At 45.0% G+C, this 282023-nt stretch overlaps 3 protein-coding genes and 1 long non-coding RNA gene across 4 annotated transcripts; 1 reads left to right on the top strand and 3 right to left on the bottom strand.

The window, feature by feature from the left end:
* The first annotated feature begins 38480 nt into the window (after positions 1 to 38480).
* Positions 38481 to 198282, top strand: Dapk1 (death associated protein kinase 1). The gene is made up of 27 exons (XM_028893677.2): positions 38481 to 38652; positions 38971 to 39142; positions 127353 to 127574; positions 151580 to 151718; positions 152839 to 152968; positions 153135 to 153183; positions 153268 to 153294; positions 154105 to 154257; positions 154626 to 154671; positions 156241 to 156330; positions 157469 to 157561; positions 159844 to 159963; positions 160341 to 160439; positions 161389 to 161487; positions 162495 to 162593; positions 163452 to 163649; positions 165542 to 165739; positions 170661 to 170759; positions 175192 to 175269; positions 183397 to 183619; positions 184480 to 184668; positions 187791 to 187988; positions 188843 to 188981; positions 190639 to 190759; positions 192085 to 192273; positions 195774 to 197002; positions 197476 to 198282. Exons 2-27 carry the CDS (start codon positions 39081 to 39083, stop codon positions 197513 to 197515), a joined length of 4329 nt encoding a protein of 1442 aa, XP_028749510.1. The 5' UTR covers positions 38481 to 38652; positions 38971 to 39080; the 3' UTR covers positions 197516 to 198282.
* On the bottom strand, positions 99863 to 110511 carry LOC119087986. Its single transcript, XR_005091533.1, has 4 exons — positions 109893 to 110511; positions 109078 to 109238; positions 107332 to 107546; positions 99863 to 100063 (listed from the first exon to the last, which is right to left on the bottom strand). It is a non-coding gene; the product is annotated as an uncharacterized LOC119087986 (long non-coding RNA).
* A 25335-nt stretch (positions 198283 to 223617) lies between the features above and the next one.
* On the bottom strand, positions 223618 to 226690 carry LOC114709718 (procathepsin L-like). The gene is made up of 7 exons (XM_028893692.1): positions 226565 to 226690; positions 226165 to 226287; positions 225922 to 226068; positions 225516 to 225740; positions 224837 to 224999; positions 224129 to 224237; positions 223618 to 223717 (listed from the first exon to the last, which is right to left on the bottom strand). Exons 1-7 carry the CDS (start codon positions 226688 to 226690, stop codon positions 223618 to 223620), a joined length of 993 nt encoding a protein of 330 aa, XP_028749525.1.
* An 18683-nt stretch (positions 226691 to 245373) lies between these two features.
* LOC114709722 (procathepsin L-like) lies at positions 245374 to 249451 on the bottom strand. The gene is made up of 7 exons (XM_028893697.1): positions 249326 to 249451; positions 248924 to 249046; positions 248680 to 248826; positions 248273 to 248497; positions 247631 to 247793; positions 246450 to 246558; positions 245374 to 245473 (listed from the first exon to the last, which is right to left on the bottom strand). Exons 1-7 carry the CDS (start codon positions 249449 to 249451, stop codon positions 245374 to 245376), a joined length of 993 nt encoding a protein of 330 aa, XP_028749530.1.
* Between the last annotated feature and the right edge of the window lie 32572 nt (positions 249452 to 282023).

Raw genomic sequence — 282023 nt, 5'->3', positions numbered from 1 at the left:
TTGATGTCTAGTTTCTTGAGTTCTTTATATATTGTGGAGATCAATCCTCTGTCAGATGTGGGGTTGGTGAAGATCTTTTCCCATTCTGTTGGCTGTCTTTTTGTCTTATTGACTGTGTCTTTTGCCCTGCAAAAGCTTCTCAATTTCAAGAGGTCCCATTTATTAATTGTTGTGCTCAGGTCTGTGCTGTTGGTGTTTTATTTAGGAAATGGTCTCCGGTGCCAAAGCGTTCAAGAGTGCTTCCTATTTTCCTTTCTATTAAGTTTAGTGTAACTGGATTTATTTTTAGGTCTTTGATCCACTTGGACTTGAGTTTTGTGCATGGTGACAGATATGGATCTATTTGTAATCTTTTACATATTGAGATCCAGTTATGCCAGCACCATTTGTTGAAGATACTTTCTTTTTTCCATTGTATAGTTTTGGCTCCTTTGTCAAAAACCAGGTGTTCATATGTGCATGGATTAATGTCAGGGTCTTCAATTTGATTCCATTGGTCCGTATGTCGGTTTTTATACCAGTACCAAGCTGTTTTTATTACTATAGCTCTATAGTAGAGTTTGAGGTCAGGGATGGTGATGCCTCCAAGGGTTGCTTTATCGTATAGGATTCTTTTAGCTATCCTGGGTCTTTTGTTTTTCCATATAAAGTTGAGTATTTTTCTTTCCAAGTCTGTGAAGAATTGTGTTGGGATTTTGATGGGGATTGCATTGAATCTGTAGATTGCTTTTGGTAAGATTGCCATTTTTACTATGTTAATCCTACCTACCCATGAGCATGGGAGATCCTTCCATTTTCTGATATCTTCTTCAATTTCTTTCTTTAGAGATTTAAAGTTCTTATCAAAAAGGTCCTTCACTTGTTTAGTTAGTGTTATCCCAAGGTATTTTATATTATTTGTGGCTATTGTAAAGGGTGATGTTTCTCTGACTTCTTTCTCAGCCCTTTTATCATTTGTGTATAGGAGGGCTACTGATTTTTTTGAGTTGATCTTGTATCCTGCCACTTTACTGAAGGAGTTTATCAGCTGTAGGAGTTCCCTGGTAGAATTTTTGGGGTCACTTATGCTCAATTCAACTTTTTATCTGGAGATCAGAACAGTCACAATTTTATTTATTATTGGTGCTTTTTCCTATTTTTTTTTCTTCCTGCAAGATCATTTGAGATGCTTCCAACAAATAACATTTTTCCCTTTATTAATCTTAAAATCATCTCTGATGGGTAAAACCCTGTTAAAAACAACAAAATAGAGGCAAATACCAACCACTGTTAATAGAAGTCACCTTTAGTGATCTAAATATACTTTCCAGCAGTGATTGACAACAGGTATTCAGAGGCTTAGTCATGTGGACACTGGGAAGATCAAGTTGAAAAGTGAAGTCAATTATTTCTCTTAGTTTACAAACCATTCTGCAAAAACCAACAAGTCTTTTATAGCAAATGAATTCATCCTGGTTATTTTGTCTCACTCTTCCTGAAGAGATGAGCAAGTATTTACCAGGGAAGTTAGACAAGAAAAAATTCTAAGACCACATCTATGAACATTGGATGCAGAACCATTGGCAATATAAATATCCCAATGTTTAGGTATTGAAGAAGTCAGCCACATTGCCCCCCAGGAGTCTGCCCTTGTTTACCTCAAGTAAATGGAGATTGGTTGGAAAGATGCTTACAGCCTGAAAGGGGAAGCTGGTATTCCTGAGAGTGGCATTTGTGTCTCAGGAGGAGGGATCCACGTTAACGCTGAATATCTCCCTGTCAGCCTCTCTACCCTGAGTCCTGGCTACACACAATGCAGATCTTTCAAAAAGCCAATTTTCCAAACAACAGATCCCTTTTTCCTAATAGCAACCATTTGGGCCTAAAATTTGCTGAATAGCAATGAAGCCGTCAGTCTTGGTGTTCAGGTAAAAATACACCTTGGGTTTACCCCAAGATGTAGCCGGGATGATCAAGAGTTGTGTTTTATGCTTGGATGACCTGAGGGTATTTGACTTTATCTGAGTACTCTGCTGAAGACTGAGTGTCTGAGCCCCCCACTGGCAGCTGGTACAGAAATCCTGCTCTCTAGATAACCGTATCAGTTAATTTTCTATCTCTGTAGATAAACACCTTGGCCCCAAAGTAGCTAATGAAGAAGGATCATTCTGGCTCAGGCTTCAGAGAGCAAGCATCCGTCATGGCGGCAGGGGTTGTGGCAGCAGGAGAGGAAGCCTGGAGACTACATCTCCAAACCTCAAGCACAAAGCAGAGAGAGAACGGAATAAGGCAAGGCCGTCCCCCAGTAACATACTTCCTCCAGCAAGGGCATGCCTCCTAAACCTCCCCAACAGCACAACCAACTGAGGACCAGTGTTCAAACACTGCAACCCATGAGGTACAATTCTCATTTAAACACCACAGCAGAAGGTGAGGGAGTCATGAGGCCAGAGGAGCACAGATGGGACAGGTCCCTTAGAAGGAAATACATGAGAGCATACTATTGTCCCTTTCTTCTTTCTATCAGCTGTGGCAGAAAGGAAACCTGAGTGTTGGCTACTTCAGTCTTCGACTTACCCCACCTGGGAAGAGTTGCCACAATTGGGGATTATCTCTAGCACAGTGGTTTTCTATCTTCCTAAGGCTATAGCCCTTTAATACAGTTCCTCATGTTGTGGTGACCCCACATAAGATCATTTTCATTGCTATTTCATAACTGTAATTTTGCTGTTATGAATTGTAATCTGATATGAAGGATATTGGTTATGTGATTACTGTGAAAGGATCATTTGACTCCCAAAGGGGTCAATACCCACAGGTTGAGAACAGCTGTTTTGTCGGCTTGGCTTGAGCATGTCTGTGGGCATTTTTGTGTTTTGTTTGTGGGTAGCATCAGCCTGGGCTGGTGGTGCTGGGTTGTATAAGGAATCAGTCTGAGCAAGTCAGTAACCAGCACTCCTCCACATCCTGCATCAGCTCCTTCCTCTAGACTCCTGCCCTGACTTCCTTGATGGACGGCGAGCTGTAAGATGAAATAAATCCTTCACTTCCCAAGTCAGGGCTTTATCACAGCCACAGAGAAGCTAACTAGGGCAAAGTGCAAACCAGGAAGCAAGCACGAGCAGCACCACTCATGCAGAAAGGTTGGCCTTGGCCTTCACGTCTCCAGACCGAAAAACTCCAGTTTCCTGTCTGAGCAACTGTGTGTGCAGCTTGTTATGGCTCCTGGGCCTGTTGAGTGAATGCTCAACATGAAGAAGCACTGCCCCCCTTCACTCTGAGGTGTGTCATGTGTTTTCAAAGTGCTTCTTCTCAGCATCACCCCAGTCACCATTTTCCCCAAACATCTTTCACTTAAGTGACTTTATTTTCTTATGCAGTTTTAGGACAAGATAATTGCACCCATAAAAATTTGAAGAGTGGATGGAAATATGGACCACAAAGAATGTGTGCTGTAGATTGGATCCACAATGTCTCCCAGAAGCCAAATGGTGAGGCTTGGCTCCAGCTAGGGGGTGGGACATTTAGAGTGATGTCTAATGAAGGCCAGGAGGGCACAGCCTGGAAGGGGACTGGGACTCTGGCCCATTCCTGGGCACATGAGCACTGTAATCTGCATGACCCCTCCACAGGTCAAGAGCAACAGGGATGTCCTGGTTACTTCTGTGTAGCTGTGATAAGATACCATGGCTGACAGAACTTGAAAGAGTTTTATTTGGATCTTAGTTCCAGAGGGTCAGAGTTCCATAGAGACAATGGCCATCATGGCTAGGACCATGGCAACAGGCAGTCAAGCATGGTACTGGAGCAGTAGCTGAGAATTTACATCTGATCCATAAACATAAGGCAGAGAGAGAAAGACCTTACCAGGAATGACATGGACTTTTGAAAACTCAGAGCTCACCCTGCCTATCACACCTCCTCCAATAAGGCCACACTTCCTTAATCCTTCCCAAACATTTCCACCACTGGGAACGAAGTGTTCAAATCTATGAGCCTATGGAGCCGTTCTCATTCAAACCACCATAAGGATCAAGCTTCCAGGTACACAAAGGTCTAAACTGTCAGCAAAGAAACATTTCTTCTTTCTTTCTTTCTTTCTTTCTTTCTTTCTTTCTTTCTTTCTTTCTTTCTTTCTTTCTTTCTTTCTTTCTTTCTTTCTTTCTTCTTTCCTTCCTTCCTTATTTTATTTTGTTTTCAAGAGAGGGTTTCTCTGTGTAGATCTAGTTACCCTGGAACTTGCTTTGTAGACCAGGCTGGCCTCAGACTCACAGAGATCCACCTGCCTCTGCCTCCTGAGTGCTAGGAGTAAAGGTGTGCACCACCACCGCCCAGCCACTTTTCCTCTTTTTAACTGGATCATCTCATGTACTTTGTCACAGAACCAGAATGTTGACCAACATAATATGCATCCCAAAGAATAACCATGAACTATGTGTCTTCCTTTTTAAAAGGGTTTTATAAACCTCCACTGTTATATCCAAACTGTACACAATTCCCAGGCTATATCCACCTTCCAATTATTTATCATCTTTATTAACTCATCATTGTTCAGTAGATTTTTTTCATGATGGCTTATTTTAATTGCCAATTTGATTATACTTAGGACATTGGTGACTGACCCACACCTTGGTCTCTAAGAGTGCTTCTGTAGAGATTTAACTGAGTAAGGAAACACACCCTGTGGAATGCACTGTCCTGGGGGCTGGGGTCCTGGAATGACAGAGGGGAAGGAAAAAAAGGAGCTGAGGGGCAGCATGCCCTCCTCTGCCTGCTGAATGGATGAAACCAGCTGCTGCAGCATGCTCCCACCTCCATGCAAGGGACCATTAGTTCTGGCTGTTCCTGAACTCACTATGTTTAGGTTGGCCTCAAACACAGAGATCCACCCACCTCTGTCTCCTGACTGCTGAGATTAAAGGCATTTGCCATACATCCAGTCCGAGTAAAACTCTATCACTGAGGCTTGAGAGATGGTCCAGTGGGTAAAGTACTTGCTGTTCTACTGTGAGAACCTGAGTTCAGATCCCCAGCACGCACATAAATGCTGGGTGGGAATGGTTGGCTATCCATAACCATAGTGCTTAGAAGGTGGAGACAGACTCTCAGAGCAAGCTGGCAAGCTAGACAAGCCAACTTAGTAAGTTCTGGGAACTCAGAAAGCCAGAGCTGCTTCAAGAGAGTGATGGAGGAAAACACCCAGCATCTGCCTCTGGACCCTATAAACATGTGTACAGCATATGCATCCACTAGTACACACAGGCATGTCCAAACTCATTCAAATGTGCATGAATACATGCACACCACACACATATATAAGTATGTCCAAATGTATGCAAACATGCATGCATACATGCACACACTACATACACATATACAAAGAAAATAAATAAAATTCTGTATCTTGTTCAGCCTCAGGTATTTTGTTACAGCAGCATAAAACATACTCATACATATTAGGGTATACCAGACTTTTTCTTTTGGGCCACCAACCAGCTCCCAAATCATGGCATGGAGACTTATTGGTTCTGAATGCTCAGCCTAGCTTAGGCTTGATTGGGGAATGTCTTTCTGTACACTGTAAATATGTGTTACTCTGGTTGATAAATAAAGCCATTTGGCCAATGGCAAGGCAGCTTAGAGGCAGGTGGGAAATTTAAAGAGAGAGACAGAAAGAAGGTGGGGGCAGATGCCATCCAGCTGCCCAAGGAGCAACATGTAATGGGACGCAGGTAAAGCCATGGAACATGTGGCAATACATAGATTAATAGTTAAAGGCTAATTTAAGATATAAGTGCTAGCTAGCAAAAGGCTTGGGCCATGGCCATGCAGTTATAATTAATATAAGCCTCTGTGTGTTTACTTGGGGGACACGAGTGGGAGAGATTTGTCCTGACTGCTGGCAGGTCAGGACACAGGAAATCTTCTGACTACATAGGCTCATTTCTGGCTAGCTCTTATAAGTTAACCTGTTTATCTACCTTTTGCCTTGGAGCTTTTTACTTTTCTTTCCTTCCATATTATCTTACTTTCACTGCTTCTTGTGTCTGGTGGCTGCCTGGCTTCTTGCCCCGGGCATGTCCCTTGTTCTCTCCTCTTCTCCACTCTTCTTGTTCTTCCTCTTTCTCTCTCTCTCTCTCTCTCTCTCTCTCTCTCTCTCTCTCTCTCTCTCTCTCCTAGATTTCTCCTCATATTTATTCTTTCTGCATGCCAGCCTTGACTATCCTCTTCTGCTTAGCTATTAGCCATTCAACTCTTTTTTTAGACCAGTCAGGTGCCTTTGGGCAGGCAAGGTGAAACAAATGCAACGCATCTTTAATCAAACAGATATAATACAACCAAATGTAACATATCCTTACATTGTTAAAAAAATGCAGCATAAACAAATGTAACACACCTTCACACAGTTAAAATTATATTCTGTAGCATAAACAAATGAAACACATCTTTGCCTAAGTAAAGTAATAATCCACACCATTAAGGCATCTTTGCCACTCACTGCTCTACATGCACCTTGTGCATTGAGAACCAGTTCTTGCATAGACTCTCAGGTTCCAGCAATAAGAGGCACTGAGGTTGTCAAAACTGCACCAACCGACCCCTCTCAAGCCTTGGGCCCCTTTACAAAGTGAGTCTGTGACTGCTTCCTGTTGCCACTGAGGTACAGGGCATTCTGTATGCTGCATTCCATCAACCTCTGCTTGGGGACCAGGGATTCCTGAGGTCTCCAGTTTGAGGCAATGTGGCTAACTTAGTTTCTTATTTTCAGTGGTATTTTGGTCCCAGTTATCCCACAGAATTTGCACCTCTTTCTTAGACCCAGAAATTACTGCTGGTTGTATTGCTCATTGTGTTCCATACTATTTCCTGCACTAAAAGATCTTTATCTTGTTTTTTAAGACAGAGGAAGCATGCCTCTGTGATTTGTGTGTTTAATATTTTCATATGTGACAGGTCTAAGTTTACAATTAGAACTAGGAAGGGACTTTTACATGTCTGAAACCACAGAGCAATTTTGACTGGGATGGAGGAAGGATTCCTGAGGGAGGTCATATGAACTGAGCCTTGAGCTGGAAGTTCAGATGGAAGCACTGGAGAGGGCTATGAGCTCCAGTCTGGACAAAGAAACTCACAAGCTATGTGTTAGGAGGGTAAAGAGACAGATTTTAGTTGGTACACTCTGTTTGTGTGTGTGTGTGTGTGTGTGTGTGTGTGTGTGTGTACCTGAGCATGAGTACGAGGGAGTTTAAAGTGAAAGGGAGACTAGAGAAAAGAGCCCAAAGATGTTGACTCACCTAAGGTCATTCAGCTCCACCCTTTCTAGGCACCAAACTTTAATACAACTAAGAGGGAAAGGAGGAAGAAGAGGAGAAAGAGCCTCTGAGGTTAGGGAGGGAGAGACAGAGGACAAGGAACAGGCAAAAGGGAGGAATGTGAAGAGGGGCATGAAGAACATGGGGAAAGGGTGCGGTACTTTTCTTGTCACTGAAACCAAATGCCTGACAGAAACATCTTAAGGAAGGAAGGATTTATTTTGACTTAAGTTGAAAGGGACACAGTCCATCATGTCAGGGAAGCATCACCACGGCAGGGAAGATGTCACCGTGTCAGGGAAGTTACCATCATAGTAGAGAAGTCATCTTCATGTCAGGCAAGATGTCACCATGGCAGGGAAGGTGTCATCATGGATAAGGAAAATGTCACCATGGGTAGAGAAGACATCATGGCAGGGGAGGTGTCCCCATATCAGGAAAGTCACCATCATGGCAGGGGAGGTGTCACCATGGATAGGGAAGGCATCATCATGGCAGGGAAGGTGGGAAATTTTCCCTGGAGCAAATGTGTTCTGAACTGTGTGATGGCATTTATGACACTTGACTCTTGTGAATATGATGAATGCAAGCTCCATAAAATACAAAGTTGGCACATGTATTTTTAATATCTTTTCAACAAATAAATTGCACTCCATTGAGGAACTAGACCATGATTCTCCCAAACAGGGCCTTACTGCATATATATATATATATGATATATATGATATATATATATGATATATATGATATATATATATATATATATATATATCATCCTTTTCCTTTCTTATCAGAGATGCCCTTCTCTATCAAGGATCTTCTCACTGAGTGTTATTGAACTCTGACCTTTCATTAACTTTGCTTATTTCTACTTTCTAAAGTGATATCTAGTTAAGACTTGCTTTGGGAAACACATGCATAAGGAATTTCTTGCCCTGTTCTCCTATTGCAGAAAGCAGGGTTTCAGATGCAATGATCTTTCCTCTTCAAAGGCTGAAAGCCTATGATTTTGGTCTCTCCTTTTTTTTAAGATTTGAGGTATGTTAAGCAGGGGATCCCTAACAGAGCCAGTGAGTCATACATGTCTCAACTTGTTTCACTTATTGTTTCATCATTATTACAATGAAAAAGCAAAATTGGTGCAAATGTCAAAGGATAGGGAATAATTGAATGCTCACATGTGCAAATGTGTGTATAAATCACTACTGATTGAGGGGGCCAAGGATATTTAATAACAGGAGGACTGTCTCTTGTGGGATGTAAGATGAGACTACACACCAGGTCAAAGTTTGCTCAAAGTTGTAAACTTCATTTCTATTTCAGGGTCTCAGTGAATATTTATTGAGTAAATAGATGGATGAAAACATTAACTTAGGAAGATGAGAATTCAAAGCTATGTGTATAGTTTAAATTAAACCATTGCTTCTCAAATAAAAAGACTGTAGAGACCCTGTCGCTGTTACTACAAACAATATTACAATTTCCTCCTCGTGACTTTATCCATGTAAACATAATTAAAATGTGTTTGCTTCTGAGAGCCAAAATTTGTTTCCCAGGTGCTAATGCAGAGTCTTGAGAAATGAGTTGAGAGTAAAACAAAAAATACACAGCCACTCTTCTCCCTGATCAGTTTTCTCCATGATTCTGTGATGTTTCTCCAGATCTGTCCTTTGTTGCCATAGTGATGCACTCCCAATGTGAAATTTCAATTGTATCAAACTGGCTTTCTTTCAAGTTTCAATAACTTGCCATCACCACCCACTTCTCTTTCAAAGTGTTTAAATCCTCCAGTCACTGAGGCCCTTGACAGCACCATTTGGGGTGCTGATATGGGAGATGCAGACTTAGATAGAAAGTGGGAGTGGGAAAAGTCATAGAGAAAATAGGATTTGAGAATACATTAACATCATAGAAAGTAAGTCTCAGTGGGGCAGTGATGGTACATGCCTTTAATCTCAGCACTCAAGAGGCAGAGGCAGGCAGATGATCTCTGTGAGTTCAAGGTCAGAGTGGTCTACAGAGCAAGTTCCAGGACAGGCTCCAGAGCTACAGAGAAACCTCATGTCAGAAAAAAAAAAAAAAAAGAAAGAAAGAAAAGTAAGTAAGTAAGTCTCTACCTTCTCCAAACAGCAATCTATTCTTCCTAACAAACCATAGACTTCTACTTTATAAGTGACATAATGATGGGTATAATATGAGAATGAAGGGGTATAGTCTGTAGTAGACCTCAAAGAACATCCCTAATATAGAAAGTCTTTACAAAGCAATAAGACAAAAATGATTAACATTCGACTACCATTTGGATATGTCTATCATGGGTTCATGTATTGAAATTTAGTGCCCCTGGTGAGGTACCAAACAGGTGGATAGTCAGCTGGAAACTTAATCCAACTCCATGGTTGCACTGGCTAGTTTTATGTCAACTTGATACAAGATACAGTCCTCCGGGAGGAAAGAACCTCAACTGAGAAAATACCTCCATAAGATCAAGCTGTTGGCAAACTTGTAGAATGTTTTCTTAATTCATGAGTGACATGGGAGGACCCAGGCCTTTGTGGGTGATGCCACCCCTAGCCTCATGGTCCTGGATTCTATTAGAAGGCAGATTGAGCAAGCCATGGGTAGCAAACCAGTAAGCAGCACTCCTCCATGTCCTCTGCATCAGCTCCTGCCTCCGGGTTCCTGCTCTGTCTGAGTTCCTACCCTGTCTTCCTTCAGTAACAGACTACAGTGTAGAAGTATAAACCAAGTAAATCCTTTCCTCCCAACTTTCTTTTGATGCTGGTATTTCATCATTGCACTAGTAACCCTAACTAGGACAATGATGTTTTGAGTAGGGCCTCTGGGAAGTAATTAGCTGAATAAAACTCATTTTTAGGTTTGTCACAGTGTTATAAAACAGACTGATTCAGATTCCAGTTAAAAATGGGAAAAAATATAGATAGGCAGCTTACAAACGCACACGGGAAAATGGTCACTATGATACCAGGAAAATCTGGGTTCATAGCCTCATTAATAAAGAATTCTCGTATAGTACTCAGGCAGAAGCTGGAGGGCAATTTTATTAGCATTTAAAAGAAAAACTCTCAGAGCAGGCAAGCTGCAAGTCTCAGCAGCTGTGGAGAGGAGAATGGAGGAGAGAAAGAAAGCCATGCTGTTTGAGTTACTGGCATGGAGGTCTGCCACATGATGAGGAGGGGAGCTTCAGAGAAAGATTAAGGAACTGAAAATACCAGAAAACGCATGCGTAGGTTCTGCTCAGCATCTGAGACAGAAAAAAAGGAAAAGAATAATTTGTTCTACTTGAAGGTGGGTGGATCCAGCCAAGCCTCATGGCTGCTCAGGCTGGGATTTAGGCAATAGGAGGAAGGGATTCTGGGAAGGAACAGTATAGTATCTCATTAAAGGAATGAATATTCCACCCATCTGTTTAGCATGGCGTAAGGTGAGCCTACCTTCCTAGGGGTGTCCAGCCTTCATGAGCGTTTCCTTGGCCAATGATTAGCCAACCTGCCCACCTGGAATGCTGGGTCTCCACCCAGACCAAAGATTCTCTTCTCTTGAGCAGGAGTTTTTCCTTAACTGACTTTCACTGTAATGAATACTATACATGTGGAACTAAGAGCCACCCCATCTGCATGCAGAGATAAAACCTTTTGTGCATTAGAAATTAGAGAGGATGCTGAAGCCAACATGGCTGGAGTTGGGAAGAATGGCTACTTTATAATGTTCAGTGAGAACATAAACTGGTGCCATTTTCCTCAATTGTTTTGAGATTTGATTTTCACAACTTTTAAATTATTGTATGTCTGCATGTGTCTGTGTGGGTATGTGCATGTGAGTAGAGGTACTCATGGAGGCTAGAGAGCATCCAGTTCCTTGGAGCTGGAGTTACAGGAAGTTGTGAAATGCCCATAGTGCTAGATTTTCTGCAAGGGCAGTTTGTGCTTTAGTCACTCAGCCATTTCTCCATCATCCTGGGCAACTTTCGAGCCAGAATTTCCTCTTGCAGGGACTTACCTTAAAGGGAAAATAATAGTGAGGATATATGTGGATGCAAAGAGAACCAGTTTAGTTCTGTTCTCACACAAACAAACAGAAGCAATTTCAATGTCCTTTACCAGGGAACAAGTCTTTAAGTGACTAACCCATCTGGAAGAATGTGGAAAAGCCACTGAAAAAGATGATGGAAATCTGTGTTTTTTAACATGAATAGATTTTTCATTGACATGGAAAAGCATGAACATAACCTGCGAGGGAACAAGCATGATGGTGTGTAACACTTCTAGAGATGCAGCAGTAAAAATAAATGTGAGTGGGTTTCCACAGAAACTGTGTGGACACTCACATACGACAAGGAGATGGAGGCCGTGGACGTTGCTGAGAGATAATGCTTGTGAGTGATTTTTATTTTATAAATTCTATGTTTTATGAATATTTGGAACCAGAAAGCTGAAATCAGGAAAAGCAATAGAGACATTTCATTTTCTAAAAGCATACCAAATTTTCCTCATATAAGTTCTAGACATAGAAATGTAGCAGGCCCTTTGAAAGCAGGCAGAGCTAAAGGAAGCAGGGGTAACGGAGCAAAGTTCATCGCCTGGCAAAAACCTCCCTCCCTTTCACCCCATCCCCAACATCCCAAGAATGTGTTGCCAACCACTCCTTCACGAACTTCCCTGGATTTAACCCCTTTCTCTTACAGAAAAGGGGGTAGTCAGGTGACTGGGTGAGGAAAGGAACCTCTAGCCTGAGTCTCCCTACTTGACCCACAAACTGGCTTTTCCTTCCAGCAGATTCAGATGACTATTTTGGACAACCAATGGAAGTTTTGCCTTTTGTAAGGCAAACCTTAAAGAAAACACAAACCGGAATATGATTCAGACCATGCATGGCATTGACACCAAAATTACAGCTCTGTGTTGCTGCTTGGTGAGGGTTTGGATCTAATTACAAGGTATTCCCAAAACAACACCTCTCTGAGTGTCACGTGCATGTCTGAAAAATTTCTTCTACAGATTTCTGGCCAAAAACATTCCCTGTATGAAAAACCTGAACCCTAGTTTGTTTATGCTCTCTTGTGCAAGATTTCTAAGAATCTTTCTGTGAATCAAAAACTTCCTCGGAGCCTCACATGGTGGCATCCTTGTAATCCCCACACTTCAGAAATAAGGGCGGGAGGGGGGGGGCGGGTAACATGAGTCCCAGACCTGCCTGAGCTACAGAGACCTTGCCTCAAAAACAAGCACATTCACTCAAACAAGGCCATGTGGAGTCCCCTCCTCCCCAAGGATGCTGGGCTAGCTAAGGAAGCATCCAGCTGCTGCTGCGTATTCCTCCAGGTGACCTCGGGGAAGCCACCTGCCACACATGTGCGGGTGGGGTGACACAGCCTCTTGAGTTATTTGTTCCAGGACACAGAAAATGCCACAGTTATGACCCTGTTGCCTCCTGCAGTACCTCACACCTGACCTTGAGTCACATTCCTGAAGGTGCAGCTGTGTATACCAGCATGCTCCTCCTCTCTGATCCTTCTCTTCTCCATCAAGTCAACCTTGCCCTTTCTGGCTCCAGCCACTAGAGGAGAGCCCACGTCTCTTCAGGTGCCGGCCTCAGTGACTGATGCTGAAGGTTGGCAAAAGGCATTGCTGATTGGGCTACATTCAGCCACCTAGAGCTGAAGGAAGCTGAGGGTGTGCCAGCATCAAGGCCAGCTAGCCAATGGAGACCCAACATCCCCTCTCTCCCTCCCCTTCAACAACACAGACAGGCTCTATGGAAAACTGCTCAGATGATTCCCTTCTCATGGACCTGTCTCCAGCCCACCAGACAGGGCCAGTCAAGTCTGCATCTTGGAAAAGGCTCAAGCAGGATCATGGCTGCATGCAGTAAGTATCTCCTATACCGCAAAGCAGAAATTTGTTTGTGGAAAGTCAGACTAGCACAGTGTGAGCTTTTGACTGGTGTAGAATGTTTTACCATTTCAGGTCAAGTTTACAGTGGAGAATTGTTAGAGTCCTCACTTAGTGTGTGTGAATCCCTGGGCTCCATTCCTAGCACACCCACACCCACACCCACACCCACACACACACACACACACACACACACACACACACACACACACACAGAGAGAGAGAGAGAGAGAGAGAGAGAGAGAGAGACAGACAGACAGACAGACAGACAGAGAGAGAGAGAGAGAGAGAGAGACAGAGAGAGAGAGAGAGCTCATGGACATGGATCTGAAAACCAAAGACATCACAGAACAAGCAGTGGACTGAGTTAGACCACAGATGCCAAGGACGATATTGGCTAAGCTCAGAGATATCCACCCTCTGATGTCTATAAACAGTAGGGAATTCTTTTTTTTCCTGGCTGCCTTTGGATCTCTTGTCTCACCCCTAAAGGACAGCTATCTGACTTGAAAAACAGGCTAAGGTTGTAGTTCAGTGGTAGACTCTTGCCAAATGCACGCTAGAGGCCTGGGTTCCAAATAAATACAAACCCCAAACAGCAGCAATCACAACACCAAGCCCAGAAGAGGGTACTGTCCTTCCTGTCTAGATTTGTCAGTTCTGTAGGAGCAGACCAAATCCCTGTTTAGACACAATTTAAAGTTAGCAACACTTTCAGCTTTATTTTATTTGAATCTGAATGTTTTCTGTGACTCTTGTGAGTTCAACAAAAACATTAAACACTTTCTCAAGCAACTTTAGCTCTAAATCCTGAAGTCATTTTGATGACATGCAATTGGGCCCATGTAAGTATATTCAGAGCTCTCTGGTCACGAGGGATAATCTACAAAGACACACAAAATTTGTCGTCTTCGAATTTGACAATGCCACAGAAACACAACTGGTCTAAGAGAAGATCAATGTTTATTGCCTCACCACTATTTGATATTTAATTCAAATGCCACAGGCTTATTGCCTGAATACCCATGCTATCTCAAGGTCATTGGTTAGTTTGGTTTTCACCATGACTGGCAGCCCAAACACAGGGAGAAGCATCATTGCACTCTGAGGTGCTAGTCCCCTGATATCAGGCCCCCCTGACCCAAGGCCAGGAAGAAGAGGGCTCAAACCAGGCATGTGCTGTCCCAAAGACAGCTGCTCTGTCTGTGTCTGCTTCCTGCCTGCAGTCCTGATGAAGTTGCCAGGACATTCATCCATGAGTAAAGATCAACTGAGACCACTCAATATAAGATCAAGTCAAACAGAAAAACATTACCCTAATGTGCTAAAAAAATAGATGTAAAATATGTAAAGAGAAAAAAATGTAAAGTGTGGTGGTTTGAATAGGTATGGCCCCTGTAGAGTCATGTATTTGAATGCTTGGCCCATTCTGAGTGGCACTATTAGGAGGTGTGGCCTTTTTGGAGTAAGTGTGGCCTTGTTGGAGGAAGTGTGTCCCTGTGGGGGCAGGCTTTGAGGTCTCATATGCTCCAACCATGCCCAGTATGGTACTCAGTTTACTTTCTGTTGCCTGAGGATCAAGATGTAGAACTCTCAGCTCCTTCTTGTGTACCATGTCTAACTGCACATTGCCATGTCTGACCATGATGATAATGGACTAAACCTCTAAAACTGTAAGCCAGCCCCAATTAAATATTTTCCTTTATAAGAGTTGCCATGGCCATGGTGTCTCTTCATAGCAACAGAAACCCTAACCAAGACATAAAGGATGCTGGGAGAAATCCCTTTAACAGTTTCTCCATTACCATACAGACACTCTCATTGATGGAACCAACGTTTGACCCTAGGTTGCCCCTGATACACACGAACCTGAAAGTGCAGCAGCCAAAGGCTTTCATGAAGAATCTACACTCAGAATAAGTGTAGATAATAATGGAAACCAGACTATAGCAATTCCATTTGGGGAAGTTAATTCAGTCTGGTTCTAATTTGAAATCAATCAGGACGGGTTCCAGAATGATGGCCTTGAGCAGGGTGGGGCAAGGCAAGGGGATAGAAGTAGTAAGCCAATTGGATAGAAAAACAGTTGTCAGGGCACTGAACACAGAGCATCCTGTTTAATTGCCCAAAACACATCTCTGTTTGGGACAAAGCCTTGGTTTTATCTGGATGACTTGTGCCAACACGGTCTCATAACCTCCCATTGCTAGAGCTGTAAGTCCATGTACTGCCTTCCCTCTTCCCTCCCTCTGGAATTAAATAGTGCAGAGTTGTAGATAATTTAAGGATGTGTGTCAGTCAGCTCCTAACACTGCAACAGAAGCCTCACCTGAGGCAGTTAAGGTTGAAAAGGTTTCTTTTTCTTCCTGGCTCCCACACATTGCTGGCATTTTGATCTGTTCTTGGTCGTGCTGCGGACACTGGTGGGGAAGCAGATGAGGAAGGTACCCCCCTCAACAAAATAAGGAGAGAGGTCCTAGTGCCAACACTGCTCCAAGGACTGAAATCCTCCTTCTGGCGTCAGCTTCTAAGGTTAGAAGGTGCTCTAGGTTGGTGACCAAGAACTCAATACCAACACGAACCTTTGCAAGACATTAATTCTGAACCACAGCAAATGAAATATTGAGGTCATAAGTAACTCAATTATTTTATTTAAATATATACATATAACATATATATTATATATATACATATAGAAAGAAGATGAGTAAATAGATGAATAGATGAGTGAATGGATACATGGGTGAATGGATGGACAGATAGACAGATATCAATTGGGACCTCAAATTGGGCTACCACAACCATAAGAAAAAAAAACATGTCTGGAGACACAGCTTAGTAGTAGAGTATGTGCGTAACATAAATAAACCTTCCTCCTTAGGAATACTAATTATCTCAGGTATTTATGAGAAAGAATGGCTATTATAACTGTACAGAAGTTCATTAAAATTTAGGGTCATTGAATCTGGCTAATCTCAATGTGCTTTTTTTTAATTTGCAAGTTCTTTAAAATAAAGTTTTAATTATTTAAAAAGAGTGGGAGGAAAAAGAGACAGAGGGAGGGGAAGGGGGATGTTGGTTGTGGTTGCCCAAACCTTGAATCTCAAGCCTGGAGGGAGGCATAAATAGGCAGATGTCCACAAACTGGATGCTAACCTTGTCTGTCTGTCACCATCCTCCCCATCATGATGATAATGGAACTGAACCTCTGAGCTGTAAGCTGACACCCCAATTAAATGTTTCCTTTATAAGAGTTGCCTTGGTCATGATGTCTCTTCACAGCAATAAAAACCCTAACTAAGACACAAACAATTAAATTGTAAAAGGAAAAGGAAACAAGAAAGAAAAGATATTTCCATACCAATAATGGAGATTCCTAGCAAGCACAAGTCCCTGGGTCTGATCCCCATTGTAGCACACACACCTGAAACACTGAGCATTGTCTGCTGTGTCAGGTAACAGCTTCTGGAAAGAGTCCCGTGTTTCCAAATCTACAAAACTGATCTTATAAAATATAGTCAATTCCAAAATTTTTGTGAGAAATATTCCTTTTTTCAGCATTAGCAACTAATTTAAATATGTTACAAACCCTGTGGGAGAATTTACCTGCACTGTCCAAATGTGGACCCAGGTTCCACCATGAAACAGACACAGCCCAGAGTTAACTGGAACATACATAACGGTCTTCATGATACCTATTGCCTCTAACAACTTTCATCCTGGTGGGAAATGATGCAGGTGCTCAAAATTTTCGTATAGTTTTTTCCCTAGTTGGAAAGTATGTAGGGTTAGGAAGATGGTCGACTTGGCAAAGCACTTGCCCCACAAGCATGGGGACTGGAGTGTGGATCTCCAGCACCCACATAAAGCTGAGGGTGGCTGAGCACTGCCATCTCATCACTGAGGAGGCAGAGACAGGAGGATACCTGGGTTTTGCTGGCCAGCTAGTCCAGACTAAGTGAACTGCAAGCTCTAGGTTCAGTGATAGACCCTGTCCCTGGTGATGTTGATGATGACGATGACTGTGATGGTGGTGGTAGTGGTGTTGACGATGATGATGATGATGTGGAGAGTGATTGAGAAGGCCCCTGAGGTTGACCCCTGCTTTCATGTACACATACAAACATACATATTCACATACACACAGTAATTTTTAAATGGGAAAGCAGACATAATAAATGAGATTCCACACAAGAAAAAAAGGCAATAGTAGAAAGGGCATTTATGATTAATTTTCAGTAACTGGCTTGTGAATGGCAGAGGCTGGGGAGTGTCCTTTACAGGGCAGGCCAGTGGTCTGGAAACACCAGAAGCGAATGCTGCGGTTCTGAGACCAAATCCCTCTTTACCAACTCACTGCAGGGTTTGTTCTTGCTGCTTTCACGTGGTTAGAAGTGGCACACCCACATCATCCAGGGAATCTGTACATACGTGAGCTGATTATAGATGTTAGATTCACTACACACACCTTCACGACAACGCCTTCGTCAGTGTTTGGTTGACTAGCAGGGTACTGTAGCACAACCAAGACAACACATAGAATGAGCTATTTCAAGGGAGGAATGCTTAGGAGAGGTACAGAGAACTTCACAGGTGTCCAAAGCAAAGAGAAATCAAGGAAAGCTAAAAGGTTGAAAATCATCCCTGTGGTAAAAGTCTAAAAGTCATGAGTTTCTCACAAAACCAAGAGAAAATTATCTTTATCAGCAGAAGTCAAGTTAGCCAAGCTGTTGTTCTGAAGTATTCCTTCTAATCATCTCCACTAGCACAATAGGTCAGGATTCAGAAACTGTTTGAATTCTCATTCTGTAAGCAGAGATGCTGGCCACAATATTCCCAGTAGCAGGACTGGAGAGATGGCTCTGTGGTTAAGAGGATCTGGGTTCAATTCCCAGCACCATCATGGAATTGAATCGTGGAATTCTCTACAGCTCCAGTAACTGGGAGGTTACTCTGTTATCATCATGGCTGAGGGGGACTCTGTGCCTTCTTCCAACTTCTGCAAGCTACTAACTAGGTATGCGTGTAGTACACAGACATACATGTAGACAACACTCTTCCACACAAGAATAAAACAAATAATCTGAAAATTAAAAAAGTATGTATTTCTAAAATTACATGACTGTGGGGCTGGCCTGATGTTACTAAGAAGGATTGAACCGTGGGTTTTCTCATCCCGAGAGCAGCAGGAGTTTGGCTGCTCCCCGGTCTTGCTCAGGCCCCAGCAGATAGGCTGCCCTGGGCATGGACATGCCCCGGTGCATGTAGTAACTGATAAGCTCATGTGTCTTCATGGCTACAAGGACTGGTTGCTGTTTATCTGACTGCTGAAATATCCCAGGCTAGACTTCCTTTCTTTTCTATCTTACCTTATAAGATTCCTTCCCCTCACCCCTGCTGCTCTTAAGTATGCAAACGAAGCACCCTCAATGTCCTTGCCCCAGCCAATAATATACCACCACATGGATCTAACTGGCCATTCTTCCTGTGGTGTAACTATCCCCTTCCCCCTCCTAGTAAATGAGCTGTCTTCTGACACAGTCTCCTGGGTGTTCTTGCCTCCATTCAGAATCCTCCTTCAGCCCTGGCTTGGCCCCTGCTTCCCGGCCCCCACCCCCAAACTATACCAGGACTAAGCGCGCACACGATGCAGTCAAGACTCCCATTTAGGCAGCCTGAAAGTTCTGTGCCCTCTCCCATGAACTCATAATCTGTACATGACCTCAAATTTTCACAAAAACTCTATGAGATAGTGTCTTAGTCACCATTCTATTGCTGTGAAGAGACGCCATGACCAAGGCAACTCTTACAAAAGAAAGCATTTAATTGGGGGCTTGCTTACAGTCTGGGAGGTTACTCTGTTATCATCATGGCTGAGATCACGGCAGCAGGCAGGCAGACATGGTGCTGAAGAAGTAGCTGCGATCTTTATGTCCTGGTCCACAGGCAGCAGGCAGAGAGAGAGAGAGATTGAGCCTGGCTGTGGGCTTTTGAAACCTTAAAACCCACCTCCAGCAACACCCCCCACAACAAGAACACACTTACCCTAGATAACCGCATCTCCCAATCCTTTCTAACAGTTCATCAACTGGGGACTAAGCGGGCAAATACACGAGCTAATGGGAGGCCTTCTCATCCAAGCCACCATAGATAGGTGTCATTATGAACCCCATTTTACAAGTGAGGAGACCGAGGCTTGGAAAACCAGAGGACCGCACTGGCTGAGAACCTGATCTATCTGATTCCAATTTTGTGTTCAGGTGAGCCTTGCATGTAGCATGCCCCTCCCCCACCCCACACCTCAGCTTCTAACACCGTGAGAGAAGGCTGGTCAGGGGTCTAGTTTATGTTCAAATCCAACCAAGAGGAATGGGGCATAAAATGAAATTGTTGGCAGGACAGTGAAAGCAAGTTCTCAGTCATCCGTCAGTGAAATGAACACATTGACTATGGAGGGAAAAATCTTTGAGGACTTTGGCCACGCCGTTCATCTTGTGCTGGGGGGCAGTTCTGTAGTAGTGTGCTTAGCAAGGCCCTAGGTTCAATGCCTGACAAAAAGAAAGACGGGAAGGAGGCGGGGAGAGAGACTGGGGAGGTAAGTTAATCTCCTTACAACACAGATGACCTTCTAATCATTGAACCGGGATGTGTATTGAGACTGGGTTTGGTTATTGATTGGCAAGAATGAAAACACAGCACTTTCTTCCCACACAGAAGACAACATCAGAGTTGGCATCTCTTAAATGAAAATATTTCCTTGGCTCTCTCTTAGCTACATATTTTTAACAAAAATTAAATATACACTGTGAACTGTGCCTTCATTTCTTGGTAGGGAATAGACTAATTTCAACCTGACTTCAAAGGAGCAGTCACAGGCTACCCTTCATCTTGAAGTGCTCCTGGGATGTTTCTTCCTTTCTTTCAAAGTTAGTTTTTCCTCTTAGAACACAGAGTTATTGACAAATCTGTACTGTTCTGTTTTTGTTAAGGGCTGGATTTGAACTCATAAATTCTTCTCTCTTTGTTGTTTTCCTTCCTCTAGACCTTCATGTTGTAGTCTGTGCTGAGCCTTCCTCCAGAGGTCACAATAACTGCAGGCAAAGGGCAAAGTTAGCTCTGGTTCAACACTGGGGGCTGGAAAGTAGCTCAGTCTGTGCAAGCCTGGGAACCTAAGTTCAGATACCCAGAACCCACTTAAGATGCCAGCAAGGTCCCTGTGTCTGTGATCCCAGCACTTCGAGGTGGAGACACTCAGATCAACACTGGTCTTTGGGGCTTGCTGGTCAGTCTTGTGAGTCACCAAGCTTCAGTTAGAGACCTGTCTCAGAAAAAATGTGTGTGGCCAGCAAGATGTCTCAGTAGATAAAAATGCTTGCAACCAAGCCTGATGACCTGAGTTTGATCTGTGGGACCAGCTGCATGGTAGAAGAGAATTGATCTCTGCAAATTGTCTCTCTGACCTCCACATTTATGCTCTCACACTCCTCCCCACAAAATAGATAATAGAAAGATAGATAGATAGATAGATAGATAGATAGATAGATAGATAGATAGATAGATGTAAAAAATAAAAACATCAGCCAAGTTAAAGTATCTCAACAGTTAAGACCTTATGATACTCTTACAGAGAACCTGGGATCAAGTCTCAGGCCCTGCATGACAGCTCATAAGCACATGCAACTTCAATTCTGGGGAGTCCAGTGCCCTCTTCTGGCATCCTCAGATACTGCACACACATATGGTATACATACACATATGGGCAAACCACTCATATACATTAAAAGCAACAATGACAACTCAAAAACAAACAAAAATGTGTTGATGGAGAAGTGGTTCAGCTATCAAGAGCACTTGCCACTCTTAGAGAATCTAAGTTCAGTTCCCAGCATCTATGTGATGGCTAACAACCATCTGTAACTCCAGTTCCAGGAGATTTGACATTTTTTTCTGACTGTCACAGGCACTGTACAAGCATGTGGTGAGCATGTATATCTGTAGGCAAAACATTCACACATAAAAGTAAATAAATATTAAAAAACAAAAACTCACCAAGGTGGAGAGTGATTGAGGAAGATAACCAATGTCTGTCTCTGTCTTCCAGATGTGTAGTACATGCACTTAGATGCATTTGCACACACACGCACACACACACACACACACACACACACAAATACTCTGCAATTTCAAGGATCATTTTTACCCTAATCATAGCTCTATAATATCATAGTAATCACCCCCCTCATAGTTTTAGTGAGCATGATATTGAAAACCAAACAGTAAACATAGTCAGTCACCAGACCACAGACATTAGGCTTGCAACAGCAACAGCCTGGGAGGCAGGTAGCATCGTCAAACCCATTTTCCCAAGGAGAAAGTAAGGTTTGTGTAACTGCAGCAACTTGTCCCTGTTTGCACAGGACGGGACTGAGATCTAAGACACTGTGGTTTCCTGCACAGACAGCTTAGGTCCTGAGGATCTGTGCAACTCCCTCAAAATCATGACCAGGTTTTGTTTCCTTGTTTCAACTTCTTGAAGGTTTTTGAAAGTTCAGATCATGAGCTAATGGAGGTAGAGGGAATAAAGATGGAACTCCAAAGGGAGTCCTGGGGGGAAGTGGGTGGCCCAGAGATCAACCCCTAAATGTCATAGGGCAGGTGCGAGTCAAAAGGTAAGCCTTAAATTCACTCCTGACAGCAAGCTGTAAAACAGAAAGGTGACGCTTGGGCAGCCATTTCTAAGCCCCCTGAGAACTCTGACAGGATTTATTGGATGTGACAAACTTTATGTAAAATTATAGGCAGAGGTGAGACACTGAGCCGTGGCCTCTTTCCATCAAAGTGGCAGCAAAGGTGTAAGATGAAAAGGTGGCTCTGCCCAGATTCAAAGAGCTCACGGAACAGCTACAACCAGTTAAGCAGTTAGCCACCCAGGGGACACAAAAATAGGTGTGTGTGTGTGTGTGTGTGTGTGTGTGTGTGTGTGTGTGCAAAAGTGTGGGTGGGGCTTTAAAATATCTATGCATCTTCTGGAGCTAAACACCGGGACTAGAATGTACTTAGTGGTCACTCTCAAGCATTAAGGCAGGCCTCAGTGGTATTCATGCAGCCCCAAATCTCTGATAACTTTCACAAAAGATGCTCCCCCTTGTTTGAGGTCTTAAAGGAGCTTCTGGATCATTAAAGAAAGGACAAGATGGTCTGGGTATGTAGTTCAGTTGGCAGAGTGCTGGCCTATTTTACAGAAGGCCATAAGTTTCACGCTTAGCATTACGTAAAACCACTTATGGTGGTACATGCCTATAATCCTAGTAGAGGCAAGAAGATTATGTCAAAGTTAGTCTCCAATACACAGTGAGTGCAAGGCTAGTATGGGCTACATGAGACCTCTTCAGAAGAAAATTTTTTTTTTTTTTTTGGTTTTTCGAGACAGGGTTTCTCTGCATAGCTTTGCGCCTTTCCTGGAGCTCACTTGGTAGCCCAGGCTGGCCTCGAACTCACAGAGATTCACCTGGCTCTGCCTCCCGAGTGCTGGGATTAAAGGCGTGTGCCACCACCGCCCGGCTCAGAAGAAAATTTTTAAAGGAAAGAAAAGAAGAAGATGGCGGCTGTGTGCTGCTGGAGAACAGGAGCCCCACCCTGCTGCTCCTTCCCCTGACAAAGCTCAGCCGGAAGTCCACAGGAGGCCTTGAAACAGCAGGGTGGTCCAGACCGCCGACATGGTACAAGACACACAGCTAAGAAACTCAGTGCTGGGCAAGCCTGGAACTAGGGGAGGGCTAGGAGCAAAAAATACCCCATTTCCACCAGCTTGGAGACACACAGCAGGAGGATGCCAGGGTAGGGAGAGACACGAGCTGTAAAGCTTGCTGATGCAGGTGATTTTGTATTTTACAAGACAGAACTTGGGTCCCATTTCCCTCGCTGTGCAGCCTAGAATGCTTATTGCCCGAGAGATGTTACCTCGAGGGCTAGGGCAATGACAGGTTTGCCCTGCAAGCGTGAAGACCTGAGATTGAATCCCAGATCCTACATACACATCTGCAGTCCTGTTGTCCCTACTGCAGATAGAAAATCCCTAGAAGTTGATGGGCCAACTCTCCTGACATGCACAGAAGCAAACAACGAGGAGACTTGTCAAGAGCAAGATAGAAGTCAGGACTGACCTCCACATGCACACAGTGGCATGTGCAACCCCCCACCATATATACAACATATCTGCAAGAACATATGATATGTTCCTAATAATATGCCTGATTTCAGGATATCTTACCCTCACCCAAGCTATGAGCAACACCTTACATGTGGGTGTCACCAGTGTGAGACTCTGAGGAGTTCCTTGACCAAGTGGCCTTTCCTGGCCTAGAAGGATGCCTCAGAGTAACCCTTCCTTTCATTTTCCTTGTTCATAAAGAAGAATGACCACTAGTTTTTGAACACTTGTGGAAATTGGGAATCTGTCCATGTGACACCAGGTCATGCCACTACTTTGGTCAATAACAGGACAGTTAGTTGATGCTCAACCAAAAAAGCCACAGCCTGTGTGGCTCAGAGCCACGCAGTCAACACAGTCTGGAATGGGTTTCTCTTGGGTTTTTGCCTGCTATACTGAAGCAAGTATCTTTCTGGAGAGAGTATACATAGAGAAAGCTCAGACCCCAGAAGTCATGACTGTTAATAAAATGTGGCAGTGCACAAGATGAAGTTAGAAAATTGATGTTTATCCAGTCACCGTGTCTCCACATCATGAAACAAAACATAAACAATGCTCATAAAATTGACCTCTAAAATCCTGTGTGCTGGTGCACTCTGTAATTCTAGCACTCAAAAAGCTGAGGCAGGAGGCTCATGAGTTTGAGGCTGGCCTAGATTACAAAATGAGACTGTCACAAACACACAGATTGAGGGACATGTCTCCCTCCTGAGGACATTGGCTTGAAAGCCTCATAGGGAGACAGGACTGTGGAACATGGCATGGACAGCCTAAGGGATTGTTCGGACATTTCTAACACCAGCGACTCACATATGATTCCTTAAGCTGCACCCTATAATCTTGACAGGTCAAGCAAAACCCCCCAATGCCCATTAACAGGTGCTTTCTTCAGGTGTTTGCGTGTTCACTAATGAGCATCCTTGCTATGTGGTGTCGTGATTGTTTTCAGATACTTCATTAATGGCCTTGCTTCAAGATAAACACACTCCATTAAATAAAACAATAAAACACTTTTTTAAAATGTGTTTGTGGCCTTGGTGGTGGTAAGGGTTTGATGGGTACATTCTTGTCCTCAAACTCCTCAAGACAGTTACATTGGTGAGGACAGCTTTTTTTTTCAAGACAATCAAACTTCAATAAATGTTTTTTTTTTTTTGTGTGTGTGTGTCATTGTTCTTGATATTGTCTCTCAACATAAATTATGTGTAGTTATTTAAATAAATCTGTTATAAATATTGAGGAAATATTAGTTCTTCTGTTTCTCTAATGACCCTCTCAGTCACATCTGGGAAGATTTTTAAGGCTGCTTCAATCAGTTAAACAGAAGGCATTATGCTCTGAGGCACCAAGCAGTTTCAAAGTTTCAAGAACATTTGGAACATCACTCTGAAGAACGTCTGCATCTTTTTAAGGCTTCCTTTATGTTCACTCACTTTAAGTGGACAGTCAGTGTTCAGTATAATTTGCATCTTCTTTGAAAAGTGATTATTCCAGGTAAGAAGCCTGAAATCCACCTCTTCCAGGCCTGTGTATCCTTTCACTCCAGGTGTGTAGGTGCTGCGGTTCCTAGGTTATACTTTTGTACGGAACTCCCAGTGCTTTCTCGCTAGAACTCTGGTTGAAAGGACTGCTTTCCCCCCAGGTAGATTTTAACAGTATTTGGTCGCCTCCAGCCTGACTCCAGAATACTGAAAATTCTACCCAGCTAAACTATTTACCATTACAATGTGCTCCTTCTCAGCAGGGTATGAATGGCCAAACATTTGCTGTTGAGTCTGTTGCAATCAGAGATCAAAATAGTATATTCCACTAGCAAAACATAATGCATTTAATAAATTTGTCTCTGCTACTTGGCAGCTGTACAACCTATTGGCCATCAGGAAAGATTGCTGCAGTTCATAATTTAAAGAATCCATGAACTTTATACCTTTGCACTGGCTTCTCAAGCAGCTTGCTGTGTGGTTTCAAAGCCAGCAGATCTAATTTAGTGCTACTGAGATCCACTCTGGAAATAGAACTGTTATGTTTTCAATTTACATATGGTTAATCAAAAGCAAAAGGAAGGAGACAGGAAATGGTGAGGAGACAGAAAGAAATAAATGCAGCTTCAGCATTCCCTTGATTCCAAGGCCTCTTGTGGACATTCAAGGCCCTGGATGCTCCAGTCTCTGTCACTTGTGTGGAGCCTGTGGACCCCCGTGTTCTCTGCTTCCACATTGATTCTACTGCTTGTGCAATGAGAATGAGGTGTAACAATCTTGTTATACCAAGGGAATGAGGGCAGGGAAGAAAGCCTGTGCATGTGCACCAAAGATGCTGGATGCCTTTGGAGCTGGAGGTGCAGGTGGTTGTGAGCCGCCCATTGTGGAATGGAACTCGGGTCCGATGGAAGCTGACGTTCTTCACTGCTGAGCCATCCTTCCAACCCCGAGCTACTTATTTTAGAATTTCTCAAGCATGTCTAGACCATGTTTAGAGGTTTGAATGAGAAATGTCCCCCATAGGCTCATATATTTGAAAACTTGGTCCCCAGTTGGTGGTGCTGTTTGGGGAGATTATGGAACCTTTGTGATATGGAGCCTTGCTGGAGGAAGGACATCAGTGTGACCACTTTTGAGAGTTCAGAGCCTGGCTCTACTTACAGTTTGTTCTTTCTGTTTCCTATGTAAGGTTGAGACATGATCTCTTACCTTTCTGTTCCTATTCCCATACCTCCCCTACCATCAGGGACAGTTAGTCCTTTGGACTCTTTGCTTAAACCTGTGGTGGGTCATGGTATTTTATCACAACAACAGAAAAGTAATTGATACATTGTGGAACACTTTTTCCCACAGAACACTCCTGTAGCCTGAAAAGAAACTCAATCCACCTTCGGAGATCACAATGGGTCAAAGTCCTGAAAGACAGACATCTCACCAAAGAAGATACACAGGTTGTGAACAGACATATGGAAAGATGTTCCCACCACAGTCCATCAGGGAATACCAACTAAACAACCAGAGAACACCATATGTCAATTAGAATGGCTTGTACCGACACAGGCAGCAGCAGCGCTGGCGAGGCTGCGGAAGTCTCCGTCCTTTCTGATGGAACACAGGATGGCTCATTCACTTTCTCATGGAATTGAACGTACTCTTTCTATATGATCCAGCAACCTGCTATCTGTTATTTACCCAACTAAATCCAAAATGTATGTCAGCACATGGATACTTTTAGCAGTTGTATTCATTCATAGTTACCAGACTTAGAAGCAACCAAGATGTGGTAGGTAAATCAGCTGAGAAGCAAGTTCAGACAAAAAATGGAATATTATTCAGCAATAGAAAACAGCTATCAATCCTTGAAAAAAGATGGATTCTTTTAAAAGCACATTACTAAGCTAAGAAGATGATATATTCTTTGATTTCAATATGATATTGTGGAAGAGCAAATCCATTTGGTAATGGTAATCCATTCAGATAAACATTGCACACCAGTGGACTTTGGACCTTACACGTTTTATACTACTTTACTTGTATATGTTTCCCCTCTGCTGTTTAAAGAAATGAGTGAGGGGTTGGCATCAAGAACTGTCATACCATTTGCACAAGGCTCCAGGGTAGACTGAGAAGTAGAACCCAGGCCTCCTCAACTTGTTTATTCTACAAAACCCCTTCCAGAAGCTTCTTTACCTGCATTGTGGAACCCTCAGAAAGGGAGAGGAGCCATTGTCGCAAGGTCACAGTAAATTGAGTGGAAAATGACAACAGCAGTAAAACTCAGGAAACTAACCGAATCTGATGTGGCTTAGTTTACAATTTTAAAAATAAAATAAAAATATTTTACCATTTAAAAAGTGTGAAATTAGGCCTGGAGAGACAGCTCAGTGGGTAACAGCACTCATCTGTAGGACCCAGATTTGATTCCCAGCACCCATTTTGGGTGGTTCACAACTGTGTGTAGCTATTTTTGAAAGGTTTCCATTGTGAAGGCAATACAGACTCCATCTTAGGGAAGGGCCACCATCTTGGACCACTTGCTGTACTCAGTTCTAGGAAGGTGCCATGACAACTAGAACAGATACAGGACAGTATCTGCAGATAGTCTGTCTGCAGTTTGTGGCCCTTGAAGATATCCAGATAATCCTGCTGAGCAGCCCAGATAATCCTGCTCAGCAAGTTGTGGTTCCCCACCCAAAGTCCAAACCAATAGTTTCAAATGTGGTTTTACCCCAAAAGTCTAGACCAATAGTTTCAAAAATCACCTTGCCCCATATCCCTTCTACCCAATCCCAAGATGCCAAAGCATGTAATTCCCAGCTTGAGGTTTTTCCCTATAAAAACTCTCTACCCCTGGGCCTGCTGCCACTGCCAACCCCCCCCCCATCTGCCGTGTGGTGACCCAGGTTCAAATCTGACAATAAAAGGACCCTTATGTGCTTGCATTGGAAACTGGCTCCTTGGTGGTCTCTGGGGTTTTCTCAAAACAGATACAACATCCGTACCCCAATATTAAGGCTCTCTGCCAACACAGAGAGCCAAATCAAGCCAAATTAAAAAATAAAAGACCAGGTTTATTGGGCAAAGCATTCTCAGGTGACCTTTTTGGCCCCCAGAGATGAGATGGGAAAGGAGAACAGAATCAAAGGGTCACTTTCAAGAAGGCAGTTTAAATACCCTGTAGGTGTGGTCTTGAACAGCTCCAGGGGAAGAGCTGCTGTTTGGCGGCTTTCTGGAAGGGTGGGTCAGCAAGGTTTCTCTTCTGGTCTCTGAAGACACTCCCAACATATGGCATACATACATTGAAACACACACACACACACACACACACACACACACACACACACTTTAAAACATCTTTTAAAAGTGTAAAATTGTTCAAATGCATACAGTAGTCTCAATGAAAACATACAGTCACTAACTGCTTCCTTGGGGATATCTTGTCAACCTCTTAAACCCTGTAGCTCTCCTTCTCTATCAGGACTAGAGCACTTCAGCCCTATTCTTATTTTGAAATAATGAACTTCGGCAGGACGGGAAAACCTCGTGGAGCAAAGCATTTGTGTAAGACCCAGAACCTCCACAAATCTTCTCCCTTTTTATTGAGTCCCTTCATTCCCTGCAGCCTAATGGCCCTATTTCAATATTGGCTTTTCCTTTTACCATTCTTAAACTTGACTCCTTTATGTCTTTAGTCCTTCTGAACAGTGTTGTTCTATAGCCTTTAATTAATTGTCTTGTCACTGAAGTTCTTGTGGTGGTTTGAAAGAAAATGGTCCCCAAAGGGAGTAGCACTATTAGTAGGTGTGGGTGGAGTGGGTGTGGCCTTGTTGGAGGAATTGTGTCCCTGTAGGGATGGGCTTTGCATTCTCCTATGCTCAAGCTACTCCCAGTACCATGGTCTACTTCCTGTTGCCTGCATATCAACATGTAGCAGCTCTTCTCCAGCATCATGTCTGCCTACATGCTGCTGTACTCCTAGCTGCCATGCTCCCGCTGCGATGGACTAAACCTCTGAAACTGTACACCAGCCCTAAATTAAATGTTTTCCTTTGTAAGAGTTGCCATGGTCATGCTGTCCTGTCACAGCAATAGAAGCCCTAGCTAAGGCACCCTTACATGTTATATTTGCTGATAGCTATGCTGCACTGGTTCCTTGGGGGCGTTGCAGTTTCCCAATACGAGCTCATCTTTAATGGGGCTCATTACCCTCCTTGGCACAGGTAGGGGAAGGTCCCTTTAGAGCAGTAGAGGAGGATGGGAAAGTTTCTTTTCCTCCAGGCAGGGTCTCATGTAGCCCAAACTTACTAAAAAACCAAGGATGACCTGGAACTTGTTTTCCTGCCTCCATTTCTGGAGTGCTGTGGCTGTGGGCATGGAGCACCATACTTGATCTATACAGTGCGGCCGAGTAAACTCAGGGCCTCGTGCACGATAATCAAGCACTGCGGTGCTTTAAATGAGAATGCCCCCCATGGGCTCTGGTATTTGAACACTTGGTCGCCCGCTGCGGCTGATAGTGCTTTGTGTGGAGGTTTTGGAGGCAGTGTCACTGTGGTGTCACTGTGTGCGGCTTGTTGCTGAGCTCCCCGCCCCCCTTCCAGTTCACCGTGCTCCTTCCTTCCTGTTTGCAGACTGAAGACATGTACTCTCTTGCTGCTGCCTGCTGTGTGTTTCCCTGCCAGGATGGACACTCATCTCTCTGGAACTGCAAGACAATATACTCTTCCTCTAGTAAATTATTTTTGGTTAGGGCGTTTTACTATAGGAACAAAAGGTAGCTATACAAACACTCTACAATCTAGTTACATCCCGACTAGACAGCTTTCTTGACTTAGATTCCAGTCCAAGCATTAGGCAGACTTTTACTACTCAATTCTGTGTCAGAAGGAAGCCTGAAAATGAATTCTTATGCATTTTGTGGCAGAGTAGTCATTGGTGTGGGTGGGTGAGTTTTCATTAGTGTCTTTTACTGAAACTTTTGTGTCTTGGGACATCTTTTATGCCAACAGTCTCATGTTCTGGGACTCCCTGAGCATCACAACCCCAGGGCTGCAGCATCATGTGCTCTTTCAGGTATAGATGGATGTTCAGGAGTGTTTGTTACATGTACTAGTGTTTCTAGTTCCTCACAGCTGGAGTGTTAAGATGCCTTGTTCACCATGCTTCCAGACTCAGGATCTGTTATCCCACCGGCTCATTTTTATCAAACTGCTCAGTTTTTTAGAGTCGTGTTATAGACCACATTATTGAAATTGCATCAGACAATTATAAGTGGGGTTTTCAGATGACCTGGGGAAGGTCGTTTCATATCTTTTGAGAGGACCTTTACATTTTTTAATTTATTTTATGTGTGTGAGTGTTTACCTACACATACGTATGTGTACCATGTGTGTGCCTGGTGCCCATGGAGGCCAGAAGAGGGCATTAGATCCCCTGTAACTGGGGTTACCGTTGTCATCTAGGTGCTGAGAATCAAAGCCAAGTTGTCTGGAAGGGCAGCCAGTTCTCTTAACCACTGAGCCATCTCTCCAGCCCCATGGGATCTTTGTTATATTTAATAATAAAAATTTGTAAATAAATTGAGGGAGGAACAGTGAAAGGAATTGAGGTATTTTTGTTTAGTTTTGGTCAAAAGAGTACATCCCTGCAACAACCATTGATGTAAACAGCAGACACTTGGTACAAGTCCTGAGCTGTACTGAAGAATCTGAAAGACATTGCTTTGTAGAACTTTCCTAAGAAAGAAAGGCAAATTAGGTCACACTTTCCTGGACAGATATTCAGTAACAGGCCCATGCCAAGAACTTCCAAACTCTTCCAAGAATTTGGAAGATAGCTTCCAAGCTCTTAAGGCCAGTATAGCTACTAAATAATGCTTAATGTCTGTTTTATAAGTGCATTATTCTATTTTCATGTTTACTTAGTTATTCATGGTTTTGAGACAAATCTCATTATGTCTCCCATACTGGCCTTGAATCACTATGTAGCTAAAATGTATTCAAACTCAGAATCCTCTTGCCTCAGCCTCCCATGTATAGTGGAATGCATACCATTCTAGGTATGCGTCACCAGGCTTCTGCACATTGTCTTAACTAGAACATTCTTTTTTCTTTTTTGATTTTTTGAGACAGAATTTTTCTGTGTATTCCTGGCTGTCCTGGAACTTGCTTTGTAGACCAGGATGACCTTGAACTCAGAGCTCCACCTGCCTCTGCCTCCCTAGTGCTGGGATTAAAGGCATGTACACCACCACTACCTGGTGTCAACTTGAAGTTTTCATACGGTGTTGTCAGGAGTGGTTAGCACTGACTTCCTGAGGTATGTGCTGACAGACATGTCCTCACAATATTTCATCATTAATTTTTTTTTTTTTACAAATAAGGGAAATAGCAAAAATATTCAAGCTTCAAAATAAATTGTACCATGTATATTATATACATGAAAGTGCGTTTGGATTTAGTCCCTATAAGTAGAATGCAGCAGCTCCACAGGTATGTGAGCCAAGTTCCTGGTCTAAGAATGCTGCATTGACTACATCAACAACACCAATGGTTTTTGCTCTCTTTGCAAATCTTCAAGCTGACAAGAACGTTCGGGAAAATTCATGGCAAGTTTGTCTTTTTTAAAAGCTATGTTTCTATAAATCCTGTGAAGTGCCGTGACTGAGATTGTAAATCATGTCACTGGTTTGAGTAACGAGGCTGTCGTTCCCTGAACTCTGCCAGGGTGCCCAGAGGCTTCCATCCAGATTGAATCTCTTGCAGTGTTTAATATCAATCCATGCAAAAAGGAGAAATTTTGATGTGGACTGAAAATATTTTAACCATAATTTCTGCTGAAAGGGAAATAAATAGAAATCAATGGTGTTAGGCCTGATAGCTTTAAAGAGATCCATTAGTCACCACAGAGGAGAAAAAGTAGAATCAATGGGGGGGAAAAGTAACTCTCTTCACTAAATCAATGAGGCTGTAAGTTCGAATTTTACATGTGAGTGTGATTGGCACATCCAATTCTAGAGAGGGTATGAAGCTGAGTGCTTGCTTCTGGATTTCACTTCAATAATAAATGAAAATTAGAAACTGCATGAGAGGGAAACAAGGGCATAGAAATGCAGCAGGCTGAAGCCCACAGGGTCTTGACGTTGGGATCACAGACAGGGCAGAAGGCCAGGCAGGTAGTGTGGAAACTCTAAAACCAGTTTATGTGGTGGCAATGTTTAATCACCCAGCCAAGCTTCAAGTCATCCCAAGTCTCTCTTTCTTCAGGCACTAAAGGACAGTCACCTGGGATTTCTATCTTTTGAATGCCTCTCATGATTTGCCTCTACAAACCCTGTTCAAGAGTGATTGGAAGCTGGATCAGAGTTGTGGGGAGGGAGCTGAGAGGGGCTGGGAATAAAATAGCTCAAGGTTCAATGGGAGGTGTGTAATTGATTTGTAAATATTCAATTTGGAAGACAACAAGATAAACTGGAAGGCTTTAAATTAGGTGAGGAAGTTAGTAGCTATTAGCTAAAAAGAGAAACAATGTGCAGGCTGTGCTCTGAGGGGTCCACAGGAGACTCCAGAGACTTGATCATCATAAAGTCTCAATTCATTGCACATTGACCTCACCTGTTCTCTGTGCAAGAAACAAATAAGACATCCACATCTCATCAGATCTATTGGCAAGCAATAGCTGCTGGCCAGGCATTCTTGACTCTCAATGTTCGCTTCAGTTCGTAAGTTGTCTGGAGACTTCTGCCCTAGCAGAAGCATCTTGTCCCTAGGTGACTTCAGCCACTTCTGGTCTGCAGTCCCTTCCTGTCCTCGATAGCTCTTCAATCCCACTCCCCAAGCTCCCACTTCTACTTGGGCATCTTTAATGTCTGCTGCAGAGCACTCAACCTCCATATCTCTGAGACAGACCGAATCTTCTCTTTCCAAACCATTTGACTATCTGTATTTCCGTCTACGAGATGGCAACATCTAATCACCCAGCCACACTTCAAGTCATCCCTAGTAACCCTTACTCCACCAACCTTCCTCAGATTCTGGAGGTATTGGAAAAGCTCCATCACTTCTGCATGCTAACCTGTCTCATCACTGCATAGGTTCTGCATGCTTACAGAAGCCTGACGGTCACAATCCTAATCTTCTTGTGTCTTTTCTTGTTGTCTAGATCCTGCTCTCTTGTGACCTGCACTGACACCTTCCACCTCCATCATCCCATTCAGTTGTGCTTATTCTTCATCTTTCAAAGATCTCACTAAATGCTAGCTAGCTTCCTTGAAGCCCTGGACTCCTCCCACCCCTGAATCTTCCCTGCTGAATGAAAAAAAGAAATAAGAAGGTGGACATGACTGCTCCTCGGTATGGTGGAGGAGAAAGTTTATTGTAGATCTGAGGGAGAGCATAGCCAGGGGCAGAGACATCTGGGAGAGTCCAGAGTGGGCATGACCCTGAGCTGGGCCCCTGGGAGGAGAGGGGGGAGGAGGGAGAGGGGAGAGGGGAAGGGGAAGGGGAGGGGGAGAGGGGGGAGGGGAGACGGGGAGGGGGGAGAGGGGGGAGGGGAGAGGGAAGACCAGGAAGCTAGGAGGGTAAAGGGTAAAAAAGGACCAGGTAACCAAAATGGCTGGGTTATATAGGAAGAGCAGCTGGGGAAGGGCAGCCCAGCCTGTGGGCAGGAGAGTTCAGTGTAAGGGAAAGATGTGCCGTCAGGAAGACCCTGTAACAGGTAGGACTGAGGGATGCTGGGAGAACCTGGCAGCCAGGTCCGCTTTGATATGTTACGTAGGCACCTTGGTTAAGCTGTTTGTCTGGGTCCCTGAAATGCCTTTGCTGTTATATTAACCATCAGGGGTCTGGAGAAGTGAGATGACATGCTGAAATCAGCAAGTTTGACGGGGAAGAGGGAGACTTAGGGCAGAACTAGAGCCAGGGATAGTGGGCTGGACAAGACCTTCAGGTTTGAAGGGACAAGAGAGGGTGAAAAGCCAAAGCCATGTGGAAGAGGTGAGAACCTGCTTTGTGTGATCCTAGTTGAAGCAACCCTGCAAGCTGGTCTGGGAAATAACTTTTCTGCTCTTATTTTCCACCCTGCTCTTTGACCTCAGGCCAAGTTTTCCCATTGGCCAGATCCAATATCAACCCAAGGATAGGGAAACATTGAGTCTTGCAGTTCGGCTGTAAGGGTGGAGGAAGCTAGACAGGTTTTGCAAGGTGGTGGTGGGTTGTATAGAGCACAGTTGTATGTGGGTTTGTTCACATCAGCCTCTAGACAGTCTGAGTTACCTGGCAGAGGGAAGGGGCTCTGATGTCTGTGTGCATCCCTAGCATCAAACACAGCAGAGTCTCAAGATGTGGATCAAATCAGTGAATATGGTAACTCATGCTTGCTAGAGGATTGCCCTTGTAAAATTGCCACATGCTTTCTGGAACCCAAGGTTTAACCATAGGCAACATAAGCTCGGTAATTTTTTTTTAAAAAGATTTATTTCTTTTTGTTTTATGTGTCTAGGTGTTTGCCTGTGTGTGTGTGTTTGTGCCCCATGCATGGGTTTGGTGTTCTCAAAGGCCAGAAAGGAGCATCGGATTCCCGGGAACTGGAGTTACAGGTGGTTGTGACTTGCTATGTGGCATCTGGGAATTGAATCCAGATTCTCTGGAGGAGCAGCGGGTTCTTTTAACCACTGGGCCATCTCTCCAGTAGCCCGCCATACCCCATGGAGGCCACAGGGGATCATTGGATATTCTGGAACTGGAGTTACAGGTGACTGTGAGCTGCCTAATGTGGGTGCTGGAAGAGCAAAAAGCCCTCTTAACTGTTGAGCCACCTCTCCAGTTCCAAGGAAATCACCTTAAACAATGAAATAAGGTGCAGGCGTATTCTGCATGGTATCATTTAAAATTATCTGTTCTTGGTGCTGGAGAGATGGTTCAGTGGTTAAGATCTCTGGCTGCTCTTGCAGAGCACTGGGGTTCAGTTCCTAGCACCTTCCTTTTGGCTCACAAACACCTGTAACTCCAGTTGCAGGGAATCCAATGCCTTCTTCTGGCCTCCAGAGGCACCAGGAATACACATGGCACATAAAAATATGTGTAGGTAGAACACTCATATGATAAAATAAAAATCAACATATCATTTTAAAATGTCCATTTTGGGTGGGGGCAGCTTTTGCAACAGGGGTTCTCTATGTAGCCCTGGCTGTCCTGGAACTAGCTCTGTAGACCAGGCTGGCCTCTAACTCAGACAGATCCACCTGCCTCTGCAACCCAAGTACTGGGATTAAAGGTGTGCATCACCACTGTCCAGCAAAAATGTCCATTCTCGATAAAACCAAAGTTACATTATTAAAAACTAACTTGAAACTTTCTTTGATCTGATACCATCTTGCTAATTAAAACAAAAAAAAAGGGAGAAAAGAAAAACAAAAGTTTAAACCTTAACTTCAAATCTAACAAACCTCCAGGGCCTTCATCTGAGCATTCTGTTTTCATCAGCTAATCTCGAAAAGACTGACAACCTGCACTGGGTGCAGTGAATCCATCAGACAGCATGCCTGGGTGGGGCCTCGAGGGACGTAGTGTTTAGTCCTCTTCCAGCTCCCTGGAAACAAGAAATGAATCTTTAATGTGATAAACCTCTGAAATCAGTTAGATTTTTATAGCAAGTAGTTTTACTCAGACTAATGTAGCTCTGACATCTATACTGTGGATTTGAATCCCACCTCCATGATTGTCACAGGCCTTAATATGTATTGGAATCAGTCATCTGTGTGGACATCCTTTGTGACTTGAATCTTATAACACAAGGGTTTTTGTCTTCTATGAACAAGATGTGTCCCTTGGAGTTGTTTTTGCTTAGAACATTTCACAAAATCTGTGCCAAATATTCAGACGTGTTGTGTAATGCACACAGCTCTGATTCAGCTCTTTAGATTCTCTCAGAGGATGCAAATGTATTACTGTCCCCATGTATATTATTTCTTTACTTTGGTGTGTGTGTGTGTGTGTGTGTGTGTGTGTGTGTGTGTAGTTCAGAGAACTCTGTCCTTTTATTTATTTATTTATTTGGTTTTTTTTGAGACAGGGTTTTTCTGTGTAGCTTTGCACCTTCCCTGGAACTCACTCTGTAGCCCAGTCTGGCCTCAAACTCATAGAGATCCGCCTGCCTCTGCTTCTCCTGAGTGCTGGGATTAAAGGCGTGCGCCGCCGCCGCCGCCAACGCCGCCGCCGCCGCCGCCGCCGCCGCCGCCGCCAACGCCGCCGCCGCCGCCGCCGCCGCCGCCGCCGCCGCCGCCACCACTACCCAGCTTTCACCTCTGTCCTTTTACTGTGGACTTTGGGGATCAAACTCAACTTGTCCCCATTTTATAGATGATGAAACAGACTAAGAAAATTAACTATAAACTGGAAAAAGTCAATTTACATAATTGTGTAAAAAGATACAGTAACAGAATAATTTCTCTAACCTTGACCCTGCTGTGTTAAAAAGTTGCATTTCCTTTATCCTTTTCTAATCCCTTTAGCTTTTCCTGACTTTCTTATATGGTGATCTGGTGCTGTACAATAAATCACCCCACAATATGCCTCATAGGACTTGAGCTAGAGGCTATTAACTGCTGTGGGTGGTGGGGTGTGTGGAGCCGACTGGCTGGGGCGACTTCTTTGCTCTCTCTGCTTTTATGTGTTTAAATGGCAGTTCCAGAGGAAGCTCACTGAAAGACCATAGAATGAGGAGAGGAGGGGAGGAGATTGGAGGGGAGGAGAGAGGGAGAGGGAGAGGGAGAGAGAGAGGGAGAGGGAGAGGGAGAGGGAGAGGGAAAGGGAGAGAGGGAGAGAGGGAGAGGGAGAGAGAAAGGGAGAATGCTAACATTGGGAAGAAACCACTCAGAGTGTGGCTACCCCCAGATTTTCTCAGAAACAACCATGGTGAAGGGTGAGGCCTGTCTTCATGGGAAGGAGCATTAAACTCCACTTTCTGAGTGGAGGAAAGTCAGACTTCACAGACGTTGTTTTAAATCACCACAGTCCCCTTTCCTAAAACATTGGCTGAATTAGTGCAGATCTGGGAAAGCGACCTCATCTAAGCAGCTGGTAGAAGGCCTTACGGATATTAGATGAAAATTCATAAATCAAAATTCCACCTTGCCTTTCATGACACCAGAAAAATGTCTTGTGATCAGCCTAATGGCCCCAAGTAGATCCAACCCTTTTAGTGGTCTTGGAAAATATATTTGTTTTTGTAGGGAATCAGCCATCCACAAACACTTTCCAAGTTTCTTCCAAACACCCATGGTTTTCATTTTTTCCAACAGATGTATTCATTTTCATGTTTCCAAAATTAATCACTTTTTTTTGGTTGCTGTCATTTTTATTGTATCTCTCAAGATACTTTTGTATCGATTCTCAGATCTACCACTTAGATCAGTGTTACCTCCTCACTCTTTTATCATGCCTGCTGGGCTCTTTCCATGGGCCACTAAGAATATCTTTGATTTTGTTTTGAGACATGTACTCTAGGCTAGCCTCCAATTTGCTATGCAGCTGAGACTGGCCTTAGGCTCCTGATTTTTCTGCTTCTACCACCCAAGTGCTGGAATTACAGGTGTGTGCCACCACTCCTAGCTGGGGAAATATTTAAGATTAGGATCTGATACATGGCCGGAGGAACATTCTTTTGCTTTGTTCGTTTTAGGCTCAAGCCTCCACAGTTGAAATTTTTTGATGAATCAAGAGTTGAGCAGTGGCGTGGATATGAAATCTCAGCGGGTTCATGGATGAGTTTTGGCTAGTAAGCTAGATAGAATCCTCTTTAGGAACTCTGCTCATCTGGGAGCACATGGACTTAAGGAAAAATGGGTGAATGGATACCGGTTTCTTGGGTGGACCTGGAGTGTCTTGGCCGGTCCTCGACAATCCAGTGCAAGGCACATGCTGTGACAGAAAAATAACGATAGTGTAATTCATTTTAATAAAGTTTTATTTAAACGGATGGATCCAAAGCACCTTCATTTGGTCATGTACCTAATACATAGATACACCTACTGCTTTTTCATTCGTATTTTTTATACTGTCTTAGACTCTGGGGTGTATTGTATGCTAACATAGCTCAAGCAGGACTTGCTGCTTCAACTGAGCAACAGGACTCTCAAGCTTCGCCAGGCTTCTGATATCTCAACCTTTTCCTTCATGGATCGCGTGCCTTGCCTTCATCCTAGCTCAAAACACCTGTCATGGAGACGCCCCCTCTGATGAGGCCCCTGTTATTCTCTGTCGGTTTTGTTGTCAACACAGAAGAACAGAGCAACCTCATTTATAAGCTATTTATTTGCTATCGTTTCCATCAGGGTGTGGGCGTCTCCGGGGCAGGACTTTATTGACTTATTTTTTAAACCTGCTGTATTTTTTTTTTTTTCCCCGGCACGGAGCATACCGCCTGGCCCACGCGGGTCGTTGGGTTCACACTCTGGAGACGAAAGCCTCCGGTTTCTTCGAAGCGGGCGGCAGAGGGCAGCCGGGCGCTAAGTCACAGGTGGGGCGCGCGCTCGGTGCGGGCGAGTGGGTGTGTGCGGGGTGCGCGCGGCGGGGCGGGAGCGCGGAGTCGGGAGGAGCCGCGAGCGCAGCGGAGGAAGAGGACGAGGAGGAGGAGGTGGTGGCTGCCTCCCCGCGGGGCCGAGCTGCGCCTGAGGCAAGGAGCGGAGGCCGTTCGGAGCTGCCCTGGACGGGGACCAGCCACGGGGCGCAGGGCGCACGGACTGAGAGCTGCGGGGCCGGGTGAGTGGCCGCCACAGGCAGCGGGAGGAGCGGGAAGAGCGGGAGGGCGGCCCCGGCGCGGGGGAACAGGTGGCCGGGCCGGGCGCTTTGTGTCCCTTCCCTCCGCTGTCCCCGGTTCGTCCGGAGGCGGAGGCGGGAGCTCGGGAACCGCTGGCACGGGGCTGGGGCGCGGCGGTGTGGGGTTTGGGGGTCCCCCGGCCCGGGCTTAACAAAGGGCGCGTGGCCCCAGCCGGGGGAGGCCTCGAGATCGGGGCCGAGCCCCGGGGACCCCGATTTCCTGGAGGTTTGCCGTTTCATTCTTCTCCCCATTTCTTTTAGAGGTCTGCGGCTTGGTGCATGAGGGGCCAGCAGCAGCGCGGCGGCGGTGGGGATGGTTCGGGCCGTGGAGCCGGAGTGGCCTGGGTTCTGGTGAGGCGTGACAATCTATCATGACTGTGTTCAGGCAGGAAAACGTGGACGACTACTACGACACCGGCGAGGAACTGGGCAGGTACCAGGAAGGGGTGCGGAAGCGCTCGGGGTTGGGGGCAGTGCGCGGTAAACAGATTCTGCTTAAGCCAGGCGTGCCTCCAGCCCTTTTCAGAGATGTGCAGACGGTAGAGGAAGCCCTGCCTAACCCTCGAAGGCCAGGAACCAGGGATAAACTGCCTGATCCGGGGGCTGGAGAGGCAGTTCACAGTGCAGTTACTGCGCAGTGTGGTCAGAATCCCTGGACAAGAACAGACTTCATTGTGTGCACTAACTCATGTCAGCCTTCTCCCTTCTAAGACAATGAGGCAAACGCTAAGACTCTTAACTGCAACTGGAGGGGCCGCCTATGTGTGATTTAAGCAGAGTACAAGTTAATTAATGGGCGTTTAAAATTTTAATACTCACCCCTTGTGCTGAATTTTCAGTGCAACACCGACCAGGATTGGTAGGTAGCTGTGGAACTTGGCAGATGTTGGCCTTGGATTTTGAAACTTATTCCAACCAGGAATTGGACTTGGTGTCTTTGATTTCGTTTATGGCCGCAGTCTACTATATTCAGAGCCTTCCAGCACACTGTGGGAGCTGAGATGCTGAGCAGAGTGTGTTAGTGTCTAGGTGCACAAAGAAGATTTCTCTGGCAGCATTGGACTGCTGGGTGACTTTCCACTAATCCACCGAGTTTATTGATCTCTGCTTTATGTGAGCAAATAGCTCGGTGTTCATACTCTATTTAAAATTTGGCGTGTGGAATTTGTGTGTTGGCATTGTGACTAACGCAGGTAAAAGGATTTATAAACAAACATAGTTGAAGTTACTCACACAGTGTGTGTATTGAAATTTGTATTTTTCCATATATACCCAATGGCGTCATACCAAGCTTTTTTTCTGCATGGAAAGGAAATTAAAAAACAAACAAACAAAAAGACCCACACCCTCTATTACCAGATAGGATTTTGGAAGATACCTAACTAAAGCTTTAAAATAATTCAGATAGCCCAGGAATGAAAAAGATCTTTTAAAAAGTTATAGTACAGAGCGTTTATGTGTGTAAGTGTAGACTTGAGGCATCTATAGAGCCTGTTCTTAGGGAGAGAGAATACTATTATCTTAAATCTTAATGAGTGACTAAAAGGCAAGGTTCCAAAAGATCGCATTTCATGGATATGGTTAAGATTGAGGTTGTGAGTGTGCAGTTGAATACGTGACTTAACTGGAATTCAGCCACTTTCCTCCTGTGGTTCATAGCAAGATGAGTGTGTGGGATTTTCCCAGGGGGTTAGAAAATAAAAAGGGTGAAAAAAAATTGATTCCACTTTTGTAAGGTTGCCAGATTCTATAAATTATTTTGCAAAAAGAGATGGTAAAAATTAGGTGAGATGATTGTTTTACGAATAAGATATATTGACTTTGTTTCCCTTAAGGTCCTTTTATGGAATTATGTGTTAAGAGAAGGGGGGGGGCTTGCCTGGGGTTAGCAAATGGATTTCGGATCTTTGTTGCGTGGGTGTGATGGATGACAAGGGAGCTTTGCTCATTTGTTTCTAACGTTTTACTGTGACTTTTACTCTGTCTACATTTCTGTGTGTAACTATTCTCTTCTCCATGCAAGACTAATTGATGAGTTGTTTATTAAATTTGTGTGACCTAGGAAGTTTGAAGAAGCGCTTTGGAGAGGTTGGGAGTTGGGGAATTTTAAGAAAGAAAAGGTGCGTACTCAGCTACTGTGATAGCTGCTCTTGTTTTTACCAAAAGACGAAGCACATGGTAGGCTTTTTCTAAGGCTGTGCTTTTGTGTCTGTCTTGGAGATCATCCCTTCTGTACGGTATACAGGTAGAAATGTCTCTGGAAGACTGGGAGTGGGGCAGGGCTCGAGGGCAGAGCAATGCAAACAGACGGGCACGTGGCCCGAATGGAGGGTGATGCTAATCTCTGAGCGGTTACCAGCCTTCAGTGTCTAAAACTAGGTTATCTATGAGCCTGTGTACCCGCCACAAACGTGCCGGTGCCCATGGAGGCCAGAAGAGGGTATTGGACCCCCTGGAGCTGGAGAACAGGCTGTTATGAGCCACCTGATGTGAGTGTTGAACTCATGTCCTCTAGAAGATCAGCAAGCACTCAACCACTGAGCTGTCTCTAGCCCCATCTAGGTTTGTTTAGTAATCCTTAAATACAGCTGTTCATCTCATAAATGGACCAAGAAAATTCTCATCTAGAAAAGATGTGTTTTAGGGAAGTAGAGTACACTATTGTTGTTGTGGGTTTTTACTCTTTGGGGGGCCCGCCACCCAGCTCCCAAATAAATCATATACAGAGGTTTTTTTCTTAATTATGAATGACCAGCCTTAGCTCTGGTAAGCTAAAGGGAGTCTTGGCTCTTCGCTAGTGCTCTGATCTCTTGGGCTTTTAACTCTGTATTTGGCTCTATGTTTCTTTTTTAATAAGACTGTTTAGAATTTCATCTACATTGCCTAAGACTGTAAAACTTCCTGTTGACTGCTAAGAACTTTAAAACTACCGTGTTTTTTGCAGGAGTGACAGATGAGACAAAACAAAGGACAAAAAGCCTAGACCAAAACCCAACTTTGCAGGTCATAACTGATAAGCCCAATGCTTATTTCATAAAAGTTGTGAAAATCAAGTCATATAAGGTGTAGAAACAGTTTATAAGGCTTAAACAAGAACAGATAATCTTATCTGTAGAACTGACCACAACAGATAGGTGTCTGGGACAGGCTGATAGCTTGGTGGGCAACTTGGAAAGAGAAGGTGGCCACTGTGTGAAAAGGGTCTTAGTGGAGACCATGGCTGTGGTTGACCGTCTTTGGCCTCTTTGATTCAGATTAATGTAGCCTTAAGCTGGAGCTCTGTCCTTCCAAGCAGAGGCAGAGGGGACCATTGTCTCTAGGAGATTTTGGTGCCCTTCAGTGCTCACTTGAGGAGGCAGTCTAGCATTTCTGCCCTTCTCCTGGGAGGCTGAACAAAGTGCTCCTTCCATGGTGTGTGGTGCTCCCCAAGAGGAGTTCTGATGAGAGCACCTTTTCAGGGCTGCTATGCTAGGTTGTTTTAATAGTGTACACTGGCTGCTTCTCTCGGCTGGGGATTTGGGCAGCTGCTTGCTGGCTTGCCCACCACTGGCCCTAGTTATACTCTTGGCTGTCACTGAGCTTGACCTGTGAGTTTCTTGGGCTCCTCCTTGTCCACTGCTTTGCTGAGAGACTAGCCATGTCTTCTGTCTCGTGGTCTGTCTAACCTTACTCGGTCTGACTGAGGCCCACTTCCTTAATAACTCTTTTATGATAATTTTAAAAAGAGTTGTTTATTATTATTATTGTGTGTGTATGTGTGTGTGTGTACAGTGTGTGTACAGTGTGTGTGCAGGAGTGCTCACCTGTGCACATGTGTAGAGTACAGAAGAGAGCACCAGGTTCCTTCCTCTGTCGCTGCCCGCCTATCCCTTTAAAGCAGGCTCTTTCCCCGGACCTGGGCTCACATTTTCTTAGGTAGGCTAGCAGCCAGCAGACCTCAACTATTCTCCTTCCTCCACTTTTCTCTTCAGAGCTGGAGTGGCAGGAGTGTGTGGGATGCCTAGTGTGTATGAGTGCGGGGATTTGAACTCCTGGCTCCCTGGATTACACAGCAAGCACCCCCCAGCCCTGTGGCATCTCTGCAGCCATTCCATGGTTACAGGAGCCAGATGGATGACTGGTCTGAAGGCCCAGGTCCCCTGGGTTTCACAACACTGTTCATCTTGATCCTTGCAGCTTGCTTGGGAGTTCTTTCTAGGTGTGCTCTGGTCCAGTGTCACTGTGATCCTTTACAGGATGTGCTGTGTGCTGAAGACGCAAGGCCAGTATAAACATGAATGAATTGACTCCAAGCTACCAGGGCAGCTGAACAGAGAGGACTTAAGGTTTAGCTGGTGGTTGCAGATGTGACGCTATTAATGCAGAGTGGACTTGCCTTGGTGCACTTCTTTGGACACCTTCATTTATAGGGTCATAGGTGAATTAGAGGCAATGGCCTTGGATTTCTGACACATAGTCACTGCCTAATGTTCATTTAATAACCTATCTGTATCATGGCAGGCGTCACCCTGCGCAGTAATAATAGCCTGCTTGATTTCCCAGGGAGCAAGGACCTTGGACGTTTTCACCATGTTTTCATTTCACCATGTTTTGTGCTGAATTAGATGCATAGTATTTAGTAGATGTTCAGCAAATGTGTGGTGATTGACTGAATGGGTCCTTGGGAGAAGTATAGATGTGCACCTTGAGAAAGTAGTGACCATGATGAAGACACACTGGAGATGTCAAAGCTGCAGCTCATGAGAATAAGGCCTTCACATTTGCATTCTCTGCTACCCAACAGTGAGAAGCATGGCTGCCCAAATTTCCAAGAGATCAGTTTTAAGCAAAACAAATGGAGTGGAGTATTAAGTATTTCACATTGGCTTGGATGGTGGTTAGAGGCTTACAATTCAGATTTATTACCTTCCTCATTTGGCATAAAATCCATAGGTATTTTAATTGAAAATAAGAAATAGTAGAAAGGCAGTGAAAGGCAGGCATGAGGTTGGTGGTGGTAGTGGGGGAAGTTTGGCTATGGAAGGTTTGTGTTCTGCTCCTGGGCCTGAACTTAGGTTCAATGTGGCCAATAGCAGAGGGGTTGGAGCTGGCTTTCTGGGCCTGCATGCATGCCTTTCCATTCTGTGAATGTGTCTTATCTTGCCTCTAGGAACCTGAGGGGTAAGGCGTGTTGACATACCCCAGGAAAACAAAGAAAACTGTGAATGCTGAGGGGTGCTCACATTCATTCCACGAGCTAAGTGCATTTCTCTAGGAGAGGGAGCATTTGTGTATCTTGCTGTGTGTGTATCTCTTGCCTCCCAGCAATTGTCACTCCTTGAAGGTGTGGACCATTTCCCTCCAGGTCAGGTTGTGGGGAGAGGTGGGTGAGTGGGTGGAGAGGCATAGCACCTCCTCAGATGAGGTCAGGGGCTTGGGGTGCAGGGTGACAAAGTCAGGGCTCTATTGACCCACCCAACAGGGAAATGTATCCTTAATTCTGAGCCATTTGCTCTGTATACCCAACCTAAACATGATGTCATTAGAGATACATGTCTGATCACGAGACACAGGAGACCCTTGGCGCTAGGCAACCTGAGGCCTCAAGGACAGTAGCATGGAGGAAGCCTAGGTGGTCAGTTCCCTCCCTTCTGCTCAGTGTTTCATCACAGTAGCTTTTCCAAGGCAGCTGGTAAGTAGGTGATGAGAGATCATCTAAGGACCCTGGCCCAGGCTGAGCTATTGTCTGTAATGTTTAAGCTGTGGTGATTACCCCTTCCCAGAATCAATTTAAATTGGACAGCTCTGCATGTCCATGCAACCCAGCAGACATGATGCAGAGGATGGTTGAGAATAGCATATGGGTTATTTTGGCCTTTCTGGGACAGAATACTTGATGAAAACACCTAAGGGTTTTTTCTCTCATAGTTTCACAAGTTTCAGCCCGCCATGGCAGGGAAGACAGCAGAGAATGCCAGTGCATGGCATCAGGAAAGCGTGCCAGGTAGTGGTGGACCCAGAGGACTGCAGCTAGAGGTCAGGTTGTATGCAGTCTTTGAAGCCCCACTCTAGTGACGTACTTCCTTTAGTTAGACTCTACCTCCTAAAAGTTCCCCAGTCTCAAAATGTAACAGCATTCACTTTGCAGAAGGATTTCATAGAAACCACCAAAGTTAGCAGCCACTGCTCTTCTGAATGCGAGCGCTCCCTCAGGTCTTAAGGATGCTCTGACTATCTCACCTTCCCCTTGTGGCTTGTGCCCTGCATGTGGCATCAGCACACTATGCTTAGTCAAGTCCCAAAGTTAATAGTTCAGTATTTTAGAAACTTGACTAAACTCTTATGTTGTATTTAACTTCTTAGCATCGTAATGTGGTGGACTCTGGTCTCCATCCCCTGGATCTGCCTCCTAACTGACCTACAGGTTTTCATTTCGTGGTCATTCTAGCTCAGACTTGGTGTGTGATCATTTGGGATTTTACAGGAAGGTGAAATTCAATTGACTTGCTTTGATTTTCTGGGATAATTCAGCAGAGTAAAGGAGGTTTCACAGCAATGTGTTATTAGTAGCAAGTCTTCATGTTCCTTTCTTGACATTCTAAGTGGCCTTTAAGAATGCAGTTAGGATATGATAGAGAAAAGAAGGTGAGCATTTGATTTTCTGTCCTCCTACTAAAATAGTTTAAATAATAATATAAATAATAACCTTCCCTGACTTACATCTTCCTTAGGAAAAACAAAAGGTGTGCCTGTAACCCCAGTGCTGGGCGGAGGGAGACAGGGCCTCTCGAAATGTAGTGTCCTTCTCTGGCCCGCTTCCACGAAAGCTCAAGTGAGCACACACCCTTGTGTATTCATCATGTGTATCCCCACACCATTACCTTAGGCTGTTTGTATAAGGTGTGAATGAAACAAGTGAATGTTATGTTTAGACTTGGGTTTCTTCACTGAGCTAACTCCTTATGTATATGTAACTCTTTTAAAATCTGAAAAGAAGAAGAAAAAAGAAATCCTAAACACTTAGGGTCCTAGTTGTTTTGGAAAAGGCCTCTCTATACTTTCACTTGCAAAAATGAACAGATTTCAATTGCTGAATATTTCTGTCAATAGTTTATTTTTCTACTTTTCAAACTGTATAACCTTTTTCATTTTTTGAAGAACTGGAGATTGAACCCTGGACCTTGTACTGTACCGTTAAGCCACAGCCTCAACCTACCTTTGATTTTGGTGTATGTGTGTGCATATATGTGCACATTTATGTGGATGAAGGTCCATGAGTGTATGCTTTTTGTGGAGGCCACAGATCATTCTTCAGGAGCTGTCTGCTTTGTTTTTTGAGACAGGATCTCACAGGGACTTAGAGCTGATGGCTGTACTGGTTAAGTTGGCTTGGGACCCTTCCACATGTCCCTGCCTCCCCAGCACTGGCTTTGTAAGTGTCTACTACGACGCGTGACTCGGGGTTAGGGACTAAACTCGGGTCCCTGTGTTCTGTGGCAAGCACTTTACTGACTGAGCCGTCTCCCCAAACCCCACCTTTCCTTTTTTTTTTTTTTTTTTTAAACTTAAGACAGGGTCTCACCCTGTATTCCTGACTGGCCCAGAACTCACTTTGTAGACCAGGATGAACTCAAACCGCCTGCCTCTGCCTGCTGAGTGCTGGGACTAGAGGTGTGCACCACAAACCTGGCCGAGTCTTACTTTTTAGTGTAAAATTGTCCAGACTGTTTTAGACATTGTGACGATCTCCTTTGCCTGGCCCTCAGTGTCGGGTTTTCCAGTTGAAAAAGTTGAAAGTGAGTGAATAACCAGTGTTGTTCTCTTGTCCCATCCTGGGGAGGGTTGGATTTTTCTTCTGAGCTCTTATCTATCTGCTTAGCAACTCAGAGGTCTGTCTGTGGCCCAGCCATACAGGAGAGAGATGGGAGAGGAGGTCATTGTTAGTGTTGGCTCAGTTCTGATGCCATCCTCCCTTGGGAAGGTCTGCTGCATTGTCATCCCTCTCCATGGACAGCTCTCCCTCCCCCCATGCACAGCTCTCTCCCCCCCATGTACAGTTCATCCCTCTCCCATGTACAGTTCATCCCTCCCCCCATGCACAGCTCTCTCTCCCCCCATGTACAGTTCATCCCTCTCCCATGTACAGCTCTCTCTCCCCCCATGTACAGCTCTCCCTCCCCATGGACAGCTCTCCCTTTTCATGGACAGCTCTCCCCTCCCCATGGACAGCTCTCCCTCCCCATGGACAGCTCTCCCTTTTCATGGACAGCTCTCCCTCCCATGGACAGCTCTCCCTTCCCATGGACAGCTCTCCCTTTTCATGGACAGCTCTCCATCTCCATGTACAGCTCTCCCTCCCCATGTACAGCTCTCCCTTTCCATGTACAGCTCTCCATCTCCATGTACAGCTCTCCCTCCCCATGGACAGCTCTCCCTTTCCATGTACAGCTCTCCATCTCCATGTACAGCTCTCCCTCCCCATGGACAGCTCTCCCTCCCCATGGACAGCTCTCCCTCCCCATGGACAGCTCTCCCCTCCCCTCTTCTGTGTTTGTGTCTGGGAGAGGGATGAGGTTAAATTTGCTGCTTTTCAGGAGAGCTGCAGGTGCAGATGGTGTGTGTGTCCCATAGAAGACAGACTCAACAGACGAAGGCTAAAGTTAAAGGTGAACTCACATGTGTTGCACACAGATGCTGCCCTAGAAATCTGGTGGGCCAACAGGTACCAGCTGTGATTGAACTTCCCTGGTCTGAAAACGTGAGATCCGATGTGTTCAGGAATCCCACTTACTTGATGATGGACATGATGCTCAAAGTGTTAGTTTAGATTTCCACATGAGGAAAGCTTAATTGGCGAGTTCATCAAATATTCCAAAGTGTAACAAATCTATGACCTCTGGTGCACTCCCAGCCTCAAGTGTCACAGATAAGGGATACTCAACTTATAATATTTTATTGATTCATCAACTAGATAGAAATCATCCTGCCAGAAGATTCCTCTGTACATCTGGGATAGGATGTAAAAAGTTGTTTGAGCCAGAGAGGTGAGGGAGTTGGTGAAGTGTTCCTTGTGTAAGCATAAGGACCTGAGTTCAGATCCCCAACCCCCAGGTAGAAATTGGGTGAGACAGCAGGTGTGTGCCTATAATTCTAGCACTGGGGAGTTGGAGATGACAAGATCCCTGGGGCTTGCTGGCCAGTTAGTCTAGCAGGACCAGTGAGCCTCAGGCTTAGTGAGGGACCCGGTCTCAAAAAATATGGAGAGAACAGGTGAGGAATATTCCCAGTGTCAGTCTCAGACCTCAGGCCTCCACATGCAGGTACACATGTATACACACATACAAACCTGTATACATCACATGTACAAACATTGTATACACACACAAATGTGTATACATCACATGTGCAAACATTGACACACAAATGTGTATACATCACATGGGCAAGCATTGTACACACACACACACACACACACTCTTTATAAGGTATTGCTTCTCTGAGTGTCTATAATTCGTGTGCACTGCTGTCAGACATGTTAGACACTCCTCACTCCGTGGTTGTGTTTTCAGATAACCAATGGGATGATTTCCATCCTCCTTCGCTTGGAGAAGTCGTTTCCTCCTGGATCTGTCTGCCTCTTGCCATCCATGTGTGCCAGTGTGTCTCTGAGAGAGGAGGGGACTGACTAACTGTAAATTGGTTTTGGGTCTGTTTGTATTTCTGTCTTCTTACTTCTTCATTGCACTCAGGTTCTGGTCTCAGCTCCTGGTGGCTGTGGCAGGGGTCCTTCACCTCACTTTTGTTCACACCTGTCCCCTCTACTTCTTTCTGCCCCTTTGGCTCAGCCTGCTGGGTGGGTTGTGAGCCTTTTTAAGCATGCGTCTGTCTGCTTTGTGCTGTCTGTCTGCCCTGTGCCATCTGACTGTCCTCTAGGCTGGGCTCCCTAGGTCTTGGTGAGTGCCTTTGTGGTGTACTGGTGGTTCTTGGAGCATCCCTGAGACACCTGGCTGGGTGTTTGAAAGCTGCCATTGGAGGTAGAACTAAAGGAATACAGTCGCCAGTCCACCCCGACCACAGGAGGAAAGAACCGGGAGGCTCTCCTAAGAAGGGAAGGGTTACAAAAGGAAACCATGTGAGAGGATGATCGAGAGGGAGCCATGCTTGGTTAGAAGGCTTCCTGACCTGCTTGGAGGGGTGGTCACCCCGAGACTGCATGTCAGCATGTAAATTCCTGTTTTTAATGTGGCCTTTTTTTTTTTTTTTTTTCCTTTTGAGACATGGTTTCTCTCTGTAGCTCTGACTGTCCTGGAACTCACTCGGTAGACCAGACTGGATTTGAACTCACAGAGATCCACCTGCCTCTGCCTCCCAAATGCTGGGATTAAAGGCGTGCACCACTACTGCTCAACTTAATATGACACTCCTAACTTCTCTAAAGCAGATAATATTTTTTCCTAGCTTACGTCTTAATTTTTAAAACCAGCTGAAGTGGCCAGATGCAACACTAGGGATTTGATGATGGGAAAGTGGATTGATTTATGTTATGGATCTTTATGCAGGGGAGAGTCTGAGCTGAATGCCTGCAATCCCTGATGAGAAAAACCTGCTATAGAAAGTAAGAAACAGGGCAGATCAGAGGTTCCATTCATTCTTGACATGGACTGATTTGAGATGTGAAAATGGGTGCTGGGCCAAGTCAGATCTGCCTTTGCCAAGAAAAGTCCATTAGGTTGGTAGATGAAAGGTTGAATTGTTCAGATTTGCTAATGGCCAGGCTATGCCAGCTGCTGGGGCAATGGCCACGGATGCTGCTGAGTGGCCGTCCCTGTAAGTGGCCTGAAGTAGCATATGGCTTGTTTAGGGAACATGGCTGCTGAAGGGTAGACTGCTCTAAAGGAGTCTTCCTTATTTGGGGGCCCATTGTAGGATATCGTTAGTTTATAATGACAGTGCTATGCAGGGCAAGAGAGATGCTCAGTGGTTAAAAGCACTGGCTGCTCTTGCAGAGGACCTGGATTCAGTTCCCAGCACCCACATAACTCACAGTCATCTGTAAGTCCAGTTCCGAGGGATCTGACACCCTCTTCTGGCTCCTGAGGGCATTAGACACACACTAGGTACACAGGCATGGATGCAGACAGAACATGCATAACTTTTCAAGTGAGGTAAAGAAAGATGAAAATATTTTTAGAATCTGATCAAGTTATTCTGATTTTAAGGATTTGGTTATTTCCTCATTTTTTGTTTTAATTCATCGATCCAGCTTCCTGTGAGAGAGAGAGACACATGCAAACTGGTGAGTTTAGGAGTGTATACAGTGTCTCTGTCTACATATCCCCCAAGAAACTGAAGATAAGATGTGAAGGAAGGGCACAAGGAGCCTGAGATTCACTAGGGACCACCACTAGACCAGCAGTTGGAGGTCGATTAGAAGTCACCATTTGCCAGGTGGTGGTGGCGGTGGTGGCACACGCCTTTATTCCCAGCATGTGAGAGGCAGAAGCAGGCAGATCTCTTAGAGTTCAAGTCTAGTCTGGTCTACAGAGAGTATTCCAGGATAGCCAGGGCTACCTAAAGGAACACTGTCTTGAAGGAAAAAAGAACAGAAGTCAACATTTCTTTCTTTTTTCCTTCCATTCTTTTTTTTTTTTTTTGAGACTGGGTTTCTCTGTGTAGCTCTGGCTGTCCTGGAACTCGCTCTGTAGACTGACCAGGCTGGCCTACAGAGATGCACCTGCCTCTGCCTCCCAAGTGCTGGAATCAAAGTTGTGCGCCACCATCTCTTGGCAGAAATCAAAATTTCACAGCTGAGAAAACTGGGGCTCTGAGAATGATCCAGGCTGGGTTAAGTAGCTCATCAGTAGAACCTTTATCTAGCATTCAGTCGCCCAGCACTGCAAAACCAAATAGCAGAACAAAACAGAGAGAAGATTCCCCCCTGGAGACTGCGTTTGAAGTGCAGAAGCAGCTATTGGTACCCGGTGTCTAGAAGTTGACCAGTGCAGTTCATCATCAGAGTGGTCAGCTGTGATGGGGTCAGTGGTGTTCTCCTCCTTGTTTCCTCCAAGTCCAGGATTCTCTTCCTCAGACCTCAGTGTGGTCTGCGTAGCCCTCAGTTGGGTGGGGCCTTCTGTGCATTGTGTGTGCCTCCATCTGCTGTAGGCCGTTGAGCATCGCACCCCACCTATGACACAAAGAAATGCCTGCTGCCATGGCTAAGTCTGCTGTGGGAGCAGAATCCTTTCTCTATCCAGTGGGAGTCACTCAGTTACAGGATCAAGACACGAGTCTTGACTGATAGGTACAGGGGCCGAAGGCAAGGAAAGCCTGTGCACGATAGGCGGAAAGAAGTCTCTGAACTTCTGGTGGATTGAACTAAAAGAAGGATTTGAACTTGGAGGTCCAGGGCTGGGACATAAAGACTCAAGGCCGGGGACAGTTTCCCCGGGCCTGTTTGGCTGCTCCTGAGTGCTTGCCTCTGTCACTGCTTGGCTGGGACTGAGGGAAAGGCCTGGAGACCCTGGCAGCTTGACTCCCTATGCCGGCGTGGCAAAGGTGGAGTTACCTTTCTTTCCTCACGCACGTCACCGCTGTAATTAAATATGCTATCTGTGGAATCGCTTCTGGAAGGTCTTGGATGAGGGGTTCAAGGAGGGACCCTGGGACAGATTGTTGTAGGGTATGGAGTTCATTACAAGAGTTTTTACAGACGGGTAACAGCATGGAAGAGTCTATGAGGAGAGTTCAGCCCCCAGCACCGAGGCAGACTGTGGCCGGGGCTCAGAAGAGTGGAAATCCGGGCTCTCTGGGCAGAAATGGATGTTTTTTTCTCACCTTTCTGAGGGTGGGGGAGGTTTCACAGCACAGCTGGATTCCTAGGCTCATGGCAGGGAAGAGGGTGGGGAGCAGGATGTGTGGCCCTCAGAACCCTCTGAGGTGAATTCACTCCCGAGGTGAGACAGCTGATCCGGGAGGTCTGCTATTTAGAGAGTCACAGACAATGTCTCTGTAGGGTGCCTGCCAGTCAAGGCTTCTGCAGGTGTTCAGGCTGAGCTGCAGCTGGGTCTGGATTCCATAGTCTTACATTTCAGCCTTTTGTTTATATTAAAAAAGAGTCAGGAATGATTTTTACCGGAAAAGGAGATAGAGGAAGAGACGCAAGGATTTGTGGATGTTGACTCAGTCTACCTAAGTTGGAGAGGGGTAAAGATGGGGCCTGTGGCCTCTAGGCCAAAGGCTGGCTTTTGTATTCCCATCAGGACAATGAAATGGAGTCCAAGTAGCACGCTGGACAGTGTTCTGCGTGAGCTGGATCAGCATGCAGATTAAGGAGGGACCTATCTGTGGATTTAAAGTGCAAGTAACCCCAAATGGAGGTCTGTTTGTTTGTTTGATGTGTGTACGTTAATTTAGAATTTCATCCAAATTATACTTAATAAGGAAATTCTCTTCCAAAGACAATGAAACACCCAAAGAAAAACACTCTTAAGATAGTGGAAACATTTAAATCTTTAATTTTTATTTTAATCTTTTTTATTTTTATTTATTTTATTTACTTATAATTACGTGTATGTGTGTGCCTGGGTTTGAGTAGGCACGTGCATGCAGGTGCACATCCTCTGGGGCTGGAGTGATAGGAGACTAAGGAGTCCAGCATGAGTGCTGGAAACCAAACCTGGGTCTCAGCAAGAGTATGGAGGTCTCCTAACCCCATACCATCTCAGACCAATCATTTCAAATGTGTAAACTTGCCTTAAACAAGGCAGGGGTCTGGGTAAATAAACAGCTATATAAAAACTTGATTAAAGTAAGGGCATGAAATCACCTTTACTTGTACCAAATCCAGAACATCACTTTATTATTTAGGTATATACTGAGCAAAATTTTAGGCATCCTTTAAGCATGGCAGGCTTTAAGAAATATAAAAGTAAAGCTCTTTCTTTAGGTTGGAGAGGGTCTTTGAATCAGTGAAGTCCTCTGTTGTCTCTGCTCCCCAGAAGTTTATAGTGGAGGACCCACAGTCAGTGGCAGGTCTTTACTTAACTGTCAATATAGAGGACTGAAGATCATAGGCCCAATGAAATTTTGAATAATATGCCAGATTTATCCAGCATGGTTTTATGATCCTGCTATAATTTACTCAGCATGTCTCAAAGTAGAAGTAATTCTTTGTAACTGATTTTTCCGATCCAGACAACATTTATTTGGCATTTAGAGAAACACAGTACAGACTTTAAATGTCTTATTTAGTAAATGGATAAACTAAATCTTGGAGTTTCTAAGCAGGTTTTGTGAACATCACTTAAGAGCACATCAACCTAAAAAAACACAGTAACTTTGTTGTTGTAAACAGAGTGTTAACATTATATCTCTGTGTGGGGGGAACTTGAAAGTGTCTCTTCTTTAAGACTACGCTTCTGTGATTCAGGGCTGTGTCTCTCCCATTCTCCTGTCAGCCCATCCACTGGCCTGGAATCATTTCACTCAGTTTTGAGTGACTTGAAGGAATGGAAGGTTCATAGCAGCTGCTGGGTGAACCACACCCCACATGATTAAGTGGGACAGACACAAACAAGAAGCTGGAGAATTAATTAGAAGAAAACAACAACTGTCCAGTTCAGTGGCAGGGAGGCCTGCTGAGAATCACAGTGCTTTTATAATTCACAAATGCCTGGGGGAATCAGGGTTGGGATTGTATCAGTGAGACCGGCATTGACTGTGCTGTGGAAATGTAACATCCACGGAAGGAAGGCCTTGGGTACTCTGTATATGGGATGCGATGGTGTTCTCCTCTGGGTGAGAAGACAAAAGTAAGGGAGTTCCATTGTCTCACGAATAATCTATTTTATTTGGCTATCAGGGCACCAACAGGCACACCTTTTTGCAAGTATCAGTTGAGTTGAATCCTGCAGATCAGCGCCTCTTGGGGATCTTCTGTTTCTGGCTTGGCAACTTTTTCTGTGCAGATAAATATTTTAAGAGTTCGGGGCCACATGGCTTCTGTTTCAACACTGGTTGAAGTTCAGAATGTACACAGAGAACCCATGTCTGGATGCCTGTGGGTGTTCTCTGATAAAAAAAATGGGCAGAGAGATTTCAGCCTGTGTCCCATAATTAGCCAACTTGCTCTCTGTTTTACTGACACATTAAACCAAGACTCTGAGATATGACATAATTCAGTTGGCCAGAATGGGAGAGGGTCTGACCTAAGACTTAGAGTTGAACCTATTTGTTTACTTCTTGGTCTCAGGGCCCACCCTGGGGATCTTTCCTCCTTGTTGCTAACAACTAGCCTCACCCGTTTCCGTGACAACTGTGTCCTGCAATGTCAGCTGTGCCTCAAGCTTCTCCACAGCTCCAGGCACTCAGCTCTACTCAGCTGAACCCCCAAGGACAGCGCAAAGCCCTGCTTGGGACAGTTGTGAGACTCAAGAAGTCTCCTCTACAGCGCCTCCTTGCATGGCAAGGGTCACGGATAAACCTGGCAACTGGTTACTAGTGAAATTTCCACACTGCTGAAGTGGCTCCAGATTCTGCCCTTGTGCTTGTGTGGAGCTGGGGTCTCCACCGGGTTCCAGCCAGAGGTTGACAGTGGCCACCCCTCATTGCGAACTGCCAGACTCCAGGCGAGAGCATGGACGGGGTGGCCATCTCTGGGGTCTGAGCCCCTCACCAGAACTGTCCCGTTCCCCCGTTTTCCCTTCGTCTAATGTGATTTTCTAAAGTGGGGCTCATTGCTCTGCTCTTCATGACTGCTTTTAACCTGCTTGCTGTTGTTCAGGGTGACTCTTTGTTTTCAGTCCAAGCTAGAGAAATCCTTGCTTTCTGCCGTTGCTGCAGGTGGGATGGGGTGAGTCACCATGGGGAGCCCCACATGGGGAGCTTTTAAAGGTAACCCGCTCAACTCTGAGGGCCCCTGGCAGGAAGAGGTGAAGTGTGCTTCCTGATGGCTGAGCCCTGGGCTCTGGCACTTGTTTCAGATCTGCCGAGAAGACTCTGGAAGGCACTTCTTGTGGAAGAGCGTTGGAGATGATTTGGTAGGTGCCAAAAGGACTGGGGCTAACGAGGAGGCCCTGTTAAAGGGAAGGGGCTTTGCTGTGGGAAACTGTACTGTATCCTTGTGGTCCAGAAGCTTGGGGTGGTGAAGTGCACATTGGCACCCGCTGGCAACACAGGGACGGGGTTGATGCCATGTCTGTGGTGAGCTAGTCACCAGCACATGCCACTTTAGGAAAGAAATACCATCATCTGTCTCAGTCCTGACCCCACACTCCCATCTGTACCTCCCACCAGCTTAACATAACAGGAAGCCCGGCAGGGAACAGGGTGGTGCCCTGTGCAGGGAAAAGGGAAGAACAGATTGATGGGTGGAGAAGGGTGGACAGAGGGAGAATAACCAGGAAGGGGCGTCCACCAGTGATAACAGGGAAATGAGGACTGGCTGGCTTTGCTGCCCTCCCCTGTTGGTGCAGGTGTTGGGTATCTGTGCTGTCAATACCCCGAACTCACTGCTTCTGGTATCCTGCATGTCCTGCACACTCATTTCTGAGCATCAAAGTAGTGTTCTCCACAGGCAAATGTGTGGGGCCATGCTGCTCCAGCTCACAGTCTCCATTCTCTTGTGTTTGCACATGCATGTGTGCATGGTTATATTACTGGACCACTAGGGCCAGAACTTGAGCTCTGGCAGCCCTCATAGGCCAGGTTGGGCCGACCAACCCAAATAAGCCAATTGAACAAGCTAGTGAGAGTGAAGAGCAGAAAATGGAGAGCTGTTCAATGTGGCGGTGCTGGGAAGAGGGACAGAGAGAGCCTGTGTCGCCCCTACCCACAGTCTGTCTTGTGGTTTAAACAGGAAACCAGACTGGGTGAAGGTGTGGTCTCTTAGCCTATCGTGATTGTCTAATGACAATCTCCTTTAAGGTGGTCTGACAAGTTACAAATACTGTGAGGAAAACCCCCACAGGCTCCAGCCTTTCCCCACATGAGGTTCCTGGGGAGAATTCCAACTCTTGGGGGTGCATTGTCTCAAAAGTGAAGCCAAGGAGGATACAAGTATCTCTTAGAATGTCTTCATGCCTGTCGGGACGGTGACAGTACCCATGGTAAGGGTCAGGCAATTTGTTTCCAGCCTCTTGCTAGGAGAAGGTACTTCAGCAATAACAGACTGATAGTCAGGTCTGTTAATTAGGACACTGTGAACTGAAAGACTGAAGCCATAGTTCTTTATGTTTGTTGTTTGTTTTATTTTTGAGACCTGATTATGCTGTGTAGCCAGCCTAGGCTGACCTTGAATTTCTAATCTCCTGTTTTAGGCTCATCAGTGGTGTGGTGGATTCTAGGAATCTTAAAAGTAGACTAACTAATGTCAGTCTCACTGGGAGTAAGATCAGTGTGTTGACCGACACATCTGCACCTCCCTATTCACCGTAACGGCCACATAGCTGAAACCACAGGATGGAATACATGCACAGATAAAATGTGCCGCATGCAGAAGTCTGTCCCAAAGTTTTCATGAGGGTTGGTTCCAGGATCTCCTACAAATAACTAAACTCACAGACATTGTGGGCAGATATTTCATATTGAATGCATATCTTCCTGTGTACTTGAAATCACTTCCAGGCTACTACTAATCGTTAATGTAATGCAGATGTTATGTAAAGTTGTCTTATACTGCATTGTCTAGGAAACAGTGGCAGGAAACAAGTCTGCACATATTTGGTGTAGACGTGGCTGTTGCAGGCCTGGTTACATGGTGCATGTATGACCTGAGGTTGGCTGAATCTAAGGATCCATAGAATGTAAGTGGTAGCCCAGCCTACCGACCTTAAGTTAAAGTCAGCCTAGACTGTGTAACGAAATCATTTCTGAAAACAAATCACAAAAGCATACTATGTTTGTACATGCTTCCGTTCTCAGAGCACCGGTGAGGCGCTAGCGGGTGAGGGTTCAGCTCTCTGCTGACAAGGCTGGAGAGGGGCTCAGTCAGTTGATGAATTCTTTCCCAGGATCCCTGTTTACATTGGCTTTTCTCACCATATGACTCAGACAACACACTTAAATTCCAAATCCTACAAAGAAGGCAAGCCTGGTTAGAATACAGTGTGTTCAACTCATTTTTATTGCAGAAGGGGAAAGGGGCTCCTTGTTCTGATGTACATGTGCCACACATGTCTGTGGTCACGCTGTCTCTCAGTACAGCTGCTTGCTGGGAATCTTCCTGTTCAAAGATGGAGCAAGGAACATGGTGGTGAGCCTGTTCTCTGAGACCTCGAAGGGACTAGCCAGCCCCACAGCCCTGTCAATCACACTATTTTTAATGATGCTTGAAGCTGAGGTGTCAAAAAGGAAGATTTTAGTACTGAGCTGATTTCTTCCTGGTAACTTTTAATTGATTCTAGTACATGCGGAAAGGTGTGTAGTGGGTTCTGAAAGCGCAGGATGTAATTGTGGACTGAGGTGCTCTGTGGGACTTGCTCCAAGATGCAACCAGGGAGAGGAGCTTTGCAGCAGGACCCTGTGAGGGAGCTGGCGGAAGGAAAAATCTGTTTGGGAGTCTTGCCAGCAGGACAAGGTGTGAATTAGCTTCGAAGGCACCCAGGGAGGAGGGAAAGAAGTGTCAGTTGTGAGGCTGTGGAAGGATCTGGGGAGATGGAAAGGGACAGCAGGGGACATAGCAGTTTCCAGCCCCATGCAGCTCTTCTCCTCCCTTCCTGTGATGAGAAAAGGGTGGAAGACAGGAAGATACAGCAAGGCACAGGAAAGGCTGGGAGAAAGTGTTTACAGATGACTTTGTGCTGTGTGTTGGGGGGGGCGGTGAACTCTGATACTGGTAATAATTGTGTAGCTTACTTAGTTTCTTTTCTGACCCTTGCTGCTGCTGGTGATTTGGTGCTTTTATATATCAGGAAAACAGAAGTCAAAGAAAATAGGTCTGAGAGAGAAGAATAAATTGAAGGGTGAAATAAAACGTCCCACATCTGAAAACATCTGAAAATTAAAAAAAAAAAAATCTCGAATTTGCTGTGATCTCAGTTAACTTGTTTAGCAAGTAAAATTCATGTAAATATTTCAAAATCCAACTCCCCCTCATCCCCCCCACAGGCAACTTGAAACCCTTATAGTTGTAGGAATTTGTGGTAAGGAATAAATATCCCACCTCTGTGTGGACAAGCGTGCATGTATTCATGTAGGTTTGTACATGTATACAGGGCTGTACTTATAGATGAGTATACACATATACTCAACCACTGTCTGATATACACTAGAAATATACATATGCACACAATGGTTACATCTTTCTTCGTGGCCAACCCGTGGCTGACTGTTGTTTGAACAAAAGCTGTTGGCTCTTTCCCTAGCCTTTTTTGCCGTTACGTCTGAGAACTGACCACTGTTGGGCACGTTCATTACACTGAGCCTCATCCGGCTCCAGCCCCAGCAGTGGCTCTAGCTGTCCTTTTACCTCGCACTGTCCTCTCATGACTGGCTCTGTCCTGTCCAACAGTGCTTATGTTCAGCAGCCAGCTCCTGAAAAGCAACCTGTTGGCTCTTTTCAGCCCCAGCAGGCCCCAGGACATCACCAGGCCTCATCATACTTACTCCTGGACCTGAGGAGGCGTGGGATATGCAGTGAGTCGGTGGGTAGTGGTGCGATGGAGGAGCTAGGCTCCCAAGCTAGTTGAGGGGACTCTGGTTCCTGCCCAGGAGGATAGTGCTCAGCCGGAAGTAAGGAATGACAGGAAAAGGGCACCAGGGACTGGACTGGTCCAGAGCTAGGCTGGCCAGGGCCTTGCCATCTGGGGGATGTGGCCCCCAGGCAGTGGCACACGGGGAAGAGGAGACCAGTTCCTCAGTGTCCTTTCCCTCTGTCTTCATTTCTTTACCTGCCATTTTTGTGACCTCATCTTTGAGGAAAGGGCAGGGCTCTTGTTCAGCAGCTTGGTGTGGTATGGTTGTCATCCATACCAAACTGGGACGACTTACGAGGGAGTAGGGATTCATACACCTGCTCTTGGATAGGTCCCTTTATGTCTTCTGCATTTAAGTAGGTGATATGTTCAGGTAGTTTTAACCACAGAGAATATCCTTCTGCTCTCTGATAGCTATCTCTTCTTGGGGATCAGTCCAAATTTACTCTATGCATCTGTAAGTCAGGGAACTCATGAATAAATGTTTTCTTGTTTTAACCACACAGTGTTCTAGTTCACTTTCTGTTGCTGTGTGAAAGTCTGCTGGTGGTATGTGGTGCGTCCACTGAGGGGGTGGATCAAATAGGACCAAGTTCCTGGGACAGAGTGTACTGCCTTAGACAAAATGTGCCCCAGGGACAAGTACTTTATGCACCTACCCACGTGGAGGCTGGGGTGAACTGGAGACCCAGGTGGAGGCTGGGATGAGCTGGAGACCCAGGTGGAGGCTGGGCTGGGCCTGGAGACCCAGGTGGAGGCTGGGCTGGGCCTGGAGACCCAGGTGGAGGCTGGGGTGAGCTGGAGACCCAGGTGGAGGCTGGGCTGGGCCTGGAGACCCAGGTGGAGGCTGGGGTGAGCTGGAGACCCAGGTGGAGGCTGGGGTGAGCTGGAGACCCAGGTGGAGGCTGGGCTGGGCCTGGAGACCCAGGTGGAGGCTGGGCTGGGCCTGGAGACCCAGGTGGAGGCTGGGGTGAGCTGGAGACCCAGGTGGAGGCTGGGCTGGGCCTGGAGACCCAGGTGGAGGCTGGGGTGAGCTGGAGACCCAGGTGGAGGCTGGGCTGGGCCTGGAGACCCAGGTGGAGGCTGGGCTGGGCCTGGAGACCCAGGTGGAGGCTGGGCTGGGCCTGGAGACCCAGGTGGAGGCTGGGCTGGGCCTGGAGACCCAGGTGGAGGCTGGGGTGAGCTGGAGACCCAGGTGGAGGCTGGGCTGGGCCTGGAGACCCAGGTGGAGGCTGGGCCGGGCCTGGAGACCCAGGTGGAGGCTGGGGTGAGCTGGAGACCCAGGTGGAGGCTGGGCTGGGCCTGGAGATCTGTGGGTGTTCTGAGCTTCCTGCTAATTGGCTGGCAGTGGCCTGAGTCAGGTCTGTCTAATCTCTGGATCCACGACCAAGTAGCACACGGGACATTTCTATCCAGTCCAGGGCTCTCTCTGTCAATCCGGGTGTTTGGGCCTCCATCCCCTTGCCTTCAGGACACCTGGGAAGGGCCCAGGGCTTTGAGCTTGGGGCTTGCTTTATGCCTGGGGGTGACATAGTGCCAGTGCTGTGTGGTTTGCCAGGTAATGTGGAAAAGGATGGGAGACACATGCACAAGACTTTGAAATTCCAAGATTCTCAGTCCTGAAGGACCTGGGATGGGTTACCTTCCAGCTTCTTCACAGCCTCCAGGGGATGCACGCATTTCTGGGGGACACAGTAGTCATCAGGCAATACCTGTTCCAACTTCAAACTGTCTGAGTGGTACACCTCAAAGTCCACATGTCCTATAGCTCAGAGAAGACCTTAGCCAGAAATCATTAAAGTGGAAGAAATCCTTCTGTGTACGAGTGAGTGGGTGGATTCCAGAACTTTCTGTATCTGTTTTTCACTCTGTCCAGCACAGTGCATAATTAAAATGAGTTAAATAAATGAATGACAGACGTCATCCCAGTATGACCTGAGGTGGTCCTAGACTGGACACACGTGGGGGTGTGTGGGTCTTCCAGCCTACTTCCTGCTTGCACTGTCAAAGCTGTCCCATTGTGAACTACCCAGACCTGTCTGTGGCTGTTCCTCTTAGTGTACCTGCACGCATGGGCACCAGGCCAGGGGAGCTCAGTTAGCCATTTCTCTTCTCCATGGGTGAGTGCTCTGTTACTGAGATAAATACAGATAGAGGCTGTAAGTTTGTTTTTAAGATGTTAAACTGCAGTTTACCTAAAACAGTAGCTATTTAAATTGTTTATAGGCTTTTGCTCATTTGCTGACTACTGCTCAAGTTTCTTACTCTTTAAAAACTTTTATTTTATTTTATTTTATTTTATTTTATTTTATTTTATGTGTTTGCCCTCATGTGTGTGGCTGGTGTCCATGGAGACAGAAAAGGGTATTGGATCCCTCGAACTGGAGTTACAGTGGTTGTGAGCTGCCATGTGAGTGCTGGGAACTGAACCCTGGTTATGTGCAAGAGCAGCAGTGCTGCTTTCAACCACTGAGCCATCTTTGCAGCCCCAAGGTATACCTTATATAAATAGCAACATTCATGCGTTATGCTATACAGTTCTGAGTTTTAGTAAATGCATAGACTCATGGAACATGTAGTATTTCCCATCCACGCCTTGTACAGCTTTCATCCCCCCATTCCTTGCAGGTAATTGTCAGTTTTTGTTCTGGTATTCTGTCATTTTTCAGGAATAGAATCACAGCATGTGTACTTTTTCAGTTTGGCTGGCATAATGCATTTGGACTTGTGTATATAGTTGCCTATATTCATAGTCTGCCCCCTTTTGTTGTTGAATCGTACTCTATTGTGCAGTTTATCCATTTACAGCTCTGGGACATGTGGATTTCTGTAGCATGTTACAGTGATCAGTTATCTGTGATGAACCTCAGCAAATATCAATATTTTAAGAATTATTATGCTATAAGTATTCTATTTCCTTTTTAGTTATTTAGAAGTCTTGTACTGTGCTTGATTTTTAAAATTATCTTAGATGTGAAAGAGAAGACTGTAGTCAGTGCTGTTTGTGCCATGACTGCCTTTGACCCAAGGCGTCCCCTGGGGGGTTTGCATCTCATCCTCTATGGGTGAGCAAGGATCACTGTGCTGGTCTTTGGTTTTCTACTACTAGTAGATATTGCTTTTGAAGGCAAAGACTTGTGTATCACGCGGTCCCTCTAATTATGCACCACGTGCCCTTTACGATGGTGATGGTGGTTGTGCCGTTGTCACCCATGTTACACCAGTCTGGTGACATCTTACCGTGCATCATACTTAATTGGTATCCACTGCACTCTCTTGTGTGTGACAGACCTTCTTTGCTGTTGATCAAATTTGGAAATGCTAGATGAACATTTCTCTGAAAATGCAGAATCCATAGGAAACAATGATCTCTTTATGCTGCTTTCTACTCCAAAGACAGTTGGGGAACAGCAAGACGCCTTAGCACTGCCAGCTGGGGAGGCAGAGTGGGGCAGGAGCCCACTGAACACGTGTCCCTTAGCTAGGAGACTGGACACTGATGAAGTGGGGTATGTGCTGCTGTTGGTTGTCGCTGATTATTGTCCATGAATTATGAAAATAAATTCTATTCACGGTCTCCAAAAGCTAAGCCAGGTGTACAGCTTCACACTTCAGGGAGGAACGTGTCAGTTGGCTTTCTTTCAGGTAACATGGTACTTATTGGTGTCCTACTGACCCACACAAGCCCAAATAGTCACTATTTGAACAAGGTCTGTATTTTCTGAGAATGCGTTTCTGGAGCAAATGAGGTGGAATGTGGCCCCCAGCAAGTTTATGCCTTGTAAGGTCAGTCTTTAGCATGCTGGTGTTTTGGTGGTTAGAACCAGGTCAGTGGAATGTAATAACATCATGGGGGCTCCATTTTTAATGAATGGATTAATGCAGTTGTGTGGGAATTGTCAGGTCTCATGGGAGGGGACTAGTTCCAAAGAGTGGTTATCTGGCCCTTCTCTGGCCTCTCCCTTCCTGTCTATCCCTGTGATCTCACACTTGCCTGTGTTCCTGCCAAGGTGCCATCCGCCATGTTGAGATGTAGCTAGAAGGTCTTCAGTGGAGGTGGAGCAGACGAGGGCTAGCCAGCTTTGGGATTTCCAGTCTTCAAAATTCTGAGTTGAATAAATCTCTTATCTGTAGCTAGCCTCAGGTGTTCTGTAATAGTAGTGGAAAGTGGACGAGGGAGAAACAAGAAGCTTGTTGGTTTCTGATGCTGAGTCTGCTCTCTCAGAACCTAGCACATGGTAGTACTTGCAGCGGCGACTTGGTGCTGCAGCAATCTTCCTGCTTCATCATCGCTGCTCTCGGGGCTGGCGGAGAAGATCGTGTTCTGCACTGGTACAGCCTGCAACAGCTAGGCACTAGCAAGCACAAAACAGAGCTCACTCCAGCTGAGGTAGACTCCCTTCCTGGAATTTGATATCTTCAGAAGCCAGGTCTGTAAAGAGGGTAATTTGGGGAGAGAGCCCCAAAGCCTTTAAAAGACACTTGAGTGGGTGCACATTTAGTATCGATTTCCATTAACAAGTGTCCCAAAACAGCAACCTTGTATTTTTCTTGGAGACTTTCCAAGCACAGAGCTGTTCTTTGAGCAGATACTGGCTGGATTATTGGGGCTTCCTGGGGTGATTCTTCTCAACCCTCTTTTCTTACAAGTGGCATTTCAAATACTTACATGATGAAGCACATTAAGCCTGGAGAAAATCCTAGGCTGGGAAGTGATCTTATGGAGACAGTCTTGTCTGCAGCTGGTCCTTTACTGAGCAGAATGTAGAAATGGCTAATTCTCCTTTGAGGCTGCAGTCTTCTGACCTGGGAATGGAAAATTAAGTTTCAGAAACATTCCCTTTGCACATGTGCATCCCATCCCACAGTATTTCAGACAGTTGTGCATAGATGGTGTAAATTCCACACAGGAAGCTAAACTAACAGCACTAAGTAGGGACAGGCTAAAGCTAGCTGATTGAATGCTTGTTTTTATTTGGCCTGGGAAAAGAGACCCTTGTTAGGCTAAACACACCAATTTTTTCCCATTAGGAGCCCCTGTTACTGTGTATCATCTAGTCTGTCTTTCTGGAATGTTCTACCCCTCAAGAACCACATACTCGACACTGACCTTCTAAGTTTGTTCAGCACTCCCTTACTTAGTGACATCAGGACTGATTGCTCCATCAAAAGTGCTTCTCCTTTTTTGCAAAGATGGCAAAATCATTGAGATGTCAGCTCCTGACCGTTAGGCGTAGTGTAGATGCTTGTGTGGATAAAAGATGTGTGGAGCAGTGTTTGGGTTACCCCAAAGCCGGAGGAAAGGGCCAGGTGGCTCTGGAGGAGATAGAGCCTTGCATCCTGTGTGCAGATGGCGTCTTTTACCGACAAGTGAGGCCACCCAGTGAGGCTACCAGAGTAGAGGAGCCGCGTGAGGAGTCCTGAGGAGGAGAGCCAAGGCGTGGATGCTGCCACTTGCCCTGTGTGGTTTCTTCCCCGCTCCATGGCCCCTCTTTGTCACTTCTGGCACTTTCAGTTTCTTGAAAATGTTTGGTGTGGAGGAGGGTCTGATGCTGCTCCACCTGTCAGGAGCAGTGCGTTCCCACCTCCAGAAGCCTGTCTGGAGAGCAGCCTTGGAGATCTGTACAGACTGAAGCTGTGCCTACAGCAGCCCTGTTACTATTATCACAGCCCAAGCTTTCTTCTCAGTGTCTTGGGACTGGCTGGACAGCCTGCTGGTGACGTCCTCTTTGCCGACAAGATGTGAATGATTCTGTGTGCCCTGTTACTGCTTTCACTGTGACTTATACCATGGCAACTGAATTTCCCAGTGTGAGGAATAAACTGGGCCTTCAACTTGTCCTTTCCATGTTCGTAGCTGGCTGACTTCCAATGCCTGTGCTTTACCATCCATCCCTGCAGGCATCCTGTAAGGGGGCTTGGGTTTTAAATCTGCGGGTTGATTTCAAGTTGGTTTTAGGCTGGGCAGTGGTGGTGCATGCCTTTAATCCCAGCACTTGGGAGGCAGAGCCAGGCAGATCTCTGTGAGTTCAAGGCCAGCCTGGTCTACAGAGAGAGATCCAGGACAGGCACCAAAACTACACAGAGAAACCCTGTCTCAAAAAAACAAAAAACCAAACCAAACCAAAACAAAAAACCAAACCAAACAAACAAACAAAACCTCAAGTTGGTTTTAGGGAGCGTTTCAATCAAGCACAGTAACAATATTAGCCTCTCTAAAGTCACATAAAACATAGCCACCTTTTTGGACCCATTTTGAAAGTGAAGAGAAAGTTATTAATCTGCAGCTACTGGCTTCATATTGATAACTGATGAAAACTTCCATCTATGGTATCCTGTCTTCAGGAGTTCCATAATTATTTCCCTCTGGGTTCTGGAGAGACAAAAACATGAATACCCGAGTTCAGTCCTTAGCACCCATGTAACAACCTGAACACAGCAGCATGTGGCAATCCTAACATTAGGGAGGCAGAGGCAGGAGGGTCCCTAGGGCTTGCTGGCCAGCCACTCTGAACTGGTTACAAACAACAAAGCAGAGAGTGACTTAGGGGGACACCTACCTTTGACCTCTCATCTGCACATACATGCACACACTCATGCATCCACACACAGGAGGACTTACAGACAAATAAAAAAATTTAAAAACTCAATTTAATTTTTAAATCCCACCTTCCTTGGAAATCGTGATATTTGAGGACAAATTGAGTGAGATAATGTCTGTTTATGTTACTGGAGTCCCAGGGATGGGGGCCTTCTGAAGATGATGATGTTCAGAGGCAACCTTCCTGTGGCCTCCTGGGAAGTCCCTACAGGGTTCTTTTGAAGGTCAACCTCTCTAGAACAAAGGTAGCCACTAGGATCAGAATGGTGACTTCTTCATATTCAAGCAAGGCTCCCTTTCAAAGGAGGTTTTTAAGTAATTTCCTTCCCCAGGGGATGGAGCAGCTGTGAGCCAAACATTAGCATCGGGCCTTTAAAAAATAGAGGCTGATGCATTTCAGAACCGTTTACCCTCTAAACAGTCAGCTGGAGGCATGGATATATATCTTAAAGTATCTACCCAACTCTCATAGGAGAAGGAGGAGAAGGGGAGGAGGGGAGGGAGGAGGGAGGAGGAGAGGGGAGGATGGAGACATTAGTTGGTGCTTGCTAAGGACTGTGTTCCTTCTGTCCATATTGGGACTGATGACATACTTTACCCCTCTCATTTTAGTAAGGCTGTTGTGGTGTGACTCAGTGTGACCAATGTCCCCTGGTTTTTATCAACAGTAAACCAACAGCCAGTGATCCCAGGGCCAAATCTGGCTACTATTGTTTGGTAAGCCAATGTGCAGAGTGACCTTTTGTATTTGTAAGTCAGAAAAATGGAAAGAATATTTTGTGATACAATGTTATTGAGAATCTATTTCAGTATCCAAAAATAAAGCTGTATTTAGACACAGTTGTAACTATTCTCTTGGTCCGTCACTGCTTTTGTTCTATAATGGTAGAACTTGAAAGTTGTGAGAGTCTGTGCTGGCCTCATGGGTGAGAATCTTGATTGTAGGTCTAGGCCTCTCCAGAAAAAGTTTGCTAACTCCTGCTTCATCTTTAGGGCAAGCACATACTGTTGTCCTATGTTATTGGTTTGAATTTTGAGATCTAAGACATATCAAATCATTTCAATCTGTGTAGTAAAGATCTTACTCTGGTCACACGTTCCCCTCCTTAAAAAATCTGAAAATGTTAATTAAGCAGGGAGAGTGTAAACTTCAGCATACAGAGGCATGTATACCAAGAGCCTTTCATACCCCTGAAAAGGAAAAAAAAAAAAAAATCCCTCTTCTTTTTCTCTTTTTTTCCTGTACTCCAGTTGTGAAAAATATTCAAATATACAAAGAAGTTGGTGGGCCTGGATACAAAGTATATGTAAAGGAATGGGATTGCCCACAGAGTGAGAGTCTTTGAAAACCTGCTAGGCAGGATGGAGAGGTGGCTCAGTCCTGAAGAGGACTCACTGCTCTTGGAGATGATTCCAGTGTGGTTCCTAGTACCCAGGTCTCCCAGCACCATGTAGGGGGTCCCTCATCCTCTCTAACTGCAGCTTCAGGGGACCTGACACCCTCTTCTGGTCTCCCAGAGTAACTGCACTCATGTATATGCACACTCAGGCATGCATACGTGTACGTACACACACACACACACACACACACACACAATGAAATCTTAAAAAATAAAGAAAGAAGAAAACTTGCTGGAGAGAACTGGCATTGGTAGCACTGTGGCCACTGTGGGGCTAAAGCGGCCATGTGCAGGGCACAGAGTGGGCACAGAGTGGGCAGCAGGGTACACTGTGAGCAGGCTGATGTTTTAAAAGCCAGGAAAGTGCGTGGCAAAGGGAGAGAACATGTGGGTTGAGTCCAGCCAGATCGTGCAGGCTTGTCTGCTGGGCCATCATGGTCTCCATGTTCCTTCCTATCTCGGGGCGAGGCACAGAAAAACATCGGACAGTTTGGTTGTGGTTTATCCCAGCCTTTTAGAGGCTCCCCAGGCAGGAGAAGCAGCCTCTGGGAGGCTTGTGACAGCAGTGTCCTAGGCAGGCTGCAGTGAACCCGTGTCCACTGTGTGCTAACCTGCTCCTCTAGGAGGGAGGTGTTAGCAACCTGCTGTGGGAGGGACCCGGGAGGTGCCTTTTGCATGACAGCCAGCCATCTTGAATCCTCCCTTATGCGTTCTCCGGCTGCTGTCTTTAAGGTCTATTAAAATTCTATTTACAGCTTTTCAAGTCTCATTGGCCTCCACCTATACTGTGGGGCTTTGTCAGTTTCACCAGCCGGTTTCATTGTGTTCAGTGATCCTGTCAGTAGACACCTTTGGATGGGTGAACTGACTTTGATTTACATGCCTTTCTCTTCAGACCCTTATTTGAAAACTCGGAAATGCTCCTGCTTGATCCACTTGTTATAATTGATTCTGTTGTTTAATGCATTTTCTGAGCACTTTGGGAAGACATGCTATTCGGGAGATTAAAGAACAAATCCTCCATCAGTACCTACCTTGTGAAGCCCCTGATTGATGTGAGTGGATAAACAGATGAGGGGAGACATCTTTTCTTTCGTGATTGTTCAGCTCAGGGGGAGGAGGGCAGTTCCACTGTGTTCTGCCTGTGGTAATGGCAGTGCTCACTGCTGGCCTGAGAAGGCATCCCTATCAGCCGGCTTCCCTGTGCCAGTGACCCTGGATTACTGTTCCCACAGCACTGACCCAGCAAACGTCACCTGTACAGGGCTTTAGGGCGGGTTTTAGTGCCCAGTGCTGTGTTCCTCAGGGACCGAACAGTTATAACTCATACAACCTCTTTTTTAAAAGGGCATAAAATTGAAACTGCTCTTCAGAGGGTCAGCGTCTCCTATTGTGAATGACTGACACTTGATCACCTGGCAGGTGCTGTTCACTCTACTGTGGTGATGCTGCCTGTAAGGATGATTTTCTTCTTCTGTGACCCTGTCTCTAGTTCACTGAAATGCATTGCTCCTCAGGGTACCTTTGTTTTTCAGGAATGGCTAGAGATGTCTTAGAGGCACACAGGCTCATAAACTTTGTTCTTCAATTCTTTACAAATTTGTTGCATAATATATATACTCTTTTCAATAAATAGATGAGTCAGTAAACTAAATGTCCCTCTCCTGAGATGGATGCACATTTGAGGCACTTTTATGTTTCCATATATGCTGAGGTAAGGGAGAGTAGACACGTATAAAACAGAAGGTTGGTCTACGACAGTTGGCTTCACAAAAAAGGCATATCCAAATGGTTTGTTTTTTATTTTATCACTTTTGATATTTTTGGAGATCAAACCTAGAGTGTCCTACATTCGAGACATTTCCTGTACCGCTAAGGCATCCTCACTTCCAATCTTAGGTGTTTACATTTTTTCCTTCTGCCTGTAAGTGTTCCACAGTCTATATCTGCCTACTCTCAGCCTCCCTGATTTCCCTTTGTTCAACTGAATCCCAGGGTGCCTTCCAGGTCAGGAGCCTGGAGCAACCAATAGCCTCTGGGTTAAGGATAAGGTCCCAGCCTGGAATTCCTCCAAGGTGTAGGTGTTTTCTGCTTTCTCTTTGGATCTACACAGCACAGGGGTTACATATGTGTCCTCATGATGAGCTAGCACCACCTGGAGCCACAGCCCCTGTCTACAAACCAAGGTATTCCGGAGACAACGAGGAAAGAGCATGTGGCTCAGAGGTGGCTTTTGAAACAGACTCTTCCCTTCAGGGAAACGCTGGCGATTTCAAAGCTTTTATCCGTCTGTACTGATGTAAAAGCCAAGAGCCTAAATTCTGACAGTGGAATTGGTTGGAAAAAAGAGAGCAAATCCACAAATTGTATGCGAATTGTAAAATGTTTTGAAGACAATAGTTTTAATTGAATCAATACATTTAATAATAAGTAAAACATTCCAATCAGTTCTGCTCCCCTCCTTGGTCCCAATCCATAGACCTATAAATAAATAAATAAATAAATAAATAAATAAATAAATAAATAAATAAAACCAGTAGTAGGCAGTACTTCTTTTGTTTCTCAGAATCCTACATTTCTTATCTTTATTCGTTTTTGATTATGCACAATATAAAGTCAGGGACAGGGAATAGTTTTAAATTAACCTGTCTTTTTATACTTCGCTCATGTATTAATATAGCTTTATCATCTGAGGTAAGAATAGTTGTTTTAAATTAAATTTTACTTTGAAAACTCTAAAGTGAAAGAAATTCCCTCTTTTGAAAATATTTTGTTTGTGTGTGTGTGTGTGTGTGTGTGTGTGTGTGTGTGTGTGTGTGTGAATGCCATTTGTGTGTGGATACAGAGGCCATAAGAGAATGTGGGTCCCTTGGAGTGGAGTTACAGGCAGTTGTGAGCTGCCATGTGGGTGCTGGGAACAGAACTCCGCCCTCTGGAGGAGCAGCCAGTGTTCTTAACTGCTGAGCCATCTCTGCAGCCCATGAGATGCACTCTTGCTGGGCTTTAAGCCTCCAGTAGCCAACGGACATCAACGGCTCTGTAGCAAATCTGTAGCTTGTTCTACCTGGCATGTTGGCGTGTGCAAAGCAGATTTTGTGTGTGTGAGAAGTGTATGCTGTGTGTAATGAGTGCTTTGTGTCTATGTGTTTATGTTTTGTTGTGTGGTTTTTGTGTATGGCATGTGTAATGTATGATTTTATATATATGTTGTTTGTGTAGCATGTGTAGCATGTGGTAATGTGGTGTGTGTGTGTGTAAGATGTGGTATATGAATTTGTGCATTTGTGTATGGACTATGTGATGGGTATATGTATGTGCTGGGTGCGTGTGTGTGTGTGTGTGTGTGTGTGTGTGTGTGTGTGTGTGTGTAGAACTGCCTTGTATGTCTGTAAAGCATCTTGCTTGTGTGTAGGTGTATGTGATGGATGAAGTGTGCATACTTGTATGCTTGTGTGCCTTCAGGGGAGCCATGGAGATGTTCAAAAAGGATGCTGTCTAATGCTTTTGATGGAGGAGGCTTCCAGAAGTGGCTATAAAATGTGCATCTGTAAAGTTAGAAGAGTCTTGGTGAGGATTAGTTTGGTTCCAGGCCAAGGAGGTACAGCCTGGTGATATCAGGCGCCTAAAGCTATAAACATCAGAGAGCAAAAGCCCAGGCAAACTGGGGGTTGGGGAGCTGTGGTGTGTTCCTGCTTGTGAAAGTAATGGCTGCAGCTTCCAACCCCCACCCCACGGGAATCCCAGCTGTTGCCCTGGTTAAAATGCTCTGTAGCTGCTGATGGCTTAAAGACTTCCGTGTCTTCCCAGCTTTACTTTAAGGTCAAAAGGATTCTAATTAAAGCCAAAGCTGTAATCTCAGTGTCAGCATTTAAATGAGCACCAAGACCATCTTTGCAGAGGAAATTCAAGATGTTAATTTCTCACAGAAGTATTGTCTAATAATTGAGCCAAATAGTAGCTCTAGAGAGAGGCTTAGGTTCTGCTCTTTTGAAGTATATTGTAAAATGACAGAGTTCCCCCTGTATACAGCAGCCATTAGGAAGAAAACGGGTGTGCTTTTCACATCTTTCTGCCACCACCAAGAGAGAATGGCCATCTGTGTCTGGTTATTTCCCACTTAGCTGGGTGTGCTCGCTCGGTTTGCAATGCTCGGTTCGCAAGTCCACGCCCTGTCTATCGTAGGTGGGGTGACAGCCATTGTCTTCATTGCTGTTATCTTTCCATGGAAGGCCTCTGCTGAATTCCCCCACACCCCGACAGATATCTCATTAGTCTCAAAATGTGTGCTATTTGGGCAAAATTTGAACAGAATTCTTTTAAAACTAAATCAGTGAGACCCAATATTTATGCCAACAGTTTTCTGCTCAGAAGTTCTCGTGATTTTCTGAGAGGCTTTACACACTGCAGAGAAAACCATGGCGGTTGAACGCACATCCAATTAACTAGGCAGTGAGTTATGTTACCATCAGTGCAAATAAAACAATTCGCAAGACAACAGAGAACTGTTCAGCTTTATAAACAGTTTGCTGACTTTATTCTGTTTTAGGAATTAACTATGCTGACTCTTCACTTAATTGGAGTGTCCATTTGATTAAATTCTAAGAAGTATGTCATATTGCCCTACTGAGCCACATGGAGAACTTTCATGAAGACTCTACGTGTTAGCTTAAATTATATCTTTTGAAAATGGGAATCACAGCATATTAGAACAGCCCCTGGCAGGCGTGGCCACACACACTTTTAAGCCTGGGGTAGGAGGATCTCTTTGAGTTTGAGGCTAGCATGATCTATACAGTAAATTCTAGGCCAGCCTGGGCTACATGGGAGACTGTCTCCAAACAAATAATTATTGAAGTTTAAGACAGTTGTTTCTTATTTTGTTATTGTTTTTGTGAGCAGGGCTCTTCTGTAGCCACCAGGATCCTCCTGCCACAGCCTCTTCAGTGCCAGGACTCCAGGTTTGTGCCACCTCACCAGGCCCAGTGTCTGCTTTCTGACAGAGCTCTCTAGTCTAGGATGCTTTGGTTGCACATGCATGCTGTTGTGTGGTCATGGCAAACAAACTTGAGTTACCTGACTTTACCCCAGACTGTGGGCCTCTGAGTGCCCATGTCTTTATCGTCTTTATGCTTGGGTATATTTGACACATGAATAATTGTTGTAGAGAAATTTAGGCCGAGGCAGAAATATCATAGAAATCCATTTTCAGCTTTTAAAATATGCTAAACCTCACACAGGAATGAGTGTTGCTCAGAAGAACGTACTCTTAGACTTCACCACATTTTAATTAAGACACCTGGTTTTTCAAACAGTAAAAATATATATGTGTGTACATCATCAAACCTATTTTTAGAAGAAGACAAAAATCACAGCATCAAGTAGAACATCCTTTTAAAGGATTTTTTTTTTTAAGCTTTATGCACTCGTTTCCACACATTTCTAGATGTACACACATATAAAGATTCAGCCCCGCCGGGCGGTGGTGGCACACGCCTTTAATCCCAGCACTCGGGAGGCAGAGCCAGGCGGATCTCTGTGAGTTCGAGGCCAGCCTGGGCTACCAAGTGAGTTCCAGGAAAGGCGCAAAGCTACACAGAGAAACCCTGTCTCGAAAAACCAAAAAAAAAAAAAAAAAAGATTCAGCCCCCACTTTGGGTTTGTAGAGATGAGATCGTGTTATATATACATATTACCCTGCAATTTTTATTTTTATTCTTATTTTTTACTTAACAGTAGAGCCCAGATGGGCCTCTAGTACAATAACCCATCACTAACATTTGAAGTGCAGCCGGAGCCATGGCTCATCAGTTAAGGACACTTGTTTAGGTTTGTCCCTAGGGCTCTTGTGGTAGCTAACCACTGCCTGTAACTCCAGTTCCAGGGAATCTGCTGCCCTTGACCTCTGTGGACACCAGGCATGTATGTGGTACACAGACATACACGTAGGTTCAACATGCATATACCTGTGTAAGTAAGTACAGAGAAAAAACCCTGAGGTATATTCTATTAAAATAGAGATAAGTAAGTCGATTTATCATATTCTTATTAGTGGATATTTCTTGAAATAAATAATTCTATGTCATTGAGAATTTCATGTGGTATATTTTCATTATGTCCACCTCAGCTTTGACCCTCAACCCATCCCAGATCCGTCCTTATCTTCCTGTCCTCCAGCTTTGTCCTTGAGTTTGAATTTGAGAATCCACTGGCTCCAGTTTGTGCCGCCCAGGTGCTCCTGGGTGTGGGTCCACTGCCGGAGTGGTCACCTGCCAGGGTGGTCAGAAGCCGTCATTCGCCCACAGCTTCTCCATTAGGGGTTGGGGCTCATGAACCCATGGCCATTTTATGGCAGAATGTTGTCTGGCTTGAATTTGTGCAGGTTTTATGCAGGCAAGCGCAGCCATTGTGAGTTCACGAGTGAAGCAGTCCTGTCACCCTCAGAAGACACTGTTTGCTCTGGTCCTCCCCAGCCTCTGGTTCTTAAATCGTTCTGCCCTCTTTTCTGAGATAGTCCCTGCGTCTTAGGGAGGGGATGTGATACAGATGCCCCATTTGTGGCTGAGTTCCACAGTAACTGGTTCTCTGCACTTTGACCAGCTGAGTTTCTGCATTAACCACCATCCACTGTGCCAAGAAACTTCCCTGTTGAGGTCTGAGAGCTGCATGAGTCTATGAGGAGAGAGGTTTTAAAATTTCTTAATTGTTTTAAATATGTGTCTGTGTATAGGATCTGCATGTGAGGGCAGGTGCCAGTGGAGGCCAGAGGTGTGGGATCCCCCTGAAGCTGGACTTACAAGCAGATAGTGAATTGCCTGATGTGGATGCTAGAAACAGAACCTGGGTGCTCTGCAATAGTACTGTGTTAACTTAACCATCAAGCCATCTCTTCAGCCCCAAGCAGAGTGTCTTTTTAGTTAAATGAGTATTGCTTGTTATTTTTATCCCTGATGAACCATTTTTTGACCCACACTTACCCTGAACAATTAACATTCATTTCAGGGGTCAGCAGCTCTTTTTTCAACACCAGAGGAATGATAGAGAAGGATGGCCACAGCCTGTTGTAGATCAGAGCAGCATGTAATATTTGGAAGTGGTCTTCGGTGTTTAAACAGAGAACAAATGTAGAAAAGAAGTGTGAGTTTATCTTCAGATTGAAGGTGGAGTTAAGGAGTGCCAGAGTCTCTCAAGGGCACATTTCACAAACTACCTTTTACATATCAATGTACAGTTGTTCTTATACTTATACAATGTACTTATATAGCTGTTGTTATTTCTAATGCGATAGGTTTTTTTGTTGTTAAAATCTATTTTGTGTGTGTGTGTTGTGTGTGTGTGTGTGTTTAACATATGTTAATATTTTCCCAGTTGATGCAATTACATTTTGTTGCTCTTGTATTCTTCAGGTAAGACGTTGTCTTTGCTCATCTTTAAAATGATGTTGTCTATCATTAGCCTTCAGGGAAGTGGAAAGTAAAACCACTTTGAGACTTCATCTCAGCCCATAAAATCAAATGAGAGCAGATGCTGATGAGGTTCTGGGGCAAAGAGAGCCCTTGTCCACTATTGGTGGGAATGTAGATGGGTGGAGCCACTATGGAAATCAGTGTGAAGGTTTAGACAGAACTACCGCACGACCCAGCTATATCACCCCTCGGTATATATGCAGAGGACCCTTTGGCACTGATATCTGCATGTCCATGTTCATTGTTCATTGCTGTCCTATTTACAATAGCTAGGAAATGGAATCAGCCTACATGTCCATCAGCTTTGAATGGATAATAGAAATGTGGTGCATATGCAAAACAGAATTCTATCCTGCATAAAAAGAGAAAGAAACTATGAAGTTTGAAGGAAAATGGATGAAACTAGAATTACTGAGTGAGGTGATCCAGGGCCAGAAAAACAAATACTACATGATCTCTCTCATGTGCATATATCCTAGTTTTGAATTTAGAGTTCTGTATTTAAATGTAAATGAATGCAGAGCTACCACTAAACCTCAAATGATATACTTTCTCACCCTCACTGTAGCAGAGCCCATGGACATCCGTGAAATGATGTCATAATTACAAAGAGAGATTCTCACGTAACTTGCCTAGTTAGCATGTCTTTCTATAATTAAATACTGTAATCAGACTCTATGGTGGCAGGAGTAAATGAGTTATTTTCTTTGCTTCTACAGTGAATCATGTAGACATTCTATGGGAATTGTTTTTTAACAGTTATGAGTTAGTATATGGCATATGGTGTATGAAGCAAGTTTGAGATGCCACCGTAAAAGACATTGAAAAGTACTACTTAGTTTCATTATATATAAAACAATGCTTCACCATGGCTGAGATGGGTCAGCTAAGGCTCTGCAGAACCAGTGATCTAGTAAGGAAGGGGTCTTTATCACAGGAAAGGGTGATAAGGGGAAGTGGAAGGCAAAATCAACAGCTTGGTGGGCATGTTGTTTTTCTTCCTCCATACTTAGTTACAAGGAATAACTTTTTATGGGGACATGTCCCATTGCTTACTAGTTAAAGTGTAATATTGGTTGTTTTGGTTCCCCTCCCCCATTCAAGACAGGGTCTCATGTGGTCCAGTTTGGCCTGGAACTCTTTGCAGTTGTGGGTGACCCCTTTACTCCACTTCTCAAGTGCTGGATTCCAGGCATGTCTCATTATACCCAGTTTCTGTGGTGCCGGGGACAGAACCCAGAGCTTCTTGCATGTGAGGCAAGTACTTGAGCAGCTGAGTCACATACATCCCCAACCCTGAACCCAGTTTCTTTAAATGCATTGACCAGTATTTTATGAAGACAGAGCTGGGTTCTGACATGTTAGTAAGAACAACGCAGCCATCAGTGATTCCCAGGAATGTCTTCTCATCCCACCATGTTTTCTGTGATGTCATTTGTCCTTATCTGAGGGATTCTACAGTACACTTTGTGAGCTGGGTAAGGTGATACAAACTCAGGAAAAATATGAAAGATTCCCTTTTTAAATGCCCAGAATTAATGCATCATAACTATGTGAGTTTGGATCCTGCTTATTATAATATTGTTCCAGAGGTTTAAAGAACTGAGGACTCGGAAGACATTGTATGACCTTAATTATTGTTTTTTGTTATTTAACCACAAGCTCATGTTGAGATAATAGAGGCACAGATTATAAATATAGAGTGCCCAGTGGCTCTTGCTAGGAAACGATCTCAGGTATAGTCTCCAAAGAGGATCATGCATGAGTGAGCATGTGGTAGATTAGCTTAAACAGTGTGAGCAGCACAGTTTATTACTTAAGCTTACACATTAAAAAAAATTTTTTTTCTGGGTGTTTTGCCTACATATATGCCTTGTCATCATGTATGTACCTGGTGTCCACTGAGGCCAGAAAAGGACATTGAGTCCCTTGGAACTGGAGTTACAGACAGTTGTGAGCTGCCAAATGTGTGCTGGGGATAGAGCCAGGATCTTCTGCAAGAGCAGCCGGTGCTCTTAACCACTGAGGTGTCTCTCCAGCCCCTCATTTCTCAAGTTTTAGATTATCAAGGGGAAAGAAAATTCCCTATCATCTCACTGTCTCAGTGAAATTTCAGCCTGGGTTTTTGTTTCATCGTCACGTATTGACACGAAGATAAACTAGTGAAGTTCTTAGAACTCAATCTTTAACTGTGGCTTACATGGACAGGGGAAGCTTCATAAGGCATATATTCAAAGTATATATGGATTTCATGGGAGCATATGCCTATAGTCCCAGCACTGGGGAGGCAGAGTCAGGAGGAACAGAAGTTGAAGGCTATCTTGGAGGTTTTTAAGACAGGATTTCATGCAGCTCAGGCTAGCCTTGTCTGGACTGCATGGAACCCTGTCTTAAAAAGCTCAAATTCATAAGTAGGTAAATAAATAGTAACATGTAGTTCCTGATATGTGATTATGTGTGTATGTGTATACATGCATGCATAGTGATATATGGCTTATTTGTGCGCATAGTATGCTTATACACACCTTCCAGAAAGCTTACCTAGCATTCTTTTCAAGATACAATCTGCACATTTGAAAGTAAGTAATTTTGCAGTGTTAATGATGTAATATTATTTTTCTATTTAATTTTGAAACAGGATCTCATGATGTAGCCCTGGATGGCCTACAACTCAGTATGTAATCAGGCTGGCCTCATGATATGTAGATCAGGCTGGCCTCAAATTCATGGTGATCCTTCTGTGCTGACATTAAAGGTGTGCTCCACCATACCACACTGTGACATTTGTACTTAATAGTAAGGTCCTGGTGGTCCCCACAGGTAGGGCCCTTCCCCCACCTCTCTCTGGGGAGAGATGACTTCAAAATGGAAATGTGGGGAAAATATATAGTGCTAATTTTTAGGTGAGTGTTTAATTGTGACAAAATGTTAGCTTCCCTCCTATGCTCCAAACTTCAGGAAAGGCATTTTGCAAGCTAGAAAGATTGAGAATCAAGGATTTAAAATCTCCCTGTGTTCCTAAGCTTTGCTCTCTGGCAGGTAAGCCATTGCATTGCACACATCTTGTCAGACTTGAGAAAGAACCCACCCATCATCAGCACTGTGGGTGGTGCCTCTCCTCTGGGGGACCTGGAGCATTTGATTGGCTGCCTTGGATATTTACCTTCCTACCTTGAAGATGCTGTCAGCTCCCCTATAATCTTGACACAAATGTGGAGCAGTCACACCAGCTGAGGCTTTTTAAATGCACTTAACATGCCCCACCCCCACTTTGCAGAGGGGCAGCACCTCACTGTGTAGCCCAGGCTGGCCTCTAACTCAAAAGAAATCTGCTGCCTCTGCCTCCAGACTGCTGGGATCAAAGGCCTGTGCTATGACACCCAGCCATTTAACACCTTTTATCAGAAATTCTCAGGTTTCCAGGAGCCTGGTGTTTCTCTCTGCAGAACAAACTTTCTGGGGAGGTGTGAGGTGCATGATGAACTTTAGAAATGGTTTGGAGCAGACCACTGAATTGCTTGCTGTTAATAATCTCCTCTGGCAGCCACTTGAGGGGAATCTCCCACAGCACACAGCCACTTGAGAGAAATGCATCTCCCGAAGCATGCAGTCACTTGAATGCACACAGCTACTTGAGGTGAATGCATCTCCTGCAGCACACAGCAAGCGGATGTTTGGAAGTTGCTCTCCTGTCACGATGCAGCGCTTCTGTTAAGTCTGAGAGACTGCATGTGCTGGAGGCAAATGACCTTCTTGTAGCTATTTGTTTTGAATTCAGGTACAGAGGCCAGCAGGTCAGAGACCGCTCTACCAGTGGAAAGAGTGCTCACAGTTGCCAACAGAACAGGGCCCCCTGTGTCACACATGGTGGATCAGGAGGCAGTGTGAGCCTGGCGGAACATGGACAGCAGCCTCTGTGGTAGTTTTTATAGAAAGGAAGAGGCCAGGAAGTGAAGCAGGCTTATGACGGGCTGGGCTGAGTGATTCAGTGGGCACTGGGGCATGGAGCTGAGTGGTACTTTACCCTAGCGTGACTGGGCAGAGGGACTGTGGCCTGGAGTGTGAGGGCCAGTTACAGGAGGTGGGGTGAGTGGGTGGGGCAGTGTGTGTGTGTGTGTGTGTGTGTGTGTGTGTGTGTGTGTGTGTGTAAGCTATGTTGGCAGATGGGACAGTGGCTGTCTCCAGCAGAGACCAGCCCTGGGAGGAACAGCCATTCTGAGGTGAGAAAGGCTCCCAAATCTGACATGAAAACACACACATACACACACACACACATACACACACACACACATACAGACACACACACACACACACACATATAGACACACACACAGACACACACACACAGACACACACATAGACACACACACATACACACACACAGACACACACACACACAGACACACACATAGACACACACACAGACACACACACACACAGAGACACACACATAGACACACACACAGACACACACATAGACACACACACAGACACACACACAGACACACACACACAGACACACACATAGACACACACACATACACACACAGACACACACATAGACACACACACAGACACACACATAGACACACACACATAGACACACATAGACACACACACACACAGACACACAGACAGACAGACAGACACAGAGAGAGAGAGAGAGAGAGAGAGAGAGAGAGAGAGAGAGAGAGAGAGAGAGGGTGGTTGGTTTCGGATGAGGAGAGTGAGAAGAGGTACCCTATCCCCTCTCTTTCTTCATCATCTCTCTGTTTTCTGCTCACCATTGTATGGGCTACATTTCTCTTATGTCTCTTCTACAAAACATAAGCTCAGCAACATGATCAATAGAAGACATTTGGCTGATTGAAAAGTGGAATTGATTTTTACTTTTTTTTTCTTTAAGTTCATACCAAACACTGAAATTGCTTCTTTGATTCTCCAGCCGCAACTAATCTTAAAAATTATTCAGGCCGGGCGGTGGTGGTGCACCCTTTTAATCCCAGCACTCGGGAGGCAGAGCCAGGTGGATCTCTGTGAGTTTGAGGCCAGCCCGGGCTACCAAGTGAGTTCCAGGAAAGGCGCAAAGCTAACAGAGAAACCCTGTCTCGAAAAACCAATATGTGTATATATACATTCAGAAGGTTGGGAAGATAGTCCAGTGGGTAAAGTGGGGAGAGCATTAAAACAGACTGGGGTTAGTGACCCAGTAGTGGCCTTGTAATTCCAGCGTAGCTGAATTACACAGCCTGGGGTTTATTAGCCAGCCAGCACAGCTTACTTGGCAAGTTCCAGGTTAGTGACAGGCACTGTCTCAGGAACAAAGAAGGGTGGATGGTGCCTGAGGAAGGAAACCCCCCCACTCACCAGGACACCCTGGAGAGCATGCACACATGTGCACACAGGCAGACTCAGAGATCCCCCTCACTCTGCAGGCCAGCAGGCCAGTGTTCGTACTGAGTCAGTTTATCCTCTGAGCCAGGCCTGCTTACCCTTGGCTGCCTTCTTGAGGGGCAGAGTGTAGACTTTATTCTTGGTGGTCATGAGGAGAAGGCCTGGTGTGCAGATCTGCTGGGATTTCCCAGCCTGGGTCACCCAGGCATGTTTCAGGTTCTGTCTGCATCTATTTGGGGGAGATTCCAACAAAGTGGAGGCTCTACAGGAGGCTGTGAAGAGTGTACCTTTGGGAAGTCACCCCATTGTGGGAATTTACTTATGGTGCAGGTGGTTGGTTTGAGTTAATTAATCAATTAGTTAATGCCATCATTTCCCACTTCTCCTTTTGAACAGGCATTTCCCATGATTCACTCTACCTGGTCTATGGGGAGTGTTTTTAAGAACATGTGATTTCGTTTCTTTTGCATATGTTTCCTGACACTGAGGGTGGGAGGCTAACCCAGAGGTGGGTATTGAACCCCCGGCTGCCTTGGCAGCCCTTCCTCTCTGTCACTCCTGTTGTACCAGGAGGCAGTGCTGACAAGCCCTGGGTCCTATTTCTTAAACTGGTGACACCATGGGTATGATGTGACAGCATTAAAACTCTTGAATGGCTCAAGAATTTTCTCACAGGAATGTGTTAGCAGTCTCAGAAGTCAGGCCTCCATCTTTCCTTTTTACACATGCCTGCTTATCTGTCCATTTTTCTTCTGTCTGCAGCAACACATGGTCCTCAGGTGGATGCTGGCACCATCAGCCTCCAGAACCATGAAGCCAAATCATCATTCTCTTTTCTTTTTTCATAAATTACCTAGTCTTGGGTATCCTGTTATCATAGTGGAAAACCAATTAAGACACCCCATCTTATTAATTTGGATTTTGTGGTTTGCCTGTGTGGTTAGAGATGAAATCCTTGAAGATACAAGGCCTGATAGTCTGTTACCGGGACGGCAAGAAAAGGGGGAGATTGTCCTTCATTCCCAGGCCTTTGGTGAGGAATGTCAGGGCAGGAGCAAAACCCCCTAGAACTGCAGATGAAATAGGAAGAGGAGCCTGGGGCCCAGCATTCAGGCATCAGGAAGCAGTGAACACCATGACCTCCTTCAGGGCAGAGTGGCTCCTGATATGGTGACATGGAGAAGCTGTAATTAAACCAGCATGGCTGTGCAGAGCCGAGAGGGGGGCCTTCTGAAGATAACAGTAACTGGCTTCTGTCTTCTCTGAGAAGCGAGCCTCGCCTGCCTCAGATGCAAGTCTCAGATGACTCTGTGGCCATCGCAGCTGGGATCTAGATGAGCAGCTACACTCTGAAATAATCTCTGCTACCAGTGAGCCATGGGCCTTCAAGGGTGAGGAGGTCCTGTGATAGATACCCAAGATCAGATTCTGAGACAACATGGAGGAGGCTTGCCTGGCCGGCTCAGCTTTCAGACTGCTAGTCTGGGAGATGTGATACTGTGCAGGGCATGCCTGACCTTAACTGTGGTACCACATTCTCCAAGGCCAGGTAGGTATCTTAGAGCCTGACCAGCACAGCCGACAGGAAGGTGATGCTGCCATACAGGGATCTCTCTGTTGAGTGTGGTTTTTCAACCCCTGTTATTCAGTATACCACAGTTCTTGTGACTTTCTGGACCTGGGATTTCTTTCTGAATCTTGCCATATATCCCACAAAAGAGCAGGGAGGGATTTTACAGGAAGAGGGAATGCACCAGCCACCCATGACAGGGAAACAGCTCTAAAGTAGGGTGAGTGATGCTCACAGCATGTAGACTTGTTTCTTGGAGCATGTGGCAGACACCATCATGGTGACATCTCGGCCTAGTGAAGGAAGAAAAATCAACAATTGTCTTTCTACAGTGAAATGTACCATTTTAACCACTGTAAAGTACATAGCTCAGTGTCATTTCCTCACAGGCTCACACCTTTGAATATTTGGGTCCCAGGAGGTGCTGTTGGGGCAGTTGCTGAACCTTGGGAAGTGGAGCCTTCCAGGAGGAAGTGGGCTTTGAGGTTTGAGCCTCTCCCACTTCCAGGTCAGTCTCTGTTTCCTGTTTCCCTGGAGACACAGGGAAGTGAGGAGCCATGGGGAGGTACGGAGCCAGAGCTGTATGCCTCTGTTGCTGTGATTAACTGTGTTCCCTCAAACCTTGAGCCAAAATAAATCTCTCCTCCCTTAAGTAGCTTTTTTTCAGGTGCTGTAATCAAGTGATGTACTGATTAGCTTTTTTGTCAACTTGACATAAGCTAGAGTTATTTGAGAAGAGGGAACCTCAATTGAGTAAGTGCCCCCACCAGGTAGGCCTATAGGCATTTTCTTGTCTTATGGTTGATATGGGCTGTGCTACCACTGGGCAAGTGGTCCTGGGCTGTATAAGAAAGCAGGACAAGCAAGCCAGTGAGCAGCAGCATCCTTCCTCGGTCTCTGTCTCAGTTTTGAGCTCCTGTCTTGACTTCCCTCAGTGACGGAGTGTGACCTGAGAGTTGTGGGTTGAAGCTAACCCTTTCCTCCCTGTGGTTGCTTTTGGTCACAGTGTTTGAGCAAAGCAGTGAGCTGTGTGTGTGTGTGTGTGTGTGTGTGTGTGTGTGTGTGTGTGGTGCAGTTGTTACCACCCTCCTTTTACAGAACTTTATCATCCTCCTAAAATGAAATTTGGCACTGAGCACTACTGTGAGCCTGGGACAGCTACCATGCTATGTTCTCAGTCTGAATTTAAAGCTAGTTTGGAAATATGAAATCCTGGATATTATTGACATTTAGGTTTCAGCAGACAGCTGGAGACCAACAGAATCCTAGCTGTCAGACTCTATTTTCCTCCTTTTCTCTTGTGTGTGTGCATGTGTGCAGAGACATGGTCCTGTGTGTGACTGTGGGTGCACACATGCCAGTGTGTGGAGATCAGAGGATAACCTTGTTTGTTAGTCTTTGCCTTTGGCTTCACTTGATACAGGACCTCTTTGTTGATTACCAGTGAACACACCAGGTTAGCCAGCCTGTAAGCTCCTAGGATCTCCCTATGTATGTCTTCCATTTTGTTGCAGGAGGAATGGGATTACAGGTGTGTGCGACTGTGCCATATGTGTGTACTGGGGATTTGAACTCAGGTCCTTACACTAGAGTGGCAAGCGCTTGACTCATTGAGTAACCCCTCCCCCTACCCCACCAGCTTTTATGGAGTATTTCTTTGTCTTGGCTTTTGCATGTCATAGTGCGGCACTAAATGATTGGACATGTTTTTGAGCTGCATAGTCTCTGTCTCTTAGTTAATAGTCTGTGCATTTTAACTGCTATCATATAATTATTAATTATATTAGAATACAATTAATCTAATGATATTGCCACTGATTATCAGTTTATGTGATCTTCCATAAGAATGTGGTCCCTAAGAGTGTAATGAGTCCCATAAGAATGTAGACCCCCTCTGACCTGTTTGATACGGTTTCAGCCTTTAGCACTGTACGTGGCGCGCACACACACACACACACACACACACACACACACACACACACACACGCACACTTCTTTTTAACCTCTCACAGTTGAGAGTAACAAGAGAAAGAGGAAGAGAAAGGATGTGATGTGTCTGTCACTCGTGGTCAGGAGGGACATGGGAGAACCCCCCCTCTAGACTCCTTTCCTTTCTGGGTTGTGATGTGTTCAGTGGAATGAAAAGAAGGAACAGATTGGGAAACTTCACTGGAGATTAAGCAAACTCTAGCTTAACAGTTGGGAAGTTCCTCTGAGTATAGTTGGAGGCGGTACCCACCCCAGAAGAATGTTCCCAAGAATGTTCTTATCTTAGTAGAGTTCTAGAGCCATCCTTTCTTGCCCTATTGGAAATCCTGCCCCAGAGTCAGCTGTGGTGAAATGGTCTGAAATCCCAGTATGAGGGAGCAGAGAGGCAGGAGGATCCTAAGCCAGCCTGGGCTTTCTAAAAGAGTCCGTGTCTTAAAAAAAAGAGAGAAACTACATTTAAAGTCTCTTTATGTGTGTATATTTTAGGAAGTTCTATAGTGGTAGGTCTCCATATGGCTTTTGCAGTAGGCCTTAGTATTAGTTATTCCTCACCATATTCTCTCCTCTACCTTGCCCCTCACCCTCTACCCCCTTTTCTTCTTTATAATTCTATACTCTATTTCTCTTCTCTTGAAGGATCTCCTCCTCCCTCTTGGCTACTCCTCCCTCATTGTCCTCTTACTGATTACATCACCTCCATGAACACACACTTTTAACAGCTAATACCATGTGTGAGAGAGACCACACAATGTTTGCCTTTCTGGGCCTGGGTCATCTCATTCATGATGATTATTTCCAGTTCCATCTATTTACCTGAGGATTTAAGTGGAGTTATCCTTAAATGGAGAAACAATACCCCAACGAGACATCATATGATGCCAAATAAAACCCCTGTACCAAGAATAGGTTACATCTTTCTGAGTTGTTGGCCAGTGTTGTCCCATAGATCCTCCAAACATTACAGGTTATGGCCATTGCTATTTGTTACCCTCCATAACTTGACAGCAAGATCCCTTTGCTGAAGACACCACATGCTCGAGTCATAGAACATGGCAAAATCTGGCTGGTCCTCAGATGGAAGCTTCATCTCTGCAGGAACGTACAAAGGTGCCGTGTGCATCACTAAAGGAGAGGAGTAGTCATCAGACCCGCCCACTGTGAACTCTGCAAGCTTCAGCCCTGACCAGCCTGGCAAAATATGCCCAGAGGGGCTGCAGAGAGGGATCAGCACTTAAGAGCAGAAGTCCAGAACTCAATACCCTTGTTGGGTGCCTCACAACTGCCTGAGGAGTTGACCACCTGGTTTCCATGGATACAGACAGACACACAGACACAGACACAGACACACACACACACACACAAAGATAAGTAAAAACTAATTAACAAAAGAAAGAAAGTCACATTCCGAATGATGACATAGGCAGGCAGCGTGTTTATTTTAATCCATGTAGACCTTTCTTAAAGAACTGTGAGTTTGCTTTCAGTAATCTCTAAGAGCCCCTCCCTTCCTCCCTCCCTGCCCCCTCCCTCGCCTTTTTCGATTTTCATTCCCCCCTTTCTCAGGACCTCTTAATTCATGGTCCTCCTGCTTCAGCTTTCCCTGTGCTGGTTCTGCAGGTGTCCACCCCCACACCCAACCATGGAAGTTATCTAGAATCCTCCTAGGTGATTGTTTTCAGGACTCGCATCACTGACTATGATTTACAAACTGGTTATTGTTCCCACCTCCTGCAATGCCCTAAGGTGGTGTTATTATAGGCCTGATATCAAACTTAGGCCATCTTCACTGCATCTAGAATATTCAGCACAGTGGTAGGGTATTAGACTAGCATGTGTGAGCTATCTGTTCCATCTCCAGAACCTCAGTAATAATGCAATTTTAATGAATTTTACCTTGGGCATAATGGTGATCCAGGTGGGAAGATGGAAGGGATCACCCACAGCACCCCCCTACCCCCAAGCCCCACTACCAAAGACTCAGGGCTGTGCACTTGGATCCATCATCAGGGCTGTGCACTTAGATCCATCAGCAAGGGTATACTGATTACTTCTGTGGCCAGGAGGCCTCCTGGGAGAGTCTAGATCTTAATGGGTCCCTGGACTCCCCAAAAGAGCACCATGCCCTCAGATGGCCTCTGTTTGTTGGTTACACCAGGAGCTTACACCAAGGACAGTTCTACATTCTGCCCAGGATTTTGGGTGCCCCCTCAGACTCTAGAGAATGACTGGCCTCTGTCCTGGCTTCACTTGCGCTTCAAAAGGTCTTGAAAGAGGAACTTTGCAGGTGGCAGATTCCTGCCACAGCTGTTGTCAGACTTGGTGTGAAGGTGTTGGGTTCTCCTGGGAGCCTGGGTTCTTGTTGGTTAAACCTCAACCTCAGAGTCCACAGAGTTGAGGAGAGTCCTCTGGATGCACCCAGTCCTCACAGGGACGATTTAGGGGTGTGGGAGTTACTCGGTATCTCTTTGTCATCAGAGGGAGTTTGCACATTTGTAAAGAGCTCACAATCCCCCAAGACCAGTTCCTGGCCCAGCTGTGCTGAGAGGACACTTGTGCAGCAGATCCCGTTCCTAAGCAGGACAGAAGTGAGCTGAGCCTAGTCTAAACCTTTTAAAGTATCACATCCTCCTTTCCTTCGGCCTTCCCCTCTCTTCTTTCTTCTACACAGATCAGAGAGAAAGCAGAAAGACCCTGAGACCATCTGCTGCTCTTCTTCAAATATGAGTAATAAAAACAAAACCTTCTCCTCAAATAATTTAAAAAATCACCTCCCATTGTTAAATGCCCACAAAGTACTAGATGTTTCTTAATATTATTTGCTGTTAAATCAAGTAGGCACCCTGGAAATGCGCACTATTAACAATTACTGGCTAGCTAAAAGGTGGGCGAGTTCCATATCAATATGATTCAACAGTGTTTGGGGAAATTATTACTTAAAGCAGTGGAGATAGTCACCAGCTCATGTCACTACTAGGCATTGTTTTGCTCTAAAAAGACAAATGGGAAAATGAGACATTATCAAAGAAGCCACAAGGATGAATGGGGCTATCCTAATTACCACTCAGGAACAGAGGAAGCACTGTTTGTTCACATTCTGGGTTCCCTCTCTGGGACTCCTCCATGATGCAGAACCCCTAATAGAAGACATTTGGGGTGGATGGCGACTGATCATATGGTGGATGGGGGTAATCCAGGTGTGATGATCTCATGCTTCTTCACAGAAGCTCTGTGCGATCAGCACAAACATACTGAATTTTTACAGATCTGGCAACTAGGGGAAACCGGTGAGGAACAGTGCAAGCTTCCCTATAATCCAAGGCCACAGAGCTGGCTGCAGGGCCCACCTGTGTGCCCATACTCGCCATCCACCTGCCTCTTGTGCTGCTTGTGGTGATCAGGGGGCTTCAGTTTGCTCTCTAGGTCCCTGATACACAGCAGTAGACAAGACAGTCTCGCCTCATGGTGCAGATGATTGACAGGGCATGTGGGGTGGGGCAGGCTCTTCATCTGAGATGTGTGGAGGACCCTCTACTGCTGTCTCACAAAGGGACCGGGTCTTGGTCTCTGTAGGCGATGAAGCAGCTAATGAGGAAGCATAGCACGATGGGAAAGATCCAGCGAGGCCTATGTGACTCCTTAGCTGGTTTCCTTTGGTGAAGAAATGCCTCCTCCTTCTCTTTCTTCCTGTCCCTTTCTCTTTTTCCCTTTTTCTCTCTTACTTTGAAACAGACTCTCAAATGTTCCTTAAGCTGGTCTTGGACTTGCTGTGTGACCCAGGCTGGTCTCAGGTTCTTACTTCTGTCTCTGTGGCAGTGTGCCTCCATGTCTGACTTCCAGTTGTTGGTTGTTTTCTTTTTTGAATGTGTGTGTGTGTGTGTGTGTGTGTGTGTGTGTGTGTGTGTGTGTGTGTGTGTGTAGGCCAGAGATCAACAGTGGTTGTCTTCCTCAATTCCTCTCCATTGACTTTGAGACAGGATTAGAGAGAGGGTGGACTACCAAATGAAATTTCTTTTGCTTTGGCTGGACTGTTTGCTTTATAAATGTGAGGACCTGAGCCCATGTAAAAGAGGCTGTGGTAGCCATCCTCGTAATCCCAGTTCTGTGGAGCCAGAGACAGGTGGATCCCTAGGGCTCACTGGCCAGCCTCCTTATGGAGCTCCAGGCTATCAAGAGACCCTGCCTCAAAAAGATAAAGATAAAGATAAAAATAAAAATAAAAAGGTAGATGGTGCTAGAGGAATGCTATGTGAGGTTCTTTCTGACCTACACACACACACACACACACACACACACACACACACACACACACACGTGCAGCCCCTCATACACTTGTCAAAAAAACAAAACAAACAAACAAAAAAACCAGCCAAGCTCAGTTCTAAGTAATCGTTTCTTTTCTGTGGTTTTGAAATGATCCTTCTGCTATTGACTCCTGATCTTGCTTTCTTGAGCCTTCCTTTTCTGCTGGGTCCCTCAGAATATTCGTTACTTTACGTTGCCTGATTCTAGAAACCAGTGAAGACCATTAAACTAAACTGAGGTAATTTTGTCCTTTGACAGAACAAAGTCTTCGAATGGTTTCTTTCCCTCTGCAGCAGAGTCCCCATCCCCTCATTTGAAGCCTTGAGAAGTGATCTGGTAGAAGTGTGTTGGATGTTTAAAGTCCTCCTTTGGTAGCCAGGCATATCTTGTGATGGGTAAGTAGCTAGCGATGCTTCAGATGTTTTCCTTCTTGTTTACTCAGCCACAGTAAGTCTTCCATTTTAGTGTCAATTATCAGAACTGTGAGAAATAGCCCAGCGTGCTGGCTGGCTGCTCCTGGCAAGTCCTGTCCCCTCTCCCTGGCCTTTGAGAGCTTAGTGAAGAAGGCAGACTGTCTGGCTTCCAGTGATGCTCGCAGAACCTCAAAGTGACTGCTGTCTTTTCTGCATGATGGTCATCTATCTTGGCCTGCCAGTTGCTCTCCCCGAGGCATCGTGGGAAGACTGTAGACATAGTAGATTAAATCCCTTTGGCACAATCAGCCCATTGGGTGACATTACAGGAGCCAAGGAAAAACCAGTGGGCAAACCAAAAAGAGAATGGCTGCTTGACAATGTGCTTCACACAAATGTGTACACAGAGAGAGAGACACACACACATCTGTAGCTGTGGACAGATACCTGAGCCACGAGAGGACCTGGCATGTGAACATTTGTTTATGTAGAAATGGACAATTCCTAGATACCAGCTGGTTCCTGGTTTTCTCCTGTGTACTACCTCAAGGTAATTGCAAAGAAGGCTGTGACTGAAAGTTTTTCCTGACAGGGTGGTAGGTTCCTTCATGGACCTACCTTCATGCCTCATTGCGGGGCCTGTGAGAGCTATGTGGAGGCTCAGTTGTAGTTTTCTCTGTGGGCTGCTCCCGCTCCTGTGGTTCCCACTCCCATGCTGTCTGTGGATGGACTCCTGATTGACAGGAAGAAAGAGGTAAACCAGACAGCCCAGAGCCTGGCCACGGCGCCTATGCCGGGGGTGGGAGGCATGGGTTCTCTACCCATTTCAGTTGTTTATTGAGAATCTTCATACTTGGGGAACTCAGGGTGGTACGGGGTCCTTTCTTCAAGAAATCCAAGTGTGGGTGTATGCATACACGACTCAACAGACCCGTTCCCTTCTCTCCTACCAAATGAGAACTAGCACTCAGGGAACAGACTGCCAGCAGGTGGCTGGTGCTATCCGGTTTGATTCATTCACTCTCTGGACTAGGTAGGTGGTGACAAAGATGCCCTTCAGTCTACGGGGTTACAACCTGTTAAGGTAAAGTTTCAAGTCAAAGTGAAGATGTCTAACCTGCGAGGCTTCTGACCTAGCTCAGCCGCACAGCACGTTGTCTGATCACGGGCCAGGCTGCTGGCTGCTGGCTGCCATGCTTTCTGGTGAGAGGGCTTCATGTGGCATATTGATAGCCCAGGAAAAGACTAAAATTAAAAATTTGAAGTAAGGTGTGATCTTGCCCTCCATTCCTGCCCCATTTTTGGTGTTTTTGAACCAGATTCTTGATATCTGTCCAAACTGGTCTTGAGCTCACAGCAATCCTCCTGCCTCAGCCTCATGAGTGCTGAGATCACAGGCACGTGTTACCATCCCCAGTCAGAGTGAGGACTCCATCGCATGTGTGCCACTTTTGCCCATTGTCACTATGGAAAGCCCTAAGTTGGACCCTGGTAAGTGGCGTGTGGACTCCACCACCTGTAGCGTGAATTGTTAGAAGGTCTTGTTAATAAAAACAAACCTGGAGCCAGGTATTGGGGTGAATGTTGAAAGATCAGAGAAGCAGAACAAGCCACAGCTACCTCACCTCGCCAATTTCTCAGGTGATCCTGTTTCCTCAGACTGGATGCCTCTCAGCTGAACTGTGCTGCTCAAAGCCTAAAAGCTTAACCAGCTAGTTCCTGGTTTTCACGCCTTATATACCTTTCTGCTTTCTGCCATCACTTCCTGGGATTAAAGGCTCTTGTTACCTTGCCTGGCTGTTTCCAGTGTGGCCTTGAACTCACAGAGATCCAGACGGATCTCTGCCTCTGGAATGCTAGGGTTAAAGGTGTGTGTGCCACCAATTTCTGGCCTCTATATCTAGTGGTTGTTCTGTTCTCTGACCCCAGATAAGTTTATTAGGGTGCACAATATTTTGGGGAACACAGTATCACCACAACCACCCTTGTTTTCTACAGAAAAAAGCACGACACAGAGTCTGTCTGTTCCCAGTCAGGCCTCTTTCCATCAAGAGGCAGGTGGAGCCGGCGGTGGGATGTGAACAGGATGGCTGCGAGGTCACTGCATGCAGACTGTCCCAGTGTTGGTGAATTAGTGTTTTGTGCCCACTAACCCACATGGCTGTACAGCGTATGAAATGTGACAAGTGCACCTGAGAAGTGGGTTTCGTTTTCATTTTTTAAGGTTCAATTGCAGTGGTCCTTCTGTGGCTGGTGCCTCGGGTTGTCTCTGACAGCTTCTGCTGTGAGCTCTCCTCATGGCTTTCCAGAACCCAAGCCTTGCACTTGGTCAGACTGGCTAAAAAGACTGAGGCTTGATGAGCCCTGGCGGGTGCCTAGTTTTCTGGTGGTGCAGACATTTCGGCAGTCTCCACAGAGGGAGCTCCACAGCACCTCTCCATGGCTTCTTTGAATCTAGACCAGTAGGCAGTCAGATGTCTGTAACAGTTCTGGGGTCTGAAAGGCGCTGGCTTGAGGCCTGAAGCTCCACAAAGAGACTCTGTGTGACTTGGCTCAAGTACCTGCCTCAGAGCAATGCCCATTCGGCCTCTCTGCCAGCCTTGCCGTTTCTCCGTCCTGCGCAACTGGAGAGGCCTCCGTCCACTCTTCCCTCCTCTCCCCTGTAGATTTTAAATGTGTGTGTGTGTGTGTGTGTGTGTGTGTGTGTGTGTCCCAGTGCTAGGAATGAACCTAGGACCTTGCTCATCATAGGCAAGCATTCTTCATTCAGTTACATGCCCAACTCTATTTTTGTGTTTAATTGTGGAGTCATATTACATAGCTTTAAATTTCACCATATTTTTTGTTTGTTTTTGTTTTGTTTCCTTTTGCATTCAGTATTTAATATTTAAGCATATTATAACATGTTCCCAGACCTTAGTAGGCCCCTTTGCATAACTGATTCCGTGATGGAAGTACCATTTAGGTTATAAAATAGCTTGTAGACAGCACCACTGTTCAAAGGTTTACTCCATTATCACCATGGTGGGACATGGTGGCGTGAAGGCAGACACGGTGCTGGTGAAGGAGCTGAGAGCCCTGCATCCTGAGCAACAGGAAGTGAAATTTCACCATCTTAAATAGTTTGACTGTGCATTTCAGTAGCATGGAATACATTCTCGTGAACACAACTCAGAACAGTTTTCATCTTTCAGAAACTATTAAACACTAACTTAGAAACTCCATCAAGCCAGGCGTGGTGGTGCACACCTTTAATCTCAGCACTCAGGAGGCAGAGGCAGGTGCATCTCTGTGATTTTTAAGGCCAGCCTGATCTACAGAATGAGTTCCATGACAGTCAGGGCTACACAGAGAAACCCTGCCTTGGAACCCCCTCCTCCCCTAAAAAAGGGAAATCCACTAAGCAGAATTCCTTCCTAGGCTGTGACAGCTGCCATTCTGCTTCTGTTTAGTACTTTGTGACCAGAGGTTCCTCATCTGAAACTGTGCAGTGTCATCTTTTGTGTCCTGTTTATTTCACTAGAGCAATGTTCTCAGGCTCTGAAGGATGTAAGCATATTGGGCAAAAGGCTTGTATAGGAATACATGCCTTTGGCTACTGGAGCTCACCGGTGGGTCTGCTGTCCTCTACCAGCCAGGTTAGGTTGCATAGTATCCTCATTGCTACCCAGAGAGTGTTTAGACTCATTGGAAACAACTCACAAGAACTACAAGTTTCTACAAGATTAATTTTGACACCTGTTCCTCTCAGGACACATGCCACAGGACCTCAGAGCCCCATCTAGCTCCCCATATGGCCCCAGCATTCTCTGTGGACCAACCCTCCAACTTAGGAAATTCTTCCCAGACAAAACCTCATATACCCAAACCATCACAGATGGCTCTGATGGTTCCCAAGGCTGTATCCTTCTCTTGCCTCACTGTCTGTGAGGGGAAGGGGTTTGGGGGGTGTGGAGGCTGATGTCATCCTGGCTCCTCAGAAGCTGGGTCTGGGACAGCAGGAGGAGCCTGCTTGGAGAGCTCAGTGATGTTACAGAGGCCAGTGTAGGCTTTCTGAGCCTCTCTCAGATGTGCTGTGGATATTGTTCTATATAAATAAAACACTGATGGCCAATGACCAGGCAGGAGGTAGGTGGGACAAGGAGAGAGGAGAATTCTGGGAAGCGGAAGGCTGGGGGAGAGACACTGCAGCCACCGCCAGGACAAGCAGCATGTAGAGACTCTGGTAAGCCACCAGCCACGTGGCAAGGTATAGATTTATAGAAATGGGTTAATTTAAGATAAAAGAACAGTTAGCAAAAAGCCTGCCACGGCCATACAGTTTATAAGTGATATAAGCGTCTGAGTGATTATTTTATAAGTGGATTGTGGGACTGCGGGGCTTGGGGAACCTGGAGAGAAGCCCTCCAGCTACACAGATGAGGTCATAGACTCTGGAGGCCCCTGGGACATGTGACCAGCTATAGGGCCATGGAGATCAGGCCCTGAGACTTGAGATGAACACCCAGAGTCGGAGATGATGTCATATTGCAGAGAAGAGAGCAGGTGGCCTGGCATTGAAGGCAGTGTAACCTGGGCCAGGAGTGAGCCCGGGGAACGAGCTCACGGCTTCTACCTGCTTTGCCACAGTCTCTGGGCAGTTCCCTCTGGGACTGGGCTGTGATGAGATGTTTCCCAGGACAGTGGAGATGCCCCCACCTTAGGACTGCAGACCTGTCAGTGCCGGCCAAAGGCGTCAGTACAAAGGGCTGTGATGGGTGAAGAACTTGGGGTGTCTCAGACTTGGCTTCGTACCCCTGCACCTTCTGAGGGTTTGCAGCAGAAAAAGGACATTCTGCGATTTCCTGAGTCTAAGGCAAGCGAGGAGAGAGAAGGAAGAGTGGCTTAGGAAGTGGGTGTTCCGGTGGAAGCTCCACCTCGGCCCCCTCCATCGCAGAAAGCCCGCCGGACAGCAGCTCCTACCCCAGAGATGCTCAAGACCACATCTACAGGATATTTAAACTGCCCCCCAAAGAACGGCCATGTGGTTTTCTGGTCTCTTCTTCCCATCTCCTCTCTGGGGGCCGAAAAATCATCCGGGAGCATTTTACTCATTAAATCTGGACTTTTAATTCTTAATTAGGTTTGATTTGGATTACTACGTCAGCAGAGAGGCTTAATATGGGAAACCTTTCAGTGGGGAATGTGTGTTTACTACCATTTAAAAAGACCTAAAGTGGCGGATCTCTGTGAGTTCGAGGCCAGCCTGGTCTATAGAGCGAGCTCCAGGACAGGCACCAAAACTACACAGAGAAACCCTGTCTCGAAAAACCAGAAAAAAAAAAAAAAGGGTCAAGTGCCATCTTGTTTAAAAGAAGCTCTCCTGCTTGTTAGCATAGTAGCCGAAGATTAGGTTTCTGTTCATTGTAGTTGTATTTTTAGGACTGGCAGAATTAGCCACTGTAACAAATAGCCTTTATGTCTAATGTCCCAAGTCTAGGACCAAAGCCATTGGAAGTCCCACTGGAAGTCCTGTTGATGAACCAGGAAGATTCGGCAAAAAGAGAACTGGCTTTTCACACAAGCATGTGCGCGCACACGCGCGCGCACGTGCGCACGCGTGCGCGCACACCACTATACAGGGGAATATGAATACACATGCATGCAAAAAGAAGTCACATAATCATACCCAAATCTGGAGTGGCTGAGTGATCCCCCTGTAGCCTTGGAGGAGGTGAGCTTACCCTGTAACCTGGAGGAGGTGAGCTTGCCCTGTAGCCTGGAGGAGGTGAGCTTGCCCTGTAGCCTGGAGGAGGTGAGCTTCCCTGTAGCCTGGAGGAGGTGAGCTTGCCCTGTAACCTGGAGGAGGTGAGCTTGCCCTGTAGCCTTGGAGGAGGTGAGCTTACCCTGTAACCTGGAGGAGATGAGCTTGCCCTGTAGCCTGGAGGAGGTGAGCTTGCCCTGTAGCCTGGAGGAGGTGAGCTTGCCCTGTAACCTGGAGGAGGTGAGCTTGCCCTGTAACCTGGAGGAGGTGAGCTTGCCCTGTAACCTGGAGGAGGTGAGCTTGCCCTGTAACCTGGAGGAGGTGAGCTTGCCCTGTAGCCTGGAGGAGGTGAGCTTGCCCTGTAACCTTGCTTTTTTACTGCATCTCTGGTAGTATCCACAGGGAAATGAACAGATTCCTGTAAGCCTAGCTCATAAAGTAATGGCATGTCAGCCGTCCGAATTTGGAAGACAGTTAGCTGCTATTGCAAAATACAGGCTGATTGCTGACTCCTAAGTCTGAAGAATGATTTAACAAGGGTTCTTCTCAGACATGACAACTTGCTTTGCTTTTTGTTGGAACCTAAGCTGAGTGCTGACCTCCTTAAACTCTTCTGCTTCCTTCCCGGTGGATGATGTGATCTGATGTGAAGGTTAGAGAATGGAAGGCAAGCAGTAGCTTGTCCGGAGATGGAAGCTGTGGATTCCAAGGCAGAGACTCCTCTTTATGGGTCCTTACATTCCTATTCTCTTGCCTTAAATATTTCATTTATTTATTTATTAAATTTATTAATTTATTTTACATCTCGACTGCAGTTTCCCCTCCCTCTTTCCTTCCTTCCATCCCCTCCCCCAACTCCTCCTCCTCTGTTTCTGTTCAGAGGCAGGCCTCCCATGGTTGTCAAGAAAGCCGGGTCTCACTCTGTAGCTTAGGCTGGCCTGGAACTCACACATCTGCTTTCCTCTGCTTCTTGAGTATTGGGATTACAGGCATGCACCACTATATTCTGCTTTGCTCTCTCTCTCTCTCCCTCGCTCCTTTCTCCTCCTCCTCCTCTTCCTCCTTCTTTTTAACAGCACAAGACTTCTAAAAACTTAGCACAGCAGTGTCACAGGCCTCGCTGCCTTGGAGAAGGAGCATCTTGGAAGTGAGCAGTTAGTAAGCGCTCAGTGACTGGTCGAGGGAGCCGATACTGGCACATTCTTTGCAGGGACATCCCTTTTTGCATAAGTGTATGAATTTGTGGTATTTTATATCACACCAGACACACATTTATTAAACTCCTCTTGTATAGGAGCTGTGGAAGCTGTAGTATAAAAGTAAACAGGACTCTATAAAGTCCTTGAATGCTTTTGAATTTAAGGGGTCTGTGCCCCAGTTTGAGAAATAAAGTATAATGTGTGCTGGCTCTTATCTGCTTGCAGAACTATTTGAAATTTACTGTTTTTCTTTTGTTCTTAATTATTTAATTTTCTGGGTTCTTACAGTCATGTATGTTATTTCTCTTTGCTCCTAGTTGCATGCAAATGCTGATTTTCGTTATATGCCAGGCATTCTGCTGAGTCCTGTCTGTGTTCGTCTCTTGATGAGACCCAGAGAAGTTAAGCATCTTGCCAGAGTGAGCATAGAATCAATATCAGAGCTGGGTTTTGAACCTTGTTGTCCGTTACAAGGCTCTTGAGAGCTTGTAAACAGCATCCTGGCTGGCTTCTGGGACTGAATCCAGCTGGCTTCCTATTGGCTGGCATAGAGACTCTTCTTTAAGGAGTAAGGCTCTAATGAGGGTGTCCCCACCTCAACAAATTATTTTATGCCTTGTCTGTCCCCACTTCTGACTCACCCAGGAAGTAATTACTAATCACACCGGAAGGCTTTGCACTTCATCAGTGACCATGCTTACAGTTCTGAGGGGGAAAGTGGAGGACTAAGGGGACATGTGTGATGAGGGCAGGGGACTGCAGGAGGATGTGTGCCTTCTGCTGTTAGTTCCAGTGAAAGATGAAGGAACCAGCATTCCTGGGTGTCCCATGGCTGCACTGAGCTCACACAGGGGAATCCAGGTAGCTTGTGAAGACAGAAGTTGTAATTCATTAGACCTTGAGTGGGTTCTAGAGTTTTGTTTCTCTTAGGTGCTCCAACGTTCCACACTTAGAGTCCACTAAGGATGACCAGTGTGATCATTAACACAATCATAGGTATTTTGCTGCTTTTGAAGAAAAGAAATCACAGAAACAGGCCTTGACTTGCCTGAGGTCACAGAATACTGGATAAGGTCCAGACCTAATTCTGATTACACAAGGGTCAGGATATGCATCTTATTTCAAAGAAACAGACTAGATGGGTATGCATAGTGAGATATTTCAAGATTGATGTGTGCAGGTCTGGGGACAGTGATGTGTATACTCTAGTAGAAGATAGAGAGCTCAACCTAGGGCTTTCATAGAAGCTTGGCCTGCATCTCAGCTGAAGTAAGATTGGCTTCCCTCTGTCACCACACAAAACCAAGGAGTCACAGGCAGAGTCTTCACTATCCTAGGAGAGTTCAAGAGTCATGACAAATTGCTACTAGCCAAAGGCAGAAGGGTTAGTGATGTGCCCTTTGCATTCCTAATGGTTTGCTGTCTCCAGAGCAGGTCCCCCCCCCCCCTCAGTCACTGTACGAGGCCACCACTGACGGGACTGATGTAGAGCAGGCCTGCATTGTGTCATACAGGGGACATCTTTCAGGGTCAGTCTGGAAAGAGTATGAGCTGATTCCTACACATTTAGGTGCCTGGGTGGGTGGGAAAACAGCAAGACAAGTAATGAAGGTTTCCAGTTCACTGGGAAATGTTCCAGAATTCACGTGGGTAGTTCACTGAAGACATAGATGGACGGCTGCTTGTGAAATGTAGAGTTTCTTTCAAAACAAGTTATTATAACATTAGAACTCTGTGTCTTGGCAGTTGTGGAGAAAGTCATGGGGACAGGGTGAACTTCAGCAATGCTTGTTGCCCTCTCTTCTCCCACAGTGGTGGATGCCAAGTCAATCTGTAGCTGGTTATTGTCTTGAATATGTACTCAAATTAGCTGTGAGAGAGCCATCTGCTGTCTCCCTCAGCCTCCAGTGCTGGCAAAGGAAAATCCTGCCAGGATGCAAACAGTTTACTAAGCTGATAACAGAAGAGGGAGTGGGGAGGAATGAGAAAGAGAGGGAGCAGGCTTGTGCCTGTTCCTCTCCTCTGGGTCCTTCCTACCTGTGTGTTTCTTCCAGCTAGAGAGAGACAAGCTGTGGATCAGGAGAACCTGAGCCAAATTGGAGATGCTGGAAGTAATGTAGGGATCTGCCTCTGCTGGAATACATTTTGTAGCCCCTTTAGAATCAACCTCTTGGTCTCCACTGGCATGATTGATCTGAGCCTCCCAGGGTCTCTGTGGATGAAGCTACACTTGGGATCCTTTGATGGGTTTTGCATGTCTATGACATCCCACCTGGGAGTGCCTCAAGAGTTCAGAGCTATGCTCAGGAGTCTTGTGGGGTAGTGATTGTTTCTCAAATGCTGCTCCATCATGCTCAGGGTGCTTGCTCACATTCAGTTCCTGTTAGTACACGTGGACACCCCGATACGCTGGCACTGTTCACTGTAAACCAACATCACAGAAATGAGCCTCCAAGGAGGGGACTGTGTCTATCTAAGGTCTTATGGCCAGTGAGTAAGGAGATCAGCACCTGGTTACAGATCCACTTCCTTGTCCTATGACAAACTGACTGTGCAGAGGACAGTGCTGGGTAAAGCTGACTTGGAGTGAGGCATCCTGTGCCCAGCTATAGAGCACAGGGCCATCCTGAGACAGCCATGGCTCCCTTGTCCTTGCTGCCCATGGTAACATGGGCCAGTGCTACCAGCTTTCCTGAGTCTTTTGGCAATGCTAGGATTCTGAGTTTTAAGATACTGAGTTTGGATTCGGTTCCTCAAAACCACAGTGGTTCAGGGCCATGGCTCAAACAGCCTTTGAAGCCCCCAGCTGTAACCAGAGGACGAAAGTGACACTTCCTCATGATTGGGCTTACTTTCTTCTGAGGGCACTTGCATTTAGAAGATTGTTGAAGCAATCCAGTTCCAAATTAATGCAGACCCTGGAGAGATGGCTTATTATGTAAGATACCTTCTTAGGTCTGCCCTGTGTCTCCAACTTCTAGGCGTGTGGCTCAAGAGAGTAAGAAGCTGGGCTTCTTCAATGCAGTGTGGGCATTGGGTTACTTTTACAGTTTAACTGTACTTTTCCTTGTCTGTGCAGTGGTCTGAGCACCTCAGACTGGGAGCTATCCCAAAGGGGAAGGCTCTCTAGACCTGTATTGTGTTATATACCAATGTTCCTAAATGACATTTTCTGAAAAAGCTTTCAAAAGTGGATGAGGGCTGTCTGGGCTTTCTAGTTTCTGAATTATTAGTGTCTCTGTGAGCATGCACATGTGTGGACTTGAGATCCTTCCCCCTTTGTATGGAATCCTTGGGCTAAACTGTCTCCAGACCTGTGTAGCACAGCCCCTTTGCTCCCCCAGCCTTCTTGCCCACATGCTGTTTTGTGATTCTGGAAACAGGCCCGTTATTGGATTGCGGTTGTAAATCATTTACTCCCAAGGTGTGAAGGGGACCACAACAATGGCCTCACTCCCACCTAGTTTGCATGTGGTGCCATCGAAATGAGCAGACTAGGAGAGAGGACCTCTGAGGAATGGAGAATTGGCTACAGAAGGGAACCATCAACTTACCTCATTTTCAGGGGCAGGAAACCCAGGCTTGGGTTTGAATAAGTATCACTGCTCTTATTTGCCCCACTCACTCTGTAAATGTTGTAAGTCGTCACTGGTGGGCCTAGCCTCAGATTTAGCTAGACTGGGTGAAGTCTGACCTTAGGTTTAATTGTGTGTATGTGTGTGTGTGTGTGTGTGTATGACTCTCACAGAACTTATTTTGAGTCATTGGTGCTCCACTGATTGGCCAGTGAGGTCTAGGGATTGCCAGCCTGGCTTTTATGTGGGTGACCAGATTATGAACTTACATCCTCACGCTTGCAGAGCAAGCGCTTCACCCACAAAGCTGTCGTCTCAGCTGCGGGGTCGTATATTTATATGTACATGTTATGCTCATGTGTGTTTTCCCTGCATATATGTCTGTGCACCATGTGCATGCCTGGCTTCAGTGGAGCCAGAGGAGGGTGTTGGATGCCTTGGAACTGGAACCACCATGTGGGTGCTGAGAACTGAATCCAGGTCCTCTGGAAGAACAGCAAGTACTTTTAATTACTGAGCTATCTCCCCAGCCCCCTCACTTTCTTTTTAATTTTTGCATTTTGAGGCAGAGTCTCACGTAACCCAGACTTGCCTTGAACTGTTGATGCTTCTGCCTCAGCTGCCAAGTACCGGCCGTCACAGGAGTGAGCCGCCACACCCAGCTCAGGTGCCTGAGTTAAACCTCACAGTGAGTGAGGCATACCTAGGGAGCTTATTACACTGAAGATTACTGGCCCTGGTAGCTGAGTCAGACCCTAAGGGCCCTGGAACCAGTATTTTTAAAAGCCCCTCCTCCAGCTAAACTCAGCTGAGGACTGGCTTATCTGCTACAGTTTAGGTACCTAAATCTACACACAGATATAGCATTTGCAATTAATAAATAGAAGCACTTGGGTGGGGAGGGGTAGCTTGGTGAATAAGGTGCTTGTAGGACATGTGCCCAAACTCCAGAACCCATGTAAATAAAGACAGGCATGGTGGTGTGCACTTGTAATCTGCTGGGAAGTCTGACAGGCGAGCTCTGGAGCTTGCTTTGACCAAGTAGCCCAACCTAGCTCGTTAGCTTTAGGTCAGTGAGAGACTGTTTCTAAAGAAAAGGTGGACATAGGCTGAGGAATGACATTCCAGGTTGTCTCAGGCCTTCACTCATGTCTATACACATGTGCTCACACCCCACGTGTGTGCACACACATACAGACATGCTCACACATGCACACACCCATGCACAGAAATAGATAGAAATTCTTCAGTGGCCCACTCTTATGTGAGTGTGTGTGGGACTTGAGACAGGGTCTCACTCTAGTGGGGTTAGTCCAAGGACCATGTGTAAATCAGGTTGCTTTAGAGCTTGTGGCGATTCTGCTTCCGTTCCAAGTGTTGTGAGTCAGCCTTAGAAGCCCATGTTGGACAAATGCTTGAGGAGGAAGTAGATTCAGAAACAAGTACTTATTGGGCCCAGAGCCTGTCATTACCTATGCCAGCTGGGGCACTGGTCCTAGGCTGTGATTTTCAGGAGGGGCTGAGGGGGTAGCTGCTGAGTCCTGTGTCTCATTATAGACACTTCCTCAGCTTTCTCTTGAAGCCCGACATGCTCCAGGCCCCCCTTCCAGGCCACTGATCCTGTGTCCTGGCTTCCTGCCTGCAATGGGCATATGGAAATGGCCCCATGAAGCCAAGAACTACTTTCCCCTGGCTGTCTCTCTGTCTGCATGTCTTTATGTCTCTGTCTGTCTCTCTCCACAAGACTCCAGGAAACAACTTTCAAGAATATAGTAAATACATTAGAAATACATACAGTAGATAGTTTCTTTTCTTTGGAGAAGTTACTCTGGGATCTACTTCCAGACTTCTGGATGCCACATTTTATTTCTAGCAACACAATGTTTATATTTCTGGTTCTTAGTTCGGACAGCTTGGAGACCGCCCTTGAGTTTGCTTTTCTCACAGCTGAGTTTTACTTCTTATCTGGAACGCTGCGCTGCACTTCTGTTATTCTTTGCATAACTGAGTCACCTGTTAATATTTTCTTTGTCGCCTGTGATAAGGGAAGAATCTTTGCAAGTTCAGGAAAGAAGGATCAAACACTGCTGGTCAAATAGCACTGGGGTCCTACGGACTTGACCTCATTTTCCCTCTGGTCCCCGGGTGAGGCACACTTCATTCTTGACTCAGGCTTCTCTGCCTGGCCCAAACTCTGCTTTTGATTCCAGCCTGTCTAATTATTAACCACGCACAGAGACAGACACAAATTGCCTGGTAGCCAGAGGTAGAGAAGTCATGTTTAGGAACCAAGTTTATCACATCTCCAGTGGCTTTGGTGCAAGTTGGCAGTGTGTGTCATGGTTACCTCTTAGAATGCCAGCTTCCCATTGGGCCATTGCTCTTTTTCATTCTTCTCCTCATTTATTATGCAAATAAACAGCTTATCACACATGGCATAAATAATATAGATGCCCATGCTCAAACCTGTAGTTTATATGACATGTGAGCAGACCACTCTTGCTTGGGGAGAAAGACACCTGCTTCCCCCAGACATCCGCTTGCATGGACTTCCCAATGGAAGGAGTTGGCATGTTATGGCTGATATTTAGGCTACTGACTTGAAATGCTGAACTCCCTGTGCACATGTATAGATCCTGAGTCCTAGAGTCAAGGGACAGGTGAGAGAAAGGGACAGTAGCCACTCAGGACACAAACAGCATAGAGCAAGGGTCGCCATGATTTTATTTTCCTCTATCCAAAGTATCATGTGATCAATTGGCTTTTGTTGTTTACATGGGGAACTGACCCCTAAACGTGCTGATAAGAGAAGAATAAGTAAGTCAACACTCCCAGGGTTCCTCTTGGTTTCAGTGAGCCGCTCTGGAACACGAGCCTTCTGTTTGCTGTTGAAAGTTTAGCACTTGAATTTCAGGTTGGACTGTCCAGTGCATGAAGGAAGATGCAACGCCTCATGCCAATGCCTGTTTTCTTTAGGCCCAGAATAGAAGGCATTGTGTGTTTGGTACACACATATCCAAAGCCAACAGTGACTTAATTGTACATTGGGAACAAAAGCTGCTACCTAGGGTCAAGATGGGGCAACTTAGACTTTCCTTTCTGCAAAGTCAGTGGCTGGGAACACTGGAGCAAACATCTCAGCTGTGGCTGGTGTTTGCCTGTGAAATTCTGATCTGTGGAATGGTGTTTCCCAGAGCAGAAAGTGTTGTGTGTGTGTGTGTGTGTGTGTGTGTGTGTGTGTGTGTGTGTGTGTGTTAAAGCATTCTCCTAGCACGTGGGAGTCTTGAGTTCAATACCAATATTGCAAAAAGAAGTAAAAAGAAATAATTAAAATCTAAGAAAGATGAATCTGGCTTTGTGGAGACCAACTTTGAAGACACACAGAGTCTAGTCCATAACTATTCCTTGCTCCTTACACAGACACAGACACAGACACAGACACAGACACACACACACACACACACACACACACACACAGAAACACACACACAAATGTGCACACACACACACATATACACACAGACATTGGACAGAAGGAAGTTCAAAGGGGGACAGAGAGTTTGTTCTCTTGTGCACTCTGCCTCTTTATGGACGTCCAGAGACACAAATTGAGGGTTGCCTCATGTGGCTGCCCATCTGCCTGCCAGCACTTCAGTTTGGGTGAATTGATTTGGAAAACCTCACACTGTTCCATAAGCATAGCCATCTGCAGGGATTGTGTGGGTGCTCATGCCAGAACTTGGGGCTCCTGGGGTTTTAGTGGACATCGACCAGCTTTGTCTTTTTTCTCACTGAGGTTATGTGATGCCACTGTTTGACCTTGAGTTATAGAAGCTTCTCTGAGAGCGACCCAGCTATTTGTGGACTCCTCCAGAGATGACCCCAGATCCCAGCACTTCCATTTTGGGGCACTTAGTTTCTTCTGCTTTGGGGGTGTCAGTCATGACCAAGATTTCCAGCCTGTTTCTCAGGCTTTAGCGTGCCTGTGAGCCTGTGAGGTCCAGGTGATGCAAATTCAAGTTCTTCAGGTCTGGGCTGGACTGAGGCCTTGTGTTGCTGCCACTGGTACTGCTGTCCCCAGAGTGCAGGTTTCCATGTTGGAGAAAGCCAGGCCTGGCTGAGAGTATGAAAGTTACAGCCCCTCCAAACTCTGAGACTAGTTTCTGAAGACATAGGCCTTGCTTTTAGACCACTGGTGTCTTGAGAGTGTCAGTGGTCTGAAGGAAGGCAGGCAGTGTGTGCACCTCGCCTGTGCTGCCAGTGTGACATGGAATGGCCATGAACTGAAGGGTGCATGCAACTTTGGATCTTATGTTTTTCTTGAGGTCTGCACAGCTGACCCCACCTGGCTTCCCCAGGGACCAGCACACTTCCTGCCTTGGAACAGCCTGGTGTGCTTCTCATTCTCAGCATGGCACTTGCCGGTGGCCCCAGCACTGACACTCTGCCCCACAGGAATGGAAGTGGTAGTTTCAGGAAAGTATGCTTCACACAGAGTCATTTGTTTATACAACCTGGGATGTGGTGGAAAGGAAAGATGCACGTGTCTGGTCTGGGGTGGTGTGGCTGTGTGGCTCTGGAAGAGGCCCATGTGTTTAAAGAGGTGGGCAGCACACTTGGAGCCTTATTGCTGGCGCTACATCTGGATAGAGAAAATGATTCCAACTGTGGTCACCACTTTAGGCCTGTGTCCAGAAATTCAACAAGTGATAGAAAGTGTCAGGTTCCTTTATGCTTCAGCCCTCTGACTAACCCTCACTGACTGCTGATCATGTGAGGCTTTGAGGTGTCTTTATAGACGTTTTCATTACTGGGTGCTTGGTGGGATTGCTTTGAACTGCTTATCAAAGACAGCCCAGAATAATAATGTGTCATGTGGTAGTCCACAAGTGACCTGGCAGCTTTGGGAGGTCAAGGACTCTGCCACCTGTTTGGTGCTGTTCTGCCATCCTAAGCAAAGGACTTTGATGTTACTGTCAGTATGGGTGCTGATGCCCTGAACCATCCCGGGGTGGGGGTGGGGGGCCAGGCAGTGGGCAGGCTCTTTCTAATGAAAGATGTTCCTGCTCACATCCTGTTGTGCAGAATGTAGTCACATGGCCACAAGGTAGGTGGCAAAATGTACTTAGACCAAGTGACCAGCCCTACACCCAAACACTGATAGATCAATGACTGTGAGCAAAGGAAAGATCAAATACTGGGGTGAACAAATACCTCTGTCTCACTAGGGTCTTCAGGCCATTCAGACCATATTGGTCCTTACTGTGAAGGAAGTGTTTGGGTCTGGCCCAGATGTTCAAGCGGAGGCTACCTGATGTACGAGTGAGGCTAGGTGTCGCCATCACTTCAACATTGAGACTCGGATAAAATTTCCCTGCTCTAGGTTGTTTCTTGTGCCCTAGAAAACACTGAGGGTAAGTGCCTGTGAAGGTGAATATTCATAAGTGAGCCAATAGTTAACACTCCACCCACTCCTCCTTTCTTCCCCCTCCTTCTTCCCCTCCTCTCTTCTCCTTCCCCCTCTCCTCCTGCCTTCTCTTTCCTAACAGCAAACACAATGTTTCCCTTTAGAAGGCAGTGTACCCTGAGAGGAATAAAAATAATGTTCTTCAGCCGACGGTGCCAAACTCGGAACAGAACAACTCTGACAGCCTCCTGCGTGGAGATGTTGCCTGGCACATCAGAGGCACAGCTCGACTGTATGAGTGTACGGGTGGGGGCCGCACAGACCTAGTCCTGCCCCGGGAAGGCGGTCTAGAACACCTTCAATCTTGAGTCCATAGCAGCCACACTTCTCAGGCTTTACAAGTACTTTGGTCATTCCATGTTTTGCTTTTTCTGACACAGCTGTGTGCAGTAATTGGGTGTCATTTTTAGTGCAATCTCTTAATGTTAGCCTTCTGCATGTTCCAAACTTAGGTGGATTTTGATGGGCCCATTCTTCACACACCCACACAGGCAGAGTCTATGAAAATACAGTAGAATCTGTGTTAAAAGCAGGCTGAGAGCAAGTGTCTACCAGTACTGAATGCATTGTCACTTCATCCACACTAATAAAAATTAAAGGTCTGGGGATGCCTTGGCTGGGCAAAGTGCTTACCATGCAAGCCTGACTGCCTGAGTTCTACCCCAGAAGTCACACAGCCCCAGCACTCCCTGGGCGAGCTGCTGGGCAGAGATGGGAGAATGTATAGGCAGAAACAGAGGCCTGACCTTCAAAATAGCGTTAATGACAACAGTAAGACATTGGACTTCAAAAGAAAGTGAGTACCCACTCCTGAAAGTTGTCCTCTGACCTCCACATGCATGAGTGTACACACACAGACATACATAATAAGTACATGAATTAAAGCCAAAACAAATCCAAACCTCAACAGGCTTGTTTTGTTCTAATGATCTTCCCAGATTTTCAAAATCCTACCCTTTTTAAGCTGCGTGAATTTTGTCATGTGTTCGTGTCTGTTCTTGGCAGGTGAAAAGCCTGACTTGGGTATATTGACAAGCCCTGGTTACTTCTTGGCCTCTGCCTCTCCATGTTTCTCTGGAGCTCAGGGTTTAGTTTCCTGAGGTACAAACAGAGGTGGCTTCTGTGTGTGGCTTTTAGGAGGATGGTGTGTGCGTCATAGTGCACGGGACAGATCCCGCCAGCATCCATCCCAGATTTCACTTCTCTGTTTTGTTGTTTTTTTATTGTGACTTGTCATGCTAGCCAGTGTTTAGGAGTTAGGAGATGGAATGGTAGGATGTGTCAGTTGGATTTGTACATCAATCTTGTGCAGAACTTGTAGCCAACGAGGCAATCCTGAGGAGCTGTTTCTGTGTACCTGTGGTACTCCGTGTGTTTCCCCCTTAGCACTCGATGGCGGCATGGACTTAGGGCCTGTCTCAGACCCACAGAATTGGAGGCCCAGCCATCAGTGTTTTACCCAAGATGCAGAGGATCAGAGAGCGTATTAACATTTGAGAGCTAGCACTGCTCTTAGACCTTGTGATGACTTCCCTGTAAATGTAAAGCCAGGGCCCCTGCCCTAGTATTCTGACTTAGTGATTCTGGCTGAGTTAGGCAGATAGGATGGATAGGTCAGCAAGTAAAGAGTTGGCTGTGCAAACCCGAGGACCCATTCAGGCATGTAGCTCCTGTTTGTAATCCCTGAGAGGAGGAGGAGGAAACTGGTGGATTCCTGGGGCTTGTTGGCCAGCCTCATCTACAAACTCCAGTCCAATGAGAGAGCCTACCTCAAAAAACAAGGTAAATGGCGCCTGAGGAATGACTCCAAGGTTGACCTTCGGCTGCCACTGTATATATGTGTACCTCACTATAACCTCCCCTCCCCAACCAAGACTAGTCCCAATATGAAGTTTCTGTTTTCTTTCTCTCCTTCCCTTTCCTCTCCTCCTCCATTTTCTCTCTGGCCCAGGGATGGGAATTGAAGGAAGAATTCTTCTCTAAGAGGTGCTCAGAGGAGATAACAGGACTAGATGAGATATTTCCCACAGGTCACAGGAAAGTGGCATCACATCACCTCATTTCCTGCAGTGATCTGCTGTCCCTGATGGCAGCCTCCTTCTGACTTTAAATGTAACCCATGCCATGCCAAAAGTTTAAAGAAAAATTAGGAAACTTGGAGAGAGGAAGTAGGAAAGAGGAAGTAGGCATCTGTCACCACCCCGAACCCCCAAAGATCCCACTACAGGACAGTATTTGCTGCGTTAGCTGCCAGTCTTATGCCTCGTGACATAAATGAAAATCATACTTATGATTCTAACTGAATGCCTTTTTTAAAACAAAAACTATATTATGACGATTCCAGTTTGGAAGCTGGCATCAGATTGCACTGTGTGGGTTTGTTGTGATTTGATCAGCCATTGCCTCTGCTAATGCCATTCTTGTTAAAGAGATGTGAGTGCTTTTCTGATTATCTCCTTAAGATAGATTCCTAGAAGTTGATTCACTGAGCCAAAGTTACATTTTGAAGGTTCATGTTGAATGGAATTAAAGTTGTTTCCAGAAGGGTCTTGCCAGTTCATTCTCACTCTCTGGATGAGAGAGTACATCATACCTTGTCCTTTGCCAGACATTGTTCTCTTAAAAAGCAAAGCCTAGACCCGAACTGTCTCTTTGGCTAACAACCCACAGGTCAGTTTGCTGGCGGGAAGGAACTTTGAGTCCTTGTCCCCCATCCTTTCTCTGTGGATGTGACTGCAGAGCTCCGCACGCAGCAGCCCTGTCTTCTTTTTGCTCATTCTTAGGGAGTTAAAGGTCTACCTTCCTGTGTCAGATAGCCGTGCTTTGGGGTTTCGTTTTGAGACCATCTGGAGTCCTTGGCTTTGCCCCTCCTGTCAGCTCATCTTCATCAGTCTGGGCTTCATCTGTACTGCTGTTGTGATTTCATTGTTGTTGTTTGCTTGTTTTGTTTTTTGTTGCTCTTTTTTGGTGACAGGGTTTCTCAATGTAGCCCCAGCCATCCTGGCCTCCATTGTATGTTTTAATTACTCATGCCCAGTACATCTTCATGGACAGGTGTGTCCTTTAGGACAGTGCCCTAAGGGGCACATGCAAAGTTCTCTGCGATAGTGTAGCAAACAGCATGCCCAGCATTGCCTTCAGGCTATCCCAGATAGCCAAGGCACATGTAACCTGTTGATGAGGAGGCCGGGCTGCACACACCCCTGCATGCTGACTCACAGACTCACATGCATTCTCCATTGAGTCCCTGACTAAAACATTAGGGAACCCATTTTCTGGGCAACTGACATGTGACTGAAGGGCTAAGTGAGTTCAAATCATCCAAGATTAGGTGGAGAGAACATTCCCACTATTACCTTTAACATCTCCAGGCTGCCCCAGCTGGTTACAATGGCAGGGTCATACAGGTCAGTCACTAGGCTGGGTACCTTAGTAGAGAAACCTCTGGGCTGGGAGAGAGTGTCAGGTAAGAAACTCATAAATCCATCCTTGTTCTGCTGAAGGAACCTTTTCATCCTGATCGTTCTGTTGTTGGATGTATAGACAGCTTCCTGTTAGCTAGAATTCATGCTGAAGCTTGTAATGTCTGTGGTTCAGAGGCCTCTGTTGGTGAATTCCAAGAATGATGCAGTTGGAGGATTCCTTCCTGGAAGCCATGTCCCCTGTTCTGTAAAGCGAAACTGAGCCAGTGCTCAGTCAAATCCCTTGGCAGTCTGTGTGCGTGGCCTGTTCACATCCTCCTGCATACTTGAGTTCACCTGTGGCTGATATCTAATCTGGTGTAAATAACTGCTGTTCTGGGCTGTTTAGGGAAGACTGACCAGAAGCCTCCTTACCTGTGCAGTGCTGATGCAGCCCCACCCCTGAGACCTTCTCTATGATTGGTTGGACCTCTGGACACAGATCCCCCAGACAAATGGAAGGCAGGGAAGCTCAGGAGGAGTGAGGATCGGAGGCTGATCTAATGTTTCTTCTCCTAGGGTCAGGGCCACAGATTTCCACATTTTCTTCTTATTCTGTGCACAGTGAGCCATCTGACCTCCTGTTGAACCTGGGAAATGAACAAAGATATTGCAGGAATGAACACATGGGCTGTGTTCATCTCAAAGTCTCCTAGCTATATTCTGTTCCATCCATCCATCCATCCATCCATCCATCCATCCATCCACCTGGTCATTGACCCATTTGTTCAGTCTTCTCTCTCCATCCTTTCCTCCATGCATCCATTCACCCAGCCAACCACCCAGAGTCTAGTAAAAATGTATTAAATAGTGTCACCCAGCCTAATTCTGCAAGCAACTGCTCAAACTTTTGGCTTGTAAAGAAGAATAGCAATAACGTCCACTGTAGTAAGACCCAGGGTGGCCTTGACAGAAGCTTTTTTTTTTTTTTTTTTTTTTTGGTTTTTCAAGACAGGGTTTCTCTGTGTAGCTTTGCGCCTTTCATGGGACTCACTTGGTAGTCCAGGCTGGCCTCGAACTCACAGAGATCCGCCTGCCTCTGCCTCCCGAGTGCTGGGATTAAAGGCGTGCGGCGTGCGCCTGCCTCTGCCTCCCGAGTGCTGGGATTAAAGGCGTGCGCCACCACCGCCCGGCTGACAGAAGCTTTTTTGTCAAAACTAGATGTAATGGAAACCATGTAGAGAATCTCCAACAGTGAGGAACACCTATTCAGAGGCAATGGTATAGGAGATGAAGTCGTGACAGCTGAGTATAGAAACTCTTTACCTGTGGTCCACAACTAGAGGACTTTCCAAGCTGATGGTCCAGACAGTCCTTTTAGTTCCCAATTTTGAAAATAGGGAACCAAGGAGGACAGTGGTCTGGCTGGCTCATTTTGGGGATGTGGTGAGCAAGAGGATGGCCCCAACATTGTTTTCCTCTGGAATCTGTGACTAAAAGGCTTTATATGGATGGTAAAGGGACTTCACAGTGTGAGACAGGGTGGTTACACAGGCTAGAGGCGGAGCTTAATGCAGAAGCACTCTCCAGTTCTGGCCTCATGAGTATAATTTTGCCCTTTTGACCCTTCGTCTCAGGGGTTAGTTTGGTAAATAGAACTCTGCTTTAGACCACACAGAGTTTATCCTTATCTCTGAAGGAGTTTCCTGTAGACATCACTAACCTTATAGTTTGAGGCCAGCTGGTCTACGCAGTGAGTTCCAAGAGAGCCAGGCTGGCACAGAGAAACCCTGTCTAAAAACTCCATCCCCCAAAACAGTGATCCTGAGGTTTTTTTTACCCCTATCTCCTGCTCTTTGTCCATCATTTTGGTGCCATGAGGCTTCTCAGAAAAGGAGAACATGTACTCCAAATCAGGCAGGAAGCTAAGCTTCCAAAGAGGTTCTCTGAAGTTTTAGGGGAAAGCAGTACTGGAATGTAGCTCTGGAAACTCCATGAGACACTGAATGTGAATATGTGACATTTATTTCTGTGCATGTCCCCTGCTAAGCTCGGTGTTGACTCTACTGCAGATACAGATCACACAGACCTTTGTGGACCCCTAAATCCTCTCCTCTCAGCTGCAGGCAGCAGGAGGAATTGAACTCATGACCCAGTTAGGTAACAGCCTGAGAACTTAACCATCTTGAGTTGCTTTGCTCTCTTGGTTCCCCTAACTGCTTTCATGTATCTTCCCAAACTCAGGTGATTCCCTCTTCTGTCCAGTGTGGCCTTCAGAAACCCCGGCACCTGGAGTGGCAGTTGCTGTGTTTGGATTCCTTCTGCCTGCCAGAGAGGAGAAGCTGAAAAAAAAAACATTTATTATTATTATTATTATTATTATTATTATTATTATTATTATTTTACTTAGTTAATTTTATGTAGGACAACATCTAGAAATCAAAATGTGTTGAAAATGGTATGTTTTCATGACCCAAGACAGACAAGTGGCCCCAGAGGGTGAAGGTTTGGAAGACCTGAGGCCTCTTTTAGGCTTGAAAATCATGTGCTCTTGTGTAGTTCTGACCAGGTTGGAATTCGATCCTTTCTCCTGTCTCTCCCCAATTCCCTGTGGACCCTGTGAAAGATAAGCTGTTCTGGGTCAAAAGCGAGGTGCTCACATGACCGGCCCACACAACAGTTAGCTGTGGAACTTACCTGACTACACTGGCTTGGAAATGTGGAAAACCTTCACCAACCTGCCATGGAACAAGCCAGCCATTCATCTTGAGCCTGGCACCTGGCAGAGACCACGTGACTGCTCCAAGGTCCTATGCAACTTTAAACATTATTTGTTCTCATTTTATTTCACTTGGGCTTAAAATAATGAGAGATTTTAACTGAATGGGACCTCAAATAGAGAATTAGATGCTAAAACAATCCACAAAACCTTAAAAACAAAAATACAAAACCCAGAAGGGCTTTAAATCTGTGCTACTTAAAGGGATCAAACTTACATTTTTAACAAAGGTTCATTTGATGTTCTGGTAGAATGTGGCCCTGTACCAGGCGGGCCTTTCTTTTCCTTTCTTAATGAGCTGTAGTTGTTGGTGACACCACAGGTGTGTGTATTCGTAGAACAACACAGAACGGTTGCTGACATCTTGGCAGATTTTGTGATTGTGTCAAATGATTTAGAGCCAAGAAATGAATGCAGAGATCAGGAGGATTCATGAAGTCCTGTGGCTGTGACTCCAGCTCACTGGCATGGAGGGCATGGACACGCGGTGACAGCTCTCACGGCCCTGCAGAGTGATGAGCAAACACCCGAGAGCCGATCAGGAGTTGGCAAGCACGAGGCAGACTCCCACTCAGGCTGCTTTGGCCCCATTCCCTGCGGCTCTTCCTCTTCTCCTTACTCTTCCCCACGTTGTCAGCGGCCCCTACTTCCAGGGAGGTCTTTGTGTCACAAGTGACTGAGCTGTGGGAGGATCAGCACTGGAGCTGCTGAGTGAGTGTAGCCTCTGGAGGTGCTGCCCTCCATGAAGACGTGGTTGGTCCCTGGGAACTTAGAACATATCCTTTCTAGGTCAACTGTGGGTAGGCTTGGACAAGGCCGAAATGCTGTGCCTTTTCCTTTCTATATGTGGTTAGGAAGAAGGAAAGAGGAGAGAAGACATTTATTCAGAGGTTACTATCCTAAGTGAGGAGACAGGGAATAGTGTGTCATTTTACAGATTTCCCTTTGGTCTGCTACCACAGTGAGCCTGACAGTGTTCATCAAATGGCTGCATGCTGATAGCAGCCCAGAGGGATTCAGGCAGGTGTCCTTAAAGTTCATCAGCATCCTGACAGAGAGTTAAGCAACCCATAGCAACACAGTTATCCCATGCCGTAGGTTTGTTCATTTTTATGGCTTTGAAAAGCAAGAGGGAAATAGTAGTTTAAGAAATATGATGTATGGGGCTGGGGAGATGGCTCAGTGGGTAAAGGACCTGAATTATATCCCCAGAACCTATATAAAATACCCAGGTATGGCGGTGTGTGCTTGTTATCCCAGCACTGGGGAGGCAGAGACATGCTCCCTGGGGCTTCATGACCAGCCAGCCTAGCCAGTGAGAGACCGCTGAGTGTGGTGGTTTGAATAAGAATGGCTCCCATAGGCTCATAGAGGTGTGGCCATGTTGGAGAAAATGTGTCACTGGGAGTCCGTGTCGGGCCCAGTTCTGCCTCCCCCTTCTGCCTGTGGATCAGGATGTATCTCTCATCTACTGCTCCAGCACCATGAGTGCCGCCATGCTCCCCATCATGATGATAATGGACTCAATTTCTGAAACTGTAAGCAAGTCCACAATTAAATATTTTCATTTATAAGAGTTGCCCTGGTCATGGTGTCTCTTCACAGCAGTAGAACCTTGACTAAGACACCACGACGTGCCAGAAAGAAGTGGATGATGCCTGAGAAACGACACCTGGAGCTGTTCTCTGACGCGCGTGTGCGCGCGCACGCGCGCACACACACACACACACACACCTCTGCACACATGTGCACCCACATGAATATGAACAAGCATGTACACAGAAGACGACGCCCCGTGTAGTGAAGCTGGCTCTTCGATCCTCCTCTTCGTCCCACCTGTAACTCTCACCTCTGCTCACGATGTCACAACACCTGCTTCCTGCGTCCTTGACCACGTCAGAAATTCCCCCACATCCCCTTTCCAGATGCCTGTTCTCACTTCCCATCGTCTTGTTCCCCTTGCCCTGTCTTGCCTCAGTCTGGGGAGGAGGTGGGTGTGATGGTAGTTGAAATAAGATCATATGGAAAGTCCACTTACCACTTGAGATCAGACTTTCAAAATTAGCTGAGTTCTCATATCCATGCTTTCACACTGAGCCTGGACGCTGTTCATTGCCTTATAAAGTACTGTGTATAAACTGGTGTTCCCTCTGTTGGAGCCCTAGGCTAGTCTGCATGAACCGGTGGTGATCCCAGCAGCGGCTGGCAAGAGAGGGTTGTGTGGAGACTCGGCACAAGCCTTCAAGCACACAAATGCTTCTTGCAGCGTGCCTGATGCCCAGGTGACTTCCCTAGGCAAACTGGCGGCGTCTGTTTAAATAGGAAACTGTCTAGTGCACACCAAGAGCTGAAAAGGTCACGTTCTTACCTCAAAAATTCATCCTGTTTTTGTAAATGTTACAGCATTGTATTTTACTTGTATTTGTCCAGCTCCTGGCCCCATACTGGTTTTCTTTTTCCTCATAGTCACCCTTCTGCCTTCATGTCATGTGTATAACACACACCTACATGCAGCCTCCATCCCTCTCACCATTTAGATTTTACATATGAGAGAACTCATGCAGTGCTTGTCTTTCTGAGCCTGACTTGTATTGCTTAACACGATCTCCAGCCTCATTTTCCTGCCAATGACAAACTTTCCATCTTATTTATGTTTGAAGAAAACTCCACTGTATGCATGTCCCACATTTTCTTTCTCCGTTCATCTGTTGATGGATGAGTGCCTGTGCGTGTGTGTGCGCGTGTGTGTGTGTGTGTGTGTGTGTGTGTGTGTGTGTGTGTGTGTGGTGTGCATGCATGAGTGCCTGTGTGTGTGTACACATGTGCCAGTCAGAGGAAAATTTGCAGGAGTTGTCTCCTTCCATCCCGTGGCTCCAACTCAGGTCGTCAGGCCTTGAGCACCTTTATGTGCTGAGCCCTCTTTCTGGCCAGGCAGAGTAGCTTTCTGAGGAGCCTCCAGCCTGATTTTTGCTGTAGCTGCACAGGCTTACACTCCCAGCAGTGAATCCGGATTCCTCTTAACCCACATCTTCACCAGCATTTGTGGCTGCTAGTTCTTGGTGATGGCTATTCTGACTGGATGAGATGGAACCTTAATGTAGTTCTAATTTGAAAGCCAAGGATGTTGAACACATTCTTAAGTGTTTATCGGCCATCGGTATTTATACTTTTGGAAACTGTTAGACTTATTTGCCCATTTATTGATTGATTTGCTGTTTTATTTTTTTGATTTTTAATTTTTGAGTTCTCTATAGATTCTAGACAATTATCCCCTTTCAGTTTTATAACTGGTGAAGATTTTCTCCTATCCTGTAGGCTGTCTCTTCATTCTGTTTCCTTTGTCTATTTGTATACTTTAAGGAATGTGGTCCTGGGTAAACAGCCCTGCCATCCTAGACCTTCACACTTTCCCTTCTAGCCATTAAGATGCTGAATCAGTGTGGTTTACATCCCAGCTACCTTACAAGGATCTCATCTACCTCCCATCTATAAATACTCATGCTGTGTCCCAGTTTTATGTTATGGCTATAAAATTAGCCTCAGGCTGTGCTGTTGGATACAACAGCCACTAGTCATTTGTAGCCACCAAGCATTGAAATGTGGCTGGTCTGAGCAGAGCTGTGCTGTGAATGCAAAATGCCCCAGACATGATGGTGTACGAGGCAGAGGCAGGTGGGTCTCTGCGAGTTCAAGGATAACCTGATCTACCTAGTGAGTTCTAGGCTACCCAGGGCTACAAAGTGAGACCCTATCTAGAACAAACAAATAAATAAATAAAAAGGGAAAGAAATCTCATAATCATATAGTCTAAATGTCTATATTATGTAGAGATTATGGTAATTTGAAATACTGAAATAAAATACATTATTGAAGTTAATTTGGCCTGCCCTTTTTATTTGAGGCAGGGTCACATGTAGCCCAGAATTATCGTGATCTTCTGATCACCACCTCCACTCTGAAGTGCTGAGAGGACAAGTAACCACCGTTGAGCTCTGTGTCTGTAGTGCTGCCGCTTAGTGAACACCAGGCAAGCCTTCTGCGCTGAGCTTCATCCAGCGCCGACACCAGCATTCTAACTGTGATTCCAGTGCCCCAGACACACCAGCTTCTGCTGTTTCTCTGTCTGTTTCCTTATCATATTCTAAGGCACAATAGTGATGATGATGATGATAAAAATCCACTCAGTTATTGTTCTTTTAAGTGGCTGGGCCAGTCACTCAAACCCCAGGAGCTTGGGATTCCAAGGACTGAGACTGAATCATCCGCTCTGCCAGCACCGGAGTTTACTGAGGTGAAGAGATGAGGTCTCTGTTTCTGTGTTTCATGTTTGGCATCCTTGGCACAGCTGGGGACCCTCTCCTTCTTTCGAAGCACAAATTTGGAAGTGCTTATACTGCTCATGGCTCTGCACGTCACCGGGGGCTCAGCACAGTGCCTTGAACACCAGCTCCCAGGCAGGACGGCTTCTCTGATTGCAGCCAGCAGCATTCCTGTCACACTAACAAGAAGGGGAAGCAAAGCCACACCTTCCTCAGTCCCTTTGGCTTGATTAAGTCTTGCTTCTGATGCCTGGTTTCCTAACTCTGAACTAGTCTCATAGTACTTGAATTTTTCCTGTACATAATAAATGCTGTTTCTGAATGATGACCTCGCAGCAGGGTGATGACATCACAACAGCGTGATTACCTCGCAGCAGGGTGATGACATCAGGATGCTGGAGGAGTGAAGCTTCTCCTTTAGACAGAACAGCAACAGCAAGCAGGCCGGAGCAGCAGTGGTGGCAGCCCTAGTGCTGACAAGGTCATCTGTAGGCAGTGTCAGGACCCTCAGCCTTACAAGGGTCATGGCCTTGTGTAGGCCTAGGACACTCGGGCTTTTGGCTCTAGAAGTGTCACAGCTATTGTGTAGGCTCAGAGAGCTGGGACTTCTGGCTCCTGCCAAGAGCAGGTGTTGCAGCTTCCTAGTGCCATAGGTATTAGGAGTGCCCAGCCCTGTCTTGTCCCTCAAGGCCAGGTAGTTCTCTGGGACCGTCCCAGCAGGCAGACCACCAGCTCTCTGCAGATGTTCGCCCTTTCCAGCTTCGGCTCTCCGTCCCACTTGCTCCTTCTGTGTCCACTTTCATCAGCTGCCGGGCAGATGCCAACTTTCCCCCTTGGCAGCGTGGTCTGCCAGCTGCTCGCCAGTGCCACCACTGCTCGCTCCTCCATCCCTGCGGCTCTGCGGCTCTGCTGCTCTTTCTTCACGCAATCAATTCAGCTAAGAGATGCTGCTCAGGCCCATCCTCGCACACCTCACATGCAAATGAAGGCTTGCGTTTTCACCAATCACAGCCTTGCCTCTGGCCTCTGCTAGGATGTGAGGGGGTGCTCTCTGTCTGGTCCAGCTGGAAATGGCCACAGGTCATCCAGAGTTCATCCAGGCCTGTGTTAGCAAACTGTGTGGCCCAAACTGAAACAGGCCTGGCTGAGCCTGTGCCTTAGGAGATGGAACCGTCAGCTACAGATGTGGTGCAGTTCTCAAGGCATTGCAGAGTGTTCAGAGTGGCTTGCGCTGGTGTAAGGCAGTCTACCCGGCTGTTTGATGCTCTGCTGTTTTACTTGAGGTAGCTAGGGCGACAAGGGAGACGCCAACAGCTACCACATAGGGGGGCAGATTGATTCATTGTCCCGACGTCTTTGTTTATTTACAAAAAAAATGAACATTAGGAGTATTTACAGTAAGAACTCAGTGAATTATCATGAAAACTTAAAGTGAGTTTGATAGATTTTGACAGTGGTCGGCTCCTTTCAGGATCCCAGGGGGAGGAGAGTATCCTTCTCTGTTACAGTTTGTCACAGGGACAGAAAGCAGGCTCACAGGCATCTCATGCGTGTGCTCCCTTAAACATTTGCCAGATCCCCATTAGATTGTCCCATCATTTCTGCTGGGTCTGTGGTGGCTCTCAGTGGGTGGTGGTGTTTGGGGAGGCTCTGAACCTTTAGGAGGTGTAGCCTGGCTAGAGGAAGCCTCACAGAGTGGGCTCTGGGAGTTTGTAGCCTCATGCCTCCTCTGGTTCACTCCCTTTGCTTCCTGTTTGCTTTGAAGATGTCATCTCTCAGCTTCCTGCTCTGGCTGCCTGCTGCTCTGCCTCTCCCACTGATACTGACTGTCCCTCTGGAACTGTAAACAAACTCTTTGGTCATGGTACTTTATCACAGCCACAGAAAAGTAACTCAAACAGAGGCTGGTTATGGTCTTGGAAGCTGCAGTGGATTTGTACAGAGCATTCATCAAGTCAGACCTCCACAGTTGACCACCCCAAGTCTCCCAGAAATCAGATGCGTTTTCGTGGGTAGCATCACTCCAGGAAAGGCCAGTGGGTTTGCCCTCCCCGCCCCACTTTAGTAGTAGTCACTTGCAAACTTAATATACACTGAGTATCTTTTGTTGTTCTTTTCTGCTCTTGGACACCCGCTTCCCTGAGAAGTAACATTGTCAGAGGCTATTCTCCTGGCTGTGGAGTTTATAGTCACCTCCTGGCTCTCACCATTAGCCTCATGTGTGTAGGGATCACATCCCTGGGGTGAGGTCAGCCCTTCTTGGCAGGCTTCCAGAGAGTTCTGCTTGCACGGAGCGAATGCCCAGGCTTCTGGGGAGCTCTGGTTTCTCTTTCACTGATGATCGTCTTTCACTTTTATCAGAATGGCTCTCTCTTCAGTAACTCCAGCAGGGAAGCTGTGTGCCAGCCATGCCTCACCGGCCTGAAGTGACCTGCTCAGGTCATCCTGTCTCTTACTACCCCTAGACTTCCTCTGTGTGGTGAGTCCCCCTGACTCAGAGCCAGACTGACAGATGTGTAGACACCACAGGTAGAACCTGGTCAGGAGCTCCGTGGAAAGGGTTTGTCTTAGTCGTGCAGACTGCCAGTCAGCCATCCTGCCTCCTGCTGGCCTGAGTCTGTGGCTCCCATGCCTAGAGAAGGACAGCACAGTCTAGCCTAAGCTTTTACTTCTGGAGCTAGACTGACCCAAGCAGAGCATGGCAGAAACACACCAGCCACGTGGCAGTGCTGACAGCCGTGGGAGACTAGGTGTACCTTAGTTTCACCACTGTGCACCTGATCTTTTAAGGGTGATGAAGCTAATTGTTCTATAAGAGCACACAGGCAGGCAAACTCTACCTAAACAGAGAGGGAGCAATGAAAATTAAACGTCTCTGTTAGACCCACTCCTGTTCTAAAACAGAGCAGAGTAGACACTAGAGGTTCCCATGATTCTGTAAGCTCCACTCTGCGTGTGATGTGGTGTGTGTGTGTGTGCCAGAGGAGGATGTCACATGCCCTGTGCCTTAGTCCTCCCTGCCTTAGTCCCTGGAGACAGGCTCACTCTCTCTCCCTTAGTCCCTGGAGACAGCATCTTTGACTGAATCTGGAACTCAGCTGTTTTTCTAATGGACACAGAAAGCATCTGTGGACAACCCCCCACCAACCGGTAAAGCACTGGGGTTGCAGGCACCTGCAGCCATGATGACTTTTATGTCGGTGCTGAGAATCTGAATTTAGGCCCTCATGTTTGCACAGCCGTGCTCGTACCCCAAGCCTCAGTTCCCCAAACTGCATCCTAATCTGGCTCCAGTTTGTATGGTGCTTCCAGTTAGTTAGGAGCTGTGCACAGCAGACTGCTGACTTTTTGCATGTGCTCTTCTCCAGCTGGTTGTTTTCTATCTCAGCACCTTGACTAAATCTGACTTTTTTCTCCTTCTATTGGAATAAGGAACTTCAGCTGAGCTCCTGGCATGTCTCCTCTCTCCATGCAGACACATGAGCCCTACTGCCGAGAGTTCAGAACAGATTATACCCTCTGGCCTGGTTAACTTTGTCCCAGTAGCTGAAAGGAGACTACAAGACAGAGCCGGCGTGATCACATAATAGGAAGGGCTCCAGGGATTAGCAGGGTGAAGTCAGAATAGTCAAACAGGGTCTGAGTCTCAGCAGGGATGGCCAGACCCGTAGCTGGAACATGCTCTTGAGGCAGGAAGGCCCCAGTCTCTGTCCGTCTGATGTGGTCACATCCATGGAATGGCAGCTGCCTGATAGTAATCTGCAGACACACTTTCTTTACAGAATGTTTTGTTTTTCATAATTCTAGACTCAGAGGCCAGTATCACTCTAATATGGAGCTTATTGTGTTTGGGGAAGATATCTGAGCATTGCTTGCTTGCCTGGTCCATGGAGACCCTGTTTGGATTGTGTTAAATGACATTTTGCAACAACCTTTTATTGCTTCTCTTTTGGCTTTAAAGAAAAAAAACAAACAATGAGCAGATGTAGCTCCAGGCCTGTACTGTCTTGTTAGGTCTCCGGTGGTGGTGTGCATGGCCAGTGAGAATCCCACCACAGCTCCCAACTGCCCAGGAGACCCACTGTCTTACATCCCAGCTTATATTGAATGCTTGGATATCCCTGTGGGTTGTAAATTCCTGAACTGTCAAGACCTTATCTGGACCAGTATTGTTTACTGGTGAGTACCAAAAGGCAAAAGAGCCTAGACTGGAGCAAAATAGCAATGTAGTCAGATAAGGTGGTCCATACCTGTTATCCCAGGACTTGGGAGGTGGGGGCAGATGGGTCCTGAGTGCAGGGTCAGCCTGGGCTACATAGTGAGGGTCTATTTGAAAAAAAAACTGAATTGGAAAAAAAAAAAAAACAAAACAAAACAAATCACCAAACAATGATTTAAAAAAAAAAAAAAAAAAAAGCAGTACATCCATCAGCTCCCATCTGGCTAGTACCTGGAAAGGACACCCAGGCTTGTGCTCCCAGGAGGCTTCAGGCCACTCAGGGACTGTGTTCCCAGGAGGCCTCAGGTCACTCAGGACTGTGTTCCCAGGAGGCCTCAGGTCACTCAGGACTGTGCTCCTAGGAGGCTTCAGGCCACTCAGGATGCTCCCAGGAGGCCTCAGGACCCACACCTCTCCCTGTCACCAGCACACTTTTCCTTCATGATCCATTGTTACTGTGAGAGCTTGAGAGTTGGTCTGGTTGGACCTGGTGTCACAAGCCTTTAATCTCAGCTGTTTGGGAGTCGGAGACAGAAGGGTCACAAGTTTAAGGCCAAACTAGTCGATTTAGAAAGACCCTGTATCAAAACAGAAATTAAAAAAGGGGCTGGTTTATAGCTCAATGGTAATCAGCAAGGTCCGAGTTTCAATCCACAGTTACTACCAAAAATTTCCCCTTCCAAACCAAAAAACAACTGGTCTGTGACAGCTGGTCAGGATCCAATACACTCGATTGATTCTGAGTATCTATCCTCTTCATCTTACTCTGTTCTCAGTTGCCACCAGAAATATGCAGCACAATTGACTGAGGGAAGAAAATAATTTCAGACACTGTGTTATGGTAAGAGCTATGCCAGCTGAGACTGTCATGGATTTGCCTGTCCCCAGGGCAGCCTTCTGACCAGCAGCCTGAACGAGGCAGTGACCTCTCCCAGGCCATACACAGCCCACTCCCATTTTTTTAATGCACCAGAGCCCCAGAAGAATCTACACTAACTAGTCTTCACATATCCCACCTCCACCTTTATGTTCAGCTACATCCGTCCACGGAGGGACTCTGCCACAAGTACCACCCATTAGGAATAGCCTCAGAGGCATTTCTGTGTTGAGCCCTAAAGCCTGCAGTGGAATATAGTCCATTCCCACTCTGAAGAAGCTGACAGTGTCACTGGGAGAGGGGACCCAGCATACCTCCAGAATTCTGGACTTTAAAATGCTCCAAGTCTAAAACACCATGAATAAGTTTGTGAGGGTTTTATGGATAACAACAGCCTTAAACGATAGAACTGGCACACACTACGCCCTCCCGTGACAAGGGCCAGCTCTAGCCCTGCATACACAGCCTATCAGGACTGCTTATCAGATTTTAGCTTTCTCTAGGTATTCCTAGGAGCTCTAGACTTGTTCTTCCAGATGGATCTGAAACCTTCCTTCTGTTTCCATGGGAGAGTAGAGGCCTTGGGCCCGGGATGTTCTTCTTTCCTGTGCTCTGTTGTGTGATCTGGTCCTCAGGGTGCTGCTGTTCCCAGGGACTGGCATCTGTCCCACTCCCCTCCACTCATTGTGTTTTTTGCATGGCCCCCCGGCTGCTCTGCTCCTGACCTTCAGGCCCTGGGGGTTCCCTGGGTGACAGGATACTGTTTATCCACTTGGGAAGCTGTGTCTCTCTGTGTGTCATGGCAACCTGAGCTACTTGCTCATGGGGGGCCCTTGCTCTCCAGGTCATTTTCTGAGCTCCATAGCAGTTCAAATAATTTTTTCCTTTTCAATAAGTATTTTAAAGCTCACAAGCTTTTCATCTTCCTAACATGCAGCTTGAGCGCTTCTCATTGTAGCTTCTCAGTGGGGAGGTAGAGAGCAGTTCCCGGTATAGACTACGTCAAGAAGATGTTCCAAGGGACTGAGTACCACTTGGGGCCAACATTAGCAAGTTTCCATTCAGGTAACCTTGTCTTCTGGCAAAATCCGTGGAGCTGGTGGTGTTAGTATGGAAGGAGAGATCCTACTTCCTCTTCTAAATGTTATCAGAGAGGAGAACCTGCACATTCCTTTCGGGTGTGCTTTAAAATCAAAGATAAAAATGACATGCTCTGGTAGTCTGAATCTGCACCCTGTCCAGGTTGGAGCATGTTCCTGAGGAGTGGCTGTGGAGAAGTGTGGCATGGTTAGACCCTGGGTTGGGCACTGTCATATCTTGTTACAGTATGTCTTTTCTATGCTTGGTATCATCTTTTTTTTCCATTTCCTCCTCCTTTCCCCCTTTCCCTTTTTTCCCCTTCTTACTCCTCTCCCATTCCTTTCCTCTCTTCTTCCTTCCCCTTCTCTCCTATCCTCCATCCCCCTCCTTCCTGTACATGTCAAGTGAGCGCTTTAATGCCCAGCCATACACACAGTCCCTACTGCACCTTTCTGGCAGTGATCTCTATCTCACTCTTCGTTCCCATGAGCAGAGTCTTCCACAAATTACTATATTTCAGAGTTAGACCTGTTTGGGCCAACCAAAATTTAAGGGGTTCATTTTCAGTGTTTAGTGAACTATGTAAGAGCTATAGTAACACCAGTGTTTCAGAAATAGATGCACCGCACATGACCGGATGTTGACTCTGCTTGTGCTGCCTGTAGTTTCAAATGCAGACAATTCATTCCTCACCCATAGTGCTTTCAGATTCTAGAATGCTTGCACAGGCACAGTGAAGAGTCCTTGAGATGGGTCCTAACGAGACAGGAAATCCATTTGTTTCATATGCACCACACATTTATGACCAGGAGGTATTTTATGAAATATTATTAATAATTTTGAGCATGAAACAAAGTTTTGTGGTATAGAATTTGTTACAAAATGCTCAAAGATTTTGGATTTGGGATATTTGATGTTCTTATTAGGGATGCCCATCCTCTATAGTGCCTTCCAGCAATTCCACAAACACACGTTGCTTTTTGTTGCAGGCTCTTCACAGCATCTCCAAATTTTGATTTTAATTGTCCAAGACACCTAGTTTTCAGAGAGGAAGAGATGACATCAAGTGACCTCAGTTATCCACAAAGTCTTCAGCTTGCATTCTCTTCTTAGCGGTCTTCTCTGGAAAGATCTGTCCCCCAATGGGGTACTGGCCAGGTGTGCACAGGTTAGACCAGCCCCTGGGCTGGTGAATGGGGCTTTGGTGCTTGATTGACAGCCATGCACCTTTACACACTGTGTGATAGTTAAGATGTTTATAAAATGTTCCTGTGTGCCGAGCATTGTGGCTGTCCATGAGGGGTTCTGTGTCTTGGGCCTTGTAGAGTCCTGGGTACAATAGCAATCAGGGTCATGGCCAAATGGAATATATTAATAAGCTGGACTGGGAAGCTTGATGGCAGTTTATTCTTCTAAGCTAAGGTCTTCCTCTTTAAAGAAAATTTGTGGCTTTAAAAAAAAATATTTTGTGTGTGTGTGTCTGTGTTAATATGTGTGTGTGTGTGTGCACATGTGTTTGCATGCATGCAGCATGTGCACTAATGTATAGGCCAGAGTGACATCAGGTGTTTTCCTCAGTATCTTTTCTACCTTATTGTTTGAGACAGGTTCTCTCAGTGAACCTGGAACTTACTGCTTGGCTAATCCAGCTGTCCAGCAAGCTCTGGGGATTCCTCTGTCTCTACCTCTTTTTCCCAGGATTGGGGGCCACCTCGTTTAACTTTCTGTTTTTAAAACAGGTGCTGGTGATCTGAAGTCAGGTCCTCATGCCTGCACAGCAAGGGCTTTACTTCTCAGCCCCTGTGACGTCTGTGTCAGCCCATGCACTGGGGATCAAACCTAGGATCTTGCACAGGTGCTCTGTCAGTGAGTCACATCACAGCCCATTTTTGCTGTAGTGGGAGTCTATTTTTTTTTTTTTTAAATTAATGGAACTCTTTAAATAGGGGTGTATCTCAGTACTGTGTCTGTCTACCAGATAATGTTTAGTACATTGGAAGGTTTTGTGTTAAACGGATAGGTTGTTCATCTCCAGTGCTGCAGGCTATCCTACAGGAGAATGTTAGCGTGTTGACAGAATGGCGTGCAGTGCATTCCATTTTCAGGGAAATTTGTGCCTATTAGTCAGTGGCTAGCACTGAGCTGTTGCTCCTGGGGAAATGCAGCTAGGTTCATATAAGCCTGTTTACAGCATTTCCACAAACATGCTGCATGACCTTTTTATGTGCATTTCCATTTATAGATACCTTTTAAATATGTGGTATCGTTTCACTGACATTGAACTCATGCAATGGCTCCTCACCCTGAATGATGCTTAACTGATAAGCCTGTTTTCTCTATGAGGCACATCAGTCTTCTTGGCTTAATAAACAGCACATGAAACCATCCAAAATAGTGAAATACCACAAAAAGCTAAAAAATACAATGACACTCCCCTCCCCCAAACAAACAAAACAAAACGACCTGGTATCAAGCAAAGTACTAAGGGGCTGCTGGCTGCCAGTGTGAGAGCTGACTTAAGAACAACATCATTAGGAACATCATCACTTTGAGGGTCCTCAGCTAGGATGTGCTGATTAACAGCTCAACTCTGTGTGTGTGTGTGTGTGTGTGTGTGTGTGTGTAAGCATCTACAGAAGTGCCACAAGGCAGCTGGAGAGGAGAGGTGGCTCAACAGTTAAGAGCACTTGCTGCTCTTGTAGAAGATCCAGATTTGGTTCCTAGCATCCACATGGTGACTCACAATCGTCTATAACTCCAGTTCCATGGATCTGATGCCCTCTTCTGGTCTCCATGGATACTGCATGCATGTGGTGCACATACCTACAGGCAGGCAAACACTCATGCATATAAAGTAAAATAAATAAATCTTTCTTTAAAAAGTGCCACAGGGATTGACAGGGAAGTGATAAGTAAATGTTAGCAGGAGACTTCATAGTACAGAATCTGTAGGTGGTGAGGATGTATTATACCATCTCATGAAAATTCAGTGTCAGGTACAGACTCTTTCCCTGCACAGAAACTAGACTATATCACACCCAAGCCTTTTCTGGACTAACAGTAATTGTGATGCAGGCCTCCATGTTGGAATTAAATTCTAACCAGTGTCAAGGTGTTGGTAACAGAATTGAAGGGACTCTTACCTGGTCTGGGTTTAGTCTTTGATTTGGATCATGTTATTATGCTAGGACCCTCAAAGTAGAAGTATTTGCATAAAAAAACCCTTTCCAGTGTTATTGGGGGTTGGGCTGTTAGGGAAGAGTTATCTTCAAAGTCAAATCCAGGGCACAAAGCAGGTGACAGGAAAGCCATGATCCAGCTCTGGTTGCCGAGGAAGAAAAGGATCCCGGCAGCAATTGGCCTAGTGTTGCACTAAGTGTCTGCAGTAGCTGTCTGTAATGAGCTGGGATGTGGTGTCTAGATGAGAATGCTGTGCAGGCTCAGGCATCTGCACTCTTGTTTCCCTGATGGTAGAGCTGTCTCAGGAGGTTTAGGAGCCTTTGCTGGAGAAGTATGTCTCTGGGGGCTTTGATACTCACAGCCTCAGCCTACTTCCAGTTTGCCAGATCTGCTTTGTGCTTGTGTCTCTTACCTTCCTGCTCCAGCTGCTGTCCCTCCCCCACTAAGTTGCTTTTGGTCCTGGTATTTTATCACAGCAACCATAAGGAAACTAATATAGGAAGAGTCTTTCACCCAGAAGTCCCTGGCTGTGTGTGAGGCTGCCTGAGGAGATGCTCCTGAGGAAATGACCAGGGCCATCGGTGTGACCCAGGGTACACAGCTACCAGGACTGTGCATAGCTTATGACCCTGAACCTCCCGGGATGCAGCCTGTAGTTTACAATTGTAGCAGCAACACACCTGGGGCGGGGACAGTGAGAACGGATAGAGGTAAGATGTGAGTGAAGGTTGGGGCCAGCAGCCACATTCATCAATACAGCTGTCTTGTGGGCATTTTCTTCTCTCTTTTGGTCCTATTTGCCCATGTACTATCGTCCCCCAAAGGGGACATCGATGAGAAGTTATATTTTGAGGGTAATATCACATTACATTGATATAAAAGCAAACAGTGTGATGAAAATAATTTCAGTTTTTGCAGATTAGTAATAGTTTTGACTGAAGACTTCTTGTGCTGTTGTCAGGGCACTTCTAATCACTGTGTCTGTCAGAACTTCATTTAAGCAGCTTACCTTGCTCTAATGTAGGTATTAGGAGCAGCCTGTGCATGAAAGGTGTGGCCCTGGCCAGAGCTCACCAGAGGTGGCCAAACCTCTAAGAGGTGGCAAAGGAGCCACAGGATGGGTGTTTAGGCCATTGGGTGTATGCTCTGGCATGTCGTCATGAGACTCTGGCCTCCTCCTCACTCACTCTCCTTCCTGGTGAAAGGTGAAAGGTGTGCTCCCACTATGATGTAGTGCTCCCACTATGATGTAGTGCTCCCACTATGATGTAGTGCTCCACATCGGGCTTCAAAGCAATGAGGCCAGTTGATAACGGACTGGTGCCACTGAAATTATGAGACAAGCCTTTCTCTCAATAAGTTATATCAGGTGTTTCATTATAGTAATGGAAAGCAGATGAGCACATCCCTCTACTTCAATAACCCTTTATGATAGTGTGATCATTGGAAATCTGTGTTAACAGCTTGCAGGTGGTCTGTGTTTGCAGATGCTGCACAGTTCCATTGGCTTATAACAGTGTCCTCTATCTGATGCTCTGGTGCTTAGGATGCCAGCCTTGCAAACCAGTGCTGTGCAACAACCAACCTTGAGAGCAGTCTGCAGTGTGTGTGGGAGATGGCAGACAGGGGAGCCTGGAGCCCTTGGTCCTCAGGCCATCCACAGCCTTGGGAAGGAAGGCTAGGAAAGAAGTAGTCAGAAAATAACAAGCCCCACACAAGGGGTATGCAATAATCAGGACTCTGGGAGACACAGGAAGGTGGGGTCAGATTGCCAAGGGAGACAGGACAATAAGGAAAGGTGTCTTCAGAGGAGTGGCATGGGCAGCAGGGTGGGTGTTTCTCAGGAACCTTCTGGGCCCTGGCCTGACCCTGCATGGCAAGGGCAGGGCTTTTCCTCACTACCTGCCCCTAGTTCCCGCTCTGTGTTGGGTGTTGCCATTGTTGTCAACTGGGGAATGAGCCCTGTACATTATGCTCCCACCTCCCTGGCCCTTGAGCTCAAGCAGGATTATTGGCTACTCACCTTGGAACAGCAAGAAGTGAAGCCACACTCAGGAGAATCTTTGAGTCTAACTTTCCATTTGGATCGTGTGGCTCCTTTGCAAGAAGTTTTCTGCTTTTGTTGCCTTTAATGTCTTTACTCACTGTGTTAAAATTCTTGAGTCAATCCTGAGTAGGTGTGGAGCCTGTATCCTGTATCCTGTATCCTGTATCCTTGAGCCAAGTTACTTTGCCATGTGTGAGATACACACAGCTCAGCTCTAGCGGTCTGGCATAGTCCTTTGTTGTCCCAGCTGGACCTCTCCATCCTGGGTCCTCTCGTGTGCTTGGTGTCTGCCAGATGCTGTCTTTGTGAGGAGAGGGCCACTTAGTACTTCTCTAAAGCTAAATGTCTAAAGACTATAAAGCTGATGTAAACCTGCTTCTTATTCAGGTTGTGGAAGCTCCTCTCTGCCATCCTCCACTGTACAACAGAGAGCAGGGTTGGATTCCTAGAAAAACTGTAAAATGATTGAGATAGTCACATCCTGTCCCTGGACTCTAAGCCAGAAAGTTAGCAGCCAATTCTGGCTTTCTGTTGTATCTGTTCCTCTATTTTGCTGCTGGAGGGGGAAGTAAGAATTAACCGATTATGCACAAGTTGCTACAAAAATAATGTGTGTGTGTGTGTGTGTGTGTGTGTGTGTGTGTGTGTGTGTGTGTGTTTCTTCAGTGGCTTCTGCTGCTAAAGCAAATGTGTGTGTGGTGAAGTGTCCACTCTTGATCATCAAAGTATTATCCTTCATTTGCCCCGCCCCCTGTCTTCATGTGAGAGAATAAAAGAGTCACAAATATCCACGATGCTTCCTTACATAGCCATTTCTCAGCAGGTGCACAGAAATGTAAAGAGCCTGTGAAGGACCAATGGACACTTCCTTTGTCAGTAGGGAAGAAGGGAAATGGCAGGGATTGTTCTAGAAGGTTCTTCCTGTGTTCTACCTCCCAGAAAACTGCTCTGTAACTCCCATAGTCTCATTTGCTCTCTGACCACATTATTTTGTGTTACCATCCTTTCTGATCTCTTTCATATGTGGGAAGGAGATTCTGGTTCTATGTTCTGTGGCACTGAGGATGCTTCCTTTTGTGAGAAGAAACAACTCAGATCAAACCTTTAGTAAAAGGCTTAAGTAGCTGAAAAGTCCAGTTACCCAGTTCTAGGCTGGAGTTAATTCAGCCACTCTGTAGTGTTCCCACAGACCTGGTTCCTTTCCTTCCACAGGCACCCCTTTACGGTGGTTGCCCTTAAACCATAAACTGTTCCCCTAATGATCCCACATAGCTTCCAGCCACTCTGGGGTTGTATATAGTTAAGTGTTCATCAAAAGAGCCTCATAAAGACTGTCTCCCCATTGTCTGGAAGGTCTTAGATAGGTCAAGTCTACCACTGAAGCCAGAGGAATACACTGCATTGATTGGCCCAGTCTAGATCACATAATCCAGTGTTTGGGGTGGAGTCATCAGCCCAGACCTACAGAGATCCCTGGAAAGGGATGTTAGATGTGGAGGAGGATGGACAGAGTGAAGAAATAGTCCTCCATCCTTCGGTTCTGGGTACTGTGGGCCTTGTTCCTCTGGGTGTTGCAGTGTTTAATATTGATGTTAGAGACAAGTCTTTGAAGAGAGTCTTGCATGTTCTTACCGATATCCTGCTCTTCATCCTCCCCCCATCCTTTCCTGGTTCTATGTCTAGACATGCTGAAGAAGAGTTTGTTGAAATGGGAGGAAAAGAGTATAGACAGGCTGGCTGACTACCTGTTCAGTCAAATACATTTTATTCCTTATGACATTATTCAGAAGGAGCAGGCTCAATAAAGCTGCACTATGCACAGTAAGAAGTATGCTTACCTCTTTTGTTAATTGTCAACCTTTTGAACTTCCCTAGTCACAGTTTTGCCATGCTACGTCCCTGCTCAGGTCCTGTCTTTAGTGAACCCTAAACACTGTCCCATCTTTCTCTGCTAGCGGACAGTTTGCAGTGGTGAAGAAATGCCGTGAGAAAAGCACTGGTCTTCAGTATGCGGCCAAGTTCATCAAGAAAAGGAGAACCAAGTCCAGCCGGCGGGGTGTGAGCCGTGAGGATATCGAGCGGGAGGTCAGCATCCTGAAGGAGATCCGGCACCCAAATGTCATCACCCTGCATGAGGTCTATGAGAACAAGACAGATGTCATTCTGATCCTGGAGCTGTGAGTGTCCCTGTGGTGTCTGGAAGAGACGGTGGGGAGGGACATGGGTATGCATAGGTGATAGTTAGCCCAACTGGACCATTGTTGAGAGCAGCCCTGAGCTGCCTTTCTGAGCTGCCTTCCTGAGCCTTAGTTACATACAGTTGCCTGGAATATGTTCTGAAGAGCCACTTCCATTAACAGAGTGACACTCAATTTGCAAGAGTCCCCAGATCTTGGGACTCATCTCTTTTCTGAGGTTCAACTCTCTTTGCCATAAGCACATTTCTTGGGGGGTTCTTCATAAGCTTCATGCACCCCCCCATCTTCCCTGTTTTTCTGCTTCTCTCCCCCCATTCTCCTTTCTTTCTTTCCTCTTTCCCCTCAATCTTCCACGCATACCCTGCTTTTAACTGTGGAACTGTCAGTGCTAATTACAGGAATGGGTGAAGTTGGAGCTGAGCTTCGAGATGTGATTACAGGACTCTTGAAGCATGCTGCTGGTTTTCCATCTTGCCCATCCAGTGTCATGGTGGGCAGCTGACTGACAAGCATTGTTCTGAGCTGTTTCCGTTTTCCACCTCCTGTCCCTCCTTTTCCTGGATTCCTGCCTGCATGTGCTTTGTGGGGACCCACTGTGACCAAGTCCAGCAGCCCATTCTGGCAGGAGAGAGGAAGAAGCCAGTCAGAGTTCTTGGAGAGTCTCTCTGTAGGCATTTGGATGTCTCTCTGGGGGAAGGATGTGTCTCTGGCTCATGCCTGACAGCTGATCCTGGATGGTCCCCTGTGGTGACAAGTCCCATCCATTCCCTGGGAGGTTCCTGAGTTCTGATGGGCAGCTCCATTTCTTTGTACGTAAACTGGATGCTATACAACTCCTTTAACCTTCCTTCTGATGTCTTTAAATTCTTGTTCTATAGTAAATGATGCTGCAGGAAGGTAGTAACTGTAGTAAAGTTAACAAGCACAGTCAGGTGACTCCCAGGTCATGATTCAGGAAAGCCCCACAGCCCTCCCCACACTCCTAGAAACTCCAGCATCCCTTGGGCTACTTTATAATCATGCCCATCTCCATGTCCTAACCCCCAAATGTTGTGCCAATGACACAATGTGAAAACTCTGATGCCAGCTTCCCTGACTCAGTATAAGACTTGCACATACTCTGCTCCTTTTAAAACTGCCTAGTAGTTCTCCATCACCTGGATGGAGTGCTTGTTTATTCTTCCACAATCCAATGGACACGTAGGCTGTCTCTAGTATTTCACAGTCAGAAGTGACGCTGTCCCCAGTACTCACTCACAGACTCATGTTGCTGAGGCATGTGGTAATCCCATAAGCAACTGCCAGACTTGTTTTCTGAAGTATAAAGTTTCACTTTTCAGCCTCTACAGCATAGGTAACTTTGGTTACCCTGCCAGCCCCAACACCAGCAGTGTTTATGTTTTCAATTGCAGGCATGTGGTTAGGTGCCTGGCAGCATGAAGCTTTATGTTGCTAACTGTGCTGTGACCTTGGGTACAACTTGAGAAAGTTCAGTGGGAGCAGCCGGAGTTGGAAGTGGGCAGAAGGGTTAGAAGGCTGGCTCCTTCCTCACAGGTTCAGAAGCATCTTCACAGAGCCCAGCACTCCTGGGGCTGGTGTTCTCTTCACCCACCAATTCTATGTGCAGTTTTGGTGGTTACTATTACGTGTCACCGACTGAGCCCAATGGCTGCTGAGACGTTTGGTTAAAAGCTCTGGGTGATTTTGCATGAGATCAACATGTGAATTGTCTAGACCTAGTGAAGCAGACATCTCTCCATTGGGTGGGTGAGCCTCATCCAATCAGTTGCAGGCCCAGTGAGAGCAAAATGACCAATCCTTCCTTGAGTAAGAGATACTTCTGGAACCACCATTCCGGGATCCGAAGGGTACTGCTGCTGACCTCAGAGTGGATAACACTATTTTTGTGTTTGCTTGTGTTCCAGACATAGCAGTCAGACCCTAGGCCAGGCCCTTACATTCTTTGCCACCCTGAAGAGTAGCTTTAAGATAATAACTTCCCCTCAAGCCACTTGCCTCATGGGAGAAGAGTTACTGTTGCAGTGTGTGCAGAATAAACACGAAGGAGGCATAGGTGACATGTCACGATCACGACTTCACATCCTCCACACGCCATTGTTCTTTAACGAAGTCATGCCCGTTCGGAGACAAAGATCTCTTCTGCCTGTGTTCTTCCCACCCACCTCACTGCACAGTTAAGCCACTACAAAACTTTGCTATGCACTTGAATCATTTTATAATCACTCTGTTACCCTGTGAGCAGTGAAGCCGAACTTAGAGAACTTAGTGTCGGCTGTGTAACTTAACTTTCCACGGCTGGGACAAAATGCCTGAGAACATCAACTGGAAAGGAGAGACGGCTTTATTTTGATTCACAGTCTCAGTCTTTAGTCTGTGGTTGTTTGGCCTTGCCATGTGGCGACCTGGGTAGGCAGCATGTCATGGTGGTGAGTGTGTGTTGGAGCAGAGCTGTTCCCTTCATGGTAGCTAGGAAGAAGACAGAGAGAGTGAGGAGGGGCTGCGGCTCTAGTACCTGTGAAGGGTATCCTCTAGTGACCTCACATCCTTTACTAAAGGCTCGACACTTGCCTGTAGTACCATAGGGAACACAAGGGGTTCTGGTAGACACTTCTGATCCAAGTGTAAATGCTGTCTCTAAGTGCATGGTGGTGTCAATCAGAGATACTGACATCCAGCAGTGCGTTGCTAAACATTTTGGTTTGTGGGTAATGATGCAGTTTTTCCTCCATCTCTCTTTTGATCCTGAGGGACCACACAGGCCGACTCAAGCCCAAATATCCTCAGGGTCCAGCTGACAATGGAAATAACTATCACTGATGGTGGAAACTATGGCTGAGGTCCTCAATGCTGTCCTTCAACAGTAGTTTAAGGGGACAAACACCAAAGGTTGATTGTTCATATTGGAATTTAGGATCCAGGTTGGCCAGATCTTTGTTTTTTAAGTATAATCTAGGGTTTTCAATTGGGTGGTGTAGTCAGTTTATAGTATTCACAAGCAGATTAAACAGTGTGTGAGAGGCACCTGTGGCCTTTACAGACATCCAGATCTGAGAACATTTCACATGAGCAATGGCATCTGGGAATCTGCCACAGGAGAAGCCACCTTAGATAGATGTGAAGATGGAAATTCCTGGAGGCTCCAGATTTCCCCAGGAAGACAAGGCATAGACTTAGCCTAGAAAACAGCGTGAAACTCTGGGCATTGTATGGAAGCAGTTTCCAAATATTAGTGTCCATTAGAGTCTCCTGAAAGGCTTACAGAAGACAGGCTCTTTGACCTTTTCTAGACTCTCATCATAGGGATCAAGAATTAATTAATTAGCTGGGCATGGTGCACATGCCTTTAATACCAGCATTTGGGAAACAGGCAGGCAGATCTTGGTGAGTCTAAGGCCAGCCTGATCTACATAGTGAGTTCCAGGACAATCAAGGCTATATAGAGAGACTCTGTCTCCAAACAAACAAATAAATAAAAGACAAAGAAAAAATTAATAATTAATTAGTTAATCTTTGAGACAGGGCTTCATCTCTCCCAGGATAGCTTTGAATTGCTATGCAGAGAGAATGACTTAAAATCCTCAAGTATTGGCCTGCACCACTCCGCCTGGCTTTCTGTTATGCTAGGGATCCGTCCCAGGGCTTCCTGCATGCTGTATGCAAACACTAGACCCACTCAGTTACATCCCTAGCCAAGCATTTGTGCTTTTATCATATTCTAATGCCATGACTGGTCTGGGCTCTGTCTTTTGAAAAGCTGTTAAGGGTTGAATTATGCCCCACATCCAAATATATTGTAATTCTTAATAGATAGTTTGTCAGGATGCAACTTTATTGGGGGAAAGGGTGGCTTCCGGTGTGGTTAGTTCTCAGGAGGTCACACTGCAGTAGAGCAGGGCAGTAATCAGTGTGGTTGATGATGTTTTAAGAAGGGCAGGCAGAGGTATAGGGAGGATGCTGGTAGATAGGACATTGGAGAGAGGCGGTCACAAGCTAAGGGGTGCTTGGAACTCCTCCAAACCAAGGGCAGGGGAGACGAGTGTTGATTTTGGTCTCATGGCCTCTAGACACGTGAGATGGTAAATTGTGTTAAGCTCTCACCGTGTGTGTGTGTGTGTGTGTGTGTGTGTGTGTGTGTGTGTGTGTGAGTGTGTATGTGTGTGTGTCTGTATGTGTGTGAGTGTATGTGTGTGTGAGTGTGTATGTGTGTGTGTGTGTGTATGTGTGTGTGTGTGTGTGTGTGTGTGTGTATGTGTGTCTGTGTCTATCCGTCCATGTATGTAGGTATGCGTTTGTGATTCCATTTCAAGTTCAAGTCATGAAAATAATTTTCTTTTTTCTTTAGATGGCTACATTTTATTTATTATATTTTAAAACATTTATATATGTGGTGTGCGTGTGTGTATGTGTTCCTGTTTGCGTGGGAGCACGTGTGTGGTGACAGCATGTGTGTGAGGCCAGAGTTTGGTACAAGTGTCTTCCTTAACCACCCCCCCTTTTTTTTCAATTGCTTCCTTTAATCATGGTAAAAGAGCACCCACTGTAAAATTTATTGTGCTAACCATGTTTATACATGTTGCACAGTGGTATGAACTGTGTGCACACTGTTGTTGCCTGGATCTTCGGACAATTCTTTTTGACAGTCTGAAACTCCTCCCTTGGTGAACAGCAGTTCTTTTTGGCTCTCTCAGGTTTGGCAAAGTAGTAAGTTCTGGGATGAAGTTGCTCCTGGCAGACAGGTTGTGTTCAAACTTTTGTGTGTGTCGGACACTTTCTGTAAGATCATTGCTCAGCCAGCCCTTTACTCCTCAGCCAGACCGAGAGTTGAAATCACCAGTGCAGGAATTGTGAATTCCCATCATCACACTCTGGTGTGGTGCACACACATTTTTCTGGCTGGTCCAGAACTGGGAACATGTTTCAAGAGACAAAGGCCAAGAATAAATCGATGGTGGTAAACTGAAGGGAACTCATAGAGGGATGCTGGATGCTTCTCCCATGGAGCCTGTGACACAGAGGAGCACTAGGACTTCCATGGTCTCTCCTGCTAGCACACTTGTTCGTTCCTCCCTGAGATTGTGCTCTTATAACTTTTTGAACCTTTGCTTTTGTTCGCCAAGGCAATTTTGAGAGCTCTTCTGGTACCCTACCCTTTAGATATCTCTTATTAGGCAAGAGCAGAGAGTCAAGAGCCTTTCATAACAGATCAAATAACATATGGTAGATGGCTTTCCACTTAGGTGTATTCTTGAGAAATAAAGCCCCACGTGTGTGTTTCTTATATGTTGTTTCTTCTTGCCAGGCTGGTTGAAAAGTGTTCCTTAGGTTATTAATCAGTGTTTTTACTCCTTTATGTGAACGGCTTGATTCTTGGATGCCAATGTGTGCCTGAGCACTTGGATGTGTCGTGTGAAGGCTCTGTTCATTGCCTGTTACTCTGCCTTCAGTCATGATGTGGGCTCCACATGAGCTGTTGACATTGATTATGAGGACCCTTTGCTTGCATCCAAGAAAGGTATGGTCTCTAAGGTTTGGAAAACTTGGGATACAAGTAGCTCTCCCCTTTCCAGGGGCCGCAGGCTCTGCCCACTGTGTAGTGTCTGTGACCTCTTCACACTTCCTCTTAGACACCCACAGCCGCATGCCAGGCTTGATTGTCTCCTGTTAGCTTCTCTTGCAAGCTGTACATCTGGACTAAGGGAGCACTGTGGAACTTGGCTTCCTTGATCCCCTGACCCTGCACATCTGGACTAAGGGAGCACTGTAGAACTTAGCTTCCTTGATCCCCCAGGCCCTGCACATCTGGACTAAGGGAGCACTGTGGAACTTGGCTTCCTTGATCCCCTGACCCTGCACTGCTTCATGCTGAGTCTTTTAGCATCTCTAGTTATCTTTTCTGTCCCAGCCACAGGCTGTCCTGCCCTGGGGCTGCTGCTAAAGCTTGTCTCTTCAGAGTGTGTTCACTTCTCCTGAGGCCTGAGGACTACAGGTCGGGATCCAGGCTTAGTTCACACTTTCTGCTTGGCTTTCGCCCACATTGGTCACATAGTGTCCTTATTCTTTGATGGTGTTTGAGTCAGAGCTGGGCACGAATGAGAAGCTGGGACAGTTTGCCCACGGCTGGTGTACCAGAAGAACCTGAAGACCTCAGGCCCCTGGAACAATTGCTTTACTGACCAGGGTTCACAACGGGTCAGAAACATTCCAGAATCATCTGTAAGCCCCTTGGACTCATTCTTATAAATCTGTTTAGAAAGCAAATGGAGATACTTCTAGAAGCATCCATGCATTGCTCTTTTTCCTAATTTTTACTTCCAAGTAACTTTTTATCTCACCTCTTCTCTTGAATCTCTTTGTTATTTTTAAAAATATTTTTACTTATTTTATTTTTTGAGAATCTCATATATAGGTACTATATATTATTATATATATTACATTATTTTCACTACTTCCAACTCTTCCCATACCCCTCCCTCTCAACTTCATGACCTCTTCCACACACATGTAAATAAATACAACCTGCTGAATCCATTTAGTGTTACTTGTGTGCATACACATTTGGGGCTGACCACTTGCCATTGGATAATCTATTGAGGAGCTTATCCCTTGAGAAGACTGTAGCTAGAGTTTTCCTGCCTAGCCCACGGTCAGGACAAATCTCTTACCCACCAGTCCTGCAGTCGCTCGAACCCAACCAAGTAAACACACAGAGACTTATATTGCTTACAAACTGTATGGCTGCAGCAGGCTTCTTGTTATCTAGTTCTTCTATCTTAAATTAACTCATTTCTATAAATCTATACTTTGCCACGTGGCTCGTGGCTTACCAGTACCTTACATCTTGCTTGTCATGGCGGCGGCTGGCAGTTTCTCTCCGCCTCAGCTTTCTACTTCCCAGAATTCTCTTCTCTGCTTGTCCCACCTATACTTCTTGCCTGGCTACTGGCCAATCAGTGTTTTATTTATTAACCAATCAGAGCAACATGTTTGAAATACAGAACATCCCACAGCAGAAGACTATTCTCCTTCTCTTAGTAGCCATTTATTTCCTGTGGCTCTTCATCTAGCACTGGGGACTTGTAACATTTCCTCATTCACTTGGGATGTCAACTGATCTTGTCATTGTGCAGATCTTGTTTAGGTGAGCATATTGTTAAGATTTCATGTGTGTAGCACCCTGTCATATGTAGCACTCTGACTCATGGCAGATGTCCTTCCTTGTCCTCTGGCTCTTAAAATCTTTCCACTCCCTCTTCTCCAATGTTTCTTGAGCCTGAGGTGCAGGGGTTGTATTATAGATGTGTTGAGACTGGTGCTTCATGGTTAGTTGTTCTCTGCATTTGACCAGTTGTGGATTTTTGTGAGAGTTTCCATCTGGATATCTTTTAACATGTATGGAACTTTTTTTTAAAATAGTGATGCAGATGTGGAGAAGCAGGGTCCCAGCACAGCAATAATCACTGTATGCTTGTCCTATAGGGCAGCATCAACAACTTGTCTAGGCTGTGCACTATAGCACTTCCCAAGCACAGCCACCATGAGATGATGAGAAGGCTGTTGTTCTGTTAGAGTTGGAATACATGAGGCTTGGGCTGACAGGCTCAGACTGTCCCTAGGTGATAGTGTCTGAAATAGTTTGATGGGAAAATTCAAGTAGATCAGATTTCATCAGAAAGGAAGGGTTTAACATTGGCTTCCTTTAAAGTGGTTGCACTTGGGCAGGATCATCAAACACTACATTAATAAGAGACCCGGAAGAAGTGGGGAAGCTGTATTTGATCTATACCATCTCATTTGGGTCAGCCATTGTAGGCCCTGCCTGGTACAAGTTCATCTAATCTGTGTGTGTCACTCTGAGAGTTGGCAGTACCACCTCCAGATCAGGTATTCTGAGTCCAGATCCAGGGAGGGAGGTTGAAATTCTCACAGTAGCTTCTTAGGAAGGGATTATTTTATGTGGGTTTTATAAGCCTTAAACTTCTGTATGTCTTACGTACATACCTCATTTTTCATGAACTTGTGAGGCCCCTTTGCCCTTTACCTTCTTAGTTTGTGCTTCCTGTATTCTATTACCCTTAAACCACATGTATCTCAGTGGATTTCAAAAGGTGACTCTGGAAAGTCAGAGCAGCCTGGGCTATGAGGGCCTCTGGTCTTTCTATCACTTTCTCTAGCCTTGTTTCTCCAAGTTCTAGATTGTTCTTTTTTTTTTTTTTTTTTTTTTTTTTAAGATTTATTTATTATGTATGCAGTGTTCTGCCTGCAGGCCAGAAGAGGGCACCAGATCTCATTACAGATGGTTGGGAGCCACCATGTGGTTGCTGGGAATTGAACTCAGGACCTCTGGAAGAGCAGTCAGTGCTCTTAACCTCTGAGCCATCTCTCCAGCCGTCTACATTGTTCTTATTGCTCCTTTCTTAGCTTTTCCCTAAACTGTGGGAAGATGGACAGTGAGATGATGTGGTGGGGCTCTGGTGTCACACTTGCGTGTACACCTGTGCTCCTTTTAAGAAGTTCTCTTGAAGACAAGACCATGTTCTACTTTATCTGCCATACTACTCAGGACTGTTCTTGGCCTTACAAGTATATGCCAGGTCCGATGGAGTATAGACAGCTTAGAGGGATGAAAATGTCATTTTTGACTTCAAAACTGGGAGCTGACCAACCAGGATGTCTTTTATTATGAGTTGATGATTTACTTATGTGAGTGCTGTGAAAATATTTGCAAACAACTTTCCTAGAGAGTGGTGTATCCCTTATTCTTGAACATTAGGGTTTGAATCAATGAGGAAGCAGGCAGCACACAGAAAATTGTGAGGCTCTTAACCAAGTGTTGTCAACAAGTGCCAGTAAACAGTGTGCTACAGCCACTTATGGCAAGGGGTTTTCCTCACCCTCTGATGGCGGGGGCAGGGGTGGGGTGGGGGTGGGGGACGGGGTAGGGGTGGGGGTGGTGAGGGGCACAGGTGCCTGGGAAAGGCCAACTAACTGGGGAAGGAAGGAAAATCTGGAGAGTAGTTGTAAAGAAGTTCTCTGGATTTTCTGATCTCACTTGATTCATGATACTGAGGTGAAGGATGACAACCCACAATTCCCAGTACCCTGTCTGCCGATGAAATCCTTCTACTGAAGAATGCTTAGTTGTCCCTGAATGAATAGAGCCCATTTTAACCCTGGACCTTCCTTTCAAAAGCCCTGGGTCCATCAGAAATTGCTCAAAAATAAATAAATAAATAAATAAATAAATAAATAAATAAATAAAAAGTACACTTTTTGGAAATCTCCCTTTTGTTTTCTCAGTTTTCTACTTCATTAAGAACATTGTTGGAATGGGGTGATGGAGACATAGAGGGGAGAGTAGAGAGGTAGAGCTTTTTGGCTGATGTAGCTTATGGTTGCCAGAAACCTACTGGAAAGTCAGACTATCAGCCTTCTCTACCCCTCAGATTTCCCTGTCATTGGAAGGGGTTGTGGGAGATTGTGGGAGTCCAGTTCCCAGCTTTTCTAGGGTTCTTAGGATGAGGAGAGAGGGATAAGAAATATTCAGTAGAAAGAGAAACCAAGCTGATGAGAAGAAAGATAGAAACACAGGACAGGTGTGGGAGGGCCTGGATCAATACCCAACAGCCCCTTCTGCCTTTTCAAAAGGGCTTTTTATAATAATGCCAAGGGGCAGGGCAAAAGACTTCCCCCTTGCTAGATCAAAGCACACACACGGCCAAGTGCAGACCCTTCCAAACACCTTATAATCACACCTGTGGTCAAATCATCTCCTTATACAGCCCTGCTGGGTAAAGCAAGCTCAGATTCTCAGACCCTGAGTAAGTTCTCACTAGGAAACCTCTGTGGGCCTCTGTGGGTCTCTATAGCTCTCTCTTCTTAATATATTAAAGGGCCCCCAGACCCCTCAGATAGACTGTGTCTGCCTTACGTCATCCTTCTTTCCTAATTAGCCTCACCCATCATGGAGATACACTTTCCATCAAGCATACTCTGTCTTAGGTTGGCAGCTAGCAAGAAGAATGTTACCCATTCCTGACTACCAGTCTCTGACAGGGGGAAGTACAGAGCTAACTCAGCTCTGACTCAAGTCCCTACTAAGAGTTTGCAAGTAGTTGGAACAACCACAGTAATCCTTATGGCTGCCACACCCCCCAGTAAAGGAGTAGAGGATGACCAAGATGGAATGTCTTTTTTTTTTTTTTGGATGGGTCTAAGATGTCTATAAGAGCCTTAGCTGCACAAAGCCCCTTTTTAAATCAATAATCTCTTGATGCAAACACCTCAAATAAATCAATAGACTCCCTTAGTTTCACCAAACCATGGTTCATCAATATCAATAGATTAACATAATTCTAGTATGATTATTATTATACATATTATAACTAGCATGAATATTACTACACATATTTACAATTCTTACAAACTTACATTCAAAAGCAAACTTTCTATAGGACTATTTACACTTTACAAACTTTAGCAAACATTCAAAAGAGATCTCATAACAGAACTATTTACATTTTCTTCCAACAGGACAGAGGGTACATGAATTGTGAGTCACCACAGTTAAAATTGTAGGTGAACTCAAAACTGCCTCATTTCTGAGGTTTGCAAAAGCTCAAAAAGCTCAGGCCTAATAACAGTCTTAAAGTTCCACTGATAGCCTACGATCAGGGCCTGGCTCATCAACCTCCTGCATGGCTCTTGCCACCACTATTTGGCTCTGAGGAGGATGATGATGATGTGGAGATGTGCAGTCTGGGAGTCTCAGTGTGGTCCCTTCGAGGCCTGGGGGACTTGATGTTAGTCCACCGAGTCCCCTCCAGGGGCTGGTTGCCACCACTTACCATGAGCAGGCTAGTGGGCACTAACCTTGTGCAGCCTCAGCAAACACATTCTTTGTCCCTTCCCTCCTGGGTCCCAGGCCCACAGCTCCTCTGATCTAGGAGGTTTCAGGGCTGCAGCTCCCAGCATTGCAAGCTGCTGACTGTTGACTTTCCCAGGCTTCCCTGTGCTTGGCTCACCTCGGCTGTCCTCCACTTCCTCTGGGGCAGCTTGCTTGCTGAACTCAGGGCCTAGTGAGCACAAGGCCACCAGCGCTCAGCACACTGGGTACTGGAAACACCTGTGTGCTACCCTGCTTGAACAGCCAAATGCCACTCCCAGGGTAGCTGCAGGGCTCTGCCTCATTCTGTTGCTGGGAGCTTGGACTGGCCCGAATTCCAGTATGTCTCACTTGGGTGCTCTGTCGGCCAGCAGTTTCCCCAGGTCTGCATCCCTACCTCCACCACTGCTCCATCTTGAGGGGATGCTGCCCTGCTCGACTCTCTGCCTGCGGTCTCCCAGATATCTCCTAGTCCTGCTCCCGGTGATAGGGGTCCAAAGCCTCTGCTGCATTCTTGCCACTGCTGCAGCTCCTCACCAAGGCTTTTTCACAGCAGAAAATATGCAGAACCCTGCGGCCTGTACTGGCTCTGGTGTTTGCCACCTGTGCTGCTGTGGTGTCTGAGGGTCTCAGCTGATGCTGCCTGGCTACTGCCACTTGCTGTGGGGGCTTCTGAAGCTGGCAGTCTCTGAAACAGCCCTTTGTTCTCAGACTACCAGCCCTGCAGTGTCTGCCCAGTCCTGGACACTGCCTTTTATGTCCCAGGTTCCATCTGTGCTGGGTTTGGGGGGAACTACTCTACTCTAAATTACTTTATATTAAACCTTCACCATCTCCCTAGACCTAGAGCTTATTCTATCCTAATATACCTAAGCCTACATTTCTACAACTTATTTATACTATCATTTTTAGACCTAATTTAGTAGATAGACATTGAGAAAGAGAGACAGAAAGAGAGAAACCTAGCCACAGAGAGATACTTGCTGCAGCCTAACTTTTCTATACACAGTTTTTGCTCCCAAAGAATAAAATACCACTGCCTCAATCTTAATACAAAACCAGACATTTCCAACTGCTTCCACAGTGTTCCCTATTCTCACTTACTTCCTCTGTACCCAAGTCCCTGTTCAGGCACCATCTGTGAGAGGCTCCCACCTTTTAAAGGGTTCCTATGAGGAGGAGAGAGGGGTAAGAAACTTTTAGATAGAAAGATAGTGGAGAGGAGAAAGACAGAAACACAAGATAGCTTTGGGAGGACCTGGATCAAAACCCAAAGTCCCCTTTCTGCCTCTTCAAGGAATTTTTATAACAATGCCAAGGGGCAGGGCAAAAGACTTCCCCCTTGCTAGATCAAAGCACACCACATAGCCAAGTCTAGATCCTTCCAAACACCTGATAATCATGCCTGTGGTTAAGTCATCTCCTTATGCAGTCCTGCTGGGTAAAGCAAGCTCAGATTCTCAGACCCTGAGTAAGTTTTCACAAGGAAGCCTCTTTGGAGCTCTACAAGGGGTAAAGAGGTATCCACACATATTGGAAGTGGTGAGAGCCGTCTACATACATCTGAAGGGATGAAAACCATCCACACACATCAGAAGGATGAGAGCCATCCACACAGAGAATGGTTACAATAGAGGTGGTGTTGATGGAGAGAGGAAGCAACCTGTACCTGTTTGTTATTCTTTGCTGGTCTCTGTTCCCTCTTCAGAAGAGTTTACTCTGCCCTCTGTTCCTCTTTGACCTGTAAAAGGCTTCCATTTATGCTTCTTAATATATGCTGCACAATGCTTTAGTATGTACTTAGTTCAAGACACTTAACTATTGTCTCCTAAAGCATTTCCAATCCCCCAAGACTACATCACTAGGTCTCTCGGATGCCCTGCAAGCATCTTCCAGAGATCTCCTCAACATTTTCACCCAAATGATCTCCTCAAACTTCAACACTCCAATGTGAGCTTCTGGTCTTTTCTCTCTAGCCCATGGCTCCCCTGTCTTTCGTTTTGGTTTTCTATCTACCCTTTGACATCTTTCACATTAAAAAAAAAAAAAAAACACCTTTAGAAGTGTATTGACTATGCATTTACTAGACTATGTGTCTGTTTTTCCCCTTTAATGAACTATAAGCTTTCTGAGGCATTGCTAGAAATTTACTTGTTTGCTCTTATACATGAAACATCTAGAAGATGTGCAGGCTAGCACAGTGCCTAGTAAACGTGGCCTAAGTCCTGTCAGTCTAGGAGACTAGCTGGCAGAAGGCAGTCTGGTCCTTAGGAACAACAGTGAGGGGACTGTCTAGGCCAGGACATTGGGGATGAGAAGAGGAAGGAATGCTCATGGCATTACCACCCAAGATCCTGCTTGCCTGTGACCTGCCATGGTTGAAGTAGTTTTCTTTAATGGGCACAGGCAGATTGTTCAAATTGGGACAAGGGGAATTGTATTCACATTGGGTGTGTAGGTTGGGACAAGCTGACTGGAAGGATGGACAGTAGATGGGATTGCAGGGCACAGAAGTTGAAAGCTATTGTGAGCCTCTCACTGATGCCAGTGTCACTCAGACCTGGGTAGTGGAATTTGCCATAGACTTGTAGTGTAATCCTGCTCATCATGGAGCGCAGTGTTCAGAGAGAGAGAGAGACAGAGAGACAGACAGAGAGACAGAGAGACAGAGAGAGACAGAGACAGACAGAGAGAAAGAAGAGTCTTTTAGAGGATGAAAGGTCTCCTTGCTCAAGATGGAGTTCTCCTTTCATGGACCTGAACTATGTTGCTGAAAGGGACATCCAGGTCTCATCTCCATTTTTGAGCGTCTCTGGTGGGTATGCCTCTCTTCTCTCAGATCCATCTTCTAGCAGAACAGGGCTGCAGGCTGCTACTTCCCTTTCCTTTCAGCATAACTAGTCAGCTAAAGACTCTCTTCACTTCCTACCTACTCTGCAGGGTTCCTGATTCCTCCCCTGCCCTGACCTTGATCCCCATTATTAACCCCCAGGGACTGGGCTTCTTAGCAACAGGGAGGAAGTTACAGGAAGCCTCCATACCCACAAGTGAATTTCAGTTCCAAAAATCCTTCCCTTCCTTCAGCTTTTCTTCCTCCTAAAACACATTCTCAAACCGAGGGGAAAGGCCTCTTGCTTTGTGCACATTAGAAACTTAGCTCTCCACATCCACATCTCAGGGGCAGTATGGTCCTTTGCAATGGCTGTGTGCTCTCCTACAGGCTGGTGGTCTTTTGGCCTGGATTTCCAGATCATTAACAGCAATCAGCAACTGTCATTTTAGCTCCTGATGGAGAGTTCCATCCAGTCAGGAAGGAGGGGCTGAAGTCACACAACCCCTGGGTAATTGCTTTCCCTTGTTTTCAGCTAGACAAGATAAATTGGTTTTGGAATCATCCTCCATCTATGGCTCTCCTAGCTTGGTTTATGTCCCACTGGCCTTTTGTTCTAATACTGGTTATAATTACCCAAGCTGAGGAGAGGCCTGGCTGCCCCAGCTTTTCCGTTTGCCCCACTTTTGATTGGCCTAATTCTTTCTGTGGGTTTCCAAAGCTTGGGTTGAAGCCATTAAAGTAAAAAGAGGCCTGGCATATGCTGCAGGGCTTTCCGGCTGTGGGGTTTTTCATTTTCCCTGGAACGAGTGCTTTTCTTTAGTTCAAGAAATCTACATGGCCCAAGTGCAAGGGGAATCTTGTCTCTCGGCTCTTTCCCTCTCCTCCACCTCCTCCACAGGACTGCCTACAATAGTGCTGCTCCACAACATTCTTGCTGGTGCTTTGAATGTGGCCATGGATTTAGGTCACTGGGCTAAATGGATGAAGCTGTCTCTGCCTGGAGATGACTGTCTTCATGATCAAGCTGGGGCATCATGTAGTATCGTATATGGCTTTTTCCTCCAGCATAACATAAACCCACCACCATCTTGGGGGTCCCTCACATGGGGGTCCAGCCTTTACTCTCACCCTGATCCTAGCCTTAGTGATCTTGGGAGTGCTGGTGTATGTAAGAAGTGGGAGTAACTAAAAGTAGACTCCAAGATGTAGCATCCCTGATGTCATTGTCATGATGAGCTGGGGAGTATGTAGTGATGTAGTATTTCCTGTCACCCATGCTCCTGTAAACAAGCCCAATAGACTTATTGGTTCACTAAGTTGGACTTGGGTGGAATCTTGACTTTGGTCATCTGGCAGGTGAGTAGATGTCTCCCAGGGAAAGTGATACACTACCAAGGGCCCACGCAGGCAATCTGAGGGCCGTGAATCCCTCTCTCCACATCTGCATCCCACCCATAGTGACACAGCCACTGAACTCTAAGATGTGGTACCCAGAGGGACATGTGTTTCTTAATGGGCTTCTTGTCTGACACCCCACTAGTCAGTTTCCTCTTTTCTGAGGCCAACTGCAGTATGAATTTCTGCATCTAAATTTCTCGAGAGAGGGGAAGTCTTTATTGCCTGCTGTGTGCATGTTTCTCCTCTCTTTCCCTTCCCTCTTCTGTGATGGAGAGCCAGACACAGGGCCTGGAGAACTCCAATCCATACTACTTACTGAGCCACACTCCCAATGTCACATTTTTTGAATATTTTCCAACTTTGTTTGTCTCTTAAAATATACTACCTAAGAGCATCTGCAGTCTTTGGGTTTGATGGATGGGGTAGCCCAGCCTCATGCTTTGAGTACTAAACATACACTCTACCCTCTAGATGAGCAGCTAAGCATTCACTTGGACCCCAGGCTTCCTTTCTAACTTGCCTGCCTCTGCTTTTTCTCACCTGAATTTGCTCATGACATCACCTGACATACTTGGAACCCTGGGGCCTGGGAAACCCCAAGTCCAAAGCTCCTAAGACTGAGACTAGAAACTTAAGGTCCCTCTCAAGTCATGGTAATGCCCTAAGCCCTCACCTATCTCAGGACCCTTTCCCAACAGTTGCTACTCTCTCAGGGGCAACCTCTGGTTCTGTGGAACATCTTGAGAGGTGCATTAGGCCATTGTCTGCAGAACTGTGGATTTTTCTCTTTGAAGTTTTTGCCTGTTCCCAGCTGAACTGATGGACTCCATCATCTCCTGGAACTTTAAACAAAGTCTTGCTTCATCTGTTTGAAATATTTTCATGCCATCTCCCACATCCATATCTATTTCCCATGTGCCCTTTCTTCTGGTCCCTTTAGAAATGAAAATGCAAGTGGAGAATCAGAAAATGAGCAAGTGTTCTGAACTGGGGGAGGAAGGGCTGTGGTTTATGCCAATCCATTGTAGGTGTGACAACCACCTACCTGAGACACCCTGCAGGGCATGATGTGCAGCAGTCTGAGCAGCATGCAGCAGGTCTTGTGTGATATCTCCCAGGAGCTAGGAAGGGCTTCTCCTCCAAAGGTGTCTCTTACAACTTGTCTGTGAACCCAATGCACATTTTCAAGGCTTACTATCCTAGTGATCTGTGCAATGGGTAAAGAGAAAGTAAAGCCTGTTCGCTGAAAGAGGAAGAGAGAAATAAAATGGATTTGGGTTTGTTCGCTTGTTTTATAAATGTTTCATTATATTACACATACTTCCTCAAGTTAAAAAAAAATGGAAAATACGGATTTTTTTTAAGTACCTCATGTAGCTAAGAACCATAGCCTTTTATTTGAGAGTCTGCCTCAGCAAACTGGCTTTGATTACTTGGCTTTGGGCTTGAGTGTGTGGTCAACTCAGTTAGGGTTTGGTGAGGCTTTCTGGGAGCTGGTGGGATGTGAGGCTGTGGCTTATGCGGTACATCCTCCTCGCAGCTCAGTGATGTGATCTGGCCCGCATCGGTGGTGCCCGCATCAGTGGTGCCCGCTGCCAATGCTAAACCGTGACGCTTTTCTGGCATTATGTCTTCATCTTACTCATTCTGGCTTTTTGTTCATGAGCGAGAAGGATGGGTGGGAATTGTCAGTTTTCCACATGGCCCATATCTTAATGCTACATCACTGATTCTTCATCCTGACTATAGAAGACAGGATTCATTTTAAAAATCAGATTTATTGGGGCTGGAGAGATGGCTCAGGGGTTAAGAGCACTGGCTGCTCTTCCAGAGGATCTGAGTTCAATTCCCAGCAACCTCATGGTGGTTTACAACCATCTGTAGTAAGACCTGGTGCTCTCTTCTGGAGTGCAGGGACACATGCAGGCAGAACACTCTATATATAATAAATAAATAAATCTTCAAAAATAATCGGATTTATTTATTTACTTATTTGTGTGTGTGTACAGTGTGCACATGTGTGTGAGCAAGTATGTACAGGTACACCATGGCACGCTTAGAGAGTTCAGAGGACAACTTTTGAAAGTCAGTTCTCTTCCACCATGTGGGTTTCAGGGATTGAATGCAGGTTGTCAGGTTTTGTGGCAATGCCTTTATCAGTGAGCCATCTCTTGGGTCCTCATAGAGACATTCTATTCAGTATATCAAGAGAATGTGGGTGAAGGCTTGTGTGGGATGCTTTAGGGGCCATGATTGAAGTGGAACAGCACACATCACTTTCTGCTACACTCCTGGCTAGAAGGAGGCCCGGATGCTCACAGGCTCATAGAATCTTAAAATGTTGAGCTGGACAACTGAGAGGTGCTTGTCTTAAGTGTGTGGTCAATGTGCACCAAGATCATCTTAAAGACCACGTTAAATGCATATTCTGGGACCTAGTCAAGCAGGTGTAAGGAAATTGCATTTAAAAATGTCCCTAATTATTAGGTTAAGAGAACCGCTGGACTGAGTCACTCAGCCCCCTCATTTTATAGATAGTAAAATTAGGGTTCACTCACCCACATCCAAGGACACAGTTGGTACCAAGGCCTATTCAGGCTCCTGGCAGGCCACTCCCAGACATTTTCCCTGGAGTCTGTACACAGTAGAGTGTAGGTGGTTCCCTATTGTTGACTGTCCCTAATTCACCTGTCACATGTAGTTGGTCTGTGGCACCAGATGAGGACATGTCCCCCAATCTCAGGGAATCTAGTAGCTACCTTGAAAAGGGCCAAGTCTGGTAGTTAGCCTGCAGCTGAGAGTCCTCTGCACTGTAGATTGACCAGAGCCAATTCAGAATTGAATCCTGTTATATTCAGGGCAATTGCTAACAGGAGTCAGGGACTTTCTGCTGTTTTTAGTTTAGAGACTAGAATCTTGCAAAGTAATGATTGGGGAAGTTATAAAATGAATTTTCCTTCAACCCACTGACCATGTACCTACCCAGGAGCCCACGGTGCTTTTAAAACTGTGCTGTAAGGACTCCTTTCAGGAGGCCTTGCTGGTGTGAGAGAACTCCTGCTCCTACCTCTCTTGGTGGAGACAGCAGGTGCCTGTAAGCTTGCATTCTACACATTGTGTGTGTGTGTGTGTGTGTGTGTGTGTGTGTGTGTGTGTGTGTTAGCATTGGAATTGAAAGCTCTCTGACTCAAAGACCTAATGAGGAGGCTCAGTTTTTTTCTCAGAATCTACTCTGCAGATTGCTCATCTCTCCTTCCGTCAATCTTCCTTTGTAAGCAAAATATAAAACTTGGAACAAAAAGTTCAAGTACAGAGGGTTGCACCGATTTCCTTCTTAGCCTTATTTGGAGGGTCTGATTCTGAGCATGTGTGTGGAAATGACTTTGTGAGAAGGAAAACAAATATCCAATCACTTGCTGCCTTCTGAGATAGGAGGGGCAAGTACATCATAAACAGTGCAGTGTGGGCCCAAACCTTTGCTGAAGTGAGGATGAGTATGTAAGTGGGGTGAGCGAGGATGAGTATGTATGTAGGACTGGAGGAGGAATGAGGTGAAGGACGACATATAAATAGGAGGAAGGATGATAAACACAGGGCATGTAGGGCACCAATGATGGTCTGTTTTCCAGGGGGACATTTGGCTTTCTAGACAAGCCACAACATGGACCCATGTTATGTACAACATGAAACTGAAGCAATGTTCTGAGTGAATCATAGAGGTAATTAGAAGACCAGCTGGGGCCTGCTTTCTGTCAGCTGTGGTTAAGCAGTGCCACTGTACATTCCAGGACCTGACTCTAGGGCTTGGGGTTTTTCTTGATTCTCTGTGGTCTTGGAGCTACAGGAGTTAAGTTACCAAGGTTTGGCAAATTACCATCTAGCAACCAAACTCAGATAGCCACCTGCTTTTGTTAATAACGTTTTACTGGGACACAGCCACATGCATTCACTCGAATGTCAGTTATTGTTTCTTTCATGTTGATGCTGAGCTGGCTGAATCAAGCAGCTGCAACAGACTGTGCAGTCCGAGCGTCTCATGTATGGTCTTACAGAAGTACGATGGTCCCCATTTGTGTACAGTATTTCATGTGTAGTCTTACAAAATGTGATGGTCCCATGTATGTAGAGTATGTTGTGTGTAATCTCACAGAAGTGTGATGGTCCCCATGTGTAGTCTTATGGAAGTGTGATGGTCTCTGCTACATGGCCCCAGGTTGATCAGCTGCTGGACTAGGTAGCTTCCTGGGAAGAAGCATGACCTTGAGTCTAGGGGCTCTCTTCAGCAGAGAAGAGCTTTGGGGTGGTAGAGGTCAAAGGAATACCCACTGAGCCACCCTCAGAACTGGGACAGTAGGTATCTTTCAGGGATAGGAACATGGGTGGTGCCCATGGACGTCTGCTATAGTGGCCTAAAATGGCTATTCCAGTTTTCTCATGAGTTCTGGAATGTATTTGTGGACAGTCTTTGATGTCCATGCTTTCCAATGGGTGGGATTATCCAGCTCCAAGACGTTCTTCTTGGAGGTTTGTCTTATTTAGGGTTTCTATTGCTGTGAACAGATACTATGACCACAGCAACTCTTATAAAGGAAAACATTTAATTGAGGCTGGCTTACAGTTTCAGAGGTTTAGTCCATTATCATCATGGTGGGAAGCATGGTGGCATGTAGGCAGACAAGATTCTGGAGCGGAGTTGAGAGTTCTACATTTGGATCCACAGACAGCAGGAAGAGAGAGTGACACTGGGCTTGGCTTGAGCTTCTGAAACCTCAAAGCCCACCTCCCAGTGACACACTTCCTCCAACAAGGTCACACCAGCTAATGGTGCCACTCTCTATTGGCTTATGGGGGCTATTTTTATTCAAACCACCAGTGTTTTTTGTTTTTCTCCGTGTCTCTCTTATATCATTTCTATTTGTGGATAATCACATGTGTTGTCTTACAGAAGGAATTTAGGTGGGATGAACCCCCTTGCCTATGAGGACCACCCTAGAGTCGGCACATAACCACTTCTGTGTTGTCCCTGTAGCCAAAGTAGTCATAGGACCTGCCTGCACTCTAAAAGTAGAGCCATAGATGACACCTCTTGAGGTGTGATGGCAGGATCCAGGTGCAGAGGGGCAAGGTGTAAGATCCGGTGTAGCCATCTTAAGAAGACAACAGTGGCTGGCATCATTCCAGAGCCAGGCACCCACGGGACAGGGGTTTGCTGTGTGTGTACCTTTCCAACCCCACAGTTCCTAACCATGTGGCTTGCAGTGGCCACACGGGGACAGAACACAATGGGAACTGCTTTTGTCCTACCTTAATTCCAGAGAGCTATTGTTAAATCAGGGAGGAGTTTTAATTAGGTGCCAAACAGGAAGAAAGACATCAGTGTGGTGGTATTGTGTTCCCCATTGTGCACCCAAAATAAATTTATCTGGGGTCAGAGAACAGAACAGCCACTAGATATAGAGGCCAGAAAATAGTGGCACACACGCCTTTAATCTTAGTATTCCAGAGGCAAAGATCTGCCTGGATCTCTGTGAGTTCAAGGCCACATTGGAAACAGCTAGGCATGGTGACTCACGCCTTTAATCCCAGGAAGTGATGGCAGCAAGCAGAAAGGCAGATAAGACGTGATGACCAGGAACTAGCTTGGTTAAGCTTTCAGGCTTTCAAGAAGTAGTTCAGCTGAGATCCATTTGGATGAGGACACAGAGGCTTCCAGTCTTAGGAAACAGGATCAGCTGAGAAATTGGCGAGGTGAGGAAGCTGTGCTTTGTCCTTCTCTGATCTCCCAGCGATGACCCCAGTACCTGGCTCCAGGTTTCCTTTTATTAATAAGACCATTTAGGATTCATGCAACACATCAGTATTTGCTAACCACAGAGGGCCTAGATGTGCTTGGGAATCTTGGAACAACTCCATTAAAAAAGTGTCATTGGCCCCTTATTTTATAGGAAAAGAACCAGAGTCTCTATGAGCCTGAGTGACCCTGCAGGGTCTGAGTTAGGATCACCTCATGTTTGTCATCCTGCTTCATAAAGGCTGGAACTCCTGGGGGTGAGAGGTTTGGATCTGAAGAGAAAGAGCAGCTTCACAGGGGACTGCTGGGAAGAGCCAGCCACTGAAGAGGACCGAGTCCAAAGCCCAGGCCAACAAGGATGACAATCTGGGACAGGAAGAAGGATTGGTAGAGTCACTAGAAGAACCTATCTGCCTATGTGCTGTACCCAGCCCTGGCAGTGCAGTAAGACAGACAGACACCAACAGGAGCAGCCAGACCACAGCCAGTGTTTCTTGGGGGCAGAGAAGGTGTGAGTATGTGAGGAAACACAGCCAGTGTCTGGTGGACGGGGGAAGCCCTGAAGAAAGACAGAGAGGAGGGAGCAGCACTATGCTCACAGGAAAGGCCCTGCTCTGTTTGCTCCTCTGTTCCTCCCTCCTGTCTCTGGGAAGCTCAGCACTCCTGCCCCAGCACGGGCCAGCCGAGGAACAGCTGAGGGGAGAGAGCGTTCTGGTCAGAGCCTGCCAGGCATCCTGTGTCCTGTGCTATGGGGGCAGAGCCTTCTTCCTTTACTGTTCAGGACTCTGCGTTGTGCCAGACTTGGGCAGTACTTAGCATTCATCCATCTTTAATCCCAAACCCTCAAAGGATTGTTTTGTGGCTTCTGACTGCTGGGAGAATGAAGAGAGAAGAGATAACTTCAGGATGCAGGTCTGGCTGAGAGGGAATTAAGATTCTAAACCTGGGGGCTGGAGATATGGCTCAGTGGTTAGGAGTATAGGCTGTTTTTCCACAGAGTCAGGGTTCAGTTCCAGCACCCACATGGCCGCTCACAGTGTCTGTATTTCCAGTTCCAGGAGATTCCATATCCTCTTCTGGCCTCCATGAACACCAGACATGCATGTGGTGCACATAAGTACATGCAGGCAAAACACTCATACACATAGAATAAAATAAATAAATCTTAAAGTATATTTCTAGGAAAATAATCTAACCTGGGCACCCTGAACCTGGGTGCATGCAGTGTGGATGCTCTCTATCTGGATGGAGAGGGGAATAGCCATTTCCAACCCAGAGAGCACAGAAAAGGCTGGAGGAGCAGACCGGCTGGCCCATCTCTCTCTTTGTGTAGGGTCCCTTGCGGTTTCTTGTTTTTCCTGTCCTTTCTTCCTCCCTGTACTTGAAAGATTCCTTCTCTCATTGTTTTGATTCCAATAATACAATGAGCATCACATTTTGAACGGGGAGAAGTGGAGGCATGTGGTCGAGCATTGCAGAGCCTGAACGAGTCTCTCAGAGCTGAGCTGGGGGGTGTAGCGAGGAGAGGCAGGTTCACACTCTCTGTTGGCTCCTGCTGTTTTCTGGAGTCCCAGGCTGGGTCACCAGCCCTCTAGGGATTGAGTGAGGCTTGCTAAAGGAGCATGAGACAAACCCCCGAAGAAGTGGTTCCCAGTGTTTTCAGTGCTTGTTAAAAGTGCCCAGTTTTCTGGCCTGAATTCGTAGAAACCATCGTGCAGCAGGTTGGAAAGCCCACAGTCTGCATTACCAAGGTGTCTCTAGTTCCCAGGTCAGTGGAGCCTGAGCTGTGTAAGCAGACAGCTTCTGACTTGGAGGCTGAGGAGGTGGGGTGAGGAGCTTTCCTTTAAGATAAAGCCCAGGAGCACTAGCTTGTTTATACTGAATGGGTGTTGATTCACTAGGTATGATGTTTATGGAGTCCCGTCTTGCTGAACAATACAGAATATAGCAGTTATGTGCATAATCACATTTAATTATAATGTTGTGAATTGTTAAATGTGATAAAGATTGCCTTACAAGAACTCTTATTAAACGCTCCCTGTGGTTTTCTCTTAATCACCGCTGTGGAGTTTTGGAATAATTTGTTCTTCCCTTCACTGGATAGAGAAGTTTTGAGTTGTACCATGATCCTGGCACCATGCTGGGGGTAGGGCAGTGTTCAAGAGTCACCAACAGCTCAGGGCTCTACCTGCTGCCCGCAGTGGATTTCTTGTCTGGCAGTGGGTATAGACTCAATAAATCCTCCACCAGCCATGGACCTTGCAGTTTTGCCTACATTCATTCTTAGCAACTAAAATATTTCTTAAAGTCATTAGTAAGTGTGATTTTGAAATTGCATTTATAAAAATGAACATATTCACTTATAAACAAATACTAGACCAAAGGAAATCCATATGATACCATGTTAAAATCAATTTAAAATCAGCTGAAATACAGGTAGGAATCTTCCGGTTACTCTCTAACTTAGGATGAATTATTCCATGAGTCCTATACAAGGGGTGTAGTTCCTCATCCCTGAACAGAGAGTTAAAAATTCCAAGTTTGAAATGTAATCGAAGTGTTGAAAATTAACACTGGAGGCTGGAGTTATGGCTCAGTGGGTAAACGCTGAGCGAGCGTGAGGACCCGAGTTCACACCTCTGGCACTCATGTGTATGGCCACTGGCTTCTGTAACCCCATGCTGTGGGGTAGAGGCAGGCAGATCCCAGGGGCACTGGTCAGCCACTCTAGCCAAAATGAGGAGCTCTGAGCTCAGAGAGGCTGCATCTTAAAACATAAGGTGAATAAGAGACTGAGGAAGATGTCCCCTCTGGCATCCCGTGGGCCTGCACCTATGTGGTGAGCACACACACAGTTTAAAGATGCCCCTATTCCTTTTTATTTCCCTACAACCTCTCTTTGCCCTGCCCCTCACTTGTGAATGTGGCACATTCGTAAAGTACCCATAGTGGTTTCAGCACATCTTGAAATCATGCCTGTCAGTTGCCAGTCAGCCATGGGAGGATGAACGGAAGATGTGGAAGGAGGATCTCCGTTAACCCTGGCTCTCTGTTCTCAGTGTTGCAGGAGGTGAGCTGTTTGACTTCTTGGCTGAGAAGGAATCCCTGACTGAAGAGGAAGCGACGGAATTTCTCAAGCAGATTCTCAGTGGTGTCTACTACCTACACTCGCTTCAGATTGCCCACTTTGACCTGAAGGTAACACTGTGAGTGGAAACCAGATAGAAGCTTAGGCCAGCTGTGACCTTTGTGGCTTGTTGGCTAAGGTAAACTGAGGCACCTGAGTAAAGACATTTCTCCCATGTGGGCTTAACAAATGGAGTTGTTCATGTAAATCACTAGCCTACAATCTCTTCCCATGGCTGGGAAGTCTAATGTTTGTTTGTGGGGTAGAGGCTTAATATCAGTGGTCACAGTCAGGAATCCCCGGAAGGAATCGAAGGAGCTTACTAACCAGGTGCTTCAGCTTGGACATTAGGCTGTTTTTGGCTGGTTGGCTGGTAGGTGGCACAGCTTTCATCCTCCTGTGGCTGGACATTGGTGGAAGGTATCTTGAGTGTTTCTTCTCTTGATACAAGCCTGGAGTCTGACGCTTCCCTTCACTGTCAAGCAAAACCAACTCCAAACTTGGCTGGGTATAGGGCCTTTGACTGGCTGGAAGCAAGGCTGTATGGGATTGAAAATGTGTGAGCTCCATGTCTAGCTTGTACAGAGGCACGCTCTTTGGGGGAAAGGAAGACAACACTGGGACAACAGAGAGTGGCTGCTAGGTTGACAGGAGGTGACCACAGGCTGGTGCAGGCCATGAAGCTGGAACAAGACTGCAGAGGGAGCAAGTGTCCCGTGATTTTCACTGTGGCAGGGCCACCAGGCCCATGTCTGTGTCCCCCAGCGTTCACCAGCACACACCGCAAGGTGGCTTTCTGCCAGTGTCCATCTGCTTGACTTCTTGTTTCTGACCTGGGAGCTGTCTGGGCAGCGGTCAGGACCAGAGGGTAGAAGATGGCAGGTACAGGCTCCGCTTCCATGGGAATGACTCTGATTTCTGCCCTTTCTCCTCAAGTCAAGAAGGGCGGTGCTCTAGTCACCCTGTCCTAGCAGAGCAGACATCTTAGACCTGCCTCCTGGTTCCTGCCTCCCCTTCCTTACCAAGGGTTTTCTGGCCTCAAATTCTTGGTCTCAGACCTGCCTCCTGGAGACCCTGAGCCCAAAACGTGTTATTCCCAGGGCTCTCTTTTCATCTACATCTTCTTGTTTTTGTTTAAGCAGTGAAGAAGAACTGTTTTGTCACCCCTTTACTTCTCTCTCTCTTTTTAAGCCGGAAAACATAATGCTTCTGGATAGAAATGTGCCCAAACCTCGGATCAAGATCATCGACTTTGGCTTGGCCCATAAAATTGACTTTGGAAATGAATTCAAAAATATATTTGGGACACCAGAGTTTGTAGGTAAATTTTCTTTGCTGTCGGGCTCACTTATGTCTCATCTACATTCCACTGACAGAGTCTCCCTGGCTTTAGGATCACTTCCTGTCCATGTTTCTACTTGTTATGTGAAGACAGACTCTGTTGGTCTGCAGACTTCCCAAGCTAATGAGTCTTTATTTTCTCTTAGCACCAGAGATCGTCAACTATGAGCCCCTTGGTCTCGAGGCAGACATGTGGTAAGGAGAATGTCCTTGGTGTTGGTATCTTTCTGATCTATTTGACTGTTCTCCTAATGGCTTTGTTTTTATTTTTATGTATAGGAGCATCGGGGTAATAACCTATATTCTGTAAGTATCAAGTCTACAGCTCATGTATGCTTTACTTGTCTCTGAGACCACAAATGTCGTCTGCCAACCAGATAGATCATGTAGGCCCCTTCAGCTTGTGCATGCTCCCCATTAAGCATCTTCATCCTGAACCCTCAAAAATGTGTTTATTTTATGCTAATTGGGCTTGTTGTTCCTTAATCAAAATGAATTGCCAGAGATTGTAACATAATTATGGTGAGAAATTCTAGCTGTCCATTGCTGGGAAAATAGGAAGAAGAGTTTTATTTTAAACTACACACTGGTTCAAATGACCATGTGTGATGATGTGTTTGGGTGTCATGTAAGTACTTGTTAATATGTGTGTGCATGGTGTGTTTGTACACAAGTATGAATGATTATTCTGCATTCCACTTTTATTATTATTTTTTGAGATAGGGTTTCTTTATGAACCTTAAGCTCATTGATTTGGTGACGTTGGCTAGCTAGTGAGCTTCAGGGGTCTACTCCTCTGTCACCTACATGCCACTGTGCGTGGCTTTTTATGTGGGTTCTGGAGGTTCTAATTCAGTTTCTCATGCTTGTGCAGCAGGCATTTTCACAGCTGAGCCATCTCTCCAGCCCCAAATGAACCTTTAGCATGACTCCTTGGCATGAAGTCCATACTTTGGCTTATAACTGTTCAGTGTTCATGAAGTGTGATTCTGAGGTGACTAATTCCATACCAGGTTCTAGTCCTGTTTGGTGTTTCTCACGTGAGACTCAGAAGAAGCAGTGACAGCACACGAGGGGTGTTAATATTCTGCTGATGCCCCACTTTATTTTTAACAGCCTAAGTGGGGCCTCCCCATTTCTTGGAGACACTAAGCAAGAAACATTAGCGAACGTATCTGCTGTCAACTACGAATTTGAGGAGGAATTCTTCCGTAATACCAGTGCCCTTGCCAAAGATTTCATCAGAAGACTGCTGGTCAAGGATCCAAAGTGAGTGTTCCCTCTTCTTGTAAGGCAGAGCCTTGTGTGGCTGAGGCTGGAGACCAGCACCTGTTCTGTGGGTGGCTACCTTTTGTCAGACCCTCACTGTTCCACCTACTGAAGGAAGAACACCCCAGAAGGAAGTGCTTCAGAAAATGCATTCAGGGTCTTCTTGCTTGCTCACTTAGCCCACAGGGAAAGAGTCTGGAGCTGAGCTGACCTGTGGGGTTGCACTCAGGTTTTTTTTTTTTTAAAGTGTGGGCCCCAAACTGTGTTTTCCAGAGTGTCTGCTTGGTAGGCTGAACTAGCATGAGAATAACTTTAGTACTGTCTCAGTGTCCTGTGAATGTTTTTCTTTCTCCTTCTTTCCCCCAAAGGAAGAGGATGACCATCCAGGATAGTTTGCAGCACCCCTGGATCAAGGTGAGTTGCTTCTTACATTGGAGTTGTAGTGATAGGTGTGAGCACCTATGGGTCATGCTGGAGTGTTAGCTGGCTGCTTTAAAGCAGAGTGGTAGACTGCAGTGTGTCCCAGTGATTACAGAGGGAGAAAAATGAGCTGTTAAGAGCAGGAAGAAGTCACGTCTGTCGAACAGGCATGTTTAGTGTAACCTATGGGGTTATAGTACAAGCAGCATTTTAAAGCTTGAGTTATTTTCTGTCATATAGGTGTTTCAAATTTCAGAATCTTTTGAAAGATCTGAAGGTCTGTAGACACCATATTCTCCTTCCACACTGCTGTAGGGGAAGCTGCCCCTTTTTTGGAGCCTTGACCCTGACACATGACACTTTTACATCGCTGCCCTATTGGCACTTGGGGAAACAAAACTGAATTTGCTTCAGCCTGAAATTAAAGGAACCGAGGTTGACGAATGTATAGCTTTCTGTCACTGTGGCAGGACACCTGGGAAAAGGCCTTTGAAGAAGGAAAGACTGGTTTGGGTTAGTTTTAGAGTTTTCAGCCTGTGGTCATGGGGCACTGTCATTTGGGCCTCTAGCACGATGGTTCCTTAAAGCAGAGAGAATGTGGTAGGACGGAGCTGCTGACTGCAGAATAGCCAGGCAGGATGGCGAGATGAAGGGCCAATGGTTCCAGTAGGTTCCTTCAAGGACTTATCTTCTTTCCACTATCCTCCACTACTGCAAAGTTTCTCTTCTGCCTACTAGTTGCACAATCTGGCCAGTAAGCCTTTAGAAAAAAGAGGCATTGGGAACGTTTAAGATAATAAAGGTATCTAATAGTTGAAAACAAACCCATGGGCCTCATCAGTGGGCATCACAGAAGGCCAAGGCTCTCCCACTTCCACTTGGGGTAGAGCCTGTGCCTAAGTGTACGCATTGAACAAGATGCAGTGAACTTGTCTGAATGCTGTTAGGATGAGCCAACTGTGCATACCTCTAAGGTCCCTCCAAACTTGAAATCACTTAGTAAGAAAGACTAAGGTTCCAACCTGTCACAAAATGGCTTCCCCATGAATCTTGCCATTCTGAAACTGTCATTCTGGAAGATTATAAATAATTGGTTACAATCTCACTTTTGATTAGATGCACTTTCTATGTATTATACAAAATACTTAGTCATTAAGAGTCAGCTGGCCTAGTCTAGTTCTTCCTAGATGCTTTTGTTTCATTGAGAGGGTCTCAAGTATGCCAGGCCAGGTTTAATCTTGGATATAGCCAAGGATGACCTTGAACTTCTGACTCTTCTACTTCCACCTTCTACAGCTGAGGCTGCAGGCATGGACCTCCCTGCCTGGTTTATGTGGTACTGGGGATCAAAGATTCAGAGCTTATTGAAAGCTAGGAAAGCTCCACCTGCTGAGCTACATCCCAGCCTAGCTCCTGGGTCTTGAATGTTATTCTCTACTCCTCATGCTATTTTAAGATTGTGAGTGTGTAAGCCTTGTAGAGTAACAAGGGGTTGTAAAACATTGTCATTTGAGCCATTTCTGTAATTAGCTTTCACTGTGTTTTCTTGACTTTTCATTTTAGCCTAAAGATACACAACAGGCACTTAGTCGAAAAGCCTCAGCAGTGAACATGGAGAAATTCAAGAAGTTTGCAGCTCGGAAAAAATGGAAAGTAAGACTCTCTGATTCTATGTTTTCTGTCTGCTCTGGTCAGGGTTCATGTTTTCTCTTACTGGGAATTCATTTAACAAAAGTCCAGTCTGTAATCTCCTGTGCTGTTGCTACTTACTTTCAAAGGCAAGCACAAACCATATTTAAGTGCTATTTGACTTGTTCTTTGAAATGAAATTTTACATGCTCCTTCTCAGATCATCCCCAAGGCAAATTTTTAAATCAATACAATAAAGTTACAATGAACACTTTTCCAACTGTGAAAAACCACATTCTAAATAAGCCTGTTCTTCCTGGTGAGCAGCGATGCCTAGAACTTGTTCAGAAACCCACCTTCCTCTGCGGGCTTGTAGGGGGCACTGGGATGGGGACGAACCCTGGCAGTATGGCCTGGAACTTGTATCAGAAACCCCCCTTTCTCCTCATGGGTGGGATGCTGGTTCAGGCATCTTTGAAACAGTCAAAATTCAAGGATCAGAAAGTGATGGCGTGGCTTCCAGTGCTCCAGATTAGGTCAAACCTGGGAGGAGCAAGCCCCTGCCCTCTCTCCCCAGCTGGTCCAGTGGCGTACCTCAGTTTTACACCCACTAAGCTAAGGCTGGACTCTCAACAAGGCTTAGAGCTTATGTCTTAGTCTCTCTCCCCCTTCTTCCTCTTTTCTTCCCCCTTCCTCTTCTTTCCTTCCCTCCTGTCTCTTCTTTTCCCTGTGGCTTCAGCCTTTGAGGATATGGAGGAACTTACACTGCTGACTAATGTATCTGTCACCCACCTGTGCATGTTAATAGCCACATGTATTCCTTTAGCTGACTTGGGCCCAGAGAGCTCAGGCAAGGCCGTTGCATCCCATGCTGGACCCAGGAAGACCCTGCAAGGGTTTTGTTGGGGTGAAGAAAACAAGGCATAGAGAGAGAGATGGGGTATGAGGCAACCACTTCTGCAGGCCATAGTGAATGTACAAGAGTCTCTCTGTCTTACTTTCTGGGCTCATGACCTTTAGAATACTTCCCTAAGCAAATAGTCCAACCTGCCATGGAGTGTCCACCCCCAGAGTCCTGCTAGCAGTGAACATGCTCTCAATGTTTTCTTTTTAAGTTCTCTTTCCTCCACCCCTTGACTTTTTATGTTTATTTTATTTTTAGCAATCTGTTCGCTTGATATCACTGTGCCAAAGATTATCCAGGTCATTTTTGTCCAGAAGTAACATGAGCGTTGCCAGAAGCGATGATACCCTGGTAAGCAATTCTGTTTGCCTTGGCCAGCTTCTCTCAGCACTGTGTTTAGATTGTTTACATTGTTCTGTTTGCTCATCAGTCCAGAAAATCCCACATCATGGAAATACCAGGTTCGCACTTATTCTTGAGGTGGGCTCACCCTGTACCCTGTCCTGCTTTCCTCCTTGATTGTGATTTGTCTTAGCTGCCATCCTTACTATTTCCAACACTATTCCTCCCGTTGAACACTTGAACACACACAGACACACCACACACCACACACACACACACACACACACACACACACACACACACACACACATACACACACACACACACACAAATGTAGGAAAGAAAGGGTAACCAGTGGAAGAAGAAAGAGCTTACATTAATTCTTATGAGTAAACATAAGAGCTCTGATCACCACCAATAGGAGAATACAGAGTCACAGTAACACAAAAGGACAGACAACCCTTACTTCCTTCCCCCACCAACACCAAGGAAAGCACAGTGACTGTCTCATGGTAGACCCAAGGCCATATACACTTGGTTTATTGACATTGTCCTGACTGTCCAAAGCCCTTGAGAATGGCACCACAATTTTCCCCACGTCCACACTGAAACCTAATCACTGATGAGCTCTTCAGATACAGCTAGACACCTCTCACTTCAGAGAGACTTTATCCAGCCAGTCACACAATGGGGCTTTGTTCACTGAAGGTGAAGGGGACTCCAGGAAAGGCAGACACAGTGGTTCTGTGGGAACTACCCTGGCCTGTAACCCAATAGTTGGTGTTTCCTGGGTAGAGCTAGGGACTCCTAGGGCAATGATCACATGGCAGCAGACACTAGCTCTTCTTTTCTCCTGATGCTACTCTGCACTAGTGCTTCAGCTCTAGTCTACAACTATGGAGTAAAAGGAGAAAAAAATATATATATATGTATGTATACACACACACACACACACACACACACACACACACACATGAATGAAGGAAAGCCAGAGAGAGGAAGTTACAAAGGCTGGGAAGGAAGACTACTTTGGAAGATGTGGAAGTGTTAGTGGAGCCATGGAAAAATGGCAGTGTGGGTCTGACTGTGGGGATGACTGAAGTTCATGAGTCAGCATTCTTCACAGCCCTGTGTACAGTGAAAGCTAGGGTAGGAGCTCTAAAAGTGGAGGTCTCCACTTGCTTTGTCTTCTGCTGACTGTGGGGGCTGTAGGCTGTCTTCTGTTGACTTTGGGGGCTATAGGTTGTCTTCTGCTAACTGTGGGGGTTGTATCCTGTCGTCTGCTGACTGTGGGGGCTGTAGGCTGTCTTCTGTTGACTTTGGGGGGCTTTAGGCTGTCTTCTGTTGACTGTGGGGGGCTGTAGGCTGTCTTCTGCTGACTGGGGGGCTGTAGGCTGTCTTCTGCTTACTGTGGGGGCTGTAGGCTGTCTTCTGTTGACTTTGGGGGGCTGTAGGCTGTCTTCTGTTGACTTTGGGGAGCTGTAGGCTATCTTCTGCTGACTGTGGGGGGCTGTAGGCTGTCTTCTGTTGACTTTGGGGGGGCTGTAGGCTGTCTTCTGTTGACTTTGGGGGGCTGTAGGCTGTCTTCTGTTGACTGTGGGGGCTGTAGGCTGTCTTCTGCTAACTGTGGGGTGCTGTATACTATCTTCTGTTGACTGTGGGGGGCTGTAGGCTATATGCATGCATGTGAACACACTCACACACATACACATGTATGCACACACACACGTGAACACACTCACACACACACTTTTATTGGCTATTCAGAGGATTTTACCTTACTATTTTAGACCTAGAGAAAGAAAACATTCAAATGACAAGAAGGAAGGAAGGAAAGAAAGAAAGAGCAAAAAGATAATTCTGTAATTGGAAAATTTAGCAAATGAGACTGTCTTCTTTAAATAAATCATGGATTTCCTTGGTTCTGTGGTTTTTCTCTTTCCTCATCCAGCAGTGGAGGTCATGTCACAAAGGAACCTCTCCACAATGCTTTTTGGTAACCATGTTTTTAGATTCCTAAGATAAACAGAGGGTCATTAGTCAGCATCTTGTTCAAAATCTGAACCTTAAACACAGTTTGTTCTCAGTTACAGTGCAGGTGCCATCAGGCTCAGTTAATAGAAAGTGGTAATAGTTGGCAGCAGTTTACCTCCCAGCTCCCTTTGTGACTGGATTGGGGATTAAGTGGCATTCTTTCCTCAGAATGGTTCTGTGGCAAGCAAGCTAGGGTTCATCCACTGTGTGGCGTCCTGGCCACTGTGCAACTCTTCCCATCCTCATGTCTCTCTCAGGACGAGGAAGACTCCTTTGTGATGAAAGCCATCATCCATGCCATCAATGATGACAACGTCCCAGGCCTGCAGCACCTGCTGGGCTCATTGTCCAGCTATGATGTTAACCAGCCTAACAAGGTCTGACTCTCCTCTGCCAGGGGGGCCAGAGGGTTGCACCACAGACTGTGCACCCAGAAGTCCATTCTGTGGGGGAAATCCTTTCTGTCTAGAGTGATTTGAGTTGCAAATAAGGACTTTTTGCATTGAGGGCCTTCATTCACACCCCAGTTGCACCTGCACCCTTGCAGCTCTTTTTCTTTTACAAATAGTAGCACCACCATTGAGTGTAAATCTGAAAGAGGAGGTGCTTCTTGCCCTTCTCAGGGTGTCTTTCCTTCCTGTCCCCAGATCTGTGGAAGGGTATGGAGACAGCAGGGCAAGGCTATCCATGATGGTGTGGGCTTTCCCTTTCCTACCAAACCTGAGAAACAGAATAGTTTCCTCCTCTCTTCCAGCATGGGACACCTCCGTTACTGATTGCTGCCGGCTGTGGCAATATCCAGATGTTACAGTTACTCATAAAACGAGGCTCAAGGATCGATGTCCAGGATAAGGTCATAATTCTGTGTCATTAAAAACGAATTCATTTAATGTATTCCCCAATGTCTTCCTAATCACAGGAGCAGTAAGTGGGAGATTGTGTCTACTCTTGTGATTTCCTATAAAAGTGAGCTGCATAAAGAGCCTTGTGCAGGCTGACATGCTCTGGGGAAAGGTGTGCACATTTCCCCCGTGGGCTCTGCTCCTTTCTCCTGCCTTATGCCTTGCAGATCACATTTACTCAATGGTGTTACAAGTCATACATTGTGTAGTTAATCTAATCAGAAGTTCATTACCTTGCATGCTTATCACGATTCTGGATATGGACACATGTCCTGGTGTAAACAGCATTGTAAATGCAGATGTCATTGAGTGACAGTCTCTGAGAATCCATGAGCTCCATCCCTGATGCAATTAAACGTAGACTGAGTGTTGGGGCAGGGGGAATCTGGAGTGTATTTCTTCTCATTATTCTCTAGATGATGAAGCATAACAATTGTTCCCATGGTATTCCAGCTGTATCAAGTGTTATGAGTAGGTCAGAGGTGATTTAGAGTGGATTGGAGGATATGCTGGTTCTGTGCAAGCTATATCATTTTATAGAAGTTTCTTAAATACCCATGAAGATACTGAGGGGATTGTTAGAAATTCTAGCTAGAGGTTGATATGAACGCTTCAAAAAAGAGAAAGAATGTTTTGGTTTTACACTGAAATACTTATATATTTATAAGAAAAGTTGCAAAGATAATACAGAAAACCTCTTTCCACTCTTCACTAAGCTTCCCTTGTTGCTCATGTGGTACACAACCATGGTATAATTATCAAAGCCTTGAAGTCAAATGGGGTTTTGTTCCTCTGGGAGGAGGCTCCCCTGGGGTTTGTTACCCCATAAGAAGGGAAGCCCTGTGATTCTAAAGGGTGCATGGTCTAGGAGTTCTAGCTGTGACTCTACATTCCCTGCAGGGAGGATCCAATGCCATCTACTGGGCCTCTCGGCATGGCCATGTGGATACTTTGAAATTTCTCAATGAGAACAAATGCCCTTTGGATGTTAAAGACAAGGTAAGGCCATGTATCTTAGGACGAACAAGAGGAATCGGGGTGAATTAAATGTTGGTCTGGCTGATGCACCAGAAGCCAAAGATAAAGGTTGAGGACCAAGTCCTCCAGTAGGGGATTTAAAGTTGAAAGTTTTGGATTTTTTTTTTGGCTGTGGCTTGCTCCGGTATTTAAATTAGAGTTTCTACCTTAGATGTTTCTAACTGTTGTTGGGCTTGTGGGGAAGCAAAGTATTTAGCGTTATGTGGTGGAGCAAAGCTGGTCTCCTCAGGGCGGCCAGGAAGGAGGGGGACAGAGGCACCCTCAGTGTCTACTTTACTGTAACCTAACTTTGTTAGCGCCCCCCCCCCCCCAAAGCTCCAAGCTTTTCACACACAGTCTTCAAGGGGTGATTGAGATCTGGACAGCAGCACATAAGTTCATCCCTGCAGTTTTCCTGACACTTGACAATAAACCATGTTTTCTGTGGTTCACTTACTCTGACACTGGCAGGTGCAGATACAAGCAAAGCATCGGAAGTTGTATTTGTTATTCACAGAAATTTATTTTGAGCAAATTGTAGTGTTCTTTAAAATCTCAGAGAATGTAAGGAATAAGTTTCTGAGCACAGATAAAGCAATGAAAGGAGAAAGTTTTTAATAAATAAAACCACACATTTAAGTAATTGCAGAATGATAAGCTGATCTTAAAGGGGTGGGGTTTGTGCACATGTACAAGAGTCGGGTAGGGGAGTAGTGTTAGTTTCAGGTTCAACAGCTGCAAGCATCTGTTCATCAAGGAGGTAAAACATGGCCCTCGTGGTAAAGGGAACACATTCTGAGTTGTTTTCAGTACCGAGATGAACCAGGTGTGCACCGCAGCTGCCTGGGCTGTCTCACCCCAGGTCCTGCCTGCAAATGGCTTGAGAGAGTGTGTAAAGTACCACCAAAGCAAGGCGTGGGCCAGCGCTCTAGGTCTCCCGAGTGGTTTTGAATTCTGGTCTTTAGATCATGGGTCCATTTCTTTTGCAGTCTGGAGAGACAGCCCTTCATGTGGCAGCCCGATATGGCCATGCAGATGTGGTTCAGCTACTGTGCAGCTTTGGCTCGAATCCTGATTTCCAGGACAAGGTAGGTGGTGGGAACTAATTTGCTCAATTCCCTGCCCCCAGGCCTCGAAGTGCAGCAGCCAGGTGACCCAGGTGACCCAGGTGACCCAGGTGACCCAGGGGTCTATCTATTGCAGAGCACAGGTCCTCGGACAGCACCTGCAGCCAGCTTCCTTTCTAACGTCTTCATTCACCCGTTCAGTCCACAGGACAGTCTGCTCTCAGCACCCTTGCTTTACAGATGCGGGAAATCACACAGGAAGTTTCACAGCCTGCTCAAGCTGTCTGTGGTGGGACCAGGGATTGAACCCTACCTAGTCTGGGTTTAGGATTTCTATTTATAAGCACTGCTCTGTAATGGAACCTCGTAGACAGATGTGTGTTTGATAATGTTAATGGAGGTTCAAACTTCCCATCCCCCTGAACTTTCAGGCCAGTGCTTCCTTGACTGGTTACAGAAAGGCCATCATGATAGCTGCCTCACAGCATGCTCTCCTGACTCATCCTGGAGTTACATACCTGACAGGGATCAAAGCACAGCAGAGGAGAGCTTTCCTGCCTGTAATAGTTTCAGATAGACAAATAAAGGAAGGCAACTTTGCCGAAAGATGTTCTGAGTCCACCCACATGGAGGTTTTGCTCTTCAGGAGCCAGGGCCAGCCCTGTGGGGCCCTGTGGTGCTGCCTGTAATATACCGAGAAAGCCAAGTTCACTTAGCACTCCTGTTGAGGGCACAGACTGACCAGGGAGAGCCTGGGTCTGCCTCTTAATGGCAGTGGCCCCTGCTGGTGTCGTTATTTCAGATTAACTTTTTGCCCCATTGGCTGTGGTCTCTGTGTCCTCCATGGCCTTGACTTTGCCGCCATCTGCCCTTGACCAGGAAGAAGAAACGCCCCTGCACTGTGCTGCCTGGCACGGCTATTACCCCGTGGCCAAAACCCTTTGTGAAGTTGGCTGCAATGTGAATATCAAGAACCGGGAGGGGGAGACCCCTCTGCTGACAGCTTCAGCCAGGGGCTATCACGACATCGTGGAGTGTCTGGTTGGACATGGAGCCGACTTGAATGCCTCTGATAAGGTGCTTTATGGGGGAAATGCTTGGTGCTCGCCATGCAGTGATCTGGTGGGCTGGAGGGACTGAGACACTTGCCCACTTGAACTCAGTGTACTATGATTTCCTATTTTTGGTTCCAAAAGTTTCTGGAATTTTCTAGAGTCTTCTTTTTGGTATGCAACTAAGTTTATGACTTGAGCAAGCCAGTTTGGCCACCATTTTTAATTTTGGAGCAGGGACAATGACACCAGATTGTCAGATTTTAGACGTATATAGAAATGGGTGTTTATTTTGCCACCTGCTCTTTTGTAAAAAGACAATAAACTGCTATTATTTGTTTTACAATTTCACTTCTAGACTAGCTGTTCCCTTCTTACCTAAGCAAATTCAACACAATCTCTTTGAACTTGTACTTAAACAGATACCGGAATAGTGCTGTGCACAATTAGACTGGGGTCTTGTAGTTCATGCAGCCCTTTGTGGAGTGGTGCCATGGAACAGTGTGTGGTTCTCAGCTGGAGGCAGCTGTGTCCCCAGGAGACTTTCTAGGAATATCTGGAGACATTTTGGTTGCTGAGGTTGGGCTGGGTATTTGATACTGGCACCTGGTAGACAGAGCTAGTGATTCTTCTAGACATTCGGAAGTCCCAATGCCAAGAGTGCTGAGTGGAGAAACTCATGCAGACACAGTAGAGATGGGGCCAACGCTCTGCTTGCCCACAGCACTTATCACCTCTATTCCCCAGGGATCCTGTTTGGGGTGCTGTTAATTCCTAGGCCAGATTCTTTTTTTTATTTTTATTTTTTTTTTTATTTTACAATACCATTCAGTTCTACATATCAGCCATGGGTTCCCCTATTCTCCCCCCTCCCACCCCCTCCCCTTACCTCCAGCTTACCCCCCATTCCCACCTCCTCCAGGGCAAATCCTCCCCCAAGGACTGGGATCGACCTGGTAGACTCAGTCCAGGCAGGTCCAGTCCCTTTCTCCCAGACTGAGCCAAGTGTCCCTGCATAAGTTCCTGGTTTCAAACAGCCAACTCATGCAATGAGCACAGGACTTGGTCCCACTGCCTAGTTGCCTCCCAAACTGATCAAGCCAATCAACTGTCTCACCTATTCAGAGGGCTTGATCCAGCTGGGGGTCCCTCAGCCTTTGGTTCATAGTTCATGTGTTTCCATTCATTTGGCTTTTTTTTTTTTCAATAATTGAGTAAAACTGAAATTTATTATAAGCCACAGTCGTCCTAGGGACCTCCATGCTATATATATAGCCTCCATGGTTTTATGGGTTGTGGTCTGATTGTTCTTTATTTTATATCTAGAATCCACTTATGAGTGAGTACATACCATGACTGTCTTTCTGGGTTTGGGTTACCTCACTCAGGATGATTTTTTCTAGTTCCATCCTAGATCAGATTCTTGCATCTGCTTTCTGAATAGTCAACAGCCCTGAGGGAAATTATTTCTTCTTGTGCTCCCTTTCCCTCCCTCCCTCCCTCTCTCCCTCTCCCTCTCTGTCTCTCTGTCTCTGTCTCTGTCTCTGTCTCTGTCTCTCTCTCTCTCGATGCAAACTAAAATAGGAGTTTCTCTGCTTAGAAATTTAGCAAGTCTTTTTCAATCTGTTGCATGGGCAGTTGGCATACCAATAGTTAGTTATATCTTACCAATTCTGAGACAGAGATGTGGAGTCTTTCTGTCTGATATCCTGCCTGTGCCTAAATGAATCCACTGGTGATCAGCTCAGGCTTCAGGTGTGCAGAGTGAAATGGATCACCCTTCCAGAGGCCAGCCAATGACTTTGAAGCTCTTGGGTGTTTGAAGTAGCCATCCTGTTTCCAGCTGAGCCTCACACAGGGGAGAGAGCGGGCTGAGGGTCTAAGTCAGAGCACTCATGGGCTTGGGCTTGGTTCCAGGATGGACACATTGCCCTTCATCTTGCTGTGAGGCGTTGTCAGGTGGAGGTCATCAAGACCCTCCTCGGCCATGGGTGTTTTGTGGATTTCCAAGACCGGCATGGCAACACCCCCCTGCATGTGGCCTGCAAAGACGGAAGCGCACCTATCGTGTCGGCCCTCTGCGAAGCCAACTGCAATCTGGATATCTCAAACAAGGTACTTGTGGAGGGTGGGGTCCCCAGGTGGCCACCAGCTGCTAGGTTCTGCCATGTTTTAATTATTATCTTGTCTAGTTCAGGATGACTGTCCTTCATATGCACTTGCTTTCTAGGGGACAGTGCCATTTTGAGCTGTGTGACTGTTGAGTAGTTTCCTAGACTAACAGAAAATGGGGACATTAACATAACACTTTTGCCTGTCCAGACTACCCACTGCTGTGCTTGTAAAATGAATGAACGTGTGTGTGTGTGTGTGTAGCAGGGCTGAACCTATGCATATGCACACATGCATGTGTGCTTGTGTTTCCAAGCAGAGTTGGAGTCCATGCACAAAAGCAGGCTTCCTTCTGAGGTGGTCTTAGTAAATGCTCGCGACGCTGGGTTCTGACCAAGGCACTGGCGGTCTCCCTCGTCTCTGTTGTGCTGGCTGTGGGCGGAAGTTTCAAACATGGCTGTGTATGTCTGCATGCATGCACACTAAGCAAATTTGGTAAAACCAAGGGAATGCTGTCATCTTACCAGTCATACAGGAATGAAAATAAATTGCATTTTATCAGTCCATAAAAAGCCGCAAGTACAGATTCTGGACTGTAGCTGTCACCAGTCATTTTACTGAATCCCATATAGATTTTCAGTACAAAATAAGCACAGTTAAACATGTGTGTAACTTTGACAGGTGGGCACACTCTTTTCTTAAGGTCATGTTAAAAATGAAGTTGAGAGGAATTTATTTTAACTGTGGGATATGTCAGTTTATAGATGGTATACACACATGGTGTACACACACACACACACACACACATACACACACACACACACACACACACACACACACACACACACGCCATAGGGTTTCATGATGATTTGTTGGAGCCTCAGTAATTTATGAAACAGTTGGAGAATTGTCTTGCTATTCCTCTTGCATATTCCAAGATTAATTGTGGTGGAAATTGAAGTTGGTAATCCTCATACTCTGGGACCTGTGAAGGCTTTAGCTAGGTCTTTGCTTTAGCTGTTTCTTGCTCTCCTGGTCTATTCTTTCCTAATCGTGCTAAGATAGATGTGTAAGTGGCTTAAGAAGGAAGCCAAATGGCTTTCCTTCCAGGGTTCCCTCAGTGAGTTAGAAGGGGCCTCAATGGACATGTGCTCATTAAACTACCTTCACTGCAGGCAGCAGGGTGGACAGCCTGTGTACAGCATTTGGGCTACACCAGCTAATGTCTTAGCATGGATGAGGAAGGCCCAGAGTTCAGTTCCCACTATCCAGAAAACATAAAACAAAGCAAAACATGTTTTAGCTCATGACTACAGGCAAAATATTATTAAACATATTCATTAAAAAGAACAGCTTTGTTGAGCATGGGGGTACACACCTGTACTCCCAATACCCCTGATATGTGGGAAGGATTGCGAGTTTGAGGCATGCCTGGGCTATATGCTAAGAGTCTGTCTCCAACATAAACAAACATCCACCAAGACAAGTCTAAGTTTCCATGTTTAAAAACAACTGGCCTGGGCTGAGATGTGCCCTGGGAATCTTCAGCTGCATGTGCAAGGCCTGTGGTCCTGTTTACAGCACCACAAAAGTGGGCCCACGGGACACTTGCCTCATTTGGTGGGAACTGTTTTCATCACAGTCATGCTGGGATGGCACAGAGGGCCTTTGGTGGGTGATTCTGGTAGTATGTTGAGCTCAGCCAAAGCAAAAACCTTGAGTTGCAGGGTGTCAGCTTGTGATCTGCAACAAGTTCAGACACGTATGGAGCAGGAATCTGCCAGCTGTCATAGCGAAGACTTCTGGCTGTGCTCTTGCGTGTTGAATGGCATCACACTGGGTTCGGACATGGGAGGAAACTGGCTTTGCTTTATAAAAACCACTTTTGTAACCTACCCTGTCCTTCAAGGCCTGACCTATTCCTGAAAGGTAAAGCCCTAGTGACCCACATGGCTTCACCTCTTCAGAGGTTCTGTGACCTCCCACATCATTGTGTTATGAGCCAAGTCTTTATCCTACGAACCTTTAGGTGACAAATGATAGTCAAACCCTGCCTGTCCATCTCCCTCTGCTTCCTCCTCTCCCGCTCTTTCCCTTTTTCTGTCCCTCTGACCTCTTCTCTCGTCCTTTCCTCCTTCCATCCTTGACCCTTTCCCCATATCTTTCTCTCTTTCCTCTGATGTGGAAGCAGAGATGTTTAAGTCATGTGCAGGAAAGTTCGTTCCAGCCACAGCTTCTCCCCAGTCCGTCCGGTCTGCCTTTACTCAGGCCCACTTGGGTAGCCATTTGCCAGAGTGGATGTCGCACAGTGGCGTCTGTGTCCCTCAGCAGGCTGCCACTCTTTCCCCATAGTGCCGTCTTGCTAGATTAGATTCCTCCAGAGATAAATTGACCACTCACATCCTGTTCCTCTCACACTAAGAGAGCAGGGACTTGTCACTCTGCGGTGACATTTCTTCATGCTTTATTTGAAGATTAGGGTGGTTGCTTTTTAACGCAGCTGAGTCAGCAAACATATATGAGAGAAAGGGATGAAACCCCATGTCACTAAGGCGGAAACCTCATAGGGCAACACCCCAGATGGACAGACGGATGCACACACGCATGCACACCACCCATACCTAGCAATGACATCAGGTGTGATAGATGCCTTCTTGTACAGCCCAGGCCCTTGAGGAGGTGAGGATTCAGCCATGAGTGATTCTGCCCTCCGGCTGCCTTCAGACAACCAGGCACACAATGCAAAGTAGCAAACTCACCTGCCATCACTGCTGGGGTGGGCATGGGGCAGGTACAAGGCGCTTTGGAAAGAGGAAGGAATCTGAAAGCTTCACAGAGGTGACAGAGCGGTTAGGATATAGCTAGATGAAGAGGTCAGGAGAGGCAACTTCAGACCGAGCCGGATGCACAGCTCCTGAGCACTGTAGTGCACATCATGGCACAGGTGTGCAGGTCCTGAGGGCAGAGGTGATGGAGAAAGGGGGAAATGAAGCTGGGAGGAACCCTGGGGTCCAGATGTGAAAAGCCTAGAGTAAAACACTAAGGGATTTGAATTTTGTTGTGTCCAGTGCTACACACTGGAGGGAGGTGGAGGCAGAAGGGTTAGAAGTTCAAGGCCAGCTCAGGCTACCTGAGGCCCTGTCCTAAGATTTCTGTGTGAGGTTCATGGACAGGGTGGGTTTCCTTGATGATTTCTGTGTGAGGTTCATGGACAGGGTGGGTTTCCTTGATGCTTTCTTCCTTGTCTCTCTTCCCCTGACAAAACTGTGTCAGAATTGTCTCCCTTACATTTCATCTTCCAAACATTTCATCTAGAGCTTCAGAGCTATCGCTTTCTCTTCTCACATTAACTCTTGCAATTTTGAAAGTTAAAACTTTTCTAAAGTAAAGAGGATGACACGTCACAGCATTGTTTGCGGTAGAGATGCAGTGGAACGCTGCCTCCAGTTCTGTTCCCTGCCGGCCGGCTACAGGAGTCACCATGGCTTGAGTAGCATGCAGGCTTTCAGAAGCATGCCATAGATTTAGTTACAGTGTCAGAAACACCAATGTCAGGTGAATAAGCTAGTAAGGGAACAAAGAATATGATTATGTGTTCGCCAATTCAGTTATTGTCTCTTTCCAAAAACTTCATAGATGTGAACCGGGGAGGGAAATGCTCCAGTGTGTTAATAGAGAGAGAGCAGAGCAGGGCAGCGTGGGGAAGAGGTGGAGTGGCATTGAGGAGTTAAGTTTCTACCACACTCCTTCTATATTAAACACTTAAAATGACAATGTATTGACCCACGTAAAAATAAACACTGTGTAAGCAAATATTCCCAAGACCTGACTGTTCACATCCTCTGTGGTGTCTTGGTGATTTTGTTATTTCACTGTTGTGTTTATGGAGTTTCTTAGCCCCCACACTTTAGCAGCCCCTGAGAAAGACAAAATGCCTGCAGAGAGGAGTCGCCTGCTCTTACTCCTTACGTGACCAGTCACCAGGGTGTGTGGTTGCTGAGTCTTGCACAGCTTCTCTGACTGGGGTAGGGTTGGGTGCCTCTCTCTCTCCCCTGTTTCAGACAATTATTTTCAAGACTTAAACATTAAAGAATTATTACTTTAGTGTATGGGTATTTTGTCTGCATGTGTTATTGTGCAGCATATGTGTGCCTGGTGCCACATGGGATCAGAGAGGGTGTTAGATCCCCTGAAACTGGAGTTAAGGATGGTTGTGAGCCACCATGTGAGTGCTAGATCCTCTGGAAGAGTAGCAAGTTCATTTAACTGTGGAGCCATCACTCCAGTCCCCATTTTCAAGACCTTTGCTTCTTAGTGTAGAGGCCACCAACTCCTGAGAGCAGACCTGCAAAGACAAGTGTCACTGGGAAAAAAGCTGGCAGTCTAATATCCCTACTCTGAGATACTTGGAGGAGAGACTCACCCCATATCCTTCAAACCTTAAATAGCCTTCATTATCCTCAAGGCTCACGGCACAGTTTGAGAATCACAGGCATTAACACCATGATGGGCATGGTCTCAAAGCTTGGCCTCTTTAAAGTATACTCCACAGCCCTTCTCTTTTTGCCTCCCTGGCTTTCTGAATCTGAACTGTATGGTGCAGGACACATGGATGTCTGGACATTCACGTTCTTGCCTCTTGCCTTGCTCTCTGCCAGCACAGCAGGAAACTTGGTTATCCTGCGGCTAGCCTCCTCATTCATCTTTTCAAGGTGTATTTGAAGCGAGTCTTTCAACTTCAAAGTGCTTGAAAATGTTCTCTCTGGCAGGCTTGCCTCAGTGGGAGCCAGAACCTCCTCTTTAGTTCTGATGGACCCAGGCCCCTTATGTAAAACTGTCTCTCTCTCAACAACAACGGCTATGAACTGTGGGCTTCTGCAGGCAGCAGCCAGGAAAACACCTTTGGTATTTTTTCTCTTCCTAGTATGGACGTACTCCTCTTCACCTTGCAGCCAACAACGGGATTCTGGATGTGGTCCGCTACCTCTGTCTGATGGGCGCCAACGTGGAGGCTCTGACCTCGGTGAGTACTAGGCAGGTGCAGGTGTTTGGCTGCAGAGAGCCATGGAAACTTCTCATGCCTCAAGGGCACGGGGAGAAAGGTATTGCCTGGCAACTGCATTCTGAAGCAGACAGGCTGCTATTAAGCTTTAACCCTCCATGGCAGTTACATAAACATTTGCCCACACAGACCCAGTTTAATATCTAGTTAATGTTTCATCCTTTTCTCATCTCGCCAGCCCCGCTCTGCCAGCGACCCGCTGGCTCACACTGGCCTTTTGTTTACTGTGTTACACAACAGTGCCGCTTAGCTCTCCATTCCACGTATGGATTTCTCTTTCATAAGTGCTTCCCGTTGGCCCCAGGGCACAGAGGCCCAGTGCCCTGTGGGAGGAGCTGGATCCCCTGTGTGGCCTTGGGGGTCCTGAGCAGCCAAGGGGGTGCTGTCTACTGTTTAGTGGATGCCTTTGTGCCTGAAAATTACTTTTAAGTATGATGCAATCCATTCCTCTCACTTCTCATTTCTGGCTTGTTACCCCAACAGCAGAAGAAACCCTTTGCTCCACATTTCATAAAATACCAGAGATCAGAGAGTGCCCAACAAGATGAGGTGGCAGTTCAGTTGTGGCCATGAAATAATTGCATGAGTTGTTGCTGGCCCAACAGTGGGTTGACTGCTTGTGTGGGGAGGTCTTGACATTCACAGATCTTAGCTTTTCTGACAGTCAGTTGTAAAGGTGATCACATGGTATTTGATGTGGCAACCCACCTGAGGCTCTGAGGTAGGAAATTCAGGTTTGGTTCTTGGAGATCTTCAAGGTCTTATCTTAACCAAGCGGCCCACAGAGCCAAATCCAGCCTGTTGCTTGTTTTTGTAAATGAAGCTTCCCTGTAGCACAGCCACTCACATTCATTTACCCATGGTCTTTGGCTATGCATGCTGCAGAGTCCCCAACACCTGTGTGCTGGTCTGCATGTAGGTCTTTGCAGTACCATTCACTCTCAAGATGCAACAGTTCTGTTCTGTGCAGTGTTGGGCTCTCTGCAGGCACAGACATTAATAATGCCCTGCATAGCATGGGTGCATTTCTCAGGGCACTTGTTCACTCCTGCCTTACAAGGACCTACTAGGCTTGAGGTGCCTTCATCCATCTATATACTAACTCGTTACCCACAGGTTAGTTGTCCTGCAATAAAGCATCATGCACAGGTTTAAGAGGAAAAGATATTTCTTTGTCTCGGATGATGCTGCATAGGAAAAATAAAAACAAGGATGACTTTGGAATGCTATCATCTGTTGGAGCCAGAATGTGGTCCCTTTGTTCCTCTGTGAGCCCATGGTCCTCTCAGTTCATGCTTGCCTGTGGTGTCTGTCTCCTTTGTTCCCCACGGCCACCCTGCATGTGCCACCCTCTTCTCTGGTTCCTGCCTCTTCCAGCTTCTAGAGGGATTCTTCAGGGTTTTCTGTCCACGCCTTACAGCTCCTCGACTAGCCTCACCATTTACTCAGACATGCCAGACACAGGGAAACTTCTAGAAAATGAAAGAGGGGTGCTGATCAAAAAGTCTTAACTGTCAATCTGGAGTCGCTGGGTGAGGCAAGAGTGATGGCAGACAAGAGTTGGGTCGTGGGAAATTGGTGGAACTGACCCCTCTGTAGGAGCTGGCACATGGAGTGTGGCCACTGAGTAGTCCAGAAGTCATCAGAGGCTCAGAGAAAGCACCAAATACAGAGGCCTGAGCTTGGTGGCCGCCTACTCCTGTAAGGGCTCCAGGGACCATGCACTGAGAGCCTCCTGTGGCATGTGGCACTCCAGCCAGGGGAAGGCAGACCTTTTCCTCTTAGAGCAGTGATGACTTTGTGTGAGGAGTGGGGTGACCATGTGCTGAGGACGTCGCCAAAAGACTAAGCCCAGACTGTCATTCAAATCTTCTAGGAGCTACATTAAAGAAGAAATAGATGAACAAATTTCAGCAGTACATGCAAACATTTCAACAGGAGTATTTTGAGATTATTACTATCTTTCATATTCTCTTATGTGTGCCAAGTTTTTAGTGCCTTTGTGTGTTCTGCGCTGACATTCTGCGCTGTGTTTCCGGGTCACGTTTCTGACCTGTGGTTGGAGCTTCTGTCCTATGGGACAGCCAGAGCTGTAACCTTTTGACTCCCCAGAAGACTGTACAAGCAACACTTGGCTCCACAGCGCCTCCTGGTGTCACCTTTATTCTCCTAGTCTGATCTCGACTGGGACGACTGGGAATGATTTCTGAGTGCTCCTGCACTTCCCTCCCTCCTCACCCTCCACGGGCTTGTCTTTCTCGACCATTGACGAGGGCCCAGTTCTTCTGGGAAGTTGTCTCTTTTAGTGTAAACTAAGACAGAGATTACAAAAGAAGCGACTGGGTGTGGTAGTATACATCTTTGATACCAGGACTTGGGGGGCAGAGGAAGGCAAATCTGAGAGTTCCAGGACAGCCAGAGCTACATAGTGAGACCCTATCTCAAAAAAAAAATGAAATAGTATGTCATCAAAATGATGAAAGTGTGGTAAGTCATTTATAGGACCTTTGCAGATCCACCTGGGCCATGGAATAACTCGGAGAGCCGCCCGAGGAGCCAGTGACTTGACTCCATGGTGCCTCCTCTCTCTGGATATAACCTCCTCTGACCGAGTCTCTGACTTCTTGTCCTGCTCAGCAAGTACCAGGGACTCCTGTTAATCCTGTGTCTTAGTCCTGACACACTGTGTCTCTGCCTGCCCGTGGCTCTTCCCTCTGTTCCTTCCTGGGTCCCTCCGTGTCTCTGGACCTGCATGTCCTCAGATCTCAGCCTTGTATGTCACCTTGGAAAGTCCGGGGCAGTCATCCACTTTCTCCTCCCTTTCCTCAGTGCTCATCCTCACCAAAGTCATCCCGTACAAATACACAGTTTGTTGGGAACCCCTGGTTGGGGGTGCAGTGTCCAATAAGGAACTCAGTTTAGCCTAGAGCGGAGGAGAAAGCCTGGCTGGTGTTGGGTCCATCTCAGGACTTTAAGGACACAGTAGGAACGGGGTGACCCTGGCTTTGCAGCACCCCCCTGTGGGACACACACCTCATCTTCAGCCTGGGGTGAACATTCATTCTCAGCCTGGCAGTTTTGTCCCCAGGAGACACTTGGAATTATCTGGAGACATGTGATTTTTCAGGCTAGATGTTGAGGAATGTTACTGGCATCTTGGTAGATGGCAGAGTGTTATTAACCACTGTATAAGGTGGATAATGGCTTTTCACAGCAGAGAATTACGTAGTCCAGTAGAGCTGAGATTAAGAATTGCTGGTCTAGAGAGACCCCATGAGTATCTCAAGAGCAACTTGAGCTGAAGAAGTTGGCAGGCAGACAGATTTTGTGTGTCCCAGGCCCCCATGGGATGGCTTACCTCCAAATGCTGATAATGAAGCCATAGACTTATTTTTCTTCTGCTGAAAAGGTGTCTTTATTTATTTGAAAATTGCTTCTTAGAGCTGAATAAAACTTCAGCTGAACAGTGCGTCCATCTCCCTTGGTGTGGAGGGGTACAGCCATAGCTCCTGTCCCCGAGGGACTATGAGGTTATGATTATGCTTCACTGTGAACTGGGTCAGGTCTGGATCAGAAGATTCTCAGGAGATGTTCATGTCCATGGTGTAGAAATAAGAATAAATCCCTTCACATGAAACCACGGCTCCATGAAAAGTCTGTAATAAAACAGTGAAGGTCAAAGCGCTGTGGCCTCTTAGGTCCCTGCTCTGTGTTTGTTGGCAACCTTAAACCAAACCGTGCTGGACCAAAGGGCAACCTTAAACCAAACTGTGCTGGACCAAGGGCAACCTTAAACCAAACTGTGCTGGACCAAGGGCAACCTTAAACCAAACCTTGCTAGACCAAGGGCAACCTTAAACCAAACTGTGCTGGACCAAGGGCAACCTTAAACCAAACCATGCTAGACCAAGGGCAACCTTAAACCAAACTGTGCTGGACCAAGGGCAACCTTAAACCAAACTGTGCTAGACTAAGCATTCTTTGGAAGGCACAACAATTGCCAGCCACAGTGTCGTCAGAGGGCCAGGTTTGTACGTGTTGGAACTGAAAGACAAAAGCTTAAACTGAAGCAGACATGCTTAACTGCTGGGTTAGAGACAGGGGCTCAGGGCAGGGAAAATAAGCCAGAGAATGAGTGTGTGCAGAGCCTGTGGGTTGAGCATATTTCTGTTGTCACCACAGGACCCTGCTGCATTCCTAGCTCTGACATCTTTCTTTCCTGGGCCATAAAATAAAATAAGGATTCCTTGGACAGGAAAACATGCGAGGACATGGTCTTTTACCTGATTTTCTTCTGACTCTGCTGTGCTTGTTTCTTCCTCGAGCTGGTGTGTTTGGGTCACATGCAGCTCTGCTTTGCAGGGGAAAGGCACTGATCACCTGTCTCCTACAGGATGGCAAGACGGCTGAGGACCTGGCCAAGTCAGAACAGCATGAGCATGTAGCGGGGCTCCTAGCAAGACTGCGAAAGGTGAGCCTTCACTTTAAGTTCTTGACTTCATTTTGTGTGAGAAGTTCTTGGTGTTTTTGTTGTGGACTATCAGAAGGAGGCATTGGGCTTAGGTTTAGGAAGATCATCTGTCCTTGTCCTATAAGTTGGCACACATGCAAAAGCACCTATTGGGTTTATTATACAGTTGGCTGTAAAAAATGTATTTGTGGCTGGAGGCTCAGTGGTTAAGAGCACTAGTTGATCTTGCAGAGGACCAGGATTCAATTCCCAACATCTACTTAACAGCTCACAACCATCCATTAGCCCCATGCTTACAGGAGACCCAGCATCCCTTACTGACCTCCAGGCAGCAGGCAGGTGATGCATAGATAGACACACAAACTAGTCTGATGTTCTCCATTGTTTTTGTGCTAACCATCCTGTCTTAGTTAGGGTTTCTATTGCTATGAAGAGACATTATGGCCATGGCAACTCTTATAAAGGAAAACATTTAATTGGGCTGGCTTACAGTTTCAGAGGTTCAGTCCATTATCATGATGGCAGGAGGCAGGCAGGCAGACATGGTGCTGGAGAGGTAGCTGAGAGTTCTACACCTTGACCCACAGGGAACAGGAAGTGAACTGTATACCACACTGAGCATAGCTTGAGCAAAGGAGACCCCAAAGGTCACCGCCACAGTAAAACACTTCCTCTAACAAGGCCACACCTCCTAATAGTGCTGATCTCTGTGGGATTATGGGGGGCAATTACATTGAAACCATCACACACCCCTACAGTTGAGGGGGAAGAACACTGATGATGCTTCTTTCACTCTTTTGTTTTGAATTCCCAGGTATCAGTTAAGCTCCTGTTTATCAAATCACAGCATTGTAAAGTTTATAAAGACATAAAATAAGTAAATACAGGTGTGAGATCTACAGCCCATTTCATGCATCAAGAGACTTCCCCAAATTCTTTTGGTTAGGATATCTATTTGTTAACACACACATACTCATTGCAGTCCTATTTAAAGTGTAGTAGAAAAAATTAGACACATCAGGTCACCAACACTAAGGGAATAGGATGGTGTTTGGTCTTTACAAATACCTGTGAAGAGGTTGTAAGTACAAGAGTTTAGTGCTTAGGATGTTTCTAGACTGAAGCGAAAGGATAAAAAGATAAATTGTCTGCACATTTTAACCCTTACCCTAGGGTTGGGTGACCCTAGAGATCTTACAGAACATTCTAGAAGCCCTGATTTCCATTCCTAGTGTGGAGGGGTGCTACTTACTGGCTTGCTCCCCATAGCTTGCTCAGTCTACTTTCTTATAGAACCCAGGATTAATTTGGGCTGGGCCCTCCCAAATTAATCATTAGTCAAGAAAATACCTCATAGACATGCCAGTTTGATGAAAGCAATTCCTCAGTTGAGGGTCCCTCTTCTGAGGTGATTCTAATTTATATCAAGCTGGCAAACCTAATGAGCGCAGGTGGCCTGGATTCTGGATTCAGCTCCATGAAGCTCTTGCTGGAAGAACTGGCCCCTTGCTCACCAAATCTGTGCCTCAGCATCCGCATTTGACCCATGGGAAGAGGTGCTACCTCAGAGAATGGTAATGAGGGTTGAAAGTTGAGGTAAATGATGTCCTGAGGATAGCACCTGCACACGGGAAGCACCACATGGTTTCCTTTGTGGTTGGCACCCTGAAGAGCATCCTTAGAATGGACCGTGGCAGTTGTGGTGACAACCCACTGTCAATTTACATGCCCAGGGTTCACAGAGGAGGATGCTTCTGTGGGAAACCTGGCCTCAGAGAGATTGGGGGGGTTAGTGCAAAGCCAAGAGTCCCGTCTCTTGTGCAGTGTCCCTGCTTCCTTGGTCTCTGTGGGCACAGAGCCTATGCACTGTGTATCCCCAGACCACGGGAGGACAACACAGTGAGTCTGTGCTGAGCCGCCCTGCCTTGTAGCAGGTCGTATTACTCCCCACTGTGATGAGCTGAGGTTTCTGTTCTATCAGGCGGGATCTTATAGAATTCTTGTTCAACAGGACACACACTTGCCTTCATTGTCCTTCACATGTCTCTAGACTGCAACCTCCTGGCTGGTTCGAGGCAGAGCCCTGCTAATCCATCCTGTCATTCAGAGTCCTGAACTAAATGATTCATCAACATTGGGAAACACCCAATGAGGGGATCTGGTTTCAGAAGTCAAAGCAACAGCCTTAGGGACTGAGGGGGGACGGCAGTGGCTTGCTTCGGAAGCTAGGACCCACAGAGAAGGTCGGGGGATACATTTATTTGAGGTTCTCATTTGGGTCACCAGGAGGAGAGAGTGTTCAAAAGAGTACAGTGGGAGAAAGAGGGAAGGCCACAGAGTGTCCGCTCAGCTCTTCTGCCTTCTCTGCCATGCTCCTCAGAGTTCTCACCAGGGTTCTCCTGGCATTACAGGTGGGAAGGCCTGTCTTTGCAGAGTATTTTGGTCCCTGGCTTCCAGGGCCCTGTTATAGCATCTCTTTCTCTCTCTTTTTCTTTCCTTTGTGAAAACCAAAGGTTACCTCCACACACTGTGCTGTGTTCCCTGCCTGTCTTAGAGCCACTCAGAGGAGAGGTGGGCCTTGGCCTTCCTTACTTGGGGCCGTTCCGTGTGGTCACTGCAGTTATCAAAGGCTCACCCCCTGTTTTCACCTCCTAGGAATGTAGTTTTGAACCTTCGCTGTGAAGGAAATAAGGGGATTGGCCTATGGAAATAGAACCAAAGCCACCATGTCACCACCACCAGTGGAAGTGAACATGAGAGTCAGAGAGTCCGTGCTCATCACTGTGCAGTGAGGGGCCGACACAGGACCAGGGAGGGCTTTGCAGCCTTGCATTCAGGGGACCTCAGGAGCATCTCTTCTGGAAGGTCACCACTAGGAACCCAGGTCAAGGCCAGGGTTACGTGATAATTAAGAACACGAGGTAGGGCTGAGCTGTGTGGAGTCTACACTGTCCCAGTTCAATATGGAGGGTTTGGAACATTTGGTACTACCTCTGACAGCCAGCCATGTGTGTCTTCTTCCAGCTCGGTGACATCACTCCGGGCTCTTATAGTCAGATGTGGGAGGGAATCCTTATATGGTAAGAACCCGCAGGTAGGTCCCTTCCGTGAGTCACCTCTATCTGTGGAGCTAGTTCCCAGCAGCACACTGGCTTGGTGGAGTCTGGAAGCCCCACAACTGCCGCCTGGCTGGTGCTTGCCAGAGGAACTAACAGAAGGAAGGTGTCCCTTCTATCACTCATACACACACACACACACACACACACACACACACACACACACACACACACGATTCCTACCAGGAAACAGTCCCTCCACCCTACACACCTGGACTGTGCTGCCTAGCCAGACCTAGTCTCCTCATCTAAATAAATGCAAGGTTAATATGGCCAGAGGGAGTAGGCTGCTTTAGACTTGGCCTTGAAGTCCATTTTTGCCACCTTTGTCCCTGCAAGTTCCATGTTTATCAGGGCTTTGAGGACTTAGTTTACTTGATTTGTCCTATCAATCAGATTTTCCCTTAAACTATTATTAAAAGTGCCCACTTCTCCAATGTTTTGGAAAATGGACAACGTTGGGTGTTGCCCAGAATTTAGATTCACCAGGAGTGAAGAGCATTTGCATAATTAGGATCCTCACTCCTTCCATTTGGGTTTAACAGCTCCTGCCACGTGCTGGAAGCCACTGTCTCCTCTTGGGGCTCTTATCTGGCTCCTCCAGATTGCCGCCCGCTTCCTTTTCAGTCTGTGGGTTCAGTCATCTTTCCTAGGGGGAAGTGAAAGCTAATTTGCCAGGGAAAAGTGCTGAAGAGAAAAAAACTGCAAACCCAGAGGCCTACCTGCTAAGTTCAGGCTATGGTGGGAGGATCTGAGGAGAGGCAGAGAGTCCTGGAAGCCACTGACAGCCAGTGTGGCGCTGGGCTTGGTTGGGTCTGTGCAGGCCAGTTGCCCTGTGAGCTTTGGAGAAAAAAAAAAAAAGAATAACTACCTAAGCAAGCACTTAAAACAAGCAATGAAAGCTCTCCAGTGGTGGGTGTAACCTGTCTTGCAACCCCCCCTTCACAGCCACGTGGAAGGTTCCATAAACCTGCACTCCTTGGTGCTGGGAGGTGTCTTATGAAATGGTGTCTAGTCTGCACAGAGAGGACTCACTCAAACCTTTGATGCCCTAGGCCTTGTGTGTGGCCCAGTCACACCCACAGACCCAAGGGACACACACTGGAGAACATTGTAGGACCTGAGAAAGAATGAAGTAGCACCTTACCCCAGCTTGCTACTCCCCAGGGGTGCTGGGTGGACAAGCTCCTACCTGGCCCAGCTACTGAGGGCCTGGCCAGGCTGGGTTTGAGGCCAAGTCCAGTCTCAGACGATCAGCTAAGTGTTCACTTTGGTTGGCTATAATTGTGCTTCGCTCCAAACCAATTGACATAGCACCTTCTAGAACTGGTCTGGAGCAATTCCTTAGGGTAGGAAAACAGTTCAGGGGGTTGATTAAAAACTGCCTTCCAGGGTGCTCCCTCTGGGCACCTCAGCTTGTCCCTGCTCTGCCATCTAGTGGCCAGAAGTGAAAATGCTTTGACCACCCATGGAGGGCTATGAGAAACGCCTGCCAAGGGCAGGTTGTGACAGTGCATTGGGTTTATATTCAGGGTTTGAAGTGAGAAGCAAGAGTGATCATCCTGCAGGATGAAGTAAGATTCCCTCAGACATGAGAATTAGGATTCTTTGCTTTTTCTTGCTCAATACTAAAGTGTTCTCTGCCTACCTTCATGAGAAAGTATTCCTGTTGGCTTATGTTCTAAAACCGTGGTTCTCAACCTGGGGATCGAATGACCCTTTCACAGGGGTCACCTAAGACCACTGGAAAACACAGATATTTACATTATGATTCATAACAATAACAAAATTACAGTTATGAAGCAGCAATGAAATAATGTTATGGTTGGGGGTCACCACACCATGAGGAACTGTGTTAAAGGGTCACAGCATTAGGAGGGTTGGGAACCACTGCTCCAGAGCCTTTTGGCCAAGGTTGCCATCTCTTGGTGGACAGAAAAAGCCATGAAAGGGACCTGAACATAGGCAGCAGGGGGTGATCTAGGTGGGGTTCCTTCCTTGGAAATCCACTCCTGTCTGATATCTGTGTCCCCACTTTAAAGGTGAGAACATGTGTTTGTTTGCCTGGTCACCCCGAGTTCAGGGCCTCATAAAAGCCAAGGTGTAAATTTAGCAGCACACTGCCTTCTTTTATAAAACAGAATGTGTGGAAGTCAGTTATTAATTAGCTTGTTGGCATGTGATTCAGAGATGAATGACCAACTCCCGCTCTTGAGAGGCAGGTGACCACGCTCCACTGCTTCCAGACGTGAATGGGTTTGCCTCTGAAGCAAAACCACTAGGTGCCAAAGTGACATGCCACACCTTGTGGAAAAATAAGCAGGGAGGGTCTTTTCTCACTTTGCACAGTTTTCTGGTGATGGTTTATAAGTTCTTACTGAAGTCTAGAAGCCCCCACAGCGAGTTTGTGTCTGAGACAGTGCCCTGTGGGGCTGCGTCTTCCAGTGAGATGAGCTGCGAATGGCTTGTGTGGTCCACTGTGTTGGGCCTGCAGCACACAGCCTGAGATTCTGCCTCCCATCCGCTCGTCTCTGTCCACTTCTCCCCTCTGTTCACCTCCCTTTCACACTCACAAGGATAGAGGATCCAGTAGTAGATTCTGCTTTACTCCATGTCCTTGGGCAACAGTTTGGGGCTGTTTTGAGCCTCAGTTTCCTTATCCGACAAAGGGGAGGAGCAGACACAGCTTCTGTGACAGTCACCGGAGAGTTCACAGCTTGCCTTTTGTAACACCATGTCACCAAGGAGACCATTGCAGACACTTCTCAGTGGAATCTCACCAACCGGGAAGTGGACACACTTGGAAGAAATGATGTGTCTCAGTGTGAACATGCTGGGACATGGGGCCTAGTGCTCCTGGTCTAGGGAGAGCCTACCACTGCCCTGGAGTTACTGAGAGCATTTACCACAGGTGCTAATTGGATTGTTAGCATGGCAACTTGAACAGCTCGGTTTTAGGATTAAGCAAAGGGCCGTCAGTCTCAATGCATAAAGGTAAAACAGAAATTTAGATAAGGCCAGGAAGAGGGGTTAGGAAATGAAGGTGTCAGCTGTAGCTTGAACCCACAAGGTAGAAGGGAGAGAACATTCCTCACAAGCTGCCCTTAACTTCTGCATGTGTGCCACAGCATCCACACACATGCACACAAGATAAGTAAATAAAAGATTTAAATACTGTGTGAGCCAGCCACCAATTTATAAGATACCCATAATCTGGGAAAACTCTGTGTTCCACCCCTCTACCTTCCCCAGGTTGTGTGCAAAAATGTGCTAAGTCCTAACTGAGATGACTTCTCAGGAGATTCCTCTCATGTGTAAACCCTGATCAACCAGGGACCCAGAATATTCTTCACCGGAGGAGGTATAGAGAGGCACACCTTTCCACCTGGTGCCCAAGCATCCTCACTTTGTGGGATCTAAAATACATCTCTTCCCATAGTGCCCACCAGGGGGCAGTGTCACCACTGCTGAGCAAAGGCTGGTTCCAACCACAAGGTAATTAACCGGAGAAGCAATGATGGTTCAGTGTGAAGGGGTGAGCAGAGAACGAGCATCTCAGGACTTAGAACCCAGCCAGGCGTGTGTCTCGGTGAGATGCCCTGTTGTGGGTCTCCTCTGATGCTACCAGTTGTCTGCCTTTCACTTGGCTCCTGGTCTGGAGGCTAGAACTCAGTCTATTGGGTCATGATGGAGAGCCACACATGGATCAAGCCTGCTAGAAATGAAGGTTGCAGGAGGAGATGACAGACAGATGAGTTTTGTGGTGTGCAAGGAAGTTAGGCCGCAGTAAAGGGGAAACTCCTGGGGCCCGGTGAAGGAGGAGATATGCAATCACTTCATGTAATTGCTTCAAACAGATCCTCATTAGGGAAAGAGCAGCAGATGATAAAAATGAGACAAGTGTTGAGGTCAGGATGAGACCTTGTGGCATGAAGGATGCCTGAGGACAGAGATGATGTTGCCTCCTGACAAAACATCCCATCCAGGGTACAGATGTTACGCTCAAAGTCAGTTTGTCCATAGGGCTGTATCTCTTCAAGACTAAGGATCTGACATCTTCAATTGCCTAGGTCTCAGCACTGAGCCTAACACTTGGAGACCACTGTGTTTATGGACGAGTGAGTGAGTCTGAGGATGATTCCGTGCTGAGGAGAGTCCTGCTTCCCCCCATAGGCAGAGCACTGCCACTCTGCTGTCCTGTAGCTGTCCCACAGCAGGTGGCCTCCACTTGTGATGCCTTCTCCCCAGTCTCCTTCGGGTGTGGCCCTAAAGGAACCAGACTTTTCAAACATACCAGAACAGGCTTGGACTCTTTTGTGAAAGGAACCAGAAATTTCATACAAAGAGAGACAGGCCCTGCATGTACCATGATTGGCCCTCAAGGAACCACCTCGAAGCCCAGAAAGGGTCAAGCTCTACCTTCTTATGCCGTGACAGTACCACCAATGCTTCAGACTCTCCACACAGAGGAACAGGCCCCTAGTTGGTAAGACAGGGCTCATCTTATTTCATGTCTAAGTTGATGCTTCACAGGTTTTTCCACCCAATTTATTAGGATCCAGATGCCATGGAAACAGATCCAGAGTAAGAGAACAGAGGTTGCCAGGGGCTGAACAGATGGATAGGGCAGTGACTGCTAATGGGCTTGGGACTCCTGGGGATGACAAAGGGGCTCTGAAGTGGGGGAGCAGAGATGGTTGACAGCAAGGGGATAGCCTGGAACCTCCCCGGAGTCCACCCTTCAGAACGGTGACTGCCATGTGCTTTCCTGATGACATGGGGATAGATTAGAGCCCCTGAACCAACCCCACACTTCAGAATGGTGACTGCCATGCTGTGTGCTTTCCTGAGTTTAAAAACATTTCTGTGGAAACAGCAAGGAAATGTATTCCCGACTCTGGTAGGAAGTGCAGACCCAGGATGAGAAAGCCCAAGGCCCATGGGGTACAGTCTGCTCAGAGCTTCAATTTTCCCCTGACTAAGGGTGAGGGGGTTCTTATTCCTCTGGCAGGACACACACAGAGGACTCTTCATCCAGCAACTCCGACCCACGCAGAATCTCCAGCCAAGAATCAAGCTCAAGCTGTTTGGCCACTCGGGATCGGGGAAATCCACACTGGTGGAATCTCTCAAATGTGGGCTGTTGAGGAGTTTCTTCAGAAGGCGCAGGCCCAGACTCTCTTCCACCAACTCCACCCGCTTCCCACCATCGCCCCTGGCTGCTAAGCCAACAGGTAGGAGCTCCAGGGTGTGGCCATGCCTCCTGAAGTTGCTGGGTTTTACATTCTCTAGGGTGAGAGATGCCTGAAGGCAAAGGTTGAGGTCCCAGGCAAAATGTAGCATGTCCTGTTACCACTGGAGAACTCCACAGTGCTCCTGAAGTGAGACAAGCATTGGGGGTGGGGTGGGGTCTGAGTTCACATACTGGGGTGACTCAGGCTGGCGGGGACTTGTTTTTCCAAGGAACTTTACACACACTGTCACTGGCTGCCACATGTCTTACTCTGTTTTGTGGCCCCCTTCAGGGACTGTGGCTGTTCTGTTGTTCTGTACAGGATAAAGGGAGACATCCAACATCATGGGAAGAACTCTTGACAGCCTGCTCTTGACAGCCTGCCTAGGAAGTTGCTAATGACCTTCAGATCAAAATAGGTTTTCCCTCCAAGTCTGCCTCTTGTTGTCACTAGAGGGCAGTAGTCAACAATTTTTTTTTTCTCTGTGGTTTCATAAGCTATTACTTTTATCCTGCTATGAACAAGCCTGTCCCGGCCCTTTATCCATGCCATGAACACTTATCACTGAAATGTAGGAAGGAAAGGCCTCCCGCCAATATTGCCTGCCATCCTCTGCTAGCTTGTGCCCACAGACCACTAAGGATGTCCACTTCTGCCAGGTGGTTGTCCTGGACACAGGTGCTGGGCATGAGACATTCCTGGGGATCCCCAGTGCTCGTGTGAGGCTTTCAGTCTGTGGAAAGATACACTGAAATGCATATGCATCTAATCGCCCGACCCTACACTCCTTCCTTTCCCTGGATCCACCTCTTCCCCTACCATCCACCTTTCAACCTGAGTCCTAATCCTTTGGCCTGCAGTCTCAGTGAGCATTAACAACCTGTACCCCGGCTGTGAGAATGTGAGTGTGAGGAGCCGCAGCATGATGTTCGAGCCGGGCCTCACCAAAGGGATGCTGGAAGTGTTTGTGGCTCCATCTCACCATCTACACTGCTCGGCTGACGACCAGTCTACGAAGGCCATTGACATCCAGAATGCTTATTTGAACGGTACGCCCTACCTACCCTGAGGGAAGGAACTTATTTTTTTCTTTCACAGGGCTTCAAGTCATTACCCAAAAGCAGCTTTTACTAAGCAGTATCTGCTGCATTCAAAGAAAGTCAATAATGGGGCCGACCCAGGCCTGAACCATGGCTGGCTGGCAACACACTAAAAGCAAAACCACATGGTAGGGAGCACCTAGCAAAAGACCTAGCACCCAGTAAATGACTGATTGGGTGATTAGTACCTTTTGAAATGTAGAATTGAATGCCACTTTAGGTGGGGATATAATGATACACACAGACCCTCATAGTTTGATGAAGCAAGTTTGACAAGGTGATGTTTAACACATTGACAGTCGCTGGGCGGTGGTGGTGCACGCCTTTAATCCCAGCACTTGGGAGGCAGAGGCAGGCGGATCTCTGTGAGTTTGAGGCCAGCCTGGCCTACCAAGTGAGTTCCAGGAAAGGTGCAAAGCTACACAAGAGAAACCCTGTCTCGAAAAACAAAAAAAACCACACATTGACAGTCATGCCTAATGCTGTGGCATACATATAGGGAATTCTCTGAGTGTTTTGTTGTTGTCTGTTTGCTTATGAGACAGGGACTTTCATGTAACCTAGGTGAGCCTCCATGCAGCATCCCAGTGATTTCACCACCTTCCTCTACCACCACATTTCAGCATCTCCTCACCTCTTAGCACCCCACACTGTAGAGCAGGGCTCTCTTGCATGAGCTACACCCAGGCTCCAGTAGGCTCTTCCGGCCGCCGAAGTTCCTGCCCCCATAGTTCAGTCATTCTTTTGTCATAAGTTCCAAAATTTTATCTCAGAGCCCAAGTCCAGACCAGGCACTGCTGTGCATGCCTATACTTCCAGCACCCAAGATGAGGCAGTAAGATCACCACGAGCTCAACACCAGCCTGAGCTAGAGAGTGAGACCGTCTCAAAAACTTCAATAAAACAGCCCGTCCAGGTCTCATCTCAGACTTAACCTCCTTGCAGCTAAGAACCTATGTGAGTCAAATAACAGGTTGACTACTTTCCCAAGACACAGTGGTGTCGGGGGAGCAGTAAGACCAACCTTCCAGGTCCAAAAGGAAGACACAGGAACAAGAAAGGCTAGCTGGCCCAAGACAGAAGTGACTCCATCAAAGCAGACATCAAACCTTAGTCTCCAAGTCCAGCAGGATCTTGTGCCTGAAGCTCTTGCCAGCTGACAGCAGTGCATCATAGTGGGAGCTCTGCCTTCCCCTAACCCCAGCTGCAGCCCACCCCAGAATTCACTAGGTGCTCTAGTCTCTTCCCCAGGTGTGACAGCCCCTGCCTGGTTTCTCAGACTTTCCTTAGAAATTTTAGTGATTGCTGCCATGACCCACAGCCCTTGAGCATTCTGCATGCCTGCAGAATCAGCACCATGTGGATGCCAGATGTGTCTGCTCCCAGTCTGAACTCACATGACTGGAGCACCCACAGTGTCTCAACATAAAGCAGGAATTGGAGTCCTGAGGTGGCTGGGTGGTGAGCTTGTGAGGACTGCCTGAGCTCTGCTCTGTGAAGTTAGACTGCCCTCCTAAGTCCCTTGGCCTGTGATGGGAGTGGTGGGTGGCCTGTGTCTCAGAACTCTCCCAAATTCTGTCTGTTACCCAGTTCTACAGCTGATTCTCCATTTTCAGGTTTGGTTACAAAAGTGAACTCCCTTCTAGGTATCACTGCCCTACCACTCCATTTTCTGCTCTTGCCACTCGAGTCCTTGAGTACTTTATAAAGGAAAGATAAGCTGAAAAGCCAAGGACAGATGGCCCCATTAGCTCCATCTATTGTTAGGGTCCCCTCTTCACATTGCAAGTAGATAGCATCACGACAGGAGAGGGTACATGCTGAGAAAGAAAGCCAGAGAGCCCAGGGATGTGGCCAGCCTCTCTTCATAATAACCTACTTTCAAAAAAACACTAAAGTAATGAGGTGTTAACTTCTTCCTGAGGGCCTTGCACCTGACCACCTCCCACCACGCCCCACCTCTCAGCCTCCCATCAGGTCACTGGGGATGCAGCCTGCAGCTCACAAATCCTCAGCAGGGAGCAGGGACAGTGACAGAGTGATGGGGATGCCCAAAAGGCACTGGGAGGAATGTGTAATGAAGGGCTGCTATCATGTCTGCCATGGGGAGACCTTCAGAAAAATAGCAGGATGACCATATCATGTCCAGATGTGTCCAGCCCTTCAACACTGTGATGTGACAACATCATTTGCAGGTGTGTTGAACCACATTCCCAGCTATACTGGAATGTGGCCCACGGGTCACAAGTTAGACACACTGGTGAGGCCCTATGATTATCCTGTACCTAGTGAAAAACATCACATCACCTGAAGCTATGACTGTTTAACACCAGCCGGCTCAGGAATCACCTGGGAGATCTGTAACAGTATAGACTGCTGGATCCCCCAGGATTTCCCTGGAGGGGACCAAGTTTCAGAGCTCCTGGTCCCAATGACCAGGATTAAAGTCCATTCTACTTCCTCCATTTCAAGCTGTTTCTTCCCAGCTTCCCAGGACAGAGCTGGCCAGGCAGCATGAAGAAAGAAGGAACTTGTATTTGGGCCTCACTTGACATCCCCACCACAAACCAGGTCTCTGGTGCTGAAAGTCCTATTTCTGTTTGGAGAACTTTCCACGCTGTGCTGAGCCTGCAGTTTATAGGATGTGTGTGTCTAAAATCATGTGATTCTGTGGAATCTGACAGGACTGATCTCTTCTTTCCCTCATTGGCCCTCTCCCTCTTTGTATAATAATATGAAAGGGGAACACAAAGTTTGTTTGTATACAAACATCTGCCTCTGGCCCACACACCTATAACACATAGATATATCTGCCTGGAATTTAGAATAAATATGCTGTAGATATAGGCAGAGCTATCTATATGAAAACCTTTAGGAGGGAGTCATGTAGCCATAGATGGAGAGAGGACAGGCATAGAGCACTGGATATGTACCTGTGTATAAGACCCTGTGTACTTACACAGATACATGTTGCAGATGTCACAAGCCCTGTGCAGAGTCCTGAGAATGCTAACAGCCACTGAAATTAGGTGGGGTGTTTCCTGATTGCAGCCTTTGTTTTCTTTCTGAAGGAGTTGGTGATTTCAGTGTATGGGAGTTCTCTGGAAACCCTGTGTACTTTTGTTGCTATGACTACTTTGCTGCCAACGATCCCACATCCATCCATGTCATCGTTTTCAGTCTAGAAGAACCCTATGAGATCCAGCTGAACCAAGTGATTTTCTGGCTCAGTTTCTTGAAGTCTCTGGTCCCAGTTGAAGAACCCATAGGTGAGCAAGGTCCTTCCTTCCTTTCCCTTGTGATGTTTCTCTTGGGGTCATCACGCTGGCCACGCTCAGACCCCACAGAATGGGGATCCCAGCTGTGTCTTCCTCCCAGTCCTGAACCTCTCACCCCTGCTGCACTTCCTCAGCAAGTCATCATTGCTGAGTGCACAGTGGAGTCCTCCATCCATGGCTCCTGCTCCCTTCTGGAAAGTATGGGGCCGTTCATCAGCCGGAGGGATTAACTCTCTATCTTCACCTCCACACAGCTCTTGTGAAAAGTCCTTGGTGGCGTGCCTCAGCACATTGGCTAGAGGAGACAGTGATGGCTTTGCCTCCACCGGGTTTCTCCCTGGTTCAGGGTGATGCTCAGCAGCCAGCTTGCTTCTACAAAAAGCCCTGACTTATCACACCAGCAGGACTGATCTGGAAGACGTAGTTTTGCTTCTTTTTTCTCCTTTGTCACATCTCTTTAAAACACTTTGTGAGGAGTGGCTCTGTCAGTGTGAGTTGGAGACTGCTTGTCTTTGGGCTTTCTCCAGTGTGTGGCTGCATTCAGAAGGCTTTCTTTGTTTCTGTGAAAGCTGTCCCCGATTGCAAATGTCCCTCGTGCATGTTGCTTCTTTAAGGGAGCCCCTGAGAGCTGCTTTCAGTGCTGCAGTTTGCCCTGGGCTCTGCTAAGAACTGTAGCGGAGGATCAGAGCCAGGGACAGACTCCAGAGCGCTGCCGTCCAGTCTGTGGGCAGGTTGCATATCATCTGCACAGGCGGTCTAGGCATGAGGCCAACACATTCCCTCTGGGCCAGGAGAATCAGCCAGGGAGGAGATCAGACTTTCAAAGGGTGCACTTTCTCCCTCAGCATTTGGAGGCAAGCTGAAGAACCCGCTCCGAGTTGTCCTGGTGGCCACACATGCTGACATCATGAATATCCCCCGGCCTGCTGGAGGCGAGTTTGGATATGATAAGGATATATCCTTGCTGAAAGAGATCAGGAACAGGTGAGGGCTGCCCGCTGGTGGGATGGGGTGAGCATCTGAACTGGGAAACTGGGTCAGGTGAGAGGATGCAGCAAGGGACAAGTGGCCATGCTGGGGTGGGGTGGGGTGGGGTAGATTGAATTTTCATCTTTGATTGAACCTTTGTTGAATTTTTCATTTTCATCAAATCAATGAGTACACATGCAGTAAACCTTGCTAGACACAGAGACTACATGGTAAAAGGGCATAGCCTGCTCTCACCACCTCACCCAGCACCTCCACACAGAGGTGACTTCTGTTCTTGGGACTTACATGGTTAGCACTTTGATTAGTATTTCTTAACATGTAAGTTGCAGACACCCACTGGATTATGAAATTACTTAGGTTAAGGTCCAGCTCCATAATGGGTTAGGGTGGGGTGGAATGGGACAGAACAGAATAGAAAAGATCAGGGTGCTTTTCTGTCAATTATTATATATAAGACCTTTGTTTCTCTTATAAAGGACTAAAGGTAAATATAACTTTTTACTTGGAATCTGTTGGTAATTTTTCATTGCCATAATGCTTTACCTGAAGTTGGGTAGCTAATAAAAAGGGGCACTTAGCTAAGAGCTTAGGAGGCAAGAAGTCTAAATCCTCTTTCATCAGTTCTTCTGAGGCCCCCTTGATTGTATCACTTCCTAATGGGTGGCATCATGGTGGAAAGCATGTAAGGACAGGAATTCAGGGAGGGATTTGGGAGGTAGGCTCTCTTGAGACAGCACAGACCCCATGGAAGCTACAGTAATCCTTTGGCAAGAAAGTACTTCTGAGACTTGCGACCTTCAGTTAATCCTAACTTCTTAAAGACCCCATTAACACACATCACCTCACTGGGGACAGAGCCTCTAAATCACAGGCATCCCTGGAGGACAGAACACATCCAAACCATAGCATATTCCAAGGCTCCATTAACAAGTTTGAACTGGGGCTGGAGAGAGGGCTCAGTGGTTAAGGGCACTTGCCGCTCTTCCAGAGGTCCTGAGTTTGGATCCCAACACCCACACATGTAGCTCATAGTGTGGCTTGTGACTCCAGTTCTAGGGGATCCAATGCTCTCTTGTGACCTCTGTGGGCACCCAAACACAGGTGGCATACACACAGAGACACATACACATAAATCAAAATAAAAATGAATCTTTAAAGCATAAAGTTTGAAGTTGCAGTTTTCTGTAACATGTTGGCACTCATTGCATTGTCAATGAGAGCTGCAGTCTGTTTTCTTCCTGCTATGAAAAGAGGTCTTAGGTGAATATTTTTAGACGAGTGGTATAACTTCCTTGTTCTATTTGTGATCCTAGACTTCCACCATCAGCAGTATTTCCTCTCCTCCCTCGGAAAGTGAACACAAGCCTTCACATCAGGAGGCTCTGGTGTCTTTCTACTGTCTCTTCCTCTACCTCTGCTGAAATCCCAGACTCCTGCTTACAAGATTGAAAGAGTACACTGACTTCCCACACACTGCATCCAGAGGAACCAGCAGAGTTCACCCAACAGCAGGGACAGAGAGCTGCTTCAGAGTCACTAGGGCCCTCTCCCCTTTTTTCCCATCAGCCTCTGGGGCTAGTAGGAGCTCAGCCCCTGCATGGGAAAACCTAAGGTTGAACTGGAGGTGATGTGGTCCCTTCTTTTGCCATAGGTTCGGAAATGACCTTCATGTCTCAAATAAGCTGTTTGTGCTGGATGCAGGGGCTTCTGGGTCTAAGGACATTAAGGTTCTTCGGAATCACCTGCAGGAAATACGGAGTCAGATTGTCTCGGTGAGTACACATGGAGGGACCTGGACTCTGCCATGGAGATGCCAGCATTGACCAAGGAGGTGGCCCCACTGTACTGCCCTCACTTTGGTTTGTTTTCAGGGGGACAGGTTGACAGTAGGAGGCAGAACAAAGGTCTACATGCAAGTGATGTCATCCTGTTACTCTGAGGGAGGCAGGAAGGTTGGAGACGAGAGTTGTTGTGGGCAACAGTGGACAACTTCAGAGTATATCAAGCTCTTACAGTGTTTCTTGACTTCTTTAAATATAACATTTCTTTTTACAAATTACAACAGCAATTCTAATCTGCTTTATTTTAGTATGTGTAACAAATTCAGAAAAGAAAAATAGTCACTAACAAAATTTACCGAAGGATGTGTGCTAACAGATGAGAACATACTAGATTAGACGGTGTTCTCAATGCAGGTAAAAGGAGTGTTACATTTTTCCAATGTAATACATTTCTACCCAGAATCTAAATGGGATGGAAGGCATTGGGATTTTCACCTTGAAATGGAAATGGAAGAAGAAAATAGGTTTCACAGGCTTTATAACTAAAACAGTTAAGAGCAGCTTGGATGGTGTCCCCAGAGACCACAGTGTCCACAGACATTTACCAGCAAACAAAGAAGCTGAGCCGAAGAGGTAGCTGAGTCTGTATGTGTTCCCCGTGTGCAAACACAAAGGCCCGAGTTTGGATCCCCAGAACGCTCATAACAGCTAAGCATGTCTGGGCTCACCTGTAGCTCCAGCACGGGAGGATCCAAGAAGCTTGCTGGTCAGCTACTTTAGTCAGTCAGTGAGTCCAGGGTGGGTGAGGGACCCTGTGTCAAAAATAAGGTGGAGAGTGTTTGAGGAAGACAGTAGGCTTGCAGGCTTACACATGTGCACATGCATTGTGTGCACACACACATACACATATCAGAAAAGGGAGGGATGAAGAAAAGATGTTATTTCAGGTTAATAGGGAAAATGATTATTTAATAAACCAGCACCATGGTTATTTGCTTGGAATGAAATAAGTTGGATTATCCAACCCATGGAATAGCCCCAAAGTGGATGGATTAAAGCTCATAAATGTACAAATGTAGAACAGTAAGTATCATGAATGGGAATTTTGGAGAATGTATTTTTAAAACAATTGGGCACTGAAGAATCCTTCTAAAAGTTTTCAAAGGAATTATACCGCTAGATTAGTGATGGGCCCCGTGACTGAGCCTGTAAAGTGCTGACTCTGTGTATGTGCAGCTCGGATGAACGATGTCTCTCCTATTCTCCGAGAGCTTCACAGCTGTGCAGTGGCTAACTTCTCCTACCTGCTCGTCTAGGGCTGCCCTCCCATGACTCACCTGTGTGAGAAGATCATCTCCACCCTGCCCTCCTGGCGGAAGCTCAACGGGCCAAACCAGCTCATGTCACTGCAGCAGTTTGTGTACGATGTGCAGGACCAGCTGAACCCCCTGGCCTCTGAGGATGACCTCAGGCGCATTGCACAGCAGCTGCACAGCACGGGCGAGGTGAGCACGCCTGAGGGTGGGTGAGCTCCATCTGACAGAGGAGAAATGACCCACCACGCCCAGTCACACAGAACTTCTGCTCTCTGCTTCTCCTTCACCTTAATGTTACCGGTGGTTGGAGTCTGTGCTGGTTTTATGCGGCAGCTCAGTGTTACTCATTAAGTGGCGCTATTACCGTGGGAGAAAAGTCACGAGGCACAACAAAACCTACTATCAGAGTTTTATTAGAAGGGGGGGGGCAGGAAAGAATGTGATCAGGCCTGTGGAAGACTTGTGCAGGGAGTGGGGGTGGAGAAGAAGAAGGGGGAGCAGTCTGTGACCCGATTTTTATGGATTCCCCTGCACATGCTCATATGGGCTCATAGAGCTACGCCACGCATGCGCATAGATTGAGTGATCACGCGACCATGCAGTGCACAGATTATGTAGGATGTAAAGCCCTGAAATGACTAAACATCTGAACAGCCCATGTGTAGTCATGTAGCTGGGGGAGTAGCCAGGAATTCCAACAGTCTGGGCCTGGTGTTTCTAGGTTTTGAGCCTCTTTTTCAAGGACTTGAACTAAAGACTTGCCTGGTTTACATAATTTCAAGAATTTTTTTTTTTTTTTCAAAGCAAAGCAGTAGTGCAGATCAGAAAGAAATACACTGACCAGAGTGACAGCAGGTCACACAGGTGAAGGTGTTCAGGAGCCTTGTGCTCCACATCAAGGCTTTATGAGGCCTAAAAGAGAAAGGGCAGGCTTGGGAGGTTCTCTATTTTAATTGACAGGTTTAGGTTACGTAAGCCTTTGCTCAATGTGAATATCCTTTCCCATGGTGCATCTGATTTTTGTCATATGCACACCTAATTATGCATAAGCATAGCATGATAAATAAGGGTTTTTCCCTGAAAGTTTATTTATAGGACACATTTATTTTCCTTATTGCTACTGTGCCAAGACTAGTTCAGGCTGGATCTGGCTCTCCTACTACTATTCATTGATATGACTAGATTGGATAGAATCTATATGTTTGATGGTTGTTAAAAGGAGAAACTTATTCCATTGTTCAGTGTGTGTGTGTGTGTGTGTGTGTGTGTGTGTGTGTGTGTGTTTGTAGCTTAATGGAGGTTGAAGTCCTAGGATGTTAACAGGCTTCTAGGTCCATTGTTTAGAGTGTGATGTGTGAGCATAGTACTTCAGGATTGGGTCTCAGGATACCAGTTGCATTTTCAGGAGTCATATCAGGTAGAAGCAACTATCCCTACTCCTTATCAACAGCTGGTCTGTTTTCTTTGGTTTGCTATTGTCGTTAGTTACTCTTGTCCTAGGTAACTGGGTCTCCATTGCCCCTCAGCCACCCACTACTTTTTTGCTCTTCCTGGCAGCCTTCGGCTGGCTGCTCTGAGGGAATTGAGAAGCCCTGGCTCCGTAAACGGTCCTGGGTTGACAAATACTGAGAAAAGCCCATGAGGTGTCCTCATGGACAGTGTCTGTGGACAAGAAGACACTCTGATGTGCAGTGTCCCTTAGTCAGGACCATATTTAAAGACCCTCTCAGCAAGCAACACCTACCAGAAATGACAGAAATTGGTTCTTGATTGTGTGACATTTAGCCCAGTATGGAAAATGTTCTCACTGCATCCCGTGTGCCTGTCCTCAGAACATGCACAGCCTTTTACCTCCTCACTCCTATGAAACAGAGTGGTCACATGAGCTAGGCTGGGTCGAGAGCAACAGTGGTGATTATTAACAATTAGAGTCATCTGAGAATATTGAAAACAGAGCTGGGTTCATTGGTTTTGTATGCCATGTCAAGGCTTGCATTTGTCTGAGTTGTGTATTTTTTAAACTAATACTGAATAAAGAGCTAGTGGCCCAGAAGGACCTCAAACAGTAATGCCAGCCTTTGAACTCTTAGTAAACTGCCAACTGATTGGCTGACTGACTAGCATACTGTAAAGTAACTGAATGCAGGGAAAAGGACAGGAACAGGGCAAAGGCATTTAGACATTTACATAGGACGTCTCCCCCCAACCCTCATCCCCCCCACCCCACCCCTGACCCCCACCCTCACCCCCCACACACGCCAAAATAAACTTTCTCCTTTGATAGGATTCTCTTACCTCCTAGTATTTGACCAGAAATTTTCTAAGTCATGATGTGGGATCCCCTTAGTTTCATGTCATATCCCGTCTTCCCTTGAACTTAAGACTTTAGGAAATGAAGACTGGGAGAAAAGGAAAAGGAAAGAGAAGCTCAGTGACGTGGGCCAGTTCTGTGCAATTGCAACCTTCTTTACCAACCATTAGCTCCTTAGTTTCCTCCTCCATGGGTCAAGCTTTTTTGTCTCGACCCTAAAGAAATAACAACAATTAGTTAGTATGAAATGGTAAAGGGGTCTTCTCAGTGCCCTGTTGGAAATGGACTGTCTCCTCTGGAGAAGTTAAGTCTGAGGCTCAAATATGAAAGCAGTGAGAAGCCTAAGCTACACTGGGGCAGTGGAGGCCCATGGCCAGCAGGTGGAGCCAGAGGCCCCTGCAATGACAACCTACCTGGGAACACTGTTATAGAATATCCTTAAAGGGTCCAGAAGGATAAAGTGATTTCTGGCTTTGGTTTGTTTTCGTTTCACATTTTATATATATATATATATATATATATAAAGTTTTTTTGTTTTTTTATGTGTCTTTAAACTTTATATTGCATTAATATGTTATTTACAATATTCTGAACCTTTTTAAAGAAAATTCCATCACCATGGAAGCTAGGTATCATGGGATATGCTTGTAATCCCAGCACTCAGAGAGCTGAAACAAGAAGATGAAGAATTGAAGTCCAGCCTGGACCACATAGTGACCTCTTGTCTCAGACAAACAAAAAATAGCACACGAAAACTACATATTCTCAACTGACCTTGATCGAGTCTTTACATTTTGGCTCCTCTGCCTCCTTTCTCTTACCTTTTAAAATTTTATTTTGCAGACATTGCTATATTTTACTGTAAATCATTGAGTGTCTCAAAGGCAGGGTTGTTCCCACACAAAGCTCAGTATAACACATGCTCACAGTCCAGAAATACAACCCCGATTTAAGGCAGTGGCCAAGTTTATTGTCTTCATTCAAGGGTTTCTGTTTGCCCTGCTAATCTCTTTTGATAGTTCCCTTTATTGATCTGTGGCCTTTTCTAGACCCAGATTCCATCAGAAGCCAATCTTTTTGCTGTCTTGTCTCGCTCCCTTTCCTTGTCTTCTTCACTGTTTGTTTATTGCTTTGGGTTGTTGTTGCTTTTGTCCCTGTCTTTAAGTACTTTTGACTTTTACTTCCATGGGAATTGCTTCTGAGCAGCTCTCCTCTGCTATTCTGGAACCAGCTGAGGGCAGTGGTTAGGTTTGGTGTTAGAGATAGAGCCACATCTCAGAGTGTCTCCTTGGGATTCCCTGCTGAGCTCTGGGTAATTAAGCGCCTCTGGCCTGGGTGTCCTTTCCCTCTGGTGACTCTGAGTTGTCGCTTCTGGCAGATCAACATCATGCAGAGTGAGACGGTTCAGGATGTGTTGCTGCTGGACCCCCGATGGCTCTGCACCAACGTCCTGGGGAAGCTGCTCTCTGTGGAGACACCTCGGGCCCTACACCATTATCGGGGCCGTTATACCGTGGAAGACATCCAACGCTTGGTTCCCGACAGTGATGTGGAGGAGCTGCTGCAGATCCTGGATGCTATGGACATCTGCGCCCGGGACCTGAGTAGTGGGACTATGGTGGATGTTCCTGCTCTGATCAAAACAGATAGCCTGCAGCGCTCCTGGGCTGATGAGGAGGATGAGGTGATGGTGTACGGTGGGGTGCGAATCGTCCCTGTGGAGCACCTCACTCCCTTCCCCTGTGGCATCTTTCACAAAGTTCAGGTTAACCTGTGCCGGTGGATTCACCAGCAGAGTGCCGAGGGTGACGCAGACATCCGTCTGTGGGTGAGTGGCTGCAGAGTGGCAAACCGAGGGGCGGAGTTACTGGTGCTGCTGGTCAATCATGGCCAGGGCATCGAGGTTCAGGTGCGCGGGCTGGAGACAGAGAAGATCAAGTGCTGCCTGCTGTTGGACTCGGTGTGCAGCACCATCGAGAATGTCATGGCCACCACCTTGCCGGGGTTGCTGACAGTGAAGCACTACCTGAGCCCCCAGCAGCTGCGGGAACACCATGAACCAGTCATGGTCTACCAGCCCCGGGACTTCTTCCGTGCTCAGACCCTGAAAGAGAGCTCCCTTACCAACACCATGGGAGGGTACAAGGAGAGCTTCAGCAGCATCACATGCTTTGGGTGTCACGATGTCTACTCACAGGCCAGCCTCGGCATGGACATCCACGCATCAGACCTGAGTCTGCTGACCCGGAGGAAACTGAGTCGTCTGCTTGACCCACCCGACCCCATGGGGAAGGACTGGTGCCTTCTGGCCATGAACTTGGGCCTCCCAGACATGGTGGCCAAGCACAACATCAATACCAGGGCTCCTAGGGATTTCCTCCCCAGCCCAGTGCATGCCTTGCTACAGGAATGGACCTCCTACCCTGAGAGTACAGTGGGCATCCTCATATCCAAACTTCGGGAGCTGGGGCGTCGAGATGCTGCGGACTTTTTACTGAAGGCCTCCTCTGTGTTCAAGATCAACCTTGATGGCAATGGCCAGGAGGCCTATGCCTCAAGCTGTAACAGTGGCACATCCTACAATTCCATTAGCTCAGTGGTGTCCCGGTGAGGGCAGCCGTGGCTTGGGCAGGGTCTTTATGGACAGAGATGTAAGGGCAGTGGGGAGGGGGCAACCCATTCTTCTCAGTGCAGATCCCCATACATTCCTTTTGCTCCTGGAGACACCACCCTCCATCCTACCCTCCATCCCACCCTCCATCCTACCCTCCATCCTGTTCCTTGCTTCTCAGCCTCCATTTCCCTCCCTCTCCGCATCCACCAGTCAAGAGCAAACCATATCCTTCGCTTTGGCCACTTGGGAAGCTCGTGCCCCTCTTGTCAGTGTTTTGGACTCTATCTCTCGTCCTCTAATACCTTGCTTCTTGCTGATAATTTTATTAGAATTCCAAACTTTTCAATGAAAGTATTTTAAAGTCCCTTATTGATTATCCTTAAAAAAAAAAAGAACACACAATGTGTATTTCTTACCCTTTTCTCTGCTGTACCAGCTCCTCAGCTTATCTCTTTTATATTTGTAGGAGAGACTCCCATGCTTGGACCCCACTGTATGATTTATAAACAGACAATATGTGAGTGCCTTTTGCAGAAGAGGGTGTGTTGAAATCATCTGAGTCAGCCCGGAGCTGTCACCAAGGAAACGCTACCTCTCTGTCCCTTGCTGTGTGCTGATCATCGCCAGAGGTGCTTCACTCTGAGTTGTTGGTTTTGGGTTTTGTTTTGTTTTTTTCCTTCCAGGGAGGGGGCTCTGTGTTTCATTTGGCAAGGAAAGAGGAAAAAGGAATCCTCCCCCAGAGTGTTCATGGCCAGTGTTGCTGTAAGAAGACATTCTCTTAGTTGCTTTTGTCAAAACATCCATGTAAACATGCACATGAAACCTACAGACTGTCATGCCTCATCTCTCCCTCCCATCTCAGGTAGAAGGTTGACACAGTGTAGGGTTATGGAGACCCGTGTTAAGGATGTCGAAGACCCCCAGCTCATACTCTGTGGCAGTCCATTGTTGTTGGTGCATAGCAGATGGGCTCTATGTTTAGATCCTGGTTTGATCACTTCCTGTACTTGAAGTCTGAAAGAGAGAAAATAGAGGAAACAAGTTTTCTTGGGGTGTTTGAGATTGTGATTGAATTTTACATCGATATGAGGGAACATGTTTTAATTCTGTCCTGAGAAGCATGTAATGTTACCATATCATCTGTACATATATATATGCACTATGTATATACATATATATTAATACTGGTATTTTTACTTAATCTATAAGATGTCGTAAAAGAATTAAGTTTGTTTTTTTCTTTTGTTTTATAAATAAACTGTTGCGTATTGCATTTGATTGGTTACTCTTTGATTCAAAAGAAGCTGTTCTCTCTGTTAAGTTTCCACTCCCAGTGTTCTGCACCACAGCATCCACCAATCTAGAATCCAGATAATCTTTAAAGCAATCTTCAGCACTCAGAAAGCACTACACTGTCTCTAGATGCTTCTTTATTTATAAAATTAGATGACATGGTCCTCAGTCAGGAAGGAGGTCCTTGTCTTCAGTGAATCCTCTGGCTAGAGACTGAACCAGAAAGATGCCCTGAAAAGCTGTGTTAAGGAGTATTCATCATCTTTTTGCAGTAGTTGGCATCTGACATGTTTCCCCAAAGGTCCATAAAGGTTTAGGACTCCATCACAGTACTATTGGAAGATGCTGAAGCCATTAGGCTGGGCTTAACCACATGTGTAGGCACATGCCTGTAATCCATCCACTTAAGGGATACAGGCAGGAGGATCAGAAGTTCAAAGTCCACCTTGGATACATAATGATTTCGAGGCCAGCTTGGGTTACATGAGATCCTTTCTCAAGGAGGTGGGAGGAGGGGCCAGGAAGATAATTGAATGAGCAAGAAAGTTTGTTCCACAATCATGATGACCTGAGTATGAATCCCTACCACCCATGTCAAAACCTAGCCCCAACATTTGGAGTCAGGGATAGGTGCTTTCTACATGTGCCCGGTTACGGTCTGCCTTCCTAGCACAAGTTCAAAGCAGTGGAGTCAACTGGCAATGAACCCAAACAAATCTCCAAAATAAAACTTTACTCTGTGTAAGTTGAGTATCTTGGGTATTTGTTATGGTAACAGAAAACTGACTGACACACACCTTTATTGGCAGGAAGGGATCCCTGGGAAACTCCTGGAATAGCTCAGTAGAGGACTTAGTTATTGTCCCCAATTTGCCCCACTGATTGCTTATTAGTGACCCTGTGTTCCCCAGGTCTTAGTCAGAAGGGAGTGAGACTATGCATGGGAGCGGAAAGGTCAGGAGAGAGGCCATTAGCACTTACAGTGCAACTTGGGCCCTGGCCTGGCCTGACCAAAAACCAGTCACCAGGGGGAGGGACACTGCCAGGCAGTCGAGGCTTCAATGACCCAGCCCACAGCTGCCTTCTCATAAGGAGTACAGAGTGGGAACACAGGCTATCTTTTTGGAAGATGCCATCTTGTTCCATCAGAACCACAGAATTTACAAGTAAAGTCAACTTAGAGATGAATTATTTCCGACACACTCCAGGATCTGGAAGTCATGGAATGAAGAGAATTAGACAAAGTGGCACACTTGAGTCAGTCATAACTTTGGCTTAGATCAGGTCATCTAACCACAGGTGGGCCTTTACATTGGCCTTGTTGATTCATTTTTTTTTTCATTTTTTTTCCTTTTTTTCAAAATAGACTTTTCTTTTATAGTATATCCTGATTATAGTTTCCCCTCCCTCTATTCCTCCCAGTTCCTCTCCACCTCCCCTCCTTTCTGATTCCACTGTATCTCATTTGAAATGAACAGGCTTCAAAGAGATAACAACCAAACATGACAAAATAAAATGTAATAGGATGAAACCATCATATCGAAGTTAGACAAGGTAATCCAACAGAGGGAAAAGCGGCTGAAGAGCAGGCACAAGAACCAGAGACCCACAAGTTCTCACACTCGGGAGTCCCCAAAAACAATAAGCTAAAAGCTGCGATATATATACAGAGGACCTAGTACAGACCCATGCTGACCTGTGTTGGCTTCAGCGTCTGAGCTCATACACACCTTGCTTAGTTGATTCAGAGGGCCTCGTTCCCCTGGTGTCCTCCATCCCCTCTGGCTCTTACACTCTTTCCATTTCCCCTTCCATGGGGTTTCCTGAGCTAACAGGGGTGGTTTCCTGATGAAGACCTCCCACTTAGACTTATTGTCCACATGATGTCTGGCTGTGGGTCTCTGTAACATTTCCTGCTTGCTGCTGGAGGAAGTTTCTCTGGTGATGACTGAATAAGGCATAGTATATACTTTATATTATATTATTTATATTTTACTTATAGTATAAATAGCAAAACATTGGGAGTCATTTTATTAATACTTTTTTTTTTTTTTTAAGATCAATAGGGTTTGGTTTTACCCTAGACCTCTGGGTTATCTCTGGTTCTTGATTACCCAAGCAGTGTCAGGTGTCTTCATCTCATGGAGTAGACCCTTAAGTCAAATTAGACATTAGTTGGCCACTCCCACAAGTTCTGTTCCACCATTGCCCTAGCATATTTTGCAAGCAGGAAAAATTGTAGGTCAAAGGTTTTGTGGCTGGATTGGTGTTTCTGTTTTTCTTTTGTCGCCTTCAGAGCACCTTTCCTCACCAAAGACACTAGAACACGGGGGTGAAATTTCTGTGTAGTCACTAGCTCGACTTCTCCATGTTCACTGAGTTCTGTGAGTGTTGTCCTCTGCAATGGGGTTCACTGTCAGTTTATGGAGTGCAACCCATAGTCTTGGCAACAGCCTGGGTTTTGGGGATTTCCATGGGACCCCCGTGGCCAACCACTCAGCTGAATGCAACCAAGTTCCGGGACTCAAAGACTTGTTTAGTGACAAGAAACACCCACCTGGTGCCTGTTTTTCCCATTATTAGGAGAACTCATTAGGATAAACTTCAAATATTTTAGGAAGTTTAAAAGGCACTAGATTTCTATATCATCCCTCAAATGCCTCTTAATTCCAGCTCTCTGTCTCCCTGAGTCCCTCTCCCTCCCCACCTGTCCCTCCTGCCCCCAGTCCACCCGTAAAGTCTATTTTATTTTCATGTTGCTCCTTTAAATATGGCACTTGCACATACATTGGCATGTGTGTCATGAGTGTAAACATATGCATGCATGTTAAGTGTGTCTATTTATAAGTTTGTACATATGAGTAAAAACATGCCTGTAAGTCATATGCATATATACATAACCACCTATGTGTGCCAAGTTACATGTGTGTAGGAATAAGGGTGTATGTATATGTCTATATGTACATGTGTTTGTGTTTGTATTTGTGTACATGTATGTAGAAAAGAATTCTCTGATCCTGAAGATATGTTTTGTCATGACCCTAGAATCTGGCTGATTCAACTTTGTGTGAATCTTCTCACTGTGAGCAAAGAGAAGAGCAGGGCAGCTTTCCCCTGCCCTGGTTCTGAGGCATCAGAATCTGCAGCTCTGACCCCAGTAAGAGCCTCAACGACTTCTGTTGAGCCCTCCAAAGAACCCCTCAAGTTTTGTCACAGCCAGTGTCAACCAATGACACATCCCTGTCTCCCGAGAAGGACATCCCTGGAGCCACACAGGCCACGTGATCAGTACCTCCCAGAAGAAAGGTGAGAGTTGGCCCGGGCATGGGGGTGGGGGTTCCGTGCAGCTGCTGCTGTGTGCACCAGAGGCCGAAAGTGAGCCAGCGCTAGTCCTGCTCAGGGCTCTCACACATCTTGCTCTAACACTGTCCGCTTTTGTAATAAAACCCAAGGAATTTCGTCAGTCCAGATGCAATATATATCATTTTTAATCAAAAATAAAAATGTTAGAACCCACAAGGGAAAGCAGAAGACGGTTTAGCATTGCAAGTGGTCCAGTGTGGATGGGCTTGCAGAGAAGCCGCTGTAAGCACTGTGGGCAGGGACCCCAGCTTGTCTACGTCCTTCCTTTCCTGAGGTACTTGCATTTCTGTAGAGTTTCCCGAGTGGGCTCATAATGTCGTGAACACAGATGTTATTTTATACACGAACATATGGGAAGGTTTTCTTTAGTCGACAACTTGTGATGTAGCTTAGATCTTAAATATTCTCTAAAGGTCCATGTGTTGAAGGCTGGGTCCCCAGGCTGCCATGCTATTGTGAAACGTTGAGATCTTTGGAAGTGGGGCTAGGGGAAGGATGGGAGTCCACTGGGGACAGGCCATGGGAGTGGGCATTGGAATCACTACCTTTCTGTCTGACTGATGTGCCTTCTGGCTGCCATGAGGTGAGCAGCTGTGTTCTCACTCACATCCAGTCCATGTTATGTGGCTTCATCTTGGGTTCAAATGCATTGAGCCCAACTACCATGAACTGAGATTTCTGAAACCATGAGTCAAATAAATTTGTCTTCTTTGTAAGTACTTAGTCTATTTAGATGCACACCTGTCTTCCACGTTCTGAGGGCTAGCACCATTTCAAAACCCTGCCTCAAGCCTAGGAATTTATACCTTATCCTTTGTGGATTCCAGGACGATCAAGCATTGGTAAGCCCTTGGTATCCTGTCCACCCACGGGGTCTTCAACTGCAAGGATGTTGATGAGGCTGGTGTGAGACATTTCACCTTGTACCTAAGTTGGGGGAAATGAGAAGTACCCTCCATGTGCTTCTGTGTCTGCTTGTCTAAGAAGTGAAGGCTTCCTCATTAGAACAGTTTTTGTTTGTCCTTATGGCCACTTTGCATAATTTTGCTTCATCCATGGATTGGATCGAATATGGTCCCAGGACAGATGACATAGATCTGCATATGCATCACTAGAAGAGTCTGAGGTTACCCAGTCTTTTTCTAGTGTGACACTGACACATTCTGCTTTGTCTCTGGATACTAATGACATGTTTGCTGATGCATAAAGATTAAAATCAAATGTTTCTCACCTTTTCAAAAACTATAAATTTAATTCATAATTAAATAAGTTGTTTAGGTGAATCAATACACGTCATTAGTATCAAAGAAATTATGGCACAGCTTATATCTTCTATGATTCCTATATTGTATCCCACCCACTAATGGCTGGTCAGAATGAAGGTAAAACTCCTCATGTGGACATGTCCTCATTCCAGCCCTCCTTTTTCACAGTGTAACATCTCGTACCAATGAATAGATGGCCACTGACACAGTCCCACAGTTGTTATTCAAGTCTCTGGCAATCTTTCCATAACCATCCATGCTCCATTTTGCACCCCAGCTGAAGGCACAGCAAATTACCACTTTACGTGAGGACTAAAGTACACCGTCTTCACTAGCACGTGCAAACACTGTGTTGTCACCTCGTGCAAACGCTATGCTGGGGTTGTGGGCTCAACAGAAAGGATGGCGAGGAGGCAGGCATTCCACTTACTGAGTCGAAATCTGTGCATATCTTCTACCCCCAAGTCAAAACATCCCCTTACACTGGACCGTAAGAGTCAGAGACAGAAAGGGCAGATGTCTTTCCAGGTAGGTGTGTTTCAGAATTAAAAAAAAAAAGTTTTGGAATTTAGTTTTGTAATAGTACCAGCACAGCATAAATACCCCTGGGAGACCTGTGGCATCATCATAATACAATCAGGTGTGAATGGTTCTCTGTTCAATGTAAGAGCATAGGGAGACTGCAACATCATCATAATATGGTCAGGTATGAATGGTTCTCTGTTCAATGTTAAGAGCTTAAGGCCTTTGGAGACTTGTCCAGTACTAATCAAGCTCATTTTGATGCTCAGATGTAGATATGTTTGGCAGTTTCCACCTCTTCTTGACCAGCCAGTAGTTCTTATTGTCAGATTCTGTTCCTTCAGAGCCACAGTTGATCATGAGAACAGTGTGAGTCAGGGTTCTGTTGCAATTTGGATCATAATAATTGCCTGAAAAATAAAACCAAAGCTCAGCCAAGCGGCTTCCTGTACTTGGCAGCGACACACTCTGCCATCCACCTCCAAATTCAGGAAAATGACATGAACACCATAAAAGATTTGAAAGTAGAATCCAATTTTCTTTCAAATTAAAGCTCAAGATTTATGTTCTCATTTGGAACCAATAATAGTTCAAACTATCCCATAATCCTTTGTACAGGGCTTGGTGGGAGCCATAAACGGTGATGCTTGGGTGTTGTCTGCTGACACAGGTTCCACCGCTCTGCCCAGGAGGGCACAAACTCCTAGGTCCAACAAGCTTGGAGTTGAGACATGCCCAACTTAAGACAGCCCTCCGATACCCTGTAATTCTACTTCTATGTGTTCAATCTTGGAGGACAGCACAGAACACAAAATTTATCGATCAAAAGATTTAAATGTAAGGTAAAAAGCTCTTTGGGGGCAAATTAACAACTTAAACGGTGAAGCTGTATATCTAACAGTGTAGCTATTTAAGAAATTGTGAAATACTTACATATTTTGGGGTGTGCTTAAACTAAGGACAAATGGGAGCACCAGGTGAAACTGTTGTGTGCCCAGGAGAAACAGCTGTGTGGAATCAATGCGCCTAGGTATTTCCATTCACTTTGCTTATCAAAGGACTGTTCATGCCGGAGGGTCCTGGGACCTTTTCTAGCATTCCCAAATGAGCTTCCACCCAGGGCCTACTTACCTCCCTTACAGAACTGGAAGGAACCCTAGTCCACTAACAGCAGCAGAGATGAGCCTCTCTTTCCACAGCTCTCCAAAGAGCCTCCTCATTCCTGGGGTGATCACACACCCCGTGCGATTAGCAGATCACCAGTGGTCATACACTCTGGATCCTTCCTTTCACAGGTAAAGGAGGAAGAGACTCAGTTACTTCCAGTCACCTTCTGGGGAGCAAGAGTCAGAACCACAATTCTCCACACCTTGCAGCCGAGCATCTATAGTCTGGGAGCTTACAATTCATCCCAGGAAGTCCAGCGCTACTGATTGATCTAAGCTGAAAATTATCATCTGTCTTCAATGACATTTCTAGCTTCATCAATCCACAAGAAACCCTTTTATCATGGTGGAACATGCTAGCTATGGAACAGTGTGCATTTGGTTCCTGTTAAGTAACAGTAGACCATACCTCTGCTGAGCTTCTCATTACAGAGCAGTACAGATGATAATGCTTTATAACATCAGAACTGACAACTTGCAGACATGGCTTCTAATATTTAAAGTGTCAATCGCTATCTCTGCAGTGTCCCCCTTTCTAAAACCAGAGCAGGGACAGCAATGACATTTACCTTTGCTTTGCATGGATAAGAGCTCTCTGTGTTCTAGCCTTCAATTCCCTTCACATACTGGAAGGCTCTGTACATTAACCCCACCTTGCAACCCTTATTGTGTTGAGGTAGAGCAGTCCACTATGCTCTGTTCACTCAGACCAGCTTTCCTGCTTCTTGGGGCATCTGTCCTTCTAGGGTCCCAGAAGTTCTAAACGCCCACAAGTACTACCCAGACCCTGAAGAGGGAGCTATTGCCCACAGAGCCTGCAGCAACATGTCAACAGCAGGTCACATGCCTGAGTTCTTTAAAGGAAAGCAGCAAGCTGTGTGTCCTCCACAAACTAGGGATGGTGGCTCGCTCTTGGCACCCCATGGACAGTTGATGGGGGAGTGTGACAGCCATACCTGATCTTCCCCTGGAGTCCTGTAGCTTTGCTCTCCCCAACCCACAGATCTGGGGATCTTTTTCTGTTGAGGTTCCTGGACTACTCCAACCTTGTGTTTCTGGTTTTGAAATCCATTCTTCAACACATTTAATTCTTCAGCGTTCTTCAAGGAAAAGCAAATGAAACATTAAGAGAGCATTTATTTTGTTAAAGAAAGCTGAGGAGGAAAGGGCAGCATTGAGGCATCCACGTTACACTTGCCATGCCTCCAGAGATGTTTATCTGCATGGTGAAGCCATACTTGCCCTCAAGGTGTTCCACATTGTACAGTTGGATCATTTTCATGTTCTTCTCCCAAGTGGCTCTCCTCTGTTCTTCTGCACTCTAGAAGCATAAAACCAGCAGGCTTAATTTCCCCTTAAAGCCCAATCTAAGCTCACCAAATGGTCTTGTAGCCATGGATGAAGATGACTCATGGCCAGGGATGGCTGCACACTTTTTTTTTTTTTTTTCCCCGAGACAGGGTTTCTCTGTGTATCTTTGGAACCTGTTCTGGAACTCACTCTGTAGACCAGGCTGGTCTTGAACTCACAGAGATCAGACTGCCTCTACCTCCCGAGTGCTTGGATTAAAGCTGTGTGTCACCACCACCCAGCTGGCTGTACACTTTTGGAAGCCATTCTGAAGGCTGGAGGCAATAGGGATATGTGTGCACCCCATGCTCAATTAGGCTATACCTTGGAAATATCTGGATCCTAGAACCTATACTGTGGTCATGAGCTCCCCATAGCAAAGACTTCTCACTGGGGTCCTTCTGGAAAGTTTCCATGATACCAACTGGATTGTATGTTCTTCCGTGTTTCATCTTCCACTTGTGCCATTGAGCATTGAAACTGGAGTCAAATATTGGAGCAGCTGAGGTCACTCCCAAGCAAAGGATAGCCAAGCAGAGAGCAGGACTCATGACTTAACAATCTGTAGAGGGAAGAGAAGTGAGGGCCTGATTGGGCCAATACTTCTAATGAGTCTTTTACACCTAGCCAAGAAATCAAGCCTACCAAGGAGTAACAAAAAAGACATGCTAAAGTGGGTGGGAAAGTTCATGAAGCCTCAGTCCTACATAAAGAAGTACAAGCAGCAAGGGGACGTAGAGAGTAGGAGAAGCCGTTGTCCTAGGGAAGAGCATACCAGTTGGTTATCTATATTTTTTGGAAAAATATATATGTATATATACATCTACATGCATACATACATATACACATAGATGTATGTAACAACAATGAAAAGAGATGGTGAATTTGAAAGGGAACAAGGAGGAGTATATATGGGAGTGTTTGGAGGGAGGAAAGGGAAAGAGCAAGTGATGTAATTATATTATGATCTCAAAAAATGAAAGAAATAATTAAAAAAAGCCTCTAGTCTCAGCAGAACACAACTGCAGCAGCAACAGCACACCTCCCCCACAAAAATCAGACTTCATCCCAGATCCCTACCTCCATACCCACCCAAGTTTATTTTCTTTGCTCACCCCTTAAAAAAAGAAACAAGAAACAAAACCAAAACAAGAACCCTCCCAAACAAAAACAGATAGGAAAAAGACCAATAAGACAAAAAATGTCAGAGCAAACTAAAAAAAAAAAAAAAAAAAGTCCACAAAGAGAGCATTGAGTTCAGTGTGTGTTGGCCAGCTACATCTGGGCACGGGCCTTGCACTGGAATGTGGTAGATACACACAATGACACACGCCGGAGAGAACTGATTTTCCCTTTGCCAGTGGGGATCAATTGCAGCTAGCTTTTCATTTAGGGTTCTGACCCCTTGTTCACCTCGCCTTCTCCTGCACGTACTTTTTGAGATGAGAGGATTTTACCTGACAGAGGTGATGCAAGAAGAGGTGAGTATCTAAACCTCACGTGCAGGAGTCCAGCTTCACTGTCTCATGTTGCCAGACTCAGACCTTGACATAATTACTTGTTCTGGGACACCCCCACCCCTGTGTGGCCTGGAGGCCTCACTGGACGCCCCATTCACCCTCTCTCATTGGTTCCCCTGGCAGGGCTGGAGAAGATATTCTTGTTCCTGGAGGTCCTGGAGGGATCCCCTCCTCAAATCCTGCACGTGAGGTTTAGAATCTCACCTCTTCTTCCTCAAAGGGCTGGGAAGGTTACCCGAGGTGATCTAGCTGCACAGGTGCACGTCTCAAATTCAGCTCTTCAAAGATTGTGATCTTGCAATCTTCTGACTGTTACCTGGCCTCTGGCTTTAAAAATCACAGATTTGCTGGCCAGCTTAGCCCTCCCAGCTAATGGGTATGGCTTGTGAGCTTTCTGCTTCTCTGGGTGTGGTGTTTCTTGGTCCCAGCCTGTCCCAGAGTATGCTTTTATCTGGGGATGGAATGCCCCATGAAGACCTTTGACCTTCACCCCTTGCTCTTTTGTCATGATGCCCTCAGCCTTGTTAAGGCCCAGCAAGAAGGCACACATCAGATACTGGCACCTTGATGTTAAATTCTTAGCCCCTAGAACTATGAGGCAATTGATTATGTTTACGATAAATTACCCAGCCCCCATGGCTCCAGGACAGCAGTACACAACAGACAAATCTCTAGGCGCTGCTTGAGAATGGAGCCATGCTGGCTTTGCTCTTTTACATGTGGATATTTTCCTTTACACACTATCATCACAATGCCACCCGGATGTCACATCATACATGTTTTTATTTTTAAGGTTGAATCATAAGTTCCATTTTTCTTATCAACACCACATTTTATTTATTCCTTGATGGACATTTGGATACTCCTAACAATGCTGCTGTCAATGTTGACATACAAATAACTGCTTTAAATTCTTTCACACATTTACTCAAAAGTGCGGGTCCTGGGTAAGTAATTCTGTTTATTTTTCTCTATCTTAATAGTAGATTCATCCTGATTCCCCCCACCCCCCAGCACACGTCTCTAGTCAGCTCAACAACATTTGCTTTCTTTTGCTTTTTTCCTTTCAACTTATTGTGACTCTAATTTGTCTGTCTCTAATGATTAATAGTACAGAGTATCTTCTCTGTGCTGATGAGTGCTCAGTGTTTACCATGAAGGGTGCCCTTTTGAGGCTTTGCCGTTTAACTGGGCTGTTTTGTTTGGTCGTGGTGGAGTTGGGGTTTAGGAGTTTCTCGTATCTTCTAGATGTTAGCTCCTCATTAGACTCATGGCTGGCAAATGTTTTTCTCTGAGCATTGGTTTCTCTATCGCACTAAATGAAATAAGGTTTCCACTTTGTGAAATTCAATTGATCTACTTTTAATTATTATGTCATGTTTGGAAATTACCATCAGGGGCTGTAGAGATGGCTCAGAGGTTAAGAGCACTGACTCCTTTTCCAGAGGTCCCGAGTTCAATTCCCAGCAACCACATGGTGCCCTCTTCTGGCCTGCTGTATACATAGTAACATGTATACATGCTGTATACATAGTAAATAAATAAAAATCTTTAAAAGAAGAAGAAGGAGGAGGAGGAGGGAGAGGAGGAGGAGGAGGAGGAGAAGAACAAGAAGAAGAACAAGAAGAAGAACAAGAAGAAGAACAAGAAGAAGAACAAGAAGAAGAAGAAGAAGAAGAAGAAGAAGAAGAAGAAGAAGAAGAAGAAGAAGAAGGAGAAGAAGAAGAAGAAGAAGAAGAAAATTATCATCAAACTCTATGTCATGAAACTTTCTCTTGTGTTTTCTTCTGTTTTATAGTTTGCTTTAAAAAACATGCATTTAGTGTGTGTGTGTGTGTGTGTGTGTGTGTGTGTGTGTGTGTTGGGAGCACATGTTACAGCACACTCCTACAGGTCAGAGGACAACTTGTGGAAGTGAGTTCTCTCTTTCCACCATGTGGACTCTGAGAATTTATCTCAGGCATTCAGGGAGGTGGTAAGTGTCTTTATCTACCAAACCAACTCTCCAGCCCATTGCAGGTCTATCTCTTCTCATGTGTAGGTGTCAAATCCACTAAAATAATGTCAGTATACATTGTAAGCTAATGGCAAATTCCATTCATTATGTGTAGAAAACTGGATTTCCTGGTCCCATTGCTGGCAACAATGTACTTTCCCCAGTAAATAACTCTGTCAGCACCAGAAGAGTTTTAAAAACAATTTCATACAAACACAGCTTTAAGATACTGAAGATAAATATCCATATCCAGTGTCTGGGGCTCAGGGGCTTGAGGTACAACTGCATGTGGCTGGAAGAAGACGGTCTCTGGAAAGTCATCAGCGTCCAGTGTAATCCACCTACCAACAAGTCTCCATTCCTGCTCGAAAACACGAGCTTTGCCTTTGCCCTTGGGCTTCAGCTCCCCAAACAGTGGAAGCTTGGTCATTGCAATAGCACTGTTGCTTGAGCCAGGCAGAGGTTGTGTGGAAGCGGCTACTCTGAACAGTGATCTCTCTGTTTGTTGGAAAGGGATGTAAGAATCCATGGACTCTTTTCTACTGAGTGAATCTTGACCAAGAAATGTCTAAATGTAGGAGAGAGAGAGGGAGAAGAATCTTGACCAAGGAATGTCTAAATATAGAAGAGAGAGGGGGAAGAATCTTGACCAAGAAATGTCTAAATGTAGGAGAGAGGGGGAGAAGACCGTTTCAACAAGAGAGTGGAACACATGCTTGTGCCAGGCCATTGACATGTCTTCAGATACAAAACACATGGATGCATCCTAGCAAGACCAGGTACTATGTTTGGCCTTCCTTGCTCTTCTGTGCCCATGTTGTAGAAAAATGACTTTGATGACTGCTAATTATTAGCAGATATATCTTATTATGCATCTCACTGTCCTTAGGTGGTGTGGCATGAGTGCTTCTTTTGAATTCCTCCATGTTTACCTTTCTTTGAACCTCAGTTATCCCATGTTGGGCCACAGACAACCACACTAATCCCACTGTCAAAGCCAGGAACATAGATAATGGCACATATGTGTTAAATCAGATTGTTGTTCAGCATCCTGGCTCAGGAGATAGCAGGGAGCCAACATGTCGGGGTTAATCCCCACCTTCCCCAGACTCATCCCAGGTCAGCAGCCCTAGAACCCTCTTCCAGGTCTCAGAGCTTCTCTTTCTCAGACCCGACCTGTGCCTCTTGCCACCATCTGACTGCTACAGAAGAGGACATCATACAGCAGAAATCCCCTGTGAGTGTAAAACCCTCTTTGAGAAGTGGCTGTCACTTTCTTGTCTAGGACCTGTGCATCCCACACTGAACTCTTACTTGCAGGTGCTTTTAGCAGTTGAACATGGGCTGGAAGGAAGACAGCTTCTGTGTGTTAGTTCTACACAGTAGAAACTGATTCCTCCTTGGACCCTACAGAGTTGAGGATAAAGCCTGGGACCCTACCTCCAGGTCTGACTTGAGGACAGTTACATCAAGAGCAGGAATCAGCAACCTGTGATTTGAGCAGGTATTAAGAGAGGCAGGACACATGAGAAAGAACCGTCATCTCAGAGTGGAGTTAGTGATTTAGCAGGACTTCAAAGTTTGTTCTGAGCTCTTTGGTTTTGTTTTTGAGGGTACCCTAGGGGATGCCTATGATTGATGCAAGCATCTTTCCCCCACCTCTCCTTTGAGATGGGATCTCACCGTGTTCCCAGGTTGCCCTTGTGACCTCCCTGGCAAATGCTAGGATTGCAAGCATACAGCACCATGCCTGGAAACAACATCTTTTAAAAACATGGCTCAGGTGTGTGTTTAGGATGGTGGATGAATGAACTGCACTGTTTGAATAACTGATTTTCAATTAAGGATTTTTATGTCTGGGCTTAAAAGTCTAACAATGCACAGGTCCCAAGAAGGGCAGAATTTTGTTTGCTCTAAGTGGCTTAAGGAAGGACATTCTCATGAGGTATGGGACAACATGCTATCCTAGATGCTGGTGACACCAGGTAGATGTGAGACCCCAGTCTTGTCCAGCCAGCCTGCCTTCAAAGACTCCATTTGGGCTGACTCCAGCCAGGGTCTCAGGTCTTCTACTGGTTCTATCTGAGCACCAGGTTTAGCAAAGAGTCCTTTGAAGTCAGTTAAGCAAGATCCATATTCAAAATACGTCTTGGTGCTTCATATCTGATCAGGTTCCTGCTCTTTCCCCCACCATGTCCTAGATGACAGCTGCTCACTCTGGTCTTTTTGCAGCAAGAATCCTGCCAGGGCTGTTTGACCAGAGTCCTCCTTGCCTCTGAGATTGCTTTTTGTGCTCCTGTGTCTCTATCTATGACCATGCTGTATTCTGAGTTAAGTCTGTCTTCCTCCTCAGCTCCACGGTCCCATTGCAATGGTGCCTTTGCCTATCCCATTGGCCCTTGATATATCTCATTATGGTTGGAGGCCACTGGTAACTCTTTTCCTTAGCAGCCCTAATCTGTCCTCCACTGTTACATCATGAGAGCAGGTGAGCTGGAATACAAGCAGAGACAAGGGCTCTGGGGATCACTGGTCTTTTACCTCTGATAATCTCTGGCTAAAGCTTGTTCTACTTCTCCTAGCACTCTCAGTCTTGAGATTCTTTTTTTTTTTTTTTTCCAAAGCAAAATGATGCAGGCAGTTGGGGGATTCTGCTATGCAGAACCACACAAGCATAGCATTGGGAAACTTTCTAAAGGGAAGGGTGAAAGTCAAGACCCTATAGCCCAGCTAGGTTCTGCTCACTGGAAGGCTTGTTTTGGTTACTACTTCTTCCCTTTAGAAAGTTACCCAGTGCTATGCTTGTGAGATTCTGCACCCTTCACTGATGTGATCACACTCACTTATACAATGGGCACCAAGGAGGACAACCATCTCTTAAGGACTGTGCCTGATGTAGGGTCCCCAATAAGTAGCATCCTTGACAACTATAAAAACAGCTTCCAGGGATGATAATAAATTTTCTTGAGCCCTCCAGATAAAATATTTATTTTTGTTTAGAAACGGGGTTTCACTGGGTAGCCCTGGCTGCCTGGAGCTCATTATGTAGATCAGGCTGACCTTGAACTCACAGAGATCTCCTGCCCTTTGCCTCTTCTGTGTTGGGACTGAAGGTGTGCCCCACCGTGCTCCACTTCTTTGGACAGTCTTGACGGAGGCTGAAGTCTGAGACTCTAATGGATTGATGGAGAAGCATGTACAAATGTCCACAATAGTGCCTGGATCTGGGTAGTCCTTGAGCTCTTCACATCTTCACTGCCCTTCCTGTCCTGGCAGGAGTCCTTTCTAATAATGCTTTAGTTCTCATGAGTACTACTGGGCCCTCACAGAAATACCCTTTCTCTGGAGTAATGCCTTGTCCTCATTGAACACCATGGTAGGTGTGTGTGTGAGCCTGAATCTCAATGGCACGAAGGTCTTACAAGTTTCAACTCTTGTAATGACTCAAATGTTGCTGTTTTTAACCTCATGCAGTCTTCCTCTGCATGTGTGGTATTATTCCACTGACATTCAGCATGCAAAAGTGAACATTTTGGTGGGTTTTCATATCTGCACTGTGCTCTTGTCATCTCTGTGTATTCTTGGGACATTTCCATCTCCCCAAAAGACCCTCAGCATTTGTGAGCCATGGTTAAGCACAGCTCTTCTAAACTCCATGATCATCTTCTATATTTGGTTTGTATAAAAGTATCTGCTTTGTATATTTCATATAAAAAACCATAAAACACAGTCCTTTTTGTTGCCTCTTTGAACTTAGCAGAATTCTTTCAAAACTAATACAGTTGTGAGACTTATCAGAACCTAACATTTTGTTGTTGTTCTACAAGTACACTACATTTTCTTTATCCATCCACAGTGGGTGGACAGTGGACTGCTTCCCTTGGGGCTGCTCTGAGTTGCACATAATTTTGTATAATATCCATTTCCATGTCTCTTGTGCATGCACATAGGCGGGAAACACACACTGTTCTGACATTTCCCAGGCTGTCCCACGGTGACTGTGCCACTTCACTTCCCCACTCTTTTAAAAACATTTATCTTTATTCTTTATTAGTTATGTTTTGCTGACATGCCTGCCTATTTTCCATGTGTGTACAGTGCCCATAGAGTCAGAAGACGATGTTGGATCCCCGGCAAGTGGAGTTCCAGGTGTTTTGTGAGCAGCCATGTGGGTACTGGGAACCAAACCAGGTCCTCTATAAGAACAGCCAGTGCAGCCAGGCAGTGGTGGCACACACCTTTAATCCCAGCACTCGGGAGGCAGAGCCAGGCAGATCTCTGTGAGTTTAAGGCCAGCCTGGTCTACAGAGCAAGATCCAGGACAGGCACCAAAGCTACACAGAAAGAAACCCTGTCTCAAAAAACAAAAAACAAAAAACAAAAACAAAAAAGAAAGAAAGAAAGAAAAGAAGAAGAAGAAGAGCCAGTGCTCCTAAGCTTCCCTTATACTTTTAATAAAAAGGAACAATACCATGGGTTTTTTCTAAGTCTTCATTTCTACCTGCTGTTTAGATTTTCCTTTTGAATATTAATGAGGCTGAACAATCCCCTTTTTCTTTCTTATTGATTCTTTGACTGACGTAGGTTACAGACTTAATGAATAAGAATTGTTCATACAAATGCTGAGCTGACAACTGAAGTGCAAACTACTCTAGAGCTTCTGTTCAGAAGCATTTGCACTCACACGTCTTTGCATATACACTTCTTTGCACTTACACGTCTGCATCAAAAGAATGACTGGCAACATGATACACAAGGCAGGCAATGATTGATGCCAGTATACCTTGACTCTACTCATTACTCCTTACACTGGCTTTGGAATGCAGGTGACTTAAGCCCGCTTCCACTAGGCATAACGTTGAGGCATATGACTGACTGTCTTCAAGCCTTAACTTCATCCAGTATAAATGGGGACAATGTCAGAACCTCACATAGTTATGTTAGAAATTAAGTAACACATTGATATAGCCAACTATATCCTTGGGAAAATCCTCATATGCTTGAGAAATGGAATTCAGTCCAATCCAAAAGCACATTAATAGCACATTAAAATGGAGGTGTTGAGAAATTGCTTACCACCCATTCTTACTGCCTTCTTACACATTTGCACTGGAGCAGTGTTTAGCTCAGTCCAGGGAAACAGCTCTATACCTATAACCAGAGCACTCTGTTCCACTGATGATTGTTGTGTGATATTTTGTTTATGTCCTGACAAATAAAACTTGCCTGGAGATCAGAGAAGCAGAGCAGCCACCAGTAACTTCTTACCTCTATGAATCCTCAGACTGAACGGGGGCCAAGATCCATTTCCATCTGTCTTATATTCCTGTCTCTACCTCCCTAGGGCTGGGATCAAAGGCATGCACCACCACCACTTGGCTCTGCTTCTCTTTTAGACTGGATCAATCTCATGTAGCCCAGGGTGGCCTTGAACTCATGATCTTCCCAAGTGCTGGAATTAAAGGTATGTGCAACCACAGCCTGGGCTCTATGGTTAACTAGTGGCTAGCTCTGCCCTCTGGTTTCCAGGCAAGCTTTATTTGTCAAAACACAAACAAAATATCACACAACAGATGATGATTCTCTGCCACTTTAAAAATTGAGTGTTGTGAACAGCTCCCCCTTCCATGGATTCCATAGAGAACTTCCAAATGGATTTGGGGTCCTCAATACATGTGTGAAAATTTATAGAATGTTTCTACTTATTATTGGTGGAAATATTAAGGCAACTCCTTAAAAGGGAGGTTTATTTTGTGGGGCTACTTACAAGTGAAGGGATAGGTTACAGGGTCTGGGAAAGGTGAAGTGCAGTCCAGTAGTGTTCTCTGGAGAACTCTGCTTGGTCCATCTCCAGTGCCCAGGATCCAGGAACCAAGAGAGCCGGCACTTCCGGATCTCAGGTCTTAAGCCCTCCTGTCTCAGCTCCACCTCATAGACGTTACCGGAAGCCTCAATGGGGGTAGTACTTACAGGACAAAGCTGGAACAGCTACCCACTACATCTCCCCCTGTTGTCTAAATAAGAAAGTTCTAACCTAATACAAAACTGTATACAATAGGAATGATTATCAAATATTGTTCAGGAGGAATAAGGGATAATGACCTAGACAAGATGGAAATACAAACAATATTAAACAAGAGACACATACTAAAATCCAGAGAAATCTGGAGCATGGATAAATAGCATGTTACAAAGAATCATTCCAAAAGGTGTCCTATCCTAAAGAACCTAAATCTAATACTTAATATGTTCTACCTAAGATATTATATATATACTAAGTTGTAACTATAACTGTTAGTCTTCAATCCCCTAAAAGACCTGAGAAGGAATATAATGATACCTGAGAAATGGAAGATGGATGCAAGCAACTTTCGGGAGTAGACAGAGACAGCTGGCAGCCAGGACAGTCACCTAATGTTTCTCAGCATTGTTGGTGCATTCAAATTGGCTACAGGCCTAGAGTATCTGACAGACCATTTTCACAAGCAGGAATTCTGAGAGACCATCTTACTTTGTCTTGGCAGAGTTCAGTAGTCACTTTTCCTTGTGTCCCGCTTATCCAGAAAGGACAGCATTTACTGTCAGCAGTCGAGGCAAGGGCAGTTCTTTGCCCAGTAGGCCATTTTGTGCCAAGAAGACAAACTTCCAAGTAGAAATGTCTTAGAAGCCCAACATTCTCTCGGGATCAAATTGGTGCTGCCAAAAGCAATTGTGTCTCACCTCAACAGAATTCTAAGTTATTTAAATGTCATATTTTCTAGGTCTATGAAGTGTTTGAAGATTACCTGTCCATCTGACCTATGTTTCTGTAAATTGGGATAACCTAACTAGCATAACTATAGAGATGACAAGTACAGGTGGCTATAAATCCATGTCTTATCCACCTAAATAACCTTAGGACTAAGGCTTCATGTAAACAAGGTAAACAGTCTGTAAGCAAATGTACGGTAAAAGGACAATGACTTCAAAATTGTGACAATACACAAAATATCTTTAACAGAGGTAGGAATGTATAGTGCAATATGCAATATGACAATAATCCTAAATATATATCAATATACAAAATATCCTAAACAGAGGTAGAACATATATACAGTATGACAGATATAAATTTACATTTGTATCAATATACAAAATATTTCAAATAAGAGTAGAAATATATGTACATCACAACAAATATAGTTCTGTATTTGTATCAATATACAAATTATCTTAAAAAGGAATATAAAAAATAGTTTACATTTGTATCAATATACAGGAATCCATAACAGTGCAAATTATCTAAGCTGCTATTTTACTAAATTTGTTTACTAGTATATACAATAATCTACCATAATATCTTATACCTATCCACTACAACTTCTACTGTGAGGAGGGAGGCAGGAATCCCCAGGTGCTGGCTTAGGGGAGCATGCCTAAGACTACAGTGGCAGGTCCTTGGCTTTCCTTCAACCCATGTGTCAGGTCTATGGCATCTCCAGTCTCTACCTTCCAGAGAGATGGTACAGATGTTGGGGTGAGAAGGGTCTTGGGATAATGGAGAGTGGTTTATTTGATCCCTTTCATTTAATGGTGTGAGCCAAGGGATTCACAAGGACCAACAGCAGAGAAGTGTGCAGTCAAGTGAAGAGGGAAGGGGGGTCAGTATCCCTTTCAGTAATGTATAAACTTTGCAGTTCTTTCATTTTCCACTGACCTAAATACATAAGTAGCTTTTTCATTAAAGGACCCCTAAACAGCAAGGGTTCCATGTATTCTCCATTCCCAGAGGGAAATTTTAAAAAACCGTGAAGTCTAGAATGGCATTTCCTATATTTTTCATTCTCTCAAAAGACATTAAAATCAAGTCCACCTTGTGCCTTTCATCGTGGATTTTTAGCCAAATTATGAGGGCCTGTGATTGTCACTTGGCCCTACCATAGCTCAACCTTGAACTTGTCTTTGTTTTCGAGAAGTTTTATTGGTGAAATTATTAAGGTCATTCCACGTAGTTAAAAGGGAGGTTTATTTAGTGGCATAACTTACAAATGAAGGGATAGGTAGGTTGCAGAGTCTGGGAAAGATGTAGCGCAGTCTGGCAGTGTTCTCTGGAGAACTCTGCTCGGTCTACCTCCATCGTCCAGGGTCCGGACACCAAGAGAGCTGGTGCATCCGGATCTCAGGTCTTCAGGATCCTCTCTTGGCCCCACCCTGTAGGCGTGACAGTTACCAAAGCCTCAGTGGGGGTTGGAACTTCCAGATCAAGGTTGAAATGGCTACCTACTACAGAGTTTTATAATTACAGTTGAGCTGTAGGATTCTGACATAGAGTTCTGGTGGCAACGTTGGAAATAAGGGCAGGCACGCTTATGAAAGAGCACAGATGACGGTAGGGGTGGCACAGATGTTGGAAGCCTGCAGCCTTTAAGTCTACTTAGATACCATCAGATTTCGGAGTGTTTCCTAAGATCTACAATTGCATGTTTGTAGAGTATATCTAGGTTCTCTTTTCTTTTTGTTTTCTATTTTGGTTTTTGGAGGCAAGGTTTCTTTGTGTAGCCCTAGCTGTCCTGGAACTTGCTCTGTAAATCAGGTTGGCCTCAAACTCCCAAAGATCCACCTGCCTCTACCTCCTGAGTGCTGAGATTAAAGGCATGCACCACCACTGCCCAGCTTATATCTAGGCTCTTAAGTGGCTCCAAGTTATCCAGACTCTTCTGTTTTACCCCAGCTACTATATATCCATGCCTTTCTTTTTTAGTGTACATGTGCCACTCCATTGACCGACCACATATCAGTTCATGGTAGAATGGGCCAATAACATTGCCCAGTGGGTAAAGGTGATTGCCACAATGCCTGATGAGCTGACTTTAATCTCAGGAACCTAGATGGTGGAAGAACAGAACCAACTCCCACGATTTGTCCTCTGATATCCATATGCCCACATGACATGAGGGCCTCCCAATAAGTAAAATAAATGTAATAAATATTATTTTAAAATCCATGTCTTCTTTTACTGGTGGACATACCATTTTTGGTTTTTATTTAAATAATATTGTAAGAAATATATTTGCATACGTGTCTTTGTGGATGTTTCCAAAGATTACTCTAATAGAAAAGGAATCCCCTACTGAATGCATTCTTCCAATATGTGCTCACATTTGCAATAAATGGAATATCTACTTCCTTACAATTTAAATTAACTCATCCTCTAGACCAAATCTGATTTTTTAACCCTAATTTTAGTATCTTTTTTTTTTTTAAGACAGCGTTTCTCTGTGTAGCTTTGTGCTAATTTTAGTATCTTTTTAAGAGGTATTTTGTTGTTTATTTGTTTCTGCTCTGTTTCTATTGCTAGAAGGAATTTTAAAAGGATATAAAAAAGGAGGCAATGAAATAAGGAAGAAAATGGTATTGGTTCTGATCAACACCTAAATTCCCTCTTACAAAGAACCAATAACAGGACAATTGAAGAACCATGTTTCATAGTTTCACATGTTTTTTCCTCAGAATTATCTTTTTTCCTTTTCTTTCCCTTCTCCACACCTTTCAGTTTCTTTGTTAGAAACAAAATTCTATTGATTATAGAATTTTTATACCTGGTGCAGCAGTCTGGGCAGTAACTAAAGTGTTGCCTTCCACCTTAGAATTCCATTGTGAAACTTTTAACCTATGGATCTCTTTAAAAAAAATATGCCAACAAATAAAATAAGCTTTTATTAATTAAAAGTTGAAATAAATATCAGTTCCATCTAAAACAGATGAGATGGACTCTAAGAGACTTACTGGAGAGAATACATGTATATATATACTTCTCAGTGGAGATAATATATTTCACTTAAATTATAGTAAATATCATGCAAACAGTTTAAGTATGCTGACTAGCTTTTTTGTCAGTTTGACATAAGTTAGGGTCATCTAGGAAGAGAGAACCTCAGTTATGACAATACCTCCATCATACTAGCCTATAGGCAAGTCCATGAGACATTTTCTTAATTAATGATTGATGTGGTAGGATCCAGCCTACTGAAGGTGATGCCACCCCCAGGCAGGTGGTCATGAGTTGTATAAGAATAGAGTCTGAGAAAGCCATGGGGGAAAGCCAGTGAGAAGAGTTCCTTCATGGTTTCTGCTTCAACTCATGCCTACAGGCTCCTCCCTTGAGTTCCTACCCCAGCTTCCCTTCATGTTGGACTATAAGCTAAAATAAACCCTTTCCTTCCCAAGTTGTTTTTGGTTACTTGTTTTATCATGCTAACAGAAATGAAAAAGCACAGTAGATCATTTATCAGTTGATACAATTTTTCACATTAGGAAACAAAACAAAATAAAATTAATATATTGTTTTTACTTTCACATGGAATTTCACTGAAAATTATATAGGTTCTACATATACAAGTATGGTATAAGGAAAATAAACATACTTGGTATCTGCAAAGAATCTTTAAAAAAAGGTAATATTGAAAATTGTCAATAAGGATTTTTTTAAAAGATTTATTTATTTATTATGTACACAGAAGAGGGTGCCAGATCTCATTACCGATGGTTGTGAGCCACCATGTGGGTGCTGGGAATTGAACTCAGGACCTCTGGAAGAGCAGTCAGTGCTCTTAACCTCTGAGCCATCTCTTCAGCAATAAGGATTTTCAAACTCAAGTATCATCTGTCATTTTTCTGTTGTTTTGATAAAACATTCTGATAAAAGCACCATGAGAAATGAAGGGTTCATTTTAAATCACAGTTCTAGAGCACAGTTCATTACACAGTGAGTCATGGTGACCAGAACTTACGGAAGAAAGAAGTTGATCACAAGTGTGGTAGAAGTTTGTGTTTTAGATAACTGCAGATCAAATTAAAACTTTGAAATTTCACTTGACTCTAGTCAGAATGGCTAAGATGAAGAGACAAGTTTGTCTCTTTATCTGTGGACCTTTTTCACCCACAAATTCTGCAACTCTTTAGGTCAGGGACATTATAACAAACTCAGAAGAATTCAACTATGTGGTCCACAAAGTCCCCTCTAAACCTTTAGAGTCTGATTCAAGGGGTCTTCAAGGAGACTGGGAGCCTTTTCAGCATCTCTCATGTGGGAAGACCATCTGCTCCACCCTCTTTTCAATATGACTAGACATTGCACAGCTCCATGGTGAGTGCCAGGGACTTTATTCTGCCTGTGCAACCCAGGTAGTAGGCTTGGACCTGCAGGTGTGCATGTCTGCGTCTCATGTTTGTGTGCACAGCCCCAGCAGTTTATCAGCTGCTTTCATTGCCATCTGTGTACGCTGTCAGGCACGAAGGTGAGCATTTACCCTGTGTTAGATGATCTGCAGACACTAATGTGTACTGATAAAGATAAAGATGTTTTAAACGACCCCAGGACACAGACAGATCCTGTGGCTGACAAGGCTGAAGTCCAGGGCTTATGTACGTCGCTTCACCATGAAGATAACATTTCACACTCAGATAGCACAGTGTTCTGCTTGTGTTTGCTCAGCCACGGTCTCCAGATCCCCCAAAGGATTCTCTGAGCCTAGTCCCCCATAACCCTGACTGTGACAGACACAGCTGTTTCCTTTGCTTCAGACACCACCAAAATCTCAGCAACTGGCAATCAAATAGAAATCTAGAGCAGAAGCTGGAGCCAGAGGCTAAAAACAAAGGAATGGATTGATAGATTCACATGTCAAAGATACTGTACCCATATTTGTGTCTAGAGTGGACAGTCTAAAATCAGTCACGGAGGAGCTGCATTTAGATGTAGCTTTGTGTTTTCTGTGTGGGACATGACATTTGGCTGTTCTGACCTTCAAAATGGCATTGTACTCAGAACAGGGACACTGAAGACACAAGCGAATCCTGACACTCCTCTCTCTGGTGGATTCCCTGTTACTCTTTCTCCTCTATTTTAGGGTTAGTTGGGGTGGGGTGCTTTAACACAGTGTTCTCAACCTTCCTAATGCTGCAACCCTTTCAACAGTTTCTTATGTTGTGGTGACCCCCAACCATAAAATTATTCTGTTACTACCTTATAACCATAATTTTGTTACGGTTATGAATCATAATGTAAATATCTGATATGCAGGATATCTGATACGTGACCCCAAAGGGGAATGCAACCCAAAGGTTGAGAACCACTGCGCTGTGGGTACCAAAGTCCTCTATGCTCTCTAGAGGTCGCTTTAACACCTGCCTGCTCTTCAAGTAGGGCCCTCCTAAGCATCTTGTTCTCAGCCTTCTGAGATGTATTGCTGAGGACAGAGATGTCTCATTGAGCCTCCTCCTCTTCTATGAGGGCCCCCACTCCTGTGTAGCTCCTCCTCAATGTCCTGCCCTAGCACTACCAGGAGCAGTAGGGGATAAAGCACAGGGCATGATCATAGAGGAAAGTCAGGGAACATCTTGTTTCCAGCCACTCGCTGTGGCCAAACTGTTAAGGATTGAGTTAGGATTGGTGAGATTGGAGAAGTAAGACCTTTTGTTTGCTCCTGAGACTGGTATGGGTTGCTTGGTGTGGACAATAACTGAAGAATGGCAAATGCTTTTTGAGTAAGCATACTGTTCTACCTGGAAACTCACTGTTGTCTTTCAGAAGTGAACCCACAAGCATCAGTATTATGTATCTCACATACTTAATGATTTTAAAAAGTAATGTTAAATATTTAGCAGAGAACCTTAAATACGGTTATATGTTTAGAGACATGGAAGGGGTTCAGCATTCACCCCTGAGAACAAAAGCGAAATCCTAGAACAACATGCATCACACAATATCATTAAAGGGCAAATACAATTTAAAGGCTTTATCTATGAAGCTGGTAAATGGTTGTGTGTTTATTCATAAAGAAAACAAAGAAGACTGGGCGGTGGTGGTGCACACCTTTAACCCCAGCACTCAGGAGGCAGAGGCAGGTGGATCTCTATGAGTTCTAGGGCAGCCTGGTCTACATCCAGAGCTATTAAACAGAGAAACCCTGTCTTGAAAAAGAAAACTAAAAAAAGAAAATAAAGGAAAACATGCGGGCAAACTATTAACAGTGACGTTGGCAGTGGGAGGAAGTGGGGCTGGATTAGAACTGCTAGCTTTTTTTTTTTTTGGTTTTTCGAGACAGGGTTTCTCTGTGTAGCTTTGTGCCTTTCCTGGAACTCACTTTGTAGACCAGGCTGGCCTCGAACTCACAGAGATCGGCCTGGCTCTGCCTCCTGAGTGCAACTGCTAGCTTTTAATATTACATTATTTTTTGTTACTTAGTATTATTTTATTTGAAGTGTTCTAGTGAAAAATTCCTGTAAAATAAAACAAATAATAAACAAAGCCATCTAGTTCAATGCTTTCACAGGGCAGGGATTATATGTACAGAAAGAAACTTTTGTGCTCTGTCTGTAAAACATTGTGTATCTTGTTTAACATTCATTTTCCCTCTGAGGTAGGAGATAAATAACTCTCTGAAATTGTACTGTCCTTCCTTTAGACCCAACATTTTTCCCTATTCAAAGAAATTCAAAGAAATATATATGGTAAAAATTTTCAAACAATAAAAAGTGTAGACAAAATCACTGATTGAAGGAAAGTGATAACTTTGTTCAGATGTGTCCGAAATGGGTGTTAAGGCTCAGTCCACAGTGCCATCTTACTGCACAAAATGTGAATAATTTAAACTTTGAAAATTTGTGTGGATTAAAAAAATTGAAATGTCAAGAATTTTCATTTAGATTTTTTATTATTCATTGCACCATGGTTGATGGTGAGTACATAAGTCTGGAAAGAACTCTGATGAGGGCTGGAATATTGACCTCATGAATAAAAGAGCCATCCATTCTTCCCCTAAACATCATCATCGCCTTCTCTGTGTCTTCACACTGAATTGCATGTTGATTAGAGAAGCCATCACAACAAAGACCCATCAGCCTTGTAAACATAGGTTTTATAAAGATTGTGTACATCTTATAAAAAATGAAAATTCAGAACTCATAAATACAAAGCTGCTTACAGCAGCAGAGTGGCAGTCACATTTAACTGGAGTAAAATGCCCCAGTAGTCACATTAAATGGTGATCCTCAGAGACTCAGGTGTCATCCCCCCCAGCCGAGGCTGGTCCGTGAAGGGGGAAGCCCTCCTCTGTCCATGCCATCCCCACCTCTTCCTTGTTCTCCAGCAGCTCATACAGTGGGGTAGATGGCATAGGAAGCAATTCCACAGTTGTTGTTCCGGTCTCGGGCCATCTTTATGTATCCCTTCATGCCCCAATATTCACCCCAGCTGGAAGAAGAGCATATACACCATTAGGTAGAAAGAACACAGTGCAGAAGCATCATTACATTAACTCCTGATTGAAACACAGAGACAGAAGCCATACACACTTAATAGACAGGACCAGAAGGCAAAGGGTCAACTCTTGAATACCAACTGTTGCATCAAACAGGACTGTGAATCACAGCAGAAATAGGACAAGGCATCTCCCCACCCACATTTGGCTCAGAACTAGAAATACAGTGGTTCAAATTCCATCTGAACACTCCCAAACCATGACGTCTTATCATCATAAGCACAACCTGGAACTTCTGTATCCAAAATATATGGGGTAAATTGCTGAAACTTGTACCCAAATACTGCCTGCGCACAGTGCTTTCCTTTAGTGTTTCAAATGTAGATGTTTTTGGCTATTTATACCTGTTCTTGACCAGCCAGTATTTCTTGCCATCTGATTCTTCACCATAGCCGACCACCAGGACAGCATGATCCAGATTATTGCTGCTACAGTTTGCCTCATAATACATGCCTGGCAGGTAAAATCAAAGCTGATTGAGAGGCTCCAGTGACCCCACAGTGACTGCTGTCTCCCACAATAATGGAAACATTTCTAATTTCAGTGCAATGGCATACAGACAGGAGTGATTCTGAGTTAGCAAGGCTTGGGACACAAGCTCTTATGTAGCATAACAGAAATAAAGGTTAGCATAAATCCTTAGGGAAAACACTGGCTTGAATGGTTGTGAAAACCTCAACCTGCTTACAAAATATGTCAGTCCAAGGAAACTACATGAAATACAAAATACAGGAATCAAGAGGCACTCCTGAGACTGAACTACATAAATGGACTATCTATTTAAAATCATAAAGATTCAGTAACTGCAGTAAATTCAATAAAATTAAGCCCCATAAAACACAATTTTGCTAATTTAAAAAAAACATGATACATGTTCATGGGATTGTGTTTAATTAGTGTAAAATAGAAACAATACATAAATATTTCTCTTGTTGAATGTAACATCTATAACTCAAAATATTTACACCAAATTTTATATACCAAAAAGTCATCAAATTCACTGGCTTTGGTGGAAGCACATTCCCCTGATTACTGGAAGGAAGCACACTTACCGCCCTTATAGAACCTGAAGGAATGGTGATGAGAATCAATTCCAACAGAGATGGGTCCCACAGTGGCCACAGCCCTCATAAGGACATCCTCACTAACTGGGATTTTCACAAAGCCTGTGGCATTAGCCGCAGAATACTTAGGATCATATCTGCAGGGTCCATTCTTTGAAAGAAAAATGTAAAAAAAAAAAAAAAAAAAAAAGCCATGGTTATTGCTAACCACCTCCTTGAGAACATGAGTCAGAACTACACTCAGCTGAGTTGTCATCCACACAGGTGACCCAGAATTTGCTGCTGAGTATCTCCAAGTGTATATGCTTATAAAAACGTCACAGGACCTGAGAAGTTGGTAGATTTCAGTGGCTGGTATAAATTAGCCCATGAGTCTTCCATGGCATGCCATGCATATTCCTATAGATAATAACTTTTCATAGTGGAGAAATCTGTACTATTTGTGGAATGGTTTGCATGTACGCCATGTGAACAGAAGCAGGGGAAGCTACATGGAAATATGGAATCCGACCAGAGTGCAAAGGCTGACACTTTAACCACAGCAATTAGGATTTAATAGGATGGGTTCTACGATGGAAACAAATTCTGAGGACAGTAAATTAAATCTGCAATTATTCTGCTTTCTTAACCTGATCAAGAAAGACAACACCTTAGGATTTGTATTTACCCGCGCTTCATAGGGATAGAACACTCTGGTGTCCAGGCCTCTGTTTTCCTTCACATACTGGAAGGCAGGCTCCATCAAGCCACCATCACAGCCAATGTTGCCGTATGACCAGGAGCAGTCTATTAGATTCTGTTCACTCAGAGGAATCAGTTTGCCTGTTTTCCGGAACATTTGTCCCTCTAGGGAACCAACAGCACTAAATGCCCAACAAGCTCCACAACTACCCTAGAAAAGAAAGAAAAAGCTGTCACCTACAAGATTAATACAGATGTTGACAGCAATTCACATGACACAATGATTTCACAAGTGGTAGTGAACTGCATGGTGCGCCACAGTCAGCAAGGCAGGGATGGCATTTCTTTCTTGACTTGGCTGTGGAGATAACTGAGAATGTGACATGTCCTACCTGTTCTTTCACAGGAGTCACATAGCCATGCTTTCTCCAATCCACAGACTTGGGGACATCACCCAGCAGAGGCTCCTGGAATACCTTCATCTCCTTGGTCTCCTGGCCTTGAAATCCAGTCATCAGTTCCTTGAATTCTATATTGGTCTTCAAGAAAAAGTAAACAAATCATTGCAAAGGGAGAGATGATGTACAAAGAACTGAAGAGATGAAATCATGTTCTGTAATTCATGTCATACTCACCAAGTCACCAAAGGCATTCATCTCCAAACTGAAACCATGCTTCCCCTTAGCATAGTCCTCATTGTGCAGCTCAATCATTTTCCTATTGTTCTCCCACACTGCTCTCTTCTGTCCTTCTTCATTCTGGAATAAATACAGTGTGTATTCTACTTCAATCCTAACCCTAGTTCCCTCAGTGGAACTGCTTCTACAGATGGTGAGTACCAAAGGAGGCTGCACATCTCTGGAAGCCATAATCCAGACCCCATGCCAATAGTTTGGTTTGCTATCAGTGCTCACAAAGCATGCCATATGCTCATGCCAGAGAGGAACTGGCTTTCCCTATATAAACTCTCTATAAACTTGCCACAGCAAAGACCATTGTCTCTGTATTGCTCTGGGTAGTTCTCATGGTACCAACCATGCTGTATGTTTTCCCATGTCTTGTCTTCCACTCATGCCATTCAGCATCCAAACTGGGATCATGTGTTGGAGCAGCTGAGACCAGCCCCAAACAAAGAGTGGCCAGGAAGAAAATTGGAATCATGTTTTCAGAACCTAGAGAGGGTGAAGAAATGAGATTATGATCACAGAAATTCTTCAATAAACTCTTATTTCTACATAAGATATTAAGGCCACTGTGGTAGAATAAAACTATTTTATCTATCTTCCAATGATTGTCAACACAGCTAACAATGAGGCTGGCTTAAATCATACATGAACAAAAAAATTCCATGAGTCCAACAAAATGAAGAGCAGCTGTCCAGGGCCCCAGGACTTTGAGTGTGTGTGCACTGTGCGTTTAGCTCACCACAGGGCCTGCAGGCACCCAAGGTTCAGAAGGTTAAAGCAACAACTAACTCCTTAAGACATAGTTGGCCTACATTTTATTTCATTGATACTAAGGTCTCCTAAGCTAACCATAACTTAAGCACAATATATTCTCCTATTACACACAGAGAGATCTGCAAGACATGGGAGGGATCACAAGACATCATTTATTGGTGAGTACACACCAGGAGTAAGACTATGCCTTGACTCTTTCCCTTCTGAAATCTTTCTGGAATGCCTTCTCTAGAAAATCTTGGAAGGACAACAGTTAAGAATCTGTTTGCCCCACAACTGGGAAAAGCCTTCAGAATTCTCCTTCACTGTATCAGTGAGGAGGGCCCCATAGTTGAATATAGGATACATAGCCTAGCCGTCAATTTAGGGGAGAAACAAGGATATACTAATGCCAGATTTAAGCTTTATAAGGTTTTGCATGGGATACTCTAGAAAGGGCCTCCCTGACCTTTGTTTACATGAGAAGGATGATCTCTTTTGGCATAGGGAGGGATGGCCTCGGCAAATTATACAGAGGAAAACTGGCACTTCCTGTACTATGTAACCAGTGGCAGTCTATTAGGCTCTGCCCACCCAGAGAACAATTTTGCCTGATTTCACATTATTGAGATTTTGCACACACCTGGCCTCCTGAAAGGTCTGGTGACCTCCTGGGATCCCAATCCTTCCTATTCTGCATCCCCACACCAGGTCTGCTAAGGTTGAGTTGATACTCTCATTCCCGAGGGAGCTGCATGTTCCTGCATGGAGTCTCTCTAGGGCTTTCCTCCAGTGTCAGTTCTCAGTCTGCCTTAGGGGAGCGTTGGGGCTCACCTGGGATGTCCACAGCTGGGCAAGTGTTCTTCACAGTCTCAGGTCTTCAGAGGTTGCTGAGATCCCAGGCTCTGTCCCAGCTGCATGTGGATCCAGGCTTTAAATCCCAAATCTGTGGCTCCAGGACACTGTTCCTGCCCAGTTACCCCTCCCTGCAATGGGCTGGGTGGGCAACTGGACAGAACCTCCAGGCTTTCCACATTGATTTCCACCCTGTCCTGGGGCATTGGGTGTGGGCTGCCATGGTGGACTGTGGGGAAGGGAGCAGTGGGTCCCTGCTCCAGGGAGCAGAGTGTGTGAGTCTAGTGACATTAGGTGAGAAAGTCCTCTCACAGAGCTTTGGTACTTGACTCAGGATAGAAGGTTCTAGCTAACTCCATGTGGATTTTCAACATAACTCTGCTCTTCTATTAGAAGTAGAGATTTTAATAAAATCATTGCCAGTGCTCTTCCATGACTTGTTATATTCTAGCCCAGTGTTTCCCCTTTAATCCACAGCTAAGATGGATCTGCTGGTGGTAACAGACTCTGGGCTCATTCTCCCCAGTGTCAGGGCAGATGACAACCAGGTTTCTAAGAGTCTTTAGGGGAAGGCAATCCCAAAACAGGCAGAAGATGGTCCAAGCCAAACCAGGAATGAAGTGGGGTGAGGAGTATCCTGAGAATCAGGGCATTTGTAATTCGTCTCATCCTGTCTGCTCTCTGGGGCCTTTCTTGTCTCACATCTGCAGCTACAACAAAAAATTGTGAGGTCTTTGCACAAACCTAGGTGAAGAACAGGGAAGTGACCAGTATTTTGGAGTCTGCTTTGATTGTCATCACTGAGGTTACATTGTGTTTCTTTTGTCTCTGCCTTGGGATTGAATTTAGGGGCTTTAATTTGACAGAGGGTAATGCTGGAAGTGAGATAGAGTTTGGACAGCTTTTAAGTGAGAAAACAGCTATAAATCTACAATGTGTGGGTAGAAGCTCTTGTTATTTGCCAATTAAGAAAAATAAACCATAAATATTCTTAACCCTCATTACTCAGTAAAGTACATTGTAGAAAACAATGTTTAGTGATATATTCCCATTATAGTTCTCCAAAAACCTTTTATTTTCAAGACAGGGTTTCTCTGTGTTGTTTTGGTGCCTGTCCTGGATCTCGCTCTGTAGCCCAGGCTGGCCTTCAACTCACAGAGATCTGCCTGGTTCTGCCTCCCGAGTGCTGGGATTAAAGCCAAGTGCCACCACACCCAGCCCCCAAACACCTTTTTAAATCATATTCTAAGTTCTTTGATTAAAACAAGGAATCATATAACATTCTTATTTATAAGCTTATTTCTTCTTAATACTTCATTTATAATCCATTTAGAAACAAACTCAGACCAATAACTTTTTCACTGTTACAATAGGCTAATAGGAAAGTTGATCTTTCAGCAGCACATCTCTGGAATTAGGGACATGCACACCGTCTTTCAACTGCCATCACCATAAATCTGCAGAGTTTATTAGTCCTGCATCTATCTACCCCTCAGTTTTCTGTGTGACATTGAGGACTGCTACAGCATGAAGCTTGCATCCCTCTCTACACTGCAGCCATGATGGAAGTAAAGCACTATTCCAACTGTATAAAGCCATATGGCCATCCCAACGTGGCCAGACCCCACACATGTGCCAGTCTCCTGGCTTCTGAGGCTGAGTTACTCCTCCATGTGGATATCTTCACTTTATCTGCTCAGCCTTTGTTGCAACTCTGGCTGTCTTTACACCTTCTTCTTGCTAGTGACACTGCTGTCCCACTAGGTGACAAATGTATTTCCAATCTCTGCTTTTAATCGCTTGGGTACACATTCAGAAGGGCAGCAGACGGGTGTCTAATCCAGTTTTCTCCTTGTTCACACAGAGCAGGCACCACTGTCCTTGACCTCTAGCTGTGCCCAAGGGTGCTGATGTCAGACTCTTTGCTGACACATGGTATGTCCTCTGTTTCTCTTTCTGAAGATGCCTTCCCCAACTGTGTGCAGTGATTCTTGGCTGTGTTTCCCAAGGATCTGTGCTGTCAAGAATCTTTTCATCATTTGAGTTCTCATTGTTATCTTACTCACAGGAAATCTTTAGTAGCTCTTAGCCCTTTGTTAGTTCATTTATTTTGTGGTTTTGGTGAATTTTAGGAGTTTCAAAATTTATCTTTTTTTTTTGTGATCCTGATAGGGTGGTTACATACACACAGAGAGACAGAGAGACATACATAGACAGACACACAGACACACACAACACACACACACAGACACACACACACAGAGACAAACATACCTACCACACACACTGACACACACGGATACACACATAGACAAATATACATCACACACACACACACACACACACACACACACACACACACACACACAGATAAACATACCCACCCCACACACTGACACACACAGACACACACACATAGACAAATATACATAACACACACACACACACACACACACACACACACACACACACACACACAGTCTGTGTCACCTGAGTAAAGTAAGGGAACAATTTGTGGCAATAGGCTGTCTCCTATTAGCATGTGGATCTGAGTACCTGAACTCGGGACTCAGGTTGGAGACAGGTTTACCCACTGAGCCGTTGTGACAGCAGGGATTTTTACTTGCTTTGTTAGTTCTTCTGTTTTTACATTTGGAGTTTTAAATAATTTCCAGATAAATAACATTTGATTATCTTAGACACTTGGGTGAATGGTTTTCTCTGTGCCGATAGTATGACTTAATAAAAAGTTGTTCAGTTTTTAGAACATGTTTTTTTTTTTTTTTTTTTTTTTTTTTTTGTGTGTGTGTGTGTGTGTGTGTGTGTGTGTGTATGTGTAACAGCCCTGGCTGTCCTGGAACTCCCTCTGTAGAGCAGACTGGCCTCTAAGTCTCAGAGATCCACCTGCCTCTGCCACCTGAGTGTTGGGATTGAAGGTGTTTGCCAACACTACCTGGTTGCTTAATACATTTTAAAACTGTGATCAAATTCTGTTTTTTTTTCTTATCAACCTTCTGTTACATCCAAAAACTCAATAAAAATTCCACTTCAACAATGTGACCCCTGTGTTTTTGCTTAGATGGATAAATAGCCCCACTTGGTCATCAGAACAATGATTCATTTCCTGCAAGCAATGCACCCAGAAAGGTTCTAAGTGCCCGCCCAGCATTTTTTCCCTGAGCTGCCTCTGCTGGGTTCTCTGAGCTAGCCTGTCAGGGAGCAGGACAGCAGACCTTCATCCCAGAGGGTTTGTCCACACCTGGGAAGAAGGAATGCTGCACAGAGAGGCCAGAAGGTCTGAACTGACACACCTTGCTGAGCTTTCCCATTGGAATCAGCAGCTTTAGGGAAATCACGTTTCCCAAAGCCAAGCTCACAAAGTTTTCCCCGGACATTTGCATCTTGGTGTCTGAAGTTTCACATAACATTTAAATTTGCCTAAACAAACAGATATCTTGGGCCTTTCACATAATAGTCTTTTTATTTTTATTTTTGAGATTGTAATTTAATTACATTTTCCCCTCCACTTCCCTTCCTTCAAAGCCTTGCAGATATCCCTACCTGTTCTTCAACTCCATGGCCTCTTTTTTGATAAATTGTTTTTATATGCATATATTTATTTGCATATACATGTATATTCCAGAAAACCACATCCGATCAAAATGCTGACTAGTAGAGGAGCCCAGTCCCAATGCATACATCTATAAAACATTCCCACAGCTAAAGCCCAGGGAACAATTGAAAAAAAGGAGCATAAAGATGGTGAGAGCCAGATGACCAGGGTCTTTGCTGATGAGATTGTTTCTCCTCATAACACCAGGAGCTATAACCATAAGTATCTTACCAAAATAACTGAATAAACCTGGGTCAATGTCAACCATGACCCCTATAATAGGGGAGAAAAAATTACACTTGTACCTTACCATGCCCAAAGTGCTCTGAAATTAAATTTATACAAGGAAACCAAATTTTGGAAAATAGGGAATGAAATTAATCAAGAGAACTGAATGTATAAATATTCACATCAGTCATTCAAAACACTTGTTCAGCCAGGCAGTGGTGGAGCATGCCTTTAATCTCAGCACTCAGGAGGCAGAAAAAGGCAGATCACTGTGAGTTCAAGGCCAGCCTGGTGTGTAGAGGTAGTTCCAGGACAGCTAAGAATGTTACACAAAGAAACCCTGTCTCAAACACTCAAACACACACACACACACACACACACACACACACACACACACACACACCCCAAAACAAAAACCTAAAACCAACCCCCAAACAAACAAACAAACAAACAAACCCTGTCCATACAAAATCTGTGAAATGATGCTGGGCCCAAAGCACATCAGACTCCATCTCATGTTGTCCCCCTGTGCACTCCTCTTCACATCCAGTTATGGTCAAGAACCAGAAAGCCATCACAGCAGGAGCCCCACCCTCCACAGCCCTATCTGACCACACTCCCTCTGTGGTCAGGATCCTCTTGCTCCACATGCCCCAGACAGCACCTGCTCACACTGGCTGTCTGCAGCAATAGTCCTGTGTGCCCAGCAGCATCCCCCCACTTCTGATGCCTCTTCTTGGTATTTTCATGTACTGAGCCCTACTGTGCTCCTTGGCTACAAAGCCACCTTCTCCTTTCTTGGGGATGTTGCTTCAGATGGCTCTCTCTCTGCAGGGCCTCATCATTGTGGCAGTTGTGAGTGTAGTCATGGCCCTTAAGGAAGTCTTCCATGCTGTGCTTTGGAGTGCCATGGAGCACTGTATTTCACTTATCATTTACCTATTTATTTTAAATTTACATTTATTTTTACTTTTCTGAATTCACATCAAGTCCTCCTCTCCCTTCTCAAATTCCTGTTTCTTACTTCTTGTCAAATTCATGACTTCTTATTTCTTTTTATTATTGTTGTTCCATAAACTCTCTCTCTCTCTCTCTCTCTCTCTCTCTCTCTCTCTCTCTCTCTCTCTCTCTCTCTCCCTCTCTCCCTCCCTCCCTCCCTCCCTCCCTCCCTCACTCCCTGTCTCTGTCTCTCTCCATCTCTCAAATACACACACACACACACACACACACACACACACACACACACACACACACAGAGGCACACAACATCCACCCTGCTGAGTCCTGTCACTTTTTTTCTAGTGTTGTACCATGGGAGAAGGTATCCTCCTCAAATGAAGCAATGGTTTTCTTTGGAGCCTTGGTTATTTATCTCCTACAACCTTGGGATTCACATTCCACATCCCCTGGTGCCCTCAAGCCTGCAGAGTTGAACATGCAAAATAAGAGATCAGGGCTGGGAGGAGGGACACAGGTGAAGATTCAACAGCTTGGTTGTGTTTCTGATCTCTGCTGGTCTGCTATTCATGGAAATTACTTTCCCTCATTGAGAAGGTGTACAACCCATTTGTCATCTCCATCTCCACTACAGGAACACTCACTCCTGCAAACTGGTTCACTCAAGACTGCTTATCTGCAATGGAAAAACTCTTTGTTGTGAAGTTCCCAGTCACCAGCACATGCATTCTTGGGAACTTGCTAGAATACCACATTCATGAACCCTTTCCCAGGCCTTCTGAATCAGAGACATCATAAAGATCAGCAATCTCATTGCTCCTGGGCCTTCCATGTGATTCTGACCCACTGTCCAGGAACTACTGTCCCAGTGGTTCTGTGAGAATGACAGGAGGAGCAGGTGTGAGGAGCTCAGACTCTGCCTGGAGCCTCAGCATTGCCCAGTGCTGACATCATCTACACCAGCACCTCCCCAGCAGCACTCTCCTCTAGCAAAGCTTTCACTCCAAGAGTAACTGGTCCTCAGAGGTGGGGCTGTCCTTCCCCTGGAACGCCCAGCTCAGGTATGTGTGCATCTGGCTGTCTCCAAGAAGATCTCACTCTCCTCACCGTGGGCCATGAAGTCATGGGTTTCAATCTTGCCTTTATATGTACCTTGTATATATTTTATATATACTATATATCATTACTGGTGTGGATATCCTGCACATAGCATAATATTTACCATCTCAAGATGAGTATGTTGTGGATTAGTGATCTTCACTATGTTCTGCATCCATCACTGTCATCGAGATCCAGTACACTTACACCACTTTAAAAATTGTTCCAAGTTTATTGGTCACATTCAGTCTGAATTCCCCTCCTCTACATGTCTATTAATTACCCCTTTTCCCTATGGGCTTGTCTGCTCTATTCATGTCATAAAAAGATTCATACATTATGCTGTCTTTTGTGTCTGGCTTGTTCAAGATGAGGCTTTTATAGTCCATCCACATTGTAGCAGGTGTTAATTCTTCATATGGTTTTATGACTAAAAACATTCCTTTATATGAATACTGATTTTCTATTAATTAAGTAGTTTTATACTATGGCCTTGTTTCACCCCTCTTACTGTCCCCTCAGTCCTTCCTCCTAACCCCCCTCTGTTCCCACCCTCAATCCACCCTTTCTCCATTTCTGTTCAGGTAAGGGCAGGTCTCCCATGGATATCAACAAAACATAACATATCAAGTTATAGTAAGACTAAACACCTCCCTATGTCTCAAGGCTGGGCAAGGTTTGTCAGTAAAAGAGGTGGAGAGAGTCCCTGCTCGCATTGTTAGGAGTCCCTGGACTATCCAGCCTGTGGGTTCAGGTGCTCTAGGCACTGTCAGGGGTGGGCTTGTTCTCCTTGCATGGTTACTAGGCTAGACCAATCATTGATTGGCCACTCCCTCAATCTTTAGGCCACCTTTACCCCACCACATCTCATAGGCAGGACAGACTGCAGGTTGAAGGTTATGTCGCTGGGTTGGTGTCCCACTCTATCCACTTCAAGTCCTGCCTGGTCACAGGAAATGGCTGGTTCAGGCTATGTATCTGCTATTGCTTGGAGTCTTAAGCTGGGGTCATCCTTGTAGATTCCTGGGAGATTTCCCTGTGCCAAGTTTTTATCTGACCTCAAAATGCTCCCCTCCCCCATTTCCAGTTGTCTCTTTCAGTACTCTTTCCCTTCATCGCCTCCCAACCGGATCACTCATGTTCCCATCACCACCAGCCCCCAGTCTGCTCATGAAGTGTCTTCTATTTCTCCTTCCCAGAGAGGTCTGGGTGTTCTCCCTTGAACCTATTGACAGTGTCCTTTCCCTTACAGAACATTTTCAGTTTCATGAAGTCCCATTTACTAATTGTTGATCTTAGTATCTACACTATTGGTGTCCTGTTCAGGAAGTCACTCTGTGTTCTCCTGTGTCACTGCATTTAAGGCTAATTCCCCATTTTCTCTTCTATCAGGTTCAGTGTATCTGGATTTATGCTGAAGTCTTTTATGCACTTGGACTTGAGTTTTGTGCAGGGTAATAGACATGGATCTATTTGCATTTTTCTACATGCAGACATCCAGTTAGACCAGTACCATTTGTTGAAGGTGCTTTCTTTTTCCATTGTATAATTTTGGCCTCTTTGTGAAAAATCAGGTGTCCAAAGGTGTGTGGATTTACATCTAGGTCTTTGATTCTATTCTATTGGTCTACTTGTATGTTTTTATGCCAATACCATGTGGTTTTTATTACTATAACTCTGTAGTAGAGCTTGAAATCAGGGATGGTGATATCTCCAGAAGTTCATTTATTGTACAAGATTGTTTTAGCTATCCTGGTTTTTTTTCTTTCATATGAAGATTAGTATTGTTCTTTCAAGGTCTGTAAAGAATTGTGCTGGGATTTTAATGGAGATTGCATTGAATCTGTAGATGCTTTTGGTAAGATTGTCATTTTTACTATGTTAGTCCTACTGATCCATGAGCATGGGAGAGCTTTCCATTTTCTGATATCTTCTTCAGTTTCTCTTTTCAAAGACTTGAATTTCTTGTCATACAGGTCTTTCACTTGCTTGGTTAGAGTTACACGAAGATACTTTATATTATTGAGTCTATTGTGAAAGTGTTGATTCCCTGATTTCTTTTTCAACCCATTTATCATTTGTATATAGGAGGGCTATTAATTTTTTGAGTTAATCTTATGCAAGGATGGTTGAACATATGAAAATCTGCCAATGAAATCCCCCCATATAAGCAATCTAAAAGAAAAAACCCACATGGTCATCTAATTAGACGCTGAAAAAGCCTTTGACAAAATTCAACACCCTTTCATGATAAAGGTCTTGGAGAGATCAGGGATACAAGGAACATACCTAAAAAATAAAGGAAATGTACAGGAAGCCTATAACCAACATCAAATTAAATGGAGAGGAACTCAAAGCAATTCCACTAAAACCAGGAACAAGACAAGAATGTCTACTCTCTTTATATCTATTTAGTATAGTATCTGAACTTCTAGCTAGAAAAATAAAACAACAAGGGGATACAAATTAGAAAGGAAGATGTCAAAGTATCATTATTCACAGATGATATGATAGTATACGAATAAGTAAACCCAAAAATTCTATCAGGGAACTCCTACAGCTGATAAACACATTTAGTCAAGTGGTTGAGTATTCATTTTCTTAATCCATCTTCAGTGGAAGGGTATTTGCTTCTTTCTGTAATTTTTGGGTACTATAAATAATGGCCCTAGAACATTTGTGCACAGATTTTGTATAAACATATATTTTCTTCCTTCTTGGGTAAAATATTTGAGGAGAAATATATGTGCATCTTTTTGAGAACTTACCCTTGTTGCCTCCATAATGCTATTTCACTTCAGTGTTGCAGACAACAGGTGGGAGGAAGATAGTTGGGAATGAGTTTGACCTTTTGGCTTTCAAGAATTTTGTGAAGGGCTGACCAGCTACACAAGGATCCCATGTTCTTACTGACTTTGCAGGTCCCAAACAGTATGCTGGGAGACATGCAGACCCTCACTCTGGATGGAGTTCCAGTTCTCTATGATCTTTTCATCTGTCTTTTGCTCTCTGCAGAAGTAGAAATCTCCTCTTTTTCCTTTAATTATTCTGACTGTGGTAGACTATGGACTTCACAAATAAGAATATTTTGCTAAAATTTCTGAACCTAGATACCTCAAATTGCATAATGCTCTAGAATTCCATTCTAAAACTGTATGCCAGCAATGTTTACATTGAAAAGAAAGTGTAAAGCCTAAGTGAGGAGCCACGGACAGAAACGGTCTCAGGATACTCCATGTGTTTGCTCATCTCCTGCAGCACCTTTGGAGCATCAACAGTTCCATCCTTAGTTTCAGAAGACATAAAGGCTGAATGGCAGATATGACTAGGCCTCAGGTTTTTTTCTCTAAAAGCATGGAGACCACCCCAATTGCATAAGATTGATTGAAATATTTGGGTATGCATGTCATTCACAGACATACATGCAGGTAAAACAGTCATCCATGTCAAAGGATAAATTAAACCTAAAAAAAAGGGAGATTGAGAGAAAAATTAAACTTTGCATTTTGATAAAAGCAGTCAAATCCAGAATTTCCTCCTCAATAATTGGTCTATCCTTGAGAAATTACATAGTGTCCAAAAGCCAACCTCACTGACTCTGGGAAACCGTGCACTTTACATGGTTGCAGCTTTGAGCTGGGTACATGTGTAGAATCCCATTGCACTACACTAGAGTGAATAGAAGTTGGACTGACTCGTGAACTTGTGTGCTGCTCTCTGTTATCATGAGCCATAAGAGCTTGTCTCTTCCTTCCAGCAGGGACTCTGCAAGCTTTCTTCCATTTGCACCTGTGTTCCAGGAAGCTGGAACCTATGAATGATTTTGAGGTTTCCCCCAAAGGGTGAGAATTGTAAAATCTGCTAGCTTAGGGAATGGGGCTGAGTCCATAGTGGGAAAAATGATGGGTCTTCAAGCTTTTCTCCAATTCTTCAGGCCAGTCTCTAGGGCGGAGTCTTGCTATTGCTTCCTATGCAGTGATTTTTGCACAATATTCCCTGTATAAAATGTGACAGGAAAAGATGGTTGGGAAGGCCAAGAACCTAAGAGAAAGAAAGTAGAGCAGCCTCATGGAGGAAACGATAGCTCCTGCTCATATTTCCCTGTACCCTTCTTGATTTTCTTTCCTGTCATGCTCTGTAAACAAGAATCATGGTCTAAACACTAGTGCAATCCTTATACTTGAGGAGCCTACAGTCAAACTGAGAGACTGGAAAATCATAACTTCATTCAATTACATGTAGGTTTTGTAATTCCTCTTCTCCATGGATCTAATGAGCTTGCTGGTTTACTCCTTTTAGAGTCCTTGAACAGCGAGGTTTCCATGTAGTCTTTCCATGTTACTGATAGAGAGATGCTTTGTAAATGAAGTTTAGTCTGTCTTTCCAGGTTTCATCAGGAAAAAGAAACAACATTGTGAAAAACCTTAAATATATGTCCTGGGTTTTCTTTTTCTTTTTTGTTTTTCAAAAAAATATTCCAACTAAAGGTATGTCTTGACCTTGATCATTGTTGGGGCATGTCTTGTTGATTCCAGGGTCTCTGCACAAACCAGGGTCTCACAGTCTGTCACTTGGCTCTACTCCTGGGCACCCTGCTTCTGGCTCGGTTTTTTTCTTTCTTTTTAAAATGCAGATAATTAAATTTTATTTTTCTTATCACATTAATTTTATAAAATAATGGGTTGTTCTGCAATTCTTTAATAAATGAATATAACATATTCCACCATATCCATTGTCCCTTCACTGCTCTTTCCTCTTCCCCCAAACCGTCATTCTGTTTACAGTCTCTCTTCACTTTCATATTTTTACTATGCTGTATTCATTGTATGTACAATATAGTGGGTTAACACTGATGTTTTCACATGTGCATAGAACTTACTTGGATCATACTTAACCCTTTGTGTTGCTTTCTCAGTCCCCACTGTCTTACTTCTGTTAGTATGTTTTTTTTTTTTTTTTTTTTTTTTTTTTTTCTGGTTCAGTTTTTTTCTGACACAGGGTTTCTCTGTGTAGTTTTGGTGCCTGTCTTGGATCTCACTCTGTAGACCAGGCTGGCCTTGAACTCACTGATATCTGCCTGCCTCTGCTTCCCAAGTGCTGGGATTAAAGGTGTGTGCCACCACCGCCTGGCTCTGGCTCAGTTTTTAATGAGACATATTAGTGCACTCTGAACTGTGGGATTCCACATAGAGGTTGGAATCCTTGATGTCCACATGGGGGGATGAAGTTAGACCCACATCTATTATGGTGCACAAAATCACTTTCAAGTGCACAGAGAGGTCGATGTGAAACCTGCAAGGCTAAAACCCTAGAAGGAAACACGGTAACTTCCCCTGTAGGTATAGGTGCAGACTTTCTTAGTAGGACTCCATTCTCACAGGATGTCAGGCCAGCAATTGACAAATGGGACTTCACAAATCAACAAAACTTCTGTAGTGCATTGGAAACTGTCACTGGGTGAAGAGGAAGCCCATAGAATGGAAAACAATCCTTGCCAGTTGCACACCTCATAAGGGGTTTCTATCCATGCTGTAACAAGAATTCCAACACAGTCAAGAAGACAAAAGATCCGATTACAAGTCAGATGGGAGAGTGAGGCCTGCAGAATCAGCTAAGCAGTGCTGGTGGGAGCTCACTGGTGGGGGCCGTCATGGAGTTTGCATGGTTCTGTGCAGGTCCTCTGCAAATACGTTATGATTATTGGCTTGGTGTTTGGGGGACCCATGGCAGTGAGAATGGGGGAGGCTCTAACTCTTCCCCTGTTCTTGAGACTCTTTCCCTCCTATTGGCTGGCCTCACCCAGCCTTGATGTGAGGTTTGTGTCTCATCTTAGTGTATCTTGCTGCGCCCTGTTCCTCTGATGTCCCTGGGAGCCCTGCTCTTTTTTAGAGGGGGTGGGTATACTGGTGGAGTGGATCTGAAGGAGAGGGGATGTGGGTGGGTGGGGACTGGGAGGAATGTGGGAAGGGGAAGCTGTAGTCAGGATGCATTGTATAGAGAAGAATAAGCAAAAATATAAAAAATATATAAAAAAATCAGATGTAGATTTGTACAGAGTCTTAAGAAGAAAAGATAAAAATGGCTAAGAAATATCTTTCAAAGTGTGAACAACATTAGAAATTAGGGAAATTCAAATTAACGCTGCTTTCAGATTTCATATGAACCCATTCATAACAGCTGATTTAAAAAGAAGACAACACATTTGCTGTGGATATGGAAAAAGGAAACACTTATTCACTATTGGTGCAATCTGATGTGGCCCCATGGAAATCAGAGTAGGTAACTCTCTAAATGTTAGTTGAAAAAATCTACTATTTGTCTTTCCTGAATCTTTCTAGACATATGCCTGAAGGATTTTTCTCAGACATGTTCACTGCTACTCTATACAAAGTAGATGACAAATTGTAAATGTAAAAAAAAAAAAAAAAAAAGAAGGGTACTGAATTGCGAATGATAGTACAGATGCAATTCATGTACATAATGAAATTCTATTGCATCCATCATAAGGAAAAGTAAGAGTATTGGTATATGCCTTTAATTCCAGCACACCACTAGGCTGCAGATGCAGCTAGCTCATCTCTGAATTCCAACCAGCCTGGTCTACTGTTAAGGGCTTATCCTTGCTGTAATGAAGTAAGTACCATGACTGAACCAAAGAGCTGATTTGGCTTACACTTCCACATCAGTGTTCATCCTTGAATCAACTCAGCACAGAAACTGTAACTGGGCAGGAGCTGACGTAGAGGCTATAAAGGGGTGCTGCTTACTGGCTTGCTTCCCCTGGCTTGCTCAATCTGCTCTCTTAATAACCCAGGACCACCAGTGCAGGACCCACAATGGGCTGGGCCCTCCCCCATCAATCACTAATTAAGAAAATGCCCTACAGATTTGCCTATAACTTGATCTAGTGGAGGCATTTTCTCAACTGAGGCTCCTTCCTTTCTGATGACACCAGCTTATGTCAAGTTGACATAAAACTAGTTAGCACATCTACCTAGTGAGTTTAGCTAGAGCTACTTAAGACTCCACCATCCCAGCCTTGTCAGAAATTTGCATGTAAATGAAAGGAAGCAGAAAACACTATATTGAGTGAGGGCACCCAGACCAGGAAGACAAATATTTCATATCCGCTCTTCTTTGTGGATTCCAGCTTTGAGTCTTTAGACGTGAGAATATAATCTGGAGTAATCACAGAAAGCAGGAAAGTAAAAAGGGGTCCTGAGGTGGAAGAAGGAGCTCTAGAGAGGGGTAGCAGGACACAGATGCTATGGGGGTGCTGAGACAAAGTGGGGGCACTTGGACAGTCCCCTGGAGGGGGGGTAATGGGGACAGCGAGGGAGGGCGCAGAGGTGAATAACACCAAGGGTGACTGAAAAACCCATAGGGGAGAATCATCCTATGTTTTCTTAAAAATGCAAAATGCAATATATGTAAGTGTGTGTGTGTGTGTGTGTGTGTGTGTGTGTGTGTGTGTGTTTATTGGAGTTCTATCACATGGGGTGATAATGCTTCTCCAAAGAGCTATAGACTAAGAAAAACCCCAGTGTCAGGCAACAGGGAATCTCCTTTTGTGTTATTGGTCAAAGGCGTATGTATAATGGATCCCTAAGTCATATATCATATTTCCATTACCAAACATGCTATGCACTTGCTAAGTCAAAAGAAGCAAACCATAGCCCTAGCCAGCAGCAAAGCCTAGGAAATGCCAGCACAGATGGTAGAAATTTCACAAGGCTCCACTCCCAGATGAAGAACCCCAGGCAAGCAATGGCTGCTGTGGGGGAGAATCAGTCTTGTACAGGGACAAGTCTCTGGATAAATTACAAAATTCCAGGTCATCTTTAAACACATATACATACAAGCAACTCTAAATGGATTTTGTAGGTTTTATCTACAATAAAATTTATAGAAGAGGTCCTGAATCTGAGAGATGTGGTGGGAGGACTAAGAGGAATTGAAAGGGAAAGGGAGGACTGGAAATGAATAGACACAGTCCTACTGTATGAAATCCTCAACAACAAATTAAGGCACTGCATAGCTTCCTAGGGTATGATGGCACCTGTGGGTTATTTGTGTGGTGACATGGTGCCTGAATATTGGGAATTTGCCAGGTAGGAGGCATCTTGAAAGGACAACTTGGCCTGGGGGCATGGCCTCTGGAGGAACCAGTGTTGCTTTTGAAATAGTGAAAGGCACCACACTCAGCACAGGGGTTGCATGCACACTGGGGTGTCAGTGATGGGTCCTGTGGAAAGCTTGAATGTGAGCCTCAGTCGTATGCTGGGCTTTCAGCAGTGATAATCAGGATCTCGTTATTCATGTCTTCTTTCTCTTCTGCCTCTGTCTTGTGAGAAATACTAGGAATAAGGAGGCTCTGCAGTGCAAGGGGCAGTGTGGATTCAGGATGGTGACTGTGGGGGGAAATGGCCTTGATTCAACTTCAATTTCCATTTGAGATCTCTAGGCATATTAATTAAAACCCACCACAAAATCACCTCCCTAAGATAATTCCTGCTGTGTTTGTTCTAGAATTCCTTTGTGGGACTATGACATTTCTCATTGTTTCAATGTGTGGAATCTTTTTCTGCACAATGGGAATTCCCGAAATAATCTGATCACTATTAATTTCTGGTCAATAGTCTTGTAAGAAATTTCTGAAAAATTTTGTTGTGTGTCCAATTAATATGGCATCTGATGATATCTGATGATAAGTGTGTGTGGAGTGAACTGGGGAGACATTCTGTTCAGACCTTTGTTTCACCCATTTGGAATTTTTATTGTGAATGACAATGAATTTACTGTACCATGTGTGACTTTCTGCAGACTGCTGTGGGATGGTCTATATGTCAAATTGCTCTGATTGGTCAATAAATAAAACACTGATTGGCCAGTGGCCAGGCAGGAAGTATAGGCGGGACTAACAGAGAGGAGAACAGAGAAAACAGGAAGGCGGAGGGAGTCACTGCCAGCCGCCACCATGACAAGCAGCATGTGAAGATGCCAGTAAGCCATGAGCCATGTGGCAAGGTATAGATTTATAGAAATGGATTAATTTAAGATATAAGAACAGTTAGCAAGAAGCCTGCCACAGCCATACAGTTTATAAGCAATGTAAGTCTCTGTGTTTACTCTGTTGGATCTGAGCGGCTGTGGGACTGGCGGGTGACAGAGATTTGTCCTGACTGTGGGCAAGGCAGGAAAACTCAAGCTACAGCAGACTATCTACAAGGGGTACTTTATCATAGATTCTTTTCCTTTCTTATCTCTTGTCAAGCACCAAGTGCTGTGTTATCTCCATGCTTGGTGCTGTGCAAACTCTAATTGAAAGTGTCTGAGATAATTATGCTGATGCTTGGCTGCAAGCAGAGAGGAGCCATTTGTTTGACGAGGCTTAAGTACAGTGTTGACACAGTACTGCCTCACCAAAACTTGACAAACATGGGGCAACAGAGATTCTTCTCCGGTCACTCTCGGCTGTGTTTCGGTCAAAGTCTAAAGGCTTTGGTGAAGAGAGACCTCTGGAAAGCAGTGCAGGCTGAGGTCAGCTGGAGAAGAGAACTCAGCTCCCAACTGCCAGGAGTCAAGAATGGTGACCTAGAATCCTCCAGAAGATCATGAAGGTAGTCTTGGAGGATAGGTGATACTTACTTCTTGAGTTTTAACAACTTGCTTAAAGCACTACATGGGAATTTCTGCCTCCATTTCTTTTCTCCTCACAGAGTACCAGAGCCTAGATAAGACCAGAAAACACCTGCACATCTTCCTTGGCTGTCAATGACTCCTGCTAGCAAGGCTCCAGTTTCCCCTGAACCTGGCGTTGAAATCTGACAGGGAGATGGAGTTCTGACCCTAAGGCAATCTTCACACCTACCTGCCTCACAGGTCTGGGTCAAATTAAACTCACCACTCCATCTGTGAGATATTACCCTCCCTAATCACATCCTGCAGCACTCATCACCTGCACCTCTATGCCCAAACTCTGGGCCTGGCACAGTCACCATTCTGTCTTTCTCTGCCATGGACAAGGTTAACTGTCGGTTCCTCAGGCCCATTGGACCTGCTCTTTCCTCTTCCTTCTACAGTCCTCCCTCTAACTGTCTGCTTCCTGACCTTCAGGTGTCAGTTCCTGCATCCATCCCACCACAGGTGCCTGGTCTGCAGGATGGTAATGTGTCCACATCCAAAACTGAATCTCACATCATACTACCTGACTGCAATGTACAGCACATGTATCACTGGCAGCAATTCTTTCTATAAAGAGCCAGATGTTTGATCATCCTACTCAGCTCTGCCCTATATGGACCTTATGTAAGAAAGGATAAGTATTAAGTTTGTAGGAAGAAACAAAAGATGATGTTTAGATGATCAAAATCAGCAGGAGCAGGATATATTTAATACCAGAGCAGTGATGTCTCAAGTTCTAGTCACATGGTGATCAGGGTACAAGACACAGTCACTCATTGACCAGAGTTCAAGAGAGAACAGATACACAATTCAAAGCTTGTTGTTTTAATGACAGGAAAGGGGGAAGAAGGGGTCTTTAAGGGCAGAATGGGGAAGTTAACTGTATTCTTTAGATAAGCTCTTTTTGAACCTATATGGATTGTTTTGTTTCTTTTTGCAACCACCAAATGCTTGGGAACAAGATAAGCTGTGTTTCTTCTGTAGCTCCGAGAGAGCTGACTCACTGGATCTCTGAGTTCATGCATATCTGTTATACATGCTGAGGGCTATCAATGGTAACTATTAAGAAAAGTGAAGGAATAGCAGTGTCCATGTAGCATTGTAAGGCCCTGTAGGGCTATGAAAGTGTCACTTCAGCATGCTAGCATCCTGTGACAGAAAACCTGGCTACGGAGATGGCTTCTGTCACAGGGTGACAGGGCAGACAGAACACAGGACTGATGTCTGAAAAAGCATTAAGGCCCAGGTCCAGTTCAATGGAACAGCCCAAAGTGCCATCTCATTTCACAGAATGGCAAATAATTTAAACTTTGAAAACATGTGTGAATTAAAACTTTAAGATTTTGAAATTTTCTCATATTTTCAAACCATGGTTGATGGTGGTGCTTAGCATCAATTGAAAGTGAGACGGGCCTCACAGTGGCCACAGCCTTCCTTAGGGCAGATTCTCCTGATGGGACTTTCACGAAGCCTGTGACTTTATCTGATCATGGCTGGAATATTGACCTGACAACAGAGTCACCCATCCTTTTTCCCTAAATACCATCGCCACCTTCTCTGTGTCTTCACACTGAATTGCATGTTTGACTAAGAGAAGCCATTGAAACAAAGACAAAAGGAAGAACCATCAATCTTTCATACACAGGTTTTATAAAAATTGTGTACGTCTTACAAAAAAAAATGTAAATTCAGAACATATTGATACAAAGCTACTTACAGCAGCAGATTGGCAGTCACATTTAATTGGAGTAAAATGCCCCGGAATTCATTCCATAACATGGACCTTCAGAGACTCAGGTGTCATCCCCCACACAGCAGAGGCTGGTCATGAAGGGGGAAGCCCTCCTCTGCACATGCCATCCTCACTTCTTCCTTGTTTCTCCAGCAGCTCATACAGTGGGGTAGATGGCATAGCCCTGTTCTGTACATGCTGTCCCTTGTCCACGCCTTCCTTCTTATTGTCCAGTTCCTCACACGATGGGGTAAGAAGCATCAGAAGCAATTCCACAGTTGTTGTTCCGGTCTCGGGCCATCTTTATGTAGCCATTCATGCCCCAATAGTCACCCCAGCTGGAAGAAGAGCATATACACCATTAGGTAGAAAGAACACAGTGCAGAAACATCATTACATTAACTCCTGATTGAAACACAGAGACAGAGGCCACACACACTTAATAGACAGGACCAGAAGGCAGAGGGTCAACTCTTGAATACCAACTGTTGCATCAAACAGGACTGTGAATCACAGCAGAAATAGGACAAGACACCTCTCCACCTGCATTTGGCTCAGAATTAGAAATGTAGTGGTTCAAATTCCATCTTAACACTCCCAAACCATGACATCTTGTTATTATAATTGTTAGGAATTGTATGCGGAAGGACCCCCAGATGCAGTGGTGGGCTGGCAGGCGGCCCATTGGCAGTGGGGCGGTGGGTGGAGATACATCTGAGTGGAAATGGTTTATCATATAATAGAGAGATGAAGAGGCAGAAAGACAGAAAGAGGGAGACAGATGGGAGGAGGGAAAGAGAGAGGGGGAGAGACAAGGGGTTCGAGAGGTGTGCACCTCGTGGGTGGAAAGCGGGAAAAGAAGAGAGAGCAAGGGGCGGAGCGGGCTTTTTGGAGCCCACTGCCTAAGGTGTGACACCTTGCACAGCCTTGGTGCAGAAGGGAGGGGCTTGGACCTGCCTCGACTGAATGTACCAGGCTCTGCTGACTCCCTCTGGGAGACCTTGACTTGGAGGAGGTGGGAATGGAGGATGGGTTGGGGGGGAACACTGAGCGGTGGGAAGAGGGAGGAGGCGGCATCTGTAGTTGGTATGTAAAATGATAGAAAATTTCTTAATTAAAAAAAAAGAATAGGCTTCTATATCAGGGCATAGGGTGGTGCCAAGGGGCAGGATCAGAATATTAACAATAATCACAACCTGGAACTTCTGTATTCAAAATATATGGGGTAAATTGCTGAAATTTGTACCCAAATACTGCCTGCACACAGTGCTTTCCTTTAGTGTTTCAAATGTAGATGTTTTTGGCTATTTATACCTGTTCTTGACCAGCCAGTATTTCTTGCCATCTGATTCTTCACCATAGCCGACCACCAGGACAGCATGATCCAGATTATTGCTGCTACAGTCTGCCTCATAATACATGCCTGGCAGGTAAAATCAAAGCTGATTGAGAGGCTCCAGTGACCCCACAGTGACTGCTGTCTCCCACAATAATGGAAACATTTCTAATTTCAGTGCAATGACATACAGACAGGAGTGATTCTGAGTTAGCAAGGCTTGGGACACAAGCTCTTATGTAGCATAACAGAAATAAAGGTTAGCATAAATCCTCAGGGAAAACACTTGCTTGAATGGTTGTAAGAAAACCCATCCTACTTAGAAAGTGTGTCAGTCCAAGGAAAACACAGGAAATACAAAATACAGGAATCAAGAAGCATCTGTAAGACTGAACTACATAAATGGACTATCTATTTAAAATCATAAAGATTCAGCAACTGCAGAAAATGATCTTGCTAATTAAAAAACGATATTGAACACAAGTTCATAGGATTGTTCTTAATTAATGTCAAGCAAAACCAAAACATATCAATATTTTTTCTGTTGAATGTGATATTTACAACTCAAGTTATTTATGTCAAAATGAGCCATCAAGTTGATGAGCTGTGATGAGACACATGTAGCATGAATCTTAAAAGTTCTTATTAATAAAAACAAACCTGGGGCAGGTATTGGGGTGAACGCTGGAAGATCAGAGAAGCAGAACAAGCCACAGCTACTTCACCTCACCAGTTCCTCAGCTGGTCCTGTTTCCTCAGACTGGAAACCTCTGAGTCCTCATCCAGAATGGGTCTCAGCTGAACTGTGCTGCTCAAAGCCTAAAAGCTTAACCAGCCAAATGCTTCTAGTTTCTGGTCCTCGTGTCTTATATACCTTTTTGCTTTCTGCAGTCACTCCCTGGGATTAAAGGCTCACTTTCTGGGATTAAAGGCGTGAGTCACCATGCTTGGCTATATCCTTGAACCCATGGATTTCTGCCTCTGGAATGCTAGGATTAAAGGTGTGTGCTACCACTGCCTATCCTCTATGTTTAATATTGTGGCTGTTCTGTCTCTGACCCCAGATAAGCTTATTAGAGTGCACAATATTTTGGGTGAACACAATACCACCACAGACGCACAGCTCTTTCATGTGATTACTGAAAAGAAAAGCACTTACCACCCCTATAGAACTGGAATGAGTGGTGCTTAGTATCAACTGCAGCTGAGACGGGCCCCACAGTGGCCACAGCCTTCACTAGGGCAGATTCGCTTGATGGGACTTTCACAAAGCCCACGACTTTAGCAGCAGAGTTTTTAGGATTATACCTGCAGGTTCCATTCTTTGAAAGACAAAGGTTAAAAAACAAAACAAAACAAAAACATGGTTATTGCCATCCACCTCCCGGGAGCATAAGTCAAAACTGCAGGTGACAGCATTTGCTGCTGAGGATCTCCAAGTGTATGTGTTTATAAAATGTTACATGTCCTGACAAGCTGGTAGATTTCAGTGGCTGGTAGAAACTAGCTCATGCATCTTCTATGACACCACATAGATATTCCTAATATTCTACAGTGGGGAAATCCATACTATTTGTGGAATGGTTTGCAGATACTCTATGTAAAAAGAAGCAGGGGCAGCTGCATGGAAACCATGGAATCTGACCAGCATATAAAGGCTAATACTTTAATGGCAGCAATTAGGATTTAATAGGATAGATTCTACCATTGAAGAAAGAGTTCTTAGGACAGTGTATTGTCTGCACAATTGTTCTGAGCTTTAAAACCTGAGCTGGAATGACAACATAGGATTCCTACTTACCTGTGCTTCATAAGGATAGGACGCTCTGGTGTCCAGGCCTCCATTATCCTTCACATACTGGAAGGCATACTCCATCAAGCCACCATCACAGCCACTGTTGCCGTATGACCAGGAGCAGTCCACTAGATTCTGTTCACTCAGAGGAATCAGTTTGCCTGTTTTCCGAAACATTTGACCCTCTAGGGAACCAACAGCACTAAATGCCCAACAAGATCTACAACTACCCTAGAAAAGAAAGAAAAAGCTGTCATCCACAATATTAATACAGATATTTGACAGAAATTCACATGACACAGTAATTTCACAAGCAGTGAATGATTTATTTGGCTCCAGTCAGTAAGACAACAATGGCATTTTCTTCCTGACTTGTGGGGGACTCTGTCACCTGAGAACGTGACATGTCCTACCTGGTCTTTCACAGGAGTCACATAGCCATGCTTTCTCCAATCCACAGACTTGGGGACATCACCCAGCAGAGGCTCCTGGAATACCTTCATCTCCTTGGGTCCCATGCTTTGAAAGCCAGTCATCATTTCCCTGAATTCTGTATTGGTCTTCAAGAAAAAAGTAAACAAATCATTGCAAAGGGAGAGATGATGTGCAAAGAACTGAAGAGAAGAAATCATGTTCTGTAATTCATGTCATACTCACCAAGTCACCAAAGGCATTCATCTCCAAACTGAAACCATGCTTCCCCTTAGCATAGTCCTCATTGTGCAGCTCAATCATTTTCCTATTGTTCTCCCACACTGCTCTCTTCCGTCCTTCTTCATTCTGGAATAAATACAGTATATAGTCATTTTAATTTAAGCCCAACCCTAGTTCTTTCAGTGGACCTGCTGCTATAGATGATGGAAACTGAAGGAAGCTGTGCACCTATGGAAGCCATAATCCAGACCCCATCCATGTCAATAAGGTGGTTTGCCATCAGTGTTCATAAATTGTGGTCATGCCAGGGAGGAACTGGCTTTCATGATGTGAATTCCATCTAAATTTGCCACAGCAAGGACCAATGTCTCTGTGTTGCCTCTGGGTAGTTTTCATTATACTGACCATGCTGTATAATTTCCCATGTCTTGTCTTCCATTCATGCCATTCAGCATCCAAACTGGGATCATGTGTTGGAGCAGCTGAGACCAGCCCCAAGCAAAGAGCAGCCAGGAAGAAAATAGGAATCATGATCCCAGAACCTAGAGATGGAGAAGAAATGAGATTCTGATTATGTCAGTGCTTCAATAAAATCATATTTCTACCCCAGAAATTCAGGTTGCCCCATGGAATGAAATTATTTGAGCCATTCTATCAATGGTTTACATGAAGATTGTTTAAAAGACTAAGAATCCATTTGTTTTCAAACACATATGTAGAGTGAGTTCGTCAGTCAAAAAAAAAAAAAAAAAAAAAAAAAAAAGAAGAAGAAGAAGAAGAAGAAGAAGAAGAAGAGCAGTTGCCCAGGGCTCCAAGATTTGAAGTGTGTGCACTGTGCATTTAACTCACCACAGGGACCAGATGCACCTTCGGGTTCAGAAGCTTGTAGCAGGAATCTTAAAAGTTCTTGTTAATAAAATCAAACCCGGAGCTAGGTATTGGGGTGAATGCTGCAAGATTGGAGAAGCCGAACAAGCCACAGCTTCCTCACCTCACCAGTTCCTCAGTTTATCCTGTTTCCTCAGACTGGAAGCTTCTGAGTCCTCATCCAGAATGGCTCTCAGCTAAACTGCTTCTCGAAAGCCTGAATGCTTAACCAGCTAAAAGCTTCTAGTTTCTGGTCCTCATGCCTTATATACCTTTCTGCTTTCTGCCATCACTCCCTGGGATTAAAGGCACACTTTCTGGGATTAAAGGCATTTGTCAGCATGTCTGGCCTTGAACTCACAGAGATCCAGAGGGATTTATGCCTCTGGAATGCTAGGATTAAAGGTGTGAGTGCCACCATTTTCTAGCCTCTGTATCTAGTGGCTGTTCTGTTCTTTGACCCCAGATAAGTTTATTAGGGTGCACAATATTTTGGTGAACACAATACCACCACAGAGGCTTAAAGCAACAATTAACTTCTTTTTCTTTTTCTTTTTTTTTTTCTTTTTGGTTTTTCGAGACAGGGTTTCTCTGTGTAGCTTTTTGCCTTTCCTGGAACTCATTCTGTAGCCCAGGCTGGCCTAGAACTCACAGAAATCTGCCTGCCTCTGCCTCCCGAGTGCTAGGATTAAAGGCGTGCACCATCACCGCCTGGCTAACAATTAGCTTCTTAAGACATAGTTACCTCAGATTTTGTGCCCATCCAATTTAGCTCAGTTAAGCAAGACTTATGCAGTGTGATCCATAGTACATACAAAGAGATCTCCATGATTTGAGGGTACCAGCCATCTTTTTCTTGGCCAGTGTACACATAGAAAGCAACTATCCCTTAGCTTCTTCCCATCTTAAATCTTTCTGGGATGTCCTTTCTGGAAAATCTTGGAAGGACAACAGCTAGGAATCTGTCTGCCCCAAAACTGGCATGTGCCTTCAGAACCCCAATTCATTGTCTCAGTGAGGCCCGGTCACAAGGCTAAGTCATTGGATGACAGAACCACCTGTATACGTGGGACTGAAGGACAGACTAGTCCAGGCTCCAGTCTTATAAGTTTTTGATGCAACACTCAAGATAGGGCAATTGTCAAAAGACATGGCATATGCTCATCTCCTCAACCTGCCATAGTAGATTGATGGATTTTTTGTGGCAGTGATATGCCTAATAATGTTTCGTGTTCTTACTGGAGTTATGCCCATGACAGCCAGAGTTTAGGGGACAAGATAGTACTTCCTGTGCCTGTGCCTTGACTTTCAACTTACTTGGATACTGAACAACACAGTTCCCCTGAAATGTTGGTGACCTCCTGGGATCCCCATTCACCCAACTCTGCATCCCCACACCAGGTCTGCTAAGGTTGAGTTGATACTCTCATTCCCGAGGGAGCTGCATGTTCCTGCATGGAGTCTCTAGGGCTTTCCTCCAGTGTCAGTTCTCAGTCTGCCTTAGGGGAGCGTTGGGGCTCACCTGGGATGTCCACAGCTGGGCAAGTGTTCTTCACAGTCTCAGGTCTTCAGAGGTTGCTGAGATCCCAGGCTCTGTCCCAGCTGCATGTGGATCCAGGCTTTAAATCCCAAATCTGTGGCTCCAGGACACTGTTCCTGCCCAGTTCCCCCTCCCTGCAATGGGCTGGGTGGGCAAATGGACAGAACCTCCAGGCTTTCCACATTGATTTCCACCCTGTCCTGGGGCATTGGGTGTGGGCTGCCATGGTGGACTGTGGGGAAGGGAGCAGTGGGTCCCTGCTCCAGGGAGCAGAGTGTGTGAGTCTAGTGACATTAGGTGAGAAAGTCCTCTCACAGAGCTTTGGTACTTGACTCAGGATAGAAGGTTCTAGCTAACTCCATGTGGATTTCCAGCATAACTCTGCTCTTCTATTAGAAGTAGAGATTTTAATAAAATCATTGCCAGTGCTCTTCCATGACTTGTTATATTCTAGCCCAGTGTTTCCCCTTTAATCCACAGCTAAGATGGATCTGCTGGTGGTAACAGACTCTGGGCTCATTCTCCCCAGTGTCAGGGCAGATGACAACCAGGTTTCTAAGAGTCTTTAGGGGAAGGCAATCCCAAAACAGGCAGGAGATGGTCCAAGCCAAACCAGGAATGAAGTGGGGTGAGGAGTGTCCTGAGAATCAGGGCACTTGTAATTCATCTCATCCTGTCTGCTCTCTGGGGCCTTTCTTGACTCACATCTGCAGCTACAACAAAAAATTGTGAGGTCTTTGCACAAACCTAGGTGAAGAACAGGGAAGTGACCAGTATTTTGGAGTCTGCTTTGATTGTCATCACTGAGGTTACATTGTGTTTCTTTAGTCTCTGCCTTGGGATTGAATTTAGGGGCTTTAATTTGACAGAGGGTAATGCTGGAAGTGAGATAGAGTTTGGACAGCTTTTAAGTGAGAAAACAGCTATAAATCTACAATGTGTGGGTAGAAGCTCTTGTTATTTGCCAATTAAGAAAAATAAACCATAAATATTCTTAACCCTCATTACTCAGTAAAGTACATTGTAGAAAACAATGTTTAGTGATATATTCCCATTATAGTTCGCCAAAAACCTTTTATTTTCAAGACAGGGTTTCTCTGTGTTGTTTTGGTGCCTGTCCTGGATCTTGCTCTGTAGACCAGGCTGGCCTCCAACTCACAGAGAACCACCTGGTTCTGCCTCCCAAGTGCTGGGATTAAAGGCGTGTGCCACCACACCCAGCCTCAAAACACCTTTTAAAATCATATTCTAGCCGGGCGGTGGTGGCGCACGCCTTTAATCCCAGCACTTGGGAGGCAGAGCCAGGCGGATCTCTGTGAGTTCGAGGCCAGCCTGGGCTACCAAGTGAGCTCCAGGAAAGGCGCAAAACTACGCAGAGAAACCCTGTCTCGAAAAAACCAAAAAAAAAAAAATCATATTCTAAGTTCTTTGATTAAAACAAGGAATCATATAACATTCGTATTTATAAGCTTATTTCTTCTTAAGACTTCATTTATAATCCATTTAGAAACAAACTCAGACCTATAACTTTTTCACTGTTACAATAGACTAACAGAAAGTTTGATCTTTCAGCTGCACATCTCTGGAATTAGGGACATGCACACTGTTTTTCAACTGCCATCACCATAAATCTGCAGAGTTTATTATTCTGTATTCCTAAACTAAAATTCTGATCTCAGTGTCTCCTCTCTCCCGAGTCCTGCATCTATCTACCCCTCAGTTTTCTGTGTGACACTGAGGACTGCTACAGCATGAAGCTTGCATCCCCCTCTACACTGCAGCCATGATGGAAGTAAAGCACTATTCCAACTGTATAAAGCCATATGGCCATCCCAACGTGGGCAGACCCCACACATGTGCCAGTCTCCTGGTTTCTGAGGCTGAGTTACTCCTCCATGTGGATATCTTCACTTTATCTGCTCAGTCTTTGTTGCAACTCTGGCTGTCTTTACACCTTCTTCTTGCTAGTGACACTGCTGTCCCACTAGGTGACAAATGTATTTCCAATCTCTGCTTTTAATCGCTTGGGTACACATTCAGAAGGGCAGCAGACGGGTGTCTAATCCAGTTTTCTCCTTGTTCACACAGAGCAGGCACCACTGTCCTTGACCTCTAGCTGTGCCCAAGGGTGCTGATGTCAGACTCTTTGCTGACACATGGTATGTCCTCTGTTTCTCTTTCTGAAGATGCCTTCCCCAACTGTGTGCAGTGATTCTTGGCTGTGTTTCCCAAGGATCTGTGCTGTCAAGAATCTTTTCATCATTTGAATTCTCATTGTTATCTTACTCACAGGAAATCTTTAGTAGCTCTTAGCCCTTTGTTAGTTCATTTATTTTGTGGTTTTGGTGAATTTTAGGAGTTTCAAAATTTATCTTTTTTTTTGTTATCCTGATAGGGTGGTTACATACACACAGAGAGACAGAAAGACATACATAGACAGACACACACACACAACACACACACAGACACACACACACACACAGACACACACACACACACAGACAAACATACCCACCATACACACTGACACACACGGATACACACATAGACAAATATACATCACACACACACACACACACACACACACACACACACACACACACACACACACACAGTCTGTGTCACCTGAGTAAAGTAAGGGAACAATTTGTAGCAATAGGCTGTCTCCTATTAGCATGTGGATCTGAGGACCTGAACTCGGGACTCAGGTTGGAGACAGGTTTACCCACTGAGCCGTTCTGACAGCAGCGATTTTTACTTGCTTTGTTAGTTCTTCTGTTTTTACATTTGGAGTTTTAAATAGTTTCCAGATAAATAACATTTGATTATCTTAGACACTTGGGTGAATGGTTTTCTCTGTGCCAATAGTATGACTTAATAAAAAGTTGTTTTGTTTTGAGAACATTTTGTGACAGCCCTGGCTGTCCTGGAACTCCCTCTGTAGAGCAGGCTGGCCTCTAAGTCTCAGAGATCCACCTGCCTCTGCCACCTGAGTGTTGGGATTGAAGGTGTTTGCCAACACTACCTGGTTGCTTAATACATTTTAAAACTTTGATCAAATTCTGTTTTTTTCTTATCAACCTTCTGTTACATCCAAAAACTCAATAAAAATTCCACTTCAACAATGTGACCCCTGTGTTTTTGCTTAGATGGATAAATAGCCCCACTTGGTCATCAGAACAATGATTCATTTCCTGCAAGCAATGCACCCAGAAAGGTTCTAAGTGCCCGCCCAGCATTTTTTCCCTGAGCTGCCTCTGCTGGGTTCTCTGAGCTAGCCTGTCAGGGAGCAGGACAGCAGACCCTCATCCCAGAGGGTTTGTCCACACCTGGGAAGAAGGAATGCTGCACAGAGAGGCCAGAAGGTCTGAACTGACACACCTTGCTGAGCTTTCCCATTGGAATCAGCAGCTTTAGGGAAATCACGTTTCCCAAAGCCAAGCTCACACAGTTTTCCCCGGACATTTGCATCTTGGTGTCTGAAGTTCCACATAGCATTTAAATTTGCCTAAACAAACAGATGTCTTGGGCCTTTCACATAATAGTCTTTTTATTTTTATTTTTGAGATTGTAATTTAATTACATTTTCCCCTCCACTTCCCTTCGTTCAAAGCCTTGCAGATATCCCTACCTGTTCTTCAACTCCATGGCCTCTTTTTTAATAAATTGTTTTTTTTTTTTTTTTGGTTTTTCGAGACAGGGTTTCTCTGTGTAGCTTTGCGCCTTTCCTGGAACTCACTTAGTAGACCAGGCTGGCCTCGAACTCACAGAGATCCGCTTGCCTCTGCCTCCCGAGTGCTGGGATTAAAGGCGTGCGCCACCACCGCCCGGCAATAAATTGTTTTTATATGCATATATTTATTTGCATATACATGTATATTCCAGAAAACCACATCCGATCAAAATGCTGACTAGTGGAGGAGCCCAGTCCCAATGCATACATCTATAAAACACTCCCACAGCTAAAGCCCAGGGAACAATTGAAAAAAGGGAGCATAAAGATGGTGAGAGCCAGATGACCAGGGTCTTTGCTGATGAGATTGTTTCTGCTCATAATACCAGGAGCTATATCCATAAGAATCTTACCAAAATAACTGAATAAACCTGGGTCAATGTCAACCATGACCCCTATAATAGGGAGAAAACTATGACACCTGCTCCTTCCCATTTACAAAGTGCTCTGAAATTAAATTTATATGTGGAAACTAAGTTTTGGAGAAGTAGGGAAGGGAATTTCAGCAAGAGAGCTGAAGGTATGAGTATTTACATCAGTCACTGAAAACAAGTATTCCCTCAAAATCTGTGAAATGATGCTGGGCCCAAAGCACATCAGACTCCATCTCATGTTGTCCCCCTGTGCACTCCTCTTCACATCCAGTTGTGGTCAAGAACCAGAATGCCATCACAGCAGGAGCCCCACCCTCCACAGCCCTATCTGACCACACTCCCTCTGTGGTCAGGATCCTCTTGCTCCACAAGCCCCAGACAGCACCTGCTCACACTGGCTGTCTGCAGCAATAGTCCTGTGTGCCCAGCAGCATCCCCCCACTTCTGATGCCTCTTGTTGGTATTTTCATGTACTGAGCCCTACTGTGCTCCTTGGCTACAAAGCCACCTTCTCCTCTCTTGGGGGTGTTGCTTCAGATGGCTCTCTCTCTGCAGGACCTCATCATTGTGGCAGTTGTGAGTGTAGTCATGGCCCTTAAGGAAGTCTTCCATGCTGTGCTTTGGAGTGCCATGGAGCACTGTATTTCACCTATCATTTACCTATTTATTTTAAATTTACATTTATTTTTACTTTTCTGAATTCACATCAAGTCCTCCTCTCCCTTCTCAAATTCCTGTTTCTTACTTCTTGTCAAATTCAAGATTTCTTATTTCTTTTTATTATTGTTGTTCCATAATCTCTCTCTCTCTCTCTCTCTCTCTCTCTCTCTCTCTCTCTCTCTCCCTCCCTCCCTCCCTCCCTCCCTCCCTCTCTCTCTGTCTCTCTCCATCTCTCAAACACACACACACACACACACACACACACAGAGGCACACAACATCCACCCTGCTGAGTCCTGTCACTTTTTTTCTAGTGTTGTACCATGGGAGAAGGTACCCTCCTCAAATGAAGCAATGGTTTTCTTTGGAGCCTTGGTTATTTATCTCCTACAACCTTGGGATTCACATTCCACATCCCCTGGTGCCCTCATGCCTGCAGAGTTGAACATGCAAAATAAGAGATCAGGGCTGGGAGGAGGGACACAGGTGAAGATTCAACAGCTTGGTTGTGTTTCTGATCTCTGCTGGTCTGCTATTCATGGAAATTACTTTCCCTCATTGAGAAGGTGTATAACCCATTTGTCATCTCCATCTCCACTGCAGGAACACTCACTCCTGCAAACTGGTTCACTCAAGACTGCTTATCTGCAATGGAAAAACTCTTTGTTGTGAAGTTCCCAGTCACCAGCACATGCATTCTTGGGAACTTGCTAGAATACCACATTCATGAACCCTTTCCCAGGCCTTCTGAATCAGAGGCATCATAAAGATCAGCAATCTCATTGCTCCTGGGCCTTCCATGTGATTCTGACCCACTGTCCAGGAACTACTGTCCCAGTGGTTCTGTGAGAATGACAGGAGGAGCAGGTTGAGGAGCTCAGACTCTGCCTGGAGCCTCAGCATTGCCCAGTGGTGACATCATCTACACCAGCACCTCCCCAGCAGCACTCTCCTCTAGCAAAGCTTTCACTCCAAGAGTAACAGGTCCTCAGAGGTGGGGCTGTCCTTCCCCTGGAACGCCCAGCTCAGGTATGTGTGCATCTGGCTGTCTCCAAGAAGATCTCACTCTCCTCACCGTGGGCCATGAAGTCATGGGTTTCAATCTTGCCTTTATATGTACCTTGTATATATTTTATATATACTATATATCATTACTGGTGTGGATATCCTGCACATAGCATAATATTTACCATCTCAAGATGAGTATGTTGTGGATTAGTGATCTTCACTATGTTCTGCATCCATCACTGTCATCGAGATCCAGTACACTTACACCACTTTAAAAATTGTTCCAAGTTTATTGGTCACATTCAGTCTGAATTCCCCTCCTCTACATGTCTATTAATTACCCCTTTTCCATATGGGCTTGTCTGCTCTATTCCTGTCATAAAAGGATTCATACATTATGCTGTCTTTTGTGTCTGGATAATTCAAGATGAGGCTTTTCTAGTCCATCCATTTTGTAACAGGTGTCAGTACTTTATATGTATTCATGGCTGAAAACATTCCTTTATATAAATACTCCTTTTTCAAATCCATTTTCAGTGGATTGGGTATTTGTTTCTTCCTATAATTTTTCGATACTATAAGTAATGGTCCTAGAACATTTGTGCAAAATTTTTTTTCCCTCTTGTGTAAAAACATTGGAGGAGAGATACATGTACATCTCTTTGAGGACCTACCCTAGTTGTCTCTGAATTGGTATTTCATTTTACATTTGCAGAGAAGAGTTAGAAGGAAGAAAACTGGAGATGGGTTTGACATTTCTCCTTTTTTCTACGAGGATTTTGAGCAGGGCTGACACGAGGATCTCACGCTCTCGCTGACTGGGCAGGTCCCAAGCAGCTGGGCGACACACAGACCCTCTTTCTGGACAGGCGTTTCAGTTCTGCGTGGTCTTTCTTACCTGTCTTTTGCTTTCTGCAAAAGCAGAAGTCTTCCCTTTTTCTGTTATTATTCTGACTGCTATGGAAAAGAGACTAGACAAATAAGGAATTTCTGAACTTTGATACCTCAGATTGCAGACTATTCCAGAGTCCATTCTAAAACTCTATGACAGCAATGTCTGTGTTAAAAAGAAAGTAAAGCACAAATGAGGAGCCAAAGGCAGGGACTGTCTCAGGATATCCCATGTGCTTGCTCATTTCCTCAGCAGCCTTGGAGCACAGAAAGCTCCACCTCAGTCTCAGGAAACATAAAGGGTGAACAGCAGTTATAACTAGGCCTCAGTTTTATCAGCTAAGTTTTTAGATACAACCTAGAACTGTATAAGATTGAGTGAAAAATCATAGTTTGATATAGGCAATCATAGCCACAGTTTTCTCTAAGTTCTTCTATCCTTGAGAACTGGCATTAGAGCCAAAGGAAGTTCACAGCAATACCTGGTGTTTCTGGGGTTCTTTGCATCAATCATATTTATTTCCTTGACTCTTCTCTGAATCTGGCCTCTGTAATCCTCTGGTGACACACTGGGCTGAACTGTGAACTTATGATAACAGCCTTCTGGAATTGTAACTGTTGGAACTGAGCCCCTCACCAGGAAGAGACTCTGTAAGCCGCCTTCAATCTGCTTCTTGTCTTCCTGGAAGCTGTCCACACCAAGAGGAGCCCTAGAACTTCCGAAATCTTGGAGGTCCTCTAAGAAGTGTGAGAGATGTAAAACCTACTAGTTTAGGGGATAGGCCTGAATCCATAGCAACACAAATGATGGGTTCTCAACCTTCCACCAAGGTCTTTAGGGAAATTTCTGGGACAGAGTGTTGTCATAATTCCCTATATAGTTATTCTGTACAATATTTCTTCTAAGGAGGTGGCATGAACAACTCTTGGGAAGGTGGATATCTTAGGAAAAGGAATCAATTTGGCTGTATGGATGAAATAATGGTTCCTGTTCATATTTCTTGGGTCTCTCTCATGCCATTCTCTTGATGAAGAGCCAACATGATCCAAATATTGGTTCATTTTTTTGTACTTGATGCACTTAAAGTCAAATTGAAAGATGGGGGAATCAACATTCCATTTCAACATCCAGACTGTAAGTTCTCTTCTCCCCACTGATATTGCTTGTTTTCTCCTTTGGGAGTCCTTGAACACTGAGGTTTCTATGTAGTCATTCCATGTTACTTGTAGAGAAATGATCTATAAATGAAGATTAGTCTGTCCTTCCATATTTCATTAAGAAAAAGAGACAACATTCTGAAAGTCATTAAAGAGGAATTCTGCATTTTCCCTCTTTGTTTTAAATGACATTCCAGCTAAGGGTACCTCTTGGTCCTCATCATGGTTGGCATGTGTCTTGCTGATTCCAGGGTTGCTGTACAAACTTGGCTCTCATAGTCTGTCACCTGGCTCTGCCCCTAGTCACCCTAGAATTATCATGATTATAGTTCAATTCTTAAGGAGCCATATCAGCACTCACTGAGTTACAGGATCCCATGAAGAGGGGGGAATTCTGGATGTCCCCACATAAGGAGAAAGAAATTAGACCCACATCTATCACCCTGCACAGAAGTCACTGCCTAACGGACAGAAACATTGATGTGGAGCCTACAGAGCTAAAATGCTAGAGGAAAACACAGACGACACCCTACTCACACTGCGGCAGGTGTCAGTACTTTATATGTTTTCATGGCTGAAACGTTCATTTATATGAATACACATTTTGTTTATCCATTCTTTTGTGGAGGGATATTTGTTTCCTCCACAGTCTTTGGTTGCTATGAATACTGCTCTTAGAACATTTGTGGATAGCATTTTGCATTGACATACAGTTTCTTTCCTTTTGGGTATAAGTATGGGGGGAAAAGGTATGGGTATATTTTTGAAGCTCCACCCGTGTTTTCTCCAAATTGCTATTTCATTTTTACATTTGCAGGCAAGAGGGGAAAGGAAAGGATTTTCTAAATAGGACGTCACCACCATATGAATTAAGGCCAACAATTGACAAATGAGATCTCATACAACATCAAAGTGTCTGGACTGAAAAAGAAATGATACATCAAGAAAAAAATTAAAGCCCACAAAATAAGAGAGTACCCTTACCAGCTATATATCCTGTATATACATCCCATATATACATCATGTATATACATCCCATATACACACTCCATTTGTACATCCCACATATACACCCTATATACACATTCCACACTTACATCCAGTAAATACATTCCATATATATACCCCATGTACACATCCCACATGTACATCCTGTATATACATCCCATGCTTACATTCTGTATATTTATCCTATATATCCATCATGTATATACATCCCATATGTCATTAATATCCAGAATATATAAAGGATTGCAAAAATTAAAGATTCAAGAAAACAAATGATCAATTAAAAAATGGGTTGGATATGCACAGAGAGTTCTCAAAAGAAGAAACGAAATTGTCTAAGAAATATCTTTAAAAGTGTTCAAAATACTTAACAATTAGGGAAATGCAAAATAAAATTACTTTGTAATTTCATGTTACTCCAGTCAGATTGGCTCAGATGAAAAAAAACAAATGACAAAAATTTGGTGTGGATGTGGGGAAAGAGGAACCCTTATTCACTGCTCTGTGGGGAGAAAATTGGTGCAGCTAATCTGAAAAATAGTGTGGCGAATTCGCAATAACATGAAAGATTTACCATATGACCCAACTATACCATGGCTCAGCACATACTTGAAGGATTCAACATCCTATTCCACAAATGCTTTCTCAGACATGTTCATTGCCTCTCTATTCACAAAAGATAGGAAATAGGACACCCCCATTGAATTTTATCTGAAGGGATAATGAATATGCTAGAAATATATACAACGGAATTATAATCAGTTGAAAAGAAAAAGTAAACTATGAAGTTTGCAGGTAAAAGGATGAAAGCAGAAGCAGAAGACATGCTGAGTGAGATCATCCACACCCTGAAAACCAAACACTCTCTAGCTTCCTAGAAATCGGTGGCACCTGTGGGTTATTTGTGTGGTGACATGGTGCCTAAATATTGGGAATTTGCCAGGTAGGAGGCATCTTGAAAGGACAACTTGGCCTGGGGGCACGGCCTCTGGAGGAACCAGTGTTGCTTTTGAAATAGTGAAAGGCACCACACTCAGCACAGGGCTTGCATGCACACTGGGGTGTCAGTGATGGGTCCTGTGGAGAGCTTGAATGTGAGCCTCAGTCGTATGCTGGGCTTTCAGCAGTGATAATCAGGATCTCGTCATTCATGTCTTCTTTCTCTTCTGCCTCTGTCTTGTGAGAAATACTAGGAATAAGGAGTCTCTGCAGTGCAGGGGACAGTGTGGATTCAGGATGGTGACTGTGGGGGGAAATGGCCTTGATTCAACTTCAATTTCCATTTGAGATCTCTAGGCATATTAATTAAAACCCACCACAAAATCACCTCCCTAAGATAATTCCTGCTGTGTTTGTTCTAGAATTCCTTTGTGGGACTATGACATTTCTCATTGTTTCAATGTGTGGAATCTTTTCTGCACTATGGGAATTCCCTAAATCTTCCTATCATGATCAATTTCTGGTCAATAGCCTTGTAAGAAATTTCTGAAAAATTTGGTTCTGTGTCCAATTAAGCCCTTTAAGTATGGCATCTGATGACAGGTAAGAGGGGCCCTGGGGAGACATTCTGTTTGGACCTTTGTGTTGCCCATGATGAAGCCCCATTGTTCATGCCCATGAACTGACTCTACCTGTGACCCAGGGTGTTCTGGAGTTGCAGGTATGTTTGCTACGTGTTCAAGTGCAGACTCTGAGTTAAGGCGGGGTTCTTCATCAGTCAAATTCTTTTTATTCCTTGTCTTCTGCAGGCTCCAGGTGCTCTGTCATCCCAGGCACAGTGCAAACACTAACTGAAAAATGTCCAAGATAAGGATGCTGACAAATGTCCCCATCATAGAGCAGTCATTTGTTTTAAGACACTCAAGTACAGTTGTCTCAAAATGTTGCTTCACCAAAAAGACATTTAACACCTGAGACGACACAGAACATTCTTCCTGTCTGCGCTCAGTCATTATTTTAGTCAGAGCCTAAGGGTTCTCTGAAGATTTGGTGCTGGGAAACCAGTGACCCAGGCTGAGCCTGCATGTCTTGGACACAGCTGATTCTTTTGGTTCAGGTGTCACTCAAACTGCTACCAAACTCCTGTACAGTTGACAAGCAAATAAAAATAAAATACAAAGCAGAAACCTGAGGCAGATAATAAAAAGCAGATAATGAAAATGAACCAGCCAACAACAGCCAATTTTATTGGCAAAGGAGCCAAAAGGGAAAAAAAAGCAATAAAATCCAAGATGAATGTAAAATTAGTAGGGCATGACGGGGTGGACATTTAATCTCCACACCCAGAAAGCAGAGGCAGGAGCATCTCTGTGAATTCCAAGCCAGGCTGGTTAATATAGTGAGTTCCAGGCCTGCCAGGTCTACATAGTGAGGCTCTGTTTCAAAATAAAAGTAAAAATAAAAAAATAAAAGAGTAAGTAAGCAGGAACTTATAGCCTAAACTTCTGTAGTAACTTGTTGAGGGGGTGGATCTGTGTCCAGCTTAGCTTTATATTAAATGGAAGATAGCATCTGGACTAATTTTTATAAAAATGATTTATTTTTAAAAAATTTTATGTGCATTGGTGTTTTGCCTGCATGTATGTCTGTGTGAGGGTGCCAGATCCTCAGGAACTGGAGTTACAAAAAATTGTGAACTGCCATGTGGGTGCTGGGAATGAACCCCAGATCCTCTGGAAAAGCAGCCATCGCTCTTATACGCTGAGCATTCAGACCACATCTGAGCTTCTAACCTGCATTCAGATAAAAGTAAGAAGCAAAAAATCTCTTGTTAAGTCACTGTAGTGAAAGAATAACTACCTACCCTTATGTCAAGCCCTCCAGATTTAGGCTTATAATGTCCCTTCCCCCAATCCTGTACAATCAACTCTCCCTGAGATGTCCTTTTTACCCCTGGAGTGTGTGCATTTTCTAGGGGAGCATGCTCAGTCCATAAAATAGTGGTGGCTCAGGCATGAGGACTTGAGTTCTAGTTACAGTACTCACATGACATCTGAATGTGGTGACACAAGCCTGTAACCCTAGAGCTGGGAGTCAGAGGAGAGACAGGCACCTTATACTATTTGCCCAGCTAGACTAGGTGAGTTAGCCAGCTCTAGGCCCAGTGAGACCCTGTCTCGGAAAATAGAGAGTAACTGAGGAGGATACCCAACCTGCAGCTTTGGCCTACACATGTGTGCACATGCACACACATATATGCACATATACACATATCCTACAAGCATATACATGCAAGTGTGAACATACCTTGATTTGTACATACAAACACTCAAAGAGCTCCCACATCTTTTCTTTGTCTCGTCACTGAATTCAGTCTTTGATAGTGGCAAGAATCTAGAATGACATCATCAACTTTTGGTCTTGTTATCTTCCCAATCTAAAGACTTATTTTCTTGCCCTAAATTCCTACCACTCACTTTCATGCCAAGAGAATTGTGGACTATGCAGAAATATAAGCCAAACAGGCACAGATTATCTGCAGCCACACTAGAATGGTTCATGTGAGTTGTTGACATGGAGTGGCTGACAGCTTGGAAATATTTATGGGATATTTTCTACTATGAGTGATCCCTATGATCCAAGAGTCTAGCACATGAAGAGGGCATCCCTGGACACATGAGAAAGATGGAGTGAAGACAAAAGGAAGCCTGATTTGACCTGCCCCACCCCCACTTAGTCAACACCTCTGAAGTATACTTGGCTGAAGGTTATCAGGGGACCTTTAAATCAGCTTTCAGTCAGTGCTACACTGTTCCTTTGTACTTTCACTTGGAGTGTGGTGCTCATCCACCTGCCTACACCCCCAGACTGCAAATAATTGAGCAGTTTGGCCATGAGGTGAACTGCCCAAAGCTTTCTGCTTGTTCAGTGCAGCACGACTAAAGCCCTCGGCAAGAAGCGTTTTACTGTGTTCGTAGGGCAGCTGTTCCCTGCAAACGAAGATGCTCAGAATCAGAAGCAGCCTTCCATTTCGCTGTGGGTCTGTGCAGTTTCAGGGTCTCGGCCACATACACACAAACACATACAGAGACACACATACACACACACCACATACAGACACACACCACACATACAAACACATGCACACACACAAACAACTATAACAAATGCTAGTGGAGGTCCAGAGAGAAAGGATTGCTCTTTTGTTGTTTCTGGGATTATAAACAGTGCAGTCTCTTTGGAAATCAGTGTTAAGTCCCTTTAAAAAAAACAAAAAAAAGTAACTATCATATGTACCACCCATATCGTTTTTGAGTATAAACACAAAAGAATTTAAGTCAGTCTACAATAGAGAAGCCTGAAAACCTGTGTTTGTCATGGTGTTACTCATAGTAGCCCACTATGGAATCAGTCATAGGAGCCATGAACAGGAAAAGTGATAAGAAGGTGTGGTACATACACACCCTGATTTCCCCAGCCATAAAGGCAGGGGTCACATGTATTCTTTCATATATAGAACTTGGGTGTAGAAGAAAGACTGGAAAGCAGAAGGAAGATTATTATATATTCAGAAGAAAGAGAAAAGAGAGAAGCAGGAAGAGCGAGAAAAAGTAAATAGAGGGGGTAGACACGATCATTCTAAGAATGCACAGCAACATCATAATGAAACTCCTTTGTACAAGAATGCAGTGCTAATTAAAAATGAGCGACTGAATCTTGCATGCATTAATTATCTTGATTCATTTATTCCACCTAGCAGAAGCACGGCAGACCATCACACTTTTCCTGGGAGATGCACACAATTCCATCTGTGATTTAAAAGAGAAAGGTAAACATAAAATATTCAACATCTAGCATAGAAGATAGGAATGTAGTTGTGTTTAGAAAAGCTTAAGAACTCAATGAAAACAATGCAGTTACAAAATATCTCTACTCTCCTGATCACTGCAGCACTATTCACAGTGCTAAATGATGGAATGCATCTATTTATCAACTAAAGAATATGCAAAGAAAATGTAGTATATCTACACCATGTAATACAGTTTTTCTTTAAAAAATAGATCTGGTCATTACCAGTATCATCAACAGGCCTGGAGGACACTAAGTTCAGGCATAGAAAGACAAATACCACATAACCACACCTACGTGTGGAATTTAAAAACTGACATTGAATATGCAGAGTGGAGAGTTGCTATTGGGCACTGGAGGCAGTGGGAAATTCCCTCAGATATTGGTCCTGGGGACTCAAATTTTTAGGATGGGAAGAACTGAGGAGGAGGAGGAGGGAGAGGAGGAGGAGGAGGAGAGATATTTGATAAACCCATCTTTTAATGAAGGAGAAATGAGGTGGTGTGAAAAGGCCTGCGGGATTGGGATATGGACCCCTTGTCTCTGGGGAGGCACTAGCTCAGGATCAATGATGTTTCCAGGGGTAACTTCTCCTGACATTGTGCTATGGCAGCTGAAGAGTCCTTTCAGGTGTTTGTGGGTTAGGCACTTTTCAGATCAAAAAAAAAAAAAAAAAAAAAAAAAATTGTTTCCTCTAAGGGAAATGAGCTTTGGTTGTCCAGAGGGCAAGTCTCTCTCTGACCAACAGAATCTCTGCTGATGTCTGAAGGTATGCCTCTCATGGCACCCATGAATTACTGACTGAATGAGGGAAGGCCTCTCAGGGTACCCATGAGTTACTGACTGAATGAGGGAAGGCCTCTCATGGTACCCATGAGTTGCTGACTGAATGAGGGAAGACCTCCCAGGGTACCCATGAGTTACTGACTGAATGAGGGAAGACCTCTCAGGGTACCCATGAGTTACTGACTGAATGAGGGAAGGCCTCTCATGGTACCCATGAGATACTGACTGAATGAGGGAAGGCCTCTCAGGGTACCCAGGAGTTACTGACTACCAAGTGTTGTTCAGAACCTCCTGTAGATAATCATGGAATGGACATGGGCTCCATGGGCTTATTATCATGTACATGAGATAGAGCAACTGGTGTGGCATATGCGGATTCCAGGATGCTGCCACCTTGTCAGTGTGGGAAGCTGGGGTCCTCCTCCTGATGTCCTTCAGTTGCAGTGTTCTTTTTCTCCAAAGCAAGAAGGAGAGCAAAATGCTTGAGGGCTAAATCCTTTCTCTGTTTGAAAGCCTCAGCATTGGCACGGGCAAGGCCTCAACAAATGAACACTTAAAGGTGATGATGGACACAGCCTTGAATAGATGGAGTCCAGAACACAGTATGTGCTGAAGTCTGACCGAGAACCCAACAGAATGGCAAACAGCGTTTCTCCTAGTCTCTCTTTTCAGGCAGACTTTTGAAGGAGCAAAGATGGCTGTGGTCTTTCCTTAGGTGAGCCGATGCTGGAATGGGAAGTGTCATCTGATACAACAGATAAGTCACTCGGGACCCCATCACCCTCCCTGGTGGTCCTCAGCCTGCTGTCCATGTACCTTCTGTCCACGTACCTTCTGTCTGAGGGAAGAAAAAGTAAATCTCCCTGAATTCCTTTTGTCCATTTATGTCAAATGATGCTTTACATAATACTTATTTTTTGCTCAATAATATAAAACTTCCTGCATTTTCCATCAGTACCTATAGCTCCTGTTAAAATTATGTTTTGTAATTAAAATTTACATATATTCGTGATATAAAACATGATGTTCTTATTTGTGTGCACATTGTCAAGCAACTAAATCAAGTGATTTCTGTAAGCATCATGTGACTACTTAGCTTCTGGTACTGGGCATGTGCACAGTCTACTCTCTACCCACTCTCCCCTATGCAACATGTTATTAACTGTAATCCCGCTGACGTACAGTTGCTTCATCAAGCTCAATCCTGGTGCCTTTTATGGCTATATGGAGTTCAGTTCCACATATGGACACACCCTGTGATAGTTCTTTGACTTTCCTTTAAGGCTCAGAGAACACTGTAAAAAGGGATTGGAAAGAATGCCAGAACTGAAAGATACGGAGAAGAGATGTGAAATGTCCCTGGGGTATAACACCGCCACGGCAACCATGACCTCACAGCAGCTGTGGCTGCCTGCAAGGGGCCTACACAAGACTGAACCCATCAACAGCCAGGATGGAGTCCTGGGGCTCTACTGCTCATTGCTGAAACACTGGCACGTGATGGAATCCGGGGGGAGAGACGATTATCATTGCCTTCAGTTGTGTGCCAAATGGTGAGTCCACCAGGCTGGAAAAAAAAGGCACAAATCTGGGGAAAATAACAAATTATTCCGACAGTGTGGACAAATTACTATGGGCAGGACTATAAACTAGCTTGGCTGTTACAGAAGTGAGTATGGAGGTGAGTTAGAAAGTGAAGACTACATCCTGAAGGACTGGAGGCCACATCTCAGAGACATTTGCACACTAGTTCTCATTGCAATGCTGTTCTCGATAGACAAGCTATGGAGCCATCCTAGCTGTCCATCAACAGAGGGCTAGATAAAGTCAACACAGTGTATATGCATGATGAAATTTTTTAGCCATAAAAATGAAGTTATGTTATCTGTAGGAAAATTGATGCAACTGCATGGCGATTAACTTTCTGAAGCTAACTTTCCTGAACTATAGTATCAGAGAGATAATAGCTTTGTTTTCTTTCTTTTCTTTCTTTCTTTCTTTCTTTCTCTCTTTCTTTCTTTTGTTTGTTTTTCGAGACAGGGTTTCTCTGTGTAGCTTTGCGCCTTTCCTGGAACTCACTTGGTAGTCCAGGCTGGCCTCGAACTCACAGAGATCTGCCTGGCTCTGCCTCCCCAGTGATGGGATTAAAGGCGTGTGCCACCACTGCCTGGCTGTTTTCTTTATTCTTCCCAAATTTTAAACAAATATATGAAATCATTTATGTATGTGTTGCATAAAAGTGTAAGTGAAGTTGTCTTAGGTAACAGAGTGGACTAGGAAAAGTGGGAAAAAAAGTCTGGGGTAGGAGTGTTTGTAGTGAAATGTCTTTAATGTATATACACACGGTACCATATACAATAACATACAATGAAAATTAACAGCAATAACAAATTATAGATTTGTTTTATCTGGTCTCATCCCAAATAAGTTAGTACAACAGAAGACAATCAAATCACAAAGATGAACAGCAAAAAGAAGGGACAAATAATATGCAAAATGTTTGGAAAACAGTAACACAGCAGGAATAAATGTTACCTACCAGCAAAAATCCTTAATGTAAAAGAATTTAAAATATACAGTCAAAAGATATTAAGTGGGTGAAGGAATAATTAATATGACCCCAAAAAGGAACTCACTTCACACATAAAAACAAATGTAAAGACTGGAAGTGAAAGGCTAGAAAACATTCACACGAATGGAAAACAAGCACTAACAAGTCAAATTTAAGCAAGTATGATGGTTAATAATGGTCATCAGTGTGACTGGATCTGGAATCAACTGGAAAGAAGAGCTGCTGGGGATTTCCAGGGCCATAGAGGAGTCGTGCTGAATGGAGGCAGCGCCTCTGTGTGGTGACAGATTAAAAGACGATGGAAGGAAACTTGGCTTTTCCAGTTCTTGCTGGCAATCCACCTGTCCTCTTGTTGCTGCGAGCCTTTGCTGGTGTTAGAATCAGCTTTTTGTGGGGTTTCCAAAGCAGAATGAAGACCAGTAGCCCTCTAGAAATCCTCTAGGCTTTTGGCGCCAGATTGGAACTACTGAGATAGCCAGCCTTGTGGGCTGGGTGACCACTGGATTCTCAACCTCCTGGTATGAGACAGCTATTGATCAACTTCCCAGACCACATCATGTAAGCCACTCTAATAAATTCTCATTATATATATATTCATTTTCTCTGTTCTGTTTCTCTAGACAAGAAAACAAAAATGAGTGAAATAAAAAAATTTAGATATTGATGAAACAACATAAAATATAAAAATTGGACAGACAGCCTCTGCTCATGCATTGGAAGAATGAATATTATTAAAAATATATTATCTGAAAAATATCTGAAGATTCAATGTAATTCTTCAAAATATCAAGAAAAGTTTTCTCAAAACTGAAAAAGAAAAGAAAACTCAATAACAAAATTCACAAGTTGCCACCATCGAACACCCACTACAGTCAACCTGATCTCTAGTGGAAGGAATCAAGCTAGACTATCACAGGAACCAGTGCAAACAGTAGAACAAATGTGCAACATCAAAAGAGTCTGGATCTGACATAAGTACACGGACACACAGACAAAAGGGACAGGATGTTTTTTTAAATACATGTTTTTATTTTTTATGCTATAGGGCTGAATACACTTTGGAATAGGGGTTGAATACATTATGATAAAGCTATATTTTTTTTGGTTGATCCATTAATATTTTGTGCTTCTACACTTTTTCTTTTATTGAAAATAGATTTTTTTCATATAATATATATAGATTTCAATTTCTCCTTCCTCTACAACTCCCAGCTCCTCCCTATATCCCCATTCTAACCAGATCCACCCACTTTCTGTCTCTCATTAGAAAATAGACATATAAGTGAATATAATATAATTAATATAATGTAATAAATATAATACAATAGATTGTGTTAAAACAAAAACAAACACAAACACATTGGAACAGGACAAAGCAAACAGAAGGAAAAGTGCCCAAGAAAAGGTAAAAGAAACATCTATAGACGCAGAGACTCCTCACTCTCACACTCAGGAATCCCATAAAAACACAAAACTAGAAGCCATCATATATATGCCAAGGATCTGTAGGGTAATCAACCAATTAATCAATCAAAATAAAATAAAATTAAAATAAAAAAAATAGCCAGACAGTGGTAGTGCACCCAGAACTCACGAAAAAGAGGCAGGCAGAGTTCAAGGCCAGCCTGGTCTATAGGGTGAGTTCGAGGACAGAAGGGCTACACAGCAAAACCCTGTCCTAAAAACAAACAAATTAAAAACAAACAAACAACAACAACAAAAAAAAACTAAAAGAAAAATCCCTGACAAGACATTATGGGACAAGGAGCCTCCAAAGATGCTGTTGAGTTCATTTTCTAAGGGCCATCTTGTGCTGCACATGCAGGGTCCTCTTAAGAGTAGTTTGTTTTCCCAGTGAGACTCCCTTGGAGAAAACCACATTTTCATTTGCAAGTGGTCACAAACTGGAGATAGCTTCTGGGTTAGGAGTGGGGGCTTGTGTCCACTTCTTTCAACTCTAGGATCCCATCAGATGCAGAGTGGTGGTGACCCTGTGCATGTTGTCTCAGACATTTTAAAAAAGTGTTTCTCAGCCATTTGAGTTCTATTATGAGTTCTCTGTTTAGAGCTGTACCTCATTTTTAATTGGGTTATTTGTTTTCTTGATATCAACTTTTTGAGTTTCTAATAAATTTTGGATATTCTATCAGATGTGTAGTTGGTGAAAATCTTTCCCCATTCTATAGCCTGCTGCTTTGTTATATGCTTTGCCATGAAGAAGATTTTAAGTTTCATGAGGTCCCATTTGTTAATTGTTATCTTAGTGTTTGTACTAACGGTGTTCTATTCAGAAAATCTTTTCCTGTGCCAATGAGTTCAGTGCTGTTCCCCACTTTCTCTTCTACCAGGTTTAGTGCATCTGACCTTATCTTGAGGTCTTTGATCCACTTGGAGTTGAGTTTTGTATAGGGTGACAAGTATAGATCTATTTATATGCTTCTATAAAGCCATTCAGTTTGACCAGTCCCAGTTGCTGAAAATGATCTTTCTTTGCAGTATTTATTTCTGCCTTCTTTATCAAAAATCAGGTGTCTGTAGGTGTGAGGATTTATTTATGGATATTCAATTCAACTTTACTGTTCAACTTGTGTGTTTTTGTGCCAGTACCATGTTGTTTTTAATACTACAGCTCTGTAGTACAATTTGAGGTCAGGAATGCTGGTACCTCCAGTAATTCTTTCATAATTCAAGAATGTTTTAGCTATCTGTGTGTGTGTGTGTGTGTGTGTGTGTGTGTGTGTGTGTGTGTGTGTGTGTTGTGTTTTTCCATATGAAGCTGACTATTGACCTTTCAAGATCTGTGGAGACTGTGTTGGAATTTTAATGAGATTGCCTTGAATGTGTAGATTGCCTTTGGTAGGATGACTGTTTTTGCCATATTAATCATACTGATGTATGAACATGGGAAATCTTTTCATCTTCTGATATTTTCCTCAATTTCTTTCTTCACTGTATTAAAGTTTTTATCATACAAGTCTTTCACATGCTTGGGTAGGGTAACCTGTAACCCCAGGATAGCTTATATTTTTAAGGATATTGTGAGATTTTAATTTAATGTGTGTGGTTGATTTGCTTGCATGTATATCTGTGTTCCATCTGTGTGTCTGGTACCTTAAGAGGCCAGAAGAGGGTGTTGGAACCCCTGGAACTGGAGACACATATAGTTGTGAATGGCCATGTGGGTGCTATAAATTGAATCTGGATCCTCTGACAGAACAGTCAATGCTCTTATCCACTGAGGTTTTGGTGGGATAGACATTTTTACTACACTAATCCTCCAATCCATGAGCATGAGAGATCTTCCCATCTTCTGATATCTTCTTCAATTTCGTTTTTCAATGTCTTAAAGATTTTATCATACAAATCTTTCATTTGCTTGGTCAGAGTCACCACAAGATAATTTATATTATTTGAGGGTATTGCAAAGGGTGTATTTTTCCTGATTTCTTTCTCAGTGTGCTTGCAATTTCTGTATACTAAGGCTACTGAATTTTGTGAATTAATTTTTTTATCCTGATATTTTGCTGAAAATATTTACCAGCAGTAGGCATTCCCCAGTGGAATTTTTAGGGTCACATATAAACATGATATTATCTGCAAATCAAGATACCTTGACTTCTTCCTTTCAGTTTGTATCCCCTGGTCTCCTTCAATTGTCTTATTGCTCTAGATAAGACTCCAAGTACTATAATGAGTAGGTATGAAGAGAGATGACAAGATGACAAGACAAACAAGCAATGTCTTGTTCCCAATTTTAGTGGAATTACTTTGAGTTTTTATATGTTGGTGCCAGCTCTGAGCTTTCTGTAAACCACCTTTATTCTGTTGAGGTATGTATCTTGTATCCCTAATCTCTCCAGGCCTTTTATCATGAAGAGGTATTGGATTTTTTCAAGGCCTTTTCTGTAGCTAATGAAATGATTATATGATTTTTGTTTTTCAGTTTGTTTATTTGGCAGATTACATTTATCTATTTACTTCTGTCAAAAGAACTTTGCATCTCTGGGATGTAGCCTGCCTGATCATGGTGGATAGGTTTTTTTTTTTTTTTTTTTTTGCCATTTAACTTTTCCAGGTTTACATTATTTATTTTTAAAAAAAATTAACAAAACAAAATAAAATATGAAACAAAAATTATCACATCAATGTAGGATAAGACAAGTGAACAGAAGAAAAAGAGACCAAGAGGAGACACAAGATTCAGAGACCCAATCATTTGCACATTACATTCAGGAAACCCATAAATAAACTGAACTAGAAACCATAACATGAACTCAGCAATCTGACACAGACCCGTGGAGGTTCCGTACATGCTGCTTCAGTCTCTGTGAGTTCATATGAGCTTTGCTCATGTTGATTTAGAGGGCTTCATTTTCTTGATATCTTCCAACCCCCGTGCTTTTTACATTCTTTCTACCTCCTTTTCCATGGACTCTCCTGAGCTCTGAGGGGAGGGATTTGATAGAGACATCCCATTTAGGGCTGAGTGTCCCAAGGTCTCTGAATGTCTGTGTAATAGCTGGCTGTGGTTCCTTGTATCTATTCCTACTTACTGCAGGAGAAAGCTTCTCTAATATTGGTTAAAGAAGGCACTTGATCTATGAGTATGGCTGAATATCATTAGGAGTCATTTTATCACTACTTTTTTTTTCCTTTTGACTTTTCAGTCTTATTTGGTTTTGCCCTAGGTCCATGAGCTATCTAGTCTCAGGTTCATGGTCACCCAAGCAGTGTTAGATATGGGTTCCTTCTCATGGAATGGGACTTAAGTCAGAGCAGTTATTGGTTGGTTACGCTACAAACTTTGTGCCACCATTGCCCTAGCATATCTTTCAAGTAGTACACCATTGTAGACAAAGAATTTGTGGCTGGCTTGGGGTTTATGTTTCTCTTTTGATAGCATGCAGAGTATCTTTTTATAACAAAGATTCTGGAACATAGCTGTGAAGGCTCTGTGTAGCTTTAGAGTTTCGCCTTGCCCACATTCAGGACAAATCTCTGCCACCCGCCAGTCCCACAGCCGCTCAAACCCAACCAAGTAAACACAGACACTTATATTGCTTTCAAACTGTATGGCCGTGGCAGGCTTCTTGCTAACTGTTCCTTTATCTTAAATTAACCATTTCCTTTTATCTTAAATTAACCATTTCCATAAATCTATTCCTTAAAGTAATCCATTTCTACAAATCTATACCTCGCCACATGGCTGGTGGCTTATCGGCGTCTTCATATGCTTCTTGTCATGGCGGCAGCTGCAGTGTCTCTGGTCATGGCGGCGGCTGCAGCCTCTCTGGTCATGGCGGCGGCTGCAGCAGCTCCCTCTGCCTTCCTGTCCCTTTTTATTTCTCCTCTCTGCTAGACCCGCCTATCTTTCCTGCCTAGCCACGGCCGATCAGGTTTTATTTATTAACCAATCAGAACAACTTGACATACAGACCATCCCCCAGCACAGCCAAGTGCAGACCATCTCAAACACCTGCACTCAGGCCCATGGTCCTAATCATCCTCTATGCGGACCTGCTGGGTAATGCCACAAGGAACCCAAGAAGGGCTCCCACAGGACATACAGAACATCCCACAGCAGCTCTGTTCAGGCACTAACTTGACATCTCCATGTTCAGTGAGTTGTGTATGTGTCTTCAGCAATAGGGTCTTTCTGTCAGTTTGTGGAGAGCAACCTATAGCCTGGCAACCTCCTGGGTTGTTTGGGGATTTCTGTGGGGCCCTTTTGGCCAACCACTCTATTAGTTGTTACTCAGTCCTGGTATTGGAAGCTTCAGTTGGAGGCCAGTGATGTCCATTTGCGACTCAGTCTCCTCTATTATTTGGTAATTTCCTTTAGATTACCTTTAGATATTACATATTTTAGATGGTTTCTACCATATTAATTTTCTATAGTATTCTTCAAATGGCCCTTAATTTTGACTGTCTCTCTCTATATTCCTTCTTACTATCTTCTCTTCCCTGTTTCTCTCCATTTTATTATCCCATTTCAGATACCCCCATCCATTATAAATATACATTCTCTTTTCCTTCCCTAACTAGAACTATTGTAAAACAATTTAGAATTGCTTTAGCTATCCTTTTTCTTTGTTTGTTCTTGTTTTTATATGAAGCTGAACATTGACCTTTGTAGATCCATAGGAATTGTGTTGGAATTTTGATGGGGATTAAACTGTATGTGTAGATTGCTTTTGGTAGGATGGCTATTGTTAATATGTTAAGGCTACAAATCCATGAGCATGTGACATCTTCCCATCTTCTAATATCTTCTTCAATTTCTTTTTCCTCTACTCCCTTACTCTATATCTACCTTCTATGGTTCTATGGATTGCAGCTTGTTTATCATTGACTTAACAGCTAATATTCACATATAAGCATATACTACCATATTTGTGTTTTTGTGTCTTGATTACTTCACTCAAGATCATTTCTTTTTAGTTCTATTTGTTTCCAAATTTCATGATGTCTTTTTTTTAAACCTGAATAATTCTGCATTGTGTAAATGCACCATATTTTATTTATGCACTCATCTGTTCAGGGACCTCTAAGTTGTTTTTAATTCCTGACTATTATGAACACGGTTGAGCAAGCGTACACGGTTGAGCAAGCGTCTGTTTGGTAGGATGAATCATTCTTCAGGTATGAGCCCAGTTGTGGAATAGCTGGATGCTGAGGTAGGTTCCCATCATTTTGAGGAACTGCCACACTGATTTCCAAAGTGGCCATACACGTTTGCACTCCCACAAGCAACTTACTTCACATCCTTGCTGGGATGAGCTATCGCCTGTTTTGCTGATCTTAGCCGTTTTGACAGAGATAAGATGAAATCTCAAAGTAGTTTTGATTTGCATTTCCCTGAAGGATGAGGCCTTACCCTTTTGGAGGAGAGATTGTGAGGGTGGGCCAGGGGGAAGGCAGGGGATGGGAGGAGTGGGAAGAGGGATGAGAGGGAGAACTGCGGTTGATTTGCAAAATGAATAAACATTTTTTTAAATAAAATAAGTTTGAGGCTATTGTTAAAGATGTTATTTCCCTTATTTCTTTCTCAGATCATTTTTTAATTGTATATAGGAGGACTATCAATTTTTTTTTAGTTGACTCTATATCCAGATACTTTACTGAACCTGTTTATTAGGTGTAGGTTTTTTTTTCTTTTCTTTTCTTCTTTTCTTTTTTGGTTTTTCAAGACAGGATTTCTATATGTAATAGTCCTAGCTGTCCTGGAACTAGCTCTGTAGACCAGGCTGGACTCAAACTTACAGAAATCTGCCTGCTTCTGCCTCCTGAGTGCTGAGATAAATGTGTTTGCTACCATTGCCTGGCTGGTGTAGTGGTTTCTTGGTGGAGTTTTTTATGTCACTTATTTATACTATCATATCATCTGAAAATAAAGATACTTTGACTTCTTCCTTTCCAATTTGTTTCAAGTTAATTTTCCTCAGTTGTCTTATTAATAGCTTTAGCTAAGGCTTCAAGTAGTATATTGAATAGATATGGAGAGAGAGTGGACAACTTTGTCTTGTTCCTGATTTTTATGGAATTGCTTTGAGTTTCTCCCCATTTATGTTGATATTGATGGTAGACTTACCTTAAACTTCCCCTTTTAATGTATTCTTGGATTTTATTTGCAAGTATTTTATTGGGATTTTTTTGCATCTGTGTTCATAAGGAAAATTACTGTGTAATTCTCTTTCTTTGTTGGGTCTTTATTTAGTTTAGGTACCAGGGTCACTATGGCCTCAAAAAAGGAATTGGTCAATGTTCCTTCTGAGTCTATTTTGTTGAATAATTTGATAAATATCATCACTGACACTTCTTTGAAAGTCTGGTAGAATTCTGCACTAAACCCATCTGCTTCCAGGCTTTTGTTGGCTGGCAGACTTATAATTATTATTTCTATTTCATTAGGGGTTATATATCTGTTTAAATTGCTAATCTGATCTTTATTTAGCTTTGGTAGGTGGTATATATCAAGAAAATTATCCATATCTTTTATATTTTCCAGTTTGGTTGAGTATAGGTTTTTAAATTATGATTCTCTGGATTTCCTCAGTGTCTGTTGTTATGTACCCCTTTTCATCTCTAATTGTGTTAATGTGGATCTTTCCCTTGATCTTTTAGTTAATTTCACTAAGGATTTATCAAGCTTACTGATTTTCTCAAAGAAACAACTCTCTGTTTCATTGATTCTTTGTATTATTTTTTGTTTGTTGGTTTTATTTTGTTGATTTCAGCCCCAGGTTAGATTATTTCTTGTTATCTACTCCTTTAGAATATTATTTCCACTTTCTGTTCTGGAGCTTTCAGATGTGCTGTTAAGTTACTAGTATGAGATGTCTCCCATTTTTTTATAGCCAGTTAATGCTATGAACTTTTCTATCAGAACTGCCTTCCTTGTATAAGTTTGGGCATATTGTGTTTTCATTTTTTTAAATTTCAATGTTCTTGCATTTGTTGGGACTTGCTTTGTGTCTGAGTATATGGTAAACTTAGGAGAAAGTTCCATGAGCTGCTGAGAAGAAGGCATATTCTTTTCTGTTTGGGTGAAATGTGCTGTAAATATCTGGTCCATTTGGTTTATAATGTTAGTTAATTCCAGAATTTCTTTGTTTAGTTTTTTTGTCTGGATTACCTGTATTGGCAAGAGTCTGGTAGTGAAGTCACCCACTATTACTATGTGAGGGTCAATAGGGTCTACACATAATTAAGCTGTAGTAGTGTTTGTTTGCTTGTTTTTTCTCTGACTTGGGTACCCTTTTCTTTGATGCATACATGTTATCAATTGCAATGTTCTCTTAGTGAGTTTTTCCTTTGATGAGTATGTAGTGTCCTCCTATAACACTTGTATTAGTGTTGATTTGAAGTCTATTTTGTCAGGTATTAAAATGGCTGCACTGGCTTGCTTTTTAGGCCCATTTACTAGGAATATATATTTTTTTCTACTTACCTACCACAGATTCCCTTCTCATTCCTTTCACTCTCCACACTCCTACCTAACTCCCTGCCAACTCACCCCTCATTCCCCTCCTCCAAAAGGGTAAGTTCTCCCATGAAGGGACAGCAAAGCCTGCTACATTCAGTTGAAGCAGGACCAAGCTCCTCTCCCCTGCATCAAGGGTGAGCAAGGTTTCTGTCCATAGGTAATGGGATCCAGAAAGCCAGCTCATGCACCAGAGATAGATTCTGATCCCACTGCCAGGGGCCTCTCAATCAGACCCAGTTGTACAACTGTCTCTTTTATGCAGACAGTCTAGTCTTGTTCCTGCAGGTTCCACACCTGTTGGTCTAAAGTTTGTGAGTTCCTATGAACTTGGTTCAGTTGTCTCTGTAGAGTTCCCCATCCCCCTTGCTCATATAATCCCTCTTCCTTCTCATCCACTGGACTCCCTGAGCTTGGCCTGGTGCATGGTTGTGGATCTCTGCATCTGCTTCCATCAGTTACTCTTTAACATAGAGTTAAAGGCTCTATGGTGATTACCAGGGTAGACCAGTTCAGGCACCATCACCACTATTGCTACTAGTCTAATCTGGGGTCATCCTTGTGGTTTCCTGGGAATTTCCCTAGCACTAGTTTTCTCCCTTACCCCGTAATGTCTCCCTTTATCAAGATATCTCTTTTGTTGCACTCCCACTCCATCCCTTCCCCAACCAGACCACCCTGTTCTCTCATGCTCCCATTCCCCCATCCCTTCCCTTCTATTGCACTCCTCATCCCCAGTTTCTCATGGAGATCTCCTCTGTTTCTGCTTCCCAAGGTGATCACTACATCCCTCTTAGGGCCTCCTGAAACTGAGAAGCTTCTGTAAGGTAAAGGACACAGTAGATAAGACAATATGATAGCCTACAGAATGGGAAAAGATCTTCACAAACCCCACATCTGACAGAAGGCTGATCTCCAAAATATACAAAGAACTCAAGAAACTAGACAATAAAATACCAAACAATCCAATTAAAAAATGGGCTACAGATCTAAACAGAGAATTCTCAACAGAAGAATCCCAAGTGGTAGAAAGACTTTAATGAATTGCTCAACATCCTTAGTCATCAGGGAAATGCAAATCAAAATGACTCTGAGATACCATCTTACACCTGTCAGAATGTCTAAGATCAAAATCACTGATGACAGCTTATTTTGGAAAGGATGTAGAGCAAGGGAAATACTCCTATACTGCTGGTGGGAGTGTAACTTGTACAGCCACTCTGGAAAGCAGTATGGTGGTTTCTCAGAAAATTGGGAATCAATCTACCTCAAGACCCAATGATATTCCCCTCGGGCATCTATCTACCCAAGGAATGCTCAATCATACCACAAGGACACATGCTCAACTCTGTTTATAGCAGCATTGTTGTAATAGCCAGAACCTGGAAGTAGCCTAGATGTCCCTCATCTGAAGATGGATAAAGAAAATGCGGTACATAAACACAATGGAGTATTACTCAGTTGCAAAAAACAAAACAAAACAAAAAACAAATAAACAAAACAGTGACATCATGAAATTTGCAGGCAAGTGGATGGAACTAGAAAATATCATCCTGAGTGTGGTAACCCAGACTCAGAAAGACAAATATGGTATGTACTCACTCATAAGTGTATAATAGAGGTAAAGCAAAGGATAATCAGACTATAGCCCATAGCTTCAAAGAAGCTAGGAAACAAGGAATATATATTTTTATATTTTTACCCTCAGGTGATAGCTATCCTTGATGTTATGGTGTGTTTCTTGGATGCAGCCGAAGGATGATACTGCTTTTGCACACATTCTGTTAGTCTGTGACTTTTTTGGGGGGGAACTGAGACCATTGATGTTGAGAGTTATCAATGAGATGTGCTTTTTGCTAGTCTTGGATGATTATTTATTCCTTGTGTTTTCAGGTTGAATTTTTTTCTTTCTAGCATCTTGTATAGGGCGAGATTTGTAGATAGATACTGCTTAAATTTGGTTTTATCATAGAATTGTTTTTCTCATCTATTGTGATTGAAAGTTTTGCTGGGTATAGTAGTCTGTGGTTTGTTTGAGTTTGAACTATTTTCCAAGTACTTACCCAAAGATTTTGGAGAGTCTCTCACTGAACCCAGAACTCACTGGTTTGGCAAGACTGGCATGCTAGCAAGCTGCTGGGATCTTCTCTCCTCTGTTCCTAACCTGGGATCACAGATATATCTGGATTTTTACATGGAGCCCAGGGACCCAAACTCAAGGCCTCACTCTCACGTACTATGTGGTTTGCCGGCTGAGCTGTTTCTCCAGCATCTCTCAGTCTGAATATATAAGTATATATTCTAGACATTATGAACCTATAGTTAGTATTCTGATTGACATACACATGCTTCTTTAGTGAATAACACTCTCTCAAGCTTTTCATTTTATTCATGTTACTTTTTATTTCAGGAATTTATTTATTCATTTTTAGTTCAGTATCTGTGAGCTTTTCTCTTATTTTTATATTGCCTCTATGTTTTCTTCAAGACATCTTCTATTAACTCAGTTTGAGAAGTCACATATTATTGTGCCTTCAGGATTGATAATTGGCACCTTATTCACTCTGATGAGGTCATAGCTCTGTGAATGAATGCTCTTGGTGTTTGTACACATGCAGCAGTGTCTGTGTAGTGAAGAGCTGGGTGCTTCTTCCAGACTTCATAGTGTGGCTAAGGCACTTAAATGATTAACTAATTAGTAGGTGTATGAGATCAATTTCTTCAGTTGGATTTCCAGAGACTAACTATTGCGCTTTCTAAGCTGTGGCCACTGTAGCCATATTGGTACTGGGGGAAGTCTGTGCAAAGATTTACTACAAGTTTTATTGTGGCTCTGTGGTCAGAGGGGAGCCCATTTCTGGATGGTAATAGGGAGAACCTAAGGATGTACTGACTTGTGTGGGTGTTCCAGCCATGGTCCTGAGTCATAATGTCCTTTCCGGTGACTTATACAGATACATCTCACAGAAATGCCCACAGATGACTGGGCTCCTCAGGGTCTACTGCGAGACTGAAGTTGGAGAGTTGATCTTACTGGATCAGATAGATGCACATTTGCTAGAAAATTCCTGCATGGGTGGCAAAGTTCTCTAATTGCACTGAGAAAGGATGGAGCCAAGGCTGGATTCCTTCTGGATCTGCCATAGGATAGAGACTTATGAGACCTTTACAGAGGATTGGATGGATCAGTGGTTTCTAGGCACTGAGACATGCATGAGTCTCCCTTGGGTGACTGTTTCGGCAGGCACTGAGATTATATGAGTCTCCTTTGGATGATTATTTGAGAAGACACTGAGATGTGCATGAGTCTCCATTAAATGGCTGTCTGTCTGAACAGGCACTGAGATGTGCGTGAGTCTCCCTTGGATGACTGTTTGGGCAGGCACTGAGATTATATGAGTCTCCTTTGGATGATTATTTGAGAAGGTACTGAGATGTGCATTAGTCTCCTCTGGATGACTGTCTGTCTGAACAGGCACTGAGATTGCATTAGTCTCCTCTGGATGACTGTCTGAACAGGCACTGAGATTGCATGAGTCTCCTTTGGATGACTGTCTGTCTGAACAGGCACTGAGATTGCATTAGTCTCCTCTGGATGACTGTCTGAACAGGCACTGAGATTGCATGAGTCTCCTTTGGATGACTATCTGAGAAGGCACTGAGATTGCACGAGTCTACAGTTGTCTGGGAAAAATTAAACTAGGACTATGTCTTATGGATTGGTGCTGACTGACAGTGATGATTAAGCACTGCCAGTAGGCAATGTTGGTGAGCAGAAGAGCCTTTCTGCTGAGGTTGTAGGATGTGTGATTATTCCTGGATCACTTGGTGGTGACCATGGTTGCAAGTTTACCTCCAAAGGACTTTGGGTCTGCCCTTTGGGAAATGCATAATCAGCAACCTAGTCTGAGGCCAATATTCTCAGTGTAGTCTTCTATTTTGGATCTGAATCAAAGTTTCCAGGTTTCCTATTTGCAAGGCAAAGCTCTAGTAGAAACAACATTGCTAATGGGTGCAGACTCCATTTAATGGAGGAATATAAATGAATGAGACCCTTATTCCAGCATCTTTCAGACTCCATCCCATTTCTGATAACTAACATTGCCATAGCAGTATCATTGGCTTCCCGACTCCTCAGTAACCACAGGACTACCTTCAGTGACTGCCTAAGAGTACCTTCTGTATCACTAACCTCATGCCTCCTGTTCCAGCATTTACAGAGTGAAACATATTTGAGTATAAATATTTTCCTTCCAAAAGTTTGTAGTATTCCAGTCAAGGTGTTTTATTGATTGCTTGTATGTTCTTATCTATAGACTTCATTTCAGGGAGATAAAGAGGTACATAATAGGTATTTTACAAAATGCTGAGGTAGCATGGCTTTACATATTACCCTTTAGAAAATTCTGGATTCTTCATCCAAGTTGAAATCTCATCAGGTTCACAAATTACTGCTATAGAAGATGAAGGCACTTGGGGGTATCTTCTCAGTGACTTCTCTATTCAAATGATATTTCTGAGCTAATAATTGATCCAAGAAACTAGCTCAGCCTTTATGATGTTGATTCTTAGTGATCGTACTACTGGACATATATCCTCACTTTTCAATAGACAGCAGGTGGGGGAAGAGTTCAGGCCAAAGAAAGAAGAGAAGAGGCCACATGCCATTCTCTCCTGTGCTTAAGGGTTCTATCATCTTCTTGATGCATCCATTGTCATTTTCAACATGAGTTGGT

The sequence above is a fragment of the Peromyscus leucopus genome, chromosome 5 (genome assembly GCF_004664715.2).
Source record: "Peromyscus leucopus breed LL Stock chromosome 5, UCI_PerLeu_2.1, whole genome shotgun sequence".
NCBI classification, from domain to species: Eukaryota; Metazoa; Chordata; class Mammalia; order Rodentia; family Cricetidae; genus Peromyscus; species Peromyscus leucopus.
This window is presented reverse-complemented; position numbering and strand designations above follow the sequence as displayed.

Bases quoted from the DNA above. Each gene is read 5' to 3' on its own strand.
- Dapk1 (XM_028893677.2), top strand. From the start codon at position 39,081: ATGACTGTGTTCAGGCAGGAAAACGTGGACGACTACTACGACACCGGC. The intron at 152,969-153,134 runs GTAAATTTTCTT...ATTTTCTCTTAG, and splicing joins TGGGACACCAGAGTTTGTAG to CACCAGAGATCGTCAACTAT. The intron at 183,620-184,479 runs GTAGGAGCTCCA...TTTGGCCTGCAG, and splicing joins CCTGGCTGCTAAGCCAACAG to TCTCAGTGAGCATTAACAAC.
- LOC114709718 (XM_028893692.1), bottom strand. From the start codon at position 226,690: ATGATTCCAATTTTCTTCCTGGCCACTCTTTGTTTGGGGCTGGTCTCA. The intron at 226,069-226,164 runs GTGAGTATGACA...TTTTTCTTGAAG, and splicing joins TGAATGCCTTTGGTGACTTG to ACCAATATAGAATTCAAGGA. The intron at 223,718-224,128 runs GTATAAATAGCC...CTCTTCTTCCAG, and splicing joins TACTGGCTGGTCAAGAACAG to CTGGGGTGAATATTGGGGCA.
- LOC114709722 (XM_028893697.1), bottom strand. From the start codon at position 249,451: ATGATTCCTATTTTCTTCCTGGCTGCTCTTTGCTTGGGGCTGGTCTCA. The intron at 249,047-249,325 runs GTCAGTATAATG...TATTTATTCCAG, and splicing joins ATGGGAAATTATACAGCATG to AATGAAGAAGGACGGAAGAG. The intron at 248,498-248,679 runs GTAGGACATGTC...TTTCTTTTCTAG, and splicing joins TGACTCCTGTGAAAGACCAG to GGTAGTTGTAGATCTTGTTG.